General features: G+C 40.4%; 2 protein-coding genes, 2 non-coding genes and 2 pseudogenes across 7 annotated transcripts; 1 reads left to right on the forward strand and 5 right to left on the reverse strand.

The window, feature by feature from the left end:
- Positions 1–17,488: 17,488 nt before the first annotated feature.
- Positions 17,489–21,344, reverse strand: LOC139037354 (V-type proton ATPase subunit D pseudogene; annotated as a pseudogene).
- Positions 21,345–28,659: 7,315 nt separating this feature from the next.
- TRNAW-CCA (transfer RNA tryptophan (anticodon CCA)) lies at positions 28,660–28,732 on the reverse strand. The gene has a single exon. It is a non-coding gene; the product is annotated as a tRNA-Trp (tRNA).
- Positions 28,733–33,397: 4,665 nt separating this feature from the next.
- C11H1orf115 (chromosome 11 C1orf115 homolog) lies at positions 33,398–45,621 on the reverse strand. The gene is made up of 2 exons (XM_020892531.2): positions 45,179–45,621; positions 33,398–35,856 (listed from the first exon to the last, which is right to left on the reverse strand). The coding sequence occupies exons 1-2, from the start codon at positions 45,470–45,472 to the stop codon at positions 35,737–35,739; spliced, it is 414 nt and encodes a 137-aa protein (XP_020748190.2). The 5' UTR covers positions 45,473–45,621; the 3' UTR covers positions 33,398–35,736.
- Positions 45,622–62,781: 17,160 nt separating this feature from the next.
- Positions 62,782–195,375, reverse strand: MARK1 (microtubule affinity regulating kinase 1). 4 transcript variants are annotated; one of them, XM_020892526.2, is made up of 18 exons: positions 194,996–195,373; positions 122,815–123,018; positions 121,485–121,538; positions 109,240–109,288; positions 108,053–108,118; positions 104,237–104,307; positions 99,612–99,668; positions 91,984–92,220; positions 91,778–91,897; positions 86,495–86,594; positions 85,346–85,458; positions 82,467–82,620; positions 81,959–82,152; positions 78,329–78,429; positions 76,742–76,906; positions 75,115–75,369; positions 68,840–68,884; positions 62,782–64,912 (listed from the first exon to the last, which is right to left on the reverse strand). In XM_020892526.2, the coding sequence occupies exons 1-18, from the start codon at positions 195,044–195,046 to the stop codon at positions 64,558–64,560; spliced, it is 2,391 nt and encodes a 796-aa protein (XP_020748185.2). In that variant the 5' UTR covers positions 195,047–195,373; the 3' UTR covers positions 62,782–64,557. The 4 variants fall into 4 exon arrangements, with proteins under 4 accessions (XP_020748185.2, XP_020748186.2, XP_020748187.2 ...); XM_020892527.2 differs by having other exon boundaries at positions 75,115–75,366; positions 194,996–195,371; XM_020892528.2 differs by lacking the exon at positions 68,840–68,884 and having other exon boundaries at positions 194,996–195,375.
- Positions 195,376–245,785: 50,410 nt separating this feature from the next.
- On the reverse strand, positions 245,786–245,858 carry TRNAG-UCC (transfer RNA glycine (anticodon UCC)). The gene has a single exon. It is a non-coding gene; the product is annotated as a tRNA-Gly (tRNA).
- Positions 245,859–254,722: 8,864 nt separating this feature from the next.
- On the forward strand, positions 254,723–256,062 carry LOC139037527 (obg-like ATPase 1 pseudogene; annotated as a pseudogene).
- The last annotated feature ends 32,296 nt before the right edge of the window (positions 256,063–288,358 follow it).

Here is a 288,358-nt window from a genome sequence, read left to right on the forward strand (position 1 = left end):
CTGTGAATCCTCCCTCTGTCCTTTCCAGATGTGTACGAATCTCCTACAACTCAGAAGTGTCTTTCTCAAGGGCCTGAGAACCATTCCTTTGAACTGTAAATCTGTACCGCCAGGCCCAACACCATCTCATTGCCCCCATCCTTGTCAGTTTCACCTGAGACCCATTTCCTCTCATTCACCCTTTAAAACCCAGTCACCTCTGCATTCATGGGGATGGAGTTCAGTTCTTTCCCCTCTGTTCAGTCAGTTCAGTTGCTCAGTCATGTCCAACTCTTTGCAACACCATGGACTGCAGCACGCCAGGCCTCCCTGTCCATCACCAACTCCTGGAGTTTACTCAGACTCATGTCCATTGAGGTGATGCCATCCAACCATCTCATTCTCTGTTCCCCTTCTCCTCTTGTCTTCAATCTTTCCCAGCATCAGGGTCTTTTCAAATCAGTCAGTTCTTCACTTCAGGTGGCCAAAGTATTGGAGTTTCAGCTTCAGCATTAGTTCTTCCAGTGAATATTCAGGACTGATTTCCTTTAGGATGGACTGGTTGGATCTCCTTGCAGTCCAAGGGACTCTGAGTCTTCTCCAACACCACAGTTCAAAAGCATCGATTCTTCGGCACTCAGCTTTCTTTATAGTCCAAATCTCACATCCATACATGATTACTGGAAAAACCATCGCTTTGACTAGACGGACCTTTGTTGGCAAAGTAATGTCTCTGCTTTTTAATATGCTGTCTAGGTTGATCATAACTTTTCTTCCAAGGAGCAAGTGTCTTTTAATTTCATGGCTGCAATCACTATCTGCAGTGATTTTGAAGCCCAAAAAAATCTGTCACTGTTTCCATTGTTTCCCCATCTATTTGCCATGAAGTGATGGGACCAGATGCCATGATCTTAGTTTTCTGAATGTTGAGTTTTAAGCCAAATTTCTCACTCTCCTCTTTCACTTTCATCAAGAGGCTCTAGTTCATCTTTGCTTTCTGCCATAAGGGTGGTGTCATCTGCATAACTGAGGTTCTTCATTCCAGCTTGTGCTTCATCCAGCCCAACGTTTCTCATGATGTACTCTGCATATAATTTAAATAAGCAGGGTGACAATATACAGCCTTGACATACTCCTTTCCTGATTTGGAAAGTCTGTTGTTCCATGTCCAGTCCTAACTGTTGCTTCCTGACCTGCATACAGATTTCTCAAAAGGCAGGTCAGGTGGTCTGGTATTCCCATCTCTTGAAGAATTTTCCACCATTTGTTGTGATCCACACAGTCAAAGGCTTTGGCATACTCAGTAAAGCGGGAGTAGATGTTTCCCTACTGGTCCCATAAAATTCCTTTTTACTGCTTTAATTGAAGTCCAGGTTTGTTATCCCTTACCAGCTCCATTCACACAAGCTCTTCTGTAAACAGTGGATTTTCTTAGAGAAGTTAAGGTTTGAGGCCATTTGTTTATTTTTCAAAGACTGTCCTTTAATCTGCTGCCAGGTTCTGAAGAGTTACCAGCAGGCCACCTCCCGCCATCAGGATTGGTCATTCACAGGAGAAAAAGGCTGCCCTCCAGGCTGGGAGGAGAGCGGAGGAGGGCAGGGTGCACAGGAGCCAACCTCCCTTCCAGGGTTCCTCCTGCAAAGTGAAAGTCAAAATCCCCCTGTAAACAGACCCTGTTGGAAACTCCAGGCCAGCGCACGCTCTCTCTTCAAAGAGCACATATTCTCATCATGCTCAGAGACCAAGACTTGGATTTCTTTTTCTAGTGTGGTGTTGTGAATGCAGTGCGTGTTTCAACTTGCATCTGGTCCCCTTCTCCTCTCCAGATACCAGACCCCACGAGTCTACCATCAGCACGAGGTCCTTATGAACCCATCCCCCACACTGCCCTGAGCTCCCAGACATGAGAAACTGTCTTGTTGATTGAGCATCTGTTCCTTTCCACACACACTTATTGCTCATTCCACCTAGATTGGCCCTGGGGATTTAATATTTAGAAGAAGCTGCCCCACCGTCCAGGAGCTTACAGAGCCCCTGGAAGACAGACTGGGAGGATAATGTCAGAGGGCAGGCAAGGTCAGGGTGCAATGCAAGTGAGCAGGAGAAGCAAGGAAATCTCAGGGCAAGTCGTGTCTTCAGAGGAAGGAGCTTTTGAGCTGTGACTTGAACAAAAAGGAGGGCTTTGGAGAGCGACCTGAGAGGGGATTCTGAGCCAAAGGAGCAAACTGAGAAAGGAGCAACGTGGAGAAACTGAAGGAACAAGAGCCTATGGCGTGTTTGAACAGCCCCTAGAAATCCTACCTGTGTCTGCAGTCAGGGAGTTGAGGTAGGACAGGTGGGCGGGGCCAGGCCACAATACACATGTCTCATCTTAACGTGGAGACCCCTCAGGATTCAGAACAGCAGTGAGGCTCGATGAGGCTCCAGTGTTTGAAGGTCACTCTGGCTTCTTTGGGAAGGAAAAGTGCCAAAGGTGGTTAAATGAGAGGCGCCCTAGTTCAGGCTGAAATAATCCCAAATCAGGGAAAAACAATGGAGATGGAGATGGGGGATGGGGGGCTCCTTGGTGGTCCTGTGGCTTAGGGTTTTGTGCTTCTACTGACGGGAGCCTGGATTCCACCCCCTCGTCAGGGAACTAAGATCCCACAAGCCTCACTGTGTGGCAAAACCCAAAAAAGTTGGCAATGGGGCCGTGGATAGGAGAGATAGACAGACGGCAATTAGCAAGAGGTGGAGACAGATGGATCAGTGAGATTGAGGGAGAGGGGTCCATGGTGACTCTCCGCTCTCTGGCGTAGCTGTCTGGGTGTGGGTCGGAGGTGCCATTCTTCAAGATAAAGAATTCCAGAAAAGCTTCTATGGGGGGAAAGATGATGAGCTCTGTTGGGAACAGTGAGTGTGAGTTATATGTGGAATATCAAAGGAGAAATACTTACCTGGACAGGTAACTGACCTTTCTGTGCCATCTGTAAAATGATGCCTAGAGATCTCTGAGATATCAGCTTGGAATTCTGTGTTTCCTAGATCCATACTGGTTGGCATCGGTTCCAACAGCCAAATAAGAGAGGAACTTTGCCATAATGAGCATGAAGTCTCTGCTACCCTCACTCACCGTCACCCAGCACCTAGGCTGCCCCAACTACCATTTCACCAGAGCTCAGGGTTGGGTGATTTCAGGGACCAAGGATATTCCTTAGTAGTAATGTGCACACTAGCAGCCCTAGTATCTTCATTGCTAGAATTTATGAGAAGCAATGGGAGGTTGAAGATCTATTCATCTTATTGGTTATTTGCTTCTCTTTTCCCTTTAGATTTGGAAGATTGCCTTGTCTGTCCTTTTCTTGTTGATTTATAAGAGATTTTTGTAAGTTTAGAAAAATACCCTTTTATCATAGGTGACTCAGAGTTGTTGACCTTTCCCCTAATTTGTCAGTTTGGGGGCAACTTCTGCGTATTGAGACATCACTGTCTGCCTTGAGGCGCTGATACATCCAAATAAAACTCAGATGATTAGAGTACCAAGCCAGGAAGCAGAGAAAAAGTCTAAAAGACAAATATTGCTCTTGCTTAGCCAGGCCTTTATCAGGAGCGTGGGTCCCCACCAGCCAACAGAATTATTAAGTAGGGCCACTCAGCAGTGTATCTCTCATGGGCAGATGTACAAATTAGATTATCAGAATGTGATGATAATCAACCTTCAGCTTACATAAGAAGTCTTATGAGTCACATAGGCTAAAATCTTTTAACTATCTCAAAATCTCAACAATCTGGCAAAGTAAAAGTTTATTTTTCACTCATATCCCAATTCAAGGCATATGGACAATGGAACCAGTAATTTATTGACCCAGGCTTCTTCTAGGTGGTTGCTCTCCCTTCTATTCAGTTAATGAGAGGAGAAAGCAAGCAATGCTCTAGTGTGGGAGGTTTTATAGTGGGTTGATCTGGGAAGTGGTGCCAATGCTTCTAATCTCAGAGAGACAGCAGTGAGCAGTCCTGAAGAGAGATTGTAGTTCCCTGCCCAGGAATTGAACCCGGGTGGCCTGAATCAAAACCAGGAATCCTAGCCAGCAGACCACCAGGGGATAGAGGTCAGAAGCAAAGAGGCCCTAGCTCTTTCCTCCATTTGAGATCAAGAATGTTTCAAAGAGGCCAAAACTCTAAAAAACAGGTACAAAGTTTATTATTAGAGACACAGCATAACTTGTGGAAGAGCACACACAGAAGAAGTTTATTTATTTAAGACAGAAGCAAGGCAGAAATACAATCCCAGAGAGAAAGGGTGTGGGCATCCTCTCTAAGGAGGCAGAGTGCAGGAAGTCAGAAACTAGACAGAAATACACACTCAGAAAGGAGTGAGAGCGTCCTGGATGAGGAACACAGTTTAGAGGTGATTTAAATCACTTCCATAGGACAGTCCTTCTGGGCTTACCTTTGTCCGATGATCTTGTTTCTTTTTTCACACCTGACTGGTCCTAGGACCCTCCCCAATATGCGTGGGCAACATTTTTTTTTTACAAGATGAATCCCACTTCAGAGGCCTGTGGATACATGTCCAAACTTACTATGGGGTGGCACCCCTTCTTTTTTTACTCCCCAAGGAGCCTTCCTGTGCAAGGGCAAAAAGGAAAGTTCTCCTTGACCTCAGGAGTAGTCATCTTACTTCATTTTACTCTTGACTTCAGTAGAGCTCAGCTTCTGCCACTAGCTTTGACCTTGGAGTGTCTGGATGAGAACAAAGCTTCAGTTTTACTCCACCTGACAAATACCAGCTGTCCAACCCCCATCTATACCTCACTTCTACTCCATCCAGAAGCCAGACGCCAGTCCCTCAGTCACGTGGGTAGAGAGGTAGAGAGACTTGAGAGTGTGCAGGCTGTTGGGGACAGGAGGAAATGTAGTCTTTCTGTTCCCAGCAAACAGGGACTTTGGAACTGAAGCTAGTGAGCTCTGCCACTGCTGGCGCCAGCCCGTTTCTAAGAAAAGCCCCCTTGGGGTTATTTCCGTACACATTTGTCCCCTGGGTTGAAGGAATCACCTTTACCACCCTGAGCACGAAACCAAAAGTTAACAATAAGGGAACCAACCATCTATGAAGTGACTTGACCCAAAACCTTATTTAATAAGAAAAATCCATATTGTGTAGTAACAAAGCGACCCAACTTGATCTCCTGAGAAACTGGAATTGGCAGACACCCACAGGAACGGAGGCTCACTGAACGGTTGCCAGCGACGCCATGTTTTCTCCTCGGCGAGTTCTCCGGCTCCTTACTTTGCTCGCGTCCTCCTCCCTCTGCCTGCCTGTGTCACTCTGGGCGGGTGGCCTGGCCTCTGAATTCACAGCAGGAGAAGGCATCAGACACGGCTCCCCCAGTCCAGCCACTGAGTGTACACGCTCTCCCGCCACCCATCTGCCCAGCTTCTCCCTCTCCTCCTGTCCGGTGGGTTGAGGCCTCCCCTGCTGCCGGAGGGCTTCCCATAGCTTCCTGCAATGTGGGAGACCTGGGTTCGACCTCTGGGTTAGGAAGATTCCCCGAGAAGGGAAAGGCATTCTGGCCTGGAGAATTCCATGGATTAAAGAGTCGGACACGACTGAGCAACTTTCCCTTTCTTCCTTCCCGCTGCCGGAGGCTCATTCAGCCTCTGTGCCTGGGGTCCTGTTTCTTCCCTGGGATCTACAGACTCTCCTGCCAGCACATTATCATCTTTCTCCATGGAACTTTCAGCCTCCTCTCACTGACTTAGTTCCTTCCAGCATTTAAACACACTAAAAATACTGAAGTATTTTTCATCTTTTAAAGATCTTTCGTGATCTACCTTTTCTCCTCGTCTTTACAATCACACCTTTAAATGAGCTATCAGTAGTCACCATCTACAAACACTTTCTCATCCCTCATTTATTACCCTTCCCCTGCCCCGACACAATATGGTTTCCATCCTCATATCCTGGATTGCTGCTCACCAAGAAATCATGCACCCCAAGAACACTCCTGTCTTTCCCCTGAGTTGAACTTAACCCTGGTGATCACTTGCCCTTTTTTATTCCAACTAATGTGCCTGCATGCTAAGTCACTTCAGTCATGTCCGACTCTTTGAGACCCCATGGACTGCAGCCCACCACGTTCCTCTGTCCATGGGAGTCTCCAGGCAAGAATACTGGAGTGGGTTGCCATGCCCTCCTCCAGAGGATCTTCCTGACCCAGGGATCGAACCCACGTCTCTCATGTCTCCTGCATTGGCAGGCAGCTTCCTTACCACTGAGTCACCAGGGAAGCCACCTGATAATATAAATATTTCAAGCCTATATTGGGACTTCCCTGGTAATCCAGTGGCTGATACTCCGAATTACTATTGCAGGGGTCCCAGGTCCAGTCCTTGGTCAGGAAACTAGACTCCACATGCTGCAACCAAATAAATAAAATAAATAAATAGATATTTTGAATTATTCAGTGAAATAACAGGAAGATTTAGAATTAACTACAGAGATAATATAGAAGTAAACATTCATTACATTCATTACTATATGAATGTTAAATATAGGAATGATCTTTGTATATTTGATATAAGAATTTGCAGCACTTGAGAGCTTAATATATTAGAGAATAGTTGGAAATTTTGGAGATTACAATTTAAATTAAATTATGTAATTGTTTACTTGATTCAGTTTTTTTTAATGACAAATGTCATAACTAAAAAAAAAATCCTAGGCTTGTAAACAGTGTTGGGAAATATAAGGGAACCTAAGAATTTTCTTATTTATAAGATTAATTTATTACATTATGAGAGCTATTGAAATGCATAGGAAGGCCTGTTTGTTAGTCATACAACTGAAGTATTTAAACAGAAAACAGTAAGTTGAAGAATGCAATTCAAAAGTCTGTAAGGCCAAACATTAATCAAAGATCTCCTTAAAAAAGTGATTGTAAAAAAAAAAAGAAAAAAGCAGCAGCAGCAGCTATGTAAAGTGGGCTTAAAAGTGTAAGGAGATTTTATTTTGAAAATTTAGTAAATAAAATGCTAATTAAATACATAAGATAGCCTCTTCAGGGCCTCCTTTGTACAAAAAAAAAAAAAAAAAAAGATATATTTTTTGTGACACTCCAGAGTCACTATCTTACATGTTTGTGACACTCCAGAGTCACTCTCTTACATGTAAATTTTGTCATTAAGAATCTGAGTTAAAATATCGATAATAGTAATGGTAATTATCACCTTGCATTTTACAGTACCCTACAATTTATGGAGTAAGTTGACATTCAGTGAGGTGGGGGCTGAGGTTTGAGAGAAGGCGGTTAAGTTGCCCCGTGGAGGCAGAAGGAGTGGGTGAATGATCGCAGACAGCTGAGTGTCTGTCTATCAAGTCCCCACTGAGAGGAGAGAGCAAGGATCGCCAAGGCCCGGAATCTTCCTTTTCGCCCTTTAAAGCAGAACCTCTGACTTTTCAGTGTCCACGAGCTTACTGGACTCAGGGAAGAGACTGATGATGAAAGCACTCTGCTATGTTAGCTACTCCCAAAGAGAAACAGCTCTGCCGGCCCACAAGCTTGTGCCTCTGCATGACTAACACTCCGCGTCCTCCCAACGGGGACCGAACCGGGAGACAGCCCTCACCGGGTTACTGCGTGTCAGTCCGGCGCCCCCTTCAGGCCGTGCGGAGGAAGCACATCCAGCTTGCCTTCGAGTTGGGGGGCACCGTGGGGTGGGGCATTGTGGGTAGAGACACCCTTGGAAGTTACGCCTCAGCTGGCAAACGTGAATCCCAGAACTTCCAGAGGTTGAGGGCTCAGAAATCCCCAAGAACGAGTCCAGTGAGAGGAGAGCCGCTTTCATTCCCGCCCTGCTGTGGGCTAGACGCTGGTCGCTAGTCTTTAGTAATGAGTAGTCTCAGATCTCAAGAGGCCCAGAGCCTGTGAAGGATAAACATCGGTAAACAGGGAATTAGGTTCAAGGGGAGAAGAATTAAATGAGGGGAGGAGAGTCTTGGGACCCACTGGACACCAGCATCACAGACCTGCTGAAGCCAGCTTGATGAGAAACATTTTGCTAAATAAAAACAGGGTGAGGGAAGAAGGTGACAGAGAGCAGGGCATTTTGAGGAGCTAAATTCAGCATAGCCTGGAAAGTAGGAGGCCAAGGCTGAAGGTAGAGAGAGGACTGGACTTTATCCAGAAGACATAAACAGTGAGTAACATCATTTACTCAAAGAGATACTGGGTGGCTGGATACATGAGAGAGAGGAAAAGTTTTCAACTTGAACACACCTTTATACCCTTTGCATTTTGAACAGTGAAAATGATGACCTATTCAAAAAATTTAAAAATAAAACCATTTAAAAATGTATTTTAAATTATCCTACTTACAATAAATCCAGCTTCATCCAGGCCTTGGGTGAGCAAAACCTACCCTATCAGCTTCTAATCTATGAGGTGTTTTCAACATTTTACATTCCGTCAGAGACACAGCCCCACCTCTGGGTAGATTCCAATGCCCAAGATGTATAAATGAATAATTATAATATAAGCAAAATGATTGTTATCTTAGAGATATGAGCTTAGAACTTTGAAAGCAGAGATTGGGAGTGGGCAGTTTACTATGCCTGAAGGCTTGAGGAGGTATCCTGTAAATGGGGTTTTGGTAGGAGAGAGCATGAAAACTGGAGTTGTTGGGTTTTTTTTTAAGGATTATTATTATTACTCATTTACTTACTTGGCTGTGTCGGGTCTTTGTTGTGGCATTGGAGATCTTTAGTTGTGGAATGTGAGAACTAGTTCCCTGACCAGGGATTGAACCCGTGTCTCCTGCATTTGGCAGGTGTGGATTCCTATCCACTGTACCACCAGAGAAGTTTGAAATATGCTTTTCCGAAAAGGCCTGAAATGCTCTTGGAGGAAGATAGTTTGGTATGATGATCAGGACACTGTGGGAAATAGTAGGAGGTAAGGCCAGTAGGCAGGATGAGGCTAAATTGTGCAGGCTTTGTATGTGGTACTGGGGAATATGAATTTCTTTCCTAAAATATGCAAATACACCCTCATGGACATTGGTACTCTGGAAGCTGGTGAATAGGTACCTTTAAGATCATTTTTTTCCCCAAAATAACAGAAAAAATGAAAATAATTTTTTCTATTTTGTGTTTTCTTCTCAAATTTTTTAATGATGTCTCCTAGTTTCCCCTGGTTAATATAAGAAATTTTAAAAAATCAGTGTAATAAGTAAATATGAATGGGAAACCTCAGAAGCAAGTGAATAAACCTGTTCTCTTTCTTCCTTGTCAAATATTTTCATAGTTGTGATTTTTACATTTTATATAAGATTTTCTGTTACCAAAGCTGTTCCTTGTTTATATGTCGGGATTAACTAATATCAATGCTTTTCATCTTTTCCACAGAAATCAAAGCTTCCTGACAGTTTGCAGGCCCAAACTCTTGCCTACCGCTTGATTTCTTTGGCTTCTACGATTGGTTTTGGTTTTGGTTTTTTTTTCAATAAGAAGTTTCTAGCTTGTCTTGGAAATCCAAAATAACTGGTAATGTGCGGTCTATATTCTGCATGACAATAATCAGTAGGGCCTGACTGGAGCCTGTTCTTTGTAGGTATCTCCCCCCTCCCACCATGTAGCCCCCCATTTCCAGCCTGCCCTAAGTCCACCCTACTCCTCTGAGCCTTTGGACTTGCCCTGGGTCTATAGGGCAATTGCTCGACATTTCCACCAGAGGGCGCTGTGATCGGCGTTTGGGCGAGGAGGGCGGGGAGGAAGTGCTGGGAGCTGGTTCCACAGGCAAGAAAGGAAGCCCTCCTTTCCTTCCTGGAGAGAAGTCCTAAGGCACAACTTCCCTTGACCCAGCTCAGCGAAAAGTCAGGACCAAGAGCTACTTGCAAACCACGTGTTTTGAAATAAAAGGTAGAGAAACAAAGCGCCCTTTCTATTACCCCTGACACTTGAATACTACTTTGCAGTCAATACAACTCTGTTAGAGACACCTTGTTACTCTGTCCTCTGAACGGTCCTCTGTCAGAAATAGGGTCCTCTGTCAGAAATAGGGTACGCTGTCCACTCCTGTACCGGTGACACCGGATCCCGTGTCTCGCCTAAGAGCACCTAGCCAGCAAGAAAGGGGCAGGTGCCCCACCACAGCTGCGTCCTCACACTTTCCCTTTGATGGAGAGACAAGGACCCCGGAAGAAGTCAGGAAAACAAGGCTACGTGGCTGAAGGAAGGAAGCAAGGACCGGGACCTGAGAAAGAAGCTGAGCGTGTCTGTCGTGGCCGACTTCCTCACTGTGAGACTGGCTGCCGTCGCTGGGCTTGGGTGCCTACCTGTGTATCTTGGGCACAGTAGAATCTCAGTTTATATTTGGTGAATAAGTAGATGATCAAAGGAACTCACTAGGCCTCTTCATACCGGAAGGGCACTGATATCCCTTTGGTGTCGAAGGCAAAGCTGGAGGGGGTTGGGCCGATGACCCTGAGGGCCAGGGACGGTCTCTCTGTCTCTCCTCTGGACAACCTGGTCCTGGGTGTCCCCCGGCCTCCTGTAATGGCCATGACCATGCGTCTTGGAGGGTTTGATTCTGAGGATGTTATCAGCCAGGATGCAGAATACTGCTTCCTCTCTCAGTTTTCAGTTGCTTTTTCTGTGTTTGTTTTCTTTGGCGGCTGCAGGGAGATTTGCTTTTCATCTGAGCAGCATGTGCTGTGCTTGGAGCGAAGGATGAAGCTGAAGCAGGATATGTGTGTCTGGAAGGGAAGAGAATCTCCTTGCTTGGGGTTGTCCTTGCCCAAACACAGCTGCTTTGCTGTATAGTAAGGGCTTGTCCCCGTGTCTCTCCAAAGTTCCTTTCTCCCGTTAATCCCCGAGAAAATAAATATGCAAGATGTCTCCTCACTCCCAACTGGTCACACAATAACCTATTTGCCAGGCTCCCATTCATTCTACTTTTTAAAAAAATTTAACCTGCCAAAGTCTTGAACACTTTAGTGTGTATCATATGCTCAGTCATGTCTGACTCTTTGCAACCCCATGGATTCCCTGCAACCTCTCCAGGCTCCTTTGTCCATGGGATTCTCCAGGCAAGAATACTGGAGAGGGGTTGCCATTTCCTCTTCCAGAAGATCTTCCTGACCCAGAGATCGAACCAGAGTCTCCTGTGTCTCCTGCATTGCAGGCAGATTCTTTACTGCTGAGACACAGGAGAAGCCCAAACACCTTTAGTGAGTATGACCAGAAAATAATGACATAGGTATGATCTACTCCACAACACTTGAGCTGCAAGTATTGTCAGTTTCTCTTTTGAAACTGAGGTGCAACTCACATACCGTGAAGTTCACCTTCTTTAAGTTTACAGTTCAGTAGTTCTGTAGGCTTTAGTAATGCCATCATCACCTCTAACTCATTCCAGAACATTTCCATCACCACAGCGAGAAACCCCATACCTGTCAGGAGTCAGTTCCAACTTCCTCCCCCACTCCCTCTCCCTTGACAACCACTAATCTGCTGTCTACATGGATTTGCTTATTCTGCATATTGCATGTAAATGAAATCATATAGCATGTGACTTTTTGTGTTTGCTGTCTTTCACTTGGTGTAATGTTCTCATATTGCAGCATATTGTATCCATATTGCAGCCTGTGTCAGCCCTTCATTCCTTTTTTTAAAAATAATTTTATTTATTTATTTCTGGTTGTGCCAGGTCTTCACTGATGCTCAGTCTCTTCTCTAGTCGTGGTGAGGATGGGTTGCTCACAAGTCGCAGTGTGCAGACTTCTCACTACAGTGGCTTCTCTTGTTGTGGAGCACAGGCTCTAGGGCACGTGGACTTCAGTAGTTGTGGTTTCCGGGCTCAACAGTTGTAGCATATAGACTCCGTTGCTCCACGGCATATGGCATATGGGATCGATCGTCCCAGATCAGGGACTGAACTCCTGTCTCCTGCATTGGCAGGGAGATTTTTACTGCTGAGCCACCAGGGAAGCCCCCTTTTTTCTTTTTCTTTTTTTTTTTTGGCCATGCCACTCAACAAGTGGGATCTTGGTTCCCTGATCTGGAATCAAACCCGTGCCCCCTGGATTGGAAGTGAGGAGTCTTAACCACTGGATCACCAGGAATTCTCCATTCCTTCTTGTATAAATGTATGTACTACATTTTGTTTATCTATGTGTAACTTTTCACTTTGGGCTGTTATTAATAATGCTTCTTTGAATATTCCTGCACAAATTTTCTGAGGCAGTTTTCAATTCACTTGTGTGTATATTGAGATGGAATTGGGAGAGTCATATGGTAATTATAGTTTGACTTTTTGAAGGACTACTAAACCATTTTCCACAGTGGCTGTATCATTTTACATTTCCCACCAGTGATATATAAATTTCCCTTCCACTTTTCCCCAGTTTTCTTGAGATGCAACTGACTATAACATTTTATTAAAGTGTACAACATAATGATTTGATATGTGTATATTGTTAAATACATTTAGTATTATTGTTAAATACATCCATCACCTCACAGTTACATTTTTTTTTTTCTTTCTGTGGTGAGAACTTTTAAGGTCTACTTTCTTAGCAACTTCCAAAATACAATACAGTATGGGTTTTTTTAAATCATTTTTTATTGGAGGATAATTGCTTTACAGTGTTGTGGTGGTCTCTGCCATACATCAACTCGAATCAGTCATAATTATATGTATGTGTGTGTGTATATATATATGTGTGTGTGTGTATATATATATATATGTATGTGTATATATATATATATCTCTCCTTTCCCTCTGGAGCCTCCCTCTTCCTACTATTTCACCCCTCTAGATAATCACAGACTGCCAGGCTGGGCTCCCTGTGTTGTATAGCAGCTTCCTGCTAGCTATCTATTTTACACATGGTAGTGTATGCATATCAGTGCTACTTTCTCAATTTGTCCTACCTTCTCCCTCCCTTGATGTGTCTACCAGACCATCCTGTATGTCTGCATCTCCATTTCTTCTCTGTTAAGAGGTTCATCAGTATTATTTTTCTAGATTCCATATATATGCATTAATATGCAATATTTTCCTTTTTCTTATGTACAGTATTGTTAACTATAGTCACCATCCAGTACATTATATCCCCAGACTTATTTGTCTTATGACTGAAAGTTTGCATTTTTTTAAACATTTATTTTCATTTATTTATTTGCGCTGAGCCTTAGTTGCAGCTCATGGGATCTAGTTCTCTGTTCAGGGATCGAACCTGGGCCCTTTGCATTGGGAACTCAGAGTCTTATCCATTGGATCACCAGGGAAGTCCCAAAAGTTTGTATTTTTTAACCATTTTCATTCTTACCTCTTATTGTCCAATACTCGTTTCATTCTTAAACAAAACCATTAAGCGACTGTCTAGATAATCTTAGGTAAACTTTTGTTGTCAAAGGGGTTAAGCAAAGCCAGACACCAGTTAAAATGGTAAGGACAGATTTTAATCCATAATAGATGTTGCAATAAGGCAGAGTCCAACCTGAACTGAATCCAGCTTTGATTTGTACAGAGGTGACTGGGCATCGTAAGAAGAGACTGAGAAAGGAGGGAAGGGTGTGAGCTTGGTCTTGGAAGAGTCATAGAAGTGAAAAACTACAAAAGTGAGCTTGGTCTGTGTGACAGCCGTTTGGGTTGCCCACTGTCTGCCTCCCACAGAGACTGGGACACAGAGGTTGTATCTTTAGGTGTTGGCTGGAACGAACAGTGAATTCTTTCTTTCAGTAGCCTTGAATTTCTCAGGCAGGCACGTGAATGGGGCGCTGGGATATCATGCTTGCTATGTAGCCTTGAGCTGTTAGAAACTATGTTTTAGTGTTTGCTTCAGTCTTTACAGGCCAAGGTTAAGGTCTCGTCAAGTCAGAGGCACCTGGTTAGAGTTTGATCAAAAAGAGAATGAAGAAATGAGAGAGGATCTTTCTCTATTCATGTTCCCCTTAAAGTGTGCAATGAAACCTAACACTGATATCATCACTGAAAGTGAAAGTGAAGGCGCTCAGTCGTGTCTGACTCTTTGTAACCCCATGGACTGTAGCCCACCAGGTTCCTCCATCCATGGGATTTTCCAGGCAAGAATAGTAGAGTGGGTTGCCATTTCCTTCTCCAGGGGATCTTCCCCACTCAGGGATTGAACCCAGGTCTCCAGCATTGCAGGCAGACGCTTTACCATCTGAGCCACAAGGAAAGCTAATATCATGGCTATTTTTGTTAAAATGGGCTCAATGCATCCTGCTATGGAAATTCCATCAGCTTCATAGACAGCTCATATACAACACAGCTCATCCATTGAGAAGTAGCCAGAGTTGCGTGTTTTCATGGATGTGGAATGAGAGGACAGAATTGAAATGTTAACATTGTGGGTAAGGTGTCCATCCGAGATCATCCTGGTGAAACACAACAGGAAGTACATTTGTCTGCACAATGTGCTAAAACATTGACAGGAGGAGTCCTTGCTGATTTTAGATTAAAACTTCTGACAAAGGAGCTTTGGAGAATGAATGTTCTTGGGCAGAGAATGCTACTTTAAAACTAACTCCACAATTGCTACCTTTGAATCTTTCATGACAAACAGAAAGACAAATAAACTCTCACTTTTGACAACAGCCTCTGACAGCTTGAAAATGTATATCTCACTCTCTCTCTCAGAATGAGAGTAGAGAACCAGTAGGTTTAGTAAAGTGTCCCCTCCACCCCAACCCATCTCTGTCTTCCCTGTGTGAATCTCTTTTAGTCTTGTTTGTGCATCACAATCTTTAATATTGATATGCATGAATTATGGTTGAACATTTATTATATTGGGCTTCCCAGGTGGCTCAGTGGATAAAGAGTCTGCCTGCAGTGCAGGAGATGAAGGAGACGCCAGTTCGATCCCCAGGTTGGGAAGATCCCCTGGTGGAGGGCGTGGCAACCCATTCTAGTATTCTTACCTGGAGAATCCCATGGACAGAGGAGCCTGGCGGGCTACAGTCCATAGGGTTGCAAAGATTCAGACACAACTGAAGCTACTGAGCATGCAAGCACACATTCATTATATGCAAGATTCAGTAGGGTTACAAAGTGAGTTTGGAGACATTCTTCTCCCAGAAACTTACAATCAAGTGTATAAAATAAATGCATAAATAAAGTAATAAATAAATAAAATACAAGGTGAAAATCAGTAAAGTTATGTGGGAGTTTGGAATCTAGTGATTCAAGTGTTAGTTGCTAAGACATGTCCAACTCTTTGCAAACCTATGGACTGTAGCCCACCCAGCTCCTCAGTCCATGGAATTCTCCAGGCAAGAATACTTGAGTGGGTAGCTATCCCTTCTCCAGGGGATCTTCCCAACCCAGGGATGGAACCCAGGTCTCCTGAATTGTAGGCAGATTCCTTACCATCTGAGCCACCAAGGATTTAGCCTTGGCCCTCAGCAGTGAAAGCAGAGTCCTCACCACTGGACTACTAGGGAATTCCCCTCGAAAGCACCATTTTGAATGGGGGACTCACCATAGCATCATAGTACTAGCTATTTAGAGAAGTTTAAAAAGGAAATGCACAATCCCATAGTCAAATTTGGGATGACTGCGGCTAGAGGCAGAGAACGTTTTTATACCCGTTACACCTAGGGATGTTTCCCCTCTTTTGTGGCTTGAAAAATTCTTTTTTAAGGCCTAAAGCCTACCTTTTGTCCAACTGTTCCCCTAGTTAAAAGCTTCATAATGATAAATGCTTGCTCTCATATCCTACATTTTTCCTAATCTAATTACACTGCTTCTAGATAATTTCTTCCAGTTCAAAGTATTTACAACTTGTCTTATTCTCTTTTTTAAATTTTTAATTGGAGGATAATAGCTTTATAATTTTGCGCTGGTTTCTGCCGTACAACAATGTGAATCAGCCATATGTGTTCATGTGTTCCCTCCGTTGTGAACCTCCCTCCAACCCTTCAACTTGTTTTAATATTGAAGAACAATGTAGAAAGGACCAGCTTTCCCCAATTATATGTGTAGAAATGTGTGTGCTTTTGGATGTTTATATTCTGTGGGGAAGGTCTTATGGATTTCAAGTGTTACAGAGGTCTTATGACCTCTGTCGAGGTTACAGAAGTTCTTATGGATTTCAAGTGTCACAAGGCTAGAGCCTAGAACTTTTCTAGCTAGTTATTAGGATATCATTTTTAAAAATTTTAGGACTCAAAGGACTCAAAATATAAGTATCAAAATATCCCCACACTGGCTGTTTTTATCAAGACTGGTTGGATGGTTTGTGGGGTCATGGCACAGAGTGGGTTAATTAGGAGAAGATATTACAATAAGGAAACATAAGTTTCATCTTTAAAAACTTCAGGAAAGTTTCATTACTTTATCCTGACTTGACAAGGTATGGAATCACTTCCATACCAATTATATCTGGTAGATGCTAAGCATCTAATGATAAACAGAAAGGATCCTGCCTTCAAGGTGACCATGATGAGATCAGTAACATTTCTCAAGTTCCTGTAGACCAAACTGATCACTCCCTTTTTTTTTTTCCAATATCTTGAAGATCTGAGAGAGTGATGACTCAAAGTAGAGTCTGACTGTTGTAACATCAGTCATTATAAAAACAGCAGTTTGGTTTATAGTAGACTAGTAATCTGCTGCTGCTGCTGTCACTTCAGTCATGTCCAACTGTGCGACCCCATAGACGGCAGCCCATCAGGCTCCTCTGTCCCTGGGAGTCTCCAGGCAAGAATACTGGAGTGGGTTGCCATTTCTGTCTCCAATGCACACATGCATGCTAAGTCTCTTCAGTCCTGTCCAACTCTGCATGACCCTATGGACCACAGCCCACCAGGCTTCTCTAGGCGAGAATACTGGAGTGGGCTGCCAGTTCCTTCTCCAGGACTAGTAGTCTACTATAGTTAATAGCAGACTAGAAAACTCAGACACGTACAAGCATGTTTTTGCAAACATTATTGGTAATAGCTTAAAATAATCCCCCAAATGTCCATCAGTGGTGAAAAAAATACATAAATTGTGTAGATGTGTGTCAGTATCCAGAGTTGGTACAATATTTTTTTTTATTTTAAATCATTTTATTGTTTATACAATAGTCACATGTGAATTCACAGAACTGTTCCCATGACAGACAAAACCGAGGCCTGTTAATCAAGGAAAAATAAGTGAAGGTTTCCATGAGGCTTGAGGAGAGACGTCCCACAGTAACTAACACAAGGACGGCTGTAGCGCTTGGGCAGTGGTGCCAAAGTGTGTGCGTAGGTAAGAACAAAGAGTGCTCCAGCAGTCACTGGCCTGTGTGTGTTGGCCTGAGACCACTGCTGTTTTCCAAGGGGAGTTTCTTAATATGTTTGGTAAGCAAATCAGTTCTAACAGATTGGTAAGTGAAGTAGGGTGACACTTCTGCAGAATAAATTCTACAAGTTTCTAGGCAAATTCTACAAATCTCACTGGTGATAAATGGTTGTTGAATTATGATCCTGCAAAGGTAATTCCATAAATGGATATCCAGGGAAATTGTAAAGCCTTAGGCCAAAAATAAATAGCCACACATACCTAACCTACACACTATGATTAACATGGTGTCATGTTAGGCCTTCTGAAAGAGTCAGGGCAGAAAAGCTTATTTAAACAGAAGGTCCTTGTCTTTTTCTTTCAGTCAAGAGATTAGCAGGCTCCATCACCTCTCAGCTGCACTTCAGTGCTCCAAGTCCTTCTCTGATTTTTCCTTAAGAATATTTTTCTTCTTCTGTGTTTTTGCACTAGTGGTAAATAACCCACCTGCCAATGCAGGAGATGTAAGAGACACTGGTTCAATCCCTGGGTCGGGAAGATCTCCTGGAGGAGGGCATGGCAACCCACTCCAGTATTCTTGCCTGGAGAATCCCTCATGGACAGAGGAGCCTGGCAGGCTGTAGTCCATGGGGTTGCACAGAGTTGGACACGACTGAAGCGACTTACCGTGTATGTGCATTTTCTTTAACCTGCAGAACTCTTCTCTCTCTCTCTCATCCAGTTCTGTGATGATATAAGCAATGGTACATTTAATCTGAGGAATGATGACATGTTCAATGGCATTTACACACCTATTGATTATCTTAATAGCTTCATTCAAAGGAACAAAGGAAGTCTGCAGTGAAGCCAGTTCCAGCAGTAGTTCTTTGGCATAATTCCTCTTCAGTTTAGCTAACTGTTCCCCACGTCTGGCTAAACCAGTCAGTTCATAACTGTCAGTTCTTTCAGGGTGATGTTCAAATACTGGCAAAAGTCAGTATTTTTGCTACATTATCTTTCTTTGCTCTAATCTTCACTTGGGTTTTATTTACATTTTGGATAACTGTGATGCTGAAGTCCACATGTTTTGTGTGGACATACGTTTTCACTTTTTTTAAGGTATATACTTGCGAGTGAAATTGCTGGGTCACGTGGCAACTCCACTATAGCATTTCAAGGAGTCACCAAACTGTTTTGTATAGTGTCTGTACCATTTTGCATTCCCACCAAAAATGTATAAGGGTTTCCATTTCTCCACATTTTCAACAATATTTGTTATTATCTACCTTTTTGGTTATGGCCACTGGTGGGTCTGACATGATATCTCATTGAGGGGACTCTATTCAATGTTCCATAATGATTTACATTGGAAAAGAAAAAAATGAAAAGAAAAAAAAAGTGGAGTGGCTCAGGCGGTAAAGAATCTCCCTACGATACAGGAGACCCAGCTTCAATCCCTGGGTCAGGAAGATTCCCTGGATAAGGAAATGGCAACCCACTCCAATATTCCTGCCTGGAGAATTCCATGGACAAACCCTAGTGAGCTACAGTCCAAGGGGTCAAAAAGAGTAGGACATGACTGAGCATACATGTATATAAATAACAAATTGCCCCAGCATCACTTATCAAGCAATGCAGCCTTTCTACAGGGGTTGAAAAATGCCTCCATCATCACATAAACAGTAGCTTCAAGGAAATGTGTCCCCTTGCTGCTGCTGCTGCTAAGTCGCTTCAATCGTGTCCGTGTGCGACCTCACAGACAGCAGCCCACCAGGCTCGCCCGTCCCTGGGGTTCTCCAGGCAAGAACACTGGAGTGAGCTATGTGTCCCCTCAGTCTTCGGTTTTTCATGCTTCGTGGCACACCACACTGTCATGCCATTTGGAAAACACCTTGCAAAGATTTTTCTCAAAGAGATAGTTGGAAACCTCCTAAATAAGTGATAATAATAGATTATGGTGCAAGCCATACAATCACTTCACACAATGCTGCTGAAGACTTGACCTAGAGTGATCGGGCAAAAGCCCACTCTAGTCTCTTTGGCTTGTGGAATTGCCAACGTTTTTCATTTTCTTCTTTTCTTCCATTCAAATCTTCAGTGACTAAAATATTCAGAAGATGATCAATAAATGTTAATAAAACAAAAGCCCTTTCAAGAATTTAAATCCTTGACGGTTTAAAAGAATTCATGCATGGTACATCTGGGTCCAGCACGCAGAGTTATGCTGGGTTCAGCAGCTGCTGGAGTTGTTGGTGCCAAAGTCCACATGGCAGGCTCCCCAAGGGACATCCTCTCTTAGACCCCTGGAGCCCTCCCATCCTGACCCATCAAACCCAACTCCCCACAGCTGGCTCTCCCCTTCCTCCTCCTCTTGAGACAACACCAGGGGAAGCATCCCTTAATTGCATAACACAGGCAATGGGGTGGGAAGAAAGCAGGACACCCCTTTCTCCAGGGAGCAGGGAGTCCACACACTCTCCTCTCCGTGAGGGCCAATTGTTTTGGAAGCCACACAAAGGAGCTTCTACCTCAGCTTGGGGAGAGCCAACACGGCGACCCAGATCCCCTCCAATGAGAAGGTGCTGGAGGGGAGGGGGTTGTAGACTGTAAAGACCACTTGGATATCCAGCGTAAGGTATGTGGAAGGGTGGGGAAGAAAGAGTACAGGGCAGAAAGAGTGGTTCAGTCTCCACCTGGAAGGAAAACATGACTAAGAAGGTGGGGTTTGGATTTACGGGAATTAAGCAGTCTCGTGTAGGACTTTGCACACTCGTGAGGCCTCTCTGCCTCCATTTCCTTGCTTTGATAATGGAGGTAATAACATCTATATCATTAGCACAAGTTCATGTGCCTGATGTACAGTGAGGTCAAACACACCAAAACATCCAAGTTTGGAGTGGAGAAAGGTTTATTGTGGGGCCATGCAAGGAGAAGGAGGGTAGCTCATGCTCTAAAAAGTCCCAAGCTTCTCAAAGGGTTTCTGCAAAGCATTTTTTAAAAAACCAGGTGAGGGCAGGGGTCACAGGGTATGTGAGTAGATCCTGCGCAGTTGGCTGATGATGAGGGAATAGGGCGGAGTCACAGGGGTTAACATTATCAGTCCTGGGGCTGTGTACTCACAGTCATCATGTAGTTAGCATCTTCCATTTGGTGGGGGTTTTCACATCGAAGAAACAACTCAGGAAATGTGCATCAAATACTGTTCTCTTCAGAGAGGAGCTAAAGCAGAGGATAAAAGGGGAAGACGGTCCTGGGAAGGTCCCATAGGGTGGTGCTCAGTTATAAGATCATTAAGTGACACGTGATATTAAGCACCCAGCAGGGCCTGGACTTGACTGCGTCGCATGTGTTCCTTCCCTCCACATGGCCCTCCTCACGTGCATGCACACAAGCAACCCTCCCTGACCTCCCTCCCACCCCCAGGCCTGGAATGTGCCTTTAAGCAAACCCGGTGCCAGCCGAGACCGGCAGGAAGAGGGTACACTGAGTCCTGGTCTCCCTTTGGGAGGCCAAGGGCAGGGACTGGGCCAGTCATGCGACTGCCCAGGCTCCAAGGTAAAAAAAAGACCACAGCCATGCAGGAAGTACTGTGGCTGCAGCAGAAAAACCTAGGCTGGTTTGTGTATATTGTATTTCTGGCCCAGCACACAGGCATTGTACAAATTAAACAAACAAATGGCGCTTTTGGCCTTGAACTCAAAAGACTTTTGGCATTCTTCTGTTTCTCCCCCCCACCCCACCCCAGCTGGTACTTCCCCTGTTGTTGGGGCCAGAAGCCAGAGAATTCTTCAATTCCTCTCTCTCCCTCTCCCCTCCCACCCTGGCAAGTCCCGCCACTTCTGTTTTCTAAAAATGCACATGTATCAAATCTAGAAAAAGGGTACTGATGAACCTATTTGCAGGGCAGGAATAAAGACAAAAACGTAGAGAATGGACATGGGACACAGAGCCGGAAGGGGAGTGTGGGACAAATTGGGAGCGTGGCATTAACATATACACGCTACCTTGTGCAGCATTAGAGATGAAGACGGTGGAGAACAGGCTTGCGGATACAATGGGGAAAGGAGGTGGAGGGATGAATGAATTGAAAGAGCAACGCTGGAACATATGCATTACCGTATGTAAAGTAGGTAGCCAGTGGGAATTTGCAGTGTGAGGAAGGGAGCTCAAACCTGGTGCTCTGGGACAACCTAGAGGGGTGCGATGGGGTGGGAGGTGGGAGGGAGTTTCGAGAGGGAGAGGACATAGGTCTACCCACGGCTGACTCAGGCTGAGGCGTGGTAGAAACTAGCACAATATTGTAAAGCAATTATCCTCCAATGAAAAATAAAATAAATAAAGGAGTGAGAAACAATTGATTTGAAAAAATGATAGATAACTAGTGGGAAGCTGGGGCAGAGCACAGAGAGCCTAGCTCGGGGCTCTGTGATGACCCGGGGGTGGGGACGGGGAGACCCAGAGAGAGGACACAAGGACACAGGCAGCCGGTTCACTTTGTCGTATAGCAGAAAGTAACACAACATTGTAAGGCAACTAAACACATACACAAAAAAGAAAAAGAAATTTAAAAAAAATGGGACTCCGGTGAGCACTGTCCTTCCGGGACCCTGGCCACAGGCTCAGTCTACAGAACAACCCAGAAGCCCCCTCAGGGCAGGGTCCACCTGGGCCCAGTCAGTCCCCATGGCAGCTAAGGGGGGGTCTTTCCAAACCATGGATCCCACAGTCACACCCCCACCCCTTCTGAGGACCAGCCCCTCTACTCACCCTCTCTACTGAGGCCCAGGGGCCCTTGGCTGCCAGCCTCTCACCTCTCCCCGGAACTCCCCTCCCACCCTCTCCCTTTCTGGGTGCTCCAGCCACACTGGCTCCCCTTTCTCTGAGCCCCCTACCTCCTGCAGGCTGCCCTGCTTCTGACAGCTTTGCAAAGCTTTCTCCCAGGTGGGAATCCCTGCCCCAAGGCTGCCCTGTCCTCCTACAGTCCTGGCAGCCCACCCACTCAAGGCCCCTCACTTCCTTCTCTCATAGCATCACCTGTTTTTCCCTTTGGTCTGTCCCCGCAAGGATGCAAGGGGCAGACACTTGAACCTGGTTACTTGCAGGCTCTCCTATCTCAGTGTCTGGCCCAGAGTAAGTGTGAAGGTAAGGTTTAGTGGACAGCTGAGTGACTGAATATGTGAAAGATGGAAGAAACTGATCAGTCAATGACAGCAGACAGCCAAGCCCCCTTCTCTGACTCTCTGAGGGGCAATGCCATGGCAGGGTGGGGAGAAGTGCCAGGCAGACACCCACACACCAGACCACAGACTGGCTTAGAGCCTCAGGAACTCCCGTGGGAGCCTTGAGTACTGAGCCTTGGTGAGAACTCAGTATCAGGTGCTCCAGCACCCCCTCTCCAGGTTGACTGCACTCCCTCTGTCTTTGTCCCCTCATCAGCATAGCCTCATTGAACTCCTCCTGCGCACCAGGCATCTTCAAGGCACTGAGGATGCCCCAGGGAAGCAAACTGCCCCAGCTCTCATGGGATTTGACTCAAGTGCAGGAAGGGAGACCCCCCCTAAAGAGGGAGTAGCTGAGAGTGAAACAAATGCCTCTTGGGATGGCCTGGAGCAGGGCCCTGGGATGGAGGTGACACCCTCTGATGGTGGTGGGGGAGGGAGAAGGGTCAGGCAAGTCTCCCACCATCTCTGCTGCAGTATTTTCATCCATGAAATGGGCTGATGACAGTCCCTCCTCATAGAGACTTTATCACAGAAGTCAGGTCCCAACCTCACCTGTTCAAAGCCAGCAGCCATGCCTTCTGTCACTAAGAATCCTGCACGATGTCCCATTACTAGCTCCATGGCCCCCAGCCCTCACCTCCCTGAACTCATCCACTCCTATTGCACCCCCAACTCCCTCTGGGCATCCTGCTGCTCGTCAGCCAGGCCAGGAAGCACGTGGAACAAACTCCACTCCCTTCCAGGTCATACCTAGGGCAGGCCCGTGACCAGACCCCTGAATTGAAACTCAGGGTCTCACCCTCCCCGCCACTCACACACACAGTTCACACGCTCAGCATGAGGGGCAGCTGAGGGCAGCCGCAGGTTCGTTTCGATGACTCTTCTAGAGCTGTCAGGAGTTACACAAGAACTTCATGATCGCCTGCCTCCTTGTTCCTGAGCAGGGCTATCCATGGAGGTGTCTGGAGACCACGCACTCTGCACAGATTTTTGTTCTGGGTTGGCCAGAAAGCAATAAACAGGGACCAGTATTGTCCCAGATGCACTACCAGGCTTCCTATAGAGCTTTGTGCTGTATCTGTCCCTGCCTTTCCCACCACTCACATTCATCCAGCACGTTTGTATGTGTGTACTAAGTCGCTTCAGTCGTGTCCAGCTCTGTGCTACTCCATGGACTGAAGCCCACCAAGCTCCTCTGTCCATGGGATTCTCCAGGCAAGAATACTGGAGTGGGTTGCCATTCCCTTTTCTAGGGGATCTTCGCAACCCAGGGATCGAACCTGCGTCTTTTATGTCTCCTGTGTTAGCAGGGTTCACTTGGGAGCCCCCCTCTCTCTCTCCCTTAAGTTGTTAAGTCGTGTCCGACTCTTGCGACCCCATGAATTGTAGCCCGCCAGGTTCCTCTGTCCATGGGCTTCTCCAGGCAAGAATACTGGAGTGGGTTGACATTTGTGTGCAAGCATAAGGCTGTGGGAACACCTGTGTTAACAGCTAACTCTAACAGAGAGCAGAAAAAACAGGGTGAAGACTTGCTGCGGTGTCCGGAAGAACCAATTCATTCAGCAGAGCTCAGGGAAGGCTGCATGGAGGAGGAGGCCTTGAGCTGAGCCTTGGGAAAAATAAGATAACTTCCAGTGCAGGGCTGGGAGGCAGCTGCTGGAAAGGGGTGAAGGCCAGAAGGTGGCCTCTCCTGGCCAATCCTGACCAATCCTGGCAGTCCTGGCCATGCTGAACCTCAGCCTAGAGGGAGAGGGGGCAGAGGGTGTGGTGGGGTTGGGGAGAACAGCCATAGTTCCAGATAAACATCTTGGACACCTCTCATTGGCAGGGGACCCGGGCTGCTAGAGAAGCAGTTCCCATTGTTTCTGTTTCCTCCGTGGGGGGCTGTTTGAAAGGAGGCAGCAGGCCTCTGGTTGTCAGTGGCCTTGAGAGCTTCTTAAGAGCTCGAGAGGAAGGCAGAATAGGAAACGACCCCCTTGAAGAAATAAAAGCTAAACAAGGATCAAAAGACAGTGCCCAGTGGTTTTGTAAGAAGCAGGCTCTGAGAAAATTCCTCTGACTCAGATACCAGTGCAAAGAGGGACCATCCATTTCAAACTTATAATTTTACAGAAAAGGATGCCCAGTTTCCAGAAAGTGACGTGACTGGTTGAAGGCCACGCAGGCGATTGCTTTCCTGACCACCCCCCCCACCCCCCGCGCCCCGTGCAGTGCTCAGGTTACTTCCTGAGGTTGAGAGCAGGCGAAAGGGAAAACCCAGGTCCCTTCTCCCTCCCTCCTGTGTTAGCAGAGGAGGGACAATTCCCAGCCAAGCAGGACAACCCCAGGTGCCCATGAAGACTCAGGTCACAGGAAGGGGCTCAGCCGACTCTCAGGTGGGGTGGCTCCCTCACCCCCTTCCTGCCCACTGGCCTCCCCGGCTCTAAGGCCTCGGGTGTCTGCGAGACCAGGTTCCAGGCCCGCCAATCAGGAGAGTGAAGGCAGTGGTTGCACTCAAAGCAGAAGGCACACCCTTGGCAAAGGCCTTCAGTTGCCAAAGTCAGTGACTCAGGCGGGGCCTCTACCCACTCCCCGCGCCCTCCCAGCGGCCCCTCTCCAGGCACCCGGGAGCACCCAGGCTTCTCTCACCTCTGGGCCTCTTCGGGGGGTCTCCCACCGCCTGAAGCCCCTCCTTCCTCCTCTGCCTGGGCAGCTCTGCTCAGCCTGCAGGCCCCAGCTCTCTCATCCCTGCCTTTTGGAAAGCCTTCTCAAGATGGGTGGAGGGGCCCCCCTTTTGAGTCCCTGGGTCCCCACAGGCACATGCTTACCACATGGGATCGTCTGAAACCCTTCGATCGACGGCAAGTTCCCTCAGGGCCAAACTTTCCTTTGTTTATTCTAAAAATAGGAAGCCCACAATGACATGATATTGAGCTCTCTCTGTGGGTTTCACCGTGGTGAGAAGTAACTCACTGTCTCCTCCTGATGGGCTTCTCGGGTGGCTCATGGTAAAGAATCTGCCTGCCAAGCTGAGGGAGGGATGGTTTCAGAGAAGAGCACTGAAACACGTATATGGCCAGTTCGATGCATGAAATAGAGCACCCGAAGCCGCTGCTCTGGGACAACCCAGAGGGGTGGGGTGGGGAGGCAGGCAGAAGGGAGGTGGCGGGGCTGAGGATGGGGGGGACCCATGTGGGTCCATGGCTGATTCATGTCTATGTATGGCAAAAATCATCACACTATTGTAAAGTAATTATCCTCCAATTAAAATTAATTATTAAAAAGAAAAAGAATCTGCCTGCCAAGCAGGAGACTCACAGTCATTCCCTGGGTCGGGAAGATACCCTGGAGAAGGAAATGGCAACCTACTCCAGGATTCTCCCCTGGAGAATCCCATGGACAGAGGAGCCTGGTGGACTACAAAGAGTGCCTGAACGATAGCGAGGACAACTCCTTCGAATAACTCTACAGTGTGGGTAGTGGGGAGGTGTCGGGGGCTGTGGACACAGCAATGTACCACCCACATGTGTCTGCTGGGAGCGCTGCGTGCAGACAGCTTTTCAGAGAAGAGCCCTTTCAGGATTGCCTCAGCTCCTGAGAGCAGCTTCAACTAAAGGTATATGCCCCTTTCTTCTTGGGGGTTGACCCCAAGGCGGCCCCAATAACCACCCTGCCCATGAATCTGCAACAGTCTGTCTGCCACCAGGGTACAGAGCAGAACCCCTCGTCCCGATGCCTCCAGGGGAGCAGTCCTACCACCTAGCATGGTGCCGGCTGCTGACTAGAAACTGGCACTCACCATCTGCTTCTACAGGGATGAAGTCACGAGCCCCTGCAGTCACTGACCTTCAACACCTCCCCTGAAAGGAGTTCAGGGAGGAGATCAGGAATGAAGCATGCTGTGCTCTTGGGAAAATGGACAGAACAGACCTCAGATAATTAGATATACTCAGGAGAAGATTTTATGAACCCAAATTGTTGCATCTTGTCCCATCTAGAAAAGCACAAAAGACATCTGCTCCAGGTGACTAGCAGCAACCTGCCAAAATATGAGCTTGCATGCATCTTCCTTCATCAAAATCACATATATACTGACCTCTCCCATCTCTTTGGAGCAGTTCCCAGAGCTATCTGAGAGGCTATCTCCTGGGTTAGAGTCCTCATTCTGCCCCAAATAAAACTTAACTCACAGGTCTCATGTATTTGCTTTTTTCAGTCAACCCAGAACACAGCATGCACTCGAAATGTATTTGTAATAAAGAAGACGTGATATCCACATACAATGGACTATTCATTCAGCCATGAGAAAGACGGAAATCCTGCTATTTGTGACAACACGACAGATCTTGAGAATATCATGCTGAGTGAAATAAGTCAGAGATAAACAGATACTGTATGATCTCACTTATATGTAGAATCTAAAACAGAAGCTAACCTTGTAAAAACAGAAAGCAAGATGGTGATTTCCAGAGCCTGGGGGCAAAAGAATGGGAGCAATGTTGTTTAAGGGCATATGTGCTTAGCGGCACAGTCATGTCCAACTCTTTGTGACCACGTGGACTGTAGCTCTGTGGGAGGGAAAGAAAAAAATCCATGAGATTTTTCTAGGCAAGAATACTGGAGTGGGTTGCCATTTTCTTCTCCAGGAGATCTTCCCGACCCAGGGGTTAAACCTGCATCTCCCGTGTGTCCTGCATTGGCAGGATTCTTTACCACTAGTGCCACCTGTTTAGGGGCACAGACTTGCAACTAGTAGATAACTAAGTCCTGGAGATCTAATGCACAGTCTAGTGAATATAGACAGCAACATTGTATTGTTAAAAATATATATATTGTACTGTAATGATCCAACTTAGAGACTAAGTCTTAATTGCTCCCAACACACACACACATGCACACACACACACAAAGATAATTATGTGACAGGTGACAGAGATGCTAACTATGGCTGTAATGGCAGTCGTACTCCAGTATATAAATGTATCACACCAACACAGTGTACACCATAAATTTACACAATATATCAGGTATATTTCAATCAAAAATATGTTTTGAACAAATGAATGAACATAAGCAAAGAGACTCCTTGGATGATTTAACAAAAGTGTGTATTTGCCTCCCCCGTCCTCACAGTTTATAACACCTAGACCGTAGCTCCCCTGCAGCTATATGGTGGGAGGGAAGTGTCTCCAACCCTCCTGCACCCTCCTAAGCTTTCCCACTGATGTTCAGGCTTCCTGTTTGTCTTCTGAACACTCTGTGCACCGGGGGATTGTCTCAGAACTTCTGGATCCCCATGTTACAGATGAGGCCAGTCTGGGTGTTTGGAAACAAGCCCACTGGCAAACCAAATTGAAAAAAAATAACATGCAGGGTGAAAGTCCAGAGTCCTTCCTCGTGGCTGGAAGAGACTAGAAACTGTAAACAGACACTTTCCTGTCCCTGTCCGTCCTCTGCAGTCTGTGATCCTGTTCCTCCTACTGCTCTTGCTCTCACAGCCCCACCCCAGCCCAGCTCTCCTGCAGCCTGGGTTTGTTTTCCAGCAAAGGGAAAGTTGGGGCTCTCATGTGATCTGGAGGACCCTGGAAGCCACTCAAAGCAGATAAAGGATATATTTCGGGGCAATAAAGAAAAGCATTAAGGGAGAATGGGGCGGCAGGCTGCCTCCCCTCCCCTACCCATCCACGCTGCTGGGTTTCCTCCGTTGTAGTCTTCCCCGCCGCCTCCTCCATCTCTCAGGCCTCTTTTCCTTCCCTCCCACAGGTCAGGACACTTGCAGAGCTGAGCTGAGGAACTTGCTCGGGGTCACAGGGCTGGAGGATGCTAGCGCTGTTCCTGTCCTACAGGGCAGCTTCCTGCTACCCTTGGGGCTTTGGCGCTTGGCCCAGGGACCCAGGGACAAAGAAGGGAGGACTGGGTCAATGGATGCACAGTTACCAGTCAACGAGAATAGTAGCTGTGGCTGCAGAAATCATGGCAAGCAAGTATGGCAAAATAAATTCAACCACACTGACTTGGGCTCGCAGATCCCTCCTTGTCCACACTCTATGCCTTGACCATGGCAGAGAGGCAACTCAGCAAGCACAGCATCTGGAGAATCCAGGGTGATGGGAGGGTAAGCACCTCAAGGTAGTTTTTTTTTTAAATATTTGTTTATTAATTTGGCTGTGTTGGGTCTTAGTCATGGCATGCAGGATCTTTAGCTGCAGTGTGGGAACTTGATCTAGTTCCCTGACCAGGAATCGAACCTGGGCCTCCTGCTTTGGAAGCTCAGAGTCTTAGCCACTGGACCACCAGGGAAAGTCTCCCTCATGGTTTTTTTTGGGGGGAGGGGTGAAGGGTTTTTAACTACTTGGATCCATAATGTCGGAACCAGGAATGCACATTGGATGTAATTCCATTTAAAGCATCGCTCTTCCTCATGGTTGCTGGTGGTAACAGGAGCCTGAGAGGAAAGGAAACGAGAGGCTGCTGAAACTGGCAAAAAAAAGGGAAGCTGTGGGTCCTGGTTTTAGAGCAGAATTCCCTACCTTCTCTGAGCTTCAGCTTCATTATCCATAAAACTCAGATAATAATAATAGTTATCACGTTGATTTTGTTAATGAGAAGGAGATGAAATGGAGAATTAAATGGATGTCATGAAGCCATGGGTTTCTCGGGTGGCTCAGTGGTAAAGAATCCACCTGTCAATGCAGGAGGCTCATTTTCAATCCCTGGGTTGGGAAGATCCCCTGGAGGAGGAAATGGCAACCCACTCCAGTTTTCTTGCCTGGAGAATCCCCATGGACAGAGGAGCCTGGTGGGCTACAGTTCTTGGAGTCACAGAGTTGGACGTGACTTGGTGACTAAACAATAATAACATGAAGCCACCCAGCACAATACCTTATTGACTGAAAGAAAAATGCAAAAAGCAGAAGTTATGAGTTAAGTTTTATTCATGGATCTTACTGAGGACTATGACCCAGGAGACAGCTTTTCAGGAAGCACTGAGGAACTGCTCTGAAGAGGTGTATGGTCACGCCACTCAAGAGGGCTGTTCTCATGCTCTCTGTACATCGCCCCCCTGCCACCCCACCTTCTGCTGGACCAGGGCCTGCTTCACCTACAGCCTACTCGCATGACTGAGCTTCCTACATACTTGTCTCAGGCCCCAGCTAATGATTGTTCCCAATCGCTTATGAAAGGGGCAGTGAAGGGCATGCCCCCTTGCAGATTTTCCTGGTAACCATGGTGCCATCCTGACCTAACTTCCCCTGTAACTGCTAACCTCCCTCTGCCCATGAGAGCAAAGGGTGTCATGACAGGACCTTGCTTCAGACATTCCCCCAGCCTTCAAACCATTGACATCTGTCACTGACTCCGGGCTCAGTCTTTGATCTCAGGGCAGCCCACCAAGAGGTCAGGGAGGTGGCAGGAACATTATACTGGGTTTCTTTGCTATCTGGAGTGATCCCATACCACAAGTGAGCTAACCACCTGGAGATAAAGTATAAACCTTAGAACTCCTCATTCTCCTGTTGCTATTGATGTACATAATTAAAATTCCAAGTTAAAAGATACAAATGTATGCTCTTTTCTTTTTGCTGGGGAAAACATGCAATCAAGCATAAAAATATGATTGATAATCACAAAGATCAGACGTTTCAAGTTAATGGTTTTAGTGCTTTTCTATGCATGAGAAGATGGGAGAATCTTAGGTCACTGAAATTTTTCCTTAGATATGCATGTTAACTGTTGAAGCCAGTATATCTAAAGCATGGGATGCTTCCTGCTTTTCTCCATCCTGAACTCCCCTCGGGGGCACTGCACTATAGGTAGGCATCTGCAGTGGTTGATGGCTTGATCCTTGCAGGACTGGAATGACAGGCGACATTTTTTTCTTTACAGCCTAGTATCTAGTATGTGTTTGCTGCATCTTGGTTCCCCTTTCTGATCCTACTGACAACAAAGCCATGACCGGGGGAGTAGGTAGCATGCAGTCCAACCACAGGAGCAGCTCACTGATTTACTGAAATGAAAACGAAGAAAGATAAATTCAAGTCTGATTTTGTTTGGAAAAACAATGGTGGTGATGAAAAGTGCATAAATCATCTATGCCCTTTTCTCTTCAACACCAACGACCTCAAAATACACAAACCATCGCCCACAATATAAAATATCTCTGCTTCCCAGCTCCTTGGCTGTGGGTGTGATAATCCCTAACTTGTGCATGCTTGCTCAGTTGCTTGGTCATATCTGACTCTTTTGTGACTCCAGAGACTGTAGCCTGCCAGGTGCCTCTGTCATGGAATTTTCACGGCAAGAATACTGCAGCAGATTGCCATTTCCTACTCCAGGGGATCTTTTCGACCTGGGGATCAAACCCACATCTCCGGTGTCTCCTGCATTGGCAGGCAGATTCTTTACCACTGAGCCACCTGGAAAGCCAAATACCTAACTCAAGACTCTTTTAAATGATTAATGAGTTGAACAAGTAAAGGGTTTTTCTGATGGATGGGACTCTCTGGGGAAAGGAGGGAAGGAAAAGAAAGGTTATACCACCACCGTTCTACTTCTGCAGCAATTCTAAACATCTTCCATAGGAACCCAAACAAAAACAATACAAGTGATCTCCCCTTCACTTTCAGTGAGGAAAGCTAGTCTGCATGGAAGTGGTTCACTCTGGAATTACAGGGCAAGCAAGGGAAGAAAGCGTGCCCTCTCAGCTTTGTGTCTGGCAGCACGTTTGCCCTGATTCTTCCGCCTGCTTTGAACCAGATACATTTATTTAGAGCCTTGTCAACAGATGCTGCAGAAGGAATCACCTGAGAAACACCTTTAAAAAAAAAGCAAAGCCAGTGCTTGAAGGCGCTGAGTTTCTGGTCCTAAAGCCTGACTCTAGATGGAGATGCAGTTTGCATGGCCCCAGGCACCCCTGGGGCGTTGGGCAGGCGAGCTCTGCTTTTACCTCCAGGCCTCTTCCCTCGGCCTGCGCTCCTGTGTGGCTTGTGTGCCCGCTGGATTCCAGCACCTTCCAGACCTTCTTTCTCTTTGGCTATGATGGAGTGGCTTGGCTTGAAAACAACTTTGCTTCTTAAAAACAATATCCCATGTATTATTTTTTTGTAGTTTGCTTTTATTTTTTAAATCTATTTTTAATTGGAGGATAATTGATTTACAATATTGTCTTGCTTACCGCAGTGTGAATCAACCATAGTATACAGATGTCCCTTACCTCTTGAACCTCCCCCCGCCACCTCCCACCCCATCCCTCCCCTTTAGGTTGTCACAGAGCACTGGACTGATCTCCCTATGTTATACAGCGACTTCCCATTAGCTATCTGTTTTACACGTGATAATGTATATGTTTCAGTGCTACTCTCTCAATTCGATCCACCCTCTCCTTCCCCTGCTGTGTCCAAAGTCCATTCTCTAAGTCTCTATTCTTGCCCAGTAAATAGGTTTATCAGCACCATTTTTCCAGATTCCATACATAAGCGTTAATACACAAAATTTGTTTTTCTCTTTCTAACTTCACTCTGTATAACAGGCTCTAGGTTCATCGACCTCATTAGAACTGACTCAGATGTGTTCCTTTTTATGTCTGAATAATAGTCCATTGTATATATGTACCACAACTTTGTCTGTTCATCTGTTGATGGACATCTAGGTTGCTTTCATGCCCTAGCTATTGTAAACAATGCTGCTGTGAACCTTGGGAGACATATGTGTTTTTCAATTATGATTTTCCCAAGCTATATGCCCAGTAGTGGGATTGTTGGGCCATGCATTATTAATTTCCCCCCATTTCCACTGTGAGTGGTCAGGGAGTTTGAGCTTTTCTTACTCAGGAACCACCTATGCTTTTGGAAGAATCATGGAGCCTCTCAAATGCAGTCTGTACAAGGTTCTGAGAGCATTTGTTTTCTTCTAACACTGTGTATAATTTGTATTCAGCTTCCCCGGTGTCTCAGCGGTAAAGAATCTACCTGCAATGCAGGAGCTGCAGGAGACACTGGTTTGACTCCCTGGGTTGGGAAGACCCCCTGGAGGAGGGCATGGCATTATAAAATAAGTTTACAGGAACATCTATAACCATTTCACAACATTTTGGGGGATGCTGGCCTCACAAAGTTAAAGCCAGTTCATCTCTGCTCTTGCAGGGGGGTAGGGGAGGCATGACAGGTGCAAAACCTGTCACAGCAGCTGCCTGAATCTAAAATTGCATTGATGGCTTCCCAGCCCCACAACCACCTCCTGCTGAGGGCACTGCATGCCCAGGAGGAATGCTGGTGGATGCACAGGGAGGTGGGAGTTCAAGTCCTGCTTCAGGGCGCTTCTTGGTCACGGAAACCAGCGGGAGCTTCTGTGACAAAGCCCAGGTGCTGGGCAGGGGGCCAGTATGGGTGGGTCCAAGGCAACGGAAGACCTCGGGGATCTGGCTTCTGCTTTGTCCTAAGCCTCAAGGTGGGTTGACACGCGTGGCCCCTACCCTGCCTGGATGGGTAATGACAGCTTGTCCAGATGCTCCGGTAGGGCTGAGTGAGTGTGCATGCTTCCTGGGCTCATCAAGCATTGGCACCTGACTGACCCCAGGTCCCATCTTGGAGCCCACTGGCCCATGCCGCCTGCAGCTGTCCCTGGCACCAGCATCTCCCAGTTCAGCCAGAGCAGTGGCTGCTTCAGAGTCTTCTAGACTGTGGTAGAAAATGCAGATTCCTGGCCCCACTCTAGACTCTCTAAATCCAAACCGGAGGTTCTGAAAATCTTCATTTTTAACAAATGCATGAGCTGAGGCTCCTACACAGACACCTCTTCTATTGAGCTTCTGGAGAACTCACCCCCCGTCTCACCTCGTGTCCAGGGAGTCAGGGTCCCTCCCCCTCCCCTTGGTCTTGGGGAGAAGCCAGGGGCTCCTGCCAGGAGCCCCAGGGAGGTGTCCCTCACTCTCTGGGGTGGAGGAGAAAGACCTCGCACACAGAAACATTAGACAAATCAGGTCTTTTATTTACAGACTATGACGAGAAAAGCATACAAAAGAAGCCTCTTGGTCAATTATGTAAAGAGAAAGCTCTAAAACTCAATTTTCAGTAGAATGTGGATGCTGATATTAAAAAACAAAAAGCTGAAGCGAAAGAAAAGGCAGAAAGGTACGCTGCAGCATGGGTATCCTGTCTCGGAGGAAATGACAACTCAGCTGAGTGACTGTTGAGAGTGGTTCATCTTCTGTGCACAGACCTTCACAGGGATGGTTCTCGGAAGTTTCGACTTTTGAAATTTCTGGGTTAATTCTTAACCAGAATTCCAAAACATCGGGGCCAAATGTGTTTGGCCTTACTGTGTCTCTAACTTGGGGCTGGGGTGGGAGGCTCGCCCTCGGCCGCTCTTGTCCCTCCCAGGTCACACTCGAGGTCCCCCGAGAAACTCAACAGGGTTCTCTGGGACAAGTCAGCAGCGCTGGGCCACCAGGAAGGCGTGCTCCCAACCCACACAGGCTCCTTCCCCCCATCTGCCTTTCCTGTGATCAGCAGTCCTGACTCTTTCCCACTAAACGAAGCTGTGCTTTTCTTTCCACTGATGTCTCCTCCATGACTCCCAGTGTGGCCAGGCACGCTATAATTATCTTACGTGTGTAAAAATGTGCCGTTGGCGCTTATACAGGGCCATTTCTAGTCTCTTTTCTTCACAAATATGAATGATGCAGGAATTAGGTCCCAGCTCACCTTCAATGATGAGCCTCCAGGACGTGAAGCAGAATCTAGCTTCACAGCTACAACGCTCTCCCCTCCACTCATTCCTCTTTCTGTCCATCTGTCTGTCTGCCTTCCAACCTTCTCCACTTCCTGGTGCCACCTGGCTGGGTTTGACGGGTGAAGCGTGGGCACTGAGCCTTCATTCCCCGGGAAAACTTCACGGAGCAACAAGTAGGTGTCGTCACCAGGCCTGCAGACCAGTTCGTAATAACTATTTCAAACTGGAAATTATTATTCTGGAAACCAGGTCCGAACAGGGGCCTGTGGTGGGGGTTGGCAGTGGGCACCTCCCTATCCGATGCCTCAGTGGCAGTCCACAGATCATCCTCCAGGTCGAGGACTCTCATCCACCCCAACTTTTTGAATCCAGCTGAGATGTCAAATTGGGCAACACAGGAGAGGAAAGGCTACTCCAAGGGCAGCCAATGTGAGCTCACGGGCCTCAGAGGGTCTAGAAGCATCAGCATGGCACCTCTGACCACCTAGCCTCCCCTCGCCCACATCCAGAGCCTAAGACTTTCCAACACTGATAACCCAGACCTGGTCCCAGTGCTTCCACTTCTCTCATCCAGCATCCTTCTTCTGCTTCCTTCATACCTTCTCCTACTTTCTGGTTCCTTTTCTAAATAATACACTTTCCTTTCTAGCTGTTTCTCTCCCAAGACAGAGCACCCACTGTCGGTTTGATGCCAAAGATGACGGGGCTGATGGTACCTTGTAGCTGGGTCAGGAAGTCCAAGACCTCAGCTGGTTATCTGCCTGCAGGTGGGCCTGGCCAGCCCCACATGTGGCCGGGCCAGAATGGGCTGGACTGGGCCCGGCAGTGCTTAAGAGCCCTCCATCCCTCAAACAACCTGCACTTGAACTTGCTGATCCTCCTTCCCTCATCACCACCTGCACATTCATGTCAGAGAAGGTGAAAGTGACAAGCCTTCATCTACTTGAAACAGTCATGACACAGTGTCAACATGGTTTTCAAAGCATCGTAGCCTTCAAAGAGATTTTTCTTTCTCCCTTCTTCTCAAGCCTGTAATTAAACTTCTGGTGGCAAAGGAGTGCAGAAAGGAGATGGGGGGAATGACTTTAGGAATAAACAGTTCCTTGGGTGCCCTCAGAACCGAGGCAGCCAGGGGCTGGGAGCTCTGTCTGCCTGAGAACTTTCCAGAATCGAGCAAATTGGCTCACTCCAAATCAAAATCCCCCACCCCCCACCCCACCCTTAATCACCACTCTGCTGCCCACCCAGAGCACTTGCCAAGTATTTGCCTCTCAGCCACCCCCTGCCATCTTTCATGGGTAGCTCCAGTTTTAGCAAACTCTTGCTAATCCCAAACCTGACCTCAGACTAATTCTCTGCAGGATTGTCCACCAGGGCCACCTGTGTCCGAGAGGTATGGAAGCTCAGCAGATGGATGGGGATGACTCATCCATAACATTCATCCGATTCAGCCAAGACAGTTTTTTCTCTTCTGAGTATTTTGTGGGTTCAAGTCTGAAATGCTCCTGGGTTCGCACTGTTCCCAGAACAGAGGCTTCCGATTATTTTTGCGGGGTCCGCCCTGGCAGCTCCCACTAGCGGACGAAAGACACCACGCTGGTGGCCACGCCGAACGGGGCGGAGTAGGCAGCGGCAAATCCCTGCAGGCCAATCACGATGTAGCGGCATCCTTTGGTGATAAACTTCCCAACGTTCTATTTTTAGGAACAGAGGAGAAAAGCAAAGGGTGAGATGAGGCAACTTTGTAATCTTTCACGCACAATGGTGCCATACATACAGAGTCATCTTGCCTCACTTTCCCAGGGCAAATGAGCAAGTCAGCAATTTCCCACGTCTCTGCCACCCCACATGGAACCCCATCAGAACACACATTAGCACCTTGTCAAGGGCTTTCCAGCCCCACAAGTTTCCAGATAATTCAAAGATCTTCTTGGAGACAGCCGTGAAGCTGCTAGTTCTAGAACCAAACCAGGGGTGGTCCAGTGGCTGAGACTCCACCCTCCCAATGCTGGAGGTCTGGGTTCAATCCCTAGTCAGGGAACTAGATCCCACACGTCACAATGAAGACCTGGCACAGCCAAATAAATATTTTTAAAAATTTAAACCAAACCAATAGTGTTGTATTATTCAAAACAAAGCCCACTCTCCTCTGTCCAAGTGAAGTCACTAGATTGGAGGAGGGCTGGGTCAAGTTTTCCTTCATTCATCTGACCTGAAAGCCCACCCAGTCCTCCCTCTAACCCCAGGACACGCCCCGTCTGACCCACATTTTGGGTCTCTAAAGTCTTCCACAGCTCTGTCACTGTTGCGCCCGTGGTTTGGGGTTCCTGATACAATTCTACACTCTTTAAAGGTAAGGACTGGGCCTTACTTTCTTGGTATCCATTCTTCATCCTCCTTGTCTTCAAGGCTTGGTGCTGGTCAGAGGGCATCCCAGGGATTCAAGTGGAGTGGCAAGAGAGAAATGAAGACCAGAAGCACCAACTAACACTGACTGTGCTGTTGCCCCTCCCCGCTTCTCCCGCCACCCCCAACTTTTGTCTCCATGACAACAGCATGGAGACCTGGTAGGTGACCTGGACATCATCACACATCTTGTCTCTCTGTCCTCAGTGTTTCCAGCTCGAATGAACACTTGGATCCCTGTTGGACCAGTTGGATCCCTAATCACAACTGCAAGCCTCACTTTGACACCAACACTGCCTGACCAGCCTGGTCTGTCAGTCCAGTAGGCTGACTGTCCCTCTCTCCCAGGTACGATTTCTTACCGCTTCCTTTCTCCACAAGCCCCCAGTGCACACGAACACACACTGTGTCCATACCCTCATTAGATGACCCCGCTTTATCTCTCACTGAAAGACTCAGAAGTCACTGGGGAAGCCAGTCATCCTCTACCACTGTCTACACCTGCCCTGACCTCTCCTCCCGCCTTGCCGTGTCCCAGTGGGAAAAAGTACCCCTGAGGCCATTCCCTTGACACTTGCTGCTGGCACGCTCTTCCCCCTTCCCTCAGCTTTCCCTTCTCCAACATCATCACCCTCTTCCTCCCCACTGGATCATCCCCCTTAGCTTACACACACGTTCAGCTGTCCCCTCGACGCCACGGCCTTCTCTAGGTCCTGCCCGGGTCACGCCAAACCAATGGAGAGGGTCATCGGCACATACTGCCTCCACGTGCCCTCCTCTTATTCCTTCCTCCTCTACCCTGACCCATCCAGGACGGCTTGGTCATCGCCATCTGCCACCGCCATGTGGCCTGAGCCAACGAGCACCTTTCTGTCTTCCCCCTGACTCTTGCCCGCTTTGGACACCTCATGAAACAGTCATTGTGATTTTTCCCTTACCTCACATGAAGCCTTCTTAAGCTCTCTTTTCTATTTTTTAAAATTGAAGTATAGTTGATTTACAATGTTTCAGATATCCAGCAAAGTGATTCAGTTCTATATATAAATAGATATATGTGTGTGCCCTGCTTAGTCACTCAGTTGTGTCCAACTCTTTGCGACCCTCTGGACTGTAGCTGGCCAGGCTCCTCTGTCCATGGGGATTGTCCAGGCCATATATATATATATATATATATACACACATATGTATACATATATACATATATATGTATACATAAAACAGAATCATTTGCTGTATGTCTGAAACACTGTAAAAAGGATATATATATATATATCCATCTATATAGATATAGTCTTTTTCAGATTTTTTTCCATTATAGGTCATTATAAGATATTGAATATGGTTCCCTGTGTTATAGGGTAAGTTCTTGTTGTTTATCTATTTTATGTGCAGTAGTGTATATGCTAATTCAAAATTTCTAACTTATCCCTCTTCCCCTCTTGGTAACCATAAGCTTGTTTTCTATGCCTGTGAATTTATTTGTTTTGTAAATAAGTTCATTTGTTATCTTTTTTTTTTAGCTTCCACATACAAAAGTGAAAGTGAAAGTCACTCTGTCTTGTCCGACTCTTTGCAACCCCATGGACTGTAGTCCATGGAATTCTCCAGGCCAGAATACTGGAGTGGGCAGCCTTTCCCTTCTCCAGGGGATCTTCCCAACCCAAGGATCGAACCCAGGTCTCCTGAATTGCAGGCAGATTCTTTACCAGCTGAGCCACAAGGGAAGCCGCACATATAAGTGGCATCATATGATATTTGTCTCTGACTTATTTCACTTAGTATGATAATCTCTAGGTCCACACCTGTTGTTGCAAATGGCATTAGTTTGTTCTTTTTTTTTATGGCCCTCCTCAGGTTTCTTCACGGGATTATTCTTTCAACCAAACTTTAAAAATGTTATTCTTCAGTACTGTTCCTTATTCTTTATTTTAAAACATGTTTTGGCCTAGAATTTCTCCACAGGCGGTGTCATCCATTTCCAATGACTTTGAGTATTTCCTGTATGCTGATAAATTCCAAATTTATATCTTTGGCTCCTACTCAAATATTTACCTATTTGAGGTCTCTACTTTTTGAGGCTTCCTGATTCCTCTGGCAAACACTCTTCCTTGCTACAACAAATAGGCAAATCTAACTTGGACTGGCGACACATATGTTCCTAGAGGCCTTTGGTTATTAGGCTTCAACAAGAAGGAAGCACCAAGGAGTTGAGTTTATTTGTGATTATACAGCTGGTGAGAGGCAGAGCTGAACTTCAATCCCAAAGAAATCTCATCTCAGGGTCTGTGTCCTTCACCCCCACATACACTTCCCTTCTTTCAGGAAGGCAGATGTAACCTTGCAGTTGCTTGTAGCCTGGGCTTAAAGTCCACCCCGTCACTTACTTAACCTTCCTTGGTCTTAGTGTCTTCACCTATAAAATGGGAATACTTGGTAACCACCTCACTGGGTAAAGAAGATTAAACGGGTTTATGCAAGGAAAATACTTAGAACAGTTGTTGCTTACTTGCTAAGCTGTGTCTGACTCTCTTGAGACCCCCATGGACTGCAGCCCACTAGGCTCCTCTATCCATGCGATTTCCCAGACAAGAATACTGAAGTGGGTAGCCACTTCCTTCTCCAGCAGATTTTCCCAACCCAGGGATAGAATCCTTGTCTTTTGCATTGGCAGGCAGGTTCTTTACGAGCGAAGCCCACTAGAACAGTGCCTGGGACCAAATCAGGCAGGACAAATGCCCCCAAAGATCAGCTAGTTTTATTGGAAAATAACCTCTGCTTCTTTTTACTTTATAGTAGTTTAGGTTTGTGGTAGTAATTTTAAAATCTAAGATGTTTCATTATCTGTTCAGGGAAGTTTCTTAAGACTGTACTTTCCTATGATTTCTGGCTTATTTTGGCTTTCATCGACCTTGGGATAACAGAAAGAGGTCCTGCTCAATGCTGCATGCCCAGTACCCAGAAAGGGCCTGGGTATTTCCTTTGGTTGCTCTCAGACCAAAGGAGGAGTTCTGGGAGATGATGGTAATTTTATGGCTTCTTTAGACACTGATTCCTGGGACACTGTGTCATCAACTTCTCAATGGGACATTAGGGTGTATGTAGGGAGGTGATGCTGCTAAAAGATACATCTCTACAAATGTGTGATAAGATTCAGTGGGAGAATTTTACTTACCTGTTTGAAATAACAACAAAAACTGTAACAGTCCAGAGCACCCTTTAGAAGCAAAGCCCCTAGAATCATGGACAGCCTACATTAAACTTGACATTATGGGTATTTGTACATCCACTTCCTTCTGCCTGCTATTTTTAAAAAACTGCTTGTCACTTCATCTTTGCCAATGAGAAAAAGATGTTACTAAAATAGCTCATTAGCTAGAACATAGTCAAAACACAGAACTTGAAAATGTGATGCAAAGAAATGCAAAATATTACCATCGACCAATTCAGTGTCCCTGGATGGAGCAGATTTTGCAATCTTTGGTCCAAGTAGAGCTTTTTTAAACCAAATGATCTTTCAGAAGGGCAGAGGGGCCTGGAGGAATCACAGGACAGTGTGGAGGGTTGGATAATGCCTTCTTCAGGATAATGCCTGAGTCCTAATGCCCAGAATTTGTGTACAGGCCACCTCATTTGGCAAAAGGGACTTTGCAGATGTCAATTAACGACGGATCTTGAATTGGAGGGACTACCATGGATTATGGATTATCTTGGGGAACCCGATCATTATAAGGATTCTTATATCTTTATTAATAAAAGGATCCAAATAAGAACAGCCAGTCTTATAAAAGTGATTCTGGAGGACTCAGAGAGAGGCACTATAGTGACAGAAGCAGAAGGACAGAGAGAAAGAGATCTGCAGATGCCATGCCAGTAGCCTTGAAGGTGGAGCGGGGTGGCGGGGAGGGGGTGCACCTTTAGAAACTGAAAAGAACAAAGAAACGGTTTTCCCCTGGAGCCTCCTGAAGGATTCAGCCTGCCGATGGTAGCTCAGAAAGGCCGATTTTGGACTTCTGGTCTCCAGGACTGTAGGAGAGGAAGTTTGTGTCGTCTTAAATCACTCTATTTGTGGTTACTCTGTTACAGGGAATCTAATACAGGGAATGTGACTTTTCTAGGGGCTCCTAGGCATTCAACTAATCCCCAAAGATGTCATGGATTCCCTGCCACCTCTAGTTTCCAAAAGGAAACCAGTTCTCAACAAAGGTCTTTTTCCCTGTAATATAAAATCCAGCCTTCACATCCCAGGCACAAAGCTGAGGTGGCTTGTCAGCTAAGTGTCAGTCGCTCAGTCATGTCCAGCTCTTTGTGATCCTGTGGACTGACTGTATGTAGCCGTCAGGCTCCACTGTCCATGGGATTCTCCAGGCAAGAATACTGGAGTGGGTTGCCATCTCCTTCTCCAGGGAGCTGATTTTTTTCCCCCTGAGATACAGCTCATTAAACAAAATCAGAAAACAACCAGTCATATAGAGCCTCTCCTCCATCTCTTAGAAAACAGCCAACAGTCACAGAACCATCATCACGCTCCAGGTGCATTCTAAGACCTCTGCGTGGATGAACTCATTCAGTCCTTACCACAGCCCATGTGACAGAGAGGAAACCAAGGCAGAAGGAGAGCTGGGCCCAAGGTCACACAACCAGCAGGAGGAGGGGCACAACTTGTACCTGGCGATCCGGCTCAAAGGCCCATGTCCTAACCCTCTACTTAGACGTGGGGACAAGACCCTCTTGAGCTCAAGGTCATTCCACACCCTGTGTTTTCCCTCTCCAACTCCCTTCAAGTGGCCCGATTAACAAAATTTAGTAACTTTCTTCACCCAGACCTCTCCCTGTGGCTCTCAGAGGTGCCTGGGCAAGGTGATGACCTACTATTTGAACCTAAGTTTGGGGTTAGGTGCTCTTACCCCCCTCCTCCCTCCATCCTAACTGCTTCCGCACAGCCAGAGGCCAGGGAAGGTCCTGATGCCCAGCTTGGCTTCTCTCAAGCTGTGCGGCCTTGAACAACGAGCTGAACTTCCTGAAACTCCAGTTTCCTTCAGTGCATAACAGGAGTCTGTGGGCTTTCCAAGGTCGTTAAGAAGAGTCAGAGCTATGGCACGTTGTGTGCGCCACGGAGCTTCGGGCAGACTGTCAGAGCAAAGAAGTACTTCCGCCTCCCACACTCAGAAAACGGGCACTTTCCCAGCAACCCAGGCTCCATCTGAATATTCTGTTACTTCGAAATTAACTGGGGCCCCTGACCACCAAGAGTCCCAGGCACCCAGCCTTCGGAGCCCAGAGCTTCCTGCCAGAGGCTGGACCCAGAACAGCCCTGGGGTGACCCTACTCAGAGCCAAGGGTTAGCAGAGGGTGGGGGTGCCTATCCTAGGACAGTTCACAAAAGCCAAACAGCTTTCTGTACTCAGAAGCAGGGGGCCTTTCTTGGTGGTCCAGTGGTTAAGAATCTGCCTTGCAATGCAGGGGACACCAGCTCGATCCCCGGTCCAGGAAGATAACACATGCTTCAGAGCAATAAGCCGGTGCACCACAACTGCTGAAGCCCAACTGCCTTAGAGCCCGTGCTCTGCAACAAGACAAGTCACCGCAGCAAGAAGGCTTCAGACCACGACTAGAGAGCAGCTCCTTCTCGCCAAGTCTAGACAGAAGCCCGAGCACAGCAACAAAGACCCAACACAGCCAATCATAAAGAAGTACTTTTTTTTTTTTTCCAAAAAAGAGAAGCAGGAAAGCACCTGGATGAGTGCCTAAAAGATAGAAAGGAACTTTCTTCGCCCTTCCATGGAGCTATCTGCAGGTCACTTCTTATGCCCCTGACCCAAGTGAGATAAATTTTGCCTGGTGTACCTCCCTACATTTCGAGCTGAGCCTTGGCTAGTCTCATGGATTTTCAACAAAGAGTGGTGGCTCATTTGCACCCTGGGAGTTGAGGGGCAGAAAGAGCATATCCACCTCTAACAGGACAGTGTCCTCACCTGGCTTCCTGGTCTACTGAACCAGCGTGTGACCCTGCAGAGCTGTCACTGTCTCACTTCTGCTAGCACTCTGCCCTGTACCCCATCCTTTTTCTATCTGGTGGAATTCTTTCTTGTTTTTTTTGTTAAGGAGAGGTGAAATTCACATAATGTAAAAGTTGACCATTGTCAAGTGAACAACTCAGTGGCATTGAGCACATTCACAACAGTATGCAACCACCACTTCTATCTACTTCTAAATATTTTCATCATCCCCAAAGGCAAACCCACACACATTAAGCAAGCAGTCGCTCTGCATTTCTCCTTCCCTCCAGTCCCTGGCAAGCAACCATCTGGCTTCTGTCTCTCTGGATTTACCTATTCTGGATATTTTATATAAATGGAATCATACATGATATGTGACCTTGTGTGTCTGGCTGCTTTCAACTAGCACCGTGTTTTATCCATGTTGTAGCATGTACTTGATTCCTTTTTATGGCTGAATAATATTTCACTGTGTATGTGTACTATGTGTTGTTTATCCACTTATCAGTTGATGGACATTTTAGTAGTTGCCACTCTTCAGCTATTGTGATGTGAACATGCATACATATATATTGCTTTGAGTACCTATTTTCAGTTCTTTTGGGTATATACCTAGGAGTAGAATTACTGTAAGTACCATTACATATGGTGTGTGTGTGGGTGTGCATGAGTGTATGAGTGCTCAGTTGTGTTCAACTCTTTGTAACTCCATGGACTTGTAGCCTGCCAGCCGCCTCTGTCCATGGAATTTTCCAGGCAAAAATACTGGAGCAGGTTGCCATTTCCTCCTCCAGGGGATCTTCCCGACCCAGGGATCGAACCCAAGTCTCCTTCATCTCTTGCACTGGCAGGCAGATTCTTTAGCACAGTGCTACCAATATATATATATGTATGTATATATATACCCTTTTTCAGATTCTTTTCCATTATAGGTCATTACAAGATATTGAGTATAGTTTCCTGTGCTATACAGTAGGTCCTTTTCGTGTATTTATACAGTAGCCATATGTTAGTTCTGTGTTTAATTTTTTGAGGAAATGCTAAATTGTTTTCCACAGCAGCTGCCCCATTTTACATTTCCACCAGCAACTCACAAGAAATCAAATTTTCCACATCCTCACCAACACTTGCTATTTTCTGTTTTTTTTTTCTAATAATAATCACACTAGTGAACGTGAACTAGTATCTCATCATTAACCTGTGAAACCCTGACTCATCCTTCTGTGACCAGTTTGCATGTCACCACTGATCTGAGAAACTTGCCTTTACAACCTCGTTCCTGAAGATAAAATGCCGAGGCTCTTGCCATGTAGCTCCAGGGTGACCCATAGGCCAGCGTCTCCCGGGAAGACTCTGCTAGGGCATGACTACATCATACCCATTTTAGATCTCTAATGCTCAGCACTACGTCTGGCACATCGTTAGAACTCCCAAAGCATCTTCAGCTCAGCCAGCCTCTGAGCTGGGATTCACACATGTATCAGTTCACCAACTGAGGCAAAAAATGACTTTTTTGGTGCTCAACTGGGAAAAAAGGAAAAAGGATGATTCATCCTTGCATGACTCTAAGCCTGAAAGTTCCAATTTTATACTTTTGACTAACATACATTTATTAATATACTTTACCACTGCCTACTTGTTTACTGGTCCCAAAGCTGCTGACACACCTTAAAAGAAGATGACAAAGCTCAGTTGCTAGGTGTGGAGCCTGGTCAGTTTCAGGGATGATAAGAGATTGCCAGAGGGCACAGATAACTGGAGGGACAATGATGAGGTGGAGCCCCTGCCCTCTGGCCAAGACAGACTGAGTTCTCTGATTTTCTTCTGGGTTGCCTTGTCCAACTCCAGGCGCCAGAGGCAGCAGTATCTTTAAGGGTTTCCAAGCAGAAGAACTTGGGAGTAGCTCTGTGGCTTTGATCTCTGAGAAAGAAACTGCCGTTGTATCCCATATTCATATTCTCTCTCTGTCACCCCCTCACCCCACCCCCCACCCCCAGGCAAGTGACAGTATGTTTGCAGAGAAACACACAAGGCGAAAAGTAGATTCAACGAGTAGAATACTTAGGGACTGTTGCGCTCCGAGGCCCTGGAAATCACCTTGAGAATATTTAGGGGGAACAAGGCCAACAATTCTCCGCTAGTGGGATGTCCTTGAGAGGATGTTGCTGGAAAACAGATAAACTGGGCTGTAACTCTCTGCTTTCCAACTGGGCCATGTTCTACAAGTCACCGAAACTCGCTAATTCTTCAGTGTTCCCATCTGTAAAACAGGGACACTGATTCCTGTCCTCCCGACTACCCCGGGGAGTGGGAAGACACCCCTAGGACAAGAACCACCTGGTAGTCGACCCTTGAGAACGTTATTCACCCTCCAGCATGGGGGAAGCCGGGGAGCTGTGCGCAAGGAAACCTCTCGTTTAGTTCCGATCCCTCTCCGCAGTCCCTTTCGCCCCACTGCCCAGTTCACGGAGCCGTTTCGGGGCTCCAGGAGAGAATGGCGGGGGCGGGCGCGGGAGCAGGGCAGAGAGGCTGAGAGCGTCCAGCTGTGGGGATCGGACTCCGGCTCTCCGTCGGGATGCCCGACCCAGGGTACTGGGGGCGGCGGAATGCCTACCTTGCCACACTTCTTCAGCTTCTTCCGGTACCTCTTGGGCTTCTCGCTCGGCACCTGCTCCTCCAGCGGCTCGTAGCGCTCTGGGAGGACGGCGAGGTGCACCCTCCGCGCGCCCCGGGACTCCGGGCGCCGGACGCTCGCCTCGCTCTCCGCCGCCTCCGCCCCGCTCTCCAGATGCTCCAGGATAGCGGCCGCCTCCTCGTCCCCCTCCGTCCGCCCTCGCCCCCGGGCCAGCGGCCCGCAGCGCGGGAGGCTGCCCGCCGCCTTGCTTCGGAGCCTGGCTCCCACCGTCATGATGCCGCGGGCCCTCCGGCTGAGGTCGGAGCGTAAAGACACCAACCTTTGCTCTCAGCCCGCACCTCCAACCGAGCCGCCCGCCCCTGCCCAGCGCGACTCGGCCCAGCCCAGCCCAGGCCAGGCCAACCCGGACGGGGCGGGAGGACTTGGCGTCGCAGCGCCCCCTGGCCGTGGGGTCCGGGATGGCCGTGGCTCCACCGGGCCTGGCCCTGCGGCTGGTCGGCCCCAGCAGCCAGGATCCCAGCCCTTGGGTGAGGGATATCTCGAAAGGTCAACGCACAATTAGCACTCAAAGCACGTTCAACCGCACTTACAACGAAAGAAGTGAACTCCAACTACTGAGACTTCCTTTGCCCACGTGCAGACTGGCAGAGATGATGATGGTGGTGATGATGATGATGAAAAAAATGATAGTAATAAAGATCGTGGGCTTCCCTGGTAGCTCAGACAGTGGAGTTCGCCTGCAATGCAGGAGACCTGGGCTCGATCCCTGGTCGGGAAGATCCCCTGGAGAAGGAAATGGCAACCCACTCCAGTATCCCTGCCTGGGAAATCCAATGGACAGAGGAGCCTGGCGAGCTACAGTTCCATGGGATTGCAAAGAGTTCAACACGACTGAAGGATATTCAGTGCTGGTGAGGATATGGTGAAATGACGGTTATAATACAGTATTCAGTGGGATGCAAACTAGAGACAGACTATTGGAAAGGCAATCAGAAAATATTTATTGAGTTCTGGAAAACAGTTGTAACTTTCCAGGTGTCTATGCTAAGGAAACATTCAGAAACACAAAGCAGTGAGTGGATGGTGTTCATCACAGTCTGACTCCAGTGAAAAAGGGAGGCAAACCAACAGGGAAGGATAAGTTAATTCTGGTGTGAGCATATGACATCATATGAAGTAATCTTTCAAATCACAATTTTCAAGAATATCACTCTGGTATACATGCATTCTCAGATTACTGTGCATCTCAATCTGTTTGGGATATTTTACTTTCTTAGGTTGGTGAATACCTGTTAATTATTGGAAATTTAGCATTAAGTATAAAAACAATGTATTATTTCATTAATATTTTAATACTATCAAAATGTGTGATATGTTTAAGAACTGTTTGGATCTAGTGCTATAAGTATATAAAATAGTCATAATTTAACATAGTAGAATATAAAAAACTAGTTTTGTGATTTCAACTTAAATTGTAAAATCAAATAAATTATTTAGACTTATAAGTTTAACTTGAAAGGAATATAAAAATAAGTTAACTTACTATATTTATGAGTTACATAGTCCTGTACATAGTTGAAGGACTTGAAAATCACATATATTAAGTTTATAAAAGTCACTTAAAATGTTTAAGAAAATTAAATGAAGTGAATGATAAAGACCCATTACAGTGACTGTTAAATTTTATTAGGTTTGTAAATGAAATAAAACAGTACTGAAGGTTAAAAGATTATGGGAAGCTTGATCTATGGATTTGTAACTTTACTAAGATAACCATCAATTTACAAACAAAAACAGACTCTAATCGTCCCTTTTCTATTTGAAAAATGGACTTCAGGGACCCTCCCACTCCCAACTATATAACAAATAAAGACATAGGTGAAATGTCCCTGGGATGTGTTTTGTTTCCTATGGGTTTTTTTTTTTTTTTTTTGCTGTACTGGGTCTCTGCTGCAGTACACGAGCTTCTCTTGTTGCCTCACAGCATGTGGGATCTTCATTCCCAGACCAGGTATCAAACCCACAACCCCTGCATTGGAAAGTGGATTCTTAGCCACTGGACCACTAGGGAAGTCCCCATATGGTGTGTTTTTGTCCAAACAAAATAATTTTCAAATATCACAACAACATTTAGCTTGCCTGTTAAAAGGAAAACACTAGAGCAATTGAAAATTGATCCCCAGATTAAGTCTCTATAATAAGTGAGCAAACAGGACTCAAGGAGATGTAATCAGAACCCATGTTATGTTGCTCACTATCATCTCTTTAGAAGTTATTCATAGTGGGGTGTGGTTCGCTTGTTTCTACATGACTACTTCAGTTCAGTTCAGTTGCTCAGTCGTGTCCGACTCTTTGCGACCCCATGAATCGCAGCAAGCCAGGCCTCCCTGTCTATCACAAACTCCTGGAGTTTACTCAAACTCACGCCCATCAAGTCGGTGATGCCATCCAGCCATCTCATCCTCTGTTGTCCCCCTCTCCTCCTGCCCCCAATCCCTCCCGGCATCAGGGTCTTTTCAGATGAGTCAACTTTCGCATCAGGTGGCCAAAGTATTGGAGTTTCAGCTTCAGCATCAGTCCTTCCAATGAACACCCAGGACTTATCTCCTTCAGGATGGACTGGTTGGATCTCCTTGCAGTCCAAGGGACTCTCAAGAGTCTTCTCCAACACCACAGTTCAAAAGGCATCAATTTTTCAGCGCTTAGCTTTCTTCACAGTCCAACTCTCACATCCATACATGACCACTGGAAAAAACAGCCTTGACCAGACGGACCTTTGTTGGCAAAGTAATGTCTCTGCTTTTTAATATGCTATCTAGGTTGGTTATAACTTTCCTTCCAAGGAGTAAGCGTCTTTTAATTTCATGGTTGTAGTCACCATCTGCAGTGATTTTGGAGCCCCCGAAAAATAAAGTCTGACACTGTTTCCACTGTTTCCCCATCTATTTCCCATGAGGTGATGGGACCAGATGCCATGATCTTTGTTTTCTGAATGTTGAGCTTTAAGCCAGCTTTTTCACTCTCCTCTTTCACTTTCATCAAGAGGCTTTTTAGTTCCTCTTCACTTTCTGCCATAAGGGTGGTGTCACCTGCATATCTGAGGTTATTGATATTTCTCCTGGCAGTCTTAATTCCAGCTTGTGCTTCTTCTAGCCAAGCGTTTCTCATGATGTACTCTGCATATAAGTTAAATAAGTAGGGTGACAATATACAGCCTTGATGTACTCCTTTTCCTATTTGGAACCAGTCTGTTGTTTCATATCCAGTTCTAACTGTTGCTTCCTGACCTGCATACAGGTTTCTCAAGAGGCAGGTCAGGTGGTCTGGTATTCCCATCTCCTTCAGAATTTTCCACAGCTTATTGTGATCCACACAGTCGAAGGCTTTGACGTAGTCAATAAAGCAGAAATAGATGTTTTTCTGGAACTCTCTTGCTTTTTCAATGATCCAGTGGATATTGGCAATTTGATCTCTGGTTCCTCTGCCTTTTCTAAAACCAGCTTGAACATCTGGAAGTTCTCGGTTCACGTATTGCTGAAGCCTGGCTTGGAGAATTTTGAGCATTACTTTACTAGCGTGTAAGATGAGTGCAATTGTGTGGTAGTTTGAGCATTCTTTGGGATTGCCTTTCTTAGGGATTGGAATGAAAACTGACCTTTTCCAGTCCTGTGGCCACTGCTGAGTTTTCCAAATTTGCTGGCATATTGAGTGCAGCACTTTCACAGCATCATCTTTCAGGATTTGAAATAGCTCCACTGGAATTCCATCACATCCACTAGCTTTGTTCGTAGTGATGCTTTCTAAGGCCCACTTGACTTCACATTGCAGGATGTCTGGCTCTAGGTGAGTGATCACACCATTGTGATTATCATGACTACTTAGGTAGTCCTATATATATATAGGACTAATTATTAGCAGGTTCCAAATTATTACCAGGAAGGAAAGATTCCTAAGGATGGGCTCTCAGGCCATTCCACTCCCTTTCCTGGGAGCAGAGGCTAGGAGATTATATATATATATATATATATATATATATATATATACACACACACATTCTGATCTCATAATGAAAACCCAAAGTTGCAAATATGTTCTCAATTTATATAATTTTAAATCTTACAATATCCAATTCCATGTAATACCCAGAGACTTGAACTTGATTTAAAATTAGTCCTCTCTCCTCCCTCAGAGAAATTCAACACCTGCAGGGCTGTGCTTACTAGCAGAAGCAGCTAAAACAGCAGAAATTGGGCTTTCATTCTAATCTGCCTTTCAAAACTCTCAGGAGTGCCCCTGATTATAAGTTAACTTGTTAAATTCCCTTCAGTACTCAAAGGACTCTGGAGGATGCTCATCTCCTAGCCTCTGCTCCCAGGAAAGGGAGTGGAATGGCCTGAGAGCCCATCCTTAGGAATCTTTCCTTCCTGGTAATAATTTGGAAAAGGCAAATAATTAGTCCAAGGGATAGCATGTTCCCAGGCAAGAATACTGAAGTGGGTAGCCATTCCCTTCTCCAGGGGAACTTCCTGACCCAGGGATTGAACCTGGGTCTCCTGAGTTGCAGGCAGATTCATGAACATATATCATCAGTTATTGAGTTAAAAAAAAAATGCTTAAAATATCTCAGAGTCTTAAAAACAATTGTTTCTTTGAACTAACTTTCATAAGATAGTTACACATATTTAATTGAAAATAAAATTTCCATCTGTAGACCTAGAAAGATTTTATATCTTTTGCTTTGCAATAATTCTATGAATTTGGAAAGAAAGAGGGGCTTCCCTGGTGACTCAGACGGTAAAGAATCTACCTGCAGCAAGGGAGACCTGGGTTTGATCCCTGGGTGGGGAAGATCCCCCGGAGAAGGAAACGGCTGCCCACTGCAGTGTTCTGCCCTGGGAAACCCCACAGAGAGAGGAGCCTGGTGGGCTACAGCATGCGGTTGCCAAGAGTCAGACCCGACTGAGTGACTGAACAGCAACAGTAACACTTCTGATCAGCCCAAACCTCAAACTTGGGGGTCACCAGCGTCAAGAGGCCGAGGTGCTCGATCTACAGGCACTGGGGCTGGAAGGGAACTGGGGCACAGCATCAGCATTTGCTCACCCCTGGCTTCAACTCCAGCGGGGCTCTGGCATCCACCACGGTTGGAAAGTTCGAGAAAGCCCACGTGCTTCCCAGTGCAGCCCCTTTGCCGCTTTCTCAGCACAATTCTGGGGATAAGGGAACCATCGCAGGGCCAAGTGATTTGTTTATTTTCTACTTGGGGCGTTTCCAGACTCCAGTCTAGCTTGACAGCCCCACGTAGCTAAAAGCTTGGCTCTTTCCTCCTCACCCGCAGACATCGCCTCTCCAAGCAGGCCCCCTCCTCTGGTCCCCACACACAGCTCGGCAACTTGCCCAGAAAATGCAGGCTGCACGCCTGCCTGCCCGTCCATGAGAGCTTGTCACTCTCTGGAGTTCCGTTCACCAAGACTCCCCTGTATCCACCACCAGTGCATCATTCTACATCAGAATTCACCCTGTGGACAAAGCCTTAAAGTAGAACACGTAATAGTCAAAATCATCCTTCAACACTATAATAAAATTGTATCTTATTTGGTTGGATTTATTCAAAAGCCACTGATGACTTGGAAAACTCCCAAGCAATTTGCACTGAATATTGATAACAGAAAAATGTATGTGTAGAGAAAAAAGTCAGAATTATGACCTTATGAGTAAAAAGAATATTTCTCACCAAACCTGAAAAACCTGCACTGATATGCACTCTCCTTTGCCAACAGTGCATCATTCAAATATTTTTATGTATAAATATAATATACATAATAAAAACATGTATATACATTCTAATATCATAAATAACACCATTTTTCCTGAATGTGTGTTAAGACATCTTAATAACTGGTACTGTATTTAGAAAACGGCAACACAGACAACTATTTTGGCTTGTATATAGTAAAACCAAATAATTAGTTTGATATAATAATACTTAGCACAAATGATGCATTGATTAGAAAGAAGGAAGAGGTAAGAAATATGAATTTGGTAGAGGTAGGGAGCAGAGATTATTAAAAAACTCTCATATTAGGATAGAATTTAGTACAATGAAAATTTAATTAGAGACATGAAACTGTAGATTCTAAACATATTAAGAGAAATTGAATAGGGTGAATTTGTCACCATGGACTTGTCTGGGTTTGTTCAGAATGCACATACGTAAATCTTACACCTATAACTGTGCCTAGAGTCACTATAGGTGAGCCATAAAACGACTAAATGAAATTCTTGGTCAATACTCAGAAGACTGAAATATTATGGTATTTCTATTTATCTTAATGATATGAAGTTATAAAACTGACTTACTCTTTGCCAGTGGCTGAATATAGCCCAAAGTAAAAAGTAGGAACTAAAATATTAAGAACTCAGAAATGTCAAATGCTGACCCTTTCAAACTGAAAATGAATGGAAACATTTGGACAGAACTTCGCTAAACCACAGAATGAGGAATTATTTCAGAGTTCTCTAAACCAAAGTAATTTTACTCTATAACCTCTGGTGCACTCTAAGTACAAAAGCAAGTACAAATACAAATTTTACTTTCATTTAGCAGTTTAATAATTACTATTCATACTGTATTGCTATTTTGGATCTTTTTCCTTTTATTGGCAAGTAAAATAAATTAGTAATTCTGTTAGCTTCATTATAAATCAAGAGCTTCACAGTGACAATTATATGTGTCATTTATGATAAAAGAAAAGAAGGCATAATTATAGTTTAAATATAGAATTAAAATTTTAAATATTATGGTTGTGAAGTAACATAAGGACTAAACTGAAAATGCCTATGAATGTATTACACACTTGTGTTTATGGAAAGATAGATTGGGAGGTGGACATTTTTTTCTGTCTACTGAAATGGCCTATAGGTCATATCATCCTAGTAGCATAAAATCAGATAAGCACCTCTTGTGCTGATAGTTTGGTCTCATATCAGTTTCCAAGGAAAGGTAATGAGGTTTGGGAAAAACTGGCTAATTGCATGCCTGGGATGAGGAAGGTGTAAGATGGCCTTGGGATATCTGTTTACTAGAAAGCAAAGACACATTTAAAAATTGTGCACTGTGGCTGGTGGCTCCGTGGATAAGAATCTGCCTGCCAGTGCAGGAGACGCGGGCTCATTCCCTGATCCAGGAAGATCCCACATGCCGCAGGCCTGTGCTCCACAGTAAGAGAAGCCGCAGCGATGAGAGGCCTGCACAACACAGCTAGAGAGTAGGCCTCACTTGCTGCAAGCAGAGAAAAGGCCATGAAACAACGAAGTCCCAGTACAGCCAATATTAAATAAATATTATTTTTAAAATTGTGCATTTTAGGTTACATGGGCTAGTAGGCTACAAAGCCAGATTGCTTTTTAACCTCAACATGCACACACACACACAAAGCTAATGACCACAAATAATTGAAACCAATTGAGTCAATGAAAAACCATTGGCTCATCACAATATTCTAAGAGGAAAAATATGTGCAGTATAAAAGAATGTAGTTATAAAAGATATGGGTATTTTAAAAATGTTATTTTAATATTCCTAGGGGTTTGACTCTGTTAGACTCACAAAATGTGAAAAGAATGCAGAATTCTATTAAGTTTAAGAAAATTTATGAAAGCATTACATTTTGAAATGAGGGATCCAATGGAATGAAACTGAGGTGTCTTTGTAGCCAGATTAAACAACCTGAGTAAATCAAAGGGCAAAATTCAAGTGAAGCAGCAAAGGACTTTAGACTTAAATCCATGAGAAGGCAGAAGAAATAAATATGTTCTTCGTTAAATCTAGAGAATGTGAGCCATGAGAACAAGCACTTTTCAAGGGCAATGGGGTATCTTGTGCAGGCAGGTCACTTCTCAAGGGCAATGGGGTATCTTGTGCAGGCAGGTCACTTTTCAAGGGCAATGGGGTATCTTGTGCGGGCAGGTCCCTAGGATTCCAACCATTGTGGGTGGTAGGGTACAAATACTGCATCCCAGACAGGGGGTTTCTCTGCCCTCTAGTGGTTCTCTTTAGTAATAACTGGAAAGTGAAAGTCCTACCCGACGCATTGTGAACCCATGGACTTCTCCAGGCCAGAAGAGTGGAGTGGGAAGTCTTTCCCTTCTCTAGAGGATTCCCAACCCAGGAATCGAACCCAGGTCTCCCGCATTGCAGGCGGATTCTTTTTACCAGCTGAGCCACAAGGGAAGCCCAAGAATACCAGAGTGGGTAGCCTATCCCTTCTCCACTGGATCTTCCTGACCCAGCAATCGAACCAGGGTCTCCTGCATTGCAGGTGGATTCTTTACCAGCTGAGCTGTGAGAGAAGCCCAAATAACTGGAACTAACAATTTCAATATGTCAAAATTTTTAAAGAAATGGTCTGGCATTTCTGTGCTTTGGGCTGGGAATATCCATTCAATATGGGGGCAGGGGTTAATATCAACCTGACCTGAATCTTTGACTGACAAATGCATTATTAGTCCAATGCAACTCAATAGAACAAACTTCTAAAGTTGGTTCTACCCTCTTACACTGTTGGTGGGAATGCAAACTAGTACAGCCACTATGGAGAACAGTGTGGAGATTCCTTAAAAAACTGGAAATAGAACGGCCATATGACCCAGCAATCCCACTCCTGGGCATACACATCGAGGAAACCAGATCTGAAAGAGACACGTGTACCCCAATGTTCATCGCAGCACTGTTCATAATAGCCAGGACATGGAAGCAGCCTAGATGCCCATCAGCAAACAAATGGATAAGAAAGCTGTGGTACATATACACAATGGAATATTACTCAGCTATTAAAAAGAATACATTTGAATCAGTTCTAATGAGATGGATAAAACTGGAGCCCATTATACAGAGTGAAGTAAGCCAGAAAGATAAACACCAATACAGTATACTAACGCATATATATGGAATTTAGAAAGATGGTAACTATAACCCTATATGCAAGACAGAAAAAGAGACACAGACATATAGAACAGACTTTTGGACTCTATGGGAGAAGGCGAGGGTGGGATGATATGAGAGAACAGCATCGAAACATGTATATTATCAAGTGTGAAACAGGTCACCAGTCTAGGTTGGATGCATGAGACAAGTGCTTGGGGCTGGTGCACTGGGATGACCCAGAGGGATGGGATGGGGAGGGAGGTGGGTGGGGTGTTCAGGATGGGGAACACATGTAAATCCATGGCTGATTCATGTCAATATATGGCAAAAACCACTATAATATTGTAAAGTAATTAGCCTCCAACTAATAAAAATAATTGGGGGAAAAAAAATAAAGTTGGTTCCACAAAGAGGAATATAAAGGGGGACTATAGTCTGTGGGGTCACAAAGAATTGGACACCATAGAGTGACTAACTTTATTTGGGTTTCCTTGCTTGCTCAGCTGGTAAAGAATCGGTCTGCAATGCAGGAGACCTGGGTTTGATCCCTGGGTGAGGAATATCCCCTGGAGAAGGGAATGGCTACCCACTCCAGTATTCTTGCCTGGAGAATTCCATGAACAGGGGAGCCTGGTGGGCTACAGTCCAAAAGAGTAGGACACGACTGAAGCGACTAACACTTTCACTTTTTTCAAGTTGTTGGTGAAGAATTTAGAAAGCACTGGCAAAACAGCAAGCTGGGATTCCAGAGCCCAGCATGCAAAATCTTCCTGGACCAGACTGGATGAAACCACTTACAAAAACATCTTTGATCTCTGTTTCCTCATCAGAGAAATGAGGGTGTGAATGAAATTATTTTTCAGGCCACATCTGTCCATGATATTCTGGGAATACAATGTTTACAAGAGTTTAAAAATCTGAACCAATTTCTCAGTCTGGATTTCTTTTTTTAATAATTGCAAGAAAATAAATGTTTATTAAATCTCTGGATTGGAGATTTTTTTTATGGTTGAGTGATGAAAGAAATTGTAAAGGATAGGCTAGTAATTCAGAAGACAGCAGAAGGAAAGTAAAAGGCAAACACCTGAGAAATACTGGCAACAAATAAGAAAAATGACAGCAAACTTTCATTGTGTTTAACATTTATTAGGGTCTTACAAAGAGCCAGGCATAGTCTAAGAGCTCTATATGGAAGGTGAATTCTCAATCACCGGGTCACCAGGGAAGTATTGGGGGAATGCCTTTTTTAAAAAAAAAATTTTAATTGAAGGGTAATTGCTTTACAGAATTTTGTGGTTTTCTGTCATACATCAATAAGAGTCGGTACTGTCTTTTTAAGGAGAGAACAGAAACCTTTTAGATGCTAGTAAATTTGAAATGCCATTAGGGAAGAATCTCCAGCATCATGTTTTCTAGTACTTGCCAGGTATTCTTGTCACAAATCAGTACACTTAAAAGAGAAAAGGTGATTTTAAGATGCAAAGTTACCTGAAAGTATACAAAATTGGAATTACCTGTCTTGAAAAGGAAACAATGGAAGAGGCCTGCTAAATGAAGCCAATGGCATTAAATTACATATGCTGACTTTAGAAAACAGTAGTAATTAAGAACATGTAAGCTTACAGTGAAGACATGACTCCTATGAGCTAAGTTTATTTCTGCCCTTTTTGTTGTCACTGCTCTTCTTTTTGCTTAACTGTAGTAAGATATGCATATACAATTGACCATCTCAATCATTTATAAGTCTAGAGTTCAATGTTGTTGAGTACATTCACGTTGTTGTGCAACCCAATCTCCAGAATTACTTTCATCTTACAGAAGTGAAACTTTATACCCATTGAGCAACTCTCCACTTCCCCTTCCCCCAGCCCCTGGCAATCACAATTTCATTTTCTGTCCCTATGAAACTGACAGTGAGCTACATCACGTAAGTGGAATCAAGCAGTGTTTGTCTTTTTGTGACTGGTTTATTTCACTTTAGAGCATGCTGCCTGTGTTTTCTTCTGGGACCTTTATGGTTTCAGGCCTTAACATTTAAGTCTTTAATCAATTTTGAGTTTATTTTTGTATATAGTATTAAGAAAAGTAGTCCAGTTTGATTCTTTTGCATGTAGCTGTATAATGTTCTCAACACCATTTATGGAAGAGGCTGTTTTTTACCCATTGGCATGCCTCCTTAGTCATAAATCGACCACAAATATGTGGCTTTTTTTCTGGGCTTTCTATTCTGTTCCACTGAGCTGTGTGTTTGTTCTTGTGCCAATACCATACTGTTTTGATTATTGTAGATCTATAATATAGTTTGAAATCAGGGAGCATGATACATCTAGTTTTGTTCTTCTTTCTCAAGATTGTTTTGGGTATTTGGGGTCTTTTGTGTCCCCATACAGATTCTGGAATTATTTATTCTAGTTCTGTGAAAAATGTCATTGGTATTTTGATAGGGATTGCACTGAATCTGTAGATTGCTTTGGGTAGCATGGTCATTTTAGCAACATTAATTCTGCCAATCCATGAGCACAGTACACCTTTCTGTTAGTTTGTGTCATCTTCTGTTTCTTTCCGCAAGTTCTCATAGTCCTTGATGTGTAGGTCTTTACCTTCTTGCTTAGATTTATTCCTATTTTATTTTTTCTGATGTAATTGTGAATGGGATAGTTTTCTTCTCTGATAGTTTGCTCTTAAGTGTATAGAAATGCCAAAAAAGTTTATGTATGTTAATTTTGTACCCTGCAACTTCATTGAATTCATTTATTAGTTAAAATCATTTTTGGTGGCATTTTTAGGATTTTCTACGTATAGTATAATGCCATTTGCAAACAGTGAGGGGGGGGCTTCCCTTCTCGTTCCTTAGAGAAAAAAAGTCAGGTTTTCACTGTAAAGTATGGTGTTAACTGTGAGCTTGTCATATATGACCTTTATTGTGTTGAGGTATGTTTCCCTCTGTGCACTTTCAGGAGAATTTTTACCATAAATTCAAGCTGAATTTTGTCAAAAACATTTTCTTCATATATTGAGCACATGAGTTTTGTTCTTCAGTTTGTTAATATGGTGTATCACATTGATTGATTTGTGGATATCAAGCCATTCTTGCATCTTTGGGACAAAATTCACTTCATCATGGTGTATTAGCCCTTTAATGTATTGCTGAATTCAGTTTGCTAATATTATACTGAGGATTTTGCATCTATGTTAATCATTGATTCATGACTGTACTTTTCTTCTTCTGTGGTGTTTTGTCTGGGTTTGGTATCAGGGTGATGCTGGCTTTATAGAATGAGTTCTGAAAATATTCCTTCCTCTTCACTACATTGGAATGGTTTGAGGATAGGTGTTAACTGTTCTTGAGATGTTTGCTAGAATTCACCCATGAGGCCCTCTTGTCCTGGACCTTTGTTTTTTGGGAGGTATTATTTTTAAAATTATTGATTCAGTTTCAACACTGGTAATTGATCTTTTCATATTTCTATTTCTTCCCGATTCAGTCTTGGGAGATGGTGTGTTTCTAGAAATTTATCTTTTTATTCTAGGTTGCACATTTTTATTGGCATATATTTGTAGTAATTTTAGGATATTTTGTGTTTCTGTAGTGTTGGTTGTAACTTGTTTTTCATTCCTGATTTTATTCAGGTCTCAATTTTTCTTGATGAGTCTGGTGAAAGGCTTATCAATCTTGTTTGTCTTTTCAAAGAACCAGCTCTTAGTTTCATTCTTTTCTATTTTTTTTTTTAACCTCTTTTATTTTTTGCTCTTATGACTTTTTTCCTTCTACTGTCTTTGGGATTGTTGTTGCTCAATCTTTCCTAGTTCTTTTAGTTGTAAGATTCAGTTCAGTTCAGTTGCTCAGTTGTGTCCAACTCTTTGTGACCCCATGGACTGCAGCACGCCAGGCCTCCCTGTCCATCACCAACTCCTGGCGTTTAGTCAAACTCCTGTACATTGAGTCGGTGATGCCATCCAGCCATCTCATCCTCTGTTGTCCCCTTCTCCTTCTGCCTTCAACCTTTCCCAGCATCAGGTGGCCAAAGTATTGGAGTTTCAGCTTCAGCATCAGTCCTTCCAATGGTTGGTTGAAATTTTTCTTGTTCCGTGAGGTAGGCCATTAACCTCCCTCTTAGAACTGGTTTTGCTGTGCTCCATAGATTTTGGAGTTGTTACGTTTCCATTTCTGTCTCCAGGTATTTTTAAATTTCCTTTTTCTTCAGTGACCCATTGATTACTTAGTAGCATTTCTTTTTAGCCTCCACATATTTGTGTTTTTTGCAGTTTTTTTCTTGTAGTTTATTTCCAGTCTGACAGATGTGGTTGGAAAAGACCACCTATGTTTTCTTCTAGGAGCTTTATCATTTCAGGCCTGAGGTTCAATCTCTTTGCTCCTCAGGAATAGCTAGGAGTTCAGTTAAGGCTTGATTGTAACTTACAGAGTCACAGAGTGGGACTTATTGGGGGTTGGGTTACATATTTAGTTGTAGATTCAGTTTATCCATGGAAGTAGCCAAGTTCAGGATCCTCCCACATCACCATCTTAAACAAGAACCAGCTTATACATGCTTTCTAAAATTTTGCACACATGCTACTTTTGTAAGAATAAAAGGCTTTACCAACAGGATAGTGTTTATGACTATTTTCATTGCTATTAAAAATTATTTTATAACTCCTGGATAGAGAAGTAACATTCAAGGGAACAGAAACAGTTCAACAGGTGAGATTTCCAAATTGCTATAAATGTCCTTTGCAAAACTGAGCCAAGAAATAACTGAGGCACCAAGACACTACCAAAACAGGTAAATGTTGGTCTCTAGAAAAATCTTTTGAGTAATGTAGGAAGTAATTACATTAAGATGGAAAATGAAAGATAATTATTATCAATTAGTATGGTTTCACTAAGGAAACCTTGTATCAGATAACCCTTCCCTTCTTCCTTTTGTTGTTTTGTTGTTATTATTACTAAAGTGTGTCATGGGAAGTATGTCTAAATTTAAGCTAAACATTTTGAAAAATCAAAACATGAGTAAGTTGAATAAGAGACTACTCATGATTGTTAAATGAAATACATGCATATTCATTTCTCCATGTACTTGTGCTTCAAGCCCATACCAGCGAAGGATGCAGCTGGGCGAGATGAGGATGGGAAAGAAGAGGGCTGTGCCTTGGGACATGGTCTTTTTTGCGCTTTGCATCTGGCTCTGCAAATATTTAGAGCAAGCTAGCCTTGTCTTTGGAGCAGCAGCAGATGAGCAGTTTTGGGGGACAGCTTAGAGTAGATTCAGCATTGTAAGAGCCTTTCAATCCAGGATATTTTTATTCTTTGACCAAGTTAATTATCAGTTAATCTAGACATGGTAACAATTTTCTATACAAATTTCCATTAGAGTTGAAAATTTCATATAAAGTGTATGGTGATATCAAATTTTAAAATATCTCACACAGAATTAGCTACAGATGGCATAAAGAGAAAATAATAAACCCAATATAACTCAGGTTCCACCTTAATAAAATTAACATTTTGAGAATCCATAGTTAACTTTAGTTGGTTTTGTTTATATGTAAGTAGACATGAGTTGGACGTTTTAAAATTTTTGATTTCTCGCAATAAGCAGGTACTAATTGATGGTTTTCTATCATTTTACTTCCTTTACTATTTCTATGACATCATCTAAGATAAAACATGACTTACCTAGAGATGATCTTAGTCTTCCTCAGCTTTTTTCAATTTCATATTTCAAAGTGAATATCACTAAAATTTAACATTTTTTTCCTTAGAAAATTAAGATCAAGATTGAAATAGCATTTTCCATACATTTGGTCTATATTATCAAATGTAGTACCATCAAACCACTAAGGGTAAGCTAAGCAAGCAGCAATTATTTAGGAAATTTTACAGAACATGTCTATTTGCAATGATAATACAGTACAGCAGTAGTTATCTAAGTTTCTTTTTCTTAAAAGATGATGTTTCTTGCATATGATATTCCATATCTACAAATGGTTTTGGGGGATTTATTTCCAAAACATACAGTATGTGCCAAGAGCATTGAAAAAATTGAAATATGCACTGGCTGTACTATAAATTTTTTTTTTCAGATAATTCCTCATCATATACCCTTCTCCTTTACACATCTCTTGCTTTATACTCATTAACATGTACTGTTCTGTTACATGTACAGAAAAATGAAATGATGTTACAGCCCAATGAGATGAATGAAAAAAATTTAATTTTTAACCATGCTGGCTTTGGAAAATTAAAAATGCAATATAGACAAGTTTCTACATAAATGTGTGATCTAATTTTTTTTTTTTTTTTACAATAGTTCAGTTAGAACATTATTTGCATGCAGGAAAACTTTTGAATGGAGGCTAAATATTATGAATATCACCATGCCAGGTAATGCATCCTTTGTATTCCTATTAATATTCTTGAGCTCTGTTCTGGAACATAGTTACTTAGAAACAGTTCTTCTGGATATTGCTTGCTAAACTTTGTTAAGCAGAACACCACAGTATTTAATCTAGGGTTAACTGGTTCCCACTACTGAGGCAAAACTTCTGAGTTCTCTCCCCATGACCCATGAATTATGAGGTTTTTCACTGTGGCTGGCTGGAGCAGGCACTACTTCTGTATGAGGTTTGAGGATCATTCCGATACTTCAGGTGGTCCTTTCGCTGGTTTCACGTAGTTTTCTCCACGTGTGTGCTGATCTCTGCCTATCTCTGGAGTTTTGGTATAGCTGTCTCCCTCCAGACTTCAGCTGCCTCGGTCTCCCTGGTCTCCCAGCTCCGACTCCTTAATAAAGGTGGACACCAGGCTCCACGTGGCCTTCCCTTCCCCTCCATGTGTCACAGCCTAGAAACTCTCCAGGCAGACAGCTGGGTCAGTCACACGGTTCATTTCACTTGTTTCCTCTTAGGGATCACTGTCCTTCATTGGCTGATATACAATGTTTTGAAAACACTCCATCAAAATGACAACACTGTTCGAATCTGTTGTTTCATGTTTTGTCTTTGTTTTCTTGTTTTAGATAGAAGGATAACTCTAGTACTTATCCATGTTGGATGAAAGCAGAAGTCTTCATGTGCAAGCTGACAACTCGAATGATTATGCCAGGAAGTTCTCCCTGCATTCCACTCAGTAGAATATGGGTCACCATCCTACTCATGCTATCCTGTTGATACAGCTTTAGAAATGTCTCTCAAATATACCCTCCTTTCAATCCTATGTTAATCATCTCTATCTAGACTATTTCATCCATGCTTTGCAGCTAATAGCCTCTGAAAAGATCTTCCTGGCTCTGTCTAGCCTTCAATCATCCCACAGATTTCTATTAGATACAGGTTTTTGTTTTTTTTTTAACTGCTGTTTCCTCAGAACCTAGAATCTGATGTATATTGGTACTTGAAAAAAAAGCTGAATTAATGAATTGTTCATTTACAATCAATTTATTAGGTATTTCCTGGGCTTGAAAAGGCCAAATTTCTTCCCTCTAATCATACGTCAAGTTCAAGCTGAGGCTGCCAATCAATGCTTTACATAATCTTCTATCCATCAACCTAGGTAAACCCTGTCACACCACAGAATAAGTGGCTCATTTCTAAAATGTGTCTTACAGCCTTACGAACTTCCAGCCTTTTCTCACATGTTCCTTCCATTCACCTTCTTGAATTTTATCCATCCTCAAATCCCTCAAATGCCCTTCTTTTCTCATGCTGATACAGAACCCACCTTCTCGGAATTCTTACAGCATCTATTCTTTGTGCTTATTTGAGCACTTTCACTGTTTTCTATTTGGGTATGTATTTTTGGTCTGGGTGTGTTTATATTTTGTCTTCCCAAATGGACCAAAATCTTGCAGAAGTAGGAAAACCTCTTTTACAATTCCTTTATATATTTTAAGACACAGGAGGTCCCTCAATAGATATTTTTAAAGTGAAAGCAGAGATTCTGATGGACAGACACATGCATTAAATCACTTATTTACAGTAAACTGGTATTTCACTCCATCACATGTCTTTTTTTACCCACATTGTGAAATGGTACTGTTGGTGAAAATCACTTCACAATAAAGTATTTTGGGTTTTAAATCAAATCCCTTCTTAGATTATATTATTGGGTCAGGATTTTGGAGCATATTTCATCCTATTATTTATCAAATTAATACTGTCTCTACAAAATAATTTAATATTAGCAATGTTATATAAAGTAATACTTAAACAGAAATGAAGGAAATCCTGATATTGCATAGTCAGTGAACATAATCTGGTAGTTATTTATGCAAACATACTATAACACTTCTCTAAATATTCAAAAAAAGTTATGTTGCCATATAAAATGGAAAAACCTAAAGTGAATACTAATATTTCATTTTTAGCTCATTAAAAACTACTGAAGTAAAATTCCTTGCTACAAACACAGAAGAGATAACCAGAGTGAGAAAATGTAAAAAAAATCATTCAGCTTCTACTTTGGAAAAAGCATGTCTATTTTTCAAAAAATGTTTTAATTGATAGGAATTCCAATAAAAAGATTAAAAATTTTCTTGTCATGTCATAATGACATCTCAAAAACCTACATAGCTTTTACCCTGTTAGCTAAATTCAGCACACACAAAAGACACTCCCCATACAGAAGACTTTTGCACTAGAACACAGGTAATTCACATTCTGACAAAGAGCAAAAGACAAGTGCTTTATTACGAGAACTGTTCAAGTAAAACTTCAGTGTGCACCAGTGAAAGTGAATAGAGATCTGCATCATTTTTTTTTTTGAATGAACACTAGGTTAAAAGGGGGCTACACAGTTGTTTTTTGTCTTTTGTTTCCAAACACCATCCTCTGCTAAGGCAAAAATACACTTCATTTTAGAACACAGCTGTTACAGAAGAAAGCTACATCACAGTACAGTACAGATCACCCTAGTCTGGAAGCCATCATGGAATGGCACATCACCTATGCTGAGAGCTTTCTAATGCAGGCTAGAATTACAGTATTTTGTCACAGCTTTATTTCTCTTTAAACTGATGAAATTGGAATACACTTTCTATTTCTCAGGAGTGTGCAGATGGGGCCCATATGCTGATATTACAGTAATTACAACATTAAATAACATTGCACAGTCAACCTCCAAGGCTAATTCAGTAGAAAATAACAAGTAAATGTACCTTTACTAGTGGTTTTACATCGCATATATCACTAATTATGAAAGAAAAGTAGGCAAATGCCCAATTACAAAGCTGCACACTATAGGCATAATGATGTGGAATAAATACAAGAAATCTGGCAAAATATTAAACACAAACAGGTCACATGGGAACCAACTGAACAACCACAGAAGCGTAAATCAATAATATACTATTATAAATAGCATGTTTTGCTCCAAAGTCTCTTATGTAATGACAGATAGTACTATGTCAGGGGTGGATGGAGAGGCTTGGGGGGAGCATGAGGCAAATGTTCCCAATGCCCATTTATTCCTGAGGTGGCATTATTTCTTAACTGATGCATTGTTCAACACTGTAAAGATGAGTTTGTGCTATGAAACAGTCCCAACATTATTATATTATACTTTCACAATTAATGTCATGGGATTTGGAAGGCAACAAACCTAAGTGACACTTACACTATAATAGCCAGATAAAATATTGACTCTCTTTAATTTTGCCACTCCAATTAGTAGTGGGCCAGGAAACACTTTCAAGTTCAAAACAAATTTGATGTAGATTTAACTTCTTCCCCAGGACTTCTTAGTTAGCTCAAGGCAAAGCTATTATTATTTTCATGTACTTTATTTTAAAACCTCTAAGTGCCAACACTGTAAACATTTTGTATCTTCTCAACTAAACCTTGTCTGATAACAAGGATAAGAGCAAAGATAAGCAGGAGTAATTCTGTGTATAACAAAGCTGATCCATTTATCAGCTTCTGGTTCAAATTTAAATATGGTTTAAAAATAACTTTTAAAAGTCCATGCTACAATTGTAAAGACTAGTTTTCTGTGCACTTTTTTTAACTCTGGACACAATTTTCAAAATTGCATGATGGAGGTAAGAATTTAAAAAACCCACCAGAATGTAAATAACAGAAAGAACATTTTCAACTCAAAGCATCAAACGTACATTTACGTGCAGAAATCTAGACAACTATACAAGTTTTTAAGCAATCATCTGTTTTATTATACAACTCTATAAACAGAAGATGAACAGAAATACACAATATACTTACCTGTACATGTGAACCTACTTTTTTAGCTACAGATATTTATTATAGTTCATACTGACTTTAATTTTATAGTTCATAACTATGTATAACCTTATTGCAATAAGGGCAAATTCTACATGGGGAGATTCACAGGCCAATCACATTAGGCATCACCAGTACATTCAAAAACTGTACCTCATATATGGGTGTATCTTCCCTGATCCTGTAAATTCAAGTGTCTTTACAGCTTCAGCTCATTTGCTACTTTAGATGCAATGTTTTTAAAGGCGATGGACGTCCCGGATATTCGCTTGAAGCGGACCCCATTGAGGGACAGTCGTGGCAACTTGCAGACTTCCATTTCCCACTGCACAAGGCTATCCTGCCTGGCATCACCATGGACGCAGAAAAGCAAAAACCTCTCTTTCTGTTCATAATCACAGTTATTTGCATCTAACACTTTGCGGATTTCTCTCATCATGTCATTGGGGTCCATTGAACTAGTGGTCTTCATGCTCCACGTGAACCGCAAAGAACGTGGCTTGGAATCTTTACCGTCCTCCTTTTCTCTTTCTTTTGGTTCCCCTGTTGTACTTCTGGAATAAGAGGACAGAGGGGGTAGGGTGGAAAATGAAGACAAAAACTGTCAGCAAAGACATCAAAACACACACACAAAATATAAGCAGTCACAATCCAGGGGCTAATAAAATGACTCTTTGTAGACTACCTTCAAGTAGATACAAAGATTTGTATCATCTTACTGTTACAACATGAGATTCCAGGATGCCATCTGTTTTGACTCTTATTAATACCTTCCATTTAAAACAGCTTATTTTCTTATATTTGTTTGTGGGAAATGTTTGCATCTGAAAGCAAACAACTTGATATTTTTCCTTCATATTAATTTGAAAATGCAGACTCTCCATTTTCTCTACATCTACACAAAATGGAGACCACAAGCAAGTTGCTTATAAACACGCATTTTTGAAATACAAAGAAAAATTTTCTTGTTTTTCTACTGTTTTTTTTTTTTTTTTTTGCACAGGAGGTCTGGGGACGAGAAGAGCAGTAATGGCTACTGTGGGATTATTTGTACCTGATGATGTGGAGAAAGAATGCAGTTCTGCAGTGGGGTAACATGCAGGAGTGCAAACATCAGATTTCAAGGTTCTGCTAAACATATCCTTCAAACAGTCTACAGGGCTCCAAGGGACCTATTATACCCCAACTCCCACCCCTAACCCTCCATCTAGTATTTTCCTCCTTGCTCACACCCATCGAGACACTGGTTTCCATACTGTTCTCTGCACAGACGGGGTGCGTGTCTGCCTCAGGGCTTCCACACAGGCTGCTCCCTCTGCCATGCGCGCCTCCTCCTCAGCTGGCTGCCCACGTTCTCCCTGCGGCCTCGAGGACTGCGCCTCCGCTGGCACGGCCAGCTCCTTACCGTGCTCCATTTCTCCTCTACAGAACTCAGCACATTCTTACATACTATTTAGTTCACTTATATTTATCTCTGTTATCTTATTATATCATTGTATCTGTCTTCATCACTAGACTGTAAATTCCAATAGGGCGAGGAGTTTTGTTAGTTTTGTTCACTAATGTATCTCATACATCTACAACTGTGCTAAGCAAATAGCAGGAGATTAACGCACAATCTGTAAATGAGTCAACCTTACTGGATTTTCCTTACAGGAGGTCTCCCCATAAATAATATAGTGTCAGAAAATCTACTTCAAATAATCAAAGAGTGGTAAAATTAATAATTATTTATGATTCAGAAGATGCTGTAATTAAATTTGTTGAGTAGTTATCCAAACATAGATGTTACATTTTAACTTGTTAATCTAGCTAACTTGCGTGTGATTTAAAGAAAAAAAAGGATACAATTTGAAAGGAATTTATATTCTACTATATAAATATTTTATGCCAGTATGTACATTTTACATCAATATTATCATATAATGTATATTCACGTATATGTTTATATTTATACATTTTTATGTATTTACATTATCTGTTTTCCTCCTCATTCTTAGATATTTCAACAGACAAACCTCTGCCAACTATGCAAACTTGAGAAAATTGGGAAAAAAGTGTAGAAGATAAATTTCCAAAGACTATCAAGCAACTATGGAGAACACTTATCTCAGTGTCTTCTCTACTAATCTCTCTTATTTGTTCACTAAATCTAAGCTATGACATCACAGGTCTCTGGGTGTGTGTGCAGATCCGACCAGAGTCATTCACCAGGACCATATGCAGAACATGGGCCATGGGATCAGTGTGCTAGGGTGGGGAGGTACCGAGGAGACCATGTGATTGAACACAAATTTTAAAAACAGAACTGACAACTGGGAAACTTAAATCACTTTTCCACAGTGAAAAGCAAAGACTAGAAATCAGATGTTTTACTCAAGTCTAGCTGTCTTTCCATTCCATCAAGGAAACCTGGTGACCTTAAGACAACAGGCATGTATAAGGTATTTTTCTACCTGTATCTCAAAGGCATCACCACTGTTGTAACATTAACTGTACAAAGTGCCTGGGCATACTGACATCAAGAGTAACAGCTAACACTGACTTAGGAGTACTTACTGTGAAGTGAAGTGAAAGTCGCTCAGTCATGTCCAACTCTTTGTGATCCCATGGACTATACAGTCCATGGAATTCTCCAGGCCAGAATACTGGAGTGGGTAGCCTTTCCCTTCTCCAGGGGATCTTCCCAACCCAGGGACTGAACCAAAGTCTTCTGCATTGCAAGTGGATTCTTTACCAGCTGAGCCACAAGGGAAGCCTAGGTACCAGGAATTGTTCTAGGTGCCTAACATGTATTAATTCCTCATCTGCCCCTTACAACAACACTAGGAGGCAGTCAGAGTGAGGAAGCATGGGTGCGAACAGTTAAAGTAACTTTCTTAAACGTATACAGCGAGGTTAAGTGGCACAGCATAGCTCACACCCATGAGGTCTGGCTCGAAGCCAGCGCTATTCACCACCATGAATAGGACAAAACCTCACTGTAACAGGTTCGGTCCCACCGGTGCTCCTTACTGCTTCTTCATCTGTAAAATGTCTACTTTTCACTTGGCTGTCATGAGGATTAAATGACCAACTGGTACCTTACAGATAGTAGGTATCTGATAACTTTGTTCAAAAGCAAAAAAAAAAAAAAAGAGAGAGAGAGAGATAGAGAGACATGTAGTCACATTAAAAAGATAAATGCATGCAGGTTAACTGCAATATCAGCAGCCACTTGTGACCTTACATGCTGTTAAATGTCTCAGGGGAAAACTGAGTAGAAAGATAGGATGAGTTGTAAGAAGAGGGCTCAAGACTAAGTGACTCAGCGAGGGAGGGGCTAACAACAAGCGTCGTGCGTGTTTATTTAACAGGCAGAAGGAGGCTGAAAATTGTTCTGCCTCCCTCTGGCTCCCTACTATGCTGACTTGGGTACCTAACCCCGGAAAAGAAACTATTATGACTAAACACACACACAGCACAGTCTGTAAAAAAAGACTACATAGGGATGCTCAATAAAGCTTTTCCAAAGCTGACGGTGGTTTTTGATTTTGGCCACATGGCACGTGGAATCTTAGTTCCCCAACCAGGGACTGAATCTGCGACATGTGCACTGAAAGTGCAGTCTTAACTACTGAACCACCAGGGTTTCCAAAGCTCATGGTGTCTTATTTTTCAAGTAATTTTAAAAGGAGAAATTAAATTGAGACTTGTGCTTAGCTGGTCAAATATAATCCCTGAATGAAGCCAGGCCTCTGTTCTACTGAGGAACTGCTTGTCAACGTTCTAAGGTTTATCTATACCCCTTAATGCTGGTGTACATTCAAAATAATCAAACGTCTTCATTTCTTAGACTTCCCATTTATAAATACAACACAAGCACTAAGATGTCACTAATGTTGTCCACACCAGTGGCATCAATGCCCCTCCCTGCCAATCACAAACCCTAGGGGTAGGGCCCAGCCACCTGGTTCATCCAGCCCTCCACCCTATTCTGACTGTGCTCAAGTTTGCGATCCATCACCAAAAGGAATATACAAGCAGTATTAAGTGTCAAATAAAATACGGCAGGGTGAGAGTTTTGAAATGTGGTCCACCAATGAATAGTCCCCTAAAATATATTTCTAATATCACAGCTTCTTATGTATTTGCTTACCTTCATGTTCTGGGTTATTTGACTAATTTTATTTACATCATTTTTGTGAGAAAAGGATCAGTACATTTTAATCTATTAATTCTTCTGCATGTTTAAGACATGTTTTTTAATAGGACAGAAAGGCTCTAAGGCATACAATTCAAAATAATGTTTAGAAAACACAAACAAAGCTAATAATAAATACTGGGCAACATTAGGAAAACCCATACCAATATAAAAATATAAATGCACATTCTATCTAGTTATTAGTTCTCTCCATGTTTATTAAGTGCTGTTAAGTATTTCAAAAGAACGTTTTCACACACAGGGACCTAGCAGCGAAGTATTAATAGTGGCTCCTCACCTTGAGGTGTCGGCTCTGCCACTGGCTTCGCCTTCACTTGGATCCCTCAAAACAAAGTGAAGGTTGAGATTTAATGATAAAAGTGAAAAAAAATTACCAAGAGAACCTGTATCTAAAATGATTTTAAAATTAACTTGTTGAGCAAATTTCTAGCATGACAGATCTCTATTACTAGTCAGTCTAATATCATTTATGTTTTTCATCATAACCACACTTGACTATCATTTATTGAGCGTCTACTGGGTATTGTCAGAGAGGACATGCTAAGTGATGGTTTAGGATTTTTACGTGATCTTCCAATTTCCAGCCATGACTTTAAAGTCATAATTTATCTTTTCACTTTTAGTTCAATCTAAAGTTAAAACTATTTAATAATTATCAGCAGCAAGATTTAACTTCATAATGGTTATTAACCATAACTGGAGTAGTCGCTCAATTTAGAAAAATATAAATTAATCCCACAGTGAGAGATAAAGCTCAACATATAAGTATTTCTGAAAATAAATACTAGTTTTTAAATACCCAAGCAACTTATTTCAGAAATTATGCTAATGATTCATGCACATGATAAAATATTACAGCACACCAAACAGCCTATCCAAGCAGGTGAGTCTAAAAACATGAATTCAATCTTTAAAAGAAACACTGATCTTACCTGGATATCCACCTGTGAAATAAAACCAGGAAAACTCCACTAACTGTTCTTTTGTTGAATGTAATTAATAATTTTAAGGTCTGCCAAAATTTTAACTATTTGCCATATTCAAAGAAGTATCTACATAGGAGTATCAAGTTATAAATCAGCTGAAATATACTGAGATGACTTGTGATAGCAAAACAGTACTAAATAGCTGGGAAAAATCAACAACTTGAACCCTTAAGTTAACATTTTCTTAATGTTTTAATTCCAGAAACATTATTTATGTAAAATAAATCCAACAGGAGTAAAATCAGTACCACTTTCCTCATCCCTCAAATTAATAACAATGTTGTATATCAGTACAACAAGCTCTAAAACTTTAACCAGTTAAAATGTGAATGCCTTATATACTTTTCAGGGTCTTTAACTATAGGAATTTCGTGACAGACGTATTAGGTAAAAACCATTTTCCTATCTGAATTAAAAAGGAAAATAAGATTCTCACATTCAAATAGGTTTTCTTAAATTTATATTTTTAGTAAGTGGCATCTTCCTTGGGAAGTATAGTAAAAGCTCAAAGCCATTTTAGACAAACCTTTTTTTACTACAGCACACTGAAATACACATTTTCCAGGAGGCTCAAAGAAGTGTGCATTTTGAGTTACATGTAGATATACTGATAGATACTGAGGGGCAGTCTTTTGATTGGGCAAGAAAGATAATGATGCTGCTGATTCCTGCTGCTAAGATAAAATTCCTTTAACAGGAAGGGACCTATGTTGCACTGGACTTCTCTACGGCTGGCAGACTGCTGCCCACCTGTAAGCATTAGGAATGAAACACATCTTAGGCCCTACTTCCCTTGCGGTAACTATTTGCAACTGATTCGTCACATCGTTTCCCATATCCTGTTCGTGCCTGCCTGGATGCCACAAGGACACTGGCTGAAAGAATTTCTGCTATTTGGCAACGGTTTCAAATAGTGCATAAGTCAGCTCCAAGCAGCCACGGAGGGGCACACCTGGGGATAGAGAAGTGCAGCTGGCTGTAACAGCACATGTGGTGCGTGCGGCATGGTTCTCCAATATTTAAAAGTTTAAAAAAGCCACATATCTTATATAATCAGCTGAACTAATCAGGTTATTCCCTATATAAGAACTATGAGGTTTGATATAATCTCCAGTCTATACAGGAGGTATACAGAACTCCTCCAAAACAAATCATTCTAAACACTATGTAAGACTTTGGAAACAGATTATCTAGTGTAAATCACTTTACTAATGAGAAAGTTCTTTCTTAAGCCCAGAAAACAACTCTTTCATGTGGCCATTCTGGCGTTCAGCTTCTTACTGGCCAAGGAGAACTACAAGCTGGCTTCTTTGTGATAATGGTTTTCAAATACATGAATGATTAACTCTGAACTATTCTGTATCCTTCTTTTCTTAAAGCTTAATAATCCAAATTCCTTTACTTTTCCCTATAAAATCCTATTTTTCCCCCCATCTTTTAAAGCCTTCAGTAGCTCATCAACTGAGTTGGTTCCTGAACCTGTGAGGTGTCTTGGCCTGCAAGTTGGGCTTGAGCCAGCCCTACCCCCAGTGCACAGGTGTGGTGTGGATCCCGAAGAGGCATCAGCATGTCGCTCCGTTTCTTCCAGCTTTAGGTGGAGTGAGGTGAGGAAGCCAAAGGGAATACAGAGAAAGGCTGGGCCTGAGCCCAGGACAAGCTTAAGAAGACAAGTGGGAAGGATGATAACTCGACAGTTGAGTTGAGAATATTAAATAAGGCACTGAAAAAGTTCTCTAGTTTATCACCAAGCCTCCAATACCCTAAAGCTCAACAGGCTGCAAGTGCATAAAGATCAGCTGCATGTCCAGTCTGCCTGTTGCTAAAGAGCTCAGTGGGTTCATCCCTGGGATGGAAACTCATGCTTGCCTGTCTTCCTGCATGCCTGTCTTCCTGAAGCAGAATCAGACGGCCTCGCCTTGAGCCACAAAATGCTACCCATAAGCCCATAAGGCACTGCTGTGAACACAAACACATTTGTAAAGCCAAAGCTGTTCACAGCGTGACAAGTGACCTCGGAACAGAACTCAATTTCTTCTCTTCTCTAACCAAATCCAGAATTAATTAAAATATGTTAAAAATCAAGACATGAAAAAACCCTATTGGACTTCCCTGGAGTTAAGTGGATAAGAATCCACTTGCCAATGCAAGGGACATGGGCTCAGTCCCCGGCCTGGGAAAATCCCCCATGCCTTGGAGCAACTAAGCTGGTGTGCCACAAACAGCAAGCTGCAACTCGACAGCCCATGAGCCACAGCTGCTGAGCCCACTTGCTGCAACTACTGAAGCCGAGGTGCCCTAGAGCCTGTGCTCTGCAACAAGAGAAGCCACTGCAGTGAGAAGCCCGCACGCAGCAGAGAAGAGTCGTCCCCGCTAGCCCCAACTGGAAAAGCCTGCAAAGTAACAAGGACCCAGCAGAGCAGAAAAAACAACAAAAACCCTCTAGTTTCTGACAAACAACAGCAAACAACCTCCTCCCTCGCTTCTTTCTTTCTGCCCCCTCAAACCCTCTACTAAATGACATTGTTCAAAAGGGAATAAGGGCATGGTGGAACTCGAGAAACTTTCATACCAGCACCCCCCACAGGTTGGCTCTGAAACTTTTATTCCCTCAACCTTGTCCTCTCTTTCAGGACCTGTTTCCTTCAGTGCACTTATCAGAATGCTTAATAAATGTCTTCGCTTTTTAAACTGTCCTCCACATTATTCATCTACTCATGGGATTAACATTTACTGAATGCCACACTGCACATCAGAGGAAGCATTCACTGTTCGGCAGGAGATTCAGCATAGAACAGAGCAAGGCAACCACAAGCCCCTGTTCTCACAGAGAGCATCTTCTCCTCGGGAGAGACACAAGACGAACAAGTCAGTCAAGGAAATCCACGATTTCAGGTAGTGTCAAGTGCTGTGGAGAAAAATAAAGCAGGACGAGGGAGTGTGGAAGAAGAGGTGGCGATGTTCAACAGGGGGTTGAGGAAGACCTCCCTGAGGAAGTGCCAGTCCAGCAAAGACCCGAATGAGGTGTAGGGCCAGCCACGCAGGTGTCAGGGGAGTAGGAAATCCTGAACCGGTACGCCTGCGGTGTTCGAGGATGGTCAGGTGCCCTGAAAGGCTGGTGGGGAAAGGGGAGGAGTGGGGAAGATGGAGTCAGAGCAGGAAAGGGTGGCCAGACCACGGAGGCCACTGGGAGGGCTCTGAACTGTATTCTGAATGAGACAAAAAGCAAGCTGAGGATTTTAAATCAAGGACTCACATTGCTGGGGACAGAACAGGACGAGGGCAGAAGCTAGGGCACCTGTGAGGAGGTGGAAGATGTACAGTGATTGAGACCATGAAGGCAGTGGTAGGAGGGCTGGAAGCTGCTAAATCCTGCAAATGCTGTGAAGGCAGCGCCAACATAACTGCTCACGGAATGACGTGTGGTACGAAGAAAGGAGGAGGTGGCAAGGATAATCCAGGCTCAGGGTCTGCAGCAACCGGAAGGACGGTGTCACCATGACCTGAAGTGGCACAGGCTGAGGGAGGGACAGGTTTGGGGAAGAGAAGCAAGGGCTGAGATCCGGACAGGTTCTGTTGGAGCGTCTATTTCACAACCAGGTGGAGAGGCCGAGTGGACAATTGGATACAAGTCTGTCTTTCAGAAGAGCAGTCTGGGTTAAAAATATAAACTGAGACTGTTAACATACGATGGAATTTAATGGCATGGGCCTGAGTGAGATCACCAAGGAGAACCAGATAAGACAATGTGTCCAAAAATCATGCCCTGAGGCAGGCTGGTATTTAGAGGTCAGGGAAGGGCAGGGGGACCCACAAGAACCAGCAAAGGAGCCTGAGAAGGGGCAGGGAGCCCAAGAGGGCAGCAGGCCAAGTGAGGAAAAGGTTTCAGCAGTGTTAGGGGGGTCACAAGACAATCAGGAACTGGCAGGAAGGGAGGGGCTATATCAAGAGCACCTGGAAGAGAGCCTGGCACATGGGAGGTGTTCACCTTTGTTGAACGCCTACATGGCGATCTTCCATCCTAACCTCCCAATGATGACCTCTAAGGCATGTTCTTGCTCTGACATCTGGTCCTGACTTCTTGTCCGGTGCTCCTTCGTATGTTCTTTCTATGATCTAAATTTTATTGCAAATAGAAATATTTTGCACGATGCTTAATGTACAATTAGTAATCAAGCATTAAACTCAAAATCTATTTTCCTTCACCTTAAAATCAGTTCTGGCTTAACCATAAGAAAGTACTGGCTTTTAAAAACAGATTTAAATTGCCAGTCAAATGCCAACTACTGATAATCTAACTGGTGCCCAGCAGAGGGTCACCTAGCACTACTTTCCGCCGTCATGGTGACGGTGGGGGAGCTTTCAGGTCTTTATTACTGTGACGTGGTAACTGCTCAAATGGTACAAAATCACTGCCTGATATGGTTAGAAATTGACTTTGCATGAGGGTATTTAAAGTTATAAATTCAGCTGCGTGACTTTGGGCAAACCAATCCATGAACAGAGTCTATATACAGCTCCACAAAAAGGGAAGAGGCTACAGACACTGCTTCTCTTTTCTACACCCACTCTCTGAAACCCTAGGAACACTAATAACATTGCAAATTAAGTATTTAAGCAATATTTTTTAATAATAATACTTTCTTACCCATAATTTCTTATTTGCTGAAATAACTACCCGGTATGAAGACTTAACTTCTTCCCTAGTGGGAGCCCTCAGGGCCTTGCCCACACGCCTCTTGCCATTCACGGTTCATTCGGTACTGTGGCCAGTGGTAGATAGTCTGCTCCTTTTGGGGCTGAATCTTGAGGCCACAGATGCCGTCTCTTCAGCTTTGAAACTTGCTCAGCACTGAGCACAAAGCTTTGTACATGCAGGACTTTCGTGGGCCTTTAGCAGGACCTGATAGTGGACCAAACTTACATCAACCTGCACTACGTTCGGGTATATAATACCCGTATAATTAACGGGTATTATATACTTATGTTACCTTTTAGAAAGGAGTACAATTTCACAATATTACTGAATTAGATTACTACACTTGTATTCCTTTTGTGTTTACTGTGTTTTGATGTTAAGATTTTATGATGCTAAATTACATAAGCAGCATCTGTGACTTCAGCACATAATAGGCTTTCTATAAGTCAGAATAAAAGGTGGACTACATGTGTGCATGTGTGTCATTAGTGAGCGATTTAAAAGTATTCTTAAGTACCAGTTGATGGACAAATGTCACATTTAATTCTTTTTTTCTAAACAGAGGCTTTTAAATAAGGAATATTTTTTGTTAGAACATACAGTTTTTTATGTCAAGTTATGTTCCTCCTGCTCTATTTTACAGAATTTTAAAATTCTCATTTTGTTCTTTTTTTTTTTTTTAAGGAAAAATACTTTTATGTCCTCCTCGATCTTTTTCTTCAAGCTTCTGTAAAAAGAGCATGTCTTAATGAAATGTCATAAACCCATTTTGGAAAAAAAAAACCACTGTAGAGAAGGAAAAAAAAAAAATAAAGCAAATATCCGTTAATCCCTAGAGGAAACGAAACACGGCAGTGCGTTGGTACTGACCTGCGGACGAATTTGGACGTTATTTTGCTTATTATACCAGTGGACGTGCCCCTCCTGGCGTGCGTGAAGGCCCCCGGCTCGTGGGACGGGGAGGCGGGCGGCCCATTGTAGGCGGCGCTGCGGCGCTCGCGGAGCTGCTCCCCGTGGAAGGTGCTGCGGCTGGAGCTGCCGCGGGGGAAGCGGGTGCGGTCGGGGGTCGAGGCGCTAATACTGTGAGCAGACGGCGACGCAGCGGGCACACGCTGGGTTGTGCTGCTGAGACACAAACCACGGAGAATGGTTTTGCTCATGCTAAAATCTGTTAGAAAGTTGTCATGGCTACTTTTATGCGGCCCTGTTCTATTCGTTCTGGTGACAGTGATGTATGTGTTCACTTTAATTACCAAGACACTATCATCTCAGACTAAGTGCCTTTTATAAAAATTTGGTTACTAAATAAGAAAGTACTGAAACAATTTCTCCATCTCTTTTTTTTTAATGTTCTTTCTCAAGCCATCAAGCATAGTAGAAAAGCTTTTGCATATCTATATAAAAATAATATGTACAATACATATATTTTTAAAAACCTATCGAATTTTTGCCTAAGTAAAAAATTTATGATATTTTGATTCAATTTGTTTGACTTAGTATGAATAGAATGTTATATTTCGAATTTAAAAAATAGATACGCAACAAGCAAAAAAGGTTTATTGAATAGTGGAAGAAACTATAGTCAGTATCTTGTAATAACCTATAATGGAAAATAATTTCAAAAATATGTGTATATGTATAACTGAATCATCTTACTATGCACCTGAAACATTTTAGGTCAACTATACTTCAATAAAATATATGTATTAAGGAAAAAAAAAGAAATTACTGAAACAGGGATATAAAGATATATATCACATATACATATATTCCTGATACTGGAATTCAGTTTCAGGAATGCCAAACATGGGGCACTGCATGCAATTTTTTGTCCCCCCATTGTTCTCTTAAACCAGTCAGCAATGTGGAACACAAATTTTATTGTTTATCAAAAGGCTTTGAATTGAAGGCTTATTTCTTATTTACAATTCAGTCCTGAGGGACAGTAAATGCTACCAGATACCAACGATATGATTAACAAACCTATCAAACATGTTTCTGAATTTGAGAATTCCTAACATGCAGAAATACCAGAAAATAATTTAACTTTATAACTGAAAGGGATCTTTGAGATTATCTGTTTCATTGATAAGAAAATTAAAAGTTCTTCTTAAGAACAAGTGACTGGCCAGAGCCAAGAAGATTAATCAGGTCTCAACCCCCAGTCTTGTGGGTTGGAATGTTTCTGTTTGTTTTTAAACCATAAAAACTCAATTTATTTAAATGATAAATTAGGAACAACCCTTTATTTCATGGATGGGTTTAAAACAAAATCCTTGAAGAAAATTCCTCTAGAAAATGACTTAAATTATAAGCAACATTTCTGGTAACAGCTGGAGGATGTAGTAAGTTTCTATTACAATTTAACTTTACCTCTGCCATAAACACTGAGTGTTTCAAAAAAGCTGTTAAAATGTGATGGCTATCAGGTATTTTTATATAGTGCTATATTTTTTAAAAACTCTTAATGACAAACGAAATGCAACCAGCATGTTACCCGGGCCTGTAAGCTTCAGAGCTGTCTTTAATGGTCGGCAGTGTGACTTTAATAGGATGGCCGGAAGCAGACATGGACTTCTGGTGCCGGGGTCGTGCTGAGGGCATGGCAGAGGCCACGGCGGAGCCCGCAGAGGACATGCTGCTCGCGGACATCTCTGTAAGGCTTTCAACACAAGCCGGTTGAGAAGATCATGGAGATATCAAAAAGAAGAAAAGCTGTAGTTTACTAAAACTTAAAAATTAGATTTTAAAAAGTCTAACATCTTTCATGACAGACACTTAAAAGAAATCAACAACAGTGGTATTATGACTAACAACAATATTGTTAAAAGTGTACAGGGTGAATTTATCATGACCTTCCATGGAAAAGATTTCACACACTCTTGTTCTATACATGTGAATCTGAAATCTATAACATTATTTTTATGGGTAAAATGATTATGACCAGAGACACTTCACACTTTCCAAAAAAGAAAAAAAAAAAAAATCACAGTTTGGTGTGATGTATTGATGTGGCTCATCGCCCACTAATCAATAAGAATTCATAACTGTAGCAAAAATCCTCTCTTGAAACATCATCAAAATGCCTTTAGCTCAGTTTTAGGTTAAACTGCTACAGATTAAAGGAGCTGCAGATTAGGATTTAGTAAAGGGAAAAGAGTAAAATAGAAATCAATTCCCGACAACCTCTCTAGCCTAAAGGCTCTTATGTCCAAGGAAGATTCATTTACCTTTCTATGACTCATAGTAACATTTACTTTAAGTGCTTATTAACTGAGAGGAAATAAGTATAAGAATGGTCTGTCAAGTCTATTAAAATGACTAGGGATGGAACTAAATAGAATTTATTACAATAAACTCCATCATTTGGTGATCTACTGATAAGCAGACCTTACAACTCACGATGAAAAGAAGTCTAATTTTTTAAATAATAAAACATGATTTATCATTATTTGAAATAAAACACTCTGAGAACTGTGTGGTCTCAATGATCAGTTGAGATGGCCACATTTCTTTAGAAGAAGGAAAACACAGTCTTATGTATTTGTATATAATGATGATTAGACAGGGTGGGTGAGAAGGGAGAAGGTAAGAAGGAAGCAGCAGAGGTATAATAGAATAAGATTCAGGACTTCCCTGGTGATCCAGTGGCTAAGATTCCAAGCTCCCAATGCTGGGATCTCAGGTTCGATCCTTGGTCAGGGAACTAAGATCCTACATGCCACAACTAGGACCCGGTATGGTCAAATAAATAAAAATAAATACTTTTTTAAAAAGAACAAGATTCAAATAATGAAGATAAGATTAGGACACTGTGATAGGTTTTGCTACAGGGAATTATTTACTATCAGATTTTATTTAGATAATCATATATTAAGAGATTTACCTCCTATTTCCCCAAAATATTCTTCCATTGCTCCATTCTGCTATTCATGAGGAGGTGCCTTAGGAAGCATGGCTGGTTGCCACCTAACTAGTGATTCTGTTTCCTTTCCTCTTCACCTGTTCAGCTACAAGAGTTGTACCAAGAGCACAAACGCAAAGCAATGACAACGGCAGTCCTACCGGGCATGGTGACAGTTACCTGCTGTCTTTTCCGTTCTGCAATGCTGTGTATCGATCTGTGGTTCTTTCACAGACATATGTATTCCTTCTTGCCATGCTACCTCCAGGATACACATTGTTCTTTAAGGAGGGAAAAAAAAATGACACACATTAAAAAATTCTAGCTGTAGTTGTGGAAAGCCAAAGAAATGAATTCAAGCAGCAAGTAACTCTGGAAAAATACATGGTGGACTTTTAACTTTTCAGAATCTTATACTAACAAGCTCTCTCTCCCACCCCTCTCTCTTGAAGGAGTAAAAGGCAGAGCATAGCAGGTGCCTCACCATGTTTTTAGCTGACTGTCTTGCAGCAGCAGTTGTTTGGAAGCAACAAAAAACCTGGGCTTTATTCACGCCTCTGTGTGCTGGCGATGGGGTAGTACACAGGTAGTTTGAGGGGGCCATGCACCAGAGACAGCCCACACGAAGTATCACTTAGCTCCACACTAAAGATCATCACAGACAGGAACCCTGGGGCCCTGACAGTGGAAGGCCATTCTGAAGCCTGTGGGTGTCCATTCCGCACCTGCTTGGGAAACCCTCACAGCCCTGGCAATGTAAAGAGACCAAAACGTGTGCCGTGCCACCCAGGGGAATATTTCCTCTTTTCAACTACACAGATATACAGTGTTTTCTTTTAACTAATAAATCCCTAATTTTTGAACATGTAATTACTCCTTATTTTGCTTTTATAGACTACTGAGGAGGTTTAACTGGAGATTAAAATTTAAGAGGAAATTAACTGGAAATTTAAAAGTTAGAGGAAAAATCCTGGAAATAAATAATAGAAAGGGGGAAAAAAATCCTGGAAAACTATAAAACTACAAAGAGATTACTAGAAGTCTGTAAAATTATCCAATGGGAACCAAATGTAGCAACATAAGAATCCATCTTTGATCATTTCACTGTCTTGGCTGAATTGTCATACGAGTAACCTAATTTTAAACAAAGAATCTCATTTTGAATAAACTCATTGTCAGATATGCTACCATACCTCCCCTCTAGAGACCTCTTAAACTTTCCTGGCTGCCTTCAGCTAAGACTGCTTTCCTTCTCCAAGCGTGACGGGTGAAGCACTTCTCAAAACGGGGCCTTCTGAGGCTGTGCTGCTCACAGGCCGCCTCCCTGGCCTTGTCCCTTTCGTGCCGTTGACGCTAATACTAAGTGGCCAAGAGAAAAACTTCTCAACCAGAATCTTTTGGCTTATGTTAAAAAAAATAAGTGTGGCATAGTAAATCTGAATTTAAGCCAATGCCTTCTTTAAATGAAAAAAATGTGCTTTGGACACCCACTCTGCATGTGACCACTAGTGATTCTGAGGAAGCAAGTATGCTGGTATATAACAGGAGGACATAAATGTGGGGAAACAACAGTGACAATGCAAGGCAGCATATAACTAAGAGCTACATAATGTGGTCCGGTGATCAGAAAGGCCGATAAGGTAATTTTAGAGTATTCAGTTACGGGAGGCTCCAGTAAGAAGCAGGACTCGAAATGATCTACAGAAATGGGATTTTCATAATGTGAGGGGGAATTTTAAGCAAGAGCACCACATAGAGACAGTGGAAACCGCTGAGTGTATTTATGGGAAAATAAGACCATGCTGAGTTGAAATGACCGGTAAACAGCAGAATGGCATGCAATAAAAGGTGAAATTATTTCTTTCTGTTATATGCGGTGATGACACTCTGGCAACCGTCCTCTAGTTGATATATAAGTAAGAGGAAGTGATTTGTCTAAAAAACTGCTTATAAAAATATATTAAACTCTATTGTAGTCAAATCATTTCCAAATAGATCAGATGGAATGTAAGTGGCTATATCCATTAATTCTTAAAGTGGTTATATATACAGCTATTTAATAGACCAAGAGGTAATGATCACATCATATATTTTTAAAACATGTGGTTTCCATTATGTGTATAAAACAATAGGTACTGGGGAGTTTAACCTATTTACAATTAAGATTATGTTAGGCTTTCTGGTACCTTATTTCATATTTCTATTTAAACTGTTTTTTTCTTTTTTCTCTCCTTCCCTACTTTCCATAAGCTAGATCACTTTTTTTCCCTTCTATTGGCTTAAAAGTTATACGTTTTATTTTTGTTCTTATATTTTTTGTCCTTAAGTTTCTGAACTCATTTTTGCTTACTGCTACAGGTGTCCCTTGTTATAAAATTGGGATTAGCTCCAGGACCCTTGCAGTTTCCATGATCTGTGGAGGCTCAACTCCTTGATATAAAATGACTGAGTACAGTCAGCCCTCCGTGCATCCACAGGTCCCCTGTCCACAGTCATGGATGGAAATCAAGGGCTGACTGTACTGATTTCCTAAACCTCCCTCCCATCTTCCCTTTTAAGGCATATGCTTTTTCCTTTAATTTCTATCCCTATCCTCACTTCCTGGATATCGTCCAGAATTTTGGTTCTGAATTTTCACTGTTTTTTTCTTTTTTTGTGTATGTTATCACCATACATACTGTGATAAGTTAGCTGATTGCTTTCAAATTCCATATATTTTACAGAGTATTGTAGATACCTTTCTCTTCCTATAAGTATAGTTCCTCAGACAGCAGTTTTTTCAAGTGGATCATTGTATCACAAGAGTTGAAATACTTTACTCGTAAGAATATTCTTCTTTACATATGTGGTCACAAAGAGTCAGACATGACTGAGCAACTGAACTGACAATTTTTTTTTCCTCCCCGCCCTCTGGCTGACATTTATATGACAGTCTGGTTGGGTATAAAATTCTGGATTCAATGTGCTTTTGATACTTTAGAAAAAATAATATTTTTTATCCATTTATCTTCTGCATCCATGTTGAGAAATCTGATGTCAGTTTGCATCTTGTTCCTTTTTAGGTCACCTCCTGTCTCATTCTGAAACCTTTAAAGTTTTTCCTCTTTGTTTTTGGTATCCATATATCCCACTTTAATGAGCCCAGGAATAAGTTTTCCTTCTATCTTCTGTATGCCCTTTTGAGTCCCTTTAATATGAAGTTTTCCATCTTTTTTTTTTTTTTTTTTTTACTGTACTTCTTCAAATATTTCTTCCCCTTCATTTTGCCCTTTTTCTTTCTAAACTCACACTTCCTAAATGCTACTAATTCTACTTCTATCCTTTGTATGTGTTGGCTTTCCTTTATATTTTCTCTTCATTCTTTGCTGCTGCCTTAAGGTAGATGTCTCAATCTGTCTCAACAGCTCTCATTATCTAATTTCTATAGTTTTCTGTTTTAAGTAGATAATGTGAGTTAACTCTGTAAATTAATTATTGCTATAGTCTGCCTTCACTGAACAGTTTATTTGTAAACATAAAATTAAATGCACCAATGAAATATACTATCAAGTAATTATCACAAACATGAAAACTGAGGCAGCAAAGTTTAATGTACTTTCCTTGTGATAAGGTAAATGTTATTTTAAGAATTTGTATTTTTTTGTTCTTAAAGTACATTTATTAGAAGCTTGCCCCCCCCTTGCATGTTCTTTAAATGTATGATTTACTTTAAATTTTGAAACTTAAAAAAACAATTTTAAGCCTTTAAATAAAAAAATTTCAACAACAAATAACTACAGCATATTGCAATATGCCAGAATAATCACTCACACTTGGAATAGTTGAAGACTTTTTCCTTTCTGGCCCTACAAGAGGGCTTGCAGTCATCTCACTTTTTGATCCAACTGTTGTGCTGCCAAGTTTACGAGCCACATCTTTGTCCCACTCCTCTTTCTGTTCACTTTCCACGCTGTTAGCCTGAGGCCTTTTGGTATATGAAACAGCAGGAGGAATGGATGGACCAGCTGTAATTTTTAAAAAAGTGTAATTAACTGAAAAGCAACTGACATGTTTTCTTCTCACAAACAGAAACTTTTGTATTAAAAATAATCTTTATTTGCATACTTTACACTTTGAGCGAAGATTAAACTGTTTGATTACAAAAATTAGGTCAGCCCCTGAAAACAGTATTATATTAATCATTCAATAATATAAATCTGTGATAACTGGGGATGACACAAGGACATAAATATGTGAACTGTAACTGTATAATGCTTAACAAAAAATGCAAGTTTGGGCAGACTTGGTCTGTCTTTGGACTCATTTGACTCTCCCCCACCATGATCACTAAAGCGTCGCTGCTTCTGATTTGCTGAGATGCTCCGCTGGACCTTCAGGTGAGCAGGGGACTGTAGGGTGCTGTTGTTTAAGTCACTGCTGGGCCGGGACCTCTGACACAGGTTTCCACTGGATAATGATTCGCCACCTTCAAACTATAAGAAGAAGAAAGACAGCCAGCATTTTAAAACAAAAAAAGTTCATAGAAACAAAATACACGCTCAATTTTCCAATTTATCTCAAGTCATACAAGGAGCAATCAGATGTAAGAAAATGAAGTTTGGATACAGAACTGAGACTTGGCAAACAGGAAGGGAGAGGACCAGCTAGCACGTCCTTCCACAAGAACATGTCATCTTCTGTTATCTTGAGCAAATGGCTTTGGGTCTTCTGGGTCCAAATAACAGCTACCAATTCTTGAATGGTTATTATATACTAGCTGCCATGGTGGAGGACTTCCCTGGTGGCTCAGATGGTAAGACTGGGTGTGATCACTAGGTCAGGAAGACTCCCTGGAGAAGGAAATGGCAACCCACTCCAGTACTCTTGCCTGGAAAATCCCATGGACTGAGGAGCCTGGTAGGCTACAGTCCATGGGGTCACAAAGAGTCGGACACAACTGACCGACTTCACTCACTCAGCTGCCATGCTAAACTTTCTATATGTGTTACTTTCTTTAATCATTACAGCAAACCTATGATCTATTAACCTGTACTTTTTAGATGTAAAAGTTGAGGATAAGAGATTCAAGAGACATCTTTGGGATTTGAATTCAGGTATAGCTGGGATTCAAACTTGGGATGAGACCTAAAATTTTTACTTCATACACACACACATTTTTTGTTTTGTTTGGCTTTCTCCACCACATTCACAAAACAAAAATGAAGTTTACTGGCTGTGACTCAGAAATTACAACAACTTAGAACTAAGCATGGTAAGCTGGGGATTGGTACACTGTTCTCTCTGTAACACAAAAGTATTTTGTTGCCAGTAACTTCTTACTGAATCACTGGCTTTCCAATGGGAAATCTAATATGCAAAGCTGCTAATGATAAAGAGCAGAGTAATATTGATAATGAACACTTTAAAAGACAACAGCTAACACAAAAGACATAGTAATGTGCCAGAAAGTGTTCTGAGGACTTGAGAAGTATTAATTCATTTAAACTCTTTCAGTGATGCTAAGAAGTAGGAACAATTACATCCTCATTTTATAGACCAGGAAATTGAAGCACAGAGAAATTAAGTAAATTGCCTAAGTCACACAGCTTGTTAGTGGCTGTGCTAGGGGAGGGGATGGGTGGGAGTTCAAATCCAATGACTCTGGCTCCAAAGCTCAGGCTCTTACTACTTATAGTAGTTTTACTAATTTATATCAATGCAATTCAAACCATTTTAATTCATGCATGGGCTAGGTTGTATGCTTATAAAATTTAAATTAATAGGAAAATTAAAGATCTCAGGAGTAAAATCTAAAATCCAAGTAAAAACAGGTCAAAGTCTTTAGAAATAATCATTTATACTATTTCCCACTTCTTAAAATTCTCTTGGCTTGGCTTCTCTGACACCACTGCCTCAGCTCTTAGCATTTCTACTGAAGACCCCTTTCCTCTGCTCTAACAGTACTTACCTGGTAGGGTTGTTGAGAGGATTAGATGAATTAAAAAAGTAAAGTCCTTAAAACAGTTCCTGGCACATTACTGGGTGGTCCTCTGATGACAACTCACAATTCTATTAACGCTATTCAACTCATTCCCTTCAGATCCAGATCTTTATATCCAAATGACTACTGAAAAGCTCCAACCAATGGGAAGTTCAAATTCAACCACCCCAAACTGAACAAGCCTCCCACTGTCCCCGAGATTCACTCTTTTCCTGTCTTGACAAATACGTCTTACATAACCAGTCACCTATACTACAAGTCTGAGGGTCTCTTATCTCTCATTTCCAACAGGTTATCAAATACCTGTTAATTCTACCTCTTACATGCCTTGGCTTGTTGTGGGCGTCTGTCCTCTTACATCCCAGAGTTTCCTGTGCACCCTCTCCTCAGAGCATTTCCCACACCGTACCACACTACGGACTGATTCCCTCCCCTCCACACTGAGAGCAACCTGAGAGCAGAGACCTTCTAATCTTTCTATTCCAGTATGTAGCATGATTTCTGGTACAAAGCAGGTTCAATAAACGTCAGCTGAATGTACTGATTCACTAATAGTTACTATTTACTTTAAATAATTTAATCCTATTCTACAAAATGCCTCCCACCAACTGTCAAAGCTCTGGGCTATTCTTGACTCTCAATTTATACCTTTGTATTTGCTGGTCCAAAGGATCATTTGCTTTCATGGCTCAATAACCACTGGCATAGTGACTTCTTTACTCTCTCTCTCCCTACTATAGATCTCAACTGGCCTTGAGAATTCCCAGTTGATGTATAAAAACACTTGACACTCTACAAGGCAAAACATATCACAAAATGACCCTTCCCTGGGCTCCCGCCTGTATTTTGTTTTAAATGCTGTTGTGTCCCTTTGTTTCAGTTACTGGTGTTCTGTGCGCCTGGAATAACCATGCTGCCTTTGGAAGGGCTCCTGCATTTGGGGGATGCTGTTCTCATGGACCCGATGGAACAGGGTCTCTCAGAGCTAAGCAAGACACTGCCTACTCTTTCCAAACAATCTCTTCGTGTTCAGAGAAATAAGATTAGTTCATAACTTACCACTGTGAATTTTGAATTCTAATAAATAAGAATGTTAGTGTTTTTATATTTTTTTATACCACCTAGAATATATTTGCTAATATTATATCTATACTTAAGCTGTAACTTAGCTTAAAAAATAATCTGAAAACATTAATCTGAAAAGGTGAAAAACTTACTTCAGGTGGTTTTCTACCTAGCAGAATATAAGTAGCCATGACTTCATCATATTTCTGATTTATTAAGGCATCATTTATCTCATCTCGTACAAATCCCATGGTGATCATGATATCTAGAAATAAAAAACAAAATGCAAAATTTCTGAAAATGAGTGTATTTTAGTAAACAAACCAACAAAAATGGGCAAGTTTGTCCACATTAGGTATGAAAACTAAGTTCTAACATTTTAAAGTGTAACTTTAATTTAAAAACTTCTGGTCTACTAATATACAGATTCTATGTAGTTAGATACTGTACATCCCCAATTTTTCAGGCAGAAACTCTCTCATGAGTCAATATATTTCCAAGCCTACTCCATTTCTGCCTAGCACATTCTTGAGCTGAGTTCCTTTGTCCAGATAGATATAGTATCTGTCTGTGACATACACAGAATATCTTCTCTCTCTTGCAACACATACTCAGGCACTCATGGAGCGGTTTCTCTCATCACTTGACAAATTTGGTTTCTGAACTGTAGGCAGGTTGATTCTTCGGAAGGCTTGAATTCCACAGTTCTGATCAGATTTCTACCTCCCTCAAATGCTCCTCCTTTGCTGTTCTGCCCTCAAGCAAGACAGGAGCCTAGCCGAGATGACTCAGCTCTGAGTTTCTGATGGCTTTGAGAAGGAACGGGGAGTAGGCTGGAAGCGGACACACACTGACTGGGTGTGGAGGATGGACCCTCTTGAATTAGTGGGAAACCAAGAGGGGACCAAAGTGCTCCTCCCGCTAACTCACTGCCTCTATATTTTTGGTTAAAATACGTGCTATATTTTGCTGATATTTATCAGTCTGAAAAGTGCTGACTCTTAAATCAGTCATTCCTCTCTTAGGAACTGTTGAAAGAAAAGGATGAGGCTTATTTACATTGTTTCCATTTTTATATCACTGTTGCCAACAATTGTTTTAGATTACAATACATGAGAACAAAATAAGGAAGTTGAATTTTGCAATGTTTAGTGTATATCTGAAGAAAGAAAAGATGATAATGTAAGCATTTTTCAAATAAAAACTCCTTCCAATTTACATTTTAAACACAATTTTGGTAGACTAAAGGACTCTGACTTATAGCCTCGGGACAGCACCTCTCACAATACTTAAATGCTTACCTATTCTTTTCGTGTCATTGAAATCCGGTTCAGGCTCAGCATATGGCTTTAGTTCTTCTTCTTCATGACCAACATTCATCCACCGATCTTTCATTATTTGCTAGGAAATAAACTCTACATTATGTTTGGCCAATCAGGACATTCAATCACTTATATTAGCTCTTTTTTTAGTAAATGTGAAATTTGCTAGTTTAATTAACAAGAATCATGTGACATTTTCAAACTAAAGTTACTGTTTCTAGTTTAATTAGCAGGCCAACAGAAGGTACAGGCCTGAGACATACTTGTATTAATACATCTTATGACAACTATACCCATCATCCTGCACACTCACCAAATGAACTGACTCAAAATACACTGCCTGCTGCCTATGTTCCTCTAAAAGGAGTATTTTCACACACCTACTGATTTTAACTTCTATGTCGTATTTTTACAGTTAAGAATGATGAAGAGATTTTTCTCTTGGTCTTCTACCAAATATATACCGTGCTGATTTTAAAATCATCTGCTATATTTTAGAATCCTCACTAAAACATTAGGAAAGAAGAGATCACAGGAAATGGAAATCAGGGTTAGGCAATGATGATAGCTTATAGAATATGGGAAGAGAGGACAGTTAAGATTTAAGTCTAGAACTAGGAATTATTAAGAATCAGTGTGAAAACAGGCACTGGTGTGCATTACCAGAGTCAAATTTAAGCCGACACTGAAACAACAGTCAACCCTGGGCTATTAAAAGGCAACCTGGGAGAGACAGTCTATGGAACAAGGAAACTATTGGCAAACCATACATCACATAAGGGGTTAATATCCAGAACATATAAACAACTCCTATAACTCCATAACAACAAAAAATTGCTCAAAATAAAAAATGGGCAAAGGACCTGTATAGGCATATCTCCAAAGCATATATACAAGTAGCCAATAAGCATGTGATAAGAGGCTCAACATTACTGATCATCAGGGAAATCAAAATCACAGTGAGATATCACCTCATATCTGTTAGGATGACAACTGTCAAAAAAAAAAAAAAAAGAAAGAAAATAAGTGTTGATGAGAATATGAAGACACTGAAACCCTTGTGCACTGTTGGTATGACTGTAAAATGGTATTGTTACTATGGTAAACAGTATGGAGGCTCCTTAATATACTAAAAACGGAACAACTATCTGATCCAGCAATCCCATTTCTAGGTATATATCCAAAATAACTGAAAACAGGATCTTGAAGAGATATTTCATACCCATGTTCACTGCAACATTATTCACAATAGCCAAGATGTAGAAATAATCTAAATGTCTGATGGATGGAAAAAGAAAATGTGATATGCACATACAGTGAAGTGTTAGCCTTAGAAAACAAGGGAATTCTGCCATATGCTATAATGTGGATGAACTCTGAGGAGACTGTTAAGAAAAAATAGCCAATCACAGGAAAGCAAACACTGCATGATTCTACTTATATAAAGGATCTACTTATAAGGTCCTTTAAATAAAGGATCTACTTACATAAAGGATTATTTTAAATAAAACTCATAGAAACAGGAAGTAGAACTTTGTTTGCCTGCGTTAGGAGGAAGGAGCAACAGGGAGCTATGGTGCAATGGCCAATACACTGCACTAGAACAGGTGAACAAACTAATCCATTTCAGATTTCATTTGAGATACCTCAACACAAGAAACAAGAGGACAAACAAGACTCCAAAACTGAACAAAGTTTACTTTAGCCATCACTGCCAGTGAACAGAGATGACTACTTGATGAGAAACTCTAGCAAAATAATGGACACAGATGAATTATAAAGAATTAAACAAATTAACAACAGAAATAAAAACCCTATGCATAGGTCCACACATTAAAAGACTATGGACTTTAGATTGGCCAGATGAAAATACTTTTTCTTAAATTATTTTAGCCTTTATAAAGTATACCCCATATGCACCTGAATTTGTACTCAAAAATTTTCATTTCAAAAATGGTTATTATTGTTGTTTTTTGCTTTACTACCACTTGTACTAGGCAAACACAAGCAAAATTTTTAAGATTATCTTAGCAGCAGCTGAAAAAGATATTAAAAGTAGAAAAGTACTTCTTGAGGACTAAAAATGACAGAGAAAAAGCAGTAAGGAAGGGCTTTGCTTTAGGCTCAAACTGTTATTATTTGAAACATTTTGGTTAAGGACTGGAAAAATTAAAGAAAATATACAAAGATGAGACAGCAGAAGTGTTTTTCGGCTTCTTTCTAAAAAAAAAAAAAAATTCAGACATACCAATATTCTAATAGGGGAAAAAAAACAGTGCACAGCATAAAACACAAATCCTTTTAAAATCACGTGTGATCCTGTCTCTCCCATTATGATCGCAATTAGGAAGAGCTGAAAGCATTCATATACACAGCCTAAGAAAGGTATATAACTATTTAGATCTAGAAACAACTAAAGGTCAAGCAAGGATAATATGAAATCAATTTCATTAATTTTTTTCTCATGGAGGATTAAGGCACATAACTTATAAGGCCTGAGAAATACACAGTCATATCCAAGAAGCAACAGGAAGGTGTGTAAGTTAAATAAGAAGTTTAATAAGACAATAAGCAGATTACTTGAATCAAGATTCTTTAAATCAAATTTTAATATTAGCAAATTATACAGTCAGGAAAGACTAGAGTTTACTCAGTAATTCATGATACTCAAATAACACTGAAAAAAATCAAGTTCCATTAAAAAAAAAATGGGACTTGGGAAATATTTCATATCAAAATGTACAAAGTTGCTATAAGTCTACAAAGCTGATTAACCAGACTCCTTCAGTCAAGCAGCTAAAGGGACACAGAGAGCTTAGACATGAATAAGTACCCTTAACCTATTCATTAAAAACACTGAGCATTATCTCTAATGAAAGAAACACAAATTAAGGCGATTATGACTGTATTACTACCACAAAGACATCAATTACTAGAAATTATTCTATCCAATACAGAAACAAGCTGTGGAGAACAGATACCCTCAAGTGCTTTAGGTCACATACAATCTTTTGGCAATGATACACAGGACCTAGCAGACTGCTTATACCTTCCGACTCAGTAACTATGGGCTTGGAGTGTTTATCTAAGCATATATCCCAAAGGAAAAAAGTTTATCACATTAATTTTAGCAAAAACAATGAAAACAGTTCAAATATGCAACTAGCAAGAAAACAGTTAAACTTTGATACATAAAGGGAAGGAGGTCATTCTCATGATAAAGCAAAGAGTACAAACTATAAACGTTTAAGTTAACAATAAAAAAGAATGCAATATGACATGAAAACATTACTGTATAAAAATTTGTTTACCTACTGTAGACTGGTGTTTTGAAAATGGCTGTTTTTAAAAGTTCATAGATTTTAAATTGCAAAGTTGACAATAAAGTTCCTATGAAAATAAAAGTGAAGGCTAATACAATTTTTAACATCATTGTTATTTCTAAGGGAGTTTCTTAAGATTTTGTATAAGAAATCTTTTATTTAAATTGGTATCAGGTTTCTCTGGAAAGTCAGCTCTGGGAATTGTGAAGCAGAACAGCCTTTGTATAGTGATATCTGCAATATTATGGTAGCATTTCCAATGTAGACTCCTGGTTCCATGGCTGGAAAACAGTTTTGATAAGCTGAAACAGGAGGTTCCAGACTATACTCAAATACATCAAATTGAACTTCTGATGAGCAAATGTTTTCATAATAATAATTTGGAATTTTAATTCTACTCAGAGAATTCTAATACTTTAATCCTTCACATTTTAATGTTAAGGATAAAAGAGTTAAATACTTGACTATTATTGCAAATGAATCATCATTAAGACATCAAGTACATCTTATCAACTGTACACAGAAATTTTAACATCTATTCCCCTTATATAGTTTTTGTTGGTCTTTTTGCCTCAACTCTTGGAGATTTTTTTATTAAGTGACATGCATATAAACTTGACTCCAGTGACAAAAACAGGTCACAGAGCAGGATTAAGAGAAGTTTTTGTCCCTATAAAATTTTACAACTGATGAGTGTCCACAATTTTAACTATTTCACTTAATTTTGTATTATAATGTTTGAAAGTAAGTTTAGAAGAGCAGTAATATGAAAAGTGGGCTTTTTTACAGCATTGATTTATCCATTAAAACATTATTAACATGTCATTTGACCCCCAAAGGAAAAAAAAAGAAACAGAAAAAAATTATAGGAACTGATCACATTTAAACAAATAATTCAGTAAAAAACATCTGATGATTGATTCACTGATATAAAGCATTTAACTTCCCAGTGGAAGTCACCATCCCTGAACTTCCATCCAGACATACTGCATCTTTCAGTGAAAAGCACTGTGGTAATAAAGTCACAAAGCCCAGACTAACCTGAGAGCTCTGTACACAGGGATGGCTCACTATAAGGCGGCCTCCTAACCAGCATGGAGTCCGTGCCAGAAAGCCCCATTGCTACACTAAAAAAGTACAGTGTACATGAGGTTAATTCTCTGCATTTCCTACCCTATCTACTAAGGCAAATAAATGAAGACAAAAAGTACTAGAGAACAACACACACTGAATCTCTGAAATTACTTTAGTACAGGTGAAAATATTCTTAAAAACAAATGGGCAAAATACTTAATAAGTTGTTCAGATTATAGCACCAGAAGGAAAAGATGTTAGACCTTTATGGTTACATGAGCCTCTGACATCAGTGGGTGCAATATACTTAATACTTTTATACTAGCATCTATTATTATAAATATCTCACATATGTGGAATGTATATAGGCAACAAAACAGTGTGGTAAGAAATGAAATACTTGTTTCCAACATGTTCTAGTTATTAAATACATCAAATTTTTTGTACTGACGTTGAGAGGGTTCTACTGAATTTTTTACCATCAGATACAGTCGTGGAGTATTCACTGGATTCAAATTTCACTATCTTCTTTCATCCTTGAAATATTTGTACTTCGTAAATACAAGGTTTCTATATTGGACCAAGCAATTCTGACAGAGGCTAGGTTTTCCTTCTTCTTCAACTAAGTCAATCTTATCCCTATTTTGATGTTGTTTGAATACTTCATTGCAGGATGAAGAAGAAATAAGAGTCTCTAGAGAAACCCATTGCACAACTTTTGAGTAGTGAAAGCATCATGTGACCTTCTGTAGTTTGAACAAAAGACAGATGAGATGATCTGGCAATTTTCCTTAAAAAACACGGGTCAGTTTCTCAAATATTTTAATTGTCAAATTTTAAACATAGGGTAGAAAAAATTACTTACTTCTAAGCTGCCTCTCTTAATTGGATTCAGCACTAATAATTTCTTCAAAAGGTTTTCACAGTCTGTGGACATATAGAAGGGAATACGATACTTCCCTCGTAAGACCCGCTCCCGCAGTTCCTTAAAAGCAAAAGAAAGCATTTATTGCTGGCTGATGAAATCATCGTGATTGGGGATAGAACATTAATAGCGAATATAGCCAATACCTTTAAATTCTGGCCATCAAAAGGCAAGGAGCCACTGACTAACGTGTAGAGAATGACGCCGAGGCTCCACACGTCTACTTCAGGCCCGTCATACTTCTTCCCTTGGAAAAGCTCAGGAGCAGCATAAGGTGGGCTTCCACAAAATGTGTCCAACTTGTTCCCGACTGTAAATTCATTACTAAAACCAAAGTCAGCAATTTTAATATTCATATCAGCATCAAGGAGAAGGTTTTCAGCCTAAGAAGAAAATAATAAAAAGGACAATGTAAAGAGCCTACACAAAATAAAATGTTCATTATAATTGCTCAGATCTTAAACATGTATTCTTGTCTCTCTTTTTAAGATTATGTGAATTTTTTATTACTTAAAAACTTTTTCCAAGCTTCACCGAGGTATGACTGACAAAAATTGAATATATTTAGGCTTTACAGCATTACTTTTTAAAAGGGTATACAAAGTGGTAATTTAATAAACCTATACATTGTGAAATGATGACCATAATCTAGTTAATTAACATATCTATTACCACACAGTTACTTTTTTAAAGTTTGTCATTAATTCTTACTGGAGTTTAGTTGCTTTACAGTTCTGTGTCAGCGTCTGCTGTAGTGCAAAGTGACTCATTCACACGCATACACCTGTCTGCCCTTTCCCGGATTTCCACCCCAGCCAGGCCCCACAGAGCGCTCAGGAGGCGTCTCTGCGCGGCGCAGGAGGCTCTCCTTAGTCACCTATTCTACACGCAGTAGTGTATACCCATCGGTCTCAGTCTCCCATTTCTTGTCTTTCGTTTTTAAATATAACGTCCAACTGAGAAGCCGAGCAGAGTACTCCAATGTCTGATTGTTCAGAATTACATCTATATAGGACTGAATTTTAACACTATCACTTCATGGCAAACAGATGGTGTATAAAAATGGAAACCACAACAGACTTTATTTTCTTGGACTGCAAAATCACTGCAGACGGTGACTGCAGCCATGAAAGTAAAAGATGTCTGGAAGAAAAGCTATGACAAACCCAGAAAGCGTATTAAAAAGCAAAGACATCACTTTGCCAACAAAGGTCCATATAGTCAAAGCTATGGTTTTTCCAGTAATCATGAACAGATGTGAGAGTTGGACCAGAGAGAAGGCTGAGTGCTGAAGAACTGATGCTTTCAAACTGTGGTGCTGGAGAAGACTCTTCAGAGTCCCTTGGACTGTAAGGAGGTCAACCCAGTCAATTCTAAAGGAAATCAACCCTGAATATTCACTGGAAGGACTGATGCTAACGCTGAAACTCCAATACTTGGGCCACCTGATGCAAAGAACTAATTCATTGGAAAAGACCCTGATGCTAGGAAAGACTAAAAACAGGAGGAGAAGGGGACGACAGAGGATGAGATGGTTGAATAGCATCGCTGACTTGATGGTCATGAGTTTGAGTAAGCTCCAGAAGTTGGTGATGGACAGGAAGCCTGGCATGCTGCAGTCCATGGGGTCGCAAAGAGTCAGACACGACTGAATAACTGAACAATGACAAAGACTGAATTTTAACACTATACAGGAAGGTTTCATTTATATACATATATGTAACTCTTTGGGCTTCCCAGGTGGTGCTAGTTGTAAAGAACCCACTTGCCAATGCAGGAGATATAAGAGATGCAGGTTCAATCCCTGGGTTGGGAAGATCCCCTGGAGGAAGGCATGGCAACCCACTCCAGTATTCTTGCCTGGTGAATCCCATGGACAGAGAAGCCTGGCAGGCTACAGTCCATAGGGTTGCAAAGAGTTGGACACGACTGAAGCAACTCAGTATGCACACATGTGTAACTGTTTAAGAAAGGTTATTTAAAAACTGTTTTCTCCCAGAGATCATTTTAAGCCTAATTTTCTTTCTTATGGTAAGAAACATCCTGGAATTGTACCTTAATATGACCTATTCTAAAGAAGATAAGTCAACAAAACACTAATACGCTATGGGGTTAAACCAACCAATTTACCCAAATATGCTCTGTTTGAATAGAGTATTCCTGGTTAAAGCAAGTCAGGGGTTCCATGACTAATGAATTTATTCCTTGCACTCTCTTGCAAAATGCATCCTCAACAAAGTTCTATCCTTCCAGTAAAAGAAAGCAATACATTAGTCTCCATTAGGTCTTACCTGTTTTAAGCCTCTTTTTAATTTTCTAAAACTAGATTCTTTTACTGGAGGTTTATTACGGTAGAAAGAAGAGATTTCTCCCTATGTTTTGAAAAACAGGTTTTCTAAAATATTCCTGAATCAGAACCATTTAATGAAAAACATTTAAATGTACCTTTTATACATGCAAGTAATTTAATAAAGGACTTGCTTTTGTACACGTTTTGTTTCATTCTATGCTAAACTGACAGAATAACAAAGTTATCACTTAGTTTGTAGATGTGTTTTATCAGGTTACAAAATGGAGTAAAATTTGACTAAAACAAATCCAGAGTTCTTTACATCACTTAAGTGTCCAACAGTCAGCAGAGCTCAGCAGTCAGCCCATCATGTATCTTCCTTCCCTTACCTCCTTCTTTTCTTAAGAAATACTAGTTTGTGATATTTGTTTTCATCCTGTTTTAGAAAATAAAGATACAGATAATTCCCAAAATATGCAAAAAATGTGGCATAACAGCACACAGATTTGGAAGATTTATATTAGATCAAAATGTTATGGACTGTGTGACAAAACCAGGTTACTTTGATGTTCTGATGTAAGGGTCTGGTGATTGTAAATTTCTGTGGCATCCTGGGAGCAAGCTAGACTTAGCTCAGTCTCTCTAAAGATGTCTGGATAAGACAGCAAAGTACCCAAGGCTGCCCCAGAAGAGGAGAGCTGGAGAGGGTTTTGAGGTTTCCTCCCAAGTGCACACAGGAAACTCCCTCCACAGGACTAGAGGAGAATCACAAGGTGATGAATTTTTTTTTTGGCAGATATATTCCATTTAAGAAATGAGACAACAAGCTAGGAGTCAAACACACAAGCAGGGAAATAAATAGCTCTCTTCTTTCTCTTTCTTTGCAGCAGTGATTTCCCTTTAAAAGGCTGAGGGAGGAAACTGAGAAATAGAAATATTTGAAGCAGGAGAAACTCTATAACCTCAGAAAAATGGAGCAAAATACAGTGCTAGACTTCAAACAACTATTTAGGACAGTATATTCAAATATAACACAAATTACTGTGAGTAACTGACATAGGCAATGGGAAAAGAAGTTTAAAAAAAAGGAACATGCAAATTAAATTTGGAAAAAAAGAGAAAAGGGGGGAAAAAACTTTTTTAGACGAGGAACTTTTTACTTTTTTAAAAAAAAATCAATTTGGCCTCAACCATTTCTTTTTTTAAAATTATTTTTAATAAAAAAAACATAATTTAAGAGAAGTATCAATAACCTCAGATATGCAGATGACACCACCCTTATGGCAGAAAGTGAAGAAGAGCTAAAGAGCCTCTTGATGAAAGTGAAAGAGGAGAGTGAAAAGGTTGGCTTAAAGCTCAACATTCAGAAAACTAAGATCATGGCATCTGGTCCCATCACTTCATGGCAAATAGATGGGGAAAAAGTGGAAATAGTGGCTGACTTTATTTTTCTGGGCTCCAAAATCACTGCATATATTGACTGCAGCCATGAAATTAAAAGACGCTTACTCCTTGGAAGGAAAGTTATGACCAACCTAGACAGCATATTAAAAAGCAGAGACATTACTTTGCCAACACAGGTCCGTCTAGTCAAGGCTATGGTTTTACCAGTGGTCACATATGGATGTAAGTTGGACTATAAAGAAAGCTGAGTGCTGAAGAATTGATGCTTTTGAACTGTGGTGTTGGAGAAAACTCTAGAGAGTCCCCTGGACTGCAAGGAGATCTAACCAGTCCATCCTAAAGAAGATCAGTCCTGGGTGTTCACTGGAGGGAGTGATGCTGAAGTTAAAACTCCAATACTTTGACCACCTGATGCGAAAAGCTGATTCATTTGAAAAGACCCTGATGCTGGGAAAGATTGAGGGCAGGAGAAGGGGATGACAGAGGATGAGATGGTTGGATGGCATCACCGACTCAATGGACATGGGTTTGGGTGGACTCCGGGAGTTGGTGATGGACAGGGAGGCCTGGTGTGCTGCGGTTCATGAGGTAGCAGAGAGTCAGACACGACTGAGTGACTGAACTGAACATGATAATTTGATATACATACACATAGTGAAATGATTACTAAAGTTAATTAACATATTTCCTCACAGTTACCTTTTTCTTGGGTATTAATGATGGGAACACCTGAAATCTACTCTCTAAGCAAACTTCCAGTACTTAATACAGTATTACTAACTTTTGGGGGGTGGGGCCATACCGCACAGCATGTGAGATCTTAGTTCCTTGACTAGGGATCCAACCTGTGCCCCTTGCATTGGAACCTTGGAGTTTTAACCACTGGACCACCAGGGAAGTTACCAATTATTAACTTTTTGGATTATATATGAAAAGCTCAGGCAACCAAAGCAAACATAAACAAGTGAGACTATATCAAACTAAAAAGCTTCTGCACATCAAAGGAAACCATCAACAAAATGAAAACACAGAATAAGAGAAAATATTTGCAAACCACATATCTGAAAGGGGTTAATACTTAAAATACGTAAGAAACTCGTGACTCAATAATCAAAAAACCAAAACCCAGATTAAAAAATTGGCAAAACATCTACATAGACATTTTACCAAAGAAGACATACAGTCAACAGGTATATGAAAAGTTGCTCAACATCACTAATCATCAGAGAAATGTAAATCAAAACCACAATGAGGTATTATCTCACGACTGGATAGCTATATGAAAAAAATAAAAGATAAGTGTCACCAATAATGTGAGGAGCTAGAACACTGTGTTCTGTTGGGAAGGCTGTAAATCGGCATAGCAATTCTACAAAACAGTATAGAATCTCTTCGAAAGCTGAAACTAGAACTACCACATGATCCAGCCATCTGTCTTCTCAGTCTACCTAAAGAAAATGAAATCAGTTCCTCCAAGAGGTATCTGCCCTCCCATGTTCATTGCCACCATTATTTCTTGACTATCACACATATCTTAGTCTAAAGAATGCCAGTTTATACTAATCACATGCATTTGATATTCATAGTAGTAATAGTGTTAGTCGCTCAGTCGTGTCGGACTCTTTTGAGACCGCATGCACTGTAGTCTGCCAAGGTCCTCTGTCCATGGGATTCTGGACAAGAATACTGGAGCAGGTAGTCATTGCCTTCTCCAGGGAAGCTTCCCAAATCAGGGATCAAACTCAGGCCCTCCTGCATTGCAGGCGTATTATTTACCAACTAAGCCACCAGGGATTCATAAAAACATTTAAAATTTTTCTAATATTTCTCTGAATTTCAATGTAAGGATGAGCACTGGCTCTTACATCAGACAAAGCTGGATATTGTACCCTGACCTTACTTCTGATGGAATGGGGCCTCAGGCATTTTTAATTAGGGACAAAGTTTCACATTTATGTATTAAGAGAAGCTAATTAACAGAAACAAATCCTCTCAACCTTTAATTCTAGACAACCTCTCATCCACATTTTCTTCATTTGCTCAGTGAAAATACTGCCTTTTAATAAAATATTCCTATGATTTATGTCAGAGTATTTTGCCTCAGTTCTCTTCGAGGAGTTTTATGGTGTCATGCCTGTATTTAGATCTTCAAACCATTTGGAGTTTGTTTTTGTATATGGTGTGAGAGAGTGGTCTAATTTCATTGACTTAAATGTAGCTGTCAAGCTTTCCCAACACCACTTGATGAAGAGACTGTCTTTTCTCCACTGTATACTCTTGCCTCCTTTGTCTTTGCCATAGATTAATTGATTACAGGGGTATGGGTTTATTTCTGGGCTCTTGGTTCTGTTCCACTGATCTATGTGTCTGCTTTTATGCCAATACCAAGCTGTTTTGATTACTGTAACTTTGTGGTTATCATCTGAAGTCTGGGAGGGCTGTGCTTCCAGCTTTGTTCTTTATTCTCAAGATTGCTTTGGCAATTCTAGGTCTTCTGTGGTACCATATAAATTTGAGGATTATTTGTTCTAGTTCTGTGAAAACTGTCATGGAAGTTTTCCTAGGAATTACATTACATTTGTAGATTGCTTTGGGGAGTGTGGCATTTTACCAATATTAATTCTTCCAATACAAGAGTATGGGGTATCTTTCCATTTCTTTGGATCATCTTCAATTTCCTTCATCAATATTTTACAGTTTTCAGTGTTGTAGGTGCATATAGGTCTTTTACCTCCTTAGTTAAGTTTATTCCCTCAGGCAAAAGATATAAAAGCAAAAATAAATAAAAGAGACCTTATCAAACTTCAAAGCTTTTGCACAGCAAAGGAAACCATGAAGAAAACGAAAAGAGAATCAAGGAATGGGAGAAACTATTTGCAAATTTTTAAACTTTTTATTAACAAGGGGTTAATACTCAAAATATATCAACAGCTCATACAACTCAATAATACAAAAAACCAACAGGTCAATCAAAAAATGGACAGACAACCTAAACAGTCACTTCTCCAAAGACATACACAATGGCCAAAAGGCACATGAAAAGATGCTCAACACTGCTAATTATTAGAAAAATGTATATAAATATATAGCAAAAGCACAATGAGGTTATTACTTCACCATGGGCAGAATGGCTATTATCAAAAAGTCTACAATTAATAAATGCTTAAAAGGGTGAAGAAAAGAGAACCCTCCCACACTGTTGGTGGGAATGTAAATTGGTGCACCGGCTATGGAGAAGAGTAAGGAGGTTCCTTAAAAAACTAAAAAATAGAGCTACCACATTACCCAGTAATCCCACTCTTGGGCATATATCCAGAAAACACAAGAACTCAATTTGAAAAGATACACGCACACCAATGTTCATAACAGCACTATTTACAACAGCCAAGATACAGAAACAATTCATGTGCCCATCAACAGATAACTGGCTTAAGAAGATGCAGGGGTGTCTCTGTGTGTACATGCACAATGGAATATTACTTCACCATAAAAAGGATCGAAATAATGCCATTTGCAGCAATATGGACAGACTAGAGAATATCATACTAACTGAAGGAAGTCAGACAAAGAAACCCAAATATTATATAATATCATTTATATGTGGAATCTAAAAATAATACAAATGATCTATATACAAAATAGAAACAGACTCAGACACAGAAAACAAACGAATGGTTACCAAAGGGAAGAGGAAGAGGGAAGGGATAAATTAGGAGTATGGGATTACCAGGTACAAAATACCACAGATAAAACAGATAAGCAAAAAGGATTTCCTGTATAGCATAGGTAACTACATTCACTGTCTTGTAATAACCTATAATGGGAAAGAACCTGAAAAAATATATATATAATATATAACTGAATCACTGTACACCTCAAACATGATACTGTAAACCAACTATACTTCAATTTTAAAAAAAGAAAATGCTGCCTTTTATAAAAAGCTGCTGTAAAAAAATTAAATAAAAACTAATTTTCTTCTATAATGTCTGGCACAATCATGCAATCAAAAAAATAGCTCTGACAGTATCAAATATCTGTTAATAATAAGAAATTTTTGTTATAAAACCAGTTGCTTACCTTAAGATCACGGTGAACAATGCACTTTTGATGACAATACTGTACAGCAGATACAATCTGAAATAAATATTTGGATAAAAGATTCAAAATTATTATAGTAAAAGTATCCATTTTTCCCAATTATTATTCCAATTAGAGAACTTACTAGCTTGGATTTCAAAGTTACATTTAGTAATTTCACTGCTCCTTTAGTTCAGAAAACCATATGTACTAAAGTGATAAAATTTTCACTTTTAAATTCAGACGATGTGGAAAAGTAGTGTTCTCTTGCTAAAATATACTAAATATTTATCAGAGTGCCTGAAGATTTTTCCTATAGGTTGTTATATTTCTTTGTTTACACAATCAAATGTATACTTCATAGTTTTGGGTCAAATGATTTATTCCACTGTTGGAATAAGAATTTTGGCACACATGAATCAGCATTTCAAGATAGTTGGCTCAAGTTCAAAATGCAAAACTCTATTTTAGGAATTACATTAAATGTGCTCAAGGCATGTTTCTCAGGGAGGTCAACTGACTTAAGAATTTATCAACAGGGCATTTAGCAATACTGTATTTTTGTCTGTTCATATATTACAAAGCAAAGGGAAAAATTTTTGAGCCTTAAAAGGAAACCTAAGTTTCAAAACAAGAGGTATAAAAATGAAATTTAATTTTTAACCTGTCACTAATTCAGCTGGGCAAAGTATTCTATCCTTGTAACCAGATTCTGTATGCAGTCTTAATTTCTATTACCTAGGGCTCTTTGGAGATAACTGCTAAAGAACCCAATGGCTTAAGGGCCAAAGATACAAGTGAGAAATAGGTTATAAGCAATTCTATGATAGTTATATACTTTTATTACATAAAATACAGAAATGGAAACTATCTGATAGCAATCAGGTAAGAGCTACTTTATACATATATGTATGGCCATTTTAGCGCAGCAGAACATTCAGGTCTGTGGAGTCAGTTAAATGTAAACACGGTCTGAATGTTGAGCATTGGTTAGGCATTTACAAATGGGAACAGAAATGAGATTTTTAAAGTCTAAGGGTGATGTGAAGTATGACCACGCTAATAGGATATTGGTTAGGAAAAAAAAAAACTCTGAAGTAGTACAAGTGAAGCTGATATTTCAGTATTATAAAATTATTCTAATGTATATTAAAATGGTTCAAAGACAGAGAAGACATGAATTCAAAACAAAATCAACATACAATGAGTAAGATGTAATTCTATTAAACTCAGTTTGATCCAACAGTTTATTGAGTACCTGCTATGTGCAAGAAAACGTGCTAGTTGCAAGGGGAACACAAAAATGGACACTACATGTGCACCCTGCCCTTAATAAGGAGCTTACCGTCTGACTGGGAGGAAAAGTATGTGTATGAGTAACTATATATGTAACAAGGCAGAATCATAGAAGCAGGGGTACAAAGAAGCGAGGCAATCATAAAAATAAGAGTAATTTCCAGCTGGTTGGTGATACTGACATTTGATCTAAGCCAACATGAAGGACAAATATTTTAAAATGTGGAGGCTTGGGGATGGGGATGTAGTGGGTAAGGGGGTAAAATGCCTACTGTGGAGGCAACACAATGTATCTGAAAAGTAGGTTGGAAGATGGTAATACTGGGAGTTAAACCTGGATAGACAAGTTGGCAAAAGTCTCTGAATTCCAAACTAAGCAGGTGCTACAGAACCATGAAATATTTTTGAGCAGAACAACTGTGAATGATTATAATCAATTTGAAGTGTGAGTCTCCCAAATACAGCAGAACCCTACAAGTAATATGTAGCATTCATTTTCTTAAGCAATATGCTTCAAATTGTAATATCCAATTTTCACCAAAATATGTTCATTAGTTAAGATATACATTTATATGTAAATATTAATTCAACTTACTGAATATATTATATAGGCGATAGGACGTTCATACTATAAGGCTATTTTTATATCACAGATGACAGAACTGTGCTGATAGCATTATGTTTTTCAAGTCACCTTCTCTTGATACAGCAAAGAAGGCATGCTACAGACAATGATTTGGTTACCAAACATGAACTTCACCTTAGGATAGTTTCTATGAAAGCAGTTCTATAGGCACTTCTGGAATAACAATCTCCTGCGTCTTAAAGACTTAAGAAGGGAAAGATAATTTATAATACCACCACACTGATCTAGTAGGATACAATTTCTACAATGAAAGAAGCTCTGGCTTCTGACTCACATTAAGAATCCCCATCCACAAATCCAAGTTTTACTGCATTAATCTATGGCCAGACCCTCCCATCTCAAAACCTTCTGTACCTCCACAAATGCAATGTAAGAACTTCTTTATGATCCTTTTGTTACAAATCTCAAAAACATGACTGAGAATCAGTCCTGCACTGACCCTAAAACAAAACATGTCAACGTTTTACCATGAGGTGCAATTGTGGGGTTTGCTTTGCAATTATTTATAAGTGGGTCAGGAATTCCCAAGCTTCAAGTTGTAGCTTTGATATTGGGAAGGCTAAATCAACATTGTGATTTTCTTGTAGGCCTTCGACTCTTAAGGGAATGCAGAGGTACTGTAGGAGCAATAGCTGCTAAATTGGTCCTAAACTGTCATAGTATTTTTGTTATACTTCATGGTAGAGTCAAGGACATACATGTATAGGGTGTGTATATACCCTTACTAATATATCATGTTCCCCTTCACTGTTAAACTCTTAAAAGTAACTGCACGAAATACAGAGCAAATAAAAATAAAATAAATATACATTAACTAGAGTTTTAATTAAACCTATAAAGAAAAATAAACTTGGCAAAAATAAATATAAAAACAAAAACAACTTTTTGACAAATAACTACAAAATTGTGTGTTTTCATTGTTTTTAAAAATGTGAGTTGGTTACCTATTTAATTTTGGGGGAACACATATAGATAGTAAAATACCTTTAATATTTATAACAGAGAATTATTTTTTAAACTTCCATTGTTTTACATTTTAAATAGAATTCATTTCATATTCAACCTCTGATCTCATTTCAAAGTAATCCAGATTTCATTAAAAAAAAAAAGAGCCACTTAATAATTACTTGGATCTTTGTGAAAATATCTGTGTCCCAGCCTCCTATCCTGCTTACACCTGTCAGTAAAGATGAGTAAGCTCTTTAAAACAGCAGGCATTTTCACCTTCTCTAATCCCATATAGTACCTAGTAAAATTTTTGACCACAGTTGTTTTTAATAATAAATAAATAAAATCAACCAACTAAAAAGAAGAGTAAGCAGTGACAGTCATTCAAATACCGATTTAGATTTCAATGGAAATATCTAATGTCAATTGGAATTTTCTTCCTAGTTGGCTACTAAAGCTAGAGTGACTGACATGGAGAGAACAATGACATTTGAAGTGATGATTGTGGTTCTTTACTTAAGTAAACCTGGACTTGCAACCCAGCATAGAAAAGAATTTAACAGTATGTGACTGATCGCTGTTCAGCTTCTCAATGTTGCTTCCTCATTACCAGCTGTCTTTAGATTCAGCTATTTTAAGTCAAATGCTTCTAAGATCCATTTCAAATATAATGAATGGCTGTATATATCTTTGGTCTAAAGCATTTTATATATTGTGTTCCAAAAAGTAATGATTCCGTCAGATATTAATAATAGATGTTTCCCAAAATAAACTCACTCCATGATCAATTCAGAGTGCGCTGTGTCAAAAAAATAGTCAAAAAGGTATTTTCCTCCCGTCTTCTTCAGGACTTCTATAATTGTTTACATGTTAACATATATACAAAAATCTCACAGTGGAACATTTCATATTAGTATGACCCAATCTTACTGATTACAGGATCACTTTAATTGCAGAATCACGCTTACAGAAGAGATACTGAACTACTTTTAAATGAGTATTTTAAATTCACTAAGGCAAAGTTTGGCATATAGAAAGTTATCTGTTGAAACTTTACTTCAGTAAATTTTATGAACAATTTACAATTTATTAATCTGACATTGCTACAGTAATTTTTAAAGTGTACTAATTTTAATTACTTCATTCCTAAAAATTAGAAACAAAAGCTTAGATGAACTTAAATTGCTTTTTCTTATTTTATCATTTATGTAACAAATCATAATCAAGTCGACCTGGAAATACCAATATCTTACCATATTCTTCACACTGGCAAGGTTCCTTCCCTACTCGACTAAATAAAATTGATCATAGTCTTTAAACCTACAAAAATAGGAGTTCCAAAAGCAAGATATCTTTAATTACTTAAAAAAATACAAAAACCTTTTTAAACAGTACACAGTTATGTTGTACACATAAAGCTAATAATACTTAATAATAATTCCTGGATAAATGTTTAAAGTATTTATTTTCTATCTCACTCTAGGTCTCTATTTCCAAGACTATCAAAGAGTTATTAATAAGAGTCTCAACTATAAACATTTTACTATTTATGATGATCTAAAAATAACCAATTATAACTACTTTACAAATTTCTTTTTCAGTTTTCCATCTTAAAAAAGAAAGTATGAATTTTTCTTTTTAAAGTACCATGTACTCTGAATTCTGGTTTGTGATACTGTCCATTGTACATCACTAAAAATATCAGCAAAACAAAGTTGAAAACTACTTTCCATACCTGCCTAAATTTTGCACGGGCCTCTTTTTCTTTCATTCTTCCATGGGCAACTAAGTAATCAAATACTTCACCTGAATCAGAAAGGTAAAGCAGGCAGTAAAATATACATAGATTTTCAGTTAACAATATATGCAATGTCAAGTTTTTGCCTTGTTTTTTAAGAAGCTTTTGGCCCACACTTTTCTGATAGTTCTATATAAATTAAAACTATTACATGATAGAAAAAAAGGGAAAAAGACATATAAAACCAAATATTGGTAGCAGCTTATGAATCAGCAAAACTCCTTTAATAAAAAATCATAAAAACATTAAGAAAACTTTCTTTCTTCTTTTCAGTACTATGTGAAAATACAGTCAACTCTTTATTATCCATTCAAATAAAGGGAAGCCACAGCATGGGCAACCAAATGTTACATTTGGCTCTGTATTTGGGGCTTACATTTCAAATAAAATACCAAAAGCCATATTATGTTGGCTCACTCTCTTAAAGTCTACTGATCATATAATCTTGGGTCAAATTCCATCTATCTCCATCCACACTGATTTCATTCTTATCCTTCATATTTTGATCATGTTCATTCTCATGATACTCATTTCACCTGCACTGGTACTTAACTACTTACTATACAGAATGAAACCACCCTGTGTGCATCTCCTGTTACCCTAGAGGAGCTGCAACCTTCTTGAATGCTGTCATCACACCCATACTTTACCTGCATGACCATCCCCATGACAGGACACAACGTGGATAGACAATACAAATTTGTTGAAATAATTTAAAGATACTAGAAACTGTTAAAAATTTTCTAATAGATCCTTTACATGTAAGTTTTTTTCATTTTTCTCTAATTAATAATAATAAACCTAATGTTCAGTTACATTATGAAAGATAAAATACTTCAGTGTAAGGGATTAAAATTTTATATCCTTATAATTGGCACCATATAGACAAACATGTATATTAAAAACTCACCAAGTGGCTTAAAGGGTTCTTATAAAGTACAGCAAAGTGGTTAAAAACTCAGGTTTTAGAATCAGACTAATTTTGGTATGAATCCTGATTTAGCCCTTAGTTGCTACGGGGAGATATTAGGAAGATTTCTTAACTATGTTAAGAACCCTTTTCTCCCTATTGCCTATCTCACATGGCTGTTGTGAGGATTAATGAAATAAAGCACGTGCTTAGCACAGTGACTGGCATATAGTAAGCACTCAATAAATTATATATTTGTATCTAGGTATACAGATATATTACATATACATATATGCAATATCAATCCTAGGACATAAGTAAAATGTTAAAAATCAAAATGCAATGATGTATGTATGTCAGATGAAACTAATACATCTACAATGTTAGCAGATTATATAAGGTATACTTAAATGATTAAATGGGATGATAAAAACAGAGAAATGAATAGATGCTCTAGCTGACCCATCATAGCAGTTAACTCTAGATATGCGAATTTAGGCTGAGAAAGATATAATATATACGGCAGGGGTTCAAAAACCTGGACTGCCCTTAAGTTCTGCCTGGAACGTTCACACCCCAGATGTTGACATGACCCGGTCCTTTACTGATTATATATTACTTGTTTATCATACGCTTCCCCAACTAGAATGTCATCTTTTTGATGGCAATGACCTTGTATCTGTTCATCCATGTGTTGCTCGCACCTCGAATACCACCTAGTATGTAGTAAACATTTAATAAATAATGTTTGCATGAACAACAGGAGAAATACACACACCATTGTGGATTAGCCCTGATGCCTACTTCTAATAGGTTCCCTTGAACAAAACATGGTTCATATAGGAGTTGCCTGCCCTTCTAATCACTGAAGATCTTTTGCCCCAGGAATGAACCAGAGTCAAGAGATGTACTCCTCAAAGAGGCCGTTTTTCATGCTAAGTTTCCAGTGTGCATGTCCGATTCAATCCTAAAATATCTATAAATTTTAGAGGAAACATATTGTTTTATTTACCAGAGTCATCTTGTCATTTATGGGTTTAAAAGGTAAGAGGTCGATTCTAGATTTACTGCTACAGAACTGCGATGGTTTTGTTACAGGATCACTGACTGGCAAGACTCAAAGGAAACCCATCACCAGGAATCAGAATTAAGTAAGAGACCACCTGGTTTGGGATGAGCTAAAGTACACACCCCTCTAGCCTACCCTACACCCCACTGCCCCCCCCCACCCCCCCTGCTACTGAAGGAGAGCAGTAAGGCCCCCGGGGGCTGTCTATTACTCCAGCCCTTGCTCCCCTTCATCAGCACCAATAGAGTTGACTGTACTTACCATTAACTGCTAAAGCAGCACCACATTAGTACTAACCCAGCCTTGTGGTGGGCCTTCATAAAAACAGAACAATACCCAGAGATCTGTAGCTGTCTATAAGTTCTCATATCAAAGCCATGTCTAGCCCTTCTCTTGAGACTTTAGATCACTAAAAAAAGTTTAACTGAACTATAAACACAACGGATTCCCATACTGATGAACTGTTCATTTTCCTTTAAACTAAAGAAGAGTTAAGTGAAGAAAGAATTCATTATGTGGTATTTGAAGGTTCATTAATTTTATTACAGACTAACATTTTATGCAAGTTTGCATGACTATTAATATTTTTAAAAATCTTATGATAATAAAAAACATTAATGATTTAGGTTTTGGGGTTATGTAAAAAACTTACATGAAGTATTTTCAGGGTTTTAAAAAAAAAGTGATGCAAAAACCCAAATCTATTAAAATACTAAAAAAACAATTAAAATATTTAATATTTGTAGTAATTTTTAAAAAAAATCTAAGAGACAGTATAAAAATACATAGTCTAGATGTTGTAGAGTAAAATAAATCGTCTTTATTCAAGTTACAGAAAATCAGAACATCATAAAAATCTACATCCTTTTTTAGCTAAAAGGACTCAAAACTAGACTCAACACTAAGTTTTCCTATTGATTAGCAAAAAAAGGTTAATTAGACAAGTTGGTTTAAATAATTTCCAATGCCCTCCTTCTTTAATTGCTTAAATTCTATGAGTCCTTAAAACCTTCAAGATCCTCTTTTTACTTATTAAATTATTTAACTCCATAAATTTTAAACGTCTTTCTGAAAAAGTTAAGGCTTATGCCTAAAAGAATAGTGATTCTATGGCAATGTATCTCTCATTTGAGGAAAGTGCAGGAAATGAAAATGATTTTCTATATCAGTGTTTAAAAATAAATCCTATTTTTGATGCTAGACAGTCAAAATAAACATTGTATTCTACTAGAAGTGTATCTTACCATTTACCTGTCAACTCAGTATTCTAATTTATGAAATATATACATCAATACTTGTTTAAATTGAAACATTTTATAGATTATCTTGAAGATGTATGTATAGCGAGAATCTGTAATACGTGATCAGTGAAACAAAAATGTGACCTAGAACAGGCTTTTACTATAAACATTACTAAAAACATTCTGGGTTTGAAATTTCTTATTTATAGCCAAGAGAAAATAGTATTAGAAGATAATAATAATAATATAATATTAAGATGAGTGGTGAAACATTCATAGATAACAATGCAAATTTAGTTTTGAAAAACGTCCTTAAATAATTTTTAAATAAGTCAAAGTCCAATTTTTAATTGTAGGATCAACAGATCTTGTAACCAAACAGTGAATTTTCCTAAAGACACCATTGAAAGGCATTTTAATAAAACTACAGATTCATTAACAACAATAAAGACACAGATATTATAATGAGCTTTCAGGTATTAATAATTCTACATGTCTCATCAAAGATAACTTTTCATTCCCCTCATCCTTACCCCCACTCGCGTATTCCATGACTAAATAGAGAGTCTTCTCTGTTTCAATAACTTCAAACAATTTTACTGAAAAAAGAAATTAGAGATATAACTCTGTAATTGTGAGCATACTACATATGCTTTAAGAAAATTTAAGGTAACACTAAAACAAAGGAAAAGTTGAGCATTTACTAATAAAAATTACTACTTATAATTTAAAGTTTAAAACTTTTCCCAAGGATTATTACTACCATGGAAGATAACTATTACAAAATGATTTGGAACCAACTGTTGGCTCAAAAGAGAGTTAAGTTTCTAGGATTAAAAACCTTATCCCCTTACAAATTAGAATAATGTAATAAAAAGGAAAATCTTAGAACAACAAAATTTTAGTGAACACTTAGAAAGATACTATTATCATAATGAATCAATCAAAAATGTTAAATAATCTTTGGTACAGAAATAAAAAATTTTATAATTATGTGATATTTTAAGTTTCTGATTAAAATCTACTAAATTATCAGACTTATGTAGTTGAAATTATATACCACAGGGAATTACATCTCTAATTTTGTACGTCTCTAAAATTGTATCTCTAATATACAAGATTTTTTTAGTGCATAAGAAGCATATTTCAAGAATAAACAGATTAAATGAAGAATTGCTTTTTACTTCTTATAATCCAATGACTTTGAGTAATATATAAATTAATTTACAAATAAATTTATCTGTAAATATGGGGGGAAAATAGAACTTATGAAAATAAGTTCACTAAAATTGAAATAAAATCTTTATTTCCTTTAAAATTCAAACTAGTTATTTTGCCTATAGACTATGAACAAACCCAAGTCCATATTGCCAAAATATCTGGAATTATTTCTTATCAATACCTAAATGGCATGCAATCTCTATTTAGAAAGATTTAGTAAGGAGATACAAGAAACATCTGTATACAGCAACTCCAAGTCAAATGTATTATTTCAGTGAAGAGTAGAAGATAGCAAGGTAGTAGAAAAATACAATTTGTAGCCTTCAGTTATCTTCTTTATAATATTTTTACCCAAAGTAACACTTTCTGAGATTATCATTTAGGTTATCGTTTTTCTTCCTTTTATATAGAACATCCTTAAAACTCTATCATTTCAAATAGCCTCAATAGTATTTAAGGAAAATATTTTATCATTAATTGTGAAATATAAATTTCATACCTATGTTAGGGTGATTCAATATCTTCATTATTCGTACTTCTCGAAACAACTGTGAAAGAAAACAGGAAACATTTCTGCTAAAAAAGAACACTCAAGCAGAGAACCAATCAAAACATCTATTTGAAGAAATTTATCTTCTTATAAGACACTATAGGATTCTGGTCAAATAAGAGATTTATTTCACAATTCCAATTCTACTAAGACTTGGCTTCCAGGACAATGTTAATTAATTGAACTCAAATGGTTGTGTGTGTGTGTGTGTGTGTGTGTGTGAATATACCATATACAATAAAAAAACAATCAAATACTCATTACTAGGAATAAAAGAAAAATACTATGGAAATGAAACTAAACGTACATTCTTATGATTTTTATCCAAAAACAACATTCTCAGGAGGTGGGGGGCCTGACTCTTTAGTTATCTCTACTGGTTGATCACACTATAAGCAATTATGAATAAAGGTATACAAACCATTAAGCTTTTGTGTGGACATAAATTTTCAATTCACTTGGGTAAATATCAAAGAGGAGGATTGCTGAGTGGTACAGTGGAGTATGTTTAGTTTTGTGAGAATCCAGCAAACCACCCTCCAAAGTGGCTGCACCATTCTGCATCCCCATCAGCAGCTGAGAGTTCCTGTTGTTTCACATTCTTGCCCCCATTCAATGTTGTCACTGTTCTGGACTTTCACCATTTTAAAGGAGTGCAGGAAGCCCCGATAGCTCAAGAGGTAAAGAATCCACCTGCAATGCAGGAGATGCAGGAGACTTGGGTTTGACCTCTGGGTCAGGAAGATCCCCTGGAGAAGGAAACAGCAACTCACTCCAGTATTCTTGCCTGGGAAATCCCATGGACAGAGGAGCCTGGCAGGTTATACACAGAGTTGGACACGCCTGAGCACACACATGCAATGCAATGGGTGTGAAGTGGTATCTGTTGTTTTAATTTATTCTAGTTAGAGCAATAATATACAGCCATCGGGTTCCTATATCTCAAAGATGTCTAGAATATATTGTTCTATGCATAGTAACCTCTTTTTCAGGTGGATTTCTTTTTTTTTTTTCTTTTTTTTTCAGGTGTACAGCAAAGTGATTCAGTTATATATATATATATATATATGGATATATATATCCATATATATATGGATATCCTATATCCATATATGTTCTTTTTTAGACTCTTTTCCATTATAGGTTATTACAAGATATTGAGTATAGTTCTCTGTGCTATACAGTCAGTCCGTGTTGGTTATCTATTTTATCCTTTAGTAGTTTTTGACAAGAAGTGAGAAAAAAACAAAAACAAGCAACAGCATAAATGTGTGTATAAGCTGGGTATGTGCTGGCTTAAAGTGACAGGCAGCGATGGACAGAAGAGCAGCTGCTGCTGGAAAAAGTGATGACGGGGATTTTAAGCGCTTAATTGACTTGGAACAATGAAGTGCCAGAATCATGCCCTGCCAATCACCCTTATTCCTAAAGAAACACTTAAATTGTCAGCTAGATTTGTCATCAACCTTCCAAACCTAGAGAATTTGGGTCAACTGAACAGTAGTAGCACATGGATTCAGTAAAGCTTTATGATGTCTTTTCTACATGACTCCCCTTAATTGCTTCTTAAACTCTAATATTCCAGTTGGCTGCACAGAGGAGAGACTGGACAATGTCAAAGTCTTCTGCACCAGTCACTTGAGTCAAAGGTAGCAGAAGGAGAGAGAGTGAGTTCCTTACGCATATGTGATTTTTTCACCCAGAACACATCCTTACTAGCAAAGATGCCTATCTTATCCATGCTTGCTCTTCCTTAGTAAAGGGGGAGACAGAGAGGTGAGGGAGAAAGGAGAGTTGAACATTTAGACCAACTTAAGGTTACCGTGACATGGAGAAATGTTGTAAAAATCACGCATGCCTGTGTACTACAAGAGACACAGGAGATGTGGGTTCAATCCCTGGGTTGGGAAGACCCCCTGGAGAAGGAAATGGCAACCCACTAGTCAAAACTATGGTTTTTCCAGCAGTCATGTACAGATGTGAGAACTGGACCATAAAGAAGGCTGAGCACTGAAAAGTTGATGCTTTTGATCTGTGGTGTTGGAGAAGACTCTTGAGAGTCCCTTGGAGTGCAAGGAGATCCAACCAGTCAATCCTAAAGGAAATTAGTCCTTAAGATTCATTGAAAGGACTGATGCTGAAGCAGAAGCACCAATACTTTGGCCACCTGATGTGAAGAACTGACTCACTGGAAGAGACTCTGATGCTGGGAAAGACTGAAGGTGGGAGGAGAAGGAAGCGACAGAGGATGAGATGGCTGGATGGCATCGCCAACTCAATGGACGTGAGTTTGAACTCCAGGAGAAAGTGGAGGACAGGAAGGCCTAGCATGCTGCAGTACATGGGGTCTCAAAGAGTCAGACACGAAAGAGTGAACAACAACAACCAGTATTCTTGCCTGCAAAACGCCATGGACAGAGGAGCCTGGTGGGCTATACAGTCCGTGAAGTTGCAAAGAATTGGACACAACTGAGCGAACTAACCATTATATATCCAGGCTAAGTAAGGACAACAAAAGTTTTCCATTGTTTTAGACCAACATTTATAAGAGCTTCCCCCAATTTTAAAATTTCAGTGTGATTAAAACGCACATAAGAATTAACCAGGAAAAAAACAGAAGTTCATGAACATATTAAATAGTCCCATATTACTATTTGAGTTTCTGATTCTAGTCCAAGTTTTCCTCTTGAAACTGTGACATCATGATGTTCCTGGCATACACAAATTTAGCAGGAGAGCTCTGGATTCACCAATACCTTTCAAACTATTGTTTTCAACTTTTCTGTTAACTGGGAATTAAGGACAGGGTTTTAAGACTGGGTATTGAATTAGAGAAGTAAATGCTGAGAGAAGGCTTGAGATGGATGGGTCTATGATGGAAGGGCAGGGACTTCACTATCTGGACTTTGTGATAGCTCTTCTGGTTGTTCAGAGGCTTTTACGGTTTCCTCCTTGATTCCTGACTGTTTTAGATAACTGAGGTTAGTGAACAAGCCTCAGTTCTGTGGAGAGGTGTTCACTTTTCAGTTCAGTCCTTCCTGGTTAGAGGTAAGGATCAGGATTAGGCAAACTCCAGTGAAGAACCAAAGAGTCTCTTGATGAAAGTGAAAGAGGAGAGTGAGAAAGCTGGCTTAAAGCTCAACATTCAGAAAACTAAGATCATGGCATCTGGTCCCATCACTTCATGGTAAATAGATGGGGAAACAGTGGAAACAGTGACTGACTTTATTTTTCTGGGCTCCAAAATCACTGCAGATGGTGACTGCAGCCATGAAATTAAAAGACGCTTAGTCCTTGGAAGGAAAGTTATGACCAGCCTAGACAGCATATTAAAAAGCAGATACATTACTTTGCCAACAAAGGTCCGTCTGGTCAAGGCTATGGTTTTTCCAGTGGTCATGTATGGATGTGAGAGTTGGACTATAAAGAAAGCTGAGAGCCGAAGAATTGATGCTTTTGAACTGTGGTGTTGGAGAGGACTCTTGAGAGTCCCCTGCACTTCAAGGAGATCCAACCAGTCCATCCTAAAGGAGATGAGTCCTGGGTGTTCATTGGAAGGACTGATGTTGAAGCTGAAACTCCAATACTTTGGCCACCTGATGCGAAAGTTGACTCATCTGAAAAGACCCTGATGCCGGGAAAGATTGAGGGCAGGAGGAGAAGGGGATGACAGAGGATGAGATGGTTGGATGGCATCACTGACTCGATGAACATGGGTTTGGGTGAACTCCAGGAGTTAGTGATGGACTGGGGGGCCTGGCGTGCTGTAGTTCATGGGGTCGCAAAGAGTCGGACATGACTGAGCAAATGAACTGAACTGAACTGATTATAGTGTTAATCAATATGTATTTGCCTTATTTATGTCTTCTTTCAACTACTCTGTTCCTTCCAACCTCTTCCGTTCCTTCTGCTTATTACTTTTTTGATGGTGGAAAAGTCTATTCTATTCATTAGTAGTCAAGTGGACATGGCCAAGACTATGCCCATCTTATTTACTCTCAAAGCATCATAGTCAGGGACCAGTCAAACGCCCATCATCATCTCTACCAGACCTGCTCACTATGCTGTCCTGGGACCTGTCAGTGTTAAAGGACTTCTTCATCATCTCCGTGTTCTTGGGCATACAGAGAATAACTCTGGCCGTGGAGAAATCGACCAAGGCAGTGGTCAACCTTGTTCCCCACAAGGAGAGCTCTTCTGGGCTGTCATCAGAGTCACAGTATGCTGGGCTCATAAGAGGAGGCTGACATCTTCTTGGGCCTTTTAACACAGTCTTCTTGGCCTTTCAAGTATTTTGCTCTTATTTGGGTTTGAGGAGGGGCAGAAGCTCTTCTTTGTCTCCACCGCAAACCTTGTAAAAATTCAACTGTTTCTTTCACAGCAGTTTACTGGCCTATTAATGTGAAGTGCAGGTGGTGCTGTACCCTGCAGGTGATGTTCAGTTCTAAGAGAGAGGGCTCTGTACACACTTTCTCAGAGACACCAGTCATTGAGGAATTTTATGTACAATTTGCCTATATTAACAGAACCCTACAGATTAAACTCTCAGCTTTTTAATTTCTAGCATTACCAATTCATTCCTCTTTTACTTCAGACATTATTATTAGGACATCAAATATTTTATGAAGTTATTGCTAGTACCAGTATAAAAACTTAGTTTAGGCTAACTTCTCAAGTTCTCCCCATTAAATAGTTCAGAAAAAGAAATCTGAATATACTTAAATTAGTATATATTAGATGATTTCTAACTAAAAAACATAAAATCCTTAGTTACTTCTAAACTTGACAACTTGTAGTCAATTATTAAATGCAAAATAATAGGTTCTGCCACTTTGCCTAAATTTTACCTTCATATATGAATGATAATTTTTTTTTTTTTTTATGAACTGGTACTAATTTTATAGTGCTACAGTCTTTCCCAAGGGCTTTTTTTTTTTTTTTCCAAGAGTACTGGAGTGTGTTGCCATTTCCTTCTCCAGGGGATCTTCCCGACCCAGGAATCGAAGGGCTTGTATGGATACAACTGTGGGCTCAAGTTGTTAAGTAAATACAATTGTTTGAGATATCAAGTCAAATAATTTCAGAAAGAAGATACTAAACATTAAACAGATTAAATTTGAAAAAATGTCCAATCTCACTAGGCAGAAATCATGAAAACCAACACAAGATACCTTCTACAAGATTGGCAAAAATTAAGAAATCTGATAAAACAAAGTGCTGACAACAATGTGAAGCAAAAGTAAATTTCATAAAAAGTTAGCAAAAGTAGATACTGGTGCAGCCACTTAAGAGCAATTTGACGTTATTTAATAAATTTGAGGATATGCATGCCCTTCAACCTTGCAATTCTACTTGGAAAGATACAGACCCTTCTATATTTCTTTAGAAAAATATGTACACAACAATAAACATTGCTGCATTGTCTGTAACAGCAAAAACAAAAAGCTAACTAGAAAAAAAAAAGGAAATACTAAAACAACAGGAACAATCTAAATATAAATAGAAAGATGGACTAACTAGTAGATATCTACTAAATGAATGGGTAAACTGGCTTATTTGTACAATGACATATAATAACAGTGAACATAAATGAACTAGACTATACAACTAACATGACTAAAACTAAATGGAAAAAAGTAAGTTGCAGAAGAATAAAAAGCTTAAAAATAAATAATATATAGTATTTTATGTAAAGATACACATGTAAAAAATTTTTAAACAAATGAATGGGAATAAGAAAGACCAAATTCAGAATAGAAGTTATTTCTAGGTAGAAAGACAGGAATAGAATCAAGAAATGACACACAGAGCTTCAACTGTATCTGTAGTTTTATCTTACAAAAAAAGATTAGAAATGAAACATTTTAGTCAAATAAACAAACATCACGAGAAAGCAACTTTTTTAAAATGGGAAAGATATTTTGAAGTCTCCATCCAAAAATTAAAAATAGACTAGTGTACTATATCAACAAACTTCCCAACTTAGAAAAGCCAGGAGTATGACTCTTAAAATAACTAAATGTGAAAATATTGCATAGCTCTTGAGAATACAGAAATAGATGTACGCTTTTCAGCCAAACAAGACTGAGAAATCAGAACAGAGGTCTTCAGAGTCAGAGGCAGAAACACAAGCATCAAAAGCAAAACCCAAATAGTCTTACTCGAGCAAAAGAGATAAAAACTAAAGCGATGGTTTATGAATAACTCTTGGTTCTCGGCACTTGATTTTAAGAAGGGCAGAGGGATTTAACACCTGTTGGGGAGATGGGAAAGGTTTCCGTGAAGAAATTACTCTGAAGGCTGAAATGTGAGAAGTGAGCAAGAATTAAGTGAAGTGAAAATCGCTCAGTTGTGTCCGACTCTTTGCAACTCCATGGACTGTAGTCCATGGAATTCTCCAGAACAGAATACTGGAGTGGGTAGCCTTTCCCTTCTCCAGGGGATCTTCCTAACCCAGGGATGGAACCCAGGTCTCCCACATTGCAGGCGGATTCTTTACCGGCTGTCACAAGGGAAGCCCAAGAATACTGGAGTGAGTATGCTATCCGTTCTCCAGAGGATTTTCCCAACCCAGGAATCAAACTGGGGTGTCCTGCATTGCAGGCAGATTCTTTACTAATTGAGCATCAGGGAAGTCCAGAAGGAGTGGTAAAAGCTTAAGAATACGGTGGGGTGAAAACCTGCAAAGGCCTGATGGGTGAAACAGTATGAATAGGAGCAGATTAAAGAAAGGCAGCGGAATAGGAGGAGGAGGGGATGAAGAGAGCGGGGAGAAGCTGGGGAGAGTTGGGGGACCATGAGATGAAAAAAGAAGGTAAGATCCATACCCCATGTTAATGAACTTGATTTCCAGACTACAAAAAACGGAATGTCATCCAAAAGTTTAAATAGAAAGACAATATAATCAGGTTCTGCATCCCTGATGACTTTTTAAAGGGTATATATATGTGTGTGAGTGAGTGTATGCGTGGGGGGGGGGGGGGGGCGTTGGGAGGGATGCAAAGTGCAGAAAAACTGGGTGGGAGGCTATTGGGGTAGTCCAAGGAAGAGATAACAGCAGCGGTGTCCAGAGGATCAGGATGAGAAAGACATGTTAAAAATAAAATCAGAACAATCCCAGGACTGAGATGTGAGGAGGCGGGAGAGGGAGGAGCCAAGGACAGTTCTGAGGCTTCTGGCCAGCACAGCTGGGGACAGTGCCGTTCCTTTGCTGAGACAGGACACTGGAAGAGCAGCAGGTGCGGGAGGTCACGAGCTCAGCTCTGGATATAAGTTTGAGTTATCTTTGAGGGATTACAAGCAAATGTAGGAGGCGTTCGGAGTTGAAGAAATAAATCTGTGTTTGCTTATAGGTGATCATTTAAACCAGAGTTACCCTTGAGACAGCCTAGGAAGAAAACATTGCGAGTCCTAAGACCATGCCTTGTGAAACTCCAACATTGAGTGGCCAACAAAAAGGAATATGACTCCATTTAAAGGAAAGAGAAAAGGGGGAGCGAAAAACAGAGGAAAACATAAGGGGAAATATAATCTTCATTCAATAAATATTTGCTAGATTAAGAATTAATTAATTAACACATGTATTGGACTCAATGACATGTAGCTTTAATCATAAGGCAGTTTCCATTTCTAGCTTTACTTTTTTTTTTTCCTTCTTATTTCTACTCAATTTAAAAAATCCTAAATTATAATCCAGATTGACCAGTGAAAGGAACTAAGGAAGCAGTGGGAGGTATGTTAAAGACATTCAGACTAATTAGTGCATCCAACCTTACAAAAGCAGTTCTTTAAAAAGATTATGCACAGCTCTCAGACGGATTCTAGGCTACTGATCTAATCACACTAAAAAGTCAGAAGACTAGAAATTTCCATCTGAAGGATAACAGCAAATGGGTTCTTAATATACTCTTTGGATATGCTTACTCTGGAAAGTAGTCTTCATATTTGCATGTAACATTTGTATGTTAAACCTGCCTATAACATGTTATTGAACTCTTAGTCCAATAACTGAGGGCTAAAACAGGGTTTAGAAAAGTCAGGGTTTTGGTCACTGAACTGCCTGAAATATAGATCTTTCCAAAAAGGGGTTGCCCCAGCGGTTCAGCAGTAAAGAATCCGCCTGCAAGGCAGGAGATGCGGGTCTGATCCCTGAATCAGGAAAATCCCCTGGAGAAGGAAATGGCAACCCACTCCAGTATTATGGCCTAGGAAATTCCATGGACAGAGAAGCCGTCTATGGGATCGCAAAAGAGTTAAGATACTACCTCGTAATTAAACAAGAGCAACTCTCCAGAAAATCTGGTTATCTTTAACATTTAAACTGTTGATATTTTAGTTAGATATTAACATTATTGGCATCACGTTTTAAAAGAAACCTGTTCAGAAACTAACACAATATTGTGAAGTAATTATCCTTCAACTAAAAATAAATTTTAGAAGAAATTTGTTTGAACACCTTCTCCCTCAAATTCATCATATTTCAATGTGAAAGATACACTTCCCAATTCTCCACACTGTGCTACAGAGACATCTCCCAATAGCCAAGATTTTATGATGTCCCTGCTTCCAGCATTCCTTTAAAATCAAATCAAGGTCAGAGACATGTCACCAACCAGAAGTTTCACGGAGAATGAGTGATGAGTGACCTGGCACTGGGTATGAGCCTGCGCATTCACACAGCACTGTCACGCCTGTGGCAGAGTTCACTTATATGCGTGAACTCAGGAACGACTCAGAGACCACTTCCGCAGTCTGCAACCAGCTCACTAAATGCTAGTTCTTCTCTTACGACTTAGGCTTTCATTCGTCCACGAAAGAACTGGTCAAGACTCTCCCTTCAAATGATCTACACACATGAAAAGGGCTGTGCACAAGAAGTACTCAGCACGTAAGTGGCTTTTTGCAGCTACAAAGTGAAATATGTGAGAGAGCAGGCACATGTGAGAGTAACTGGTTTTCAACCGATGTTCAACAGGGAGATTTGTTAAGGAGTACTGCCAAGGAGCTTCTGCTTTCTTCTTGATCAAAAATATTTGTCAATAACTATAGGATTGCCTTTACAAATTTGGTTTTCTGATGTGTTAAAAGAAAAGTTAATTCTGAATTGCTTCCATGATTCTGTCTTCCCCTCTACTTTTACTGACCAAATTCACCAACATGATACAGATTATGTTGAAGATATTCTGGAAAACTTAACTATCTTACCAGAGAGATCTCTGGGTTTCATTTGAAACCTCGCTGAAGTATAAATGGCTTAGGTGACCATTTGACAACGTCTTTACACACCAGATAACACACTAGCAGTAAATGAATTATGCACTCAGTAAGTCTAACTCCTAGATGTCAATTATCGAAGCTTTTTATACTTGTCCCGCGTATGCACACACTGCCACAGGGACCCCTGTTCTCTGTGACTGGGCTGCTGCCCTTCTCACTATTAAGGAGTTCAGTGTCTTGTTTCTGTTTTCATTGCAGGCTTTACTACTCGGCAGATGACGTCTGAACCACTGTGCTACTTCTGTGATTTTGAAATATAATGCAATACAGTAAAATACTGAAAGATGCAAATTAATAAGTAATATACAGAAGATAAACTGCACCCTGATGATTGTGAGCGGAGACAAACTAACATAAACTTTGTCAATCTGTGTATAAACTAATATGTCCAAGTTTCAAAACTTGGTGGGATTTCAGAGAAAACAACAACCAATCTTACATTTCAAGTTAGTGAACTATGAATAAAACTGCTTCATCATTCTGCTTTTTCTCCATCAGTAATAAGCTGCTTAAAATATCCCCAGGGAATCACCAGTATAGTTCATACACCCTACTCTAAAAAATCACTAATATATGAGGTGGGAGTCATGCTCCAAAGAGGAACAAGTAAATAAAACATCTATGCTAAACAGTCTTAAACTATGAAAATGTATTAAATTGGATTCCATTAATTTAAAATATGTAATACAAATAATACAAGCATATTACATGAGCAATGCTGAAACTAAAGATGCTAACAATTCCAAAGACCAAACTGTTTTTAAGACCTCTATATTTCAGAAGTTTGGAACAGTTGGGGTATCAAATTTAGATTACTTTCATCTATCACTAATATTGGCAAAGGAAAGCAATATTCCCTATTAATAGGCTATACAAAAAAGAATAAACAAGAAGGACCAGCTTAAATTCAGATCAAGTCCAGAGCAAGACTTAACCGAACACTTTTGGGCTGAGATGAGATTAAAATGAATCCTTACTGCAAATATGTGCTGTCATAATCTGCCTCTTAACAAGCACATCTAAGGCACTAATAGCAAAAAGGAAAGCCATTTTGCTATTTTTTACTATTACTTGACTGTCAGTGCGAAGGGGGGAAAATGATTACTTTTAATTCCATGTTTTATATTTTTATTTCTTAAATATGACTGACTGGCATATGAGATGCTCCTAGCATTCAATGAGTAATGCCAAATGTTGAATATTCTACAATGCATGAGAACTAAGCAAGCCTTGATCTGTTCTTTTCTAAATCTTTTAACAAAAGGCGAAGCTATGAACATAAATAAAAATTATTCTGAAAACAACAAAATACACATGGTGTACTGGCTACATTTAGTAAATTTCAATCTTTGCTTTTATTTTCACAGATTTAAGAAAACAAAATTGCCATCATGTTTTATATGCCTGTTTGAAAAAGCAACCCTTTATCAGCAAGATTAGCAGAATTTAGCAGAATCTGTAACAGAAATTACATCAGCAAGCATATCTTTTATCTGAATAACAGTCCAGCTTCACATCTGCATGTCTGCATGTTTCAACAAGCGTGACTTTGGTTCCACAACTTTCTCTGGGCCCCTCTGAGAAAGACAGAGTGGGGATCATATTACCCTGCACCCAACAAGCACAACAGGCCTAGACTAGTTCTACATGTCACTCAAAATCACTTAATTTACCAGAGTATCACACAGATTAACCTCAGAAAAGAGGAGAGGCTAGCTGGGTCATGAATGGGGCCTCTGGGCTGTTATGCAGTCTCTGTGTTTTAAAGGGATTCCCAGGAGAGGGGTGGGCAAAAATTTGCCCCACTGTGGCTCTAACACAGGAAGAAACAGCATCTTTAGATAATTTGTCTGCCCAAGGAAGATGCCTTTTTATAACTCATACCACTAAGTCATGATTAGCTGAGAGACAGGTACTGGAAGTTTCTCCCAAAATCATCCAACAAGGCATATATCATCTCACACTCACAGAGAAAAAAACAAAACAAAAACAAACCCAGCAAACCTTTCATGTTCATACAGATAAGAAATACCAATACTATGAAAAGTGGGAAGTCTTGATTATCACTGACCCAAATTTTTCATTTAATGTCAGAATCACAGCAGGTATAGTTACATATACCACACTAAAACTTTCTTATAGAATTCTGTTTTAGAAATCCAGTTATTTATACCATACTTACATATGTAACCACAATCCATTATATTCTCATAAAAATAATAATGTACTTATATATAATTACACATATATATCTTATATATCACACAGTAAGCTATATATATAAACAACATATATGGCACAAATGCTAAAATATTTGCTTTGTTTTTAAAGTACTAAAATGTGTATCTGAGAAAGTTTCCCCAAATAAATAATGAAGCAACATGAACCAGCTTTATTAAATTTACCAGGTTAATTCCCATCCTACTTGCTTTTTTGGTCCCTATGCTGTTTTATATGTTCACCCTTTGAAGAAATGTTTATATCTTCTACTGTAAGTTAGCATACAGTAACTTCTACAGTAATCTTCTACTGTAGTTTTGGTAGAGGAAGGAAGAAAAGCAACTGAAGCAATAGGAAACACAGCTACTGACAATAGTATCTCAAGTTGATTAGAATGAAGCAGAATCCTAAGTACTTCAAAATATCTGATACAAAAAGTTTTATTCTACTGTAATAAAAGACATAAGTTCCTTTGACACGGTACATGCATTTGAGGAGTAGATATTTTTCAAACATTTGATAAATACTTAAATATTAACAAATGTAAATATTATGTTTATATCAAGTCTTTTCTTCATATATACTGATGAAATGTAGAATTGTACCTAATGGGAAATTAAAAATAACTGATTCTACAGAGTATCATATATTGATTATAAATCACATTATAATTACTTACTATTAAAATAATTAAATACCTTTTGTAGACTGGTAGGATTTAGCTGAGTTTTGTCTATTATTTTCACAGCAACCTGAAAAAGAGAATCATTAAATTTTGAGAATACATATCTTAAGAAATAAAATTTATAAAGAAAACATCTTTTGTTTCATCCTAACGAGATATAGCTATACTGGGGGTTAACATAATTGGATGGTAAAGTTTTGATAACTAGACAGCCTTAGAATATATTCTATTGACCCAAGTCTGTAATCGATTTGATTCTGAGTCAGTGAAATTACACCTTTGTCAAAGTTCTTCCAAGTTTCCCGTTTTAAAGTAAAAATCATTTGTACCTTAATATTTGACTCATGATCTTGGTAAGTCATAATTATCAGAAGGGAGAGGCTTATAAACTTTTAGTAAGTTAAGTAATACGTGGTGAGAGAGACTGGACACCCAAACTTACAGCAAACTAACAAAACAGGTTTAAATGTCCTCTAAGTCTCTGTCTAATATAGCCTGTGTCCTAATAGCTCCTGGGGTCAAAATGGACAGAGAAGACTAAATTTAACCATAAGTGACAATAATATTATGTATAAAACAAAATGGTAACTTAGCAAAAATGATTTATGACAGACTTTTCATAATGTCCTAATTGGATCCAATCATGTAACGTAGAATGTTAGATGTTTAACTATTTTGAGTCTTTAATATATAAATTGTTAAATATATTATTATTATTAAAACATATATTTTACTATGTAAATATACCTACTTTGAAACACACAGGATTTTAGAAACCTGATTCTCTTATTATCTGAGAAAAACATCTGTATAACTTGCTCAACGTAATCTCTAAATAGATTAAAAATTAGCGGCTAATTTCCTACACATTTATACCTAATTTACTTCAAGTAGTAGTTTTTAAAATTTATTTTTTATTCACGTAACAGTGGCTTTTAACATTATGTAAGTTTCACATGTACAACCTCAGATTTCTTTCCTATATACAGTACAGCTTAAGCAGTAATTAATCAGAAGTTATCCTAGCTTCTGGGAAGTTATCCTAGTTCCTGGGGTTGGGTAGCAAGGGTAATCTGAAATGTTTACAGAAACCATATAATGAAAGACAGAAGTCTAAGAAAACCTCATGTGCAACACATCTGATTTATAAGAGGTGCTAATATGTACGGACAATTTTTCTGTGCCAGGTATAACTCTACCTATGGACATTTCATTCATACATACCCCAGTGTTTACCTGTATTACAACTGTTAATTTATTCCCAGAATCAGCTATAGGAAAGCTTTTTTAATAAGACTCTGGAGAGGTCTAAGTAAGTATTAAAAGGCATTGTGAAAACTTACCTCTCTACCGGTTAGAACATGCCTTGCCAATTTCACTTTGGCAAAATTTCCTTTCCCTATTGTCTTTTGTAAACGGTAATTTCCAATGTGAGGCTGTTCATCTGTTGCTGACGTAATGGAGTTTCTACACCGAGGGATGTTCTGTCTGCTACTTGATTTGGTCGGCTGGATATGGGGTTCAGTATATCCATCCACAGATGTATGCTAAGAAAAAGGTTAGAAGAGTTCATCATTAATTAAACTATATAATTAAAGGACAGTTCAAAAAACACTACAAACAATTTCCATTAATAATTCATCTCTAACCTAGAGGGGTCAGATGGGATAGGAGGTCGGAGGGAGGCTCCAAACAGAGGGGACATACATGAACCTATGGCTGACACATGTTGATGTATGACAGAAACCAGCACAGTAATCTAATTATCTTCAATTAAAAATAAAGAAGAAAAAATAATTCATCTCTAATGAAAACAGATTGCACTATACCATTTCAGAGCATTCTGTCTGCAATTTCTACTTGGCTTTAGTTCCCTTTGCCAGGGGGAATATAATCATTTAAAATGAAATGTTCTGCATCGCTTTAGGCATATGCTTTTGCTTTTAAAAAGATATAAATGGTTAGATAGCCAGGAGCCCCACAGATCATTACTATTCTAAGGGTGTTAGCCCGGTAGGCTGAGATGAGGATCCAGATCCAGACTGCTTCAGTACGACGGCAGAACATCTTCCGTGCCAAGACAACTTCGAGTACAGCTGTTTCTCTAAACCAGTCCAACTACTTGTCCTGGTCACTCTTTCATTTGCTGGGCACATAACTCTGGCAAACTAACCAAGTGGTTTCCCACTACAGGTATACCTTTCATCAACTCCTGCTCTGCCCCTCACCCAGTTTCCCATGCCCAAGTAGGAGCCATCAACAGCCCTGTCTGGATCCATGACTTTATGTCCACTGCCTTCCTCCTCTGTGCCCTTTTCAAGGCAGAGACGTCACTTTGTCTCAGCGTTTCACACTGGTTCACGATCACAGTAACTGACTGTGCTCCCCTGGGGCTCAGCACCTCAAGCCCCAGGTAAGGATGCCTAAGGAAGCCTGTTTGTGAGTGTTCCTGCTCTTGGCTAGTTTTGTCTGCTTTCCGAAGTAAATCAAATTTCTAGCATTTTCTGTAAAAATGTAGAATTATGCATGACAAACATAACATCATTATCTGACATCTTAAAAATAGCTAATGATGAGTACAACAAATTAACAAAAGAAGGGGGCAGCTTTTACTTGCAAAGTAATTCAGACATATGTTGTCCAACCTATACCACCAAAAGCATGTCTAAAAACTTTTGATCAGAAATTTCTTAAAGGCAACTTTGAAGATAACTCCATTTACTAATTTCATGCAAAGCAGCACTCAAGATCATTTTTCTATTTGTTTTTACTTCATGGCGAAGGAATAGGACGGGGAGACCACTTTTTCCCCTACAAATTTATCGAAAGAACAATTGAACGCAGAGCAAACTTCACAAAGCAACTTCTGATCGATAGCTGAGGACATCAGGCACCCAGAAAAGCAGCCCATTGTCTTTGAAAGGAGGTAGGACAAAATATAAAAGATAAAAAGAGAGACAAAAGAGCTAGAGGCGGAGATCCATCCCGGGAAGGGAGTCTTAACAGGAAGTTTCCAAACACCAGGAAACCCTCACACTGGCGGGCCTGGGGGAAGTTTTTGAATCTCGGAGGGCAACCTAACTGGGAGGGGAAAAATAAATAAAACCCACAGATTATGTGCCTAAAAGCAACTCCCAGCAAGTGGGGGCGGAACGGAGAGGAACGGGCGGCATTGCTTAGGGTAAGGACCAGTCCTGAGTGCCCTGAGGGCAATCGGAGGGAGTTTTTGTGAGTTACCAACTTAAACTGTGGGACAGCAAAAGAGAGAGAGAAAATCAACCTGCCCGAACACACTGCCGGCCCGACCGAGCAAGTCCATAGAAGAGCCCGCAGGCTGCGGACCGGCCCAGCCCCGCCGGAGGCAGGAGGCAGGGGGGAGGGGAAAGGGGCTGGCTCGGCCCCAAGGACTGCATCCCCTACCGCACTGCAAACAGGCCTCCAGTTTCTAATCAAAGACCTCCTGAGATTCTGGATGGTCGACATCCGCCAGGAGGGTCGCGGCGAGACACAGGGCGAAGGCACCCGACTGGCACGGGTGGGGACTGGGGCTGGGGACGTGGAGGGGAGAAGGTGCGCCGCCACCCGGGGAGAGTGCACCCGTCAAGCTCTTGGCTGCCTGAGCCGCTTGAACGGGGAAGGCACAAAACGCAGGCGCAGCCCAGTCCGCGCTTTTGTGGAACACCCGAGGGCTGGAACCGCTCTCAGCGCAGGGCACGCTCCATATAGAGCAGCCGGGAGCCTGAGCAGCGTAGACGGGGAAAGCAGCGCCAGTCCCTCCCCGCAATGCGACGGAACTCAGCGAACCTGTTTTTACTTTTGATATTTTTTAAAACTTGGCTCAGGATTAAAGGATTTTCTGTGTCTTACACATACTTGCAACCATTTTGAGTTAAGAGTCACACTGAGGTATTTTCACAGCAAACTACTTCCAAGTGATTCGACCCACTGACTGTCATACACTTACTTCTTTGTGTCTGCCCCCCTTACCATGAGCAACTTGAGGACAGACATGTTCTTTCCATTTTTATATACTCACCACATGGCAGAGTGCCAGATATACAGGAAAAGTTCAACAAATCAATAGTTCTCCAAGTGCTGTCCTTGGACTAGCACCATCAGCATCATCTGGGAACATGCTAGAAACGCAAATTCTCTGACCCTGTTCCAGACCTACCGAACAGAAAACTCTGGGGGTGGAACCGGGTAAGGAGTATTTTAGCCAGTCCTCCAGGTGATTCTGATGCAGGCAAATTTGAAAGCTACTGCAATAAATAATATAAGTAGGCAGTAATCACAAAGTTACTCACTGGTGTTTAGTGACTTTTCTATTATCTGAGGATAAACAAGAGATTTTAATTATAATCATTTTCTCAGACTCAACAGATCACTACAGTAATTCCTACAAATAGTACTTCTCTACCTGAACTTGTCCAGCAGGGACTATGGACTTCTCTCTCATTCAGAATTTACTTTTATCTCCTCCTCAACAAAATGCTCTGTGTTTCACAAAGCAGAACTGATTACCCCTCTTTTCTGTTGCTATCTTTATATCCAGGAAAAATTTCTACTATTGGACTATCACACCATCTTCTTAAGTGTTGGTCTATGGCCAATTTTCACTGTTAGACCTAAATCTCCCTAACTCCAGAAAGTAATATGGATAGTTAGTGTGTGCTCAGTCGTGTCTGACTCTTTGCAACCCCATGGACTGCACCACGCCAGGCTTCCTTGTCCATCACCAACGCCTGGAGCTCACTCAAACTCGTGTCCATCGAGTTGGTGATGCCATCCAGCCATCTCATCCTCTGTCATCCCCTCCTCCTCCCGCCTTCAATCTTTTCCAGCATCAGGGTCTTTTCAAATCAAATTGGTTCTTCACATCAGGTGGCCAAAGGATTAGAGTTTCAGCTTTAGCATCAGTCCTTCCAATGAATATTCAGCACTGATTTCCTTTAGGATGGACTAACTGGATCTCCTTGCAGTCCAAGGGACTCTCAAGAGTCTTCTCCAACACCACAGTTCAAAAGCATCAATTCTTCAGCACTCAGCTTTCTTCACAGTCCAACTCTCACATCCATACATGACTACTGGAAAAACCAAAGCTTTGACTAGATGACCCTTGGTTGGCAAAGTAATGTCTCTGCTTTTTAATATGCTGCCTAGGTTGGTCATAACTTTTCTTCCAAGGAGCAAGCATCTTTGAATTTCATGGCTACAGTCACCACCTGCAGTGATTTTGGAGCCCCAAAACATAAAGTCTGTCAATGTTTCCATTATTTCCCCATCTATTTACCTGAAGTGATGGGACCAGATGCCATGATCTTAAGTTTTCTGAATGTTGAGTTTTAAGCCAACTTTTTCACTCTCCTCTTTCACTTTCATCAAGAGGCTCTTTGGTTTTTCTTCGCTTTCTGCCATAAGTGTGGTGTCATCTGCATATCTGAGATTATTTATATTTTTCCCAGAAACCTTGATTCAAGCTTGTGCTTCATCTAGTCCGGCATTTCTTATGATGTACTCTGCAAATAAGTTAAATAAGCAGGGTGACAATATACAGCCTTGACGTACTCCGTTCCCGATTTGGAACCAGTCTGTTGTTCCATGTCCAGTTCTAATTGCTGCTTCTTGACTTGCATACAGATTTCTCAGGAGGGAGGTCAGGTGGTCTTGTATGCCCATCTCTTTCAGAATTCTCCACAGTTTGTTGTGATCCACGCAGTCAAAGGCTTTGGCATAGTCAATAAAGCAGAAACAGATGTTTTTCTGGAACGCTCTTGCTTTTTTGATGATACAATAGATGTTGGCAATTTGATCTTTGGTTCCTCTGCCTTTTCTAAAACCAGCTTGAACATCTGGAGGTTCGCAGTTCACGTACTACTGAAGCCTGGCTTGGAGAATTTTGGGCATTACTTTGCTGGCACGTGAGATGAGCACAATTGTGCGGCAGTTTGAGCATTCTTTGGCATTGCCTTTCTTTGGGAATGGAATGAAAACTGATATTTTCCAGTCTTGTGGCCACTGCTGAGCTTTCCAAATTTGCTGACATATTAAGTGCAGCACTTTTACAACATCATCATTGAGGATTTGAAATAGCTCAACTGGAATTCTATCACCTCCACTAGCTTTGTAGTGATACTTCCTAAGGCCCACTTAACTTCTCATTCCAGGATGTCTGGCTTCTAGGTGAGTGATCACACCACTGTGGTTATCTGGGTCATGAAGATCTTTTTTGTATAGTTCTTCTGTGTATTCTTGTCACCTCTTCTTAGTATCTTCTGCTTCTGTCAGGTCCATACCATTTCTGTCCTTTATTGTGCCCATCTTTGCATGAAATGTTCCCTTGGTATCTCTCATTTTCTTGAAGAGATCTCTAGTCTTTCCCATTCTATTGTTTTCCTCTATTTCTTTGCATTGATCACTGAGGAAGGCTTTCTTATCACCCTTTGCTATTCTTTGGAACTCTGCATTCAAATAGGTAAATCCTTCCTTTTCTCCTTTGCTTTTTGCTTCTCTTCTATTCACAGCTAATTTGTAAGGCCTCCTCAGACAACCATTTTGCCTTTGTGCATTTCTTTTTCTTGGGGATGGTTTTGATCACTGCCTCCTGTACAATGTCATGAACCTCCACCCATAATTCTTCAGGCACTCTATCAGATCTAATCCCTTGAATCTATTGTCACTTCTATTGTATAATATAAGGGATTAGATTTACATCCTGCTTGAATGGTCAAGTGGTTTTCCCCACTTTCTTTAAGTCTGGATTTGGCAATGCAATCTCAAAAATGACAAGAATGATCTCCATTTGTTTCCAAGGCAAACCATTCAATATCCAGTAATCCAACTCTATGCCCTGACTTGTAATGCTGAAGAAGTTGAATGGTTCTATGAAGACCTACAAGATCTTCTAGAACTAACATCCAAAAAAATGTCCTTTTCGTTACAGGGGACTGGAATGCAAAAGTAGGAAGTCAAGAAACACCTAGAGTAACAGGCAAATTTGGCCTTGGAGTACAGAATGAAGCAGAGCAAAGGCTAATATAGTTTTGCCAAGAGAACACATTGGTCATAGCAAACACCCTCTTCCAACAACACAAGAGAAGAGTCTACACATGGACATCACCAGATGGTCAATACCGAATATGGTGTTAGGCACAAAAAAGACAATACAAATACAAATCAGCCAAGTAAAGAAACTTATGGTCCCTGTGCTCCTGACACCTATACTCGGGATGACTTATGAGGAATGATGTCTTGCTGTCCAGATCTCTTAAGAGCAGAATGAATAAAGATATTTGAGTTGTATTTCAATGCTGGTTGCACAGCATATTCTGATTATAAACCAAACTGATAGACTGAATTATTAGCTCCAAATTTCCACATCCTTTGTCATGTAACTTTCCAATGTCCTCCCACTAAAGGCAGAATATAATTTTACACTCTTTGGGCATCCAGTCATATGATTTGCTTTGGCCAATAGAATGAGTTCAAAATGATGGTATAAGCCAGTCCCATACTAGTCATCAAGAGGCCATGCTGTGTTTCAACTTACTCTCTCACAATTCTGTCATCCCCATGAGAAGGACGTGTCCAGGTTGATACCAGAAGGAAGATGAGAAACACATTGAGCAGAGCCACTCCCAGCTGAGGTCAGATTAAATCAACTGATCCCCAGATAACCCCGTGACTCATAAGAAACAACATATGCTTGTGAGTTTGAACCACTCGGTGTTGGGATGACTTGTTACAGAGCAATACAATAAGAGTTATCACTATTCTCTAAATAAGAGGTCATAAAGGAAAAATGAATAATTAGGAGATTCTTATCAGACATGCTCAACTTTTAGCTAAGCTGCAAACAACAAAAGAGAGGGCAGTATAATCAGTTCCCTGAGGAGAAACTCTCGATCAGGTAACCTATCAATATTTAGGGGCTGCATTCTTGACTGTCCTGTGTCCCCAACAAGTATGGTGAGGCACAGAGGTCAGCCAAGTTTTCTATGAAAAGACAGACAATAAATATTTCAGGTTGTGCAGACTCCACTGTCCCTGTTGGTTATTCATTTTTAAAGGAACTTTCTTAGCTCAGGGACATATAAAAACACACCCAAAGGCTGCATTTGGCCTATAGGATGCAGCTGGCCAACCCCTACTGTAAAATGTCATGGTTTGAAAGGCACGACTAAATTGCTTCTGGCCAATCCTACCAACAGAGAAGGAGATTCTAGGAAAATATAGGTATGGCAATGTCTGTACTTAGGAGAGGAGGGGACAGAGGGCTCTTGCAAAAATACTATTCTTTCTTATCCCACTCCTAGAATTGCAAAAGGTAACATATTCTCCAAAATCCTTTTTAAAAATGAGATCTCCTAACTTTCAGCATTAAGTATGACCGTTTTTAGGAGCCATCCAACTTTCTCAGAATGAATTTAAAGGAGTTTTAAATTAGAAATTATAATGGAATATGAAGCATGCTTTATATTATGATTCTAACTATAAAACACCCACCCAAACAAATATCTTCCCCTCAAACCCCCATTTTTCTTTAGGACCGCCACAGCACCACTCAGCAGCAAAATCTTTCCCCAAAGGAACTTTCTGAAGAGTAATTTGGGATAACTGATCTCACTCCATGCTGATCAATATATTAACTCTCAAAGAGGAAGCCTAGGAAAAAGTGTTCATCCAGCATGGGCTGAAGTCATGCTGTGCTGTGCTTAGCCGCTCAGCCCTGTCCAACTCTTTGTGACCCCATGGACTAAATGTAGCCTGCCAGGCTCCTCTGTCCATGGGGATTCTCCAGGCAAGAATACTGGAGTGGGCTGCCATGCTCTCTTCAGGCTGAAATCATAGTAAAGTTTAATTAAGGCTTAATTAAACCTTAAGGCTTAATTAACCCTTAAGACTTAATTAACCCTAAGGCTGATAGGTACAAGATATTATGCAAGCTCAATGATATAATGACTGTAAACTCTAGTCCATCATCTTTAGCTGAAAATACAAATTCAGATTTTATTTTCTTTCTTCAAGTTGCCCACTCCATGCAGTAGACACTGAAATCCTTCATTTTTCTGCAGCAGTGGCAACATGAACCTAAATCTGGGCTTGAGATGTAGTGTATTCAAAGTAATTACAGGTAGTGATTTCATTAGTTCTTCAAGGAACTAATCCCATGGATTATCAGACTTAGAATTCCTGAATCATAATAGATTATTCAGGTATTCCCTGAATAGAATATTCTATTCCCTGAATATTATAAGGAATATTATAGGGAATAATATAGGGAATATTCTATTCCCTGAATAGAATATTCAGGTATTCCCTGCTTTCAACACCAACTGAAATGAAATTTTACTACTTAGTAGCTATGCATCCCTGGGCAAGTTGTTTAATCTTTATGTGCATGTTTCCTTATCTGTTAAAGGAACTAATAATAAAGCCTACCTCATAGCTATTCTGAGGATTAGATAAAATAATTTCTGTAAAGGTGCTCAGAATAGCACATAGTAAGAACCATACAAGTGCTTGTTGTTTAAAACTATACTAACAAATAAAGAAACAAAAATAACCCATCTGCTAGGCCAGAAAACCAATCCAAATTTCTGCCATTTCCCCGAGTGTTGCCTGCAGTGACTTCTGGCTGTAGGCAGTCAGGCTGCCTGTAACCTGACTGTGTAGAACCTATACTAGTTTCCGTACAGTCAGGTTTCTTGTCTCTAAGCAACAGAAACCAACTGAGGCTAAGTGTTTGTTTTTTTTTTTTAAAAAAGGGAATTTTTTTGAAGTCTACTGGTAGACTGAAAAAAATCCTGAAGGATAAAACTTGTCTTCGAGTGAAAGAAGACAAGACTATGCAAATAGCCAAAATAAAAGAACTATACTTGGTGATATGGGGTAAAAAGGAAATAAAATGAGGTGATGTGACAAGAGTGTCTGGGGAGGTAGTGGGGTGAGTGCTACTAATGGACTAGACGTCATAAATAATGTTCCAGCTGAATCCAACAGACAGCAGTGAGCTAGATAAACAGGAGAAGAGCATTTCAGGCAGTGAAATGAACAAACAGAAAAACCCCAAGGTGAGAGGACACTTCCTAAAGTCAAAGAAGAAAGGTACCTAAGAAAATGGTACATGAAATGGAGGATCTTTTTCAAAGGCCTACAAGTTGAAAATTCAGTTGTCCAACTGAATACTACTGGAATTCAAACTGTTTAAGTTATGGATATATAACCCTGTACACTGGACCATACAGAATCAGATTTAGAAGGCAAAATATGGTGTAGCTTGGCTAACCTATTAGGGAAATGAATGAATAAATGAATGGATGAATGAATCAAATGACAAATACATGATAAAGAAGGAATATTCCTGAGAAGTTATATATCATATATTAGACCTGAAGCTGGAGATGTCACAGCTCACTTCCCAGGACTCTAGAATATGTCACTTTGCACACCGTAACTACTCTTCAGTCAGTTGATATTACCACCAATACAGGTCACAACAATTTAGAAACAATAACCACATTTCTATTTCTCAAAGTCATTAAAAAAAAAAGTAGGGAAGTTATGGTTCTAATAATGGATAGATAATTGTATCTGAATAATCTACCAGTAAATAAGAATACAATCTCCAGACAAAATATTAAAACCAGTTGTTTGGTGGCCCTGAAGAGCCACAGCAAGAAGCCAAAAACTGGAAGGAGACTGATCTTTGTAAAAAGGGAACCACATAGGGTGAAATTTTTAGTTTCCACCTAGGGTCAAACCCTTTATCCACCAAGCTCCCAGTGACTGAAATTCAAGCAGAGCAACAGTCTTACTGGCTTAAGGAGTCAGAGGATGGAGTTGACGGCCAAAAAAAGAATTGATCTAAGAGTGAAAAGGAAACTCTGAAGAAAATAAAAATACAAAGGATAAAACTCTTAAGACCTCACACAAACTACAGGTTCGTTGCTGTGCCCTAAACCAAATGTGAACAAGAAAACTCCAAAGAACATGTCAGAAGGAGACAGATAGAAGGATAGGGAAACAATATAGATTTGGCTGCTGCTCACTACTGGAAAGGCTGAATTTGAAGTCTGAGTTAAGCCAAATTAACTTCTTGTCAAATCAACACTTTTCAGAGGAAGATAAATAATCCAGAGACTCTGTTTAGTACTATCAACAATGTCCTGTATACAATCAAAATTTACTAGATACATGATGGAAAAGAGGAATGACACTGTCAAGAGAAACAGCAGTCAATAGAAACAGACACCAAGATATTCTAGAAGTTGGACTCAACAGGCAAGAACTTTAAGCAGTTATGATAACTGTTTCTAAAATTAAAGGATAATATGATTAGAAAAAACAAACATGGGAAATATCAGCAGAGAAATGGAAACTATAAAGTTAAAAAAAGTAAATGAAAATTCTAGAACTGAATAGTATAATACAACCCAATCCACTGGACAGGTCTATAGTAGACTGCAAAAGAGAAAGGGTCAACAAACTTGAAGACAGATGAATAAAAATTAGCCAATCTGAAGAACTGAGAATATCAGTTAGTCAACGTAAAGAACTAGGAACATTAAATAAAAATGCAGAGAGTCCCATGATCTGTGGGTCAGTACACACAAATACATGTGTAAATGGGGTACTAGATAGAGAAAGAATAAGAAGGAAACAAGGGAGAAAAAATTACCTGAAGCAATAACGGTCCTATAATTCCCCCAAACTATGAACTCCAAGCCAGATAAGCCTGAAGAAAATCAAAAGGAGGTACACCACAGTCTAACTACTAAAAACCACGTATAGATGGGCAAAGGTGGGTGGAGAACCTGAAGAGGAGTTAAGAGAAAACACAACACACACAAAGGAATGACAATACAAATGGCAGCTCACTTCTTATCAGAAACAATGGCAGTCAGGTGACAATAAAAGATTTTTGATGCACTGCAGAAAAAAAAATAAATGCAACCCCAAATCCTTCACCCAATGAAAAAATTTTCTTTTTAAAAAAAAGACAATTATTGTAAATCAATAATACTTCAATAAAAATTGTAAAAAAAAAATGAAGACAAAATAAAGATATTTTTAGATGAACAAGAACTGAAAGAATTTGCTGCCAGAAGACATATGCTATATGAAATGCTAATGATAATTTTTCCAGCTGAAAGAAAGTGACCACAGATAGTAATCTGAACCTATAGGAAGGAAAAAAGAGCTCTGGAAATGATAAATATGTGAGAAATATAAATGATACATATTTTTTCATCTCTTTCTTTAAAAGAAATATGACTATATAAAGCAAAAAAAGTAACATCATATTGTGGAGTTTATAACATAAGAAGTAATGTATGTTAAAAAAAAAGATCAAGAGAATTAAAAGATTCTTTTAAGATTCTTAATTTTATCTGAACTGTTACAATATCACCCTATGTAGACTGCAATAATAAATACATGGGTGCATTCTGTAATTTCTAGAACAACCAAGGAGGAGAAAAGGCACTGAAAAAGATACAAAAGCATAGGTAAGTCAACAGAGGAATTAGAATGAAATACTAGGGCTTCTCTGGTGGCTCAGTGGTAAAGAATCTGCCTGCCAACACAGAAGACAGAGGTTCAATTCCCGGTCCAGAAAGATCCCACATGCCACGAAGCCCATGCATCAAAACTTTCCAGCAGCTACCAAGCTAATCACTGCATGAACCCAGTGGGCAAAAGTTACACAGAGTAGTGATCCTGCCTGTCTATAACAAGTAACTGCATAATTTTACAAATTTTCTTACGATAAGAGATCTCTGATCTGATCTTCTTTTTGGGAACCAGAAGTGGGTCTGATTTTTAAACACCTCAAATTTATGAAGCTAATGAAGAATTGTGGCCAATACAGTTTACAGGCAGCCCTTGTTTCACTGTGCTCTGCTTCACTGTGCTTCATGGATTCTGCATTTTTTTAAAAACTGAAGCTTTGTGGTAACTTTGCATTGAGTATGTCTACTGACACCATTTTTTTCTCACAGTATTTGCTCATAATGTGTCTCTGTGTCACACTTCGGTAATTCCAGCAATATGTCAAACTTCATCATTACTATTATATTGACTGTACTGATCTGTGACAGTGATCCTTGATGTTATTACCACAAGAAAATTACCAACTCACTGAAGGCTCAGATGAGGATTAGCATATTTTAGTAATGAAATATTTTTTAAATAAGGTTTGCACAATTTTTTTAAGATTTAAGATAATGTCACTGCACACTTACAAGTCTACAGTGTAGTATAAACATAACTTCATATGCACTGGGAAACCAAAATCTTCACATGCTTGCTTAACTGCAGTGGCCTGGAACCAAACCTTCAATATCTCTGAAGTCTGCCTATACTATATAGAGGTCAAAGAAACCTAAAGAAAAGCTTCACCACTATTTGACAACATATTAAAGAATTATCATTACAGTCATTTAGGTATATGACCTAAAAAGGCAAAGTTAATTCTATATAAGAAAAACATTACAGCTTACCACTTCCATTTGAAAAAGAGTAGCTCTGAGTGATAATCCATAAAAACACAAACAAGACAAGATCTCATGAAAAACTCAATTTAGAGTAGTGCTAGATAGACCAGTAATGCTTTTGAAGGAGAAAAAAAACAGTGGAAAGATTTACTTGTATCATCTTTTCACTGTTGACCTGAATATAAACCTAAAAAATGCAAGTAAATAATAAAATATCTTCTGGAAGTACTACTTGAGTTCAACAAAGTTACCAGAGAGAAAGCATCCTTAACAATCAGATTCTGAGTCATTTGGTGAACTCTGAACTCATCCTTTCATATTCAGCTTATGCATTACCTCCCAGGAAAAGCCATACATCATATCAGAGCTTCTATCCCAAACCCCTCTACTTAGCTGAGTTCCGTGCCCATTTTTGGTCTTTCTACAGTTATTTCTAGCAATGCACTGCCCTAAATTTTAAAGTCAATTTTCACTAAAATGATACATGATGCTTCCCCAGTAGCTCAGCTGGTAAAGAATCCAACTGCCAATGCAAGAAGTGTAAGAGATATGGGTTCAATATTGGGGTGGGGAAGATTCCCCTGGAGAAGGAAATAGCAACCTGGTCCAGTATTCCTGCCTAGAAAATTTAACAGAGAAGCCTGGAGGGCAACAGTCCATGAGCTGCAGAGCTGGACACAAGTCAGCATGTAAGCAAAATGATACATGCATATGGTCAAAAATGTCAACTAACTCTAACAGGCTATGAACAAAAAATATCAGTCCCCTGTACCACCCTTTAAGATGTCAATCCTGCTCCCCAGAACCTTCTCTTTTTGCTTTTTCTTCTAAAATTGGCTTAAATGTTTCAAAACAAAATGCTTTCATTGCTAATTCTTAGTTCATCACTAGAAACCAAGTAGTATACTATGATGTTTCTGCTGAACTTTCTATTGGCTTCATCATGGAATAAGTAACACACAATGAAATTCACCAAATGTAAGCATACGAATTGTGACAAATATGTAAAGTCATGAAACACAATAACTAATATGTAAAACATCTCATCAAAATAAAAAGTTCCCTGTGCCCCTTTGCTGCCAATGCCCTCCTCTCACTGATCTGCTTTCTAACACTATACTCTTAACTTTTCTAGAATGCTAGATAAATAGATGATACCATACAGAGGTTTTTTTTTGTCTCTTTGTTTTACTTTTTAAAAATGTATGGGTAGAAGTCAAGGTGCAGTGAGCTGGCAGAAGGTGGGAAGTGAGGAATGGAGGCTGCTGGGCAGTTAATGACCCTGATAAGTCTGTCTGTGAATCAGAGGCAGGAGTATGACAACTGGAGAAGAAAAAAAGGTGTGGAAATAAAGGAGGTTATTGTTCATTTACTTGTTCTAAGATGGAGGAGACCTGAGCATGTTTAAATCCCAAAGGAAGGATCCAGTGGAGAGGGAGGCACTGATGAGACAGGAGAGGGAAAAGATAAGGAAAGTTCCCGGGGAGGTGGACAGTGAGAAGATTCAGGGCACAGATGGAGAGATTGCCCTTATGCAGGAAGAAGGACATCACTTCTGCAAAAAGTAGAAAGGAAGAGAAGTTAGATCTAGATGTAGAAAGGTGCATACACTTGATGGTAGGAAGCTGAGGGAGTCCAAATCTGATAGTTCTTCCTTTTTCTGGGTGGTTGGAGGTAAGGTCACCTTCTAAAAGAGAAGGGAAGTTTGCAGAGAATAAAAAAAGACTGGAAATAATCTGTTTAGAAAAACAAAAAATGAGTTAACCAAAGCAACCTGGTAGGGCTGTTGAGCAATACTGACAGACTCATCGATATCGGTGACCGTGAATTTACTATGGCTCTGTTCTCTCCAGTTTTGTCTTTTTTTTTTTCCCCTAGCAATACTCAATGGCCCACAGACAGATTACTGAGGAAGCAGATAAATGAGTTAATTCTGGCCTGGAGTTTGTCAAACAAGTACCACCAAAGAGAAAGTGGCAAGACAAGAAAAGTTAGGTTACTGGCAAGTTACTGAGATGATGGGTCAAAAATCTAAGCTGGATAAAGAAGAAAAAGAAGACAAAAACAAACAAACACTGCTGGATAGGGAGTAGTAGCCAAAATAGCAGAGGGCCCAATGAGATCAGAGAATAAATGCACCAAGACTAGCTAAGAAAACCATGAGATGGCCAAACACTTGTAGTCAGAAACCCAGGTGATTAGACTGGTGATAACCGGAAGGACAGTAACCAGATGCTTTAAGTATAGAATGCCTTGTAAAAATCACCAGGAACTATTTTGCATATTTTTCATTCTTTAACATAAAGAATTGTATTAGACATCATAGCTTCATTATTAGAAATTATTTTTAATTACCTATAATCATTACTGGTTACATTATTCATGGTACTTTCTTACATCCTATAATTCCCTTTCTTTGGTTAACTTTTTCTAGTTGGTAAACTGTTTTCAGATAGGTGTGTAGGTGATACACTTTCAAAATTATTGTGGCTAATTTTTCTAATGTGTCTAATTTGATTTCTATAAATCATAACTCACTTGGATACAGAATAAGATAGAAAGAAACACTTTCCCATTTATTTCTGGATTTGTTCCAGAAGGTTATATTTTATAGAATCATGATTTACTAACAAGAAGAAGATCATTACAATTAAATGGCGATCCACGAATGATAAAATAAAAGTGACAAAATTTTTACAGAATTTTATCTAAGGAACAGATTAAAATCCAAAGGAGAAGTTGTGAGATGCCAAAATCAATGTTCAATTCAGTTCAGTTCAGTCACTCAATCATGTCCGACTCCCTGCGACCCCATGGACTATAGCACGCCAGGCTTCCCTGTCCATCAACAACTCCTAGAGCTTACTCAAACTCATGTCCATTGAGTCAGTGATGCTATTCAACCACCTCATCCTCTGTAATCCCCTTCTCCTCCTGTCTTCAATCTTTCCCAGGATCAGGGTCTTTTCAAATAAGTCAGTTTTTTTGGATCAGGTGGCCAAACTATTGGGAGTTTCAGCTTCAGCATCGGTCCTTCCAATGAATATTCAGGACTGATTTCCTTTAGGATGGACTTGCAGTCCAAGGGACTCTCAAGAGTCTTCTCCAACACCACAGTTCAAAAGCATCAGTTCTTCAGTGCTCAGTTTTCTTTATGGTCCAACTCTCATATCCATATATGACTACTGGAAAAACCACAGTTTTGATTAGACAGACCTTAGTCAGCAAAGTGATGCCTCTGCTTTTTAATATGCTGTCTAGTTTTGTCACAGCTTTTCTTCCCAGGAGCAAGCGTCTTTGAATTTCATGGCTGCAGTCACCACCTGCAGTGATTTTGGAGCCCCAAAACATAAAGTCTGTCACTGTTTCCACTGCTTCCCCATCTACTTGCCATGAAGTGATGGGACCAGATGCCATGATCTTTGTTTTCTGAATGTTGAGTTTTAAGCCAGCTTTTTCACTACTGCACTTTCATCAAGAGGCTCTATAGTTCCTCTTCATTTTCTGCCATATGGGTGATGTTGTCTGCATCTCTGAGGTTATTGATATTTCTCCCAGCAATCTTGATTCCAGCTTGTGCTTCATCAAGTCCAGCATTTCACATGACGTATTCTGCATATAAGTTAAATAAGCAAGGTGACAATGTACAGCCTTGACCTACACCTTACCCAATTTGGAACCAGTGTGTGTTCCATGTCCAGTTCTAACTGTTGCTTCTTGACCTGCATACAGATTTTTCAGGAGGCAGACAGGGTGTTCTGGTATTCCCAGCTCTTTAAGAGTCTTCAACAGCTTGTTGTGATCTACATAGTTAAAGGCTTTAGCACAGTCAGTGAAGCAGATGTTTTTCTGGAATTCCTTTTTTTTCCCCCCATCTCTGGTTCCTCTGCCTTTTCTAAATCCAGCTTGTACATCTGGAAGTTCTTGGTTCATTACTATTGAAGCTAGCATGTGAAATGACTGCAATTGTGTGGCAGTTTGAATATTCTTTGGCATTGCCCTTCTTTGGGATTGGAATGAAAGCTGAACTTTTCCAGTCCTGAGGCCACTGCTGAGTTTTCCAAATTTGCTGGTATGTTGAGTGCAGCGCTTTCACAGCATCATCTTTTAGGGTTTGAAATAGCTCAGCTGGAATTTCATCACCTCTACTAGCTTTGTTCGTAATGATGCTTCCTGAAGCCCACTTGACTTCACACTCCAGGACGTCTGGCTCTCGGGCAGTGATCACACCACAGTGGTTATCTAGGTCATTAAGACTTTTTTTGTATGGCTCTTCTGTGTTTTCTTGTCACCTCTTCTCAATATTTTCTGCTTCTGTTAGGCCCATAAGATTTCTGTCCTTTATTTTACCCATCTTTGCATGAAATGTTCCTTGGTATCTCTAATTTTCTTGAAGAGCTCGCAAGTCTTTCCCATTCTATTGTTTTATTTCTTTGCATTGTGCACTTAAGAAGGTTTTTTTTTTTTTTTTTTTTTTTAAGAAGGCTTTCTTATCTCTCCTTGCTATTCTTGGAATTCTGCATTTAGATGAGTATATCTTTCCTTTTGTCCTTTGCCTTTGCTTCTCTTCTTTTCTCAGCTATTTGTAAGGCCCCCTCAGACAACCATTTTGCCTTTTTGCATTTCTTTTTTCTTTGGGATGGTTTTGATTAACACCTCCTATACAATGTTATGAACCTCTGTCCCTAGTTCTTCAGGCACTCTATCAGATCTAATCCCTTGAATCTGTTTGTCACTTCTACTGTGTAATCAATTGTAAAGGATCTGATTTAGGTTATACCAGAATGGCCCAGGGGTTTTCCCTACTTTCTTCAATTTAATTCTGAACTGTGCAATAAGGAGTTCGTGATCTGAGCCACAGTGAGCTCCTGGTCTTGCTTTTGCTACTCTATAGAGCTTCTCCACCTTCGGCTGCAAAGAATATTATCAATCTGATTTTGGTACTGACCATCTTTTGATGTTCACATGTAGAGCTGTTTCTTGTGTTGTTGGAAGAGGGTATTTGCTATGACCAGTGCATTCACTTGGGAAAACTCTGGTTTTGTGTGTGTTATAGTTGCTCAGTTGCTTCCAACTCTTTGCAACCCCATGGACTGCAGCCTGTCAGGCTCCTCCGTCCATGGAATTCTCCAGGCAAGAATACTGGAGTGGGTTGCCATTTCCTTCTCCAGGGGATCTTCCCCACCCAGGGATTGAACCTGGGGCTCCTGCACTGCAGGCAGATTCTTTACTGTCTGAGCCCCCAGGGAAGCCAAGTGGCCTTGGAGGGCACTCACCAAGAGCAGTGGAAACAAGCCATGAGCCACAGGGACTGAATTAAAACTACCCGCCAGTGCTGGGGGGCCTGCTTTCGAGGCGTGGGTCAGCAGGGCCTCACCACAGAGACTGGGACACTGGCAGCAGCGGGCAGGGAAGCCCCCCTGGTGTAAACCCTCTTGCAGCTCACCATTAATCCTGCCACAGAACCTGGAGAGCCCAGGCCTGGGTCACTTCAGGCCCAACCACTCCTAGGGAGGGAGTGCAACCCCACCCATCAGCAGATAATTGGATTAAAGCTTCACTGAACAGGCCCTGCTCACCGGAGCAAGATCCAGTTTTCCCACCACCAGTCCCTTCCATCAGGAAGCTTACACAAGCCTCTTACCTCATCTATCAGGGGACAAACAGAAGAAGCAAAAAGAAGCACATTCCCATAGGTTAAAACAAAAATCATATTACAGAAAGTTAATCAGGATAAAAAAGCAGAAAGTTATGTCCCAGATGAAGGGACAAGATAAAACCCCAGAAAAACAACTAAATGAAGTGGAGATAGGCAACCTTCCAGAAAAAGAATTCAGAATAATGATAGTGAAGATGATCCAGGATCTCGGAAAAACAATGGAAAAGATGCAAGAAATGTTTACCAATGACCTACAAGGACTAAAGAACAAACAAACAGAGATCAACAATACACTAGAAGGAATCAACAGCAGAATAACTGAGGCAGAAGAACAGATAAATGACCTGGAAGACAGATGGCAGAAATCACTGTCACAGCACAGAATAAAAAAAAGAATGAAAAGAAATGAAGACAGTCTAAGAGACCTCTGGGACAACATTAAACACACCAACATTTGAATTACAGGGGGTCCCAGAAGGAGATGAGAGAGAGAAAGGGCCAGAAAAAAATGTTTGAAGAGGTAATAGATGAAAATTTCCCAAACATGGGAAAGGAAATAGTCAACCAAGTCCAGGAAGTACAGAGTCCCAAGCAGGATAAACCCAAGGAGGAACACACCAAGACACAGTCATCAAACTGACCAAAATTAAAGACAAAGATAAAATACTGAAAGCAACAAGGGAAAAATGACAACATACAAGGGAACTCCCATCAGGCTATCAGCTGATTTCTCAACAGAAACTTTACAAGCCAGAAGGGAATGGCATGATACATTTTAAGTGATGAAAGGGAAGAAACTTCAACCAAGAATACTCTATCCAGCAATAATAGTCTCATTCAGATTTGATGGAGAAATCAAAACCTTTCCAGACAGGTGAAAGTTAAGAAAATTCAGCACCATCAAACCAGCTTTATGCCAAATGCTAAAGGAACTTCTCTAGGCAGGAAACACATGAGAAGGAAAAGACCTACAGAAAATAAACCCCAAACAAGTAAGAAAATGGTAATAGGATCGTACATATCAATAACTACCTTAAATGTAAACAGATTACCACCAACCAAAAGACACAGACTGGCTGGGCAAATAAAAACATGTGCGTGCATGCACTTCCACTTATCACATCAATCTGCTTGACCACTCCACCAAATTGTATATAATTATTTTATATTGTTAGGTTAATCATGTTCCCATTATGACTTGCAATTATAATTATCTTTTATTTTTTGTCTGGCTATTGATTGTGAAAACTGATAAACATCTATTAATAGCGTGATTATGCAAATATTACTCACTTAATACCACTGCATCATGACTGGTCAGCAGAAAAATAATAGAACTCTGTATCACCAAAGCTACAATTTAATAGAAAAACTTGTAATCACTTTTTAAAATCCAGATGCATAACAGAAGTATCTTGAAACTTTTTTGAAAAATACAAATGCTTACGTATTGCTTTTTTCCTCTGGAGCTTCAAATATGTTTCTAATGAGCATTCATGTTTAAAAACAACTGGACTATATGATGATCTTTTACTTCTATCTAGTTTGTTTCACTTTTTCCATTTCATATCAGTGCTCCCATTTCATTTAGTTTATGTTTTACAATTTCTCCATCTCTTCTTTTTTTAAAATGTTTTCTCAAGCTCTTACCAAGTGTAGTAGAAATGCTTTTGTATACATATACATAAATAATATGTATAATATATATATATTTTAGAAAACATGGATTTTTGCCTACCTAAAAAATTTATGACATTTTGATTCCGCTTGTTTGACTTAGTATGAATAGAATGCTACATTCCTAATTAAAAAATAGATATGCCTCAAGCAACAAAGGTTTACTGTATAGCACAGGAAACTATAGTCAATATCTTGTGATAACCTATGATGAAAAATCATTTCAAAAATAATATACATGTATGTGTATAACTGACTTACTGTGCTGTGCTGAAACACTGTAAGTCAACTATACTTCAATAAAATATATATATTAAGAAAATAAATAAATAAAGGTACTGCTAAAAAAAAAAAAGATATTCTGCATTCGCAGGTTGGACAAATGAACATTGTTAAAATGCCCATGTTACTGAAAGCAATCTACAGATTCAATGCAATCCCTATCAAAATTCCAAGGATATTTTTCACATAACTAGTACAAAATGTTCTAAAATCTATATGGAACCTCAAAAGACCCCAAATAGCCAAAGCAAACTTAAGAAAAAGAATAAACTTGGAGGTATGGCACTCCCTGATCTCACACTATATTACAAAGTCACAGTAATCAAAACAGCTTGGTGTTGGCAGAAAAAGAGATATGCAGATCAAAGTAACAGAAGAGAAACCAGAAATAAACCGACACATATATGGACAACTAATTTATGACAAAGGAGCATAATACATAGAGAAAGGACACTCTGCAATAAGTGGTGCTGGGAAAATCAGAGAGCCACATGCAAAGAAAATGAAACAAGGCCATTATTGTACACCATACACAAAAATCAACTCAAAATGGATTAAAGACTTGAATTTAAGACCTGAAACCATAATACCCCTAGAAGAAAACATAGGCAGTATGTTCTTTGACATTGGTCTTAGCAATATGTTTCTAGATATACCTCCTCAGGCAAGGAAAACAAAAGCAAAAATAAACAAATGAGGATTATATCAAACTAAATAAAAGCTACTGAACAGTAAAGGCAACCACCCACAAAACAAAAGACAACCTAACGAATGGGAGAAAATATCTGCAAACAACATATTCAATAGTGGGTTATATCCAAAATATACAAAGAAATCATACAACACAAAAACAACCCCATTAAAAAGTGGGCAGAGGAGTAGAACAGTTTTCCAAAGAAGACATATAGATTGCCAACAGGCACTTGGAAAGATGGTCAAAGTTACTAATTATTAGGAAAATGCAAATCAACACAATGAGCTATCACCTCATGTCTGTCAGGACGGGTATTACCAAAAAGGCAAGAAGTAGCAAGCATTGATAGGGATGTGGAGAAAAGGAAACCTTTGAGCACTATTGGTGGGAATGTAAACTGGTGCAGCTACTGTGGAAAACATGGAGATTCCTTTAAAAAAATTAAAAACTACTACATGATCCAGCAATTCCACTCCTGGGAATATACCCAAAGAAACAAAACATTAACTCAAAAAGATATGTGCACTCCCATGTTTGTAACAGGATTATTTATAAGAGCCAAGACATGGAAACACCCTAAGAGTCCATCAGTAGATGAATGGATAAAGAAACTGTGGTATACATATATACAATGGGGTAAGTATTCAGTCATAGAAAAGAATGAAAGCCTGCCATTTGTGGCAACATGGATGGATCTTGAGAGTACCATGAAAGTGAAAGATAAATACAGTATGATTTTCACTTAAACGTGAAATATAAAAAATAAAACAAATGAACAAACAGAACCAAACAAAAACAAACACATAGACACAGAGAACAGAGTAGCTGCACCAGAGAGTAAGGATGGGAAGGAGAGGGAAAAGTGGGTAACAGGATCAACTGTACGCTGACAGATGGAAACTGAACTTCGAGTGGTGAGCACAGGATGCTCTACAGAAGCAGACCACTGTACACATGAACCTTTCATGCTATAAACCACAATTACCTCAATAAAAAATTAGTCTTAAAAAACAAGACAAAGCCCTCTCCTCAAACCCAAGTAAAAAGAGAAATAATAAACCAAGAAGAAGATACTTGTAACATGTGACAGGCAAACGGTTCATTTTTAAATACTAAAACCTTTGGCAAATCATTAAAAAAAAAAATTCAAAGAGAAAATGAAAATAAAGGATAGGTACAAACAGTTCATGGGAAGGACAAATACATCATTTTTGAATGCATTAATATTTTTCATATAACAGTCATAACAAGTCAAATACAAATTTGTTAAGCTACAATGAAACACTTTTCCTCACTTCTCAGATTAGAATTGGACAGCATTAGCTGCTAAAGCTACAGTAGAAATAGGCACACTCAGATGGCACAGATCAGAATGAAAACTAATACAGACTAGATATAAAGGAACGTGATCATACCTATCAAAGAAATTCCTACAATGAGACTAGAAGTCTTCCTTCTAGTAACTTATTCTATACACAGGATCACTAATGAGTCAGAAAGATGAAGGCACACAAAGTAATGTATTGCAGCACTTTCTGTAATAGCAAAAGCTAAAACAAGCATCAGTGTTCATCAATAAGGAACTGGTTATGCATGTATGTATGGTAGGTATGTTTATGTTGTGTGTGTGTGTGTGTGTGTGTGTGTGTGTGTACTCATGTATAACCATCCCCAAGCTTTGATAAGAAAAGATCTCCAGATTACACACGTGACCTAAATTGTAAGTAGTTCTCACTTCAGGTAGGAACTAGAGTATCAGGAAAAAGAAACAGAGGGACCACTTTCTTTTTCTAATGTATCTTTTAAAATACTTGAAATGTTATTTTATAATATTATGTAAATACATTAACTCTTCAATATAATGAAATAAATTATTTTTTAAAGTTTATCTAAGAGAATGGGGCAGGGATGGGGGAAACCAGTATTTACTGAATGTCCACTAGGTACCATACGTTAACTGGTTGAATAACTTACCTAAATTCAATCCAATAACAACTTCCACTATTGGTATTCAAAACTCAGGTGCAATAAACTATAAATGTAGTTAGAGATATTTTTTTAAATTATAATTTGAAGTAAAGCTCTTGGGGGCAAATGGTAAGTGTCAGTATATCTGTATAACTTCTTCTGTATAACCCTTTGGTAGAAAATATGAAAGAACCAAGTTAGAGTATAATAATGTAACCACAACCCCATTCCTCAAACTTTAGATTAAAAAACAGTAAGTGAATAGTTTCAGAAGGGCCTTATTGATAATCTCTAACTAAGAGGGCTGATGATCAGATGCATAGGCAGACTACAAAAGAAATGGCAGGTGCAGTAGTTGATACTGAAAAGAACCATGTGGTAAGATCATTTTAACTTTCTCCAACTCAGCTTCCTCGCTAGCAAAAAGGGTTGTAAATCTGCTCATTCAGGACAGAATGACCAAAATCAAAGGAGTATTCCTTATGGGTTAGATATTACTCTAAAACCCTTAAAATTCAATAAAACTGTCCTAACAAAATACACCGTAACTGAGGTTACTTGACCCCACTTGCGCCAACCTCCACCACAATCTCAATCCCCTTACCACGTGCCACTTCTCTCAAGCTACTAAGAACTGAAAAGAGAATATGAACTGATGTATACTTAAACCCAGCTGTCAGCTCAAGTCCTACTTCCACTAAAGGGGAATTAAGTCAAGGAGAATCCACATACATTATTCTTGGGCAAATAGCAAGCCTAAATAAAATTCCCCATTTGGAGGATGAACTATTAAGTAAAAGATTCCCGCACTGTCCCTATGTTTAGACACTGGAGGAAGGCGGGGGGTGGGGGGAAACTACGAAGAAATCATGAAGAATTACTCTAGGACACAGGAAAGGAAAAAAAAAAACCCCAAACACTTTAATGAAACTTTCTCTACAACATATATACACATTTGCTTGTATTTGCAAAAGAACACTAAAAAATGGTTACCTATAGGGGAGGAAGGGAACAACGAGAGGAAGTTAAGACGGTGCTGAATATACCTTGTTACACAGCTTCAATTTAGAAACCATGTGAATATTTTAAACACTGGACAAACAAAATCAAAACTAGAAGTAAAAAGTAATCTTGAAATATTTAAAACAAAACAAATGAACTTAGCTATATGTCAAATTGGTAAAACAAACAAAATGAAAAACATTATTTTTAAGGACTTTAGAACTCTGTTTTGACTATGTTCTTAGTGGAATAACATTTTTAGGCAAAGAACAGTTAAATATCATTTAGTAGTCTGATTAACAGTGATTTTTTTGGAGACTATATTTTATATATGAACATATGCATATATAAAGCAAGTAAGTATGTATTCATGCTATTTTAAAATGTCATCATAAAATCAATGTAAAATCATGTAATATTAAATCTGAAGTGCTAATATCAGTATGAACTCATGCTTTTTTACTTTAGCAAAATGCCTATTTCCTGATAACACAGATAACTGAGTTACAATGGCACTCTCATTAAAAAAAACTGGCTGATTCCAGGTCTGGGTGGGGTGGGCAGGAGATTTACAAGATAAACCCGGGACATCTTGTGCCAGAAGCAAAAAAGCTGGCAATTATTAAAATGGAGCTGTGTTAAAAGGACACAGGAGCCAGTCTGACCAGGTTCCCAGTGTTGCTCAGCTGTCTATTACACAGCAGAGCTGAGAGTGAAACCCAGGGAGGACACCTCCAGGAGTCACAATCTTAACCACTATACTAGACCACCTCTCTCACAAGAAAAATCTAATGAAGGGAGGAGGGGGAATGAGATGAAAATCAGAGACCAGAACAGAGGAAATATCCTGATTCACACATCTCTTGAAGAGTTGATCCCTCCTTCCTTCCCCCTTAAGTTCCTTCTTTACTTGGCTTTCACACATTCCTCCCGCCTGACTGCACCTTTTCAGTTTGCTGTTTGCTTTCCTTCTCCTCCACTTCCTAATACTGAAAGCTCCAGGAATTCAGATCTTAGTATTCCTGTCTTCTCTGTCCACACTATACTAACTCCCTTGGTGATCCTATTCAGCCTCATAGCTTGAAATAACTTGTATATGCAGACAGCTCCTAAATTTCTATTTCCATTTCTCTCTCCCAACTCTAGACTGCCACCTCGACATGTCCATGTAGATGTTTATTGGTATCCCAGCCTCAGCTTGTCCCAAAATGATCTCCATCCCGCATACAAAACCTGCGCCAAAACAGCCTTCTCCATCTCAGTGAAGACAAATCCACCCTTTCTGGTGCTCAGACCCAAAACTCTAGGGTCATCTTAGCTTGGACCCTTCCAACCCTCCCCAACTCTCTCATCCTACATTCACTCTGTCAGGAAATCCTATTGGTTCTACCTTAAAATATACCCAGAATCCAGCTACTCCCACCATCCCTACTGCAACCACTCAAGTCTGAAGCTACCTAGATTACTGCATTAGCTTCCTAACAGGTCAGTGTTTCTAAATTTACCCCATTCTACTCAGAGTAAAACTCCAAGTCCTTATAACGGCCCAACAAATTCTGGCCCCCCATTACCTCCCTGAATTCATTTGCTACCTCCCCGCTTTTTCCACTCTCCTCGCTCAGCCAATGTGGGCTCACAGCTGCTCCTCAACCATGGGGACACACCTGTATAGGATGGCCTTTGGTCTAGCTATTCCCTCTGCCCGGAACATTCTTCTCTCAGACACCTGTCTGGTCAACTTCCTTAGCAATCTTTCCCCAAATCTCACCCTCTCAGTGAGGCTCATTCTGATCTATCTGATACCACATTTCCCCTGCTGTACCTACTTATTAATGTATTAGCTTTCCCTCCACCCCCCTCCGCCTACTGTAAGAAGAGAGGTATTTGTCTAGTTTGTTCACTATTGTATCTACAGTGCCTGACGATGTACAACATCAAGTGTCTACACCACTAAACAGTTCTGTGACCTTTGGGAAGTTACTTCCCTAAGCCTCAGCTCACTCATCTATAAAATGGCAGTACTACCTATACCTCAAAGGGTTTTTAATGAGAATTACATGAAACAAAGCATTTAACATGTTGTCTGGCATATAATCAACACTGGAACATGCTGTAACGACCTTATAATGTACCAGAATGGAACAAATATCTTTCAGTGTTTCCGATATCAAAAAATACAGTCTTTGTAAGAGTTGTTTTAAAATAGGAGGAAACACCAGAGCAACAATTCTAGCTTTTAGGCAGCTATTCAGGTTTCTGAAGAGGCCTAAAGAAGCATTCAATGTTAAAAGGCTTACTTTATAAAAGCCTACCCTAACTATCCTTCCTTCCCTCTCAGGTAAAGCACAAATATTTATTATGCCCTGTTAGAGGCTTCTTACAAACTTTCTCTATGAGGTAGCAACCCTACACTATTCAAAAAAACTTAGAGTACAAATAAACTTCCAAATGAGAGAAACACAAGGTGACATTGTTAGACAGACTTACTCACTGCAACATAATGTTTATAATAACAAAAGGCCAGAAACAACCTAAATAGCCATCAGTAGGAAACATGGTTAAACATACCCATATAGTAGAGTATTAAGCAATTTTTTAAAGCAGACCTTTATGTAGTGATATGGGATAACCTCCAGGATATAGTCTTAAAACAAATCAAGGGCTGCCCTGTGTGTAAAGTCTGGAGGGAGGAGATCTATATTTGCTCATATTAATAAAATATCTCTGGAAAAAACTTATGACGATGAGGGACTAGACTAGGAAAAGGCACACTTTTTTGGACTTTTAAAAATTTTCACCTATTTGAACGCATCACCTGTCATAAAAAATACTTAAGTAAAAAGACTATTGAGTAAGTTAGTTTCTATCAGTGACAAGCAAGGTAAATTCTGCCTGAATATTCACCAAACATTAACTGAATACCTCCTACATGTTGATGTTTTTATCTTCAATTTTAGGATCTGATATCAAAAGCAAAGGCAACAAAGCAAAAACAAATGAGCTGGACTACATCAAACTAAAAACCATGTTTACTGAGCAAGGCAAGCAGAGTGTGTTTATCAATGTAACACTCGTATCACTTCCTCTTTCAAAATAAAATAAAATAAACCCCTAGCAACGGTTTGCAAGGAGTAATGTGCTTGATCAGTAACAGTTTTAAGCACAACTAGTTTGGTGTACAGATGAAGATCCAGACTAGAAAATGCCAGTGGTTAGAGCTATCATGAAATGGTGTGCTCAAGACTATCCATTAACAGACCAATGAAGAATAAACAGCTTATATTTATGTTTTCAATGGTGGTTCTCTCCTCTGGCTGCTCTTCGCTCTTTTTGTCCTAACTCTACTATGACCAGAATACATTGGCACCTACTCATAATCCCTGAAAACAGGAATAACATCAGTACCAGTCCAATAACAGAAAGAGTAGCCATCATTTATTCAACACTGACCATGTCCTCTGTGATGAGTGCTTAATTAGACATGATAATCCTTAGGGTAAACTTGAGAAGTGGATTACATTACCCACTTTATAGATAAGAAACTAGAAATTTAGCAAGCAAAACAAACTGCCAATGGGCCCCACACTTAGCAAATGGCAGCTGTAGGATTCAAGGCCAGGTCCAGCTTACACTAAAGCCTATGCTCTTCACTAGAAGGCTAAGTTACCTCCCTAAATGTTCCTCCGATCCCAACATTAACTGTATCTGAAAATAGCAAAAGCAGTCTTTCTGAACCCTTTCAGAGGTGAGCACTTACAGAGAACACACGTCCTATCAGCTCTCGTTCATCTGCAGGGCAGGCTCTGCCAGAGGCCTATGATTGTCCAGTCTCGCCAGTAGTTAGAACAAGACAGAGAGGAAGAGAGCAAAGGATGAGAATCCTTAAGGGTGTGGACAAGGAGAAATCCCATTTGTACTGCTCACTGGCCACCAAGACCTGGGCAGTTTCCTCGACCAGAGCTTCTGGGCTGGGGAGGCCTTTCCTCCACCCACTCCCAGTATAATTTGTTGCTCCAAATGCCCTTCTCTGCAGTAGACACAAGACCAAGGTCTCCCCATGTACCCAGCCCTCACAGAATAATGCAAGTAAAAGCACACTTTCATCTTTCAGCACTTCCTTCTACACCTCCAAAACCCTGAGGAAAACGTTAACAACCTGAGATCAGGGACCAGTTTACCAAAGACGGTGTCAAAGTAGCACTCTCAACTTCATCATCAGAATTCTGGTGGCTCCCAGAATAACTTCTCTATTGTGGCAACACCGGAAATCAGTCATTAGCTAATCAAAGATATTCACAGGCTCCAAGTGATGGTCATGGCTAAGAAAACTGATCATCTATTTTACAGTTTAAATTCTCAGTTAGAAAAGAATGGGAAAATATCTGACAGATGTGATTAAAATGTAGTAATTAAATTTCCCCCTTAAATTCCAGTCATTTTTCACATCTACTATTCTATTGAAGAACTGCTGTAAACATTGTCTTACTGAGATATAAAAGTAGAATGGTACATACTTGGAAGTTTATATCCTTTTACATAAAACAGGTTATCTTTGTACTGGCCTAAATTATAATAAGGAATGCTCCTCCCTCAAAAAATACAGAAAGAGAAAAAAAGAGAAGAGGTAATCTTGTAAAGAAGAGAATGAAAATAAAGAAAATAAAGAAGAAATTATTTTGGAGGATTCCCCCTTTAGAATTTGAATAAACTTTCTTAAAAATGAAAAAAATAGTATGACCTCAAGATGAAAAAATAGTATGACAGGATGAAATCTGTAAACCACAACGTTACATTGTTTAGTTTAACGAACTTTAATTGAAAACCTACAACTGCTGAAGGAACATGACGATAAGTGAAGTGAAGGGAAGTAGCTCAGTCGTATCCAGCTCTTTGCGGCCCCATACAGTCCACGGAATCCTCTAGGCCAGAATACTGGAGTGGGTTGCCAGTCCCTTCTCCAGGGGATCTTCCCAGTCCAGGGATCTAACCCAGGTCTCCTGTTTGGTAGGCAGATTCTTTACCACTGAGCCACCTGGACAGCCCCCGTGATTATAAGAAATGACATATAAGAAGTTAGTGGGAAAAACTAATACAAACAGTTTTGATATAAGACAGTATTTAATTAGTAACAGGTATACACAGGGTACCATTTTTCTACCCGCTAGAGCTGTTTCCCAGCATCAGACAGTTATTCTCAGGCCACCTGAGCTGTAATTCAGTAAATCTTCTTTCATCCCTCTTGTACCACATGAGACCTATTCAGAAAATATATATAGGAAATAATTTGCATATACATCTGGTCTTTCACCTTTCTAGCAATTACCACTATAATTAATTGTACATATCCAAGGAGATGCTGATAGGCTTCTCTCTCATCCAGCAAAATATCTTGTACAAGATACCTGGCCTACTCTCATGTGTGAAATGAACAAGCAAACACCCAAAAATATAAGACCTGAGACTGGGCTTCCTCCATGCAATCTCTGATCCTCGTTAGATTACACATAGCCTTCAGTTAAACAGAGTTTCAACTCTACACCACAAAAAGAAGTTACAGGCCAAAGAATCATAAACCAAAAGACTCTAAAGCATTTGTATTAAATGAAAATTACAGAGAACAGAGAGAAATTAAATCCATAGGCTACTTAAAAGCCATTTAATGCAATAGTTTCTACTTTGTCCCTCAGCAAACTAAAGTTTTTAATGAATAAGCATGTAATCCATTTTCACTTGGCAACCCTTCTCTTTTCTACTGCTGTCCTCAAACAGAAGTGCTGATTTACAATGAAATGGCCCAAAGGAAGACCCAAGGCAAACGGCCCAAGGCAGGTGAAGGAGGAGAGCAGTAAGTCTGGAGAAAGAGGACTATCAGTTTTTAAAGCAAAACATGACTGAGTTCAAAGAAAATATTTCCATGGAAAACATGATTGATAATTCAGGTCCACAAACTCTAGCACAGTGATTAAGGGAAATGGGTCTGGAGTGGGGCTGCCTGGCTTGAATCATGGCCTATGCAACCCTGGGCAAGTAACTTGCCCTGGGAAACAGGGTGATGACAGGACCTGTTTCAAAGCCCGATGTTCAACCATCTCCCACCAGCACTGAGGGCCTTCTCCCACCACCATGTCTGAGATTCTCCCACCAGTTTCTCTCCATTCTTTAACCCCCCATTATTACCTTCATATCACGTACTACTATCTAAAGTTATTTTAAAAGGTACTTGTTTTCATAGGACCTCCCCATTAAAAGTAAAAAAAATCTTGTCTGTCTTACTTCCACAGCCCTGGTGCCTAAAGCAGTGCACAGTACACACAAGTAGGAACTTGATAAATATTTGTTGAGTCAATGGACGAATAACACACAACATAGGGAGATGTACACTGTAAGCATTCAATAAATGGCAGCCAGTATTATCTAGGTAATAAATTCTGGTAAATAATTCAGGCTTCAGTGTTATATCTTAAAATAATTATCCTCATAGTCTTTGCAGATCTTATTTACCATTCACCAAAACCAAGAATTATACTAATTTAGGCTTGAAAGGATTTTTTCCTTCCACTATTAGGTATTGCCCTTGGGGTAATTATTTCACTGAAATTCATCTCAGACATTTATTGAGCAATATGCTATGATCTGCATTCTGTAGATACAGCAAAGAAAGACAGTGCTTCCCGGTCAAGAGGTTTGTGTCTAAGTTCTGCGCCTGTCTCTGGCCTGCTTAAATGCAGTATGAGAAGGAGATGAGGATTTGTGCAGAAAGTAATTGGATTGGGCAAAGTGGGAGTCTGTAAAGGTCCCAACCGTTTAATGGAAATCATCAGATGATTCTAATGTGGAACTTCAAATTCCTTAACTCATTATGCTAAAATTCTCCCTTAGCTACCGTTTTTATTGATAACAATATCACCAAGAGACAAACTAGGTTACTGCCGAGATCCTCAGATAAGCAAGGCAGGTGTTTCTGAAATAGTCCCCAACAGATGGAAGTTTACATAGGTCCTCAGCAAACTAAGGACTGCATACTTGTGTATGTATGTGAATGAATATACATTGTCGGTGTAAGACTGCCAATTGCTCTCTCTTAGAAGGACTATTCTCTATTTTGAGGTTCTGTTCTTCTACTCATTTATGGATAGCTGTCCTTAATTATGTTGGTAACTCATGGTGAGTTTTTTCCCCATTTACTTGACAAATAAAAAAGATCTTATTTTTAGCTTATTTAAAAAAAAATTATCAGTGAAATTCTGAAATCTAGAACATCTAGAAGTAAACAGAACACAATTAACAGCTGCCTGGCCAAACTCCAAATGCAGAATACGGGATCTTTCATTTGTTAACACACTGTCTCTTCACTCACCCAAGCCCAGTTTTCTTTAACCATTGTCTACAGCCATTGTCTATAGTTTGTCGAGGGACTTTCCAGGTGACACTACTGGTAAAGAACCAGCCCACTGCCAGTGCAAGAGACGTAAGAGACACAGGTTCCATCCCTGGGTCAGGGTGATCCCATGGAAAAGGGAACGGCAACTCACTATAGTATTCTTGCGTGGGGAAGCCCATGGACAGAGGAGCATGGTGGGCTACAGGCCATAAGGTCACAGGGTCACAAAGAGTCAGGCACGAATGAAGCAACTTGGCACACACAGCACATACCTTCTATATTTTCAGGGTAAATGGGGGAGGGGGGAATGGAAAATCACTGCAGATGGTAACTGCAGCCATGAAACTGAAAGACGCTTGCTCCCTGAAAGGAAAGCTAAGATAAACCTAGACAGCGGATTAAAAAGCAAAGACATCACTTTGCAGACAAAGGTCTGTACAGTCAAAGCTATGGTTTTTCCAGTAGTCATGTATGAATGTAAGAGTTGAACCAAAAAGAAGGTTGAGCACCAAAGAATTGATGCTTTTGAACTGTGGTGCTGGAGAAGACTCTTTTGCAAGCCCCTTGGACTGGAGATCAAACCAGTCAATCCTAAAGGGAATCAGACCTGAATATTCTTTGGAAGGACTGATGCTAAAGTTGAAGCTCCAATACTCTGGCCACTTGATGTGAAGAGCAGACTCACTGGAAAAGATTTTGATGATGCTGGGAAAGACTGAAGCCAAAAGGTGGCAGAGGATGAGATGGTTAGAAAACATCACCAACTCAATGGACATGAGATTCAGTAGACTCCGGGAGATAGTGAAGGACAAGGAAACCTGGCATGCTGTAATTCAGTGGGTCGCAAAGAGTTGGACACAATTTAGCAAATGAACAACACTGTCTATACTATTTGAGCCAATCTAAATTATAACTCAACTTATAAACAATTATTTATAGACAATATAAACACAATCTTCCTCATCATTTATGCGTCTAAGAGTAGAATGGCATGGACCTTCCTAGAAAATTCTTAAATCTTATGATGCATTGATATAAACACTATAATCAAACTATATTCTTGACTTTGTGACTTTAATTTTTCATGTATCCTAAGTTAAGTCTTGTAATAGATGGGTTGAGAGCATTTAGAGCATTGATTTGAAATAATTAGCTCTGGTCCCCAGAATATTCAAATAGTATTGCACTGGAATATTCAGTTTTCTTCAACCTCAAAACCTCTAATCCACTGACCCTTCCTCATTCACCACTACACATCCTGGTCATGTCTTCATGTTATCTCCTCACCCAGGCAATACGCTATGATTCTCTACTGTAACTGCTCCTTTACAAAATTCCTTGACTCCTCTGCTTTTCAGTAACTCTTTCACATTTGCATGGCAAACCCTCATTGCTGTGAAACCCAATCATGCTCCAACTCAATACCCGCTCAACGTTCTTCAACATCGTTAAGAGACACATTTACAAGTGGGGTCCCTAATTCACTTACATTTTGGGCCACAAATCCCAAATGAGGACTCAACATCATCTGACAATCCTTTGTACTTTGAGAACACCAATTTTACCCTTTAAAACCCTCATTTCACACTTTCTCCTCCCTCCTCTTATTTCCCCACTTGCCAAAGGATGTTTTATTTTATAGTTCATTAATAATATGGAAACAATTAGCTACTCAGTGTTTTACCCACATCAAAACTACGACCTATCCACAACCTTTATGAAATGTCCTTGCTGATACCAGAAAACCAACTCACCTTCCATACTATGGATCCCATTTAACCTTACCTTTTCAGGGGTCTTGTTCCTAAACTTACTCTTGTTCATTTGAGTCATCAGTTTTCAAACGAACTGCGCAATATCACATAAACATACTCCTGTATCTCATTTTAAAAGAGGAAATTGTCCTGTAACTATATGCCTCTTCTAACTCTACTTCCTATACATAAAAATGTTAAGTCATTCAGTTATTTCTGACTCTTTGCAATCCCATGGACTGCAGCCATCGGGCTCCTCTGTCCATGGAATTCTCCACCAAGAATACTAGAGTGGGTAGTCATTCCCTTCTCCTGGGGATCTTCGTGACCCAGGGATCAAACCCAGATCTCCTGCATTACAGGCAGGCTCTTTACTATCCGAGCCACCAGGGAAGCCCTCTCTCAAAAATAGTTATCAAAAGAAGCTTTTGTGACTGCTGATAAATTACTGTTCTCACTTCCCCATCTTTGCTTCAACCCACTCCAAGCAGAACTGTCTCCACCATTTCACTGGGACTAGTTTTGTCGAGGGTACCAGTCACTTTTATGTCGAAAAACCCAACAGTTGCATTTGACACAGCTGCCTGCTCTTTCTTTATTCTCTTGGCTTCTGCAACACAACTCTCTCCAGATTTTCTGCCTAACCTCCTAACAGTTACTTCAGTGCCCTTTGTTCCTCTTCTCATGTACCACGGCCCCGTCCTAAACATATTTTATTCATCTTTTCAAAGAACCAGCTTTTGGTGTCACTGATGTGTCTTGTTTTTGTTTTTGCATTTTCTTATCACCTGCTCTAATTTTCGTTATTTTCTTCCTTCTACGTTCCTAATGTTTACCTGTTAAATTTTAAGTTGTAAAATTCAACTTACATTGGTCTTTTTTTTTCCTAATTAATTCTTAGTCCCTTGTTTTCTATGATGTGTATTCAGAGCAGCAAATTTACATTTTAACTGTACTTTAGCTGAGCTACTCTACATACGTCCAAAAACAGCATATTCTGTTTTGAGTATACATTCTATACATGTCCACTGAATAAAACTTATTTTACTTGTTCCAATATTCCTTATCTTTATTTTTTAATTTTACTTATTTTATTATTTACTTATTATTCTTAACAGAAAAGCCAACATTGCTTCCAGTTGAGAGCAGCCTATGTTCATGTGGGCATTCTCAGTTACTACGTCATGCTGGACTCTTGAGAACCCATGAGCTGTATTATCCTGTCAGGCTTCTCTGCCCATGGAATTCTCCAGGCAAGAATACTGGAGTGGGTAGCCATTCCCTTCTCCAGGGGATCTTCCTGACCCAGGGATCAAATTCGGGTCTCCTGCATTATAGGTAGATTATTTACCACTTGAGCCATGAGGTTTATCTGATATTAATCTTAATATGCCAGTTTAATTACCTTTTTCAACATTCCATTCACATTAAACTTTAAAATTTTTCACTTTTTAATTGCTGGAGTTAGATTTTACTACTTTTTATACAAGAAGAGAAAAATCTTTTTTTAAAAAAATATGGAGCCTAACTCCCTTGTATCTATCCTGTGATTATTCTATCAATTTTTTTCTTTTTCTTCCTTCTACTGGATTTAGTTTAACTTTCCTTCCCACTACAAGCTAGTATACATTCCATTTCTTTTATTTAAAATGCACAATATGCCTTAAATTTTTAAATAATCCATTTAAATCCTCCTCCCCAGTAAACCAAAGTCTCAGACGTTTTCACTCCAATGATTCCCCTATCACCGTTTATGTTATTCTTATCTAGCATTTTTGTTCATTTCTTCCCAGCATCCTAAAATAAATAATTACCCTTTGTTAGTGTTATAGTCCATGCTTATATTGATCAACCTGAAATTCTTTGCTTATTGTAATTTCTTACATTTGTTGAGAAATACAACATATTTCTCTTAAATCTGTTGAGATATGCTTTGTGGACTAGCGTGTGATCTACCCTAGAGAACTCATCCATATGCACTTGAAAAGAATTTGTATTTTGCTGATTTGAGATTTTATATCTATCGAGTCCAACTGATCCATTGTGTCACTTAAGATCACTGTTTTCCTACCAGTTTTCTGCCTGGATGATCTCTCCCCCTTGATGTAAGTGTGATGTTAAAGTCTATTATTGTATTATTGTCAGCTTTCCCCTTTATGTCTGTTAGTATTTGCTTTATATATTTAGGTGCTTGTGTACTGGGTGCATATATGTTAGTAAGCGTAATATCCTCTTGTATTGAGTGCTGTGCTGTGCCTATGTTCTTTTCTAGGAGTTTTATAATTTCAGGTCATACAGTTAGGTCTTTACCCCATTTTTAGTTTATTTTTATATAAAGTAGGAGGTGATGTTCAGATCTTCCTCATGTAGCTGTCCAGTATTCCCAGCACCACTAATTGAAGAGACTCCATTTTCACCATTGTATATTCTTGTCTCCTTTGTCACAGATTAACTGTCATAAATTAACATACAAGCATGGGTTTATTTCTGGGGGTTCTAGTCTGTTCCATTGATCTCTACGTTGGGTTTTGTGTCAGTCAAAATATATAGGTAGAAAAATATGTCTTTATTTGTCTGAAAATACCTTTATTTTGTCCTTGCTCTTAAAGGACTGTCTAAGAAGATCATTTGTGGTTTATAGTTATTCTGTCATATTAAAGAGACTATATCAATTTTATATATTTGCTACTGCTAATGAAAAACATACTGTTCATCTAAGTAACAACTTCAGAAATCATGTTTTCTCTTGACTGCTATTCAGATTTTCTATTTTGAGTTAGCAATTCCACTGGGTATGGATTTCTCTACTCTGCTAGGTATTCAGTGTATACCAATCTAAAGACACATTATGTCCTCAACTGTGGATAACTCTCAACAATCATCTTTTCAACAACAGCTTCTCAAGGATTTCTTTATCTCCTCAAATGTCTATTAAAGGTACAGTGTACTTTTTCATTCTATGCTCCATAGTTGTTAATCACTCTTCAGTACTCTCAATGTCCATTTCTTCACGTTTCACTCTAAATCATTTCCTCAGATGTATATTTGAGTCTTCAAGGCTATTTTCAGTTAGGTATATTCTGCTGCTGTTTTAAAGTGAAGTGTAGCTGACTTACAATATTATATAGTTTCAGGTGTACAGCAAAGTGATTCAGTATTTTGACACATTACACTCCATTAAAAGTTATTACAACATAATAGCTATAAGTCCCTGCACTATGCAATATATCCTTGCTGCTTATCTATTTTATATGTAGTAGCTTGTACCTCATAACCCCCTACTCCTAATTTGCCCCTCCCCCTCCCCTCTCCCCTCCAGTAACCCCTAGTTTGTTTTCTGAGTCTATTTCTGTTTTCCTAAATACATGTGTTTGTATCATATTTTAGATTTCATATATAAGTGACATCACATAGTACTTGTCTTTGTCTGTCTGACTTATTTCACTAACTGTAATATTCTCGGGGTCTAACCATGCTGTGGCAAATAGAATTTCCTTCTTTTTTAAGGCTGAGTAACATTACATACATATATGCCACATCATCTTTATTCAGTCATTTCTTGATGGACACTAAGGTTAGTTCTGTATCTTGGCTATTGTAAACAGTACAGCTATGAACACTGCTGTACATGTCTCTTTTTGAATTAATGTTTTATTTTTTTCTGGATATACACACAGGAATGGAATTACTGGGTCATATTGTAGTTCTATTTTTAGTTTTTTTGACGAATCTCTGTACTGTTCCAAAGTGGCTACATCAATTTACATTCCCACCATTCAATGTACAAGGGTTTTCTTTTCTCTACATCCTCTCCAACATTTATTATTTGCTGGCTTTTTGATGACAATCACTCTGAAAGAAGTGAGGTGAGGTGATAATTCATTGTTTTGATTTGCATGACTCTAACAATTAGCAATGTCAAACATCTTTTCATGTGCCTCATAGCTTTGTGTATTCTTCTTTGGAAAAATGTCTATTCAGGTATTTTGCCCATTTTATAATTGGTTTCCTTTTGAGATATTGAGTTGTATGAGCAATTTATATATTTTGACCTATCAGTCATATCAAGAGCAAACATTTTTTCCCATCCAATAGATTGTCCTTTTTATTGGTGGTTTCCTTTTCCATGCCAAAGCTCATAAGTTTACTTAGGCCTCATTTGTTTACTTTTTGTTTTCTTTTCCTTTGGGAGCCAAATCCAAATAAAATTGCTATAATATGTCAAAGAGTGCTGTTACTATGTTTTTTTCTAGGAGCTTTATAGTTTCAGGTTGCACAGTTAGGTCTTTAATCCATTTTGAGTTTACTTTTATAGAGTGTGGGAGGTGATGTTCTGACCTTTCACATGTAGCTGTCCTATATTTCCAGCACCACTTATTGAAGAGATTCCATTTTTGCCATTGTATATTCTTGTCTCCTATGTCATAGATTAACTGTGATAGATTAACATACGTGTATGGGTTTAGTTCCATTGATCTCTGTGTCTGGTTTTGTGCCAGTACCAAGCTGTTTTGATTACTGTTGCTTTATAGTATAGTTTGAAATCTGAGAGGGTGGTACCTCCAACTTTGCTCTCTTTTCTCAAGAATGCTTTAGCAATTCATTGTCTTTATGGTTCTATATGAATTCTATGATTATCTGTTTAGGTCTGTGAAAAATGTCATGGGTACTTTTACAGAGACTGCACTAAATCTGCAGATTGCTTTGAGTAGTGTGGTCATTTTAACAATATTAATTCTTATAATTGAAAAGCATGGGATATATTTCCACTTCTTTGTATCATCTTCAATTACCTTTATGAATGTTTCATACTTCTCAGAAGATAGGTCTTTCATCTCCTTGGTTAAGCTTATTCCTAGGTATTTTATTCTTTTTGATGTGATTTTTAAGCAGAATTGTTCTTTACTTTTTTGATAGCTTCCTATTATTGTATAGAAAAGCAGTATATTTCTGTATATCAATATTGCCTCCTCCAACTTTGCTGAATTCACTTATTCTAAAAGTTTTGGGGTAGAGACTTTATAGAGTTTCCTATATATAGATATCATGTCATCTGCAAATAGTGAATTTTACTTCTACCCTACCTTTTTTTTTTTTTTCTCATGTGACTGCTGTAGCAAGTACTTCCAATACCATTTAAATAGAACTGGCAAGAGTGAGCATCGCATCTTGTTCCTGAATTTAGAGGAAAGGCCTTCAGCTTTTCGCTGTTGAGTATGACATTGGCTTGTGGCCTTTATTATGTTGAGATATGTTCCCTCTATACCCACTTTGATGTGAGTTTACTTTTATCATATATGGATGTTGAATTTTGTCAAATGGTTTTTCTGCATCTATTAAGAGGATCATGTGGCTTTTTACCATTCCTTTTGTTAATGGTGCATCACACTTAGGACTTGAAAACACTGAACTATCCCTGCATCTCTGGAGTGAAGCCACCTCGATCACGGCATATGATACCTTTTTGTACATTGGTGAACTAATATCATGTATTTTTATATTGATATGGCCTATAATTTTCTTTTTTTGTAGTGTTTTTGTCTGGTTTTGGTATCAGGTAATGCTGTTCTCATAAAATCAATTTGGGAGTATTTCCTCCTTTTCAGTGATTTTGGAATATTTTGAGAAGGATTGGTATTAACTCTTCTTTATACATTTGGGAGAATTTTTCAGTGAAGCCAGCCAGTCATGGACCTTAGTTAGCTGGTAGTTTTTTTAATTACAAATTCTATTTTACTAGTAGTGATCATTCTCTTCAAATTGTCTGTTTCTTCTTGATTCAGTCTTGGCAGGCTGTACGTTTCTTCTAGATTGTCCAACTTATTGGCATATAACTGTTCACTGTTCTTACGATATTTTGTATCTCTGTGGTATCAGTTGTTAGCTTTCCTCTCTTATTTCTTATTATGTTTACTTGGGTCCCCTATCTTTCATTCTTGATTAGCCTGGCTAAAGATTTATCAGTTTTGTTTATCTTTTCAAAAAATCAACTCTTGGTTTCACTGAGGTTTCTTGTTTTGTTTGTTTTTTAATCTCTACCTAATTTTTTCCCTCTTTGATTTATTATTGCCTCCCTTCTGCTAACTTTGGGTTTTGTTTAATTCTTCTTTTTCTAATTCCTTTAGGTAGTAGTTTAGGCCATTTGGGATTTTTTTCTTGTTTCTTTAGAAAGACCTGTATCACTATAAATTTCCCTCTTAGAACTGCTTTTGCTGTATCCCATAGATTTGGAGTGCTGTGTCTTCAAGTCAAGTCATTTATCTTGAGATATTTCTGACTTCCTTGATTTCTTTTTTACCTTTTTAGTAACGTGCTGTTCAGTCTCCACGTGTTTGCGCTTCTCTCATTTTCCTTTAACTGTAATTGATTTGTGGTTTCATCCTGCTGTGGTTGGAAAAAATGCTTCATCTAATTACTATCATCTTAAATTTGTTGAGATTTGCTTTGTGGCCTAACATGTGATCTACCCTAGAGAACTCATCCATGTGCACTTGAAAAGAATTTATATTCTGCTGATTTGGGATGTTATATCCTATAGATATCTATTAAGTCCAACTGGTCCATTGTGTCATGTAAGATCACTGTTTCCTACCAGTCTTCTGCCTGGAAGATCTCTCCCTTGGTGTAAGTGGGATGTCCAAGTCTCACTATTATTGCATTATTGTCAGCTTTTCCTTTAATGTCTGTTAGTATTTGCTTTATATATTTAGGTGCTTATGTACTGAATGTATATATGTTAGTAAGTATAATATCTTCTTCTTGCATTGACTCCTTTATCATTATATAAAGTCATTCTTTGTCTTTTGTTATAGCCTTTGCTTTAAAGTCTATTTTGTCTGATATGAGCATTGCTATCCCTGCTTTCTTGTCATTTCTGTTTGCATGAAGTAACATTTTCCATCCCATCATTTTCAGCCTGTATATGTATTTGACCTAAAGTAGATCACTTGTAGGCAGCATATTGAAGTTTATTGTTTTTTCACCCCATCAGTCACCCTATGTCTTCTGTCTGGAGCATTTAATCCAGTAACATTTAAAGTAATGAGTAATAAATATGTGCCATCTTTTTACTTGTTTTCCAATTGTTTTTGTAGATTTTATCTGTTCGGTTCGTTTATTTATTAGTTTGTTTACTAAACAAAAACTATTTTGTTTCTTCCCTTGTGGTTTAGTGGCTTTCTTTGTTTGTGTTCTGTCTCCTATCCATATAAAGGTGCTGGAATCACATTTCACAATGTGTACACTTTAAGGACTGTCATGCTGTCAATCTGTGCTTTCCTTTTGGCTTTTGATTTCTTTTCACTCCTTCCTCCTTTAAAGCTCAGTTATGTAGTAAATACACTTAAAAAATTATATTTAAGCCAATTCATGTTTTTGTAGCAAGAAGGAAGGAATCATGTCAATTCCTCCCACCAGAGAATTGGTACTCCCCGTATTCATTTTTATGGGCTTCCTTGGTAGCTCAGATTACCGGTAAAGAATCTGCTTGCAATGAAGGAGACCTGGCTTCAAAAGATCCCCTGGAAGAAGAAATGGCAACCTACCCCAGTATACTTGCCTGGAGAATTCCATGTATAGAGGAGCCTGGTGGGCTACAAGTCCATGGGGTCACAAAGAGTCAGACACAACTGAGAGACTAACACTTTCTTTCTTCACTTTCTACACAATTTCCCTAGGTAAATTTACTGTCCTATGATTTTCAATATTAGCTATATGACATGACTCCCAAATCTTTATCTCCAACAGTCCCGCTTTGAATTTTAGACATATTTTCTGACAAAGAACTTCTACAGAATATATTATTTTTTAAAAACTCCTATAAATCAAGAACAAAAACACAACTGACCCCAATTTTAAAATAATCAAAAGACGTGTACATACACATCATAAAAGAATATATACAAATGGACAATAAGAACACTAAAAAAGTATACATCATCATTAGTAATGAATTGTAAATTGAAAATCATAAGGAGATTCCACTGAACATCCACCAGAATGCCTAAAATAAAAATGACTGACAACATCAAGTGTTGGTGAAAAATCATCAGAATTCACACAATTGCTGGTAAGAGTGTAAAATGGTACAATCACTTTGGAAAATATCTTGTCAATTTCTTAAAAAGTTAAAAATATACCTTTGCTACAATTCAACAATTCCAATCCTATGTTTTTTTCCCCAGAAGAAATAAAAATAAAAGTTAAAAAAAGACGTGTACAAGATGTTCATAACAGCTTTGTTTTTAATAACCCCAAGTGGAAACAATCCAAATGTTTGTCAATAGTGGAACTGATGAACAAACAGTGGTAGTTTCATACAAAAGAATACTGTTTTGCAATGAAAATGACTTACTGGCTGATATACACACAACATGAATAAATCTCACAGATAAGTAAATGACATAAGGAAAAAGGCTGAAGTGAAATTTCTGGAATAATGGAAATGTTCTTTTATCTTGATTGAGCTGGCTTATACTTTAATCAAAATTCACTAAAATGTACCCCAAAAATCTGTGCATTTGTGTTTGCAAATATTACCTTAACCACCTGTCATCCTTTTACTTAACTATAACTTAAATGCCTGGGTTTCACTTGACCATTAGATGCTTATTCACTAATGAGAGCTAAAACACACCACAAAGTTGAATACTGAATATACATACTGAATTGTTCTAAGTAAACATATGCTAAAATATTTAGATTTTCAGCCATGTTTTAGAAGGGGGGAAACTTTTTCAGAAGCATCTCACTTGCCAAAGCTACCATTCTGAATACTGTCCAAAATTTAGAGTAAAACACTTCTTATGTGTTTTCTAAATAAACTGTATTCTCTCACTTCCTTGCAAGTGTAGTCATCAAAAGCCACAATCTATCAAAAGCTCTCACCAATTAACATTCTGATCAAAAAAAGCTCAGACGGTCAGAAGCTCTGTCGGTCGCACACAAAGCCACACGCTCACCCTGGGCAGGGGGCTGTGCTGCACAAAGTCAGGGCACAACTTCCACATTCCAGTCCAGGCCAGTGGTACCCATGGACTTGTACACAGCCACCCTCAACAGCCCTGACGTCAGCTGTTCCAAATAGGTAAATAAACTGAGGTAGCAATAGATATCACTTAATATAAGCAACATACATCAGCTCAAGGTCAGTATCAGTAATAACAACTTTTCTGTACTCAACTTATGGTGGTTTTGTACCATCATTTTAACTAAGCTGTGATGTTTCCCACAAATTCCCTTCCCTCCATGTTTCTGAGTTTTTATTTGCCATGAGAAACTTGTACAAGATTTGTAAAGCAGAAGTGTTACATTCTGGTTCTAAGTCAGGTGTTTTGTAGCTCACATTGTGACTTGAATTAAAATACAGTTACAGCCTTCAAACAATTCCCAGACTTGGGTACTTCCAAGACCTAAAGCCCCTCGAACAAAGGGAAAGATAGGTCTGGAAGAAAGACAATATTACTTATCCCCAAATGCATACCGTAAATCCTCCTCCTAACTTTCCCCCAAATGGAGCTGTGTCAGTTTATTAGTATGACTATGCACTGGTGATATGGAGTAAAAAAAATACAAACTGTCTCCAAATTAACAATAACTCCTCAAAACCTAAAACTCCACCGTGTTCTACCAGTCAGAGCTGGGGCTTAAGGAAATCAGATGTTCAATGACCTTTAGAACTGGGCTCACTTCACAGTGGAACCACTGGGTCCCCAGATGGGTCCTGTGGTTATTTCCCCAGTTCTGGAATACACAGTTGGAATACACAAACTCAGCACCTGCCAGAACCTAAACACTGGCTCCCAGGACTGTGAATTAATATGAGGGCCATCAGTCTGAGGAAGGGCAGGTGGAAATTACTAGAATTATGCGGTCTTACCAAAACAGTAAACCAAAGCAATCCTGGCTCCTTGAGGGACTGCAGAGATCAGTGACAGCACAGAGATGTAGGGATAGTAATCCCCCAACACATCCATTCCCACCCCATCTTCATTCAACTCAGGTATTTGGTCTCAGCAAAAAGCAGATACATTTTGAAAAATGACTAAGTTATCAAAACTTCATCGTTTGGTAATTCCAATTAAAAATGCTATTCTAGATGTGATTTCCCTGCTGAATCAAATCAACACATCCTCTGGCACTGAGTGTGCAGCTACTGAGCTGATGAATGCTTTTTCCTCTATACATCTCAGAAAGAATACCTGAAGCAGTCTGTTGCTTCATTCACTATGCTACTTTGGAGATATTTCAAACCTCCAGCCTTATCTTGTAATCTAGTCCACACTTTCTCAATCTTGGCACTACAGACATTTGGGGCCAGATCATTCTTTGCTGTAGGGACTGTCCTGTGCATCACAGGATGCGTGACAGCATCCCTGGGTCTCTGCTCACAAGATGCCACTAGCACCCCCCCCCCACACACACTTGTGATAACCAAAACTGTGTGTGGGCACAGCCCAATGTCCTCTGCCAACTCTCCACAACTGAGAACCACTGACCTAGTCCACAGGAACCTTGTCTTTCCATAGGACATCTCACTGGTCTGTTACGCTGATGATATCATGCTGACTGGATCTGGTAAGCAGGAATTAACTACTCTGATACTTCAATTAATCTATGTGTATGCCAGAGAAAATAAATTCCACAAAAATCCAAGGGCCTGTCTCCTCGGTGAAACTCCTAAGAGTTTAATCACCTGGGATGTGTTGAGATATCTTCTTCAGGGTAAAGAACAAATTGCTACACCTGCCTCCCCAGATTCTAAGACAGGAAGGCCACGGACATGGAGTGAAGAGAGCATACACACCTCATTCCCATTCCAGGCAATCCCAAAGCGTGCCAGTCGTGTCCTGGGGCCAGAAGAGCAGGACTGTGTAAGAGATACAAGGCTGTTGTCAGGCTGCCCTGCCACTTGAACTCAGAAGACTCAATGGTGCAAGAAGCATCTGTGGCCAAGAGAGATCAAGTACTGAGCATTTGGAAGGCCCCTATATGTGATCACAGTGCAGACTTGCAAGACTTTGAAACTAAACTATGCCACCCTCGGCAAATAACTATTCTCTTTTGGGGAAACTGCTTCTGACTTGAAACTGGGCCCCAGGAGAGACTGAATAGTTGATCATTCAACATGAGCTTCCCATTATGACTTGGGTATTGTCCAACTCATCAAGCCAAAAATTTGGGCATGTACAGCAACACTCCACCATCAGATGGAAGTGGTGTATATTAGATAAGGTTTGAGAGGATGCTGAATGCACAAGCTGCATCCACATGGCTGAAATGTCCCTAGCCCATACTCCAGATTCCCTGCTTATTCTCTGTATTTATTCTAAACCCACACCTATGGCCTCCATGGGACACTTCCTACGGCCACATGATAGAGGAAGAAAAAAATCCAAATCTAGATCACACTCGCTTCTGCACAATATTCTGGTACCACCCAAAAGTGGAGAGCTGCAGCACTGCAGCCCCACTTTGTGCTGGCACTGAAGGGAGAGCAGCAAAGAAAATTCCCCACGGGTGGAACTTTAAGCAGTGTGCCTAGCTGCTTACTCTGCCTAGAAAGAGAGTGTGTGGATTATTGATCTACAGAGATTCGCAGACTAGTGCTCATGGTTTGGCTGAACGATCAAGGACTTGGAAGGAACATGATTTGAAAATTAATGACAAGGAAGAAGTATGCTAACAGATCTCCCTAAATGAGCACAGCATGTGGAGAGAGTTGTACCATGTGATAAAGCTCACCAAGGATGACTCATGTGATTGATATCAGTCAGCCTCTTTCTCTAGCCACCCATCTTCCTAGCAACAAGGACTAACATCCACCACGGCTAATCTGCCGAGTGCAAAGAATAACACTGAGGTCCTCAAACGACACCACCATCCCCAGAAGGAACAAGTGCATGCAGCCTGGTGGCAGGTTGATTACATGGCTGATTATCATATACTGTATGATTATACTTTCATCACAGAAGGGGGCAGTGCTTTGCTCTCACTGGAATAAATATTTGTTGTAGACACAAATTTGCCTTCCTTGTCCATAATGCTTATGCCAAAACCTCCATAAGGAGGTTTACAGAATCTATTTTTTGCCATCATAGTATTCCACAAAGCATTGCTTCTAAGCAAAGGACTTGTTTTATAGCAAATGAAGCAAGACAATGGGCTCAAGTTTGAAGAGTTTACTGGTCTTATTATGTTCCCAATACCGAGAAGCAGCTGGCTTGATAAACCAGTGGGATGGCCTTTTTTAAAGATTCTGTTATGACGCCAGATGGCTGACACTTTGCAGAGCTAGCGTAACATCTTCCAGGATGCAATATGTACGCTGAATCAGTGACTATTATATGGTGCTATTTACTCCATAGTCAGAATTCAAAGATCCAGGAATCCAGAGACAGAAATGAGAGGAGCTCTTCTTTTCATTACCCCTGGTGATCCACCTGTGCATTTTTTCTTTCCGGTCTCTACAACTTTGGGTTCTGCTACCAGAGAAGTCTTAGCACCTAAGCGAGGAATGCTTCCACCAGAGGTCGTAGTAATGATCCACTAAACTGCAAGTTGAGACTGCTCCATGGCAGTGAATCAGCAGGCAAAGAAGGAGGTTATTATACGAGCCAGGGCGACTGATCCTGACTATCAAGGGGAAACTGGGTTGCTATTACGCAAAGGCTTAAAGAGGAGTATATCCAAATGCAGAAGCTCCTCTGGGGCACCTCTTATTACTCTCATGTCCTGAGATAAGTCAATGGAAAATTACAATAACCCAATACAAGTAAGGCTTCTGATGGCCCAGACTCTTCAGGAATGAAGTCCTGGGTTACCTCACCAGGCAAGAGATTGTAATCAACTGAAGTGTTTACTGAGGGCAAAGGGAATATGGAATTAGTAGTAGAAGAAAGTAATTATAAACAACACCTATCCCCATGTGACTAGCTATAAAACAAGGACTGTAATACTTATGAATATTTCTTCCTTATTTTACTATAAATATATCTGCCTATATATCAACCAATTATTTCTTCCTTTATATTCCCCTCCCCCATTCCCTAGCTTTATATATGAATATTGAAATTACAAGGTATAAAAGGAGAATGCGATTCAGAAGAGGAGTGAACATTACCCGAAGAGGGATAAAGGTACTTCATGTCTTTTGTCTTTTAAGGAGAGGGTTAACATGTTTTTGGTCTACCTATGAGAGCTGTGTCATATTAGGCAAAAGCATAATTTGCTATTATCTTTATCTGGAAGTTAGGTATGGCTAAGATCGGTGTGGCCACATCCCATACTTAAAGGGGATGTCCAAGGTGACACGGGACAGGCCGTGGTGGCTTCTGGTATGTGAACTTAGCTAGGCTAGAGCTACAGTTCCCAGAGCTATATTTCCCTTCCCTCTATGGTCTTGGGTTAGTGTTCCTAGCATTTAGTTGCTAAGTCATGTCCAACTCTTTATAACAGTTTGTACTGTAGCCCACCTGGCTCCTCTGTCCATGGGATTTCCCAGGCAAGAATACTGAAGTGGGTTGCCATTTCCTTCTCCAGGGGATCTTTCCAACCTAGGGATCAAACTCACAGCTCCTGAATTTCCTGCATTGCAGGCAGATTCTTTACCCACTGAGCCACGACCTGGGTTAGTACTGGCACATGTATTTGATCTGAAAGTCCACACAGGGCCAGACACAGCTGCAGCTCATGCCTGACACGGAGAATCTGTGGGCATGTCTTGCGGACATGAAGCAGCAGCCAGGCTTCTGCAGCTCCTTCAGCCCCACGGGAGCACTTGCCTCAGCTGCCCTGCATCCTGAGCCAGGTGAATGCGCACCGCTACAGTGAAGGGCATCAGCCTACCCTGCAGGTCACCCTGCTTAGAGGCTGGAAAGCAATGACAGAGAGAGACACACAAGCTCCAATCTGTCCTCAGAGGCTCCAATGTGTCTTGTTCCCCTACTTTCACACTCGTCTTTCCTTCCCGACTGGAAAGCCTTGTAATTTCAGCTTCTTAACACCAGACTCCAAAGCAGCAACCACATATAAAACACTTAGCCAGTTCTCACAGCTCTGGAACTTTAATGCCATAGCAAACCCTTAATCTATATCATTTACAGGATTCTGCTTCCCAGACTGAATTCAGATGTAATAATAGAGATAAGATTGCCATGGTCTTACTTGTGGAAGGCAGTCAAACATGAAAAGGTATTCCTAATTTAAGTCACTATTATGTAAACTCACAAAGGTGAAATTAATTCCTCTGAAGAGAAAAACAGCTATCAAGCATTATTTCTAGAAAAATAAATGTTATTTCCTTATAAGAGAAGGAAGACAAGTACAGAATTAGAAGAACTCAGAACTTCACCAAAATTTTGCTCATCAAACCATTACCTATCACTTCTAAGGGGCAAAAATATAAGTATCACGATTCAAAAAAGACAACAGAAGAATATTATATTTCATCATACATGTCACTATCAAGATTATCTTCAACTTGTAAATACATGACTTAAAACCTGCCTTTAAATTTGGGTTCAGTAAAATCAATGCGGTCTCAAGAGAGAGATTCCATTAGCATGTTTAAAGCAGTAATGGATGTGAGTATATTTGCACTCTGTCTGAAGAATGAGTGGACTGACATGAAGAAAATGGTAAGCATGGGAAAAAGGGAAGCACAAACAACTGTTAAGTTTAATTGTGTATCTTCAACACTGTGGGGTAGAAGAAATGCATCCTAATGAGCAATGTGAATCTTCTTGTCACCTTGGTTTCGTTTCTTTGGTACCATTACTGAACACCTAACTATTGCCAAGTATGTTCAGTTCAGTTCAATCGCTCAGTCGTGTCTGACTCTTTGCAACCCCATGAACTGCAGCATGTCAGGCCTCCCTGTCCATCACCAACTCCCAGAGTCCTCCCAAACCCATGTCCATCGAGTCGGTGATACCATCCAACCATCTCATCCTCTGTCATCCCCTTCGCCTCCTGCCCTCAATCTTTCCCAGCATCTGGGTCTTTTCAAATGAGTCAGCTCTTCGCACCAGGTGGCCAAAGTATTGGAGTTTCAGCTTCAGCATCAGTCCTTCCAATGAACACCCAGGTCTGATCTCCTTTAGGATGGACTGGTTGGATCTCCTTGCAGTCCAAGGGACTCTCAAGAGTCTTCTCCAACACCACAGTTCAAAAGCATCAATTTCTTCAGCGCTCAGCTTTCTTTATAGCCCAACTCTCACATCCATACATTACCACTGGAAAAACCATAGCCTTGACTAGACGGACCTTTGTTGGCAAAGTAATGTCTCTGCTTTTTAATATGCTGCCAAGTATGTAATGTGTATCTACTAACTTAAACCTGACAATCTAACCAACCAGGTAAGTATTTTATTCATTTTACAGATAAGAAAATATGCCTAATATTATACACCCCTGTTGTTGTTCTGTCGCTCAGTCATGTCCGACTCTGCGGCTCCATGGACTGCAGCATGCCAGGCTTCCCTGTGCTTCACTATCTCCCAGATTTTGCTCAAACTCAAGTCCACCAAGTTGGTGATGCCAGGCAACACCTTATAAATGACTAAGCTGGGGAAAAGCACCCCAAGGACGTCCTGTCCACAAAATGTATGCTCTTAAGCATCACACGTACCACAGGTGTGTCCCCTGCCGCTGAGAACACTGACGTGGCCACACCTCCGTCCTCCTCTGTGCCCTGCTCTAATCCCTGTTTACCAAGCCACCTCACACAGCTCAGACTTCCATTTGGCTTTCTCGTCCTTAATAGCAGCATTTCAGTGAGCCAGAATATTATACTTCACACTGTAAATTCAATGTATTACAGTTTACCAGTTATTACTTTTTTGGTATAAAAAGGAATAAATCCATGACCTAAAATACAGAAATTCTAGTTAAAATCATGTGTAATCCAATAGTTCTAAGGTAAGCACTTGAAACTTTTGCATGCTCACTTCCTTTATCTAGATGTAATAATAGCAGCAGTCGTGGTAGCAGCAGTAGCAGCTACGTTTCGCAGCTTCTACTAGGGGCTCCGCACTGTTCTAAGGGCATGGCATACATCCAGTCATTTAAACCTCACGACAACCCTCAAAGATGGTCACTACTGCTATTCCATTTAACAGATACAGAACCTGAAACATAAAGAAATGAAGTGCCTTCCCAAGATCACAGAGCTAGTAAATGGCAAAGCTTGGCTTTGAATATGCCCTAAACTCTGGAGTGACACTGCTTTTGCATTTGAGCTGGGGTGTACAAAGGGTGACTCCCCCTCTTCAGGAGGTGGACAGGGGGTGGTTGGCCTGTGTCTTATTTCTAGAGACACTCCTCCCTCCCCTAAACCCCAGGCACTCCCCTGGGAGGGCTTTCACTACAGCTTGCCAGAAGACCTTACAAGCTGACACAGCTGAGTCACCAGGGGATACAAGAAAACATGGGCCTAAATTATATCTAAAAATATGGTACACTGTTCTAGAAACTTCCGAGTTCTTTCAAGTCCCCCAAGTACTAAAATCACATGGCAAACTCGTCAGAAATTACAATGGATGTTTGTTCTTTAAAACATTAAAATACTCCAGTAGTCAATGCTTTAGTCTAAGACTTTCAGTTTAGATATATTTACTAAGCTAACAAAATTCTGTAATTTTCCTGAATATAATAACTATAATCATATCAACTTAAATGTCAATACACTTTCTGAATAAACCTAAATTATAGTAAAATTTTAACTGATGACTTATGAACATGAACATGAGGGGTAGAGGGAAATAATCTTCAAAACACCACAGAAGTTCATTTTAAAAATGACCAGAATTTAAAAGGCAAATACCTTATCTCCATAGCCAACGCCTCAGATTCTTAAAGCACTTCAACATTTTCCAGAGAGTGCCATCAAGTAGCTACTAGGTGTACAGGACTGTGAGCCGAAGGACTTCTGGAGAGGCTGTATTTTACTGACATATCCTCGCTATTTAACATGACACAGCAACAATTCTGAAAGGTTCTGAAAGCCAAAACTATACCAGCACCACTGCCTGACTGATACAGCAATCAGGAACAGGGATCTCAGTCTCCAGGAGTTTGCAGCACGGTATATAGAACAGACTTAAGGAGGGTTGTCCTTTGAGGGCACACAAGCAAGAATCCACGGCGTGATACTCAACTCCACCAGAAGAGAGAGCACAGTCTCCTCTTTGACACACTCTTCCCTCCTTGGTTCTACCCCCCCTGGAGAGGAAGGGAAGGTAGGAAAAAAAGGTGGAAGTACTCAACCAAGGTGGCAGCAACCTTTTCAAGGCTTCCCTCCTTAGCATGTTTTTTGGCCACTGGTCTTCAAGAACTTACTAAAGAATCAATCCCCATGTTTAAACACGTGGCCACTGTCACAGAACTTATTTCCCTCTAGCTTTGGTATTTAAGCAGTAAACAGAAAGAATCTAGAGTGGCCAGAAGGACCAATGGCATGACTCAGTAGTGCTATTCAGTCAACAAATAATTTTTGTAGTGCAAAAGGAAGTACCAAAATTCATGTGCGTGCTCAGTCGCTAAGTCATGTCTGGCTCTTGGAAACCCCACCAGGCCTCTCCGTCCATGGGATTTTCCAGGCAAGAATACTGAAGTGGGTTGCCATGCCCTCCTCCAGGGGATCTTCCTGGTATACCAATGAGTGTCAGAAGAAAGGGTAAATAACTTATCCAAGATAACTAGCTAGTGACTCATTAGAAGCTAAATAATGTTCCCCTTTAGTTCAACTCTATTCACTACTAATAAAAATCACAAAGACAGGGTGCCATGAACAGATAATGAGTTACCTACCTCAAGCATTTGCTAAATCCTTGTCCTAAGCCCTTTACATCACCCAATTCTTCTGCCCTAAGTCTAGAGGGGCTCTACTTTCTGACCTCATTTTTTTAAGGCTACTCTGAGACTTCTTTAACCTTATTCTCAGTACCTACTACCACAGTGAAATGTGCATGGGATTTCACTATGAAATGTGAATCTTTTCTTAAATGGTGTCAAAGAAATAACTACGTTGATACTTGCTAAACAGTAGGAAGAATTTATTGAAGATTACTGCACAGGGATATTACAACAGGGGTGAGATCACCTCTGAATGCAGCAAAGACATCTGGGGCTTTACAGCCAAGGGGTACAGGGAGGGTGTCAGTGGCAGAAAAACCACCAGGAGGAAACATCAAGGGTAGGGGGTTCTTGCTAAACTGGCCTAACAGGATTCTTACGGGTCAAGAACTTGGACATCAAAGACAGGGGATAAGAAACTTAACTAGATATCCAGGGTGGTCAGATAGCCAAGAGTTGGGAGTTCTCACTTAACTGACGTCGCTGAACTCTGCTGAGACTGGACTGTGCAGGCTCTGCAAGGACAGGACAGACAGGGAGGCCGAGGTCACAGCCGAGTTGAAAAGAAGGCTCACAGGAGCCTAACTGAAGTTTGATCAAGGACCGAGATGGACAGGCATTCTCCTTTACCAAACCTTTCTCCCAGTAGGCCAAACTAAGTCTCCTATTATAAAATTTTTATAAGTCCCCTATTAAAAGCTCTTTCATGAGCCATGAGAAAGCAGGGCACAGAATTTAAAAACTGGAATGTTTCTAAAACATGCCAGCATACCCAGAACACAAACCTAATCCTGCTGACCCTTTACTTGCGTCGCCCAAGGGCCACCAGTGTCCCCAGGACCACTTCCTGCTGCCGCAGGCTGCAGGGCCCTCACTAAACGCAGCCATTCCCAGGCTACTGTTTGCCTCCTCTGACTCCACGTGCATAATGCTCCTTTAGCCCAATATTCTCTTCCTCCCACCAACTCAATTTTCCAGAGAGCTGGCTGTTGGTCAAGGACGACTTATCCTTCAAGCCTTAGTTCAAAGGCTATTAACTTTTCTTAAGCCCTACCTCCTGCGTCCCCCCACCCTCTTCAGTCTGTGTTCTGACCACTCAGACGACAAGGAGCTGTAACTTCCTACTGCACTCTCTATGACTATCTTCCTCTTTCTATCTTCTTCTCCAGGCTCTGATCCCTCCAGAGCAGGGAACAGGTTTCATTTGCCTTTGTATCTTGACTGTCTACAGCTAAGGTGAAATAAATAGGAAAGGAAATAAAAGAAAGCCTTCTTTTGAAACTGTGAAAGCAGTACTGCTGGTTCCCAGAGGACAGGTACTGATACCGTGGGCTCATTCACTCACTCGTGTCCAGCTCTTTTCGACCCCATGGACTGTAGCCCGCCAGGCTCCTCTGTCCACGAATTTCCAGGCAAGAATACTGGAGTGGGTTGCCACTTCCTCCTCTGGGAGGTGGTCCCGACCCAGTGATCAAACCTGTCTCCTGCGTCTCCTGCACTGGCAGGCAGATTCTTTAGCACCTAGGAAGCCCAAAGGAAAGGCAGTCATGCTTCAAAGATTCAAAATAAACCTGACACTATATCCCTTACAGGTAGTTCATTAAGACTTTGGTCCATTTCTCAGTTTCTAACTTGTTTACAGCCTGAACTAAACTCATAGAAGCCAAAACATTATTAACTAGTACTTCCTCAGAAGAAAGAGGCAGCCTACATCAGAGGCACTGTATGGGAACTCCTTGATGCTGGCACCTTCCCTCGCAAACAGTTAACCACATAACGCTGGGAGACAGGAGGAACACAAAATTTCTCATCATCCCCTTCTTCCATCTTCCACCTATAAGCGCCACACATGTACCTTATTATTGTCAAGCAAGACAATTCCAGTATCTTCTACTGCTGTCATCACCTACCAAAAGAACTGATTCATCATGTCTCTCATCCCACTTGCTTAGTAACCAAAGATAATTTTCTTTTCACTTTAATCAAAAGATGAAGACTTATTACACTGTAACTATCATCATCATTATTATCATAACTCAGTGTTTTACAAAGCCTAGGTGGTAGATATCCGTATCAGAATTACTTGGGCTCTACCCTAGAGAAACTGAGTAGGAATACAGACTGGGAGAGAGCAGGGATTAGGGAATGAGAATTTGAAATGGTCTCCCCAGCTAGTCTGAAAACTCACTATATTTGATAAAAAAGTAACTCTGATTTATCAAAATGCTGAGGGCCAAAAACTGTGCCAAATACTATGGTAGGTAACATACAAAATACACAAATAATTTGGAAGTAATCATTGACAAAATTTTCAGTTGAGTTAGGAAGATAAAATTTATACACAGAGGAACTATAGAACAATCTTAACTTTTATGATATAGAATGGCCTTCAAAATTTAGATCAAGTGCCCAATCTTTAAAATCTTTAGGCACAGACCACTTTTAAGAATACTGACATAAATTGTATATGTATTATTTTACTCACAGATCTTGTACATAAAAAATAATAACATAAAACAGGTGAAAGGCTCTTGAAAATACACTAAAACTAAAGTAGAACAAATTTTATAGTAATTAATAAACTAATATTATATAAATATGCTTCCTGACTTTTAAAATTTTGATTTAACAATTGGTGATACAGAGATTGAAGGACTGATTATAAGTTAAGCATATGTCAATATTTAATTTCAACGACTATCATGGATTTTAAAAAAGTACCCCATATGAATAAAATCAGTTCATTTCTGGTTACATTTATTTATTTATAATGTCCACATTTCAATCTATCCACCAATTATGTGAAAAATTTTTATAAAAGTAATTTAGAAGACACCTACCTGATGACAATCAGCTGTTCTTGAAAGGTAACTATTTTAATAATTGTAACAAATGACTTTCACAGTCTACTAAGATTTTTTTTTATCTACAAGACTTATAAACAGCTTGGAAAACTGTCCACATTTTAAAGTATACAGATATGAGTATTTCAGATATGACACACAGTTTAGGGTAATAAATTATATGAGTATAAAAACTTCTGCACATCCATTTTCAAAAAACTTATTCCAGCCTTTCTGCAGTATAGTAGGCAAGATACTGTAGGGGGTCCTCCAAGATAAAGCACACTTTTTAAAATGCATTGTTGAGCTTGAAAGGAATAAGAGAAACATCTAAGAAAAAACAAAACAAACAAATATATAAAAAACAAACTCCAGCTAAAAGCTACCACAGAAGCCATCACTGCCCTAGGGTCAAATACTAAGCCTTGGACCCGCTACAAGGAGGGAGACCTGAACCTACAACACCCTCATTAAGCGAGGATCCCTATTAGGAGACTGAAGTGTACCAGGTCAGAAGGGGCTCCCATTACGGGCAATGACAAACATAAACCCTCTGCAGAGGAAATCATCCTCAATTTAGTCTCCCAACTTTCACACAGATAAAAACCAGGCAAATATGAGTTCATCAGCAAAAATCAGCAAATACAGAAGAAAAAAGTCACATTGAGTAAGTAGGCCCAAACAAGAGCACTAAATCCCCAGGGCCTTGAGACAACGGAAAATCCAGCTTCAGAATGTAAGTAACTATGTATTAATGTTTAAGAAAATGTAGATTTTATCACAAAAGGAAGCAAAGATGAAAAAAATATTTAAAAAGCCAGACTGACCTAAAAGAAAACCTTAGAACTGGTAGAGATGAAAAGCTGAATTAACAAAACTAAAAATTCAACATATGGGGAAAGAGAAGAGTGGAGAATGCATCCAACACTCTGGCTTTTCAGGGAATCGCCCAAGGGACTGGTTTCCATCCAGCTCTGCTCAGGTGCTGATGGGAACTGGCATATGCTAGATGCCGAGTGGCCGCTGAGAACAAAAAGACTTGTTCAGTGTGTTGTGCTGCTTCAGAGAAACCACGGTACAGCAGACAGACACCAGAGGGAGCAAAAGATTGCAAGCGGCCACCCTTAAGAAAAAAAAATCCTAAAATTTCTCTAAGCAGGAGTCTACCCAGCCAAGTGAAAAAGACAACTACAGAAAAGACTGGAGAGCTCTGAGAATCTCCAGTTGAGCTGAACAGTGAAAATCCTTCCTTGTACCAAGGCAGTACAGAAAGACTAGGACAGGCAGCCATTTTTAAATTGTTTGCGTAACAACACAAAACTACAAGGAACATGAAAAGAAAATTAAGAAAACAAAAGACACCATGATCCAATCAAGGAAAGAAAGTAAGTTTCTAGAAATCAAGCCTGAAGAAACAGTCATATGCACTAAGGGTTCAAAATAACTAGCATAAAGATGCTCAGTGAGCTTATGAAAATGATGCATGAAAAAAAATAAGAATTCCAACAAAGATACAGAATCAAACAGAAGTTCTGCAGCTGAAGAATGCAATAGCTAAACTGAAAACCTCATTAAAGAGGTTCACCAGTCCTTGATCAAGCAGAATAAAGAATTAGCAAACTTCAAGACAAGTGGCTTACAGTTATCTAGTCAAAATAATTTCCCTGGTAGCTCAGTGGGAAACAATCCACCTGCAATGCAGGAGGCATGGGTTTGATCCCTGGGTCAGGAAGATTCCCTGGAGAAGGAAATGGCAACCGACTCCAGCATTCTTGCCTGGGAAATCCCACGGACAAAGGAGCCTGGAGGACTGTAGTCCATGGACTTGCAGAAGAGTTGGATATGACTTAGCAACTAAACAACAAAACAAAATAACAACAAATAATGAAAACAGAGTGAAGAAAGTCTAACATAAAAATGGAATGCCTATGGTATTTATAAGGACCAATATCTAGATTATGTGGCTTAGAGGTATAAATTCCACCCACCAATGCAGGAGATACAGGTTTGACCCCTGAGTTCGGAAGATCCCCTGGAGGAGGAAATGGCAACCCACTCCAGTATTCTTGCCTGAAAAATCCCATGGACAGAGGAGCCTGGTGGGCTCCACGGGTCAGAAAGAGTGAGACAGGACTGAGGGACTGAGCATACACACACATCTACATTATGGGAGACCCAAAGATGAGAAAGAACAAAGTTTAATTTAAAGGAAGAAATGGCTGGAAAATCCCCAAATGTGGAGAAGGAAACAGATATACAGATTCAAGAAACGCAAGAGAATTTAAATAGCATGGACCCCAAACATGGTAAACCCACAGACGTCCATGCCAAGACACATTATAATCAAATTCTCAAAAGCCACAGACAGAAGTTTTAAAGCAGCATGAAAAAAGGGACTTGCCACATTCAAATGAACCCCCAAAAACCTAGTAGTAGATTTCCCAGAAGAAAGTTGGCAGACTAGGGGTAAAAAAGCAGTAATACATTCAAACAGGTGAAAGGGGAAAAAGAATAACCACCGGCCAACCAAGAATGCTATATCCAGGAGAACTGTCCTTCAAAATGAAGGAAAGAAAAAAATAATTTCAAAGATAAAAGCTAAGGGAGTTTATCACCACTAGACCTGTCTTACAATAAATGTTAAGGTAAATCATTTAAATTAAAACAAAAAGACACTGAATAGTAACAAGACAAGTATTATATGTAAATGCATATACATGGAATCTAGAAAAATGGTACTCATGAACCTAGTAGAGAATGTACTTGTGGACACAATGGGGAAAGGTGAAGGTGGGATGAACTGAGAAAGCAGCATTGAAAAATACACAATCTCATGTGTAAAACAGATAGTGGAAAGTTACTATATAGCACAGGGAGTCTGGCCTGCTGTTTTGTGCTGACCTAGAGGAGTGGGACTGGAGAAGGCAATGGCACCCCACCCCAGTACTCTTGCCTGGAAAATCCCACAGATGGAGGAGCCTGGTAGGCTGCGGTCCATGGGGTCTCTAAGAGTCTGACACAGCTGAGCGACTTCACTTTCACTTCTCACTTTCATGCACTGGAGAAGGAAATGGCAACCCATTCCAGTGTTCTTGCCTGGAGAATCCCAGGGACGGGGGATCCTGGTGGGCTGCCGTCTATGGGGTCGCACAGAGTCGGACACGACTGAAGCGACTTAGCAGCAGCAGCAGAGGAGTGGGACAAGGGGAAGGGAGGCAGTCTCAAGGAGGGGACATGTATATATAATAAAGACAGATTCACGTCGCTCTATAGCAGAAACCAACACACTGTATTGCTCTTTTCCACCAATTAAAATAAACAGTAACAGGAAAGCATATAAAAATACAGTCTGTCAGTAAAGGGAAATACACAGATAAATACAAAATTCTGTAATACCGTAATGATGGTGCACAAGTCACTTTAATTCTGATACACTAAAAAAGAAGTATGTTTAAAAACTAACTATAAATATATGTTAATGGACACACAATATAAAAAGACCTAATCTGCACAATCAATAGTATACAGTATTGAGGAGGGAGAAATAAAACTGCAGAATTTTTGTATTAAACTGCAATTATCAATTTAAAACAGACTGCTACAACTATGAAGTATTTTAAGGAAGTCCCATGATAACCACAAAGAAAATACAAAAGACACACACACACACACAGAAAAAAAGAAACAAAAGAATAACGCATGTCACTACAAAAAATAAATCATAATACATATAAAGACAGCAAGAGATGCTGAGACCAAAAAAAGAAAAGCAAGACAAAACACAACAAAATAGCAACAGCAAAGTCTTCCCTATCAATAACTATTTTAGATATAAATAGATTAAACTCCCTGATCAAGTCAGAGTGGCTGGAAGGATTTAAAAAAAAAAAAAAAATCCCAACTAGATGCTGTCTAAAAGAGCCTCAACTTAGATTTAAGGACACACATGCGCTTAAAGTAAAAGCACGACAGAAGATATCCATGCTGGTAACCGGCAGGGGTGGCCACACTTATATCAGACAAAATAACTTTAAGTCAAAAACTGTCGCAAGAGACACAGAAGGACATTACATAATGATAAAACAGTCAATTCACCAGGAAGATGTAACAATTATTTATAGATTCAAAGACAGAGCACTTAAATACAAAGCAAACACTGACAGAAATGAGGGGAGAAATACACAGCAATACAATAACAATAGATTTTACCACTTCACTTTCAATAATGGACACAATCCCAACAGCAGATCAAGAAGGAAACAAAAGACTTAAACAACACTATACATTAGATGAAGCTAACTGAAATACACAGAACATTTTACTCAACAGCAGAACACACATTCTTCTCAAAAGCACATGTATGTCTCCAGGTGACAAAATGTGTCTTAACAAGCAGAAGAATATTAAAACCATACCAAATATCTTATCCAAATTGATGCTATAAAATTAGAAATTAATAACAGGAAGAAAAAAATGGAACACTCACATGTATGTGGAAATTAACACAGTCTTGAACAACCAATGGATCAAGAAGAAAATCGAAGAGGAAATTAGAAATATATCTTGAGACAAATGAAAATATATTATATAAAAACGTATGGGACATAGAAATAACAGTACTAAGAGGCACACTTATAGCAAAAAAATGCCTGCATTTAAATATATATGTATATAATAATCTAACTGTATTTCAAGGAATTAAAGAGAAAAAACCTAAGCCCAAAGTTAGCAGAAAGAAAGAAATTAAAACTAAAAGAATAGCAGAAATAAATGAAATAGAGAATTTAAAAAAAAATAGAAAAAGTCAACAAATGAGTTTTTTGCAAAGATCAACCAATGACTTTTTTTTTAACCTTGACTAACTAAAAAAAAGTTGCAAATAAAATTAGAAATGAAAAAGGAGACCATTCGACTGACACCACAGAAATATAAAGGAACGTAAAAGACTGTTATGAACAATTACACACCGACAACAACCTAGAGGAAATGAAGAAATCCCTACAAACAAAATCTACCAAGACTGAATCATAATGAAACAAAATCTAGGGATATAGGTAACTAGCAAGGAGACTGAATCAGTAATCAAAAATTTGCCAACAAAGAAAAGCCTGGTACCAGATGGCTTTTCTGTTGAATTCCATAAAACATGTAAAGAACTTACACCCATTCTTCTCAAACTCTTCCAAAAACTGCAGAGGGAAACACCTCGTAACTCATTGTATGAGACCAGCATTACACTAACACCAAAGCCAGAAAAAGACACTACAATAAAGGGAAATTAAAGGCCAAGAACCCTGATGAATATAAATGCAAAAATCCTAAGCAACATATTAGCAAATCAGATTCAAAAACCTATTAAAAGATCATACACTATGACTAAGTTGGATTTATCCCCAAGATACAAAGATGAGTCAACATATGATAATCAGTATAATACACCACACAGGACAAAGGATAAAAACACATGATCATCTCTACTGATACAGAAAAGGCATTTGACAAAATTCAAAGTCCTTTCATGATAAAACTCTCAACTCTCTAGGAACAGGAAAATTACCTCAGCATTACCTGGTGGCTCAGTGGTAAAGAATCCACTTGTGATGCAGGAGACATGGGGTCAATGCCTGGGTTGGGAAGATGCAATGAAGAGGATATGGCAACCCACCCCAGTTATCTTGCCCAGAAAATCCCATGGACAGAGACTGGAGGGCTACCGTCCACAGTGTCGCAAGAGTCAGACGTGACCGAGTGACTGAACAAGAACAAATAAAAGCCACATATGAAAAGTCCACAGTTAACATCATGCTCAGTGAAAGTCCTCTAAAATCAGGAATAAGGCAAGGATACCCACTCTTGCCTCTTATATTCAACACCGTACACTTGTCTCTCAGTAGGCTTAGGACACAGCTTCCAGGACCCCCCTCTACAGCTACTTGGCTGCTCAAGTCCCTTACATAAAAGACAGAGTATTTGTATATTACCTACACACATTCTTCCATATATTTTTATCATTTCTAGATTAAGTACTGCAATAGCATGATGTAAATAAAATCTACATAAATAGCTCAATGCACAGCAAATTCAACTTTTGCTTTATGAAAATCTGTAATTTTATTTTTAAAATATTCTTAAATCTACAATTGATTAAACCCATAGATGCAGAACCTGCAGATATAGAGGGCTACTGTACTGAAAGTCCTAGTCAAAGCAATTAGGCAAGAAAAATAAATACAGATAAGTAAGTGGGACTACTAAATACAAAAATAAGTAAGTGGGACTACATTAAATTAAGAAGCTTCTATACAGCAAAGGAAACAATCAACAGAGTGAAAAGGCAGCCTATGGAATGAAAGGAAAGATCTGCAAACCATATATGTGAAAAGGAGTTAACAGCCAAAATATTTCAGAAACTGCTACAACAGCCAAAAAAAAAAAAGTGATTTTTTTTTTTTTTTTTAATTTGAGTAGCTATTTCTCCAAAGATGTATAAATAGCCAACAGGTATATGAAAAGATGCTTGACATCACTAATCATTAGGATTAGGAAAATGCCATCAGGAAAATGCAAGTCAAAACCACAGTGAAGAATCACTTCATGTGTTAGAATGTTTATCAAAAAACAAAACCAGGACTTCCCTGGTCGTCCAATGTGAATGCCACTGTCTGCCAATGCAGGGAACACAAGTTCTATCCCTGGCCTGGGAAGATTCCACATGTCACAGGTCAGGTGAGCCCACGAGCCGTAACTACTAGCCCACGCCCTACAGCAAGAGCAGCCGCCACAACCAGAAGCCTGTGCGCTGCAACTAGTGAGAAGCCCCCGCTAGCCACAGCGACAGAGAGCCGGCACACAGCAACAAAGCCTCAGCGGCAAAAAAATAAATAAGATAAATAATGTTTTAAAGTGTATTATTAAAAAAAAAAGAAAATAACAAGTAACGACAAGGATGTGAAGAAACTGGAACCCTTGTGCACTGTTGGAGGGACTGTAAAATGGTGCAGAAAACAGTGTAGACATGCCTCAAAAAGTTAAAAATACAACCACCACACGACCCAGCAGTCCCACTTTAAGGTATTTATTCAAAAGAATTGGAATTAGTATCTCAAAGAAATATTTGCAGCATTACTCACAATAGCCAAGATATGAAAACAACCCAAACATCCATCAGTATCTAAGTGTATAAAGAAAATGTTCGACACACATTCAATGGAGTATTTTCAACCATAAAAAGGAAGGGAATTCGGTTATATGCTACAACATGGATGCACTTGGAGGACACTATTCTAAATTAGTCACAGGCTGAATAATACGGCATGAGTTCAGTCGGGCCAAGGTGGCAGAGCAGAAAGACCCTAAGCTCTACTTGTCTGAAGAACACTCCAAGATCACAATGAACTGCACAACCACCATCAGTGAGAAAGATCAGAAAGCCACAGGACACCTACAACTGAAGGCATGAAGGAGGAAACGCAACAAGACAGGCAGGGTCTGTGGACGCAAAACCTAGTTAGGTCCCATACTCCCAGATGGGTGACCCACAAACGAGAATCACTGCAGAAGTTCTCCCACAGGAGTTAGAGGCCTGTGTCACATATCATGCTCCCCAACCCCAGGTCTCATACCAAGAGAAGCCCCCAGAGAATTTGGCTTTGAAGGTCAGCAGGACATAATTTCGGAAGCCCCACAGGACTGGGGGAAGTAGAGAATTCACCATTAAACAGCACAGACAAAAGTTCACACGCTTCAGGACCCAGGACAAAAGCAGTTATTTGATAGAAGCCTAGACTAGACCTACTTGCTGACCTAGGAGAGTCTCCCATAGAGGCAGGGGGTAGCTGTAGCTCACATGAGCGATGGCTGTGTCAGCAGGTGCCATTGTAAGATCCTCCCTCTAACTCATTAGTACCAAGGCTTGCCCCCACTCCCAACAGCCTGTAGGCACCAGTGCTGGAAGGCCTCTAAGTAACTAACTGCGAGGAACACAGCCCCACCCAACAGCAGACAGACTACTAAAGAGACCTCCTGACCCACAACAGCTATAAGCACACCTCAAGACATGGCCCTGTCCACCTGAGGACCCAGGACCCAGATCCACCCACCAGCTCCAGAATCTCATATCCTAACTCCCGACTTCCAGGAAGCCTGCTTTAGCCTCTGGAGCAGCCTCACCAACCCGGAGGCAGACATTAGATGTAAGAAAACCATAATCCAATAGCCTATAGGTCCAGCCTGCCCACAGCAGTCCAGACCCTGACCAGCTGGACCACTGCCCTGCCCACTAGCAGGCCAAGTTCAGGACATCCCGACCTCATATCCAACTCAGTCAGGAATCAGACCCTCAACCAGACACCACCTCTGGGATCCCTAGGCCCTGTAACCAGACTCCAGGGTCCAATGCTGTCTGCCAGCAGTCCAGCATCAATCCCAGGACCTGGCTTCACCCACCAGTGGGCAAGCAACAGCCCCAGAATCTTCTGGATTATGACTCTGTCCAGCAATGAGCCAGTAAAAGCTCTGGGGAACCTAGGGATTCCACAAACAGCCACTTTACGACAGTACCACTAACCTGCAGCCAGCAGCCTTGCTAGGAGGCAGGGCCTAGCAAACTACTGGACTGGCAGCCAACCAACCCTATGAGACTGCCCACACAGCCCACAACAACAGAAGATCCATGCAGCCCTCAGAGGAGGAACTCCTAGAGCACACAGCTTAGGTGATGAGGACTTCATTCCTGGGACACACAGGATGTCTTCAACAAAAGGCCACTTCTCCAAGAATGAAAAATGTAGCCAACCTACCAGATACAAAAAAAATATAAAACATAACTGAGGCAAAATGTGGTGACAGAGGAATGAGATAAAACTCAACAAAAGAACAAGACAAAACCAGAAGAACTACTAAGTGAATTAGAGGTAAGTAATCTACCCAAGAAGGTGTTCAGGATAGTGATCATAAAAATGACCAGAGAACTCAGGAAAGAATGGATGCACAGAGAGAAGTTAGAAGTTTTTAACAAAGAGTTATAAAACATAAAGAACAACCAAACAGCAATGAAAAACACAATAACAGAAATGAAAAATACAGTAAACAGAATCAACAGTAAACTAAATGATACAGAGGAGCAGATCAGCGAGCTGTAAGACAGAGTAGGAGAAATCACTGATGCTGAAGAGAAAAAAAGTAAAAAGAACGAAAAGAAATGAGGATAGTTCAAGGGACTTCCGGGACAACATCAAGCACACTAATATTCACATTATAGGGGTCCCAGAAGAGATGAGAGAAAGGAGCAGAGAATTTATCTGAAAACAGCACAGCTGAAAACGTTGCTAACCTTGGAAAAGAAACATATACCCAAGTCCACAAGGCACAGAGTTTCATAGGGGATTAACCCAAAGAGGAACACACAAAGACGCATAGTAGTTAAAATGACAAAAATTAAAGAAAAAGAGTATTAAAAGCAACAAGGGAAAAGCAACAAACAATATACAAGGGAACTCCCATAAAGCTATCAGCTGACTTCTCAGCAGAAACCCTGCAGCCAGAAGGGAGTGACACAATATATTTAAAGTAATGAAAAGGAAAAGCCCACAACCAAAAATACTCTACCCAACAAGGCTCTTGTTCAGATTTGATGGCAAGATTAAAAGCTTTACAGATAAGCAAAAGCTAAGAGTTTAGCATGACCAAACCACCTTTACAACAAATGTTAAAGGAATTTCTCCAGGCAAGAAAAGGCCACAACTAGAAACATGAAAATCACAAAAATGAAAAAGCTCATCAGTAGAGGCAAATATAAAGGTTGGAAATCATTCACACACAAAGCTAGCAGGAAGTTTAAAGTATGAAAGCAGTAAAAGCATCTATATCCACAATAAGAAGTTAAGGGATACAGAAAATAACTAGATATACATTATGATATCAAAAACAGTACCTTTGAGGGAAGGAGTACAAAGAAAGAGTTTTAAAACTGCATTTACAATTAAGAGAGGAGCAAATTAAAACAATCGTGTGTGTGTGCGTGTGTGTTTGTGTGTGTTTTCATCTAAGACACATGAAAACCTCATGGTAACCACAAACCAAAAATTTTTAATAGATATACACACAAAAAAGAAAGAGACTAAACATAACACTAAAGATAGTCATCAAATCACAAAAAGAAAAGAAAGTGGGGAAAGAGCTATAAAAACAACCCAAAACAAGTGACAAAATGGCAGTAAAAACATACCCCTCAATAACTGTCTTAAATTTAAATGGACTAAATGTTCCAATCAAAACAGAATAGCTAAATGGAAACAAAAACAAGACCTGTTTATATGCTGTCTGTAAGAGACTCACTTCAGATATAAAGACACTCACAGAATGAAAATGAAAGGATGAAAAAAGGTATTCCATGTAAATGGAAATTTAAAGAAAGCTAGGGTAGCAATGCTTACATCAGACAAACTAGACTTTAAAATAGAGACTATTATAAGAGACAAAGAAGGACACTATATAATGATCAGGGGTCAATCCAATATGAAGATATAGTCATTGTAAATATACATGCACTCAACATAGGAGAACCTAAATATTTTGAGCAGATATTAAATGACACAAAGGGAGAAAGCAACTGTAACATAATAATAGTAGGGGACTTTAAAACTCCACTGACATTAATGGATAGATCATCCAGACAGAAAATCAATAAGGAAACATTGGCCTTAAATGACACAACAGACCAGATGTACTTACTTGGTATAGAGAGAGCATTCCATCCAAGAGCAGATCACATGTTAGGCTACAAAACAAGCCTTGGTAAATTTAAGAAAACTGAAATTCTATGAAGCATCTTTTCCGACCACATTATGAGACCGGAAATCAACTATGAGGGAAAAAAACTGCAAAAAACACAAACATGTGGAGGCTAACAATATGCTCTAAACAACCAACAGATCACTGAAGAAATCAAAAGGAAATAAAGCATCTCAGAAAACAATAAAAATCTCAAATAAGCAACCTAACCTTACACCCAAAGCAACTAGAGAAAGAACAAAGCCCAGAGTTACTACAAGAAAGAAATCATAAAGAAAAGAGTAGAAATAAATGAGATACAAAGAAAATAATAGAAAAGATCCATGACACTAAAATCTGGTTCTTTGAGAAGATAAAAAAAGTTGATAAACCTTTAGCTAGACTCATCGAGAAAAAAAGGGAGAGGACACAAATCCATCAAATTAGAAATGAAAATGGAAACATTACATCTGACACCACAGAAATACAAAGGAACATGAGAGACTACTAAAGGCAACTACACGCCAACAAAATGAAGGACCTAGGAAAAACGAACACATTTTTAGGAAGGTACAGCTTTCCAAGATGGAACCAGGAAGATACAGAAACATGAACAAATCAATCACAAGTAATGAAACGGAAACTGTGATTTAAAAGGAATATAAATGGGTACAACCAGTACAGAGAACAGTATGAAAATTCTTAAAAAAAACTAAAAAGAATATCATATGCTCCAAATCACTGTAGAAGGTGACTGCAGCCACGAAATTAAAAGACACTTACTCCTTGGAAGTAAGGTTATGACCAACCTAGACGGCATATTAAAAAGCAGAGACATCACTTTGTCAACAAAGGTCTGTCTAGTCAAGGCTATGGTTTTTCCAGTGGTCATGTATGGATGTGAGAGTTGGATTATAAAGAAAGCTGCAGGCTGAAGAATTGATGCTTTTGAACTGTGGTGTTGGAGAAGACTCTTAAGAGTCCCTTGGACTGCAAGGAGGTCCAACCAGTCCATTCTGAGGGAAATCAGTCCTGAGTGTTCACTGGAAGGACTGATGTGAAGCTGAAACTCCAATACTTGGGCCACCTGATGTGAAGGGCTGACTCATTTGAAAAGACCCAGATGCTGGGAAAGATTGAGGGTGGGAGAAGAAGGGGATGACAAAGGATGAAATGGTTGGATGGCATCATCAACTCAATGGACATGAGTTTGGGTGGACTCCAGGAGTTGGTGATGGACAGGGAAGCCTGGCGTGCTGTGGTCCATGGGGTCACAAAGAGTCAGGCATGACTGAGCGACTGAACTGACTGACTGATGATCCAGCAATCCCACTCCTGGGCACATATCCACAGAAAACAATAATCTGAAAAGATACATGCACCTCACTTTTCACCGCAGCACTATTTACAACAGCTAGGATATGGAAGCAATCTAAATATCCATCAATACAGAAATGGATAAAGAAGATGTGGTACATGTATACAATGAAATATTACTCAGTCATAAAATGGAATGAAATTGTGCCATTTGCAGAGACATGGATGGACCTAGAGACTGTCATACAGAATGAAGTAAGTCAGAAAAACAAAACCATATACTATCACTTGCATATGGAATCTAGAAAAATGATACAGAGGAACTTATTTGCAAAGCAGAAATAGAGACACTGATGTAAAGAACAAATATATGGCTACCAAGGTGGGGATGGGAAGTGGTATGAACTTCTAGGTTGGGTGTGACGTGTATATATGTGTATAAGTATGTGTGTGTATATATATATACACACACTATGTATAAAACTGATAACTAGTGAGAATCTATAGCTCAGGGAACTCTACTCAGTGCTCTGTGATGACCTAAATGGGAAGGAAATCCAAAAAAGAGGAGATATATCTGTATAGCTGATTTACCTTGCTGTATAGCAAAAGCTATTAATAACACAACACTGTAAAGTAACTATACTTCAATAAAGATTAACTACAGGAAAAAAACTAAAACTAGAGTTACCACATGATCCAGCAATCCCACTCTTAGGCATACATCCAGAGAAGATGCAAATTTTAATTCGAAAAGATACATGCAGCCCAATTTTCACAGCAGCACTATTTACAACAGCCAAGATATGGAAGAAAACTTAAACAGCAATCAACAAATGAATGGCTAGAGAAGATGGAGTATATATGCACAATGGAATATTACTCAGGCACAAAAGAAGAATAAAATAATGCCATTTGCAGCAGCAACATGGATGAACCTAGAGATTATCACACCAAGTGAAGAAGTCAGACAAAGACAAGTATCACATGGTATCATTTATATGTGGAATCTAAAAAAAGGATATAAGCAAACTCATTACAAAACAGAAATAGACTCACAGACACAGAAAACAAACTTATAGTCACCAAAGGAGAAAGCGGGGAAGGGAGAGATAAGTTAGGAGTCTGGGACTAACAGATACATACTACTATATACAAAACAGACAAACAAGGACTTACTGTATAGCACAGGAAACTGTATTCAATATCTTGTAGTAACCTATCATGTAAAACAATCTGGAAAATATATATGTGTATGTGTCATATATGCACATACATATATAACTGAATCACTTTGGTATACACCTGAATCTAACACAATATTATAAATCAACCGTATTTCAATTTAAAAAATAAAAAGAAGTTAAGACATGGAAGAGTTAAGATCCAACATAATCTAATCAGAGTACCAAAACAAAATTCTAAAGAGACCAGAAGCAAGGCCTTGTTCAAAAAAATAATAGTTGTTAAGTATCCTAGCTTTTAATTAAAAAAATAGGAATTCAAAGACAGGAGATGCAAACAGGAAGAAAAGAAATCTATACTTAAATACACCATAGTGAAAGTATGACACTTAAGAAAAAGAGAGAATCTGCCATATGAGCCAGCAATCCCACTTCTGGGCATACACACTGAGGAAACCAGATCTGAAAGAGACACGTGCACCCCAATGTTCATCGCAGCACTGTTTATAATAGCCAGGACATGGAAGCAACCTAGATGCCCGTCAGCAGATGAATGGATGAGGAAGCTGTGGTACATATACACCATGGAATATTACTCAGCCATTAAAAAGAATTCATTTGAATCAGTTCTAATGAGATGGATGAAATTGGAGCCCACTATACAGAGTGAAGTAAGCCAGAAAGATAAAGACCATTACAGTATACTAACACATATATATGGAATTTAGAAAGATGGTAACGATAACCCTATATGCAAAACAGAAAGAGACTCAGATGTATAGAACAGACTTGTGGACTCTGGGAGAAGGTGAGGGTGGGATGTTTCAAGAGAACAGCATCGAAACATGTATATTATCTAGGGTGAAACAGATCACCAGCCCAGGTTGGGTGCATGAGACAAGTGCTCGGGCCTGGTGCACTGGGAAGACCCAGAGGGATCGGGTGGAGAGGGAGGTGGGAGGGGGGACCAGGATGGGGAATACATGTAAATCCATGGCTAATTCATTTCAATGTATGACAAAAACCACTGCAATGATGTAAAGTAATTAGCCTCCAACTAATAAAAATAAATGGAAAAAAAAAAAAGAAAAAGAATCTTAAAATAAGAGGGAGAGAGAAAAGACACCAACATACTGGCAGATGATTTCTGAACAGAAGCAATGGTAATAAGAAGACAATGGAAAAGCAACTCAGAATTGGAGACTGAGCAAGGCTACCTTTCAAGAAATGGGCAAAATATATTTTTATATTAAAAAAAAAGTTTATGACAGTTATCACCAAAACATATCTATAAACAAAAGGGAAAATGACCTCCAAAGGAAAACCTGAGATGGAAAAGAAATGGCAAAGAAGAGTAATTTTAAAATATGTGGCTGATTCTAAACCACCTAAGATTTAGAGGAGGAGGGGCGGTAGAAGAGGAGGAGAGTTAATAATAGCATTGAGGTCAGAAGGAAGATGATAGAAGGCAAAGACATTTTCTTCTCACGATGGATGGTCCTGCATACCCACTCTGGAAACCAATGGTATGGACTATACATACACATGTTCAGTTACAGCAGACAGCAATGTTGGCTACAATCATTTCAAAAGTCTTCTTAAAGAAAGTTTGGGACAAGGGGAAAACAACAAAGGTCCCTTTGAGCAAAGGTTCAGAATCAGATGAGCATGGCAGACCCTGTTCTTCCTCCAATTATCTCATATCATCATGAATGTTCTTTTAAAATCTCTGAGATAGAAACAAAACAAAAACCTGAAGAAGCAATAGCATGAGCGCAGGAACGGTAGAAGACTGGTTATGACCTTGGGCAGGTCACTGCACTCTCGGCTTTGTAATATGTTCCCTTCCCAGTGTTACTAATATATTTTGATGACAAAGGAAAAAATTCAAACGGGGAATATTATACGACGGCTCTCTTATATATTACTGCCAGTCATTGTGCTGGCACTGGCGGTATAGAACAAAGGAGACAAAGTAAATTAGCAATTAGAAGGCAATGTGATAGGTCCCGTGACACGTGATGTACGCACAGGGTACTGATAAAACCCAACAGTAGTGGCAAAAGCATACTTCTCTCCTGCCTTTTCACATAATTAACAATTGTTCCCATGAGGCAAACTATTGACGTCCACCTTAGTAGTACCATTATGGTCACCATAATGAATTTCAGATTTTTGAGAAGAATCATCATCAAGAGTTTTGTCATTAAAAATTTCAAGACAAATTTATCCAAAGTCCATTTTACAAGATCCCAGCAAGGAATCAAGTCAATTTCCTTTGTACTGACCAAAATTTCACCACAGAAAGCTAGCTGGGACACTTTGGAAACATAGTAATTAGCAAAATTAGTTTTCCTAAAACATGAGAAAAAATTGTTTCCTAAAACCAGGAAAATTGCTTAGAAAATTTGTGTAGAAAAATTATTTCCTAAAACATGAAAAAAAACTTAATTTTATTTACAAGCACAAAAGGGTAATGGCAATATATTCTCTATATCCATGCTGGAATTATCCAAGTATAATCTAACAGAGGTAAAATAAGGAAATATCCATTCAAATACCCATTCTCTTTCTGGACTTATTTACAACCTAAAATCAAACACATTTTGCATAAATTAATTCTACGATACTCAACATATGTTTTCTACCTCACTAGGAAGCATTCATTGCCTTTAAAGTTGATCATCGGTTGTTCTATTGTATTTAGCCATTTGAGGCCTATTAACAATGCACACACAAACCCTTCATCTAAGAAAATACTTCTGAAAAAACACACAGAATGTTCTCAAAGAAAAGCAATTCTTTCTCATTCTACTATACATTATTAGTAAAGAGGAGAATATTTACTACTAATGTTACAGTGCTGTAACATCAGTCTTCTGAATTGTTTTATATATAATATTAATGTTTACTTATATACCCTCAATATATATTAGTGAAGGGTAGATACTACATATTCCCAAAGATACCAAATCCATTCATGTATCACTAAAATGTTTATAACAAGTGCAAATAACAGTAAAATTCAAAGGTTCTTTATTTTGTTTAAATCATTTTTAGCAATCATAAAAGGTGTTTAGTTATATCCTTAATACTCCAAAAGGCTTACCATCATTTGATAGTCACGCGAATGTAAATATTTCACAATCATTTTTTTTTAATGTCAATTTCACTGAAAACAGCTACAAACAAATGTTCATTTTGATTACCATACTGGTCTTTGTATATTAGCTAACAAGTAGATTTGTTGCTTTATCTCACTGATGAGAAGTAAGCAAGAATGAGTAATGACATTTACTACCAACCAGAGAATAGACATACGAATGGTGATTCAATAGCCATCACTGGTGATCCCTCTAATTAAAAACCTACAGCACCTATAAAACAATTCAGCCATATTTATACATAGCTTTCTACTGTACACTATTTCTTTGGACTCTATTTACCTTCCTTCTTAAGTTCCTTGAGGGGAGAGGCCTTGTCTTAAATGTTAATACTATCTCGGCATCCCTTGTAGCTCAAAAACAGAACTGAGTGCATACTTGCTGATAAATTAACAGCTATAGTACAACAGATACTTTTCATGGCAATCAGGAGAATATCAGGATGTGGGTAAAGACAGCCTAAGAGAGTATAGTTATGCACGACAGAACCAACAACAAGGGACAAGATCATAAAAGCAACTTAAAAAAACCATGTCCAGAAACAGAGCACATGAGTTTACATAGCATATTCATTTTCAGAAGCAAAATGTAGTACACTGCTATAGCTTAACTGAACTCCCCCCTTCTTCCTGGTTTCCATGTGATGCTGCATTTTGTACTATGCCCTGATAGATATTTGTATAATGCTATCTCATGTCTGTATAAAGCAGACATCAGCCAGTGGAAAATGCAGTACTACTCACAATCCAAAAGAAAATAAGAACAATGTATTTTTCCACCTTTCTTAGGTTAAAAACGCAGTGTTTTGCTCATAAAAGCAAAGGTCATCATTTGCCTACTTTTCATTCATACTGAATGACACCATTTTCTGAAGATTTTTTATTAGGAAAATCCTGTACCACCTTGGCTTTAAAATCAGCTTTAACCCAATTTTGCGTCTTTTCCCGTCATCATCTTCAATCTCTCAACCAAAATTATGTATCAATTATATTTTTAAAAACAGGCTTTTAAAAAACAGTTATGTTGTAAACTAAGTTATAATTTATGGTGTCAGCAGCCTTGCACTGTATTTTTACCACGTGAAATGCAGGACACTAAACAGCACATAAGCATACTCTGAAATTTCTTGGACCTTTGACAGTCTCTTACCAGAATTTCATCTCCCTTCTACCAAGTTTCTATGTTCCTCTATGCTCCAAGATTAAATAAACTTTATATACCTCACTCCAACACTTTGGCGGTGGGTTTGTATGTCTTCTCTCTTGTATCTTTTGTCTAAGAATGCCAAAGCCCCTCATTATTTTATTTTACCAACCCTAGGAAGACTCTCCAACCAACAGCTGGAGAGTCAAGGAGTTGACTTGACAGAGATTGGACAGCAGACCAAAACTCAGTACCCCTCTAAGGGGTACTCAAAACCGGTCAGAAAAATCAGCCAAGGCCCTCTTTACAGGTCATGAGGACTTAAAAAAAAATAATAAATAAAAAAAAATTTTTAAACACTTTGCCACAAAGGAACTCATGCATTCACACACAATTGTACTTTTCAGAACATGGAAATACAACTGATTTGGCTCTTTCGGTTTTCAGAAGTTTAAACACGGGGGACACCGGCAGCGAGATGAAAACTCCTGAGGGCAATTTGATCAAAGGCACAGAAAATCCTTCCTTCAAAGAAATGCACCTTGTGACACTCCGTGGAGGAGGAGAGGTATTTAAAGTAAAACCTGCCCTGAATTATTACCACTGACTTGAGGAAGAGAAGCAAAAGCCGTTGGCTTCACTGGGCTTTTAAACATTTTGCTGTCACCCTGGGACCACAGAGGCGGGTGATGAAATTCTTCCACTCATTTCTATGGAAGAGTATCACACAGCAGTATAAACTCACACCCCAACACACACACACACACACACACACGCACCCCTCTCTACTCGTCTTCTCGTCCCTTCCATTCCCGATCGTCTCCCTTTGGTGCCCAAGACCCAACTGTGGACCTAATGTGATAAAAAGCAAAGTCATGGGGCAATGCAGGGGGGTGGGGTGCAAAGGACCGAAAGAGCCAGAAAAGCAAGGGGAAGAAGAGGCAGTCGGCCGGCTCGTCTGTGATCATAGAGCAAACATTCGGGTGGGGAATATGGAATGCCGAGTGGAAATAAAAACCTCCGGGATGCCCACTCTGCCATCTCCTTGTGGCTCTCTGCCCTCCATCACCCCCATCCTTCTCCCGGAGGACACCTCCGGGGGGAGGGCGCCACCGACGGCGCCCCCCAACCCTCACCCTTCAGAGGAAAGCAGCGAAATGGGGCTGGAAAGGAGGACAGGGGCTGAGCCGGGGGGCGAGGGTCACGCCGGGCTCCGGGTGGAGACCCTGAGGCGGGGGGTCGCCCTGGAGACCCCGGGCGGCCCACGCGGAAGGTGAAGCGGCGGTCGGGGGGCAGCGTCCGGCCCCACCGCTGCCAGGGAGGCTCCAGCTACTCACGTTCTCCGTGTCCCGCTCGTTCACCGTCGGCAATGGCGTCCGGGCCGACATTTTGTGCGGGCGGCGGGGTCGGGCCGGGGTCTCGCGGGCCGGGCAAGGCCCGGGCTTGCTGCGGGCCCCGGGGGCGAGAGGCAGGGGTTGCGGCCGCTTCGCGCGAAGCCGGGGCCGGGCCGCGGAGAGCGGCTCCCGCAGGCCGCGGGCGGTGCAACAAGCGGCCGCGGCGGGGGAACGGGGGGGACAGAGGACGCGGAGGAAGAGGAGGGGGAGCCGCTTCCCGCGGCGGCGCCGCCGGGGGGACGCGGGCCGGGCCGAGGGAGGGCTCCGGGCGAGGGCGGTTGCCCGGCGCGGGCCGGGCGGCGAGGCCGGCGGGACGCGACGCCGAGGCTGGGAGGCGGGGCGGGAGCTGAAGAGGGGCGGTGGGGGGGGGGCGGTGTCCGGGCCCCGCTAGGCTCTCCGGGCCATGGCCGAAGGCGAAGCGGCGCCGCAAATCACTGCCTGGCTCGTCCCGCCGAGCGCAGCCGGGAGCCGGGAGCCGCGGCCCTGACAGCACCGCCCGCGCCGCGCCCCCACGCCCCGCCTCAGGTGAGCGGCGCCGCCCGGCCGAGCCGCAGCCACGCGCCCGGGGCCCAGCGCGGCGGCGCCCCCGCGCCCCCGGCGCGCCAGCCCAGACTCAGAGTCCCGCGCGGTCTCCGCCGCCGCCGCGCCTGAACCGGGAGGAGCGGCCCGAGCCGGCTGCGCGAGGAGCGGCGGGCGCGGCACGCTGCGCCCAGAGGCACTTGGCGGCCGCCGCCGGGTGGGCGGGCGCCAGCCGAGGGGGGCCTCTCCATTCATTCCCTCATTAGGGATGCGGGGCCGCCTCCTCCTCCTCCTTCCGCGCTCCATCGCCCGTCTGTCCCCGTGTTTATTTTTGTTTCTCGCCCCCACCCGCGGAGTACGGTAGTCTCTCAGAGCTTCTGGTGGATTTAATTTTTGATTAGTGTTTGGGTTTTGCCGGGGCGGGGAGGCGGTGGGGAGGTGAGAGGGCGCTGATGCAATTGAGTGGTCCTTTTTGTCCGTTTCATAGGGGTAGGGGGGAAGAATCGGTACGATCCTACGCTGGATCGGATCTGCTATCTCGGGACTTTTCCTATTCTTAAATTCATCGCCTCCTTCGCCGTTCCCCAGCTTTCTCAGTTTCTGTCCTCCCCCGAGCTCTCTCGGTCCCCCTCTCCCGGGAAGCCGTTGGGTTCAGGGTCACCCTCATAGTTGGGGAGAGAGCATAAAAGCCCCCGTAAAAGCGCCAGCAGCCTCGGAGGCGGTGCTCCGGGACGCTGTGCGATGGGCTCCGGCCGGACGGCTCGCCGACGTGCCGGGACAGGATGGCCTCCTAGGGAGCCCGGCCGGCGGAAGAGGTCGCCAGGCGCCCACCGCGGCACCCCCGGAGTGGCTGAGACCCGGGAGTGAGGACGTCTACTCTGGCTGATCGTCACTTCCTGGGACGCAAGGAAGTGTCACTTAGGCGAGCTTGTTTAGGGAGGGCGGAGAGCTGGCTCTGATTTGTCCTGTCCTACCTCCTCCAGGTGGTTTTATCACCCGGCCACCCACCTGCCACTTCTTACATCCTGCAGACCCACCTCTGTAATGCGTTACCCAGGGCCCATTAGCCCCCTAAAAAGCAATGCTGCTTCTTTTATCTAATTTGAAAGCTTACATTTTGCACAGTCACCATTTCCCTATTCCTCGTCTTTCCAGTATGTTTTTTTCACATTCTTTCATGATTGGAAGATAAAAGGAGCAGAAGATAGAAGGGGATAAATCCCATCTTTGAGCTACTTTCTCGAACCCATTGGGAATCTTAAGATGATGGGAAATTCCTCCTTTCTCCTGAAGTTCATCCATTTGCACCAGATGGCTTTTACCCTGACTCATTAAAGGTTGTTTCTGAAAACTTAACACTTGACCCTTAAAACATGGTGCAAAAACTTAAAAATAGCAGACACTGGGGTCCTCTGAGGAAAAAAATCTCACCCAGCATATAAATTGACTTCTAGACCATCATCTATGTATTTATTTCTTTAACATTTTATTGTAGACACATCTCAATTTCATAAAGCCAGTGAAAAAGTCACAAGATCCGTTAGGCGTTCATCACCATTCCACACAGAGTACAGGCTTCAGAACTACAAGGCTGCATGCTAAAAAATGGTGTGCAATTGAGAATGCCAAGCTTTCTCAGTCCTTCTGCAGAGGTCCTGAATCATCAAGATGTACTGAAGTTGCCTGGGTAGAAGCTTGTACTTTTCTGATCAACTATAGCCACTGCTACAATCCTGGGTGCAGCCACTCAAGAGTACCTTATGTGGCAATAGTACCCTGTTAACATGAGCGGAAACAAGCGTCTGTGAAAGGGTGTTCAGCCTCATTGGAATATGAATCGGTCCCTGAACTGGTAGCTTGGATGTTGTTTTTTCTGTGTCCCCTCACACGTTATCTATCCGTATGGTGACCCAGACAGGCATATTTCTTCCCATTTTACAAAATTCCACTCAACTGGCTTATTCAAAACCATGGATGCACCAGGTTAATGGTGTACAGAAAAAAAAATAACTGGAATATATGGTACAGTTCAATCTTGCAGTGGTCAAAAGATCAACAGCCCTCCCCTGACCCTGTAAGGTCATTATACCTCTGAGATACGATGGCTAATTAGAGACAGAGCTCAAAGGAGTGCCCAGGATTCCGGCCTAATAGCTTCTAAAATGTTGACATACACATTCAAAGTCTTGGGTAATATTCCATTGTATGTATATGCTACATCTTCCTTCCAATGGGCTGTTACTCAGCCATAAAAAGGAGTGAGATTGAGTCATTCATAGAGACATGGATGGACCTAGAGTCTGTCATACAGAGTGAAGTAAGTCACAAGGAGAAAAACAAATATCGTATATTAATGCATGCATGTGAAATCTGGGAAAATGGTACAGATGAACCTGGGGCAGGAAGGGAGACGCAGATGTGGAGGGTGGATGTGTGAACACGGTGGGGGGTGAGTTGGGAGATTGGGATGGACGTACGGGCATTGCCATGTGTGCTACTTAGTGGGAACGTCCTGCATAGTGCAGGGAACTCGGCTGGGTGCTCTGTAATGCCCGAGGTAGGTGGGATGGAGAGGGGAGGGAGGTTCAAGAGGAAAGGGATATATGTATACATATGGCTGATTCACTTCATTGTACAGCAGAAATTAACACGACAGTGTAAATCAACTATACTTCAATAAAAAATGCTTTCATTAAAAAACTTTTAAAAGTCTTCAGTAAATCCCTTAGCTATATTTGCTACACTGTGCTCACATGTTGAAACTTACTGAATATTCCATACTAATAATGAAGGGTACTTATTTTTAAAATCAACCCATAAAGATGGCTTTGTAGCAATGGAACTATATTCAAAGACAGTTGTTACTAGATGGATAACTCAAATCTGTAATTATGGTTAACAAAATAGACTAGAAACAACTCTATCCAAAAATGGCGTTCAGACAATCCTATTCATACCCACAATTTTAGGCTTGGTACATAAATTTCACTTTAGTTGGGTTAGAAAAAAGACATTTTGTCTTTTAAAAGACATCACTTTCCTGACAAAAGTCTGTATAGTCAAAGCTATGGTTTTTCCAGTAGTCATGTACAGATGTGAGAGTTGGACCATAAAGAAGGCTGAGCACCATAGAACTGATGTTTTTGAACTGTGGTGTTGGATAAGACTCTTGAGAGCCACCTGGACTGCAAGGAAATCAAACCAGTCCATCGTAAAGGAAATCAGTCCTGAATATTCACTGGAAGAACTGATGCTGAAGCTAAAGCTCCAATACTTTGGCCACCTGATGCAAAGAACTGACTCATTTGAAAAGTCCCTGATGCTGGGAAAGATTGAGGGCAGGAGGAGAAGGGAATGACAGAGGATGAGATGGTTGGATGGCATCACTGACTCAATGGACATGAGTTTGAGTAAACTCCCAGAGATAGTGTTGGACAGAGGAGCCTGGTGTGCTGCAGTCCATGGGGTCACAAAGAGTTAGACACGACTTAGTGACTGAAAAACAACTACAAAATTGAGTATGTACTACTATGTGAGCTCACCCCCCCTAAACTGGCATGAGGCAGTACTGTGACTGAATGAAAACTGTTTAGCCATAGTCCTTAGTTTAGGACTGTTTAGCCATAGTGAAAATGCTCATAAGCATATTTTTTTGTGTCACTATATGTAGCTTCTTGTGCCAGTGACTATGAAGAAATGACCAAAGCAATATCTTAAGGATTGTAGTAATTTTCATTCGGATTGTTAACTAAATGGGGCATGTTTAATATAGAGATTTCTAACCTCTAAGGTGTTAGGGTAATAAAAAATTGAAATAATGCAAAAACAAAGAAAAATTTTAAGTATATATGAGGTGCTAAACCCACACTGAAATGTGCTGAATAAGCACTGTTTTCCAGCAGCTCTATGGAGCAGAATTCTCTAGAACTACACTGTTGTATACAGCAGGTACTAACTACAGGCATCTACTGAGCTCTTGACTGGTTGCCCCTGTGACTGAGGAACTGACTTTTTCATTTGATATCACTTCAAATAATTTGAAAACTAACATTTGATTCAGTTATTGGAAAATTTTAAATTACGTTGGGTAAAACTTGGGTACATGAATCTATCTTTTCAACTATAAATATTCTGAAATCTAAATACAGTTTTAGATAAATTAAGAAAATTTATCATCTGGATTGAGATGTGCTCTGAATATAAAATGCATGCTGATTTTTAAATACTTAGGGAAAAAAGTGTAAGGTATCACTTTAATAGATTTTATATTGATTATATATTAGAATCATAATATATTGACATGGGCTAAATAAAATATATTATTAATATTAATTTCAGCTGTTTCTTTTTACTTTTTCAAATGTGGATACTGAAAAACATAAAATTATGTATGTGACTTAAATCATATTGGTCAGCATTTCTCCGTAAAGTAAAAAATGACAATAAAGATATTTAATTGCTGAAGAATCAAAGGCCTTGATTAGAAGCCATTAATAATTTGTTCTTTGACTCAACAAACATTTACTAAGTACTACGCTACCACATGCCAAGTACTGAACTGCTCAAAGGATGTATTCTTCACCTAATAGTTACTGGCAGTTAGCATTATAATATTCTTTTTACAGAGCTAAATAAAAAACATCATGAATTCATACAAATGTTCACAGATAATAGTCATTTGTAAACAATTTATCAAATGTGACAGATTCAGCAGAACTTATAACAAATTCAGAAAACTGTGTATTTTTTATCATGTGCTTCAAATGTATCCAGTGTCTGATAGACTTGACTGTTTGTTGAAGGCATACTTTGTTTCAATAGGCTACAAAGCTGTCTCCAATCTCTCATTTAACCCACAACAAAGAAACTTACAAGATGAGAGGTTTTGTAAAGCACTGAAGAGTTATCCCAGCTAAAGAGAAACATGGTTAGTTCCTTTCATAAAATAAACTGGATCCTGATTGCTCTCCTATGATTAACAAGGTAAGTTTTTATTGCGTGTTAACAATCACTACTCAAAATGGTGAATCACTGAAATGGAAAATGGTCTCAAAAGAAAAGATATAATTTATCTTATAAACTGTCTTTATTATTTAGGTTGGGCCACTCTGCATGTTGCAAACACAATCACTGTCGAGGTGACATTTAATCTCCTTCCGTTCCCCACAAGGACTCTAGGCTCAGCAATATCTCACTGTTTGGAATTCCCCACATGTGGCATATTACCTTATTCCTCTGCACCTTTGTCATCTGTTCTCACTTTTTGGAATATTCTCCCCTCTTTTCTGCCTGATGGAATTCAAGTTGATCTTTAAAAGCCATCTTTTGGAAGGCTTCCCTGACATACTTACTCCTTCCCATAGCACAGAGTTAATTAATCTCCCCCAGTCCCACTATCTCCGGGATTCCCTGGTGGTTCAGATGGTAAGGAATCTGCCTGCAATGCAGGAGACTTAGGTTTGATCCCTGGGTCAGGAAGATCCCCTGGAGAAGGGAATGGCAACCCACTCCAGTATTCTTGCCTAGAGAATTCCATGAACAGAGGAGCCTGGCAGTCTACAGTCCATGGGATTGCAAAGAGTCAGACATGACTGAGTGTCAGCCACTGTCTATACCTTGCCCAGTCTTCTGCTGTTGGTCCGCTTGAGCTGTGTGTACCTACCTGACTGGTCCCCCACCCTACTGTGAGCTGAGTCAAGGAGGGACATATGTCCTCTTTAACTCTTTTCACCCTACGCCTAGCAGGAGTACCTAGAAATTAGTAGATATTCAGTTTCCCAAATGACTTTTACTGAGTTGCCTCCTGTTGTAAATTTTCCGGCACTTACACATTCTGAGTTTCTAAGAAGCATTACATGGAAATTGAAAAGATGTTACAGCAGAATCATTCAAACTTACAACCAGGAACTTCAGGAGTACATAAGAGTTCACACAGTATACAAAATATTTGCCTAAATAAATGTTACTGATTGCACAGCAAAGAGACTGTTCTGTCTCCTGTAGAGCAGTTGCTTAATGCAGTGCTGCTAATTTTACTATTTTGTGATTTTACTGTAATCATTCATTTTTATCCATATAGAAGAGTTGCTGCTCACTGATATTTCAATAAAACAGCCTTTTAAATGTGTATCTGCATAAACCAAGGTGTACTAACAGTAAGTCTTAGGAGGAAGGACTTAAAGGTAGGCTGAAAAATTAAAAGTGGAATAACACGATGACAGAGCGCTAAAAGCCAACAAAGCTGGTAAATCAACTGCAGGGAGGAATCTTCAGCAATCGGGTGGCTCTTTCTAAGCAAAAACAGCAGACTGAGCACCACAGCATCACTCAACAGCGCAAATTGGAAGAGCAAAATGACTGCTGGAGATGAGTGATGCATGAGTCTTTAGCAACATCAAAAAAAAACAAAACACAGATGAAAATCGGCCTTAATAGCATCATCTTCAAATAAAGGGACATTGGTTATGTATAGACTCATAGAGGTGTGGATCCACCCACACTATTGTACTTCTCAAATTGTAGTTTTATAATGTCACACAGGAAGCAAAGCAATCCTTTCAAAGTCTTATGGTAGCCACCCCAAAACAATAGTTTGGTCATCTTTCACTTGGCCTTTACAACTACAAACTGACGCATAATGTAATTCAGCATCCATTTAAGCAACCTGTAATTTGATTAGCTGACTTCATAGATAGTATACTGGATGAATGGTTCCTTTAAATTCTTATACTGATTTTCTGAGTATAAAAATATAAGTTTTGTAGCTTCTTTCCATAAACTCTACTTAATTTACTCAATCCCTTCAAACTGTTTTTGCCATATTAAATGTTACGTTACTTACACTTTGATGATTTTCTTTCCTTCCTACTTAAATATGGACGTCACTTGTTACTTCACTTTTCTTTCATTCATTCATTCTTTAAAAAAATTGAGCCCTGCTAATGCCAGGCACTATATTAAGCTCTTCAGAAAGAGCAGTAGATAAAATAGACAAAAGACCCCATCCACAGGAAGTTAAAATTTGGCTAGGCACTTTCAGCGTCTAGACAGTTCAAAAGCAGAGGCTTGCATAAAACAAATAGCATTTTCTGAAACTATGCATCGGTTATCTTGCGCTTTTAACAAACATAAGCTCCCAGGTCTAATTTATTTTTTTAAGTAATGAATTGCAGTAGTTAGATCTTTTCTTCAATCCAAAGGTAATTGCTTTCTCTCTTAATACTTTGGCCTTTCTCCAGTAAGCTTTTGTATAAACGGCTTCAACTGGTTCCACAAGTAGCGTGGGTACTTTAAAATCATAATAAAGATGCCTTCATGACCAGGTGGCTTGTATTTGATCTACATTTTGTAATATTATCCTTTATTATCTTGACACCAGTATATTTACCACATTTCATCATTAGGGACTGCTTTATCTTCAATCACTGGTAGTTTTTTTTTTTTTTCCTTTTTCTATTAGCCTCAGATAAACTGTCAGTATTTTAGTAGTTCAGCAAGAATCATATAATAGATAGGAATCTGCATTTATAACCATTTTAGCAGAATTTTTTTCAGATAAAGAAATGGTTTAGGAAATTTCCTGTCAGTCCTAAGAAAAAAAGCCCCACTACTCATTTTAATGGAACATTTTATTTTCCTATGCAGCTCTTACACTAATGATGATAAGGAGATTCTGTGGGTGTTTCTTCCAGTGCCTAGAATATGAGGATAACTCAACAATGATTAGAGAAATGAATCATCGGTTTTATAACTTCTCTGAATTTAAACATATGTTTTCAGATCCTAGATTTCTTGCAGAAACCTTGGTATATTGCCACTCATACATGAAGGAACCACTTTAGGTTTCCCTCAATATTTTCAAACTATCTCTTCATAGTCACCCCTTAGGCCCTTCCATTGCTTAATAGGTCAGTTGCCAAGGATCCAGATGAAATTTTCCCACTCTTTGCCAGTATCTTTCTTTTCTAGTTCTAAAACAAGTATCCAAATTCCTAAAGTTAGAAATGCCTCTTTTTTAAAGGCATCACAACCAAGAAATATGCATCTTAGAAGACTACCACGGCTAGAATCCAAGTTTACTTTTATGTGAAAAAAAAATGTATTTCCTTTGTAATATTTTTAGTCGTTCTTGCTGCCTCCTTGTTTCATATTAAATCTTAATTCCACCTTAACACCATGCTACAAATCCATTGCACATTACCAAGTGTTAATGTCTACTATGTGCTCTGTGCTATATATGCTAAGAGGAGATATACCAAAGTCTGACACTGACATGTTACAAATAATTTTCACATGCATAGAGCAATATTCACATGTCATGTGTTGAGTTGAGCATTCCAAGTGGTCACTCTGGAGAAGTCTGTAGTGCTGTGATGTCACTCATCAGGAACCCGTCTTTTGTAATTGCTTCTGGAGCCTGTGACACAAGCTATTGTGTATTCTCAGTGCTGGTAAGTCATCGTCTTTCAAGGGTTTATTTTAACCAAGAGTCGTTCAGAACAAACTCCATCACATGGTATGGGTGATTCAATTGGATAATCTCACATTTGATCAAACATTAGAAATGTAATATTTGCAAAATATTTTCTTGTATTCGTCAAGCTGGATCATGTTTTAAAGAAGTATTTAAAGCATTGAAAGATGACAGCCTCTTTGGAATAAGTATAGAACCTTAAAAAGTGACTATTTTAGACATGTTCTCATTGTTTTATCATTGTTTTCAGAATCACTTCTGCTTGTGGTTATGTGGGTCATAAAGTTAAGGAACATGAACACTCGATAGAATGACATGAGAAGTTGAATAACAAAATACAGTGTTAATTGCTAAGTGCCCGATGGGTATGAGAGGCAGTTTACATCTGTTTACAGATGGCCAAGAAACATATGAAAAGGTACTCAGCACCACTAACCATCAGGGAAATGCACATCAAAATCACAACAAGATATTACCTCACACCTGTTAGGATGTTTATTATCAAAAGACAGGAAATCACAAGTGCTGGTGAGGATATGGAGAAAAGGAAACCCTGTGCATTGTTAGTGGGAATGGAAATTTGGTGACTATTATGGAAAACAGTATGGAGATACCCCATAAAATCAAAAACAGAACTACCACATGAGCCAGCAATTTCACTTCTGTATATATATCAGAAGAAAATGAAAACACTAGTGACATATATATGTGTGTGTGTATATATATATATATGTAATACACTACCATGTGTAAAATAAACGGGTAGTGGAAGCTGCTATAAAGCACAGGAAGCTCAGCTTAGCGCTCTGTGATGACCTAGAGGGCTGGGGTGGGGTGGGGTGGGGTGGGGTAAGAGGGAGGTCCAAAAGAGAGGGGATATATGTATACATATAGCTGATTTACTTAATTATATAACAGAAACTAATACAACATTGTAAAGCAATTATATTTGAATAAAAAATATATGTACCCCCCCATATTTATTACAGAAGTTATTTACAATAGCCAAAACATGAAAATGATCTAAGTGTCCACCAATGGATGAGTGGATAAAGAAACTGTGGGAAATATATATACATATATATAATGCAATATTATCCATCCATTAAAAAGAATGGAAACTTGCCATTTGCAATAACATGAATGGACCTTGAGAGCATTATGTTAAGCGAAAAAAGTCAGACAGAGGAAGACAAATACCATATGATCTCACTTACATGTGAAATCTTAAAAAAGAAAAAACTTCACATACACAGGGAACAGATTGGTTGTTGCCAGAGGCGAGAGGTGACAGAAGGCAAAGTAGATAAAAGTGGTCAAAAGTTACAAACTCCCAGCTAAAAATAAATAAGTTATGGGAAAGTAAGTACAGCATAGTGACTGTAGTCAATAATACTACATTAACAATATGATAATCACATATATCATAGTTACTAAAAGAGTAGATTTTTAAAAATTTTTGTAACTGTATAGTGATAGATGTTAACTAGATTTATTGTGGTTATCATTTCTCAAGGTATGCAAATATCATATCATTATGGTATATACCTGAAACTAATATTATATGTCAACTATATCTCAATAAAAATAGAATAAGTCAAAGTTTTTGTGTATTTTCTAAACTTGCTTCTTCATGTTATCTCATGTAATCCACACTAAAATTCTGATAAGCAGACAAAAATTCTTAGTTCATTCCCCAAAGGAGAAACCAAGTCTCCAAAGGTGAAATGACTGCCTGGTAGCATACATTTCACAACAAACATCTGAAAACCTGGATCCTCCAGCCCTAAACCCAGGCCTCTTTTCATTCATTTCTGAATCTCTTGCTTGTACACCTGGGCATCTACCTGAGGATTGCTGACTCCCACACCCATCTCCCTCATTTCCCTTCTGTTATACTCACCCTAAAAACCACTGTTAGCCTTCTGAAAATAAGAACATCAGTGCAGCTGAGACATGAAGGTGAGCGTTAGGGACAGGAATATATGTCAATAGCTGAGTTTACCTTCTTACACATAAAGTAAAATCAAGTCTGGCCCTAGAGGTAGGATCCAGGCCAAAACTGTATTATGTAGCTTCTTTGATGTTCTTATATGGATGATATATCAGATTAGAATGAAAACCAAGAGCCAACGAGAATTAAGAAAGAAATAATGAAAAGATATGACTTATAGCCTGGAGAGTATGTGCTTGTGTATGAGGGGGTGTGATTATGGAAAGGATAGTTAAGTTCAGTTCAGTCTCTCAATCGTGTCCAGCTCTTTGCGACCCCAAGGACTGCAGCACACCAGGCTTCACTGTCCATCACCAACTCCCGGAAACTGCTCAAACTCATGTCCATCGAGTTGGTGATGCCATCCAATCATCTCATCTTCTGTTGTCCCCTTCTTCTCCTGCCTTCAATCTTTCTCAGCATCAGGGTCTTTTCTAATGAGTCAGCTCTTCACATCAGGTGGCCAAAGTACTGGAGTGTCAGTTTCAGAATGGGTCCTCCCAATGAATATTCAGGAGTAATTTCCTGTGGTCTTCTCTTGTGGCTTAGTTGGTAAAGAATCCACCTGCAACGCAGGAGACCTGGGTTTGATCCCTGGGTTGGGAAGATCCCCTGGGGAGGGAAAGGCTACCCACTCCAGTATTCTGGCCTAGAAAATTCCATGGACTGTATAGTCCAAGGGGTCGCAAAAGAGTCAAACACAACTGAGTGACTTTCACTCACTCCTTCAGGATTGGCTATTTTGATCTCCTTGCAGTCCAAGGGATTCTCAAGAGTCTCCTCCAACACCACAGTTCAAAAGTATCGATTCTTCAGCGCTCAGCTTTCTTTGTGGTCCAACTGTCACATTCATACATGACTACTGAAAAAACCATAGCCTTGACTAGACGAACTTTTGTTGGCAAAATAATATCTCTGCTTTGTAATATGCTGTCTAGGTTGGTCATAGCTTTTCTTCCAAGGAGCAAACATCTTCTAATTTCATTCCTGCAGTCACCATCTGCAGTGATTTTGGAGTCCAAGAAAATAAAGTCTGTCATTCTTTCCCTATCTCTTTGCCATGAAGTGATGGGACAGGAGGCCATGATCTTAGTTTTTTTAATGTTGAATTTTAAGCCTGTGTGTAGAGGTGGAGAGAGGAGTTGCCTGGGCGATGGTTGTGAGAGAGCTTGTGGACTAATTAAATAGTTAAAGGCATTCGATTTTTTTAAATTTTATTTTATCTCAGAGTATACTTGATTTACAATGCTGTGTTAGTTTCAGGTGTTCAGTAAAGTGACTCAGTTATATGAACCCAAGTGTCCTGCATCGCAGGCAGATTCTTTACTGTCTGAGCTACCAGCGAAGCTGTATACATATACAGATAACAATTCTTTCTCAGATTCTTTTCCCATGTAGGTTATTACAGAATATCAGGTAGAGTCCCCTGAGCTATACAGTAGGCCTTTGTTGATTATCTTGTAGATTTATCTATTTTATACATAGTAGTCTATATACAGTAGTGTGTGCTGTGCTGTGCTCAGCCAGTCAGTCGTGTCTGACTCTTTGCAACCCCATGGGCTGTAGCCTGCCAGGCTCCTCTGTCCACGGGGATTCTCCACGTGGGTTGCCATGTCCTCTTCCAGGGGATCGTCCCAACCTAGGAATGAAACCAGGTCTCCTGCATTGCAGGCGGATTCTTTACCAGCTGAGCTACCAGGAAAACCCAGCGGTGTGTATATGTTAATCCCAAACTCCTAATTTATCCTTCCCCACCACCTTTCTGCTTTGGTAACTGTAAGTTTGTCTTCAAAGCCTGGGAGATCTTTACTGTTAGTGGGAGTAGGCAACTATCAAGCGTAAATAACTCCAAGTGTATTCAGTTGGTACACACTTATGAATAGACAGGCTCCCACAGGGCAAAGGTTGTGGATGTGAAATCCCGTCTAGCAGTTACAGTAGGTGGATGTTTGAGAAAATGTCTGGAACTGGTACAGTGAAGAAAGGGTAGGCAGGATGGGCCGACTCTCAGAAGACTGAGGAAACTTTCAGTCCTCTTTGTCAATTGGACAAAAAGATATAAGCTGCCAGAAATAAGAGTAACAATAACTTGCTTGTAGGCAGGGCTGGTGTTGTGGGCACACAACCCAAGTAGTCACATAGGGCCCTACTCATGAGGACCTGAGCTCGAACCCGGGCTTAAGTTAATGCTTTGCTCCCACCATCCTGAAATTCTGAGTAATTTTAAATGAGGGACTTGCCCTGAGCCCACAGTTCATGCATCCAGTCCTTCTTGCCAAGTCGTTCTGAGGATTAAGTGAATTAATACATGCAAGATACATTACATAGTTCTAAACACCATAACTGCCTCTCAGTAATGTTATTTATTGTTTCTTCTTCCTCTTCTTTTAACTGAATGAAAGACTCTTTAAGTCTATAGTGCTTTACATTATTATCATTAATTACTATTATTAGCTATGCTCCAGAATACAGGGAAACCAGGCAATGACCTCAGTCCAGCAAGTGTCACTAAATTCATAACCACCTGCCTCAAAGGATAAGCCATAAATGGAAGACTGCTGCTGCTGCTGCTGCTTAAGTCGCTTCAGTCGTATCAGACTCTGTGCGACCCCATAGACGGCAGCCCACCAGGCTCCCCCGTCCCTGGGATTCTCCAGGCAAGAACACTGGAGTGGGTTGCCATTTCCTTCTCCAATGCATGAAAGTGAAAAGTGAAAGCGAAGTCGCTCAGCCTCGTCCAACTCTTCGTGACCCTGTGGGCTGCAGCCTACCAGGCTCCTCCGTCCGTGGGATTTTTCCAGGCAAGAGCACTGGAGTGGGGTGCCATTGCCTTCTCCGAAATGGAAGACTAGGTGTGTCCTAAATGCCAGTGTCAGACTAAATGACCAACTATCTAGCCCAGGAGAGTAAATGTGGGCCATTTCTAGTAAGCAAACCGCAACAGCAAGAAAACAGCCAGCCATCAGGAAGTAAGAGCTCCTATAGAGTGCCTTGTACTCTAGAATCTACACAAATAGAAGGCTCCTGTTATTTAACAACCTACTGAGCACCCGGCAGTTTCCATTTATTATTTTGTTTAATCTCCACTGGAGCCCTATGGGACTTGTCCAGAGTCATGCACGCCGTCACAGAATATGTCAGACTCCACTGTGCCCAGATGCCAGCAGAAGGAAGTGTCCCAACTCTCAAGGAGCTCACGCTCGAGTCAGTTAGACCAAGACCCCTACTCTCATATCCACTCACCCTGATCTACCACCAGGATCTGAACACACACCACACACACACACACACACACACACACACACACACCCTACAAAATCAAAAGCAGCTATAAAGGACAATAACTGCATAGGAAGATGGTACACAGGGCAAGGCACCTGTTAGGGCCATGAATAAACAATGAAGTGGGTCAGAGTTACATGGGGTTCATTAAAAATGTCTTTCTGGGGAGCAGAGCTTTGAGCTGCATTTTCAAAGACAAAAGGACCAATTCACGAGAAGAGGTGTGAATCAGGCATTCTCTGAAGAGCAAGTGATGGGCAACAGCTCGGAGACAAGAATGAGCATGCCGGGGACAGGAGATGAAAAGTAGATGTGTTGGACAGTCATAGAGTTTTCAGCAGTCCGGAAAAATCATTCATGTGCAAAAATATTTAAGGACTCAACTCCGTGTGCTTATACGTGAATGTCAGTCTTTCCCTGAATAGAACCCTGAGCTTCTACTGAGCCGGCTTTAAAATAATGCTGGGAACCATCGCTTGCTCTTTTTAATTCCTTAACAGTTTTGTCCCAGGGGGACCGTTCAATCCTCCTTGTCTTTGGGCTGCTCTGAATTCTAACAGAACTCACTCCCTTGGGTCTATTAGACCCAAAAAAAGAAAAATCACAAAACTCTCTCTTTCCCTGAGTAAATACAATTTCAATTTAAAATTGAAATGTATTATTGTGTGTTTTCTGACATTCTTTCCCCAAATAAGACCACAACTATTTGTACTGCAAGGCTATTCTGCAGTTCGACATGTGGAAACTCATTTCGCTAAGATAGCTTCATGCATTACTGAAGAAATGTTTGCTTTGCTCTGCTGCTTGTTATTTTTATAGACCATTTCTTTGTGATAGCAAGAGCTTTAAATGATAAACAACACATGAACACTGTCCTGACTCCCCAGAATCTCCTCTGGGGAGGAAGCGGGGTCTGGATGTGAAGCCACACCAGATGGATGGAATGATCAGAACTCTCGGTCTGATGTCTGGTTTGAGTGTGCCTCACTGATTTTTCTTTCCTGGGTCTCAGTTTTGCCACCTATTAAATGGAGAGAGCCATTTCCACTTCACAATAAATGCTTTTAAAATATGTTCAAAGCCCTAGTGAGATACAAATAGAAAAAATACACACACGCCCCCAAACATGCACACATAGGCTTTAAAGTACTCACTCCCTTCTATTTATGGTAAAAATTCAAAATCTCCATGACGTCATGTTCCCAGAATAGAGCACTCCCCATCCACCTCAACCCTCTCAGATGATGACCAAAGTGCCACTGGAAATCATATTCACAGAGACGAGGCCCGGTTCTGAGGCAGGCGTTCATAGCTCTGGTCTTTGCATCATTCTCCTAGGCTTCTGAACTTGTGTCTTATTGCTCTAGAACAGTGCTTTTCAAATGAATTACACTCAAGGGCCAGATTTCCCTCTCCCCCTGTTGTAGCCACGTGTTCTGGGAAACAAACTCACTCAGAAGGACGATGCAGATAGTGGAGTGCAGTTTATTACACCGGGGGCCCAAGGCAGAGTCTCCTCTTAGCCAAGGACCCCGACCAGTCTTTGTGAAAACCTTATATACACTAAGTGTATGTGCCCGCCTCCCCCAAATTCCCTGAAACTGGTCTGAACAAAGGAAAAAGAAAGATACAATCAAAGTTAACCCGTGATTCATATGCCTTAAGCTGAGGAAGTTAACAGTAGACAATTATCAATAGGCCTGTGGTCATATCCCAATAAGCTTAATAGAATGTGTGATTCTATTTGGTTACACAGATAATTAGGGTATTCTTTTAGGCTATGGAGAGCCCTGGGGCTCTTCCTTCCGGGGGCCTGGTTTTCCAGTTGGCATATCATTTCCATAGATACTGGGCATATAGCTCAAAGTCCACAGTCCGGCCCAAGATGGAGTCCTACTTTCAAGATGGAGCCTGTTCTATTTCCTCCTTCACCCCAATTTCAAATCTGTCCCAGCTGACACTTTTGTCAAAATACATGTTATTCATAGAAATACTAATATTTTAAAATTAGACACATACAATATAAGGTTAAATTTATTATTAGACCCCACAGACATAAAATCACTCTGTAAAATTCTAGATGTTTCTAACCGTTCTCAACATGTACTTAGCATGTTGCTCAGAGACAATGAACACTTCTGGGTGTGGCACTGGTGAGAGGAACGACCGTGTTTTGAGTAGCACTGTTCTAAAGCACCCTCCTGAGAACTAAAATATTGCCTGCTGTATCAGTAAATAGAGTGTTGCGGCCATCAAGCCATCACATTACAGCTGGCCCTCTGCCCTGAGGGAACTCAGGATGGAGGCAGGATTTGCCCCCCCACCTAGCAGTCAGCCATGGCAGCCACCTCCCAACGGTGCGCCCAGAGGAGACTCAGGATGAGAAAACACAGGATCCCGGCTGCTCCGTAGCGGAAGTGCACATCAAACGAATGATTTCAGTGAGTCTAGACTTTGTATCTTCCAACCTGTAGGAAAGGGCTAAATCCTTTTAACTTGAATTATCAGGTTTTGTTAACAGTAATCCTTTGATGCACTGACTACCTGGTCTTTCGCTGCAAAAACTTCTATATATCCTGACATCCCTCCTTGCCTCTTCAGAAGAGCTTTCTCAGCATTATCTGAGATGCTGTGTCCTGGGCTTGAAGTCCTCAGCAAGTGCACCATTTAGAACATAACTCTCAACTTTTAGGCTGTGCTTATTTTTCAGTTGGCACTCCCCAAACTCTCTTTCCTCTACTCTCTCCTGTGCCCTCCCAGAAACTCTTCTTAACGCTGAAGCTCGACTCTGCACAGAGGAGCTTTCAGTTAGTGCTGGGAGAGAGAGCATTTTCTCAGCTTTTGTCTCCATTTCAAGTGGAGAGGTACATCTGAGTCATTCCTTAATTAAATAGCTGTTACCGAGTCCAAGCTCACTCTGCTTGCTGCACGAGAGGCCAATGAATCCGAGGGACAAGGTGTTGAGGCAAGGAATATAACATTATCCATAAAGCCAGCTGACTGAGATTAATGTCTCAAATTATCTTCCCAGGATCTGGATGCCAGGTTCTTTTATGGATCAGAGATGTGGGGAGGTGAGGAAACCAAGTAAAAACTCACTTAATCTTGCAAGTGTCTCCTAGAATGGCAAGCATCATACAAGGAATATGTTAATTTCTTCCTTCTTGCCATCTAGAGCAGAACGGGGTTCTGAACAAAGGCACTTTAGCTTAACAGTCAGGCAGAGGGGCTGGATTCTCTGAGGCAGGCCTTTATGTGTGATTATAATAACAAAAGTGGACAAAGAAAAAAAACAAGCATGGAAGAGTAAAAATTGACTCTTCCTTATTACATAGCCTTCTTGAAAAGAAAGCTAAATATTCTAGGCTTGCCCAAACAACTCCAAAGTCACACACCACTGCTAGGCTACCTTGGGGATTCCTGAGACGTGCCACAAAGGTGCTTAGTCACAGTCTAATGTTAGATCTTCCACATCCTAATTCCTGGCCCAGAGTCAGAGAGGCCCAAGTGAGCCAGGCTCTGCAGAAGTCCTCCTCCTTCCTACCCTTTGTATTAATGACCTCTGCCACCTTTGGTGGGCTTCCCTCATAGCTCAGTTGTTAGAATCCACCTGCAATGCAGCAGACACTGGTTCGATTCCTGGGTTGGGAAGATTCACTGGAGAAGGGAACGGTTACCCACTCCAGTATTCTGGCCTTTGGTAATGACCTCTTCTCCAAAAAAAAAAAAAAAAAAGATTTTTCCCATCAGCCATTCTTATCCTCTGGCAGCATTTTTCTCTAATGACTACATTCCTATGATATCAGATAATCATAAAAAAAAGAAACACTGCCAATGGATATCAGCCTTTATGACTGTAAGATGAAAAGACCTTCAAGCCCTCCCCACCATGACATCATGACAGGAGGTTGCCCACTCTTTACTCTTGCTTCTGATAGAGCTGCAATTAAATGAACGGTTGTTTATCTAGAGTTCTGAGACAGAGGAAGATCCAAAAACTCCCTGAAAAGATATGAGAAAGTATGTGTGCATGTGACTTTTCCTGTAGAATGAAGCCTTCGTGTTAATCAGATTACAAGAGTTGCATTAAAAAAGTTAAAACCTCTAACTTAAGCAAAATGATTTTCTACAGTATTAACCTCAAGCCTTATATAATATTTCCTCTCCATCTAGACACTGTATTTTCCAAAGTACAAGTTGTGATCTGTACCATGAATCACTATGGACATTAAAAAATGAATTAGAATGAATGAAATAATCACCAGTCATAATCATCACCAGCCTCACATGTATTCAGGGTCTGTACTATTTCATGACACTTTTATCCTGTGTGTGTATGAGAACTTATAAAATATATTTCTTACATGGTGGGGCCAAAATGGGTTGAAAATTGCAGATGCAGAGATTCAGTTCTCAGACTCATGCATATATAAGAATCACCCAGCAGTGAATTAAAATGCATATTCCCAGGCCCTTTCCACACAAGATCTGCTTACTATAAATCTGCCAGTGGGCAAGCAGCTCAGGTGACCTTCATGGAGGTAGGTAGGTTATGAGCTTAAGGTAACTATTACGATGCTGATAGGAGTTTATTGGAAATTCCTTAATCAGGGTGATTTGTTCTATAGTTAGGTGGTTTGAAAGAAGAACAGTTGTGCATATATTGGGTTGAAAAAAGTTCATTTAAGTTTTTCCATAAGATAGTATGGAAACTTGAACGAACTTTTTGGCCAACCCAACAGAACCACTGGCTCATTTCAGGCATGTCTTAGACGTGGGGGAGGAGGGATCACAGACGGTCCTTTCAGCCACAGCACCTGGGAGTGTGAGGGGAAAGCAACCTCTTGCCCTCTCGTCTCCAGGGTGAAAGCCCACCCCCTTGATCTATCAGTACAAGTTCAGTAAAGCACTTTCAAGATCTAATTCTCAGAACTTCATGTGAAGGAGAAATCAAGTATGGTTACCATAGGTTTAGAGATGAAAAAATAACATGTAGAAAAACTCACTTGTAACCTCTGGGCAAGGTATCTACATGCTTCTGTCATTATCTCTCTGTTCCTGACTCCCCAAGTGACATTCCCACCAAGGCCATTCATTTCTGACCTAGCTCCAGGGAAACTTAAGTATATTTCTACTTAAACACCTACTCAAATGGGCTTGAAACCAAACTTGGAATGTTTGTTGTTCAGAATGGCTTCTGTTTTGGACTTTCCATTTTGTTTCAGTACCCTGTACCGAGACCTCAGGTTTCTCTCTAGCTTACTCGTACATACACCTTTCACACATAATACACATTGTTTGTATTATAATTGTGCATGTGCTCTTCTATTGACCCTACTGAATTCAAGTTTCCAGAGGGCAGCAACTGTGTTTTATTCTTTTATAAATGCCCTATGGGCATAAAATAAGCCCATCCTCCATTTCCATAGCGATAGAGGGTGGAGGACCCACAGTAAACCCTGCTTGGAGCATTTCCACCTCCTCTTCCTTGCTGCCTGTTCAGGTTGCCAAGTAAGGCTCCGGTTCCCCCTGGGACTGCAACAATTAAATGCTGCTTAATTCTTGAGACTTAATCCAAATGTCACAGTTTGCAATTCTTGTATTTCCATTAAGAAATATTTGCCTGGAGGGAAGATAAATTAGAAATTTGGGGTTAAAATATGCAAACACTACTATAGGAAATAGATAAACAACAAGGGTCTACTGTACAGCACAGGGAACTATATTCAATATCTTGTCACAACCTATAGACATATATGGATAACTGAATCACTTTGCTGTAGACTTGAAGCTAACACAGCATCATAAATTAACTATACATCAATGTTTTTTAGAAAAGAATAGGCTGTACAGCAGAGGAAAAAAGAAATATTTTCCTGGGATGGAGTTGAGATATGTAGGACTTCTACTTATGTCATTGGGTAACAAAGTAACACAATTTGCAAGTAATTAAAATTTAAGCAAAGCTTCCCTGATAGCTCAGTTGGTAAAGAATCTGCCTGCAATTCAGGAGACCCTGGTTCGATTCCTGGTTGGGAAGATCCACAGGAGAAGGGATAGGCTACCTACTCCAGTATCCTGGCCTGAATTTCTTGCATGACTTTGGAGGATGTCTTGATACCTAGGACTACTCTGATATATCAATCAGTCCACAGACTGAAGAATAGTATGTCAATCAATCACCTGTTAGGTCAAGCTCTAGCACACTATTTCAAGGCATAATTTTTCAAGCATCTTAAAATCAAGTTGAGAGAATTGTCTATGAAATTAGAAACATATTGGAGGGTACTGACATTGTATAACTGGCTATAAATTTCAGCGATGGTTACAAAATTGTAAGTTTAATATGTGCACAAATGGCTGAAGGAAGGCTGCTTGTAGGTGGGCCTGGGATTGAGCGCTGAAGGATGAAAAGAGTTTACAAAGATAGAAGTGAGACAAGAAAAGACAGTTGGGGGAAATCACAAAGTAGAGTGCTTTCCAGGTGGCTCAGTGGTGAAGAATCTGCCTGCCAATGAAGGAGACATGAGTTTGATCTCTGGGTTGGGAAGATCTCTTGGAGGAGGAATTGGCAACCCACTTCAGAATTCTTGCCTGGAAAATCCCATGGACAGAGGAACCTGGTGGGCTATAGATCATGGGATTGCAAAGAGTCGGACACAACTGAGTGACAGAGAAAGCACACATAGATCATAAACAAGGTGAGCTTGAGTCCAGCACGTATGAAAGTTCAGTCCAGTTGCTTAGTTGTGTCTGACCCTTTGCGACCCCATTGACTGCAGCACGCCAGGCTTCCTTGTCCATCACCAATTCCTGGAGTTTACTCAAACTCATGTCCATTGAGTGCCATGCAACCATCTCATCCTCTGTCATCCCCTTCTCCTTCCGCCTTCAATCTTTCCCAGCATCAGGGTCTTTTCCAAAGAGCCAGTTCTTTGCATCAGGTGGCCAAATTACTGGAGTTTCAGCTTCAGCATCAGTCCTTCCAGTGAGTATTCAGGACTGATTTCCTTTAGGATTGACTGGTTGGATCTCCTTGTAGTCCAAGGGACTCTCAAGAGTATTCTCTAACTAAGAAGCTCAGGGACCACTAGAATTGTTGATGGCCTCATTCTTTAATAAAGGGAATATACAGGAAGGAAGGGCTTCCCAGGTGGCACTAGTGGTAAAGAACCCACCTGCCAATGCTGGAGACTGTCACAGGATTTATTACAGTGTCTTGTAACCATGGATTTTCTTGTTAGTCTCACCTACTGAATTGCATGTGTCTTAGGGGTTGTGATCGTGTCATTTTGGTATAGTAGTTTCTAGTCTAGTACATGGCACAAAAAGACAGTACATGTAAATAATGAATTAGTAAATTTGCCATAACAAGATAGAGGCTTTAAGTCTCAAAAAAGGACCCTATCTTGCTGTTAAAGAGCTACTGTCAGAAGCAATCTCACATGTGTCCAACGTGTGAACAGCAATAGCCTGTGCAAGAGCCCAGTGCAATCAGAGAAACCCTCAACTTGCAAACCTTTATGGCTTTCTGGGTGGAAGACCTCAGAGAGCAATTGTTTCCACTTGCCACTTCAAACACACATACACAAAATGTCACCAGATTCCCAGGGCCCGGTGCTGTTGACAAGCCACGTAATGAAGACTTCCTCTCCGAGTCCTCTCAACCACCTACAAGGTCCAAAGACAGAACAGTTAAGAAAGGAACATGGCCTTGCTTTTCTCTGTGCTCTTACATAAAGTTTTCTGGCCACATGCATTTCCTATCACGAGATTTTGGTCCAAGGTCACAGGAGAGACATTGCTGGATGCAGAACTCAGGTTTTCTACCCCCAGAGAAGCTGATTCTAACATTCTTCAAAATGAGCTCCAGCCTTACCTCCTGCAAGAAGCATTTGAAGGCCTGCTGCACAATCACATTAAAATGCCCTCCTCCTTGTTTTCTGCAAAGTGCAGGCTTCTATAGTAGCATTTATCACCGTGGTCAGAAGAGGGACTGGCTGACTGATCTGTTTTCCTCTCCCAAGCTGGGAGAAGTGGAAAGCCATTACACTATCTCATATCCAATGCCCAGTGCCGGGCTCCACAGACTTTACATCACTTATCTCCCTGTTCTTTCCTGGGGGACAGGGGGGTGGGGTGTAAATATCCTTTGAGGTCCCTCCTCCTCCTAATGGTCTACGCTTTTGGTGAAATCCGTGATTAAATGTCCCACTGCTGCCGGTAGCAGAAACATTTTCATGTCATGTTTCCATGTTAAGATAAAGATAGATAAGGAAGATGGGCTTCCCAGGTGGCTCCATGGTAAAGAATCTGCCTGCCAACATAGGAAGCCAATATTTGGTTTCCTTTAATCATCAGGCAGCTTCCTGGATGGGTCAGACAGTAAAGAATCTGCCCACAATGTGGGAGACCTGGGTTTGATCCCCTGGGTCGGGAAGATGCCCTGGAGAAGGCAACTCACTCCAGTATTTTTGGCTGAAGAATTCCAGGGGCAGAGGAGTCTGGTAGGCTACAGTCAGTGTGGTTGCAAAAGAGCTGGACACGACTTAGCGACTAAACAACAACAAATGAGGAAGATTGCCTAAATAAACTCCAAGGGCCCCTCCAGCTCCAAAAATCAAAAATGTCATTTGATGCCACCTTCCTTTCTCTCTGCTGTGCCAAGTTCTGCTTCTACACAAGAGAAGCCACAGGAGAGAAGGCAGAGCTGCCCTCAGCTGCGCAGACATCTGAAGGCTGATGTTATAAATGCTCCCTGGGACCTCCAAACAGCTGGGAGGGCTGAACTGCTGTCAATTCAGAGACAGTCCAGCTGCTATCCTGGGATGAAGGATCACGGGCAGAAGATGCTCAAACAACTGTTATAGATTTTACCGGCAGTGGCTTAGGAGAGACTAGAATGGAAATAATAATTGGTGAAGACGTCTCAGAGGTCACTAGTGAATAGGAGAAAGCTCTCTGGCTTTCTATAATAGCAGTCTCTGCCTGAGTGGGATAATAACCTTGAGGAGGGTGGCTTGAAAGATGAATTCATATGGGGACAACGTCTGGGAACACCTCTAAATAGCAGCTTCTAGCTTTTTAGAAACAGTGCTATAATGAGAGTGAATGTTTCTTTTTAAAAGGCTCTCTGCTACCCCATTAAGGTAGCCAAATAGCTGCACCCCCGTTTCATCAAGAAATAAACCTTCTAAATTAACAAATAAGCCCAAGTCATTAACGGGTATTTTCAATAGTGAACGTATGTTTCTTAGCAGAGTAGAGAGGTTCTAGAAGGTAGTGTCTCCTTCCTGACTGCAAGTGACCTTAAAGGCACTGTTAAATAATAAATGTCCATTAAATAGTCTTGAAATAATTGCATTTAAACCAATTTTATGATCCTATAGAACCACATGTGATATCATAAAGGAGCAAGAAGAAAGTGTTCTATATTGCAGATATTAGCCAATAACAGAGGCAGTTTTGTGAGAAGGATTAACTTTCAGGGCATCAAAAGACCCCAAGTGTTCCCAAAATATGGCATCCCTACCCTGTGGCATCAATCTCTTCTTCTCCCATCAAAAGAAATAGAAACCAGATCATACCTGTGGGAAAGTTGTTCAAAATGTCACTCTTAAATGGCAGGTATGTGACTCAACAGAGACTTTATCTAGCCTCCACCACAAATGTAGGTTTTTCCAACTACCTTGGAAGATAGAGGAAATCTGCTAATATTTATCAACACCCTAGAACCCTAGAGTATCAAGGAAGTGAGGTGTAGAAACACAGGATATTGTTTTATATTGATACATCTGTTAGTAGGTTTTTTTGCACATTACTTATGTTTATCATCAATATGACCTGAGTTTTTAGGTACACATCCAAGCGTTCCAATGCAGTGATAAAAAACTAGACAGAGAAGCAGCCCACTTTTTCAGGTCTAGACTCCAAATCAAGACAGAGAGAGAAAGAAACATCTTCTCAAAATTAAAAATTCTAATATACATTCTTGGTATTCAGTAGGAGAGTTCTCATGCTTGTCTGGAAAAACAAGGAAATAAAATCTTTAGGGAGAAACCAAGTGTGTCGTGACACTATAGAAAGTCCTGCAAAGGATTCAAAGTGAAGAACCTGTGACAAGTATAACCAAACAAGAACACTATTGCAAATACACCAGTGGCCTTGGTGATAGCCTGGGTGGGTACAGACTACGTGATGCTAGATGAAGCTCCACCTTAAAGGATTAGGGTTAGGGCAAATATGCCTGTGTGCTCCTGCTATGCACTAAGCACTATGAGATAAAGTTACACTATATGAAAAGAGTATATGTCCTTTGATAGAAAATCTGTCCCTTGCTTTCATGAGGATGGTCTTCCCACCCTAGTCAGTAATTCTGAATCTTCTGATACAGTTAGGGAAGGTGGGATGATCAGGCAGGGGTCAAGTCAAGAAAAGATGTCAGTAGCTTTTCCTTTCATGTTTTCAAGTTATCTCCACTTCAGCCCTACACACTTACAGGAGTCCGGAACACTTTGTGGACTTGGAATTATTAATATTGACTCTAATTTCAAGGCAGGGGCTCCCCAAAATGGCCGTGAAACACGGATACCTGAATAATATGTCTAGCATTACTTGAAAGACAGGAGGAATGAGTGGGATTTAGACTGTGTCAGAGCCCGAGTTGATGGAAGAAAAGAATAGGAATGTCCCCATCCTCCAATCCCCAGGAGTGTGGCTCTACCATCTCCCCACAGAGGGAAGGGAGGGGGCAGTCAGCACCTCCCAGAAGCACTGCTCCTCCCAAACGGGTGGAAGTCCCCGTGGAGGCATTAGTCTATGTTGGAAGTAGCTAAAATGATGTGACCACTCCAGAGAACAGCAGGCTGTTTTTATACATTAGCATGATTTGACAAGTCTGCAAGGTACCTTTTTTTCATTTTTTTTTATTTGGCTTCTTAAAAAATTATAATTTTTATTGGAGTATAGTTGCTTTATAATGATGTGGTTTCTGCTCTACATACAGCAAAGTGAATCAGCTATGTGAATATATGTGTGTGTGTCTGTGTGTGAATCAGCTAAGTGAATATATGTGTGTGTGTCTGTGTGTGTGAATCAGCTATGTGAATATACGTGTGTGTGTGTGTGTGAATCAGCTATGTGAATATATGTGTGTGTGTCTGTGTGTGTGAACCAGCTATGTGAATATATGTGTGTGTGTCTGTGTGTGTGAATCAACTATGTGAATATATGTGTGTGTGTCTGTGTGTGTGAATCAGCTATGTGAATATATGTGTGTGTGTCTGTGTGTGTGAATCAACTATGTGAATATATGTGTGTGTCTGTGTGTGTGAATCAGCTATGTGAATATGTGTGTGTGTGTGTGTGTGTGTGTGAATCAGCTATGTGAATATGTGTGTGTGTGTGTGTGAATCAGCTATGTGAATATATGTGTGTGTGTCTGTGTGTGTGAATCAGCTATGTGAATATATGTGTGTGTGTCTGTGTGTGAATCAGCTATGTGAATATATATGTGTGTGTCTGTGTGTGTGAATCAGCTATGTGAATATATCTGTGTGTGTCTGTGTGTGTGAATCAGCTATGTGAATATGTGTGTGTGTGTGTGTGTGTGTGTGTGTGTGAATCAGCTCTGTGAATATGTGTGTGTGTGTGTGTGTCTGTGTATTCCTTCTCTTTTGGATTTCCTTCCCATTTAGGTCACCACAGAGCACCAAGAAGGTTCCCTGAGCCATCCAGTAGGTTCTCATTAGTTATCTATTTTACTCATACTAATGTATATATGTTAATCTCAATCTCCTAATTCATTTCACCTTTGCTTTTCTTCCTGCAAGCTAGGGCTGATGGTTTGGTTGAAATCCATGTGGTCGTGGTCACCAGGCATGGAGATAGCCTTAGAATGCTAACTTCTAGTCCCACATCTATGGGACAAGAAACTCTGAGGGTGATTATTCAGTTTACCTAGGGAGACTTTTCAAAATACCCTTTTCACTGCATAGTCTCTGATTCAGTGTACTTTGAAAACCCAGGAGACTGTGATATCTACCCCAGGTTAGTTATCATTCATCACCCAGGAAGACATTCTCAGTTTTGAGTAAGAAGTGACCCAGGACAGAACCAGCCAGGACAGGAGTGGGGACTAGCAGTCATTTAACTTCATATATCTCAGTCTTCACATCTGTAAAATGGAGATGGATGTGAGATTTGTTTCATGGGATAGCTATAAGCATTAAATGAATAAATAATGGTAATGCATATAATACGGTGCCTGGCTCCTGTATATTCTTGATAAATATTAGTTGTTGTTGCCTTTGTCTAGCTCTGACCCTGCCTAAGTAGAAATTGGAGATTGCAGCAAGGCTGTTTGAATGAGACGTGCCTGGAAAGGGGCCAGAGAAGACAGAAAAAAAAAAAAAAATCCAGTGCCTTTAAAAATCCAAAGAAGAGATGGTCATTCTCCTGTGGTCAATCTTTGAGGATTAGTATTTTATTAATCCACTTGGGGTACATCATGCGAAATGCCAGGCTGGATGAAGCACAAGCTGGAATCAAGATTGCCGGGAGAAATATCAATAACCTCAGATACGCAGACGACACCACACTTATGGCAGAAAATGAAGAGCTAAAGAGCCTCTTGATGAAAGTGAAAGAGGAGGGTGAAAAAGTTGGCTTAAAACTCAACATTCAGAAAACTAAGATCATGGCATCTGGTCCCATCACTTCATGGCAAATAGATGGGGAAACAAGGGAAACAGAGACTTTATTTTCTTGGGCTCCAAAATCACTGCAGATGGTTACTGCAGCCATGAAATTAAAAGATGCTTGCTCCTTAGAAGAAAAGTTATGAACAACCTAGACAGCATATTAAAAAGCAGAGACATTACTTTGCCAACAAAGGTCTGTCTAGTCAAAGCTATGGTTTTTCCAGTAGTCATGTATGGATGTGAGTGTTAGACTATAAAGAAAGCTGAGCACTGAAGAATTGATGCTTTTGAACTGTGGTGTTGGAGAAGACTCTTAAGAGTCCCTTGGACTGCAAGGAGATCCAACCAGTCAATCCTAAAGGAAATCAGTCCTGAATATTCATTGGAAGGACTGATGCTGAAGCTGAAACTCCAATACTTTGGCCACCTGATGCGAAGAACCAATTTGATTTGAAAAGACCCTGATGCTGGGAAAGATTGAAGGCAGAAAGAGAAGGGTAGATAGAGGATGAGATGGTTGGATGGCATCATTGAAGCGACGGACATGAGTTTGAGTAGGCTCCGGGAGTTGGTGATGAACAGGGAAGCCTGGCTTGCTGCAGTCCATGGGTTCGCAAAGAGTCGGACACAACTGAGCGACTGAACTGAACTGAACTGAAGCAAGATCATTATATATCCATAATTTATTAGTTCATGTCATCCAAAAAAAAAATCAGCATTTGCTCAAAAAGAAAAAAGAAAAAGGAAAATAACTTACCTATAATTCAGATTTTGCTTGGAAACTCCTGACATACATTCCTAATAAAAAGTGAAACATTCTCAGCATTAGTATTTAAATTCTAACTCAGATCTCATGTCAGGGCAGTGTATTTGTTACTTATAACTGTGTAACAAATAACCACAACCTTAGTGGCTTAAGACAATACACATCTATTACCTCAGGGTTGAATTCTCATGGGTTGACAATTCAGGCACAGCTTGCCTGGGTCCTCTGATTCTGAACCCCTCACTCTGAGATTGATTGAGATGCCTACCAGAGCTGAAGTTTATATGAAGGCTCTACTGGGGAAGGATGTGCTTCTAAGGCCATGTGGTTGTTGGTAGGATTTAGTTCCTTATAAGCTCAGGCCAAGGCCCCTGTCCTCATCCCTTGTCATTTGGGCTTCTTTAATATGTCAGCTTTCTTCATTAAAGCCAGCAAGAGAGAGATTCTGCTAGAAAGACAGAAGTCATGATCATATGTAACCTAATCATAGAAGTGGCATCCCATCACTTTGTTATTCTCTGCTGGTTAGAAGTAAGCCACAAGACTTCCCTGGTGGCCTAATGGTTAAGAATTCCCCTTGCAGTGCAGGGAGCATGGGTTTGATTCCTGGTTGGACAACTAAGATCCGACATGCCACTAGGTAAACAAGCCTGCAAGCCACAACTAGAGAAGCCCATACACCGCTCCAAGGCCTCAACACAGCCAAAATTAGAAAGAAAAAAAAAGTGAGTCACAAGTCCCATCACACTTAAGGGGAGGGGATTACACAATAGCATGAATCCCAGGAGGTAGGGGTCATTGGCGTCCCTCTTAGAGTTGACCTGCCATAGACACATTCCCCAAACTAAGTTCCCTGAAACACTATTATGTCTCAAGACATTAACTATACTCTGGAAAACAAAGTAAACTGAACCAATGCTAATGATTACTTGTCATCTAGATGCTCTTAGGGAAATGCAAAATATACTTTTATATAATGACACCACGTATTATCTGCCATACTCAAGAAAATTTTCCTTGAAAGATTAATACTTGATACAAGAATGTAAAATGTACACCCTGTATGTTGATGCAAAACTGAAGCTCCACTGACTCCAGGTTGATCCATGTTGTTTGTTCAGTGATGATGTATGCTATGTATCTTGTTTTACACTTTCAACATTAATTAATATTTAATGTTTCTTATATATTAAATATTTATATTACACAAACTCATTCTCCACAGATCCGTGCTGAAGGGAAGGACGTTTTCAAACAAAAAGGAGAGTCTTGAGCTTCTCAGACTGTGCCACAATCAAATAATCAAAAGTAAGAGCACATAAAAATGAAGGTTACACTTTTTCTTTCTAAAAATGCCTGGAACCAAGCTGTCTGAAATAAAACAATGGATTTTTCTGGAATAATCTGAGTCAAGAATACCAAGATCTTGCAAAACGTGCAATTCCTTTCTCCATAACACGTGTGCACAACAAGGAAATTTTGCAGTAAAAAGAAAATATAGATTTAATGCTGCACTTCACATTTGGATTTGAGTCAGCAATATTCTTACAATTAAGGCAACTTATGAAAAAACAACAATAAAAATAAAACACTATTTTCATTGAAAAAGTGTGTAGTTTTAATGTCACATTTTATATTGACATGTAAAACATGTTCTTAAATGTTCCCATTGTTCATTGTCCAATACATTGTTCTTCATGTATTCCATTTTTAAAATTTTTTTGTGACAATTTTATATAAATAACAAAATATGTAATCTGACAGACTCTTTCCCTTGTCAAACCTTCTGAAGAAAATCCTACGCTTAATGTTTAGTTCCATATACCTTTGTTGTATTGATGGGATAAAAAGGTGGTAGAAATCATGAGAAGGTCAGTGAATTCCTAGAAAAAGATCAAACAAAAAAAGAATGACAGAGAAATTTAGAGGCAGAGAGAGGCCATCAGAACTTTCAAAGACAGAGAAGAGAGCTGGAGGCAGCATCTGTAAATAGTGGAGCTTTTGTATTGAGAAGGATGGACAAAAACGTTCTAGTTTTTCTTTTTGCTTTGCGGTATAATCCTCTCTTTTGCTATCCCCTCAAGGTAACCTTCAACAGGAATCATGATTAGTCTTTAAGACTTTTGAAGCCAGGTTTATTAATGTGTTCCTTTTAGTTGTGTGACTGTGCTGGCGTGGGCTTCCAGTGGGCACACAGAAAGTAGCCTGTCTTCACAGCATCCTCTGTGTTTGTCCTGTGCCCTTATGGACAGCACTTCCAATTTCCTACTCAACAGAACATGAGTGTGCAAGGTAGACTTTACTGAAGATTTCACAGTGGAGACCAAGGAGATGTTTCATTCGCATCATGGATAACTTCATTATGCGATGTCCCCTGGAACATTCTCCCCAGGGCAGTCTTCTAGCCTCTGTTTCTCCATCTGCTTTTTCCTCCTTCCTCCGCTGGTACACCCCCTCTAGCTCTTCCAGACCTGCCTACCAGTACCCTACATGGCAAACAAAACACCCTCCTCAGAAGTCCATGTAGGACTATGTAGAAATGTTTTTCATTGTCATGTGAAGTTAAAATAAACACAGATCCTGTTTTACTCGTTTACTATAGCAACTGTTCTATCAGTCATTTTTATGATATGAATATAAACCCCATTACAAGTCCCCATTACATCTCTTGACCTATCAATAACATTCAAATTTGAAAGGGCTTTTGATGTCTCAGTGGTCTGGGAAAATTTACGGTAAGATGTCCAATGGGAAGTGGCATCCTGAAATCAGGTTAGACAGGAGGGTCTGGGCAAAACCTGGGTAAAGCTGTTTGCTCAGAAGGATAAGTCACTTGGAGAGGGAGTGGCTGAAAAGTTCATTTATTCAGTAAGCATTCGTTGTATACTTGCCCTGAGTCAGATATAGAGCTGGGGCTATGAGAAGAACCAAGGTGGATGTGGTCGAGAAGTCTGTAGTTTAGTGACAGAAATGAGTAATTAAACAAACGACTTGAATATAATGTGGTAGGTGACAGGGGAAGTACAGCATGAAATGGACCAGCTATCAACACCCCCTGACGATTTATCCATAATAAATAGAAAAGAGGCGGGGAGGGGAGGAGGTGGGGCTGTTGAGAGAGGTAACAGCAAGGACCGAGGTGAGGAAGCAAAGGAAGCTTGGGCAGCTTGAAATGTGTCAGGAAAAGGGCTCCTTTTGGCTCTGATGTGGGCTCTGAGTGGGGCAGGCTAGGCAGAGTCCAAAAGATGCTGGAGAGTTTAACAAAAATACATGTATTATCTTTTTTTTAATAATTTTGGGATATGTATTTTTCTTTACCGTTCAAATTTTATTTTTGCTCATGGAATGAATTGAAATCTAGTGTGTAATTTCAGATTAGACACAATGACAAATGTATTATTTTTATTTTAAGAAGTATAAATATGTTACAAGCTATGAAATTAACAATTAACCAATCAGCGAAATTGACCTATATATAAGAAAATGTATCCGATAGCTAATACTTTAATTTGTGCCCATTTTATAGCAATATTTACTTCCAAAGACTTCTAAATTTGTTCCTGCCTTTTAGATAATTATTTCTCATCTCTGAATGCCCTCCTGTAAATTCTGGAAACTGAAGAATGTATTTGTAGATTAGACATTAATTTGCGTTTACTAACTATAGCTTTTTTTTTTCTCTCTCTTTGTGGTATGCTATTTGAACTATTCTTTATAGGCTTTATATTCATGAGATTCTTCTTTCATATGCTGATTTCAAGATTGACAGCTATTAAGTATGACGGTAAGTGAAAATAATTTACTTTGATGGAGTGTTCAAAAAGCAGAGTGCTGTGTTTACATCCACCTTTCCTTCTATGGTTTGACCAGTATTATCAAAATACATGTATTTTCTTGATACAAAAGAAATTAATTTCATGCTAAGAATTTTTTCTGAGAATATCTTGAGCAACCTTCAAAATAGTAGCAAAAAGCATGGTATATTACAAGTTGATTTTGAAATTCTTTTCCTTAAACTGAATATTATGCTCTTTGGAAGTGAAAACACAGGACTAGCTGGATAACCAGGAATAGCCGCATCTTGGGGTTACATAAGAAAATATCTCTCCAGAGTGCCCACCATCCAGGAAATGTGCAAAAAATAGCACTAAAGATTCCTGTGATAAGAAGAGATGTAAAGGGCATTATTAGAACCTAGACATGAGGCATGGAGTTAAATGTGAACGGCTGGGTAAGGCTCACTGGGGAGGTGATGTTTCACATCAAGGAAGACGGTTTCTCTTTGCCCTTTCTCCCTTTCCCCTATTGCCTGATTATTACTATTCACCCAGGATTTCTGGGACCATGTGCTCAATTACCACACCACTGTAGTAATTAGGTAAAAAGACTCTGAAATAAAAGCACTCTGGATATGAGTTTGGAGTTCAAAGAAGAGGAACTTGTTCTTTTTCATTCGGTTTTTTAATTTTTATTTTATTTAAATTTAGTTGATTTACAACTTTGTGTTAGTTTTAGATGTACAGCAAAGTGATTTAGTTTTATATATATATATGTATATACATATACACATATTCTTTTAAATATTCTTTTCCGTTATAGTTTATTATAGAATATTGAATATAGTTCCCTGTGCTATGTAGTAGGACCTTGTTGCTTATCCATTCTATGTACAATAGTTTGTATCTGCTAATCTCCTAAGTCCAAACTTCCAATCCATCCCTCCCACCCTTTGTCAACCACAGCCTGTTCTGCATGTCTGTGAATCTGTTTCTGCTTTGTAGAGAAATTCATTTGTGTCAGATTTTAGATTCCACTTATAAGTGATATCATATGGTATTTGTCTTTCTCATTCTTACTTCACTTAGTATGATAATGTCTGGGTCCATCCTTGTTGCTACAAATGTCATTATTTCGTTATTTTTTATGACTGAGTAATATTCCATTATTTTTTGTACCACATCTTCTTTATCCATTTATCTGTCGATGGATAATTCCATGTCTTGCCTATTGTGAAGAGTGCTCTTGGAACACAAATGTGCATGTATCTTTTTAAATTATAGCCGTAAAGGAGATTTTTTTGGATCACAGTCACTTTCTCTGTCTCAAGCCCCTTTTCATTGCCATGTCTTCCCCCTGACTTCTTGGATTCTTTGACCAGGAAGATATCCTCCCACCAACAGGCAATGAGATGGTAACCTAGATGGCTTCTAAAGACTCAGGCATTCCCCGCCCCAGCACAGGAATTAATACCCAGAGGAGACAGAGAGCAGCTAACCAGAAAAGACCCTCAGAAAGAGAGGGAGGGGGCTTCCCTGGTGGTCCAGCAGCTAAGACTCTGCACTCCCAATGCAGGGGGCCCGGGTTTGATTTCTAGTCAGAGAACTAGATCCCACATGCTGCAACTAAGAGTTTGCATGCTGCAATTAAAGATCCTGCATGCCACAACCAAGACCAGTTGCAACCAAATAAATGAATTAAAATAAATATTAAAAAAAAAAAAAAAGACAAGGAGGCAGAGACCAAAATATACAAGTTTAACTGACAGGGACAGGGATACCCACACAATTATATGAGGGAAAATGTACTGTCTTGGACAGCATTTGTCCTAAACAACTTGACAAATTTTTTAAAACTTGATATCTAAATGGAAAATGACAATAAACATTTGAGGTAGAGAAGTCAAATCAAATGATGCTTTTTTTCTTCTCATGCATCTTATAGTCACTCTGAGAACAGACAGCCCTTTGTTGACTAGGAAATTTTGGATATTCTAGGTAGGCTTAATTATCTGCAGTAGTTATCTTTTTCATTCATTTGTTCATTTATACAACAAAAATATATAGAACTCCTCCTACATGTCACACACTGTGAAACCAAAATATGGATAAAATGAGGTGAGTCTAATGAGGAAGTCAGCAAGTAGAGTACAATGATTTAAATACAATGTAAGCTTCAGGAAGTGCGGGGACCATATTTGTACTCAAAATTCCATCCTTAAAGCAACACCTGACGTATAACAGGTATGTGTCAAATGATGTGTGTATGTGTCTAATATACAGCATAGCAAGGAAGCAGGACACATAATTAGACAGGGTGGGGGAATTAGGAATGTTCATCTGAGCTTGGAGACCATATCTAGAGTGGCACCATTCTGCTTGAAGGTGTGAGTTTATGCGGCAGTATTCAGCTGCTTGATTTTGAATGGGATCATTGTATAATTTGGATGATAATAAAATAAGTTCCAGAAGGAAAAATATACAGGAGCAGAAAGGCAAAGGACCCTCCTGGAAGCAGCTGAAGCATAAAGTCTAGAATGAAGAGAGAAGAAATGAAGCGCAAAGAGAATGAAAAAGTGGTCAGTGAACCAGAAGCTTCATGAGGTTTCAAGATTGGAGAATGGGGCTTAAAATGAAGAAACAGGACAAAAAGGGCAATGTGCATGTATAAAAATGGGAAATGGAGCCATGGAGGATTATGTCAGTTTCCAGTGGGTATGCAGAAGTAGCTGTAGTTCAGTTGCTCAGTCGTGTCTGACTCTGTGACCCCATGGACCGCAGTACACTAGGCTTCCCTGTCCTTCACTATCTCCTGAAGTTCACTCAAATTCATGTCCATTGAATCAGTGATGCCATCCAGCCATCTCATCCTCTGTCATCCCCTTCTCCTCCTGCTTTACAATCTTTCCCAGCATTGGGTGGCCGAAGTATTAGAACTTCAGCTTCTGCATCAGTCCTTCCAATGAATATTCAGGATTGATTTCCATTTAAGAAAAGAAGGTCAAAGCAATATGTATCACTTGGGCGGTGGTTGGGTCACCTTGGTTGTGTTGCATAATGGCAATAGTGGCAGGGGAGGGGAAGAGCCCCAGGCCAAAGACATCACAGGAGCAACGACAGGGAAGTCAGAAAGTGGGCATCAGAGAGGGAGAGCCCAGGTGGAATGAGCCTCAGCATGAGTCTCAGCCAGGGTTCCCCCAGAAAGCGGAGCCTGAGTTAGTTGAGCTTGCCTGTAGTCGATTGATTTTAGAAGCAATCCTAAGGAATAGGATGGGAGAATGGGGAGGGCAAGCAATGAGCACCACTGTGAGTGAGGTGGGGGGCGGGCTCAGTCCTGCCCTCAAAACCTTCTTAGAAGCCATATGGAATAAACCTTAGAATTTATCCACTGGTGTCTTCTCCCCTTCGTCAAGTGTTTTGCCGGGCGGCTGAAACTTCCCATCAGTGAGGCGGCACTAGTGTGAGTGCCAAGCAAGTTTGTGCAGCTGTCCCGTGATAAAGCTTCTAAGATGCCCCAGGTGGAAGTCAAAAGATAACAGAGTGCAGCTGAGGCAATACGCCATCAGGTTTCCACCAGCCTGAAGCTGACTGGCACAGCAGTACTGGAGGAAAAGGTGGGCAGAGAGAATGTGAGGTGGAACGCAAGAGGCGCGCCTGTGACAATGGGTTAAAGAGTCTTTGTCTATGAGCAGTAGGTGGGAGCAAGTAGAAAGCCTAGGCACTCAGGGTGCCACAGACAGATGGTTTGGGCTGCCAGAGTTTGATCATTTTGGCCCAGGATGCCAAAGGAAAGTGAATGAAAAGTCATTTTTGCCTGCGCAAGACCCAACCCTGAGGAGGAGACTGAGATGGGAAGCTCTAGGCTCACGGGACTTTCAGATGTTTCCTAGAGCTAAGCAGGTTTAACCAGATCTAGAAATCTAATCATGGAGAAGGCAATGGCACCCCACTCCAGTACTCTTGCCTGGAAAATCCCATGGATGGAGGAGCCTGGTAGGCTGCAGTCCATTAGGTCTCTATGAGTCGGACACGACTGAGCGACTTCACTTTCACTTTTCACTTTCACACATTGGAGAAGGAAATGGTGACCCACTCCAGTGTTCTTGCCTTGAGAATCCCAGGGACAGGGGAGCCTGGTGGGCTGCCATCTATGGGGTCACACGGGATCGGACACGACTGCAGTGACTTAGCAGTAGCAGAAATCTAATCAAGGTATGGCTGATTGTGAAAGCAAGCTGTGACCTAATCAATAGTATCACGATTAAGATCAGAAGTGTGGTCTGAAAGTAGAAATGTGTAAGATTATCCATCTATATCTATCATCTATCATCTATTTATAACTATATTTACCTGTCTATCATCTATATCCATATCTATCATTCTATCATCTATCTATACATTTATACTTATGTATGTGTGCATGTGCAGTTTTTCTGGTAAAAGATGAATGGAGAAGAAGAAGGCATTAAGTTCAGTTCAGTCAATCAGTCGTGTCCAACTCTTTGTGATTCCATGAACTGCCTCCCTGTCCATCGCCAACTCCTGGAGCTTGCTCAACCTCATGTCGATCAAGTCTGTGATGCCATCCAATCATCTCATCTTCTGTCACCTTCTTCTCCTGCCTTCAATATTTCCCAGCATCAGGGTCTTTTCCAATGAGTCGGCTCTTTGCATTAAAATATTGGAGCTTCAGCTTCAGCATCAGTCCTTCCAATGAATATTCAGGACTGATTTCCATTAGAATTCAATGGTTTGATCTCCTTGCTGTCCAAGGGACTCTCAAGAGTCTTCTCCAACACACAGTTCAAAAGCATCAGTTCTTCAGTGCTCAGCTTTCTTTATGGTCCCACTCTCACATCTATACGTGACTACTGGAAAATCCAGTAGCTTTGACTATACGGATCTTGTTGGCAAAGTAATGTCTCTGCTTTTTAATATGCTGTCCAGGTTGGTCATAGCTTTTCTTCTGAGGAGCAAGCCTCATTTAATTTCAAGACTGCAGCCACCATCTGCAGTGATTTTGGAGCCCAAGAAAACTGTTTCCGTTGTTTCTCCATTTTTGCCATGAAGTGATGGGACCAGATGCCATGATCTTAGTTTTCTGAATGTTGAATTTTAAGCAAACTTTTTCACTCTCCTCTTTCACTTTCATCAAGAGGCTCTTTAGTTCTTCGCTTTCTGGCGTAAGGGTAGTGTCATCTGCATATCTGAGGTTATTGATATTTCTCCCGGCAATCTTGATTCCAGCACGTGCTTCTTCCAGCCCAGCATTTCGCATGGTGTACTCTGCATATAAGTTAAATAAGCAGGGTGACAATATACAGCCTTGAAGTACTCCTTTCCTGATTTGAAATCAGTCTGTTGTTCTATGTCCAGTTCTGTTTCTTCTTGACTTGCATATGGATTTCTGAGAAGGCAGGTGAGGTGGTCTGGTATTCCCATCTCTTGAAGAATTTTCCACAGTTTATTGTGATCAACAGTCAGTCTTTAGCATAGTAAATGAAACAGATGTAGATGTTTTTCTGGCATTCTCTTGCTTTTTCTGTGATCCAGTGGATGTTGGCAATATGATCTCTGGTTCCTCTGCCTCTTCTAAATCCAGCTTGAACATCTGGAAGTTTACAATTCTTCTACTGTTGAAGCCTAGCCTGGAGAATTTTGAGCATTACTTTACTAGCGTGTAACATGAGTGCAATTGTGCAGTAGTTTGAACATTCTTTGGCATTGCCTTTCTTAGGGATTGGAATGAAAACTGATATATTCTAGTCCTGTGGCCACTGCTGAGTTTTCCAAATTTGTTGGCATATTGAATGCATCACTTAAACAGCATCATCTTTGAGGATTTGAAATAGCTCAACTGGAATTCCATCACCTCCGCTAGCTTTGTTCATAGTGATGCTTCCTAAGACCCACTTGACTTCACATTCCAGGATGTCTGGCTCTAGAAGAGTGATCACACCATCGTGGTTATCTGGGTCATGAAGATCTTTTTTGTATAGTTCTTCTGTATATTCTTGCCACCTCTTCTTACTATCTTCTGCTTCTGCTAGGTCCATACCATTTTTGTCCTTAATTGTGCCCCTTTTCTCATGAAATGTTCCCTTGGTATCTCTAATTTTCTTGAAAAGATCTCCAGCCTTTCCCATTCTATTGTTTTCCTCTATTTCTTTGCATTGATCTCTGAGGAAGGCTTTCTTATCTCTCCTTGCTATTCTTTGGAACTCTGCATTCGAATGGGTATATCTTTCTTTTTTCCTTTGCCTTTAGCTTCTCTTGTTTTCTCAGCTATTTGTAAGGCCTCCCCAGACAACCATTTTGCCTTTTTGCATTTCTTTTTCTTGTGGATAGTCTTGATCATTGCCTCCTGTACAATGTTATATAGTTCTTCCTTCAGGCACTCTATCTATCTTGATATTGAATCTTGAATCTATTTGTCCCTTCCAGTGTATAATCATAAGGGGTTTGATTTAGGTCATACCTGAATGGTCTAGCAGTTTTGTCTACTTTCTTCAATTTAACTGAGCCTCAAAAAACTCCAATTTATAAAGATATAATTTATCTGATCCACTTGAAAGTTTTATTCCTCGAAGTAAATTGACAGGTTAACATTCTGATTTAGATAGAAGTCTTTTGAGAGTTTGTTTACCCAGCTAAGCTCCCCTGAGCCTGAGTGACTCTGGGCTTACCAATAAATCAAGTCTGTGGACCCCAAAGTGGAGGGTCACACCTGAGAACTCAGTGACTGCACCCTTTGCCCTATGAGTGTCTAGCTTACTTCCTCTGATATTTTAGAATTAATATTCTGTTGTCAATACACGATGTCTGTGACATACCATTGTGTGGAAATAAAATTATGTCTGTGTGGCATAGTTTACTATAACTGCGTAACAAATTAACACAAAGCTTGAACCAATACACACTTATCATCTCAGAGTCCCTGTAGGTCAGAAATCTGAGCATGGCTTTCCTAGTTCTAATACTACAGACCCTTTCACAGACAACAGCCAAGGTGTCAGCTGGGAGTAGCTGTCTTAGGGTCTTAAGAGTATCTATTTCCCATCCCCTAGGGTTGCTGGCAGAATCGAGGCCACTGTGGGCTGTTGGTCCTAGGTTCTCAGTTTCTCGCTGGCTGTTCCTTCAGTTCCATGCCCCATGGGCCTCTTCAACCTGGCAGCTTGCATCATCAAACCAGTGAAAGCCTGCTAGAGAAGTAATCATCTTTTGAAACTTAATCATGGACATACATCATATTTGCCAGATGCTATTGGCTAGAAGAGAGTCCATGTTCAACAGACAGGGTTTGCACAAAAGTGTACATAGATCATTGGCAATGAGCTTAGCACATACCTAGCAAGCCGTGTATCATTCTAAAGGGGTGTGTAGCTCAGTTAGGGTACAAGCTAGGCTGCTACAACGAAGAGGTGCATATACAGTGTCTTAAAGGCTAAAAACTGAGTGTCTCTTTCTCTCTCTCTCTTGTTATAGACCAGATGTCTGCAGTCAGTCCAAGATTGAGAAATGGCTGTGTCTCTTCAAGGACCAAGGACCCAGGCTTCTTTTATCCTGTTGCTCAATCTTCCTGCAAGATGGTGTTCTAGTATAATGGTCAAAATTGGTTTATATTTCATCCTCAATCTAATTCCTGGAAATGAAAAAGAGGAGATAAGGATGGAATCAAATTTATCTTAAGGATGTGATACATCAGAGAAGTTGCACTGGTCCCTCCTACTCACATCTCATGGGTGGGAACTGGGGCACATGGCCATAGCTACGAGGAGGCTGAGAAATGTATTTTTCTGTTGGTCAACCATGTGCCTGTCAGAACTTGAGAGGAAGTTTCCTATTAAAGAAAGAGAAGAGAACGGACACTGGAGAGGAATAAGTGGTCTCCACCAAAGTGCCCAAGAATGACAGGAGGGTTGCACCTTTACCTTGTTACTTTCAGGCCACACAACAGATGTTTATTCCTCGCAACTCTGACATTCCCTTTGGTGCTGTGATGGTTACCTAGAAAATTCTGTATGTGAGTTGGCATAGCTGCCAATCCTAGGTGAGTAATTTCCTGCTTCACTAAAATACTAATTCCAGTCCAAATGAGGGTTACTTCAAATGTGGTGTTTTTGCAAAGTAGAAAGAAAAAATAGGTGCTTTACAGATGACCTCAACACCGTATGGCTGTATTTTATTATTAAAATATCCTAAATGATAAAATCCAAACATATAACATATTAAAATTACTGGATAATTACTAATAAAGAGAAGGATTCTTAACTTTATATACATTTGATCATCATAGTCCTTTAAATCAAGAGGGCTCCAAGTACATTTCATTTATTGTAAAATATTACAATTTATTTAAAAAGAAAAACTCTGTATTCCCCTATTGACATAAAACAAGTTGGTGCCTGATAAGTTCTATTAGAAATGCAAGCTCTGATTAGGTTTTGATTGCCATGTTGTTCATGTCATTTCCAGACACTGATAGTGGATGATTTCCAGCTGACATGATGAGACCCAGAACAATGCCTAGTGTTTCTGAATTTTAATTAATTTAAAAACTTTCCTTTATTGCATTATTTGATAGTGCCAACTCTGTGGACAGAGGAGCCTGGTGGGCTACAGTCCATGGGGTAGCAAAGAGTCGGACTTGACTGAGCAGTTAATACTTTCACTTTCATTTTCAAGCCTAATGAAGGGCTTGCCAGTGTAGAGACATAAGAGATGCAGGTTTGATCCCTGGATCAGAAAAATCCCCTGCAGGAGGGCTTGGCAACTTGTTACAGTATTCTTGCCTGGAGAATCCCAAGGACAGAGGAGCCTTGTGGGCTACAGTCCGTGGGGTCGCATAGAGTCAGACACAAGTGAAGCAACTTAGCACAGGCACATGGCTAATGAATTCTCATTGATTTATCCATCTTGAAAACTGTTAGGAGAACCACTAACCAGTGTCCAGAGAGGCAGAAAAGGTCCACTAGAAAGTTAGGAGAAGTCCCTGAGCTGCATTTTTGAAATCTATCAAGTTTTCCTTCAAATAATTACGTTAGTCTGACGGCATTTTGCCAGAAGTATTAAGAAATGCAGATGTGTCTCTTATCTTTCACTCCGTTTGACAGTTTACAGCTATGCTTCAGATTTTTAAAAGCAGAATACAGTTAGAAGAGTACATCTGGTTTACTTTTCCACCTTCCAGTGACAGGAGTCTCAATGTGGATTCCATGGAACTGTTTGTGGAGTTTCTTGGCACTCTTGAAATTATAAGTAAAATTTGTGTTCATGTGCAAAGACTCTTTGACACCAAAGACTAAGAGAGTCTTTGACACTAAAAAGGTTAAGAGAAATTATTTCAGTTGTTGGATAACACTGTAATGCAATAAGACTGAAAAAATAATAGAAATAGCAACCATCACTTATTGAGCAATTCCTACCTGTCACGTATTATGTTGAACTCTTTATATAAAATATATCATTTCATCCTCACAGCAATCCTATAAAGGATACTGTAATACCTCCACTTAACAGAAAGAGAGAGAAAGTCTGGCATGTTTTGGGAGCAGCAACTGAATAAGGAGTTGGACTGCACAGTGGGAAGGGAGAGGAGTAAGATTATAAGGCTGTGCTGAAGTTAGTAGAAAAGAGAAGCTTATGTAGCTTGACTGTCACTAGGCTAATAAATGAGAGAAGCCAGGTTTGAACTCAAGGTGGTCTCACTCCAAAGCCTGTGCCTCCAATTTCCATGTCTTAACCTCCTCTTGTGGAAACAGGAGTGGGTAGAACCTGCTTTATGCTGATGTACAATAATCTACACCAAGAGAACAGTTCAAAGACGGGGCAAAGATTTGGGCTTATTGTTTAGTTTTAGAGTTGGGGGTTATTTGTTATTTGTTTATCCATCTGTTCATTCATCTGTGTCTTGAATATTTACTGAGCACCTCATGGGTGCTAATCATGTTGCCAAATGCTAGGACCTCAAGATCAAAAGTCATGTCCCTCTTCTCAAGGGAGCTTACAAATCAATGGAAACATGGGTTTGCTAACCCTCCATGACAGAAGAATGTAAAGGAACTAAAACGAATTTATGAACAAACTACAATAAGAACACAAGAGAAGAGATACTTAAATCTCCCTGGAGGGGCCAGAGATCCTTTAAAAGGTGAGAAACTCTAGAAATGAGAATTGTAAAGAGAGTAGCTTTTAGGAAGATAAACTGAGCAAAGTGCAGATGAGAGAGAAGGAGGGGGAAAGGAAAACACAACATATTTGTGGAGTTTCGCATGGTTTGACATTACAAAAGCATGAAGGGTGAAGAGGAGGCAGAGATAGGTTGAGGCTCCATTACAAGTTTGACAATCAGGTCTGGCTCTGTAGACCCTGGAATGGCAGGCTCCATCGAGGATGAAGTGTTGCTGGCATCGTTTGAGCAGCAGAGTGACAGCGTTCTGTTTTTGCCTAAGAAGGTTCACTCTGACAGCCCTGGCGAGGAAGGACGCAGGGGGACTGAGACCAAAGCCTGCATAGATTCTAGGAAACTACGGAGCCATACAGGTAACCAGATGATGTCGTCCTGGACTAGAACAGAGGCGGCGGGAATGGATTCAAGAAACAACTGGTGCGTAGATTCGGTAGGCCTTGATGGTTGATGGATTACAGAGGTGGAGGGAGAGGACAAAGGCTAAGATCACTCCCAAGGGTGTGACTTGTACAACTGGAGGTGATGGTGCTGACAATCACAGGCTGGGAACACAGCAAGAGAAAGGGAGTAGATAAGAGTTCACACTGGGACTTGTTGAGTGCGGGGGACCTGCGAGGCATCCCAGGGGAGACGTCCCAAAGGCAATTCCTTCCTGCGGCACAGGCGGCCTGTGGCTTCCCATGTGGCACTAGTGGTAAAGAATATGCCTACAGTATAGGAGACACGGGTTCGATCTCTGGGTTGGGAAGATCCCCTGGAGAAGCAAATGACAACCTACTCCAGTATTCTTGCCTAGGAAATCTTATGGACAGAGGAGTCTGGTAGGATATAATAGTCCATGGGTCTCAAAAGAGTCAAATATGCCTGAGCACACGATTGTTTACAGAAGGTGTGAACCTCAAGGCTGCCTAGTAGTCTGCAGTGGATTCAGGGAGAAAAGGCATCCCCTGCATTCTGTGTCCTTTGTCAATGAGGCCACCAAGGTTGCTTTTGGTCTGAGTCCCAGGCTGTCCTGAGAATTAGCTCCTTCAAGATCTGATTACATCTAACCCTTTTTATTCAGAGTGCCTCCAAACCACTCTGTAGAACTCAGGAGAACCTCATCTCTTTCCCCCTAATCAATATGTGTAATCCCTTCCCTCTTCCTTCATCCAGAACACTGGGATCCCTATGCATATGGGCAAGAAAAAACATGCATCTTTATCAGTTTTTTAAAAAATATTTTATTTGTTTATTTATTTGACAGGTCTTAGTTATGGCATGTGGGACCTAGTTCCCTGACCAGGGGTCAAACCCAGGTCCCCTGCATTGGGACCTCGGAGTCTTAGCCACTGGACCACCCAGGAAGTCCTTTATATCAGATTTAAGGTGAGGAGATTACCACATCCCCAGTCTCCATTCATGGGCTCTCTTCCCTGCCACCCATATGTATGAATAAAGTCTAGGATGAGAGTGAAAATGCTGACAACGACTAGCTCTGTGTGATGGGATGATGGGTGGCTTTTACGTCTTTTTGTGCTCAGTCACTTCAGTCGTGTCCGACTCTTTGCGACCTATGGACCGCAGCCCTCCAGGCTCCTCTGTCCATGGGATGCTCCAGGCAAGAATACTGGAGTGGGTATCTTTTTACTCACCTTGATTTGAAAAGTTTTCTATTGATATCAAAATAAAACTTTCAGAAGCTGCAGACTTTGTATTCTCTTCCCTTCCTTCCTTTTACTGCCTGTGCCTGAGGCTCTCTCTGTGATAATGCACGGAGCCTGCACCTGGATGCCAACTGTGGATCCTGCCCGTCCCAGTTTTCATCTCCGCTCAGCCCTGCCCTGTGATCAGCTGGAAATCACACGGCCAGTGAAAGACAGAATCCATGTGAAAGAGAACTGATTGCTGTGAGCATTAACCGAATTATAGGGCGTGTGACAAGGGAACTGTAGCAGGCTGTAATCAGAGCAGAGAGGGAGCTCTAGTTCTCATCGCTGTGACATCACCGCTCATTGAATGGAAACCATGGCAATGAGTTAACAATGTGAAATGGTAGTCTCCTGAATGCTGCAATGAAGAGGAAGGTGGAACAATGGAAAGGTAGCTGGAAGGAACACGCCAGCCAGGACAAGTGTGAAACCCTGGATCCCGGTGTAATTTAAACTGGGCCGTGGGGGGAGGTGACCCAGGGTACAGCAGTGCCACTGCCCAGGGCATTACTCACCTGGCGCCTGTCAGGTGACACCCTGGCCTCAACAGGAATATTCCCTGACTCCATAGAAATGCCGTCCTCTGATTCAGTACTCATCCTCAGGGAGGTTAAAAATTAACCGGGACGTTTGCACAGCTCCCACGCACACCTTCAGACTTCAGAAATGTCTCCTCACGGAGGCCTCTTTGGCCTGCTGGCACCGCACCCTCTGTGTAATTCTATTTTATTGTTTCACAGCAAACAGCAACACTCTTTCTGAACGGTGACTGCGTCTACTGGAAAGGCCGCCTAGGGGGCCCGGAGCTGGCTTCAGCCCAGTGTCACAGGGCTCTGGAGGGTTGTGACGGCCCTCGGAAGGGAGCAGCTCTTTAGTGACCTGACTTCTGGAATTTACCTGGACTGTCTCCAGCTTCCCAGACTCTCTCTGGCTGGAGTTTGCTTCCTCGGGGTTATTATTTAAAATTTTTACTGAAGTAGAGTTGATTTACAGTGTTGTGCTAACGTCTGCTGTGTGGCAACGTGACTCATTTATACATACATATATATTCCTTGGGACTTCCCTGGCGGCTCAGGCGGTAAAGCCGTCTGCCTACAATGCGGGAGACCCGGGTTGATACACTGCTTATCATATTCTTTTCCATTGCGGTTTATCACAAGATGTTGAATATGGCTACCTGTGCTTACAGTAGGCCCATGCCAGTTATCCATTCTGTATATAATAATTCGCGTCTGCTAATCTCAAACTCCCAGTCCTTCCCTCCTCCTACCTGCTGCCTCCTCCCACCCTTGGGAAACCACAGGTCTGTTCTCACGAGTCTGTGTCATAGCTGAGTTCGTTTGTGTCCTGTTTCACATTCCACATGTAAGTGATGTCCTGTGGTATCGGTCTTCCTCTTTCTGACTTACTTTGCTTAGCATGAGAATTTCTAGGCCCATTCATGTCACTGCGTTGTTTCATTCTTATCCTGGCTGAGTAGTAATCCCGAGGCATATTTGTACCTCTGGGAGGGTGCCAGGATTGGGGGAGTACAGAGAAAGCCTCTCCAGTTCTTCAAATACTTCAGCCACGAGTTAACTCAGGCCTAAAATGCTGTAGTTAGAGTCCTTCTTGTCCTTTGATCACCAATAAAACTCAAATCACTCTACAAATAGAGGTCAGATGGGTGCATGGAGACAATAATACTCTCTGTGTCTTAATCCAGGCCATGTAGGTTCTGCCTCTTACATAAAGTTCTCCAGATTTCTTAGCCATAATGATCTTCTCCATTCCTCAGTTTCTACAGGGTCTACCTTTGTGTACAAAGCACCCTAGCTCCTCCGGATACACATTTGGGGTTGTTTTCTAGTCAGTGATTCTCAAGGCAGAGCAAGTTTGCCCTCTAAGGGATATTTGGCAATGTGGGGAGGCACTGTTGATTGTTATAACCTGGGAGGGTGATACTGTCATCTTGGGAGTAGATTATGTGAGCGATGCTGCTAAACTTCCTTCAAGACCCAGGATGGCCCCTGCGGCAAAGAGTTACCCAGCCCAGCATGTCAACAGTGCCAAGGTCCAGAGACCTTGCTTCTGTCAACGGATGAAGTTATTATTATTGTCTACATTGTAGTGTGAATGACTTTAAGACCCTCCATGAGAGCAGTCTGAATGGGTTGAAGCTGAACTATCTGGGTACCAGTAGTGGTGGAGGGTGGTGAGAGTGGATGGAGAGACTTCAAACTTGCAAGAGGAAATTGAAAAAGAACTTCAGAATTTTCAGAGGAAATTTCACCTTCCTTGGGGCAGTCACTAAAGACTTTTAATTTGGTTTTTTCTTCCAGTGTGGTTTGTTAATCAGAGTGTACATCAAAATCCTTGGGGAGTTTTTTCAAAATACTAATGCTTGAGTCCCATCTTTGAATCTTGTTTAGAGTTGGGTCTGGATATGTGTTTTTATTTTATTTTATTTTGGCTGTGTGGCTTGTGGGATCTTAGTTCCCCGACCAGGGATTGAGCCCAGCCCTCAGCAGTGAGGACACAGAGTCCTAACCTCTGGACAGCCAGGGAATTACAGGGATATTTGTTTTTAAAGGAATCCTCAGGATATGCACCTTTGCTTTCAAGCCAGTGTGCTAAAGAACATTAGCCAGTATGACCACTGTTCTAGACTTTCTTCCTTGTTTTAAAAAATTTTTTATTGAAGTATAGTTGATTTACAGTGTTGTATCAATTTCCACTGTACAGCAAAGTGATTCAGTTTATACATATATATATATCCACTATTTTTTTAAAAGATTCTTTTCCCGTACAGATCATCAGAGAATCTCGAGTAGAGTTCCCTGTGCTATACAGTAGGTTCTTATCAGTTATCCATTTTATATGCAGTAGTGTATACGTCAGTCCCAGTCTCCCTATTCACTCTCCCCTCTTCCCTGTTCCAACCTTTCTTTCCCAATCACAGAGTTTCCACTTTGAAAGAACTAATCATTTTAAAGAAGAATTTGAGATTTTTTTATTTTATTGTCTCCCAACAACACTGGGGGCTTCCCTGGTGGCTTGGTGGTAAAGAACCCGCCTGCCAGTGATGCAGGAGACATGGGTTTGATCCCTGGGTTGGGAGGACCCCCTGGAGAAGGAAATGACAGCCCACCCCAGTAATCTTGCCTGGGAAATTCCATGGACAGAAGAGTCTGATGGGCGACAGTCCATGGGATTGCAAAAGAGTCAGACAGGACTTAGCAACTAAGCAACAACACTTGAATTACATCTTTCTTTTTTAAAATTGAGGTATAATTGACATAAAGTTGCTTTAGTTTCTGGTGTACAACATAACGACTTGATATTTGTATACATTGTGAAATGATCACAATAACTCTAGTTATCATCTGTCACCATACATACTTACAAAGAAAACTTCTTTCTTTTGATAAGGACTTTTAATATTTACTCTCTTAACAAAGTTTCAAATATGCAATACAGTATTATTAACTATTGTCACCAAGCTGTGCATTACATTCCTGTGATTTATTTACTTTATCAATGGAAGTTTGTAACTTTAAACCCCCTTCATTCATCTCACCCATCCCCAAAGCCCCTCCCCTCTGGCAACCACCATTCTGTTCTCTGTATCTATGAGTTTGGTTTTTGTTTGTTTCGTTTTTTAGAGTCCAAATGATCTAATGATTCCTAATGTATTTTAATGTACTATTAGTGAAATGTAAAAGGCTAACTTATAAAATAAGATTGTTATAAAATAACAAAAGCTGACAGGGGTGTGTCATTTGTAAAATATCAGTTTTCATTTATGTATAATAAACATATCGCTAAAAAGGATATTGAGGGCACACTAAATTTTTAAGTTGTGCATATAATTTTCAAAATTGAATTAATAAAATCACAAAGTGAAAGTGAAAGTTGCTCAGTTGTGTCCGACTCTTTGAGACTCCATGGACTGTATAGCCCATGGAATTCTCCAGGCCAGAATACTGGAGTGGGTAGCCTTTCCCTTCTGCATGGAATTTTCCCAACCCAGGGATCGAACCCAGGTCTCCCGCACTGCAGGCAGATTCTTTACCAGCTGAACCACAAGGAAAACCTAGGACCATCTCATCTCCACTGTATCTATCATCAGGCCCTAAACCAAAGGTGATATTAGTGTCTGAATCCTGAAGATTGGAGAGGCATGACAGGGAAAGAGGCTACATTGAGCTCTTTATAGATTTTTCATAATGCAGGGAATCTGAATTTCAAATCACTTGTCTTTTATTCATTTATTTTTGGCTGTGCTGGGCCTTCTTTGCTGCACAGGCTTTTCTCTAGTTGTGGCGAGCAGGGGCTGCTCTCTAGTTGTGGTGCATGGGTTTCTCATTGAGGAGGCTTCTCGTGTTGCGAAGCATGGACTCTAGTGATGCCACAGCTGCGTCACTGATAGTTGTGACATACTGGCTTAGCTGCTCCACAGCACGTAGGATCTTCCTGGATCAGGAATCGAACATGTGTCTCCTGTGTTGGCAGACAGATTCTTTACCACTGAGCCACCAGGGAAGCCCCCTCACTTGTTTCTTTAAAAAAAAAATTTTTTTTTTACAAAACTTGCTCCCTCATTCTATCAGTCAATAGCTGTATTTGAAACTGCTTGCCCATCATTTTTTATACCATGTGTGCTTGAGACAATGATGCTATAAAAATAGCTTCCTTGGGGAGATTATAATCTCTTATGGGTGTAGACCAAAGCACAAACCATATAAGTATGAAAACCAAACAGAGTGAAAGAGAAAAGATTTTGGACTCTGTCCACCAAGTCATTAATTTCCTTTTGGTCCCAATTTCCTTGTCTGTTTTAAATAGCCTTCAGAACCCCTACCAGCCTTCCAGTTCTCTAAATCTGTCCTGCTGTGGGTAATCTGAGTGCCTGGGTCCTCAATGACAGAGCCATAGTCACAGAAGGATATCACATTGTTGATCAGTTGCTCAGTCATGTCCAACTCTTTGCAAGCCCATGGACTACAGCACACCAGGCTTCCCTGTCCTTCACCATTTCCCGGAGCCTGCTCAAACTCATGTTTATTGAGCAAGTGATGCCATCCAACCATCTCATCCTCTGTCATCCCCTTCTCCTCCTGTCTTCAATCTTTCCCATCATCAGGGTCTTTTCCAAAGAGCTGGTTCTTTGCATCAGATGGCCAAAGTATTAGGGCTTCAGCTTTAGCGTCAGTCCTTCCAATGAATATTCAGGGTTGATTTCTTTTGGGATTGACTGCCTTCATCTCCTTGCAATCCAAGGGACTCTCAAGTGTTTTCTCCAACACCACAGTTCAAAAGCATCAGTTCTTTGGCTCTCAGCCTTCTTTATGGTGCAACTTTCACGTCCATACATGACTACTGGAAAAACCGTAGCTCTGACTAGACCGACCTTTGTCGGCAAAGTAATGTCTCTGCTTTTTAATATGCTGTCTAGGTTTGTCATAGCTTTTCTTCCAAGGAGCAAGCATCTTTTAATTTCATGGCTGTAGTCACGATTTGTAGTGATTTTGGAGCCCAAGAAAATAGTCTGTCACTGTTTCCATTGTTTCCCCATCTATTTATCATGAAGAGATGGGACCAGATGCCATGATCTTCATTTTTTTTTTTAATCTTGAGTTTTAAGCCAGCTTTTTCACTCTCCTCTTTCACTTTCATCAAAAGGCTCTTTATTTCCTCTTTGCTTTCTGCCATTATTGTGGTGTCATCTGCATATCTAAGATTATTGATATTTCTCCCAGCAATCTTGATTCCAGCCTGTGCTTTATACAGCCCGGCATTTCGCATGATGTACTCTGCACATAAGTTAAATAAGCAGGGTGACAATATACAGCCTTTACGTACTCCTTTCCCAGTTTTGAACCAGTCTGTTGTTTCATGTCTGGCTCTAACTATTGCTTCTTGACCTACATACAGGATGTCATATAAAGGAATGTCATATGAGAAAAGGATGTGCTATTACTCAGCCATTAAAAAGAATTCATTTGAATCAGTTCTAATGAGATGGATGAAACTGGAGCCCATTATACAGAGTGAAGTAAGCCAGAAAGATAAAGACCATTACAGTATACTAACACATATATATGGAATTTAGAAAGGTGGTAACGATAACCCTATATGCAAAACAGAAAAAGAGACTCAGATGTATAGAACAGACTTGTGGACTATGTGGGAGAAGGCGAGGGTGGGATGTTTCAAGAGAACAGCATCGAAACATGTATATTATCTAGGGTGAAACAGATCACCAGCCCAGGTGGGATGCATGAGACAAGTGCTCGGGCCTGGTGCACTGGGAAGACTCAGAGGGATCGGGTGGAGAGGGAAGTGGGAAGGGGGACCGGGATGGGGAATACATGTAAATCCATGGCTAATTCATTTCAATGTATGACAAAAACCACTGCAATGTTGTAAAGTAATTAGCCTCCAACTAATAAAAATAAATGGAAAAAAAAAAAAAGAGAAGGATGTCATATAAGGGAATAAAACCTGCTTTAGGGAGATCACCTGCAAGGCTCACCTGTAGATATCAACCTCTGTCAGCCTTCTAACCAAACGCCTTGACCCTAATGGTTCCTGAGTCAGTCATGTTATCGACAAGATATAGTCCTTCAACCTTAGTCCACCCACTAGTGGGGTTTGGACTTAATTCCTACAACTGCTTTGGAGCAGACCTGTGATCTTTATTTATCCTAAGCATCTGTGCTTCTTAACAATTCCGGCCTGCCTGCCCAGTCCAGTATTAACTCAGTCTGAATGTCCTGGCTTGCCTTTTGCTTTGTTTTTTTTTTTTTTTTCATTTTTTCATTCAACAAATATTTATTAGGTACTTGTTCATATCAGGCACTGTTTTTCCTTCTGGATGCAGTGGTATAGGAAAGAAGGTCCTGCCTCCCAGAGCCCACAGTCCAGCTCTACCTGACTGTGGACTTTAAGCCCCGCCTGAGGCACCCTGGGGTACTGATACCATCTCAGTCTCTGTCACTCCCTGTCTCTCAGACCCCTGCTTTAGCTGGGATCTTGCAGTGAAGGAAGTAAAAGTTTAGAACCTGATGTCCTGAGCTCTGGTTGCCTCTCCTCACCTGTGAACTGGCCCTCTGCTGATGTGAATACTTGTCCGCATCTTGTACTTGTCTGCCCTTCTCTTTTCTTCTGGATCTTCTGCACAGGTCTCTCCATCCCCGTGTGGTCAGTTGACCTCCCTTCTCTGGTCTTGGCTTCTTCCATCATCTGACCATGCTGTTCTTTATTTTTTTAATTTATTAGGTTGCACCGAGTCTTTCTTGTGGCATGTGCAATCTTTAGCTGTAACAGGAGAACACTTAGTTGTATCATGTGGGATCTAGTTTCCTGACCAGGGATCGAACCCAGGTCCCCTGCATTGGAAGTGCAGAGTCTTGGCCACTGGACCACCAGGGATGTCCCACCACGCTGTTCTTGAGGTGCCAGCTTTGGCCAATTCCACCTGAATCGTGACGGAATGGAAGAATCAAGTCATCCTCACTGTCCTAGTCATAATTGTTGAATATTTTTATTCAATACACTCTTAGAGCATCTTGCCTGAGACGGGTCACAATTAAAAACAGGAGCCGCTTAAACAGATGACTGTGTGGTTGATACAGTAGTGGAGCCTTAATGGTATTGAAGCGATCAACTAAGAGAGTTTCCCACCAAACACCTGCATCTAGAGCCATATTTTGTGAAAACTGAGTAATGGAAAGCGTTCTGCCAAGACTCAGCAGTCTGCTCCTTCTCTGCAGTCGAGCTGCCAGTGCAAGGATGATGCTGCTGACAAGCAAAGCCAGCTTGCCTAGGAATCATCACTCCAGACAATTCTCTGTCTTTCGGCATCCCCTCTCCCAGCCCCATCCCAGGAGGAGTTTATTAGGCAGCACATCTGTGCTTTTCTTTAGCTGGGGCTAGGACTCTACTCTGGAACCTGTAAGATGATCTTATAAACATATGAGCCAGTCGTCCCTCTCCAGCCTCCTCTGCGTCCCACGTGCCCTTCAGCCAGGAGCAGGAAGACTTGGCAAGCTGGGCCACGAGATGGATGTGTTCACCTGGAGTTAGCCTCCCAGCCATCAAATCTAACCCGCCAAACGCACTGTCAGCAAAAGGCAGGCTCAGTTTTCTTTAAGGAGACTCTGAAGCTGCTTCTTCTGAGCCCGAGGGATTCCAAAGGAAAGTTGCAATGGAAATTGTCCTGATCGATGCAGTGGGCTGTAAATGATGTGCTAAAGGCATTGAGCATGCTGTCACCAGCTCTTCTCGTGTCTTTCAATGAGTAATGGTCCTGCCCCCTCCCAGATGGATAGAAGGTCAAGTCACATAGGCTGATAACCCATGTTTCCTTCTTTAATACTGAAAATTACTCCAAAGACACAAGAAATTATTTAACAGTCTTTACAAAACCACCTCCCTCAACTCCCAAAGTATATTCTAAATTCCGACTCATCCCTGGGCATCCCAGAGGGTAAGGAAAGCAAGATGTAACTGTAACTAAATAGCCATTAGTTAATCATGTCTCTTTCTCCCTCACAGACAAAAGAAGACAAACCACACCAGCCTGCTGCTGCTGTTAAGTCGCTTCAGTCGTGTCCGATTCTGCGCGGCCCCATAGACGGCAGCCCACCAGGCTGCTCTGTCCCTGGGATTCTCCAGGCAAGAACACTGGAGTGGGTTGCCATTTCCTTCTCCAATGCATGAAACTGAAAGGTGAAAGTGAAGTCACTCAGTCGTGTCCAACTCTGTACAAGCCCATGGACTGTAGCTACCAGGCTCCTCTGTCCATGGGATTTTCCAGGCAAGAGTACTGGAGTGGATTGCCATTTCCTTTTCCAACACCAGCCTATTACACATTAATAACTAAGAAGAGCTTTGAGATTGCCGATGGGTGGAAGCTGACCCTTCCCGAGCCTTCCCAGGGGCTGGGGCTTCAGCTGGCACTTGACGCAGGCCAGATATTTTGCCTGTATGACCCTCTAATCCTCATACCTTCTCTGTGAATTAGGTATCATCCCCAAATTTCAAAAGAGGAAATTGAATTTCAAAGAGCCTAAGAATTTGCTCTGACTTCCTCAGTTGGTAAACTTAGCTGAAATTCTAACCCAGAAGCTTGTGACTTCAAAGACTAATAGCTAAAATAGTTTGATTCCCTCTAAAATCTAGGTATGTACATTTGTAGATTCATATATTCAGTGCATTATTCTTGAGCACCTACTATATGCCAGATGTTTGTGATAAACTAATGAACAAATTAAACAAAACTTCTGGGCCTCATAGAGTTTACAACTCCAGTGAGCAGGGTAGAGAGAGAAGTGGGTACATAATTCTTTTTGCCTGAAATTTCAAAATGGGTATTGCTGGAGAAAACACAAATAGACAATATGAAAATTGCCTCAGGAGGAAGGCAATATTCCTAAATGTAGCTGAATTGATTGCAGTGATCAAAGCCAGGAAATTCTGCTGTGAAGATTAACTGCGTAAGTAATGGATTTCCATTTGTGAAGGCATTTGTTGAAATTCTGTATCAGTCAGCTATGGAACGCTGTGCATACCTTAAATCTTATTAAAAGGATTAGCAGTATGTTGATGATCTTTTTTTGCAATAATGTTCAAAGGTCTACATTTCTATACCCATTTCATAGATAAGGAAACTAACTCTTCAGGGGATGTATTGCAATAAACCATTCAAAGGTAATTCCTGTAAGGACAAAATGCAGTCCTGAGTGGTAAGTAAAACAACGGATTTATCAGCAGAAGTGAGAGAAATGTAATAAATAGTGCAGGACATTTTAAAATATTTATTTATTTACTTTTGGCTGTGCTGGGTCTTCCTTGCTGCACACCGGGCTTTCTCTAGTTACGGGGAGCAGGGCCTACTCTTCCTGTCGGTGGTTTGGCTCCAGGTGCCCATGCTCAGGCGTTGTGGTTCACTGGCTTTGTTGCTATGCCACGTGTGGGATCTTCCCAGACCATGGATCAAACCCATGTCCCCTCCATTGGCAGGTGGATTCTTAACCACTGGGCCACCAGGGAAGCCCCTACAGGACATGTTTGTAACCTTCTGTGCTTCAAGCAATTGGGCTCAGCATCAGAGGTTATCGATGTGAAAATCCGATAAAAGTTAGACTTATCTTCTGAAAGCTGTGACTTCCCACTAGAAAAGATACTTCTTTTAAAAACTGAATTATGGTTGATTTACAGCATCATATAATTTCAGGTGTACAGCATAGTGATCAATGTTTTTATAGATAATACTCCATTTAGGACACTTCTGATGATGGAAGAATTCTTAGAAGGTCAGCCAGTGTGTCTGTACTGCTCAGCGTAGAAAAGACAGACAACTCAGCGCCCAGAATATGAATTTGTAGTTACACACATGGGTAAAATGGAGAACTGACCCCATTACCTGGACCACATAGCTTTGCTTTGCAGGCATATATTAGTCGTTTGGTTGCTAAGTCATGTCCGACTCTTTAGTGACCCCATGGACTGTAACCCACCAGGCTCGTCTGTCCATGCTAAAATACTGGAGTGGGTTGCCATTTCCTTTCTCCAAAAGCGTTAGGGCGAATATTTTGACGACAATTTCACTTTGAGATGTTGAGGTGAGTATTTACAAACAAGTGGTACCAAGAGTCATTCAAATCCTGTCTCTGCCACTTAATAGCTGTGTGATTTTGGATAAATTACTTAATATCTGTGTCTCAGTTTTCCCATCTGTAAAGTAAAGATAACAATGGTAACTATTTTATAGGATCTTTTAAGGGCTCACTGAATTTATGTCTGAAAAAGACTTAGTTGATTCATGTCTGACACTTGAGTCAGTACACACCATCGTGAGAGATGTTATTACAATTTAGGATGGTATGTCTATATGGACTGATGTAAGAACATTCTGAAACAGCCCATTTGCTTTAATAGCATTTGAAATTTCTTTTCTCCAATGATGAACAATTTCCTACTATGTCTGAAAGATCATGACATGGCTGACAAGGCTTCTTGGTCTGTCTCAATAGCAATATCTGAAGCAAATGACCACACAGTCCAGCAGGTTGCCAAGCACACAGTCATCCACTTAAGTGACTGAATATTGAATTTACCTTGGCCAGTTTGACTGCCCTGTCTAGACGTAATCTGACAGTGGCTGACATCCTAATCATGGTACAGACCCACAGTGATGAGGCTTCAAAAGGGGCAAAAGAACTAAATATTAATGACGGGAACTCAATACCAATATGAAAACAACTGGTAAAAAAGCTTTTATATTAATATGGGGTAAGTTTATTGGGGTAAATGTGGGGGTAAGTTTGATGCCAGAATGTGAGTTAAGAAAGAACATTACACCAGATCCTGATGATCCAGAGTTTCCATTTGGGAAGAAAGCAAAGATACAAAATATTTAATTCCTCAAGGGAGATGATTATCTTTGGCAACCTTCTGAGTGATTTGTCAAAATGTAACACAAACCAAAAGATGAATCCAGTGAGAGTCCATGGTTGGAATGGAACAGGTAAATAAAATAAATAAAATAAATAAATGGGACAAGTAACAAATTGTGAGGCTGGAATGGAATGGAATGGAAAAGAACAAGTAAAATAAATAAATTTAAAAAAACAAATAAATGGGACAAGTAACAAATTGTGAGGCTGGGTGGTACCTCTTACATGTACTTGGACAAGCCTGTGGGTGTCTTCAGGGCAAAGAAGGAAACTTATCACTGTTGTTTCTTACGTGTCACAGTCTGTGTTCCAATGAATGACTTTGATATTCCCCTGTCACAAAGAGAGAAAAAGATCTCTTGAGCACCTTCACCCTGGGCATTTAGCTGTTGAACAAAATCTTTACTTGGCTCTGAGAACTAGCTACTCTTTCTAGTTAGAAATCCATGTTAGCAGTTATTTGACAAAGATGCTTCTCGTAGCCTCAAAATAAAATATGTACATTTGGCTGCCCCATGACTCCTTGAGGAAAGGAAAGCAAATTTTCCCTCCTCACATCACCAGTGAAGGAGTTTCTCCAAGAGGTTTTGCTGCTCAGTATTTCATTGGCAGACTGGTGAAGTGGGCTAAAGATCTGGGAGGAGAATGGAAAAGACAATAAGAGGTTATATACTCTCTATAGGGTAAAGTAAAAATTTTTTAAATTAACCTTTTAATCTCAGCAGAACAAATATTTTTCTTATACATCGTAATATTTCAAATTGAAATATTTGGGGGCTTGCATTGTCTGCAAAATCTCCTCAACTAACATCTCCAATTTGCTAAGAGAAAGTCTAGTTTTTTTTTTTTTCCCTTATTTTTATTAGTTGGAGGCTAATTACTTTACAATATTGTAGTGGTTTTTGACATACATTGACATGAATCAGCCGTGGATTTACATGTGTTCCCCATCCTGATCCCCCCTCCCGCCTTCCTCCCCATCCCATCCCTCTGGGTCTTCCCAGTGCACCAGCCCTGAGCACTTGTCTCATGCATCCAACCTGGGCTGGCGCTCTGTTTCACCCTTGATAGTGAAAGTCTAGTTTTAAAATGTATGTAAAACTTCCTAGATTTCTTCCTAGACTTCTTTTTCTTCCCCCTCTTTTTTCCTAAAGAAATTTTAACATCCCTTGTGGGCTTTGGACTCATTTAATCAAAAGATACCTGCAGATTTTATTACCTTCCTGATGATACTATTTGACTATAGTTTGTTTTTTTGTTTTTTAATACAAAGACCCTATCATAAGGCATGAATGGAGTTTGTTGCTATCAGCAGTGAATGAAACTGGGAGAAGAAAGGCAAAACTAGGGCTGGGAAAACCAATTAAGAGAGCAGGAGTATAAAACCAGATCATAGAGGACTTTCCTGGTGCCCCAGTGGCTGAGACTCCATGCTCCAGTACAGGGGGCCTGGGTTCTATTATTGGTCAGGGAACTAGATCTCACATGCCGCAATTAAGACCCAGAGCAGCCAAATAATTAAATATTAACAACAGATCGTAGGAGGAGTAAAGGAGATGCAAGCCCCCTCATAGGTGTTGGAGAGCTCCTAACACCAGGTTTGCCTCTGCTCCAAGTCTCCATACTATGCAGAGTTAGACATGCGCACCACACAGATTCATGTTCCGAACTGGCATAGACTGACCAAAACTGTCTTGGGAAACATCTGCCTTGCACCAGGACAACAGTTTAAGTCAGTTGGTTTGGTCAAGAGAGCAGTTAATTTAGTACAAAAATGTCAGCCTGGTTGTTTGAAATTCCTAAATCAATCCATTCAAAGTGAAGGAAATGATAGTCTGTATAAACTGTCTAAATAGGTTTTAGGTCCAGTAATCCCGATAAAAGAGCTATGAAATTTATTTGAAAAGCAATAAAGCATATACAAATGTCAGATATTATTACTATGCCATAATTTTCCTGCACTTCCATTATTGATTCATTTATGTTAATATCACATTTCCAGTTTAGGCAAGAAAGCCTAAACTGCCATATGCTAGAAAATGTACATTTTGGTATCCACACTACTTTTCTTTAGCATGCAAATAAAAGTGTATCAATTGCCCTTATTGACAGTAGCAGATTTCTTAGGATCTTTGGTCTGCAAGCAAACAAATTGGCCTTGAATCCAGTCTAACAACATTTTAATTATTCACTAGTTCACTAGTTAATACTTAAGAGCAACTTCAACTTTAAAATGTCAATAAGAGCATGTCCTGAGTTGTTCAATACCCATATAATAATTTCATACAATATTATATCAACCTAAATTTTCTCTGATCTTGATAAATTGGTCTAAAATATTTTTATATTCAGAAAATAACATTAAAATTCTAATAATTGTGAGTAACATCCTTTGCATGTTAAATATGCAGATTTTCTGAGCACCTTGTTTTTTAAATATCTTATTATTGAGAGAGTTTGCTTTTTTTAAAAAAAAGGTTTTTCTTTAGGCAGGCCATTTTTAGAAATTGTTACAATATTGCTTCTGCTTTATGGTTTTATGAGGCACATGGGATCTTAAGCTCCTTGACCAGGGATTGAACCCATACCCTGTGCATTGAAGGGCAAGGTGTTAACCACTGGACCACCAGGGAAGTTCTTTGTTTTTTCATTTAGCCTGAGACTACCTGTATCAATTTTTAAGAATCAGTTGAAAAAAATCAGTAAAAAGTCTAGTTCCTATTGTGCATAGAGCTATACCGTGGGGACTATAAAGTGGAAGTCACTCAGTTGTGTCTGACTCTTTGTGATCCCATGGACTATAGCCCGCCAGGCTCCTCTGTCTATGGAATTCTCCAGGCAAGAATACTGGAGTGGGTTGCCATTCCCTTCTCCAGGTCATCTGCCAAACCCAGGGATCGAACCTAGGTCTCTCACATTGCAGGCAGATTCTTTACCATCCAAGCCACCAGGGAAGCCCTGGTATATATACCAGTATAGATACTGGTATAAAGTGTACAGATGTGGTAAAACTTCATTCTCTCAGTGCACTGTTCACATCCCTATGGAAGCCTCTACTGTTATGCAACCACTGGATGCAGGTAAACAACTGGAAACAAAACAAACAAAAGATAGAAAGAGCACTAGACCTCAATAGAACATGTGTCTGTCTTGGGTTGGGATCTCCAGATGAGGGTATTTGTAAAAACTATGTGTTTGAGGGAGTGGGGAAGAAGGGCTGAAGGGAAGTCCTACAGAAGGTAACTTTAGCTCAGTATTTTCTTTTTTTTAAGTTTACAAAATAATTTGTATGATTTTTTTTCCCCTTACACAGAAGTAACAATGAAACCTAACTGATGAGTACTGAATCTCTTTGAATAGTTACCAAATAAAATACATGCAAATAGAAATGTACAATTTTAGACTTGCTTACTAGTAAGAGAATCTCTACTAATATTCCTAGTGGTCTTATCAAATTCACCTATAATACTATCTGGCCCTGTTGCTTTTGTGAGGGTGTAGCTCTTTGACAATTTTCTCATTTCTTCTACAAAAATCTGATTGTTGAGATTTTCTAACTCTTCTGGAGTCATTTATGATAAATTTGGAAAGTTTCTAGAAAGTTATTAGTTTTTATTTAGGTTTCCAAGTCACTGGAATATATCTCAGTCATCTTTAATGTTTCTTTTAATGTGGTTATTTCTCCTTTATCATTTAAAATTTTGTGTATCTGGGCTTTCTCTACATGTTTCTTAAAAGTCTGTTGGAATTTTGGTGGGGGAGTGAGGAATTCATTTTCCAGTGTTGAATGTTACATGCTAAATTTTCTTGGAACATGGACTTCTTAACCAATGACCAAACACAAAGCCAGGTGTAAATAACAACTTAGTTTATAATAAAAGTGACATTTAAACTGGGAAAATGGACAATTTGTCAAATTATGTTGAATGACATTATCAGAGAAATGCAAATCAAACCACAATGAGGTACCATTACACGCCAGTCAGGATGGCTGCTATCTAAAAGTCTACAAGCAATAAATGCTGGAGAGGGTGTGGAGAAAAGGGAACCCTCTTACACTGTTGGTAGGAATGCAAACTAGTACAGCCACTATGGAGAACAGTGTGGAGATTCCTTAAAAAATTGGAAATAGAACTGCCATAAGACCCAGCAATCCCACTCCTGGGCATACACACCGAGGAAACCAGATCTGAAAGAGACACGTGTACCCCAATGTTCATCACAGCACTGTTCATAATAGCCAGGACATGGAAGCAACCTAGACGCCTATCAGCAGACGAATAGATAAGGAAGCTGTGGTACATATACACCATGGAATATTACTCAGCCATTAAAAAGAATTCATTTGAATCAGTTCTAATGAGATGGATGAAACTGGAGCCGATTATACAGAGTGAAGTAAGCCAGAAAGACAAAGACCATTACAGTATACTAACACATATATATGGAATTTAGAAAGATGGTAAAGATAACCCTATGTGCAAAACAGAAAAAGAGACACAGATGTCCAGAACAGACTTTTGGACTCTGTGGGAGAAAGCAAGGGTGGGATGTTTCGAGAGAACAGCATCAAAACATGTATATTATCTAGGGTGAAACAGATCACCAGCCCAGGCTGGATGCATGAGACAAGTGCTCTGGCTTGGTGCACTGGGAAGACCCAGAGGAATTGGGTGGAGAGGGAAGTGGGAGGGGGGACCAGGATGGGGAATACATGTAAATCCATGGCTGATTCATGTCAATGTATGGCAAAAACCACTACAATACTGTAAAGTAATTAGCCTCCAACTTATAAAAATAAATGGGAAGCCGCCGACGTGCGTGCCCCTCGGCGGAGGGGCCGGGCCTGCGCTCTCTCCTCCTTCCTCCCCGCCTCCCGTTGCCGGCAGGACCCATCTCCCGCTGCCGCTGGGACCCCGTGTCATCGCGCGCCTCGAGCACGATGCCCCCCAAAAAGGGAGGTGATGGAATTAAACCACCCCCAATCATTGGAAGATTTGGAACCTCCTTGAAAATTGGTATTGTTGGATTACCAAATGTTGGGAAATCTACCTTCTTCAATGTACTAACCAATAGTCAAGCTTCAGCAGAAAACTTCCCATTCTGCACTATTGATCCAAATGAGAGCAGAGAACCTGTGCCTGATGAAAGATTTGACTTTCTTTGCCAGTACCACAAACCAGCAAGCAAAATTCCTGCTTTTCTAAATGTAGTGGATATTGCTGGCCTTGTGAAAGGAGCTCACAATGGGCAAGGCCTGGGAAATGCCTTTTTATTCCATATTAGTGCTTGTGATGGAATCTTTCATTTAACACGTGCTTTTGAAGATGATGATATCACACATGTTGAAGGAAGTGTAGATCCTGTTCGAGATATAGAAATAATACATGAAGAGCTTCAGCTTAAAGATGAGGAAATGATTGGGCCCATTATAGATAAACTAGAGAAAGTGGCTGTGAGAGGAGGAGATAAAAAACTAAAACCTGAATATGACATAATGTGCAAAGTCAAATCCTGGGTTATAGATCAAAAGAAACCTGTTCGATTCTATCATGATTGGAATGACAAAGAGATTGAAGTATTGAATAAACACTTATTTCTGACTTCAAAACCAATGGTCTACTTGGTTAATCTTTCTGAAAAAGACTACATTAGAAAGAAAAACAAATGGTTGATAAAAATTAAAGAGTGGGTGGACAAGTATGACCCAGGTGCCTTGGTCATTCCTTTTAGTGGGGCCTTGGAACTCAGGTTGCAAGAATTGAGTGCTGAGGAGAGACAGAAGTATCTGGAAGCGAACATGACACAAAGCGCTTTGCCAAAGATCATTAAGGCTGGGTTTGCAGCACTCCAACTAGAATACTTTTTCACTGCAGGCCCAGATGAAGTGCGTGCATGGACCATCAGGAAAGGGACGAAGTCTCCTCAAGCTGCAGGAAAGATTCACACAGGTTTTGAAAAAGGATTCATTATGGCTGAAGTAATGAAATATGAAGATTTTAAAGAGGAAGGTTCTGAAAATGCAGTCAAGGCTGCTGGAAAGTACAGACAACAAGGCAGAAATTATATTGTTGAAGATGGAGATATTATCTTCTTCAAATTTAATACACCTCAGCAACCGAAGAAGAAATAAATTTTAATTATTGCTCAGATAAATGTACAACTTCCAAACGGCATATACTTTTTTTTTTAATTAAAATTTCTGAAAACTGAAAGGGCAGGTAAAGTTGGGGTGATGGGAATCTTCCACAAACAACTATTTTTATTCATTTTAAAATTGAAATACTGTGTACCTCCAATGAGCTGCAAGTTCACTAAACGTGAACAGCTTTGCTTTTCCCGTGATTAAGACTCTACTCCAAATTGTAGAAGCTTTTCAGGAACCATATTACTCTCATGATACTTCATTAATCTCCATGATGTATGCCAAGCCTAACACATTTGACAGTGAGGACAATGTGGCTTGCTCCTTTTGAATCTACAGATAATGCATGTTTTACAGTACTCCAGATGTCTACACTCAATAAAACATTTGACAAAACCAATAAATAAATAAATAAATAAATAAATAAAAAATAAATGGGAAAAAAAAGAAAAAAAATTATGTTGAGTGAGATAACTATTGATACATTTGTAATGAATCATCACATCTAACTACCACTCAATGAAATAAACTCCAGATAAATTCAGAGTTATTCTTAAAATGTATGTCAGAACAAAACATTGTAGAATATTTCTCCAACTTTAGGATAAGGAAAAAAAAAAAGGTCAGAAAAGCCATAAAGGAAAATACTGGTAAATTTGTCCAATTAAAAATTTTAGTATAGCAAAAGACACCATGAGTAAAATTGTTACATGACAAGGAGAAAACATTGCTACATGTTTAAAAGGCTAATAATTAGTATCAAGTGCATATTGAAAGTGAAAATGAAAGTGCCCAGTGGTGTCTGACTCTGCAACCTTGTGGACTATACAGTCTATGAAATTCTCCAGGCCAGAATACTCGAGTGGGTAGCCTCTCCCTTCTCCAAGGAATCTTTCCAACCCAAGAATCAAACCCAGGTCTCCCACATTGCAGGCGGATTCTTTACCAGCTGAGCCTCAAGGAAAGCCCGAGAATCCTGAAGTGGAATCAAACCAGGGTCTCCTGCATTGCAGGCAGATTCTTTATCAACTGAGCTATCAGGGAAGCCCCTAGTGTATATTTGATTCTTACAAATTAATAAGGAAATCTCAAAAAATCTATTTAAAAGAAGGCAAAAGATATTTTTAAAATTTACAGAAGATAAATGATAAGTGATGATATTTATTCAAATTTGCTGTCATCTGAAACATACAAATAAATAATAGTATACCAATTTTTGCCTATCAGATTGTTGAAAATTAAAATAAGTGGAAGTATCAAATATTTAACCAGGAACTAATGCATAATATATATGGGTTAATATATATAATGCATAAATGGGTAGCTCTGATGGTAAAGAATCTACCTGCAATGCAGAAGACCTGGGTTCGATCCCTGGATTGGGAAGATCACCTGGAGGAGGGCATGGCAACCCATTCAAGTATTCTTGCCTGGAGAATCCCCATGGACAGAGGGGCCAGGTGGGTGACAGTCCGTGAGCTCGCAAAGAGTTGCACAAGACTGAGGGACAGAGCACCCAACGCATAATATAAAATATGGGGGGGTGGGGAGTGAATCTGGAAGAACAATATTTAAAAATGCACATAACCTTTGATTCAGCAATTTTTCCACCCTAAAAATGTGCTTAGATATGTTCACAAGATGTTCAATATCAGTTATATAAGGATGTAGTGTTACAATATATATTGTATCCATAATATGAAATACTGGTAGTCATTAGAAGGAGGTAGAAAGAGCTTCATGCAATGATGTATAGAGCTCTACAAGATCTATTGTTAGGTGAAAAAGCAAGTTGAAGAATGGTTTGTCTATATATTATGATCACATGTGTGTAACACAACCAACCAAGATTGAATTTGTGTAGTGTGTAATATATGTATATATGTCTGTGTGTGTTTTTCTTAAAAAGGCAAGAGGATATTCACCAAAACGTTGACATTTTCTCCTCTAGGTAAACGATTCAGATTGGGAAGCACAAAGATATTCACATTTCCATCCTTTTATTTTTTGTATTTTATAATATTTGAATCATTTACAGTAAGAATGTGTTTATATTTTAGTAGCATCATTTTTTAAAGGCAGTAAGTATTAAAAAAAAAATAGATGGTATGGGCCTGCCTATTTGTATATAGATGCATATGTTGGGGGTGGGTACGATGAAGAACAATTACTTGTGACCCATTTTTACTCAATAAGGAGACGCTTCCATAATTCGGTGAGATACTATGTAGTCCAGAACCGATCCTTCAATAAGAAACAAATGTTTAAATCCTTTCTCTCTTCTCTCTTTCATACACATATACACACAAATCCATGTATTAATTTATTCCCTAGGTGTTTGTTGAGTACGGAACTACTTCTAATTCTGTTTTAAGTGTGATGACACTTTCTCATCACCCTGTGCAGGTAAAAATATGCATTTTCTCAGACTTTCTGGGTCACCATGCCAGCTTGTAGGACAGCATTGTTCTGCTGTTTAAGGAGGGATGATTCCAGGCAATTTTAGGCAAGCAGTTTTTTCCCATCCCACATCCCCTTCAGGTTCCAACTGCATAGATGAGACTGAAAGAAACGGGGTTAAGCCAAGGGAGAGGTCAGGGGGTATCTATATGATGGTGTGTGCAGCTGTAATATGTGATTTATAATAAATGTATATTTGCTCTTTGTCCCAAATTTTAGCACAGAGCTCCCAAAACCTTTGGGATAACCTAACTGATGAGAGTGCAAAGATGTCTGCAAAGATGTCTTTTATTAAGTTTAATGAGACTACTCTGGGACTGTATATAAAGGTGGGAGCTGAATGCCAGCAGAATCAACTACATGATTAAAAGATTGGGACTTTCAGCACCAACCCCTAACCTCCGGAGAGCGAAGAGGGGCTGGAGGGTTAATCATTAACAATGGCCAGTGGTTTCATCAGTTGTGCCTATGTAATGAAGCATCCACAAACCCCCAGACGGTCAGGTTTGTAGAGAGCTTCCAGGTTGGGTGGCATGAGGAAATTTGAGGACAGCGGCAAAGGGGAGGGCGTGGAAGCCCCCACACCCTTTCTCTATGCCTATGCATTTCTTCCATCTAGCTAGACTTGAGCCATACCCTTTTACCAGAAACTGGTGAATCTAGTAAGTAAAATGTTTCTCAGAGTTCTGCTCCACTGTAGCAAATTAATGGCCCAAGAAGCTGGAGTGAGGTGTGTGTGGGGGGCAGGGGGTGGTCCTAGAACTCTGATCTATAGCCTGTGGATCTTGAAGAGAGGTGATAGCCTGGACTTACAAGCAGCATATGAAGTGAGGGTGGGGGACAGTCTTGTAGGATTGAACTCTTAAACTGTGGGATCTGGGACCTCCCTCGTGGTCCAGCGGTTAAGAATCTGCCTGCCAAAGCAGTGGCCATGGATCCAACCCCTGGGCTGGGAAGAACCCACATGCCACAGGGCAACGAAGCCCGTGCACCGCGATGCTGAAGCCCGCACACCTATAGCCGGTGATCTGCTACAAGGGAAGTCACCACAGTGAGAAGCCGGTGCGCCACAACGAAGAGCGGCCACCGCTCTCCGCAGCTAGAGAAAGCCTGTGCCCAGCAACGAAGACCCAGCACAGCCCCCCAAAATAAATAAAGAAATATTTTTAAAAACGGACAAAAGATGTGGGATCTGACACTATCTCTGACACTGAATTGAGCTGTAGGACAATCAACTGGTCTCTGAGAAGTGACTGGTGGAAACCCCTGCACACACTGGAATTGGAGGTGCCAAGTCACAGTAGCTCAGCCACGCCACTCTGGCTGCAGAAAAGAACCAGCCAGATACATGTTTATGTATTGCTTTTTTGTGGAGGGTAACTAGTAGATTATCACAAGAAGGAAACGAGACATGGGACAAACCATCCCAAAGTGTCATCCACAGGTGTGTGGCTTAGAGAGCAATGAACATATAAGCAAAAGGACAGGCAAACTCAAGAAGCATCGTCCTTGCATTAGGAAGCCCGGGGTCATCCTTTTACCATGCCACTTTCAGACAACTGCTGCCCCATCCTCAGGGCCTCTGCCCAGCATGAGCTGGGGGCACTGGACTGGCCCTCCCACACATAAGACAGCACACACTGCACACTGCCTGCCACTTCCTCCTGCCTGTATATCTATACATTCAACTGATCAGATGTGGGGTCTCAGAATTTTTTCCAGTGTACTGGGTTCTCCATTTTCTGACCCCCAACTTGTCCCTTTTATTTATTTATTTTAGAATTTCTTCTCTTTTTGTGTCCCTCTCTTTTGATAACAGTTCATCTTTTCAGATGACGGCATCACGGGAAGTAGTAGCTTTCCAGTCCTTATCACTTGCTGCTGCTGCTAAGTCACTTCAGTCATGTCTGACTCTGTGTGACCCCGTAGATGGCAGCCCACCAGGCTGCTCCGTCCCTGGGATTCTCCAGGCAAGAACACTGGAGTGGGTTGTCATTTCCTTCTCCAATGCATGAAAGTGAAAAGTGAAAGTGAAGTCGCTCAATCGTGTCCGACTCTTAGCGACCCCATGGACTGCAGCCCACCAGACTCCTCCGTCCATGGGATTTTCCAGGCAAGAGTACTGGAGTGGGATGCCATTGCCTTCTCCGAAAGCCATTGAAAACAAGTTAAAACACATCTTTATGATGGTAAATTCATTAATGTCAATAACCAAATTCACTGTTGGCTTGTATTTGTAACTTCAAGAAATTTTTCTCAGAGCTTTACCAGCACATGATGTTCTGTGTTTTGACTGGCTCAGTCTGATTTCTTTCAGCTCTGAAACAAATTCGCTGCATTGAGACAGCCTCATTGCTAACCACAAAAAGATCATTCCATTCATAAACGGGTTGTATTTCTGCACGTGTGCCTTACTTTTGCACAACTGTTTTATAGTTATTGAGTTGCAGCGAGGGAAACCATTTTACTCTTATTTTCATTCAACTACATCACATGAGAAAAAGAAGATTCTATTAATACTATGTCTCTAAGGTCAAAATTTCAAGAGAGTCCTTGATCAGAGATGTATGTGCAAAATAGCCTGCTTCTGGCACTCTGACTAGAGGCAGGGTTTGTTGTTGTTGTTTGGTTGCTAAGTCGTGTCCGACTCTTTTGCAACCCCATGGACTGTAGCCCATCAGGCTCCTTGGTCCATGAGATTTCCCAGGCAAGAATACCAGAGTGGGTTGCCATTTCCTTCTTTGAGGGGGGGATCTTCCTGATCCAGGGATTGAACCCACATCTCCTACATTGGCAGGTGGGTCATCAGGAAAGCCCATAAATTAACCCAATTCTAGCAAATAAGATACAATGGCAAAATTGTAATGGGATTAGCAGAAGTATTTCCATTCACTTGATGGAATATGAATGCATGACGATGTATTTGGAAGAGGTTTGGTATTTTTCTGTGGTATTGGATGTACAAATGCAACAAGCTTCTCTCTAACTCCACCTTGACTTGATTTGTTTTTCCATGTTCATGCCTGATAGTCTCAAAGAAGTTATAATACACCCATGTGAAGTGAGCCATATCATAATTGGCCCAAGTAATGGATGGTAAAGTGGGTCTGACCAGGGAAATCTGGATTAGAAAACCTAATACTATAGAGGATAACCTTGAAGTTCAAAAGCTATAGCTGGATCCTTCTATGGACATAAAAGTGATGAACATCCAAACATTATATTTTAATTTATTTAGGGGATGCATATTATTGAGTTATTTATATTCTTCAGTTCATAGCACATTATCAGCAAAATCTTTCCTCTTCATGTTTTATTTCATTCAGTCAATAAATATTTATGAAGTACATGCTATGTGCCAGGTACTATTCTAGGCAGTAGAGTTACAATCATGAGCAAAACAAAGCAAAACAAAATTTTTGCTCTTGTGGTATTTACTTTCTAGCAGCGTTAGACAGACAATAAATAATAAAATAGTAAATTACACAGTGTGATAGAAAGTGGTGGATGGTATGAAAAACTTGACAGAGTACTTCCCAAATAAGATGTAAACAAATGCAAATCCTAAGATCTGAGTGCTGGAGAGGCAGGAAACTTAGCTTCCAATTGCAACCACAGAATTGGCCACATAAGAAAGTGCTTAATTCCTAGGACAGAAGAACTTAAAAGAGAACAAGTGAATACAAAGGTAGAAACTTGGAAAGACATGTCCTGTTTCAGCAATTCTTAGAGTTCCAAAATATTTTAGCATTACACCTAACCCAACTCTTCAATAATCTTAAAAGGATATTGCTTAATTGCTGTCTACAGTTACTTTTAGGTAATCTTAGAAGGGCATTGCTTAATCACTGACTATAGTTACTATCTTTTATACCATAATGTAATTTTTTTTTTCTGTTCTGAAAACCAGACAACTTTAACCAGATCTTAAGCCTAAATTCCAGACCACCCTGCCAAACATGAAAAAGACCCATTTCAGCTATTGCTAAATGCAATGTTGACAGAAATGCAGAATGGAAAACCTTTTTTCATGGCCTCTACTCCAAGATAAGGTGGCCCCCATGTCTCCAGCATGCCTGGGAAGCAACACTCATTCGAAGGTCCTATCTTATCTGTCTCCCCCACTACCTATGAACTCCTATGAAAGCAGGAACTGTGTTTTATTTGTTTTGGATGATTTGGAATCTAGCTCGGTGCTGGTATATAATGATCATTTTTAAAATACTTAAACAATGAGTATTAAAGACAACATATTAAAAGGCAGATACATTACTTTGCCAACAAAGGTCCATCTAGTCAAAGTTCTGGTTTTTCCAGTAGTCATGTATGGATGTGAGAGTTGGACCATAAACAAGCTGAGCACTGAAGAACTGATGCTTTTAAACTGTGGTGTTGGAGAAGACTCTGGCGAGTTGGACTATAAGGAAATCAAACCAGTCAATCCTAAAGGAAATCTACCCTGAATATTCATTGAAAAGACTGATGCTGACGCTCAGGCTCCAGTACTTTGGCCACCTGATGAGAAGAGCTGACTCATTAGAAGAGACCCTGATGCTGGGAAAGATTGAAGGCAGGAGGAGAAAGGGACGACAGAGGAGGAGAAGGGGACGACAGAGGAGGAGATGGTTGGACGGCATCACTGACTCAGTGGGCATGAGTTTGAGCAAGCTCTGGGAAATGGTGAAGGACAGGGCAGCCTTGCATGCTGCAGTCCATGGGGTTGCAAAGAGTCGGACATGACTGAACAACAAAAAAGAATGAATAAATGGACATTTTATAATGGTGCTGGGCTTGTTTTCATAGTGATATGTTATGTTACGGAAGGGGTTGCTTAAAAGTTTAAATTTCTTGTTAAAAATTGAAAGACACAAATATTTTACATGGCCTCTGCATATCAGATCTTTAAATCTTTGGTGTTTAAAAGTGATGCTTTTCATAGTTTTCTCTTGGAGTCCAGGCCTGTCTTGTCCTTCCTGCTCAGCTGTAAACAGGAAAGAGCTTCATCCTCAGTGTCTGACCTGATTACTGACTCAGTCCTGACAGATGCTGGCGACTCATGTACATCAGTGTGTGTTTGTGCATTAAGGTGAGATGAAATGGAAGTGAGGTGATGGTGGAAGGGGAAAACGTGAAATTAGTCTGGCGGTATGGGATGTGACTGGGGTGAACTAAGGGTGTCTCTCTGTCCACCAAGGTAGTGTCTGCTTGGTTCATATAGCTGAACTTCTGGTTAGAGACTGTAGGAGATGCCATTATATGCCATCCACATCCTCCCTTCAGGAACTGCCTTCAACCAAAGGGACCTGCCTTGCCCAAGATTACAACCCGTTGTGGGCTGTCCATACCCAAGGGCTGATCAACGTGGGAGCAAAAGACCTGGCTCCTTGCCTCATTTGGGGCATGTCTGAACGGTCACTGAAACTTCAGAGTTCGCTGTGGGATTTGGATAAGACCTCTGTTGTCATTTAGTCACTAAATTGTGTCTGACTCTTTGCAACCCCATGGGCTGAAGCCCGCCAGGTGCCTCTGTCCATGGGATTTTGCAGGCAAGAATACTAGAGTGGGTTGCCATTTCCTATTTCAGGGGCCTTCCTGACCCAGAGATTGAACCCGTGTCTCTCCCTTGGCAGGCAGATTCATTACCACTGAACCACCTGGGAAGCCCTGGGGGAGACCTTTGTTACAATGGGGTTACAATTGTACTTCTCCCTCTGATGCATCCTGCTTCCCTCTATTCTTACAGGTGTTGTTCCTAAGACATTCTCCCCAAAACTTCCTGCCTGCAAATCTCCACCTCCATTTGTTTTCTTGGAAAGTTGTCCCATGAAAGAGCATCACTTCTAGTCCAGAATGTCCCCCAAGTTAAAAGTTTGTTTCAAATTTTGGCTCTCTCTGCTGATAATTAGAATACTTGCGAAGACCTTACCTGTCCCCTCCCACAGATATTTGGATCCTACTCACCGCAACTTTAGCAGATAGACCAACAGACCATTTGAAAAATGTAAAACCACCACCTGTAAGTTTCTAAAAATGTAATTTACCTATATGTTCTACCACTGAGCCCCTTTTAGTAACAAAACTGGCCAATCAAGCACTTTGGACACTGTGATTTGATTTGCTGTGTACCAGTTTGGGGTTTGATTGGCATTCTGGATTAACACAAATTATAACTGAATTTATAGTCATTTTCCCTTCACGATGACCACTTCTACATTCCTTTGCTGAGCTCACAAGGATGGTAACATCTAACTTTCTCTACTACATTGTATTGACATGTATTCATATACAAAATAATATTTTTTAAAAAACATTTTAATTATATTTACCTGACTTCACCAGGCCTTGGCTGTGGCATGTGAGACCTTTGATCTTTGTTGCTACATGGGATCTCGTTCCTTCAGCAAGGACCTAACCTGGGCAGCCTGCATTGGGAGCACGGAGTCTTAGCCACTGCACCGCCAGAGAAGTCCCTTTGACACAATATTTCGATATAACCCAATGTCTCTATCCTCCTTTCCATGGAGTGTTCCCCAGAAAAGATCTAGAAAGTTCTTACTCTGTTGTTTAGGATATGAAGTATATGTTTTGTCATAGATAAATATATAAGAATAAGAGATCTAGGACATCAGAGTTTTCACATAAACAAATTGCTCTTGGTAAATAAATAAAATGTTAGTTTAAGTCTTTTCACTTAAACCCAATTTTAGGAACTTATGAGGCAGCATCACAAAGATAAATGTATAATATTTGTCACTGTATTCCTTTATATTAAATAACATTGAAAAAAACAAAGGAAATCACTTAAAGGATACTGGTTCTTCAATAGAAGATTGGATAAATAATATTATGGTATGTCCATAGAAGCAGCCATGAAAAATATGGCATGAAAGTACGTTTTATTAATATGAGTAAAAATTCACATTGTAAAGCTGAAAGAAATCGGGGTTACTGAACAACATTAAAGACCATTCGTTTACATAAAATATCAATATCTCTGGCATGGACATATGGTGAGATAACTAGAAAGAAGATCACTAACATGCTACCAATTATTTTTTCTTAGTAGTAGATGTAGAGTGGCTTACATTTTTCAGAATTGCTTCAATTTTTATGATATACATTCAAGAAGAACAAAATTATCTTACTCTGCACTGTTCTTCCTAACCATCCTCCCAACTCTTTTTTACATCCTCTCTAAAGAAGAGGAAGCAAAATTATGTTCATAGTAGCCAAAAGGTGGAAGCAACCCAACTGTCCTTCAATGGATGAACAGTAAACAAAACATATATGTATGTATATGCAGTGGAATATTATTAAGCTTTAAAAAAGAATGAAAGTCTGACACAAGCTACTGCATGTATGAACCTTAAAGATATTATGCTAAGTGAAATAAGCTAGTCACAAAAGAACAAATACTCTTTGATTCAACTTATTTCAAGTACTTAGAGTGGTCAAATTCAGAGAGGCAGAGAATAGATCACTGGTTACCAGGAACTGGGGTGAGAGAAATAAGAAGGTATTGTTCAATGGGTGCAGAGCTTCAGTTTTGCAAGGTGAAACGATATCTGGAGATGGATGGTGGTGACAGTTGGACAACAGTGTGAATGTTCTTAATGCAACTGAACTGTACACTTAAGAATAGTTAGGATGGTAAATTTTATGGTATGTGTATTTTATCACAATTTTTAAAAATTAAAGAATTTTAACAACAACAAAAAAGAAGAGGATCTGAGTTTTACCATTTATATGTCTCTGGAGTATCCAAAGATGCTCATAGCACAATATTTCTAGGGAGTTGGGGGGAAAGGATGATCTTTGGTGCCTCATGGAGGGAACATTTTATAGTATTCTTCTTGTTACAGAGGAGGCAGCAATAATGACAGGCTTGTGAAGTATGTAAGAGCAGAAAAATACCCCTTATAAATCTTGTTGTGATGATCATTCCCCACTTTGAACCACTACAGGATGATGGTCAAATCCAACATATTTACAGCTACTCTAAGACTTTCTTTTTTTTTTTTTTAAGATTTTCTTGATATTGGTGATGCCTTTGGAGTTTATGCCCAAGGGACAAATCTCACATTTAAGGAGACAGATGGGGAAAAATGGAGCATAAATAGCACCCTTTGTGGCAAAGAAAGAAAGAGGATCCAAAAACTGGATCTAAATATTAGAAAAATTGACTTTTTTATTTCAAATTCCAGGATCCTGGAATGTGGCAGAACGTGACAGCCCTGGTGGTGGCAGAAACTAACCATGTTCCCCTAGCAAGGACCTGCACTTGCCCAGCAAAGCCCAGCTCACTGAAACACCAGCTTCTCTGATCCCTGCTTTTGCAAAGAGTCATCCAAATGACATAGGTATTTCTTCCTTCTGCTGCTTTCAAAACAAAAATTTATTTTTTCTCCACCCTCAAGAGCAATTCCAACCTGCTCACCTGGAATGATTCTGGTTTCCCTGATTGGTTGGTGCTTCCTGTTATCCAGACCAGAGAAGAGAATGATCAGGCAATTTGCCTTCCTTTAGCGCTTTCAGTGTGATAGGCACACCATGCTGGGATGTCATGAGTCTTCAGAGGAGATCTGCAGAGATCGGGAATTGTTAATGCAGTCTTCAGAAGGCAATTACGTCTGTTTTTATAAGAAAGGAGGTCATTTGGTCAAGGTCAAGTAGTGTTGAAAGGCAAGAACTTTGAAGTCTAGTAGTCAAAAGTGTCTTTTAAAAAAAAATCCTAGGTAGGAGTGAGCACAAACTGAAGAAGGATGTGGAGCTGGGCCACACTGGAAATCCTCTGCCATAATACCACAGTATTATAATAATTCAAAAAGATACCTGCACCCAGTGTTCATAGGAGCATTGTTTACAGTAGGGAAGACCTGGAAACAGCCTAAATGTCCAAAACAGGTGGATAGATAGGAGCTTACCTGGCAGTCCAGTGGTTAAGACGCTGAACTTCCAATACAGGGGGCACAAAATGGGGAATTAAGATCCCAATGCTGCAGAACAATGCCAAAAACAGGGGGAAGAAAGATGAATGGATAAGGAGATATGATGTATATATTTACATATATACTGGTTCCTACTGGAGTGGGTAACCTTTCCCTTCTCCAGAGGATCTTCCCAACTCAGGGATCGAACCCAGGTCTCTCCTGCATGCAGGCAGATTCTTTTTTTTTTTTTGGGTAGTCTTGTTTATCTCACAAGACCTACAAAAATTATGGGGGGAAAGTGCTCTATAGCCCCTCCGCAAGGGCGGGGGGGCGGGGGATGAATGAATCAGGCAGATTCTTTAACATCTGAGCCACAAGGGAAGCACACACACACACACACACACACATACATACATACATACACACATACATACATAAATACGTGCACACACATACACACATACATATATACACACACACACATATATACACACACACACATACATATACATACATACACACACACACACACACACAGAGTGGAACAATAGCCTTAAAAAAGAATGAAATAATGCTATTTGCAACAACGTGGATGGACCTAGAGACTGTCATACTAAGTGAGGTAAAAGTCAGACAGAGAAAGACAAAGACCATATGATGCTGGCAGGCTATAGTCCCTGGGGTCACAAAAAAGTCAGACTCAACTTAGCAGCTAAACAAGAACATTCCATATAATGGAATCTAAAAAATGATACAAATGAACTCATTTACAAAACAAAAACACAGACATAGAAAACAAACTTACAGTTATCAAAGGGAAAAGGGGGGAGGGATAATTTAAGAGTTTGGAATGAAAATACACATACCACTATTTATAAAATAGATGAATAGCAAGGACCTACCGTATAGCAGAGGGAATTATATCAATATGTTTTAATTATCTATAATGGAAAAGAATCTGAAAATTTATGTATTAATATATACATAACTGAATCGCTTTGCTATACACCTGAAACTAATACAACACTGTAAATCAACCATACTTCAATTAAAAATTTTTGATATTTTGAAGGTTTGAGAGAATTCTGACTGATCTGTAAAATTCAACAAACATGTTCTCACTACAGAGCTTAGGTTATGCCAACAAGGGACCAGATATTTAAGAACCACAAGCAAAGAACCTGAAATTTGTTAAATTAAACTTACATTTGCTATATCAGTTCCTCACTGAGAAGTATCAAGTGGAGAAAATTTATGAAATAATGATGTGAATCTATGAAATTTTTGTTTTATTCACTTAATTCGGCTAAGTTTTTGATAGACTTTCTGTAAATTTTGGGCTCAGTCTCTGCTTCAGACTCTCTGACTCATGACTTGTTCATGAGTTCAGCTGCTACTTTACTTAATCCTCTTTTTTTCATAAAAATAAAAACTGTTCATTGCCTTTTCCATATCAAAGAGATTTTATGCTATGCCTGAATGAGGAATATTTCTCTTAATAAAAAAATAGACATACATACATTCATATATATATACACAGACACATATATATACATATAATGTATAATTTGGGATTATGTTATCCCAACTGATTGCCAATACTGTCTATTGTTAACTGTTTCTGTCACTGTCTCTTTTTTCAGAAGCAAGTTCCCATCAGCCTGACAAGAACAGTTAGTCCCTTTTTAAATAGACTCACAGATCCCTTCAGAAGAAAGCCTGCTAAAGCCAGGCACTGTTGGAGAGGTCAAAGGTGAAGTTTCTTGTCCTCAATTGAGGAGTATCCCCAGACACGCAAACAGTAACAAAAGTGCCAGGAAAGGGATGATAAAGGTCAAAGGCACAGCAGAGAAAGAGATCCCAATCCCTGCAGGGACTTAGAAAAGGCCTAAGGCAGAAAGTGACATTGGAACTAAGTCCCCAAGGGTGGATAGGATTTCAATGAGCAGAGATGGAAAGAAGGGCATTCCAGACTGCCGGGAAGTATAAGCAAAAGAGAGAAAGCAGGAGCCAGGGTGTGTACAGGAACAGTTAATGGTTCAGTCTGGCCCGAATGCAAAATATGTGTTGGGAATCAGTGAGAAAAATGGCAGGAAAAGCGGTCAGTTTGCAGATAATCTATCAACCGGTTATGAAGAGAAGAGGACTCTCAAATGATTTTAGGAAAGGAATACTGAAATATGACTGAAATATGAAAATGAATTGACTGCTTCATACCATGTTTATTAAGAAGCTAGGATATGAGAAAGATGACTGGCAACTTAGAATGAGCTCCCATCCAAGCATTGAGCAGGAGGCAGTCCTTCACCTGAGTGCAAGGATCTGCTACCTGAGATGCGTCCCTCTATCGTGGGGCAGAGCTACGAATCCACTCTGATCACAAAACTTGTCATTTGTTCTACCTCCAGGCTCACTGAACAATCTTACCATGTCATTTTTACAATGCTTCTTCATTGCCTATAAAAGAAAACCCAGGGACTGCCCTGGCGGTCTAGTGGTTAAGAATTTGCCTGCCAAGGCAGAGGACATGGGTTTGATCCCTGGTCCAAGAAGATCCCACATGCTGAGTAACAACTAAGCCTGCACACTTGTGTGCCACAACTACTGAAACCCACGCTCTAGAGCCCATGCTCTGCAACAAGAGAAGCCACTGCAAGGAGTAAGCCTGTGCATCGCAACTAGAGGGAAGGCCCTGCTCAGGGCAACTAGAGAAAGCCTGCGCGTAGCAATGAAGATCCAGTGCAGCTAATAATAAGATAATAATAATAAACATAGAGGTTTATTTGTCTTTCTGGGACAGTCTGAGTATGAACATCCCTGTGCGGACAGGGAGGTCCCATGGTGGCAAGGACCCAAGGTATTTATAATCATGTTGCTCTTCTTTCTCAACACACATGCAGAACCTCTGAAGGAAAGAAAGCGTCAAAAACTAACAGATAAGTGAATATGTTACTCTCTTAAACAAGAATATGATATCATGAAAAGAAACGATCAGAAAACTATTAAAGGTCTTTTTTAATTGAAGTATAGTGTTGATTTACAATCTAGTTTAGGTGTTAGGTGTCAACATAGTGATTCAATGTTTTTACATATTATACTTTATTTAAAGTTATTAAAAATAATGACACTTGTCCCTCTGCTGTACAGTATATCCTTGTTGCTTATTTATTTTATACACAGTAGCTGTGTTTCTTAATCCCTTACCCCTCCATGTCCCTTCCTTCTTCCTTCTCTTAATGGGTAACCACTAGTTTGTTTTCTAGATCTGTGAGTCTGTTTTTGTTTTATTATATACATTTATTTATTTTTACCAGATTCCATATATAAATGGTAAAAGAGTATTTATCTTTCTCCCTGATTTATTTCACTAAGCATGATGCCTCCTAGGTCCATCGAATATGAAAAATTTTGTCAGTACAATAACTGGAAATAAAACCAAGAAAATCTCTTGGAAAAAATAGCAGAAGGACTGTCTGAAAGATCTGATTCAATCTCAGATGTATACAAATCTTCAAGAGAAATTGGACAGAGAAAATGAAGGGAAGAAAGTCTTTAAAGAAGCAATACATTTAAAAAATTTTAAAGTTAAAGAAGAAATAGTTTTTTAAAGGGAAAATGTCCACTGACTACCAGGTCAGCTGATGGGAACAATAAAAGCCCTCATACTTCAATCCAATGACATGAAATTTCAGGACAGCAAAGGCCAAACACAAATATTAAGGCTTTCAGAGAAAAATAAAACAAGTCATCTAAAAAGAAATGAAACCCTGGACGTTCAAATGGTGGTGGTTTATTCGCTAAGCCATGTCCGACTCTATATGATCTCATGGACTGTAGCCCTCCAAGCTCCTCCATCCATGGGGTTTTCTAGGCATGAGTACACTGGAGTGGGTTGACATTTCCTTCTCCAGGGGATCTTCCCAACCCAAGCATTGAACCTGCATCACCTTTATTCAGATTCTTTATTGAACTGAGACACCTGGGAAGCGCCATGGATGTTCAGATGTGTGTCTTTTAAATAGTTTTTTAATGTGAAGTCTGTACACATGACATTATTAGGCAAATGTGAGAGAAGAAAGTATTTTTGAAGATACAAAGCTGCATCTTTTCTTAGGAAATTATTGGGCTGGCCAAAAAGTTTGTTTGGGGTTTTCTATGCCATCTTAAAAACCCAAAGGAACTTTTTGGGCAATCCAATACTTGCTGATAGTCTCAGCAAATGGAAATAAACCAAGAAAGAGATGACATGGACTCCAGAAAATCCAACTCAGGAAGGCAGAGTGGAGACTTCTAAGATGTCAGCTGGGAGTTAGCCTAAATTAACCTGGAAACTCCAGGAGGAGGCAGTTCTCTGGAAAAAGATACTACAGAGTGGATAAAATGAGGTAAAGACTGGAAAACTTGAATGTATGATAAATTACAAGAAAAGGGAACAGAGAACTAGAAACTCTAGGAAAAACATAGAGCTTCTAGGAAAAATATAGAGCTCTCCAAAAAAAGTCATAGATCAAATATTAAGCAAACAAGAATGTCAACCCCCTCCTAGATCAAAATCTAGGAGATTTTAAGCAACTGATGCACTGTAAAAAAGAATAACTATTTGACCATGAAGCTAGGACCAATTTTATTTAATTAGTTCATGGGAAGTAAATGTTAACAATTTTGACACAATGTAAAAGCAGAAAGATTTGACCAGAGTGTAGGATGAAATGGGGAGAGAGAAAAAATAATAGAAAAGATAGAGAGGAAAATATCTTCATGTTATGAATTGGAAAATCTAGCAATCCTATGTGAAGTGGACAACAGGAAATAGAAATCTCAGTGTATTAAATAATCAGGTGTGAAGGTTTAGTTTAGAAGAACTAAAAACCACCAAACATTGGTATGAAGACAACAGGGGTGGGGTGGGGGTGGGGAATGGAGTTATGTTGTTAAGTTAAATGTTCAACTTTCATACTGAGGAGTCAACAAATGTGTTATGTAGATAAATTTTTTAAAAAAAGAGCACAAGCACATTATTATATGTTTGGATTTATCCAAAGAACCAAAAACAGAAACAATTTAAAAATCTTGTTTCTGGGAAATAGGATTGTGGGTGGAAAGGAGTGGAGAAGGAAGCCATAGCTTTTCACCAGAATCTCTTTCATTTGTTTTTTCAAATGCGAAACAGTTGTCCTGGTCCAAAAGTGATGACACCTTTGAGGGCCTTGCCCCCTTATCTAGGACATCTCTGGCTGCTGGTGCTTCCCAAGAATTTCCTGAGCCTGCTAGCACTCCAAATTAATTCACCTTCAGATGCAGTTGAGAAAGGCTGCAGCTTGCAAATGTTCACAAAAAGAAAGAGTATAGCAAAATGCAAAATAAAACACAGACCATCCGATCTCAAGGGCTTCCCTGGTGGTTCAGTAATAAAGAATCCACCTGCCAATTCAGGAGACATGGGTTTGATCCCTGAGGCGGGAAGATGCCCTGGAGAAGGAAATGACAACCCACTCCAATAGTCTTTCTTGCCTGGGAAATCCCATGGACAGAGGAGTCTGGCGAGCAACAGTCCATGGGGTTCACAAAGAGTTGAACATGACTTACAGACTAAACAACAACCGCATCTCAAGGATCCAATTCTAGTTCTTTCAAACCAACCCACACCCCGATCCTTCTTTCCATTCAGGCTCTATCTAGCTCCACTCCTCTTGGTTAGGTGTCTTTAAGAATGACTTTCCCCAGGCACTTGACCTTGATCCTGATCCTGGAACTTGCTGACCCAAATTACTTGAGTCTGTGAACTTGACCTCCTAATAGTAAACAGCCCTCTTCATCTTCAACAAACAACACATCAGCACCTTCTTCTGCCGAGGGTAAAAGACAATGCCCAACAAAATCTGAGTTCCCTTTTTAAAGTCTATCATATTCTTCATGAACTCCCTCTCCTCTTTATCTTACATGGCAGCTGGGTCACTTTTCTCTGAGGTTACCCTATAGCTTCTCTGGTGCCTGCCTTTCCCATACTCTGCCTTCTGGATGCCACATGAATTCTTTCTCCTGGCTTTATCCCTTCTGCATCTTAAGATGTAGCCTCGGTCCAGCTCCAACTCCACTTTCCCGCAGGTGGATCCTCTCCTTATTTATCCTTTTCCTGCTTCCCACCCCTTCCTCCTACTGGGTTGTCCCATTGCTGGCCTCTCTTCCTGCCTGATTCTTAAGCACAAAACCAACAGAAATATGTAAATAGCATTCAGGCAAAGAAAAGAGTTGTCAAAAGGCAAGACATGATTAATTGCCAGATGTATTGTGCAGATGATAATTGCCTTAGGAATTCAGAGGAGACACGATGTGAGCATGCTAATGAACCGTTTCTTTTCCTCACTAGCAGTCTCCCACTTGACTGTTGTCTCTTTCATCATCACAGTGATTCTCAAAATGTGGTCCCTGGACCAACAGCATCAGCATCTCCTTGTTACAATTTGTTAGAAAGGCAAATGCTTGCGTCCCTCCCCGGAACTGCCGAGTTAGCAGCTCTGGGAATAAAGTCCAATAGCCTGTGTTTTATTTAACAAGTTCTCCAGGTGATTCTGATGAACACCTTAGTTTGAGAACCACAGGCCAAACTCTTCTGGCAAATAGTGGTTTGAGGTAAAAGAAGAAGCGATGATTTTTGTGAGCTAAAATCAGCAATAAATTATTCAATACTTCACAACTTAGGTAGGGATCTCTATTTCATATCTATCACAGATTGATCTTGCCACTCAAATTTTACCACTTTCCAGGGACCTAAAGAGATCCACCCCTTGCCACTTTCTACATGGAATTCCTTTTCCCTAACCCTGATGCTGGGAGGGATTGGGGGCAAGAGGAGAACGGGACAACAGAGGATGAGATGGCTGGATGGCATCACCGACTCGATGGACATGTGTTTGAGTAAACTCCAGGAGTTTGTGATGGACAGGGAGGCCTGGCGTGCTGCGATTCCATGGGGTGGCAAAGAGTCAGACACGACTGAGCGACTGAACTGAACTCTAAATACTTGAAGACAAAAATCAAACTCCATTTCAGATCTTTAAAGACAACAAACATGAAAGGTAGATCTGAGATTCCTCCTCCTCTCAGAAACTTTCCATTATTTTATTGTTCATGGAAAAGAACAATATAACAAGTAGTTAGAGGCAGCTTGGCCCCCACAAGTACCATGCTCAGGGTTTTACGTAGATGCTCACTGAATCCCTATGACAACCTTGGATGGACGGTTATATTACCCTTCACCATTCAGAACCAGATGCACTGTTTCCCACCTATGCTTAATACTTTGATGCTCTCTGCATGCTCATATTAAGGGATCCCAGATGAAGGATGGAAACTTTATTTTGGCATCTATCCTTCCAGTTAATCATGTAACTGCCATGGGGAATTAGGAGGAAAACCTTTGGATGCATACTGGATTCAGTGACTAGGTTAGGAAATTATAACAGGGTTTGCAGAGGGAAAAACCCCACAGGCTAGCTATCTATCTATTTCAATGAATTGGATCACATGATTATGGAAGCTAACAAGTTCAAAACTGGCACAGTGGGCTGGCAGAATGCTAACCCATGAGAGCTGATGTTTTAGTTCAAGTTTAAGCTAGTCTGTTTTTGAGCCTGGAAGAACTAACATTGCAGACAAATTCTGAGGGCAACCTTCTGGAGAATTAGGTCTTAGGAGGCTATTTTTTTTTGGTACTGTTCAGGCCTTCAACTGATTGGATGAGCCCCACTCACATTATGGAGCTGATTTCAATGTTAATATCATCCAAAACACTATCACGAAACATGACAAAGAATGTTTGACCAAGTATCTATGCCCATAAAATTAACTGTCATAGGAACATCCAAGATTAGGCTGGAATAAGAAAACAAGTTGGACAAGTAGGATCCAGAGCTGACTTATCCTGAAGGGCTATGTCTACCCTGTTCACTAATTTTTCTTCGTTGACCAACAGGGTCCAGAGCAACCTGAGAATAAATATTATAACAACTGAGAATAAATATTGGTTGAGTGAATGAAACAAATATTCATTCAAAATGAATGAAAGCTTCCTGACATCCAACAAAGAGAGATATGCGAAACGTTTTTAATGCTTTTAACGTCTAAGGAATAGACATTAAATAGACATTCCTCTAATGTCTAAGGAATAGTCATCCTCTGGACCTGATATTTATTCCCATCTCCATAAACTCTAGTGGGACCTGAGAAATGGATGGAAAAGTCCAACTGGTTAGTTTCAGATTTCTCTCTGAAGAATGGAGGCAAGAAACTTTTCCAACCTCCTATTTCTTTATGAGCAACCAAGCAGGTGCTGTGACCCACAGTTTGGCTTCATTTGGTAATTCAGATACTTAATCACACAGTACCACACACAGCAATGACCTAGTTCTATTGGAGAGCTCTTTCAGCTGCAGAGAGATATTGATAAGTTCTGCCTCCTGGATCAAATTCCAATAATATTTGATAGCCAACTATTCTTCAAACAAGGAGAAGCTAATTCCTAGAGTTCCATCTTTTAAAGCATTTCATCTCAAAAATGGTGCATACAAATCATCTGGAAAGCCTACTAAATTATAGACTTTTGGTCTCTACCACCAGAAATTCAGTAAACCTGGGATGAATCTGCTTTTTTACCAAGCAGCCCCAGGAGATACTGACATATGAGGTGTATCCAACACGCACACACACACACCTGACAGACATAAAGGAAAATCTTGCTTACTTCTTTCATTTAAGGATCAACTTACATCACAAAGAAAATGTTTATATACCCTGGGAAACTTCTTATTATTTGATACTGTACTTCATATGAACCCCTTAATGCAAAATTCAGACTTAAATTGAAGAAAGCAGGGAAAACCGTTAGACCATTCAGATATGACCTAAATCAAATCCCTTACGATTATACAGTGGAAGTGACAAATAGATTCAAGGGATTAGATCTGATAGAGTGCCTGAAGAGCTATGGACGGAGGTTCGTGACTGTGCAGGAGACAGTGATCGAGAACATTCCCAAGAAAAAGAAATGCAAAAGGCAAAATGGTTGTCTGAAGAGGCCTTACAAATAGCTGAGAAAAGAAGAGAAGCTGACGTCAAAGGAGAAAAGGAAAGATAAAACCATCTGAATGCAGAGTTCCAAAGAATAGCAAGGAGAGATAAGAAAGCCTTCCTCAGTGATCAATGCAAAGAAATAGAGGAAAACAATAGAATGGGAAAGGCTAGAGCTCTCTTCAAGAAAATCAGAGACACCAAGGGAACAGTTCATGCAAATATGGGCACAATAAAAAATGGAAATTGTATGGACCTAGCAGAAGCAGACGATATTAAGAAGAGGTGGAAAGAATACACAGAAGACCTATACTAAAAAGATCTTCATGACCCAGATAACCATGATGCTGTGATCACTCACCTAGAAACAGACATCCTGGAATGAAAAGTCAAGTGGGCCTTAGAAAGCATCACTACCAACAAAGCTAGAGGAGGTGATGGAATTCCGGTTGTGCTATTTCAAATCCTAAAAGATAATGCTGTGAAAGTGCTTGACTCAATATGCCAGCAAATTTGGAAGATGCAGCAGTGACCACAGGAATGAAAAAGGTCAGTTTTCATTCCAATCCCTAAGAAAGGCAATGCCAGAGAGTGCTCAAACTACCTCACAATTGCACTCATCTCGCACACTAGCAAAGTAATGCACTAAGTTCTCCAAGCCAGGCTTCAACAGTACATGAACTGTGAAGTTCCAGATGTTCAGGCTGGATTTAGGAAAGGCAAAGGAACCAGAGATCAAATTGCTGACATTATTGGATCATTGAAAAAGCGAGAGAGTTCCAGAAAAACATCAACTTCTGCTTTACTGACTATGCCAAAGCCTATGACTGTGTGGATCACAACAAACTGTGGAAAATTCTTCAAGAGGTGGGAATACCAGACCACCTTACCTGTCTGCTGAGAAATCTGTATGCAGGTCAAGAAGCAACAGTTAGAACTGGACATGGAACAACAGACTGGTTCCAAATCAGGAAAGAAATATGTCAAGGCTATATATTGTCACCCTGCTGATTTAACTTATATGCAGAGTACATCATGTGAAATGTTGGGCTGGATGAAGCACAAGCTGGAATCAAGATTGCTGGGAGAAATATCAGTAACTTCAGATATGTAGATGACACCACCGTTATGGCAGAAAGCAAAGAAGAACAAAAGAGCCTCTTGATGGAAGTGAAAGAAGAGTGAAAAAGTTGACTTAAAACTCAACACTTAGAAAACTAAGATCATGGCATCTGGTCCAATCACTTCATGGGAAATAGATGGGGAAACAATGGAAGCAGTGACAGACTTTATTTTTGGGGGCTCCAAAATCACCGCAGATGGTGACTGCAGCCATGAAATTAAAAGATGCTTGCTCCTTGGAAGGAAAGTTATGACCAACCGAGACGGCATATTAAAAAGCAGAGACATTACTTTGCCGACAAAGGTCCATCTAGTCAAAGCTATGGTTTTTCCAGTAGTCATGTATGGATGTCAGAGTTGGACTGTAAAGAAAGCTAAGAGCCGAAGAGTTGATGCTTTCGTACTGTAGTGTTGGAGAAGATTCTTGAGAGTCCCTTGGACTGCAAGAAGATCCAACCAGTCCATCCTAAAGGAGATCAGTCCTGAATATTCACTGGAAGCACTGATGCTGATGTTGAAACTCCAATACTTTGGCCACCTGATGTGAAGAACTGACTCATTTGAAAAGACCCTGATGCTGGGAAAGATTGAAGGTGGGAGGAGAAGGGGATGACAGAGGATGAGATGGTTGGATGGCATCACCAACTCAATGGACATGAATTTGAGTAAGCTTCGGGAGTTGGCAATGAACAGGGAGGCCTGGCATGCTGCAGTCCATGGGGTCGCAGAGTTGGACATGACTGAGCAACTGAACTAACTGTGCTTTATATTTTTTTGTTAACATTATTAACATTATAATTAATATTATATTACTATTGTCTTCCATTTGAGTAAGCTTTGCTATTTATAAAGCACTACTATTTATATATTAAAAGGCTTCCCTGGCGGCTCAGTTCGCTTGTAAAGAAGACTCTTGCCAATGCAGGAGATGCGGGAGACTGCCACAGTTCGATCCCTGGGTCAGGAAGATTTCCTGGAGGAGGAAATGGCAAGCCACTCCAGAATTCCTGCCTGGGGAGCCCCATAGACAGAGAAGCCTGGTCAGCTACAGTTCAAGGGGTCACAGAGAGTTGGACACAATTGAGCAACTCAGCACACCCTCACATGCTATTTATGCATTACGTTGTTTGATCCACCCAATCATCCTTTATAAAGTAGGCAGAGAGAGGTATAATTATCCACATTAGACTGATGAGGAACTGAGATTTAGAAAGATTAAGATGCTACCAGATTGCTCAGGTAGTAAGTGGCTTAAAGACGACAATTTTTTGAGAACAAAACTTTTGTGTGTGTGGTCCCAAGAGTGGATTTGAGTCAAACTCTGGTACTTCTTTTTCATACTTGAATATCATCTGTACATTGTAATCTGAAGGCAGTCTTCTGGAGATTTATTTCTTGGGAGTCTGTTTTTTCGGGTACTGTTCAGGCCTCCAACTAATTGGATGAGTACTAGAGCCTTCGAAAGGAGAATGCAGAATCCTTTCTTGGAAAATTAACCAAGGCAACTCCTCTCCTACTCTCCTGGTCTGAATCCTGGCTGTACACTTTGCCTGTTTCTTAGAGGTTTCCATCAGGATTGTTTTCATCATTTTCTATTGCTTGTATTTATTCTTTAAGGAAGGCTTTGGTTGTTCTAAGGTCTGTATGAACAGTTGTGAGAAGAGTGGTCTCGTTTCTCCAACTTCAGAAGACTAGCCTTCTTCCTCCAAATACCCCTCGGGAATTCTCTTTAGAATTCAGTTTTGCTCCTAGTTCGAGGTCTACCTTTGTCCTGCCCAGATGGCAGCTAGCACCCTCTAGAAAAATTAAAAATTCACCTAATAGGAAATAGCATTTTTGTTAGCAGAAAACACAGCTGTCCCATCTTTTGCTTTCACGAGTATAGGCTCTTATAGGCCAACTTCCTCGTAAAAATTCTATTGTTTGCCTGGTTTCCCACTGTAATTACTATTAGCTCCCCTTTCACTCTCAGAAGTGTCTCAGAATACACAATAACCTGAATGGCCGTCCTACTCAGATGACATCTCTCCATGGGAATTCAACATACATGTTTTAGAATAACTGGTAGCATTTGGTGCCTCTCAGCATTAGCTAGGTAATGTTAATCAGGAAGCTTATTAAAAATAGATTTCAAGCGCCTTTGCTCCCCTCCCCACAGAAAACTACAGAAACAGCATTTTTATTTTTTAAAAAGCATTTTATTTTATATTGGAGTACAGCCAATGAACAATGTTGTGATGGTTTCAGAGGGACAGCAAAGGGATTTAGCCATACATTCACATGTATCCCTTCTCCCCCAAACTCCCCTCCCATCCAGGCTGCCACATAAACACTGAGCAGAGTTCCCTGTGCTATACAGTAGATCCTTGTTGATTACCCATTTTAAATATAGCCGTGTGCACATGTCCATCCCAAACTCCCTAATTCTCCCTCCCCATCATCTCTCCCCTCTGGCAACCATAAGTTCGTTCTCTACATGTCAGTGAAACAGCATTTTAGAGTAGAGATAAAGCATCTGTATTTTGAGAAAGTTCCCAAGTGATTCCCATCATGTTCTTCTACAGCCTCAACTTCGGGGCTTACTCTTCAGTTGTACTTCTGCTGTACCCCGTTGGTAGCTTCACGACCTTGGGCAGATTCTTCAGTTGCTCTAAATGTAATTTCACCTGTGAGGATAGGCAAGCTGCTATAAAAAGCACCCTGAGAATCCCCGTGACTTAACACAATACAGGCTTATTTCTCATTTGTGTCATGGTCCAGCACAGGCTGGATGGCGCTTCCGCCTCACACAGGAAGTCAGGTCCAGATTCCTTCCACCAGGCGCCACCAACCCCTGCCGCGTTTCCTGCTGATCCTCTGCGTTGAGCTGGCAAATGAGAGAAAAGAGAGGACGGGGAGCACCATGCAGGACTGTCAGGGCCAGACCTGGAATGGCACACACGACATCCGTAGTCTACTGGATTAAACTCAGGAACGTGGTTGTCCCAACCGTAAAAGACGACCGAAATGCCATGTCTCTGTACGTCCAGGAGAAAAGTAAGGGACTGGATTTGGTCTCTGCCATGGACCCCTATTCTGGTCATAAAATATTTGTTGATGCTTAGTCCTTCACACAGACAGTCCACAGGAGACAACCCAAATCCTAGAGCCCGTCCAGTGCCTGCACCTGGTTTCCATCTAGGACTGCCAAGGGATGCACAATCCTCTGCATCAAGTCCAGGTGCTACCCCCTTCTTGTCTAGAGATCTGTGCGTGCGTGCCTGCTCAGTCACTCAGTTGAGTCATGTCTGACTCTTTGCAACGCTATGGACTATAGCTGACTAGGCTCCTCTGTCCATGGGATTTCCCAAACAAGAATACTGGAGTGGGTTGCCATTTTCTCCTCCAGGGGATCTTCCTGACCCAGGGATCCACAAGCATCTCCTATGGCTCTGGCATTGGCAGACTCTTTACCACTGAGCCACCTGGGAAGACCCTATAAATTTTGACTTTGGATCAAAAAGACAACTTATACTTTCCTTCCCCAGTGCCCACCCAATATACAGTGATGGGTTAAGGGAAGGCTATCATCAATAGAAAATCCCATTTATGAAGGAGTAGAAAGCAAACATTCAGCATTTGCCTATGACTAGAAGGGCAGGAAGAGATTCCCTTCCTTGAGGTTAGAGATGTATTTTCATTAGACTTAATTTGGCTTTCTGGGAAGCCTTACTTTGTCCCTCTTTCTCTGGTCCTTGACTTACACTTTGTGGTGTTTTTCCCCATTTGATAATCTCTCTGTCCATGGCTTAAGAGAGCACTGGGATATATGTCTTAGAAGTTTTATAGGAGTCCATTTCCTACTGAAGCATATTTTGATGCCCAGTGGCTGTTTTACAACTTGGAAAGTTCTTGCCACCAGTTAGTTGCATGTGCTCGTAGCCACTCCCGAAGTTCTTTCCTAATATGATCCTCAAGTCTGATTTCTATCTTTCCTGGTTTGCCTCCATCATTTCCCCCATTCCCCCACTCTCTGTCTCTCTCTCCTTAATGGTGACCACCTTGAACTCATCTGAAACAATATGAAGGAAAGAGTCACACCTAACCTGATTTTTTCAAAAGCCTAAGTCACTTTGTTCAGTTGAGGAATGTTACTAGATCTTTGTCACTCACTATTATTCTGAGTCTTGACTTTGGGAATATAGAAGCAGTTAGTTTTCCCAAGTCTGATGCCCTGAATTCCTGGACTTGTTCTTTCTCCTTCCCCTGTAACTTGTAAACTATTTAGTTGATTTGACTCCTATGTTGTTTTTCGTTGCTGTTGTTCACTTGTTCGTTTTGTCACACCTTGTCAAAGATAGCCAATAATAGCCACACTTCCACTAACACTTTGATATATTCCAACTATTTTTCTTGGCATTGCAATTCAAATATACGTTAATTGTCTTCCAAATTAAAGAAGGTGACAGTCTTACCAAATATTTCACTATATAACATAGTCACAACCTTTCTGGGCTTTGATGTCAGTTTCTTTGCTACCCATTACCCAACTGCTAAGCCAATGTCATCCATTTTTGGGTTTTGTTTAGGCAGAACCCCTACTTCAAAGCACCAGTACAAGCATACATGCATACTAAGTTGTTCAGTTGTGTCCAGTTCTTTGGGACCTGTGGACTATAGCCCGCCAGGCTCCTCTGTTCATGGGATTATCCAGGCAAGAATACTGGAGTGGGTTGCCATGCCCTCCTGATCTAAGGATCTTCCTAACCCAAAGATCCAACTCGTGTCTCTTACATCTTCTGCATTGGCAGGGGAGTTCTTTACCACTAGCGACACCTGGGAAATGCAATACAATATGTGTTAGTTACTCAGTCGTGTCTGACTCTTTGTGACCCCATGGACTGCAGCCCACCAGGCTCCTCTGTCCACGGAATTCTCCAGGCAAGAATACTAGAGTGGGTTGCCATTTCCTTCTCCAGGGCATCTTCCCAACCTCAGGATCAAACCCAGGTCTCCTGTATTGCAGGTGGATTCTTTACCATCGGAGCCACCAGGGAAGACCTCAATATAAGTATATGTGCTATCTAATATAACAAAATAACCAGAATAGACTTTTATTTCTTGCTTATGTCACCAAGGTATACTCTGCTCCACACACATGTTCAGGTACCCAGCCTCCTTTAATCAAATGTTTCCAATGTTCCTCTCTCTGGATCCTTTATATCCACTCAGCAGATAAGGGGTGAGAAACAGGCTAGAGGATTAGGTGGGAGATTTTAATGGATCAACAGTTTATATCCCTTATGCCCACGTTCTCCTAGCTATACCTGACTGTAAGAATGCCTGGGATATACAGTCAGGGAGAAATGAGAAGTGATTTGATAACTAGTAACTGGCCAGCCTTTGTTTGCCTTATCTGTGAAATGGGGATAATCATAATATCTACCTTATAAGATTGTTGCAGTATTACATAAAATAATTGATGGAAAAAACAGTCTGGCATAGATTCACAGTAAATGACCGACATATACTATTTTTTTCCATCATTATCATGCATATTTTCAGTATTGGTCAAAGTTAAATATTCTCTGTGAGATATTTCTACCTAACTTGAAATGATTAAGCTCTCAACTGTCCAACCTCTCCAAGATGAGACAAAATCCACCCGAGGTGAATTCCTGCCTCAGAAATCAGGCTTTTCTAGGGAATTCACAGATAAAAGACATTAAACTCTTTTAATAAAGAGGGTCACACTGGTGAAGACACCCCACAGTAATTCATTGTGTGAGAGGACAAAACAGCAGGAAATGGACCTCACTGTGGTCAAGAGTAACGGTGTAGATGTCTGGAGAAAAGGTACAAACTGCTGAAATTCTGAGCTAGCAATCACCACTTAGGACAGAGAGCAATCTACAAGTGTGTGAGTCTTGAGCCCCCACTGTGTGTCTGGACCTTGGCTGAGGGTCAGAGGAGAAGGGCAGGCACACAGCTGCAATGGATTCCAAGAGTCTGGGACCCACGGCAATCATTTCTGATTGTTTGGAAGACGTTTCTCCAAAACATTATCAATAATGGCTTGTTTCCCTAGGTTCACTCTCAAAAGTCTCTTTTGCCATCAGACTTCATTTAGTAAAGTTCTCATTAAAGTGGTCAGAGTCTACAGTCCTGGTTTTCAGTTATCGTTTTTTGGCTTGACAGCCGTATGGCATTTTAAAAAATCACTCAACCTTCAGATTCTGTTTACACTTATTAAAGGGAATAACGCTGTGATGGGTTTTGTGCTATGTCAGCTTAGCTAAGTTGGAACTATGTTTCCCTGAATTTCCTTCTCTGCACAGTTTTGGATTGGCATGCACCCCAAGAGACATTCTGCACACATTTGATTTGGAAGATGGGAGTGAAGCAGATGCCACGTTCTTAAGCTCAGAATTAGGGGCAAGACACCAGGTGCCATTGTAGCTCATGTACTTTGTCGCTGATCTGATGTCTCATCTTGATGATCCAGAGTCACAGACAGGCTTGCAGCTGCTGTCGCCCTGACCGAGTCCTCCTTTAGTTTCTGCAGCTACTTAGCTGCATGTGTGGCTTTGTTATGAAAGTTTCCAACTTCTCCTGGAGATCATCTGCATCCTCAAAACTGAGGGGTTAGAGAGAGTGTAAGACTAAGGCAGAGAAAATTCAGCCACTAAAATGCCATGTAATGTCATCATTCCATTGTTAATATCATCCTCTTCTTCACTCTGACCACCTGAAGCCTACAATCTGATGATTCATTCTCCCATTTTGAACAACAGTCAGATTCACAACTTTACCCCACTCCTCTGGGCTGTGAAGCCACATGTATTATGCTTTTCAAGAGCTTATCTGTCTAGTAGCTTTAAAAAATAGTCATAAAAGCTCATCTATGCTGGTCTCCCTTATTCAATATTTTATTTTCCTCACTGAGATGCTGGCTGTCTGGTATTACAAAGGCCCAGAGTGAGATTTACTTATAGTTCATAGGAAAACTAGATTGAGACTATTTGGGGCATTTTATCACTGGAGTTGGAAATCCCAGGGACGGGGGAGCTTGGTGGGCTGCCGTCTATGGGGTCGCACAGAGTCAGACACGACTGAAGCGACTTTAGCAGCAGCAGCAGCTTTAGTGGTGAATAGAATGCTGTCTGCAGAGAGAAGATACTAGTGAGACCACGGATGTGCAGAAGGTAAATAAAGCAGGAGGAAAGCAGGAAGGAGAAAGAGGGAGTGCCTTTGGGAGAATTTTCTTTCTACTTTCCTTATCTCACAGTAGACCCACCACCAAACATTCTGCCCTAAAATGGGTGAGCTGGTTCCCTGTGACTACCATACGAATGACCACAAGCTATTTGTATCATTTTTTTTTAGATTCCGGATAGAAGTGATATCATGTAATATTTGTCTTTCTCTGACTTACTTCACTTAATATGATAATCTTTAGGTTCATCCATGTCACTGCAAATGGCATTATTTCATTTTTTTATGGCTGAGGAATATTCAATTGTATATATGTACCACATCTTCTTTATCTGTTCCTCTGTTGATGGACATTCAGGTTGCTGCCATGTTTTGGCTATTGTAAATAGTGCTGAAATGAGCACTAAAGTGCATACATTTTTCAAATTATGGTTTTCTCCAGATTTATATCCAGGAGTGGGATTGTTGGATCATATGGTAGCTCTATCTTTAGTTTTTAAGGAACCCCCATACTGTTTTCCATAGAGGTTGTACGAATTTACATTCCCACCATCAGTGTAGGAGGGTTCCCTTTTCTCCACACCGTCTCCAGCATTTGTTGTTTGTAGACTTTTTGATGATGGCCATTCTGACTGCTTTGAGGTGATACTTCATTGTAGTTTTGATTTCCATTTCTCTGATAATTTAGTGATGTCGAACATCTCTTCATGTGCTTTTTGGCCATCTGTATATCTTCTTTGGAGAAATGTCTATTTAGATCTTCTGCCCATTTTTGATTAGGTTACTTTTTTTTTACATAGAGCAGCATGAGCTGTTTAAAGTCCAACAATACATAATGTCAGGGTAAGAATTCTCTGATAGACTGTGAAGCATAGAGGTATATTCCATTTATTAAATCTTTTTTGTGAACATTGTTAAGAGTCCTTATGATGGAGAAATATGTGATTATTCTGTAGAGTGTATTTTTTCCAGATTTCTGACTCTAGCTAGTGTAAAAACCTACATAACTAGAAGATTCTTCAAAACATAGGTTATACATAATGAATAAAACATCAGGCAATAAGGAAGCAGATAGTACTAACAGCCTCCAAAATCAGGATCATCTGCACATTTTTCTCTATTCATCTTCCCATTCTTTCTCCTCTAACACCTACAAAAGAATTTGAGTCACTTATTTTCCATCTTCCTTCTTGCCTATAATCTCCAAAGATTTGCAACATTGCCAGTTCTACAGTAATCACTACAAGGTTATTGTACTGGAATAATATTTCTTTCAAAAAACTGCCAAGAAGCTTATTATGTTAGTCTCTATCAAAGGGGTGGGATTTTTTTTTTCTTTCCTACTTCTAACCATGCTTCATTTTGCTTGCCTTTCTGTCTCTGGAAACAATTCTGAAGAAATAAATAAGCAAACAATGGAATACACTGAGAAGAGGTAATGAGGAAAACATGTTAACAAAAATGTGAATGCAACTTAGAAGATGAGGCTGTATTTAAATATAGCCTGCTGATTAAGGTTTAGTGTTTTGTTTTTTTTTTTGAGCAGTTTGGAAAGACATTTGCTGGTAACACAGATGTGCCAACAGGCTTCTCAAGTAAATATTGACTTCAGTTGACAAAGCCTGACATTTTCTCCGGTTTTTCTGACACTAGCAAGACACTTGCTTCATAGTATGTGCGGGAAGGTAGAGGGTAAATAAGCAAGCAGATGGTTACTGACTCTACAGGAAAAATGGGCAGTACCACAGAGAACACAGCTCCCAAAGCCTTGGTTCCCAAACCTGGGGTGGAATATAGAAAATACATACAGGTTCCCGGCCAGGTTTTTATTCAGGAAGTTAAATGATTGCCCAGGCATCTGTATATTGTTTAAGCTTTGATATACAGGCAGGTTTGGAATTACAGCCCTAAAGGCTTCTATCTAGCACAGTTGTAACTACTGGCCCAGCACCTACGTCAGCAGAGCTCTTGGGGGCCAAGATGGAATAAGATGTGAAGGATGCATTAACCTTATGTTCTACAGAGAAGGTCCCTCAAGGTTATGGTTGAAGCACATGGCCACAGTGTCTATTTCTTGCATAAAGAGTGGAATTTATCCCATGGGCTGCCAATTTGGCACCCATTTGGAGCATTAAATTCACTGAGAAAATCAGACAGGGAGGCTTTTTAAAAACACCGTTTCAGTTAGGATAAATTTCAGCTATGAATGCTTATACTCTCTTTTTTAAAAATTAACTTACTTTTAATTGAAGGATAATTGCTTTACAATATTGTGTTGGTTTCTGCCATATATCAACATGAATCAGCCTTAGGTATACCAATGCCCCCTTCCTCTTGAACCTCCTTCCCACCTCCTTTCTTTACCGTAAATAGCTGTGACTACTCAGACCTGTACAAGGGCACCTAACTACACCTTATGTTTTAAATATCACAAATCTAAATAGTCTTTTGAAAATCAGTCAATCAGCCCTACTTAGGAAATGCCAACCACAGTGAGAATAATGGATAAGCCACTGCGGTTCATCAGACATGGGTTTGACCACATCTACTTACTTCTTACCAGCTGTGACTGTGGGCACAACTACTTCATACCAGTTCTTCAGTGTCCTGCTCTGTAAAGTGGAGGTAACCACAAGATGTATCATATAGGGTTATCAATAAGTTATAGTAACAGGTAGTACATGTAAAGCTCCTGTTGCTGTTGCTGCTAAGTCGCTTCAGTCGTGTCCGACTCTGTGTGACCCCATAGACAGCAGCCCGCCAGGCTCCCCCATCCCTGGGATTCTCCACACCAGAATACTGGAGTGGGTTGCCATTTCCTTCTCCATGTAAAATTCCTATATCACTTTAAAATTTTTCAATTTTATATTGGAGTATAGTTGATTAACAATATTGCATTCATTTCAAGTGTATGGTTAAGTGATTCAGTTATACATGTATCTATTATATATATATACTTTCTTTTCCCATTTAGGTTATTACAAAATATTGAGCAGAGATCCCTGTGCTATACAATAGGTCCCTGTGGGTTATCTATTTTAAATATAGCAGTGTGTACATGTCAATAACAAACTTCCAATCTGTTCCTCCCTGCCACCCTTCCCACTTGGTAACTATAAGTTTGTTCTCGAAGTCCATGAATTTGTTTCTGTTTTGTAGGTAAGTTCGTTTGCATCAATTTTTTTAGATTCTGCATGTAATCAATGTCATATGATATCTGTCTTTCTCTGGCTGATTTACTTCACTTACAATAATCTCCATGTCCATCCATGTTACTGCAAATGGCATGATTTCTCTTTTTTAATAGCTGAGCAACATTCTATTGTATATACATATATAAGAAGAAGAACCACATCTTCTTTATCCATTCATCTGTCTATAGACATTTGAGTTGCTTCCATGTCTTAACTATTGCAAACAGTGCTGCAATGAATACTGGAATGCATGTTTACTTTTGAACTATGTTTTTTTTCCAGATATACGCCCAGAAGTGGGATGACTGGATCATATGTTAGCTCTATTCTTAGTTTTTTAAGGAGCCTCCATATTGTTCTC

The sequence above is a fragment of the Odocoileus virginianus genome, chromosome 11, assembly GCF_023699985.2.
Source record: "Odocoileus virginianus isolate 20LAN1187 ecotype Illinois chromosome 11, Ovbor_1.2, whole genome shotgun sequence".
Classification (NCBI taxonomy): Eukaryota; Metazoa; Chordata; class Mammalia; order Artiodactyla; family Cervidae; genus Odocoileus; species Odocoileus virginianus.

Excerpts from the sequence above, each read along its gene's own strand:
- MARK1 (XM_020892526.2), bottom strand. The coding sequence starts at position 195,046 with ATGTCGGCCCGGACGCCATTGCCGACGGTGAACGAGCGGGACACGGAG. Across the intron at positions 108,119-109,239 it reads ATTGAATCACCCTAACATAG|TAAAATTGTTTGAAGTTATT; the intron begins GTATGAAATTTA and ends TTCTTTTTTCAG. Across the intron at positions 68,885-75,114 it reads ACGTCCAAATTCGTCCGCAG|GGATCCAAGTGAAGGCGAAG; the intron begins GTCAGTACCAAC and ends CTTTGTTTTGAG.
- C11H1orf115 (XM_020892531.2), bottom strand. The coding sequence starts at position 45,472 with ATGACGGTGGGAGCCAGGCTCCGAAGCAAGGCGGCGGGCAGCCTCCCG. Across the intron at positions 35,857-45,178 it reads AGCTGAAGAAGTGTGGCAAG|AACGTTGGGAAGTTTATCAC; the intron begins GTAGGCATTCCG and ends TCCTAAAAATAG.